Source organism: Phasianus colchicus, chromosome 4 (assembly GCF_987193195.1).
Source record: "Phasianus colchicus chromosome 4, bPhaCol1.hap1.1, whole genome shotgun sequence".
In the NCBI taxonomy this organism is placed as follows: domain Eukaryota; kingdom Metazoa; phylum Chordata; class Aves; order Galliformes; family Phasianidae; genus Phasianus; species Phasianus colchicus.
This window is the reverse complement of record NC_143439.1, coordinates 23,203,410-23,491,767: the sequence shown is the minus strand read 5'-3', so window position 1 is coordinate 23,491,767 and position 288,358 is coordinate 23,203,410. Positions and strand designations below refer to the sequence as shown.

At 35.3% G+C, this 288,358-nt stretch overlaps 3 long non-coding RNA genes across 8 annotated transcripts; 1 reads left to right on the top strand and 2 right to left on the bottom strand.

Annotated features, from left to right (window-relative positions):
- The first annotated feature begins 136,924 nt into the window (after positions 1-136,924).
- Positions 136,925-265,909, top strand: LOC116238066 (uncharacterized). Of its 3 annotated transcripts, none has more exons than XR_016466388.1 (8): positions 136,925-136,993; positions 138,536-138,565; positions 179,450-179,530; positions 243,266-243,381; positions 243,472-243,545; positions 243,649-243,701; positions 249,178-249,231; positions 265,833-265,909. It is a non-coding gene; the product is annotated as an uncharacterized LOC116238066 (long non-coding RNA). The 3 variants fall into 3 exon arrangements; XR_016466387.1 differs by lacking the exon at positions 265,833-265,909 and adding an exon at positions 252,412-252,494; XR_016466389.1 differs by lacking the exons at positions 243,649-243,701; positions 265,833-265,909 and adding an exon at positions 252,412-252,486.
- Positions 201,336-222,678, bottom strand: LOC149918115 (uncharacterized). Its single transcript, XR_016466386.1, has 3 exons — positions 222,657-222,678; positions 204,600-204,707; positions 201,336-201,431 (listed from the first exon to the last, which is right to left on the bottom strand). It is a non-coding gene; the product is annotated as an uncharacterized LOC149918115 (long non-coding RNA).
- Positions 231,264-240,045, bottom strand: LOC149918114 (uncharacterized). 4 transcript variants are annotated; one of them, XR_016466383.1, is made up of 5 exons: positions 239,998-240,045; positions 236,537-236,590; positions 235,946-236,061; positions 234,373-234,516; positions 231,264-231,588 (listed from the first exon to the last, which is right to left on the bottom strand). It is a non-coding gene; the product is annotated as an uncharacterized LOC149918114 (long non-coding RNA). The 4 variants fall into 4 exon arrangements; XR_016466385.1 differs by lacking the exon at positions 235,946-236,061 and adding an exon at positions 237,955-238,004 and having other exon boundaries at positions 239,998-240,044; XR_016466382.1 differs by lacking the exon at positions 235,946-236,061.
- Positions 265,910-288,358: the final 22,449 nt, after the last annotated feature.

Genomic DNA, 288,358 nt, shown 5'->3' with positions numbered 1-288,358 from the left:
TGATAGAGCAAATTCTCAGCTACAAAATGCTATTTTTCAACATAGTCACGCCATTAGCTATACATTTTTTGCAAGTGATGAATAAGAATCTGCATGCTATGCTCACAGAAATTTGCACCAGCAGTGATGACCCATTGTTTCACAGCTGCTATGACAGCTGTGTTGATGGGAAACTGTTGCCTATGTAGTCCATCTTTCATCAACCTGTACAGGTGGAGGGAAGTCAGAAGGTACCAAATCCAACGGACTGTATGGTGGGTGTGGTGGGTTAAGATTATTCTTTTACATCATTTTTCTCAAAGTTTGCTGGGGACACAGATGAACAAGTCCAAGCAAGTTCTGGCAAGGTTTGAGAAATCCTTTGTCTGGAGAATATTGATGGACAAGTCCTGGGCCAGGGTTGTGAAATCCTTTTTCTGAGGGACGCAGATGGAAAAGGCCAGGGGCAATGAGAGAGAGATAAGCTGCAGCTAATGGCCGTGAAGCGGTCTTTTGTGTGGGTTTATCTCAAGGAAGATGACCATCTCAGGAGGTACTCACATGACTCATCCAGGGACGTCACCTAGGCAGGAAAAAAAGGGAGGATAAAAGAGGGATCAACAACCATGAGGGGGGGTTTTCAGGCAACAGATTCCTCATGAAGAAGAAAAGGTTTCTGCCATGAGAAGCCTCCGACCTGCCTCTCTCCCTTCTGGACTTGCTCTGTGCTCTACCTATATGCTGAAGAAGAACAAAGGTGTCTGCCATCAGATTCCTCACTATGGAATTCCTGCATGCTGACGGGTCTGCTACCTGAGTCCTGCTTCCTCCCGGATTGGCCCTGCGACTTCTTCCTGCTACCTGCTTGCTGCCCAAAGCTGGCCACGCTGCTGCTCCTCTCCCCCCTGCTGCTTTTGCCTCGGACCTTTGAAACGTCGTGCAACGGGACCGCTGCTGGATTCTGGTGGTGACTGTGGGAATCAAATGTTGTTTCTGCATTAGAATTGGATTTTTTTTTAATTATTATTTCATTATCTCCTCTGTCATAGTTCTTCTTGGGAGTCTTTCTACTTAACTTGGGGAAGATCTCTGATAGTTTACATCACTTATCCTCTAGACGAACCTTCCCAGGAATGCACACTCTGTATATAGGTGTCTATATGTATATTTTGTCATACACGTTGCAAGAATATCGTGCACAAGATCAAACCACAGAACAAGTCATGGCATTCCCGAGGAAGCGCCTGAAGAGACATTGGAAGGCCTGGCATCATCCTCCCTCCCCTCCCCATGCTCTTTGTTTAATGAAGACTTTGGAGACATTCACCATATCAATATGACAAGAAGAGCACTGAGACATCTTGGAAACAACAGGATGGCTACTGACTGACACCAGATAGCACATGAATCAACAAATGTAAACTGTGATAAGATAGTGAACTTGGAGTACCCAGCCAATGGGGAAACAGGGCAGGGGGATGGGGAAAAAAGGGAAAAACAGGTATAAAGACTGTCATCTTGTGTCCATAGGTGCGCTCCTGCTTGCGGGATGCCCGCCATTGCAATCGCGAATAAAATCTGCTTTATCAGAGGTAACGTCCTGACAAAAATTATTTGGATGTTTCCAACAGTGACTATCCTCGCTTTATGCGATTCTTGCTTCTTTTCTGTCTTTTCTATTGCCCTCCTTCCCTTCCCCGTCTCCCTGTTTAGGATTTATAATAAACTGGTTGGACCAACATTTGAACCCTTTTTTCTTAGTCCTACGCTGGGTATACATACGTTAAAAAGATCCTCCTCTCCCTCCTATAAATTGGAGTGAGACAGTAGGACTGTACAGCTAAGATTGGCAGTGTGCTCCATAGTTTTCAAACTGGTATGGGGTTTGGGGCTAATGCGTTGCAAGATGGAATTGTCTTATTTTCTGGTCTGATTCTGGATGTTCAAGTGTTCAACTTAGTCAGCAACTCGGTGTAGCAGTCAGAATTGGTGGTTTGTCTAAGTTCCAGGAAATCTACGTGGTCTGCCCCTTTTGTATCCTAAAAGCCAGGGACATCACTTTACCTGTTGAGGGCTATATCTTGAACTTTCTTCAATAGGGAATTGACATCTTGTCACTTCATGGGCTGCTGTTTTGACTCCTTAATGACAACACCATGTTTCCACACTAGTGAGGATGTGATCCAGGAAGAGCACTGTCTACTGCCTCACAGTCTTCACATCTGCTGTCTGATCTTCTTAAACATTTAGCAAGTGTTGATGAATGTCAATAGGTACCATTTTTTCAACAGTCAGGAATTTGGTGACACACCTTCGCTTCATATACATTTCTACACTAAAGGCCATTCTGTCAGACTGCCCCTCTGCTGCCATGTCTCTCATGGCGACACAATATGGCGCATTGGCAGGAAGGTTCAACTTCTACTGTCATACCACTAGTATCTTTTTCCAGCAACGTGGGCCAACACCATAAAATAGGAGTCATTACTTTCAGTACTTTGTACTGTTTTCTTACTTTCAGATGGAGAGTTTGAGTGACTCCAGCTAAACATGCCTACTTTTACAAAAGAAGGTATAAAACGGCTGGCTCGGGAAAGCAATGTGGTATATCAGTTCCAATAGTATCAAGTCCCTACCCCTTTGGGATGATCACAGAGATTTGCCATGGAGCCTTCATCCTGCTCAATACTCTGTTACTTTTTACTAAGGGTCAACATACCATGCTCCTCTGGTGTTTGTTGACAGCTAAGTTGGCAGGTCATGGTGCTTAGGGAACTGTCATCCATCACATTCTACCCTGAAGATTTACCTTCTTTCAATAAGTCACTTCTAGTATTTATTCCAGATAACCCACTCTGTGTCTACAGTCTCTGAAGCTTCACAGTATTTACAAGGAACTGGGGAGATCACATGCAGGCTTGTTATTGGAATTAGAGCTGGCTCTAAGGATGCTCATTATTTATGGAGTAAGATTAATACCAAAGATTTTAGCAGTTTGATTGCTGTTCAGAGCATGGATCACTTTATGCTTTGGATGAGGTCAGGGCAGGTCTCTTTGTGTGTGAGATGGGCATGGGTGCTACCCTTTGGAGTGAACATTTTGCAGGCAATAAAAGCAAGCATATGGGCCAGAGAAGTGTAATATATGTGCTGAGAAAGCAGAATGTTTGTAAACAACAGCACTATATATGGGCAAACTGAGTGATATCAGTAGATACTACAATTCAGTACCTTGCATGGAAGCATTGTATTAGTATATGTGTATGTATTAGTATACTGATATGTATTAGTATGTATTTGTATATGCATTAGATTCCTTGGAAATAGGAGGGCACTTCTCAGAAATTATGTAACTATACTTTTATTTTAATGTATGTAATTCGTGTTCTTTTGTCTCTTGGTGGGCATGTTAGGATAAGAAATCGCTCATGCACCCAGCTCTACAATAAAACAATGTCAGCATTTTAAACTGTCATTTAGTTTGGAGAGTTTTCTTGGTTATGGTTTTTAATAATACAATGATTGACTGTCTTAGTTTCAATTACCTGCTGAATTAAACCACAACACTGATTCATAGTCATAGTATTTGACTCATAGTCATAAAATTTAGCAGAACAGTGTTACCATTCTGGGCAAGACCGTAGGCATGACAGCCAGGCCAAAGGAGGAAGCTGGGGACAGGAGAGAGCATACTGTCACAATTACACATATTGTGGAGTAGACTATCATTATCCTATAAAGGTTCTATAAATAAGATTGTTATATGCAAGGACTGAATGGATGAAAATTGTATCTCTTCAGAATAACATCCTCTGCTATTTATAAAATTGCAAGTCCTTTGAGTATAACTTAATCCAGAAATTACTTTCCAGCAAAGGAAAATAGAGAAGAATTTTTAATGTTTGGAGTCATTACTCATCTATTTTTGTTGGAAGTCTTTTTGATGCCTTTTAGTTTACAAATATCAAATCCATGTAACTTGTGAGATCTGTTAGTAGAAAGAGACAATTTGAAGTTTAAGCTCCTAGCTTTCTGTTTTTTTCCATTTCTACTTAATGAATTTGATTCCAGTAGAAAAGAAACAGATAGTATTTCACAGAATCGTAGAGATTGGAAGGGACCTCTGGAGACCATCGAATCCAACCCCCCTGCTAAAGCAGGTTCCCTATAATAGATTGTGCAGGTAGGTGTCCAGGCGGGTCTTGATTATCTCCAGAGAAGGGAGCTCTGTGGAGAAGTAGAAGTAAAGAAGTTCTTCCTCATGCTAGTATGGTATTTCCTGTGTTCCAACTTGAGTCCAGTGCCTGCTGTTCTATTGCTTGGCATCACTAAAAGAGTCTGGCCCCATCCTCTTGATTTCTGCCCTTTTGATATGTATAAGCATTAATAAGATCCTATTTCAGCTTTCTTTTCCCCAGGCTGAACAGCCTCAGCTCTCTCATACAGTTAATACTGGAGGCCCTTCATAATCTTTCTGGTCCTCTGCTGGACTGTCCCTAGAAGATACCTGTCTTTCTTGAACTGAGGAGCCCAGAATTGGATTCATTTGCTATAATAAAAGTTATAGAGGTACTTAAATATTCTTTAGGCAGTATGCTTATTGTCATTTCAAAAATAAGGATTCATTTTCATTCCAGAAGGGGCAAGGAATGGGAAAGAAGCTTGCTTTCTTCCTCTTGTTTCAATATAAGCTCTTTCTGTATTTCCTCTGGTTCCAGATTTTCAGATTTTCACTTAAAATATATGAGTATGAGAGAAAGAGAATAGAATAGATTGCTAACCATTGTAATTATGGAACTCTCTCATTCCTCATTATTTCAGGATGGCAAATTATTTTAACCTAATTCATATCAAACCTGTCTCTAATTTATCCTAAGTATTGGGTGCAGTTTTCCTTATGCCTTTGTTTCAGTACTTCATGTAAAGAATATCTCAGTCTCTGTTGCATGGACTGCACTGCAGCTCTTTCTGATTTAGTCCTGCCAATTTCCATCTTCAGTTTAGGGTGAGCAACAAAACACCACCACTTTTTTTTCACTCAATACCTTTGTTATTCTCTGGCTTCAAACCTTCTAATTCCTCATTCATTCAGAAGGAACAAAACATTTCGTGATGACTCACATAATACAAATAAGTAGCAAATGATGAATGGCAAATAGAGGTAGAAGATTATTGTAATTTACCTTAAGGGCCCCCTTTTCACTGCTTTGGCAGTACAAAAGGATCTTAAAGTCAGAGAAAGAACCTGTTTTGAGGTCCCTTTCAGCTAACAGATGGGTGAAAAGGCACTAATTATGAATAAGTAATAGTAAACAAAGAAGCAGCTTCAGAAGAAAAAAACATTTACAAATATGCATGAATGATAGCTGTGGGACTCATTCTTGCTTTTGCAAAACAGATTAAGCAATTGTATTACATGTCACATTTGTCACAAATAATTTATCCCACACTTCCATAATGGTCTAATTTAAGACAAAGTTCGAAGGCAAGAAAGACCAGACTTACTGTGAAGTGAATGAGGCTGCATGTCATCTGGAGATGGCACTTCCATAATTACTATGAACAGATAAATGCTTTGATAGAGACTGTATACATAGAAAAAGAGACAGTCTGTTATATCTTTTATACTGACTTGGAGGTCAGAGGCAATGTTATGCCAACTGTTTTTTTAATCAGAGAGAGCAAAGGTGTGGGTGTAAGGGAATTGTCAGGGATTTGGTAACTGACTTGTATGCTGCTTTAATTTGAGATCAGTAAAAATGATCCCCAAGAATTACCTCTCATCTGAGCTGCTTAATAGAACAGCTGTACTGAATTCATGGTTTCAGCTTCTCCTCTTTGAGAAGACAGAAAACATAATCAAGGTTTTATTCAGTTTGGTCCTCATTCAATTTTCCTGGAAATTATAATGACCTGCTCCTAAGTCTGTGAGAGTGAAGCCTGTTCCCCATGTGGGAATCAAATGTTGTTTCTGCATTATAATTGGATAATTTATTATTATTATTATTATTATTATTTCATTATCTCCTCTGTCATAGTTCTTCTTGGGAGTCTTTCTACTTAACTTAACATCCTCCCTCCCCTCCCCATGCTCTTTGTTTAATGAAGACTTTGGAGACATTCACCATATCAATATGACAAGAAGAGCACTGAGACATCTTGGAAACAACAGGATGGCTACTGACTGACACCAGATAGCACATGAATCAACAAATGTAAACTGTGATAAGATAGTGAACTTGGAGTACCCAGCCAATGGGGAAACAGGGCAGGGGGATGGGTAAAGGGAAAAACAAGGTATAAAGAAGTGTCATGAAGTAACTGTGAAGTATTACATTTCCACTAAGCAGCAATGAAAAGAATGGAAAAGGTATGAGATCCATACCTCTGTCCTATCAAACAGAGCTAACAAATGTGTTGTTCTGCCCTATGAGGGAAAGGAGGTGGGAAGAATAGAGGTGAGTACAGGGATGGCATGGCACTAGGCTGTGCAATGGAGGATAGGGAGTGAATAACTCGTCTTTGCTCTCTCATCATCTAGTCAGCAGAGCTGTCTAGCCACCTGACTGACACACACAAAGATGTCCATGGTAAATTAAGTATCTCTGGGGCTTCTCTCAAGAAGAGTATTCAACAGTATTATACAGAGTATATGAGAGAGAGATTTCTTGGAAACTAGAACTGGAATCAAAAAACAAGAGGTGCCCTTTTCTTCTGGATCTAATGTAACAGAAGTGGCAACTGTAATACTCTCTAAACCAGAATAGCAGCTTGAATTTGTTGAATTTTGAGATATAAACACTCAAAACAATTAATGTCATCAGTCATAGCCCATCCTGGGGACCATGGACCATTTAGCTTGAAGATAGTAACATGGTAGATATATTTCTGCATACAACTGAGCTACCTCTATGAAGTTGCTCTGAAAGTAATGCCTACTATTTTATGATATTGGTCCACATTCTTGGGGGCAGATGGTGATAAGGCAGTAGAGGTTCAACTTTTCCAACAATACACCATTACATTTCGTTGCCGTGTGAGCGATGGGAGCAGAGGGGTGGTCTGACAAAGTAGCTTCTGACATGGAAGTACATATGAAGAAAGGGTTGCCACTGAATTCTTCTATGCAGAAAAAATGGAATCTATTGATGTTCATCAATACTTGCTGAACAAAAACACATAGCTAATGATTGTGACCATATTGAAAGACAGTACTTTGTAGCTGAGAATTTGCTCTATCAAATAGTGTTGTTGTGCTGTTTGTATCTGTTGCAGTTTCCATGGAAATAAAAAGGAGGCATCACTTTTGAAGCAGCCTCTGTTATAAAGACTGAATTCCACTTTGAAAGTAGAATCTATCCATTAATAATTCATATCAGTTTTTTTTTTTCTCCTAAAGCTAAATCAATGAATTCTATTAAACATTTTCTTGCATGGTTCGTACTTTCTATTCCAAAAAGGATAGTATTTGAAATTTCTATCATAATGCACCTGTCATTAACAGTTCTGGAAAAGATAATAATCCCCTAGCAAGCAATAATGAGCAGTTACTCATGCAAACTGAACCACTGTCTCCACTGAGCACAGAGTTCAGTCTCCCTAAAGAACCAAACAGCAGAGAAAAGTCTGTGTCTGCCTTGAATAGGGCTGTGCCAGTATTGCAATGCATGTAATGGAAAAACTACCACGCTGCTGCACTGAACGGCATTTTTCAGTGACTTCCGTAGTAAGAGTGATGGTCAGCTAATAGAAGAATTTCCTTAAAAACAGTATTTCCTCATTATACATGCTTAATGTGTAAGTGGCATAATATCTAGCATAAGAATGTAGTGACATTGTAAGATGCTTCTGATGTTTTTATCTTTTAGCTCACTCTTTGTGTTTTCTGGATGAAGTCGTGAAGGAAAATGGTAATAAGAGTTCTGGTTGAGCAGTTTAATTACTTTTTAGCTGAGTCCCCTGTAGTGATAACACTCCAGTTTCTTCTGTCTTTCACATGAGGCTCTTCTGGGGACTGAAGGAGCCCGGGGGAGGGGGAAAGTGGAAAATGAATCCTCCCAAGTAATCCTGCAGAGTAAAGGACTGCAGCACGTCTGCTTTCTCTCCCAGTTTGTGTCACAGAAAACTAGCCTTTGTTTCAGGAGTGAAACATGCAGATTCAAATTGGTATTTATCATCTCTCTTGGCAAGTTAAACATCATCACTGGTAATGCTTTTAATTGAAAACGATTCATATGGTGCCAGCATAGTTCCTGTGGAAGTCAGTTTTGCACAAGGGAGAGTGAGGGATGAGCTCAATGGAACAGGGAACAAACCAATTACAAAGGTCAAGCTGAACAATAAACCCATTTAAAATGAAATTTTTCTGAGTTAAAGATTTGGCACGCAGACCCTGTCAGTACAGCATGTTCTGCTTCTTATATTCACTTGCTGCTGGCCAGTACCAAGTACATTGCTGTGGGCTTTTATTCTGATCTGGTATCACAGCTCTTGTGGTCTTAAAAAATGACCATTTGTGGAGCTGTGCTGTCCTAATGTCTGAAGTCAGACACGACTAAATTAGGTGCTCACTACTTTTAGAAAGTTCTCTTTACTTTGTTTTGTAGTGCTGTGAAGCAAAAGCATCGAAACTGTAGCTTAAAAAAAAAAAAAAATCAAAAGAGACCTGCAGCTGAGGCAAGGACAAATTATTTCAATAGGCAAAGGATTGTTTGAGTCTGTATTTCTGTTTTGAAATCTCAGTCCTTCTGCTTTAGATCTTGACATACAACTGCACTTTTTTTCCAAAGGATTTGAACAGTCATACAATTACTCACATAGCCTGCATGTGTGTACACATCAGCCCCCCTACTGGTGATTTTCAGCTGGATATTTTATTCTTTGTACTTCTTCTTTTCTTTTCTTTTTTTTTTTTTTTTTTTTAGTGTAAATTAAAACAAATTCATATTTTGTGCCTTGTTTTCAAAAGCTTTCCTACACTTTTTGTTGGCTTTTGTCTTCTCCTTTTATCATTTGAGCAATGGAACATGAAATAAAGAAAAGAAAGATCAAGAAAATGATAGAAGGTTTGAAAAGTAAGATCTGTGAGGGGAGAAAAAGGTTAATAAGATAAATGGGATGTTCAATCTAAAGAAAAGAAGACTTAGAGAATCATGATAGCTCTCTATTGATATGTAAAGGGACAAGGGAAATTATTCTCATTAGTCACGCAGGACAGAGTAATATGACTGAGCTGTTGCAAGGAAAATGTAGGTTAAATATTATAAAAAACTTTATAAAAAGACAATGAAACAAACTGCCAAAGGATGTTAGGGAGTTACTGTCTCCAGAGGTGTTCAAAGTGAAATAGCTACTTTTCTATTTGAGATTGTTTTGGACCAAGAATTTGAAAGAGGAAACATGATGCTGGAAGAATGAAATGGGTGGATGACCCATCAAAAGGCTCTTCAGATTTAAATACTTCTGTGATTTTGGTGATGAGAGATGATATCTGAAAGAATGACAAACGCAATGAGACATGAAGAAGAGTGCATAATGAATAAGATATAAATGGAAAGAGAGCTTTAGAAAAGTTGTAATGTTTAATAACAAAATAGAAAAAAAGCTGAAGTTTTGATAATTAGAGAAATAGAAGAAATACCTCATTACCACAAAACCTTTATCTTTGACTACTTATAAATATCTGCATAATTTTTTTGTATGTACTCAGTTGTCTAAGAAAGCACATGTAAACATTTTAAAGATCTTTGTACATTTGAATTATGTAGTTGACTGTTTTCAGATAAAATGGAAGGAATAACAAAATAACATTTTGCGGTATTCTGAAAACATATCACAAAACTGTGAAATTTCTGTATCTATATAAATGGGCAATCTGGAGTGGTCATTTCATATTAATGTGTGAAAATTGGGTTTCTTTCATAATTCACCTTCCAAAAAAACCTTTCTTTCCTTAAGGCATTGTCCATAGTCATGTATCATATCTAGTAATTTTACATGAAACAGAGGGAAATCAGTTTGGGAATCATCTGATGGAAAAAAAAAAAAGTCAGACTGTGTCACTGCACTAGTGAAAATGTCTCCCTGAGGTGCAAGTCAGTGGAGAGTCTGCTGTCTTTCCTATGTGCATTACCTCTTTCTGCCTGCATTATTTCCTACAGTTTGCACTCGGGAGCACTTTTGAGATCAAAATTGATGGTTATCTTGTAAAATGCAAACATGCAACCCATGTAGATAGGTCTACTGAAATACTGAATGTCAACATTGGAAACAAGTCACACCAGTAGACAAAATGTACGCTGGTATTAGTTACCTTTCAAGAGGAAAGGTACTTGGAGCCAGCAGACTTATAAACATAGAGCAAACAGAGATAAGTAGACAGGGGGACAGCAGACATACACTAACGCAAGCATGAAAGTTATTGGATCCTTTTTAAAATCCTGAGGAAAAAATAAATGTTATCTTCTCTTGTAAATCAGCACTGCACCTGGCTGGGCTGTTACTTATATAAAACTGCTTGCAATGCTGAAGCAGATTTTGTTCAAGACTTCTGCAGGAGAGGATATGTTCTGTTATTTGTTTATTTTTTTTTCATTTGATTTTAATGTGTCAGTCACATATACTGTCTTCTACTCTGAGTTTTCTTCTCATTATTTCTGTGGATTTGTTTTCATTTATGTCAGAGTTCCTGCTTTGACAGGAAAAGGATTTGTGCTTTTCTGTATTTGAGTATGTACAATCTGGAATACAAAAAAAAAAAAAAAAGAAAAAAGAAAAAAAAAGAGGAATCTTGGAGTTGAGGAGTTGTGCGCTGTGTTAGGTAGGGCTGTGTGTGCAGGGCACACAGGGCTGCTGCATGCTTTGGAGAGATTCAGATGAAAGAGAGAACCTTAGGAAAAGCAAGTGCAAGCACACTGAATGTAATCTAGGGCTGGTTTAACTTTGCAAATCCCTATTTTGATATATGCATCTAGGCAAGGTCTTGTTAGCAGAAGTATAGAGTTCCACAGAATGATCATAAGAGGTACTATGATTATTCTCCAAAAAACAAAATGAAATATGTTTGGTTTCTTCATTTTGAGCCATAATTTTTCTCCACATAGCAATATTAATTTCAGTAGAACCACTTGAAAATGAAGATACTATGCACTATGAGAAAGAATGGTGCAATCTGGCCTCCTATATTGTGTAATAGGCATAACTATTTATTAAGCATGAGGATCGTTTACAACTTCATACTTCCCATTCCACTGAGAGGAAAGATTAACATACATTTCCAATATACCTTGGCTTGATTATGCAGTTCCAGGTTTTAAATTCATTTTGAATACTGATGTTTAGCCTGTGAGAAATACCAAATAAGGAAACAGCACTTACGCCTGATAATATATTTTCATTTTGGTAGAAAACATCAATACAGTGGTAACTGGGGACACAAAACATTCCCGTACCCTGCATTTGTACTGACCAGGATTAAGAGATGAAAGAGGTGACTGATTGCTCTTATGTATGCTGGAATCTCTGCAAACCTGGTGTGGCAGCTCTGCAGCCATTGCTTTAACTCACGCACTGGGAAAGCAAACTAATGCTGCACTGTAGTACCGTAGATCAGAAGGAGACAGTTTTCTTCAGAAGATGCATTTACATAAGAGTTAGTCCAGATTTTCAGGCTTCTGGTATGATGAACACACTGTAAATCTACATTCATGTGTCCAGGCTGGTGATATCTTGCACATGTAAGACTGAAGAAATTTTGGGGTTTGCTCTTTCATTGCTGTTTCTGGGAACTTGTGGGAACTTAGTCACTGGTTTACAGCACTGAACCACAACTTTCTGCTCCACGAGGGGACAGCGTGAAGACAGGGACTTTGTTCTATGCATGATTAGTAATGAGGCTCTGGTGGGCTGTGTATTGTACAGTAATATGGTTGTATCCCACAAAATTCTGCTGCTGTCAGGCTGGGTTTTACACAGGAGTGGTGGATCAATTTAGGCATCATGCCCCATATATTTATATTTGTGGACTGGACTATGGGACAAGCAAACCAAATCATAGACACATTAGCTCCTTAACATCAAAACTTAGCCTAGACATTTGTATTATGTTATTTGAGCTATTTTGTTATTTTAGCTATTTTGTTATTGATTATCTTGCTCTGTTTCTGACTCACTGAATTATCTGTCTTGGCTCCAGATACTTTCAGTCAGGGATCATACAATGTATTCAGATTAGAAAAACATGCTCTTCAAATAGAGATAAACTCAGTAAATATGATGAAATAATGAACATTTACATATTGGTTGTATGAATACTGTTGAAATACTATTGAAGAAAATCTAGCTGAATTGCTATCTATAACTTATGCTTAACTAAATACATCAGACAGAAGAAATCAGACAGTTTGTCTATGCAATTCTTTTTGAGTAATCTCTGCTTGGTTAATCCATAGACAGGAGGACAGAAGAAGCTGCCCATAAATCACAGCTGCTGATTTATGAAAGCACTGTGACAGTCTTGTACTATCTTTACACTGAACTGTTCTATGTTTCTATTAGTATGAAAAGAGCAGTATGAAAACTATTTTCTGTTGATGTGGCAGTGTGAAAAATATCACTTTTCCTTTGCTTGATTAATACTTCTATGACCGTTGGGTGATTAATACTTCTATGATATGTAGGTGTCCGTAAATTTAACAATAAATAAATCTGAAAAATTCTTAATGAGCCTGCACACAAAACTAAGCACCTGTAAGAAAATTCAGATTTTGATGTTATTTAACATTTTGACACAAAAAAAATTAGCAAGGAATTTTTAAGAATTCTAGCTGTTATCTCTCAGGATTGAGTTGGATTTCTTTTTTGTTTTTTGCCCTTTCTCTTCAGTCTGGCTTTTGTTCAGTCAGATAACACAAAATCTACTTTCAATTCTTTATAATGCTGTAATTTTTTAGCAGCAAGTTCAGTGATGCAGTACTAGTAGTTGATACCCAAAGAAGATCATTCATTAATTTCTCACTGTTAGGTTTTCCTTATTATTAATATAGGCAACTTATAGATCTTTTTTTTTTCTAGACAAACATAATTGAAGTATTTAGTGTTTGAAATCTTCACAGTAAAATACTACAACCAATTCATACTTCCCCACTAAAGTATTGAAAATAACATATATGTTAATTTAGTCCTTAATAATTTTGCCCTGGGATTTCTGAGTACATCCATTACCTCAAGAGGAAATAATATCAAGGAAGTATGATTATTTGTGCCAAGGAGTAACAGAATCCATAGTAAATCCTTTGTTTTCTCTGTTTGTATAAACTTCCTGTCTAGAGTAAATACATATATATATCTAATTAGATTTAATTGTGAAGCTAATTTAATAGCTGTTTAATACATCTCTTGGGTTTTGTTCTATGTAATCCTATATATCTGAAAGTATTTTACATAGCAGTCTTCTTGAAGAGTGAAGGTGATACAAGACCCCAAAGACATGTTTAACGAACCAAGGACCTCTCAGACCTCAATTTACATAGCCAAATCCTTTCCTCTCAACCTTAAATCCTTAAAACACAATTTATTTAATCCCTGCTATAGTCAAACACACTGAGCGTGTGCAACAATACATCAAAATCATTAGCACAAAACCTTAAAATAGTGTATTGAATTTGTATAAAAGAGCCAAATCCTTTGAGATCTTAAGTGTCACATCTAGACCTTCTGAAGGAAACACTGTTTTAAAAATTTGTTCTAAAATGATGTTGCTGGTTCACCTGTCAAGTTCCAACACCTGAATGCATTTTGAGAAATAATTTTTCATTATATTATATGTATAGTTTGTATTATTATAGATGTTATATATATTATATATATTTCTTTTTTTTGAATAAGAAAGAGGAGACTACACCAACTCTCAGAAGTGATAGCAGAGTGTATTCATTTTTTTGGTCTGATGAAATAGCTGTACTGTAGCAGTGGATGTGCATTATGAACTTATTGTATATTTAAGCTATATATAAGATATATATATCTAAACTATCACAATTTGCAGGTTTTATTGTAGTTGAACATCCACAGCAGCACAAGTCCCTCTACATCTCTCTAGGTTGGTTTAATCTCTGAGAAACTACAGGTACTCTTCCATCTTTAACTGGCAATTTCAGATTGTGTTTGTGTAAGCTGCAGTACAGAAATAACTAAGGTCACTAGCTCAAATTTAGCCCAAAGCTCTGTTGATGAACTTAAGGAAAGAAAAGAAATAGAATAAAATTCTCCAAGTCCAATCCTCAAGGAAGATATGACTATTAAGCCTCTTAGTCACATACATCACTTGTGGGTAGAATGAATGCATGGTAAACTCTTCCTGTTTTCCTGGGGCTCATGCACAGCTGGCTACTGTCTATGCTCTAAATTTCTGGATCTAAGGTAGTAAATTTTTGTGCTAGGGTGAATTTGTCTACTTTCCCTATCAGATAATGCATCCACACACAAGAGCTTAATTCCCAAAGGCTTAGGCTCTTTGATTGTTTCTTTCATCTTGGAAAATGGATTTGCAAACCTAACTCCTTGGGGAACATCTGGTAGATGTTCCTGAGCTTTATCAGGTGTGTTCACCTGGTACAATGCATTTTTAAAGTTACCTGTTATGTTAACAATCTGGCTGAAAAAAAGTTGTGACAGTAGTTTCGTTTCAGTAGCTACTACGCAGTAAGTGTCTATGCTCTGTAATGGTTCAGTAACTATGATTCTACATTGAAACTGGATTGGTGATACAGGAAAGCTAAAGAAAGACTTTTTAAAGAGTTTTTGCATGCTGGGAAAGTTTACTGCTTCTTTACACGGACCTATTTTTGCTGAAAACTGGGACCTGATTCAACACTGTGTTATTCTAATTTTATGCTGGCATAAGCCCATTTTCTGTAATAGAATTTCTCTGGCATAAAGCAGCAGTGATACAGTAGTGTAGCAAAGACTACATTTTTAAACTGACACAGTCAAAAGCACCAAGCATTATATATATATTTTCAGTGGTAAATTGTAGATACTAATTCCAGTCAAGATGACCTATTTGACAATGCACTAAGCATTATTTAACTCATACTATTAGGGAAAAGATGGTTTTCTTCTCCAGTTGAAGCTGAGCCATGAGACAATAAAGCAAGATTCAGTGTGGCTGTAGAATGTGCTTACATTACCAAGTTGTATGAGTAGGAACCTGTTTTGTATTTACTCAAAGACTGTTGCATGTGAAATGAAGAAATAGCCTTGGGGGAAAAAAAAAAAAGTGGGTAGAGCTCATACCTGTCCTTTTTTGAAATTTTCTTTCAGCACAATGGATGGTTCCGCCTCCCACTGCACCTCTCTTCTTTCTCATGAGTAGTTTAGCCTACAGCTCAGTGAATGTGGAGACTGAAAGTTCTTCCCAGGAGCATACGCTAACCACCAGGTTAATACCTAAGAGATGGGCAACAGTAGCTTGATTTTCAAGGAAGCGATACCAAACCAGGACACCTGTTCAGACTTAAAATAGCAAATACTATTTCTATTATTTCATAAGAGTTAAGAAAACATCTAATGATTTGAGTGGCTACTGAAGTCATTGGATGACAAATTTTGACCTAGGAACTTCAAGAAAGGCTAAGGTCCTGTTTGAAGGTCTGGTTTTGCTTATGCGCTACCTATATAATAGCTAGTGGTGGCTAATTGTAAGCATTTATATAGCATGCTTATGGATGTGTCTTTTGTTGGTTTGCATATTTTTGGTGAAAAGGGAAAAATAGAAAATTTAAAAGAGGGCAAATGTAGTTTGCCTTGCTTTCAGCAAGTGTGATGACCAAGAGGTTTTTCATCATTTCCCCATCTCTAAAAATAATTAGATGAAAAACAGAGAAATACCAGTTGACAAGATCCATAGCTCAGGTTACTGATGTTGAGATACGAACAAACAAAATTTTCCTGATTTACTGGAAAGCTTATAAACTTTTACATCTTGCATCATATGGACTAATTAGAAAATGATATATTCAAGTACTATTCAGCATGATTGGCATTCCCTCATTTACATGGAAAGGCAAGCAAATTCTGCTTTTAAGAAAACAGTGTTTTTTCTAGTTTCATGTGGCAGCCACTCTACTTACTTTATTTCTTTGCAAAATAGGAACTTCAGCATTTCATTTTTTATCTTTTATCATTAGACTCCTACAGCTTTAAAATGATTTTCCCCCTAGAAAATGCAAATCTATTCCTTTGTAGTGAAAACCATATTATACATGCAGCATGTAACTTTCAAAACTTTAGTTAGAAGCAGCAAAGCAAGCTGTCAGACATTTCAGTAATTGAATTTCCTTGAGAACTGCCTTGGTTTGTCAGCTCTGACTTTGCTGTCAAAAGAAAAGAAAATAGCCAGGGAATTAATCTAAGATAACACAGGGGGTATTTTGATAATGCCAAGACATAAACATTAAGTGTTTTCTCTGGAGATATTTTGAGGTAGGATTCCTCCCCCCCAAAATCCAGGCGGGTTCATTTTAGCCTTGAGTCATTATTACCTTGTGCAGAGTTCTGAGAATTAACTAATGACCTATCAAACTGCAATACAAAGGATCCTTTCTTCCTGTATTAAGATGCACAATATCATTGCTTAAAAGGCCCAATATACCCTTTGTCAATTACTTCATAAGTGCAATTCATCTTCTACTGCTTCCGCACTTGGATTGCTTGTAAAATGTTTAGTGGTTAATTAGCCGGGAAGGAAGTCAAACTTATGAAAAACCAAGCAGTGGGAAAAAATAGCCATAAAATTAATGACTTATTCTCTGGTCCTTATTTTACCAGGGAATGTTAATCAGAGTCTGTTGGAGCTGCACCTTTGACTAGCACTCTGCTTCCTTTATAATCAGCTTCAGAAGTACTCCATTCTGGGTTTTCCCCTTTGGCCTGCGTTTGCCTCCAAAGGACTTGAATGTATTAAGGGGAGATTGACAGCTCTCCTAACAATTGCAGCCAGTCCTCTAGCTAAAGGGAAACACGGGGCTAGTCACTTTTACTCTATTGGATCCCACCTGGAGTTATATTTAAGGTATAAAACTGTTATCTAAAAATTGAAACTAATAAAATATATACTGCTGTAGATAAAAGAAAATAGGCAATATTTGAGCTGTGAGACCTTCATTAGACAGTGGAAAGAACTGGATAAGAGGAGAATTGTATAGGGAGTAAATTATTGTATTTACAGCTAGCTCTTTATACCTGCAGAGAAGATTCCAAAATAATCAGGTCCCAGGGACAACTTAGCCACTGAACATACAGTCTATTTTAGGTGAGTCAAAAGGATGTGTAGTGGTAAAAAGACTTGTTAAGTGCACTCACTGGTGAAATGGATAAAATATCCTTATTCAAATTCTCTTTGCATTTTGGCAGTTAGTCTGTCAACAACTCTGGAATTAAAAGAGATTTATTTATTTATTTTTTTCCCAGGTCAAATGTCCTTTCATTGTCTAGTAGATTTCTGGCATCATTATTTTTGCTATTACATAATAATGAAAATTTTAATATGTTACAAATAGCATATATCACATCACTGTTGCTTAAACACACATGTTGGTTCTCACACAAAACTACAAATAATTGAACTCAGCATTTTTGTGCTATATCTTCATTAAATCAAACTTTAATTAAAAACAAAAAACAGGAAAAATGCTACATACCTTATTAAGCCCATCAGGCTATCCACTCTTTTTCTCCACAAATCCGGAGAGGAGTGGTAGTGTTCTTTCTTTCAGAAAATAAATATGATAATATTACTTTCCAGATGCGGATGTCTCATAATTATAATTCTGTATGGTTTTCCTTCCATACAGAACAGAAAAAGAAATCATTCTGAATACTGCCATATCTCTGATAAGCTATCCAGGTGTCAGTGAGCCTCACTCAGCAGTACCCTGTAACTGTTCATAGGCTTTTCACTATTTCTTTAAAAAGATAATGTGTATGGCTAAGAATATTCAGCAGTCATTCACTGCTTTGAGGACTTGCAAATATACCTTTTTGCTCCATCCATGATGCCTTGGGGAATTACATCTGGCTTCCAGCTGCTGCTCCAGAAGGACATGAATCTCATGCAAATCTTTTGTCATATCAGTCACACTGAAGAGTTATCTGAGGTAACCAAGGGCATCTCCTTGGGCAGTAGCTAAATATGGGGTTTAGGCAACAGATACTTTATGTCAGAGATGCTCAGCCCAACACTATGGTCTTTAACTGCACATTTTTCCTGCCAATAAACCATATAATGCTTAAACCAATGTTAATGTACTACACAATTTATTGTACTCAAATAGCAGAACAGTTCAACTTGTAATTGATGCTTAGTTAATTTGTGGGGATCTTGAAGCTATCATTTGGACCTACAGAGCTTTCCTGACATACTGGCATTGCCAGGGTGCTCTCAGCCTGTTTGTCCCTGTCTCTGGGCTACGCTGTTCCACTGTTGGCTTCTTGCAAACTATTTTAAACTGAGTCAGCGTCCCTTACTTCTCACTCTTGTCAGTCATTCCTCTGCCTTAAGCCTTTGTCAGGTGACAAATTCATATAAGAACTCATGAGATGATTGCTGTTTATGGCCATTATTTCTCATCTCATGACATCAACAACGTTTTCGTGTAATGGTAGCAATTCCCACAAAATTACACCTTTGCCTTCCTTATTCATTCATTAGCAAGACCCAAGTGATATCAATACTGGTTTCTAGCACTGCTATAATCCTTGATTCTGTTTTTCCATTTATTAAAATGCTGGCAGCTACAAAATCATGTTCAGCTTATGCTCTTCTCAAATTTAACTGCAATAAATATGCATCAGAACCACGTTGTCCACCTCGCTCTTGTAGGGACAATACAATATTTATACTATTTTTTTTCTAAGCTGTTGCACAGAGATGATGGGAACTAGCTGGTCCATGTCTAAACTATACTTAACTGTAAATGACTTAAACTCATACCCTAAAGTAGGACCTACTGTAATATATTACTCTGTCAAATATATTGTCTAGTAAAAATAGGATTTATACATCACCTATTTAGTTGTTATCTGTTGCTGCAAAAACTGCCTGTGGAAACAAAGACAGAAGTGCTATAATAGGATGTTACTTTGAAGAAAAATGTCAAAACTAGAACACACTTTCAAATAGTGTTTTTTACTGTGACATTAGCAGTGCTTCCTTGATGAGGCTTATATTTTTGCATATGTGGCAAGCTCTAAAATCTTTCTCTGTGCACTGTCCATTGGGGGCAACATAACATACATCAAATAGTTTTTTTGTTTGTTTGTTTTGCAGTACCTGAAAGACCTTTTTGTACCTTTTTCCTAACCCACCACTTTAGCACGTATAGAGTATTAGCATCCTGCTTATTTTTATACCTTCTTCTTGTTAATGGAAGTAAAGAAAGTAGTATCACAACCACCTGTGCTTAATTACTGCCTGCAGAGCCTAAATTGCAGCAATAGGTTCTGTTAGTTACAGTTTATATTGCTATTCCAGGTGGAATTATTTGTTGTGATGTGGAGGGGAGTGAATGGAGAGGATGTTTGGTAATACATGTACGTTTCAGGATGGACTCGATTTTGTTGTGTTATTTGTTTGGTTATTTAACACATTAGATAGCAGTGTTTATAAATTCAGTTTTTCAATTTGGAGAACATGTATTTTTTGCTTTAAAAAAAAAAAAAAAGCTGATACTCTGCTGCTTACAGAGTATTTGCTAGGAAATTTACACTAAATTATTTATATTCAGGTTTAGCTATTGCTGAACTATAAATAGAGACATGAACTTATTAACTTCAGATTTCTAAGTTTTTTCTACTATATTTAAGTTGTTATCATTCTACATCCAAACAGAAGCAGCAAACAATGCACAAAGCAGTTCAGAGCTCCCCAATGCTGACAGTTGTTCTCTTCCTACTGTGATATACAATGAAATACTGAATTTTCACCAGTTATTTTCCACTTCTGTGAAGATCAAACCTCTGATGGAGCTTTGAGTTCCTCCTTTACTTCCGAGATATTGTCTTGAAGGGTGTTTACGTTTATACCCTTTGACAACATATCAGGTAATCAGAATGATCTGAATTGGTTTTAGGTTTCCTAGACTATCTCATCAAGTGTGAAAATGTCAGCTGACAGTCATTAGCATAACAGCAGAAAATCAAGTTCCATCTCTGAGATACTATCACCTGACCAGAAATAAGGAAATTTCACCTTGAGGTTAGTAGTGTACACAAATGAATCTGTACTGAATAAATAGTACTGAATTATTATGTTCATGCATGAAACTTCCAATGATATCCTGTTGAGTTTCTCTGTTACCTGACTGCAGTAGCTGCTTTGAAAGATGAACACGTGCATATATACCAGTATATCATGGTATTCCACTATCTTGCTTGATGGAATACAACAGACTTCATTTCAGCATTTTTGTGTCTCTGTTATGTATTTTTATGTCTGAGATTAACCAGTTTTTTTGTTATCTCCAACATTTTTCAACACAAAGAAGTTTTTAGTCTGTGAATATAATGTTTATTTTATAAAGGATTTGAAAATGAAACCAACTAATTTTCATTATGTCGTATAACCATCAGTAATTTCTTTTGCTTACTTTCTTATACCAGTTAGATAATCTGTTCAACTAGATGGAAGATCTTTTAGAAATGTCTGCAATAGTAATGTGACAAAGTGGCACTGTCATGAGTTTTGTTTAACTGAACATCTAGACATATGCCTCTTACTTTTCAGGCTGTCATTACTTAAAAAGTTAAAAGAAGTAAAAAAAAAAATGCTAATTTGTGTACCTTTCTAACTGTAATAATTCCTTGGGGCATATTTTCCTTGCACCACAAGTGGTTATCAAAATCCTGGTTTTCTTCTTTTCCCTCTTGAAGTTAGTTAGTTACTCTATGCAGTTTGTATTGAATAAAGGACTAATTTGTTATATTGTTAAAATTGTAAAAGTAGTTGAGCACCAACAATAGGAAAGATATGAGGTACCTCAAGAGAGTTGATTCTGCAACTTAGTATCATTACTTTGAGGAAACTTTGGCGAACATTGTTTCCCTGCAATAAAATTTTGGAATTTTCTATTAAATAACATACAAGGGTCTTTAATAGTAAAGCTTTACAGTACAAGTAATTTTTACAGAAGAAGGTGTAATTATACATAATGCTCTATAAGTATGATATACCTCAATAATTAAGATTGTTTTATGTTTTTACCTAAAATACAACCTTTCCATGAATTTATACTGTCAACCCACTAGTCACAACAATCATATATACACACATACATATATTAATGAAAGGGAAACATTGCTTTCCCTGCTCATGATTTTTCTGTCAGTTCTACCTGGTACTTAATAAAATATAGCCATCAACAATGTGACTCTCAATGAATAGTACAAATTACAAAACCCTTAAAGTGTTTATCTCTGCAAGGAATTATAGGTTTAGTTCTGGAATTCCTAGATTCGTCCCTAGACTCTCCCTTGACAAATCTCAGAGAATTAAGTCAGTCTTTTACTTTAGTTCTTTCTCAGGATGAGTGTAAGGTATGTATGTATTACTAGGATGGCTACTCGATCCTCTAGCTTCCACAGAGCTTTCAGATGAACAGAGTCTGGTCTTTTTGATTGATTTCAATTGCACGTCTGAACTTGTTCTATCAGCTCTTTTTGATCTTTTTTTATCTCTGTTGTGGTTATACTCTTATTACCTGTAAAGACTAATCTAAGGATAGCACCATCCTCTCTGGTACAGACCCACGCCAATCAATCATTTACTTTCCCTGCAGACTTTTGATCCTGTGTGATTGCACCCTGGTGGTCTAAAGGATCCACAGTCTTGCTTGTGGGATTCTTTTGATATATTTGAAGAGTTTGTGATACATTTGGTCTGTTTGTTCTTAAATCTTTCCTAGCTTTTTTAAACTTACCTGTCAAGAACTATGTATCAGAGACAACACAAAAGAAGAGATAAAATATATGTGTAGCATATTACCAAGTAATAAGGCAGCTCCTCTTTTCTCTTTTACAATCCTATATTTACTTCAAGATTTCTCTGTTTCTATTTTCTTTTATCTTTTTACTCCTAGGAACAGATGTACATGTACAACTGTTTCAGGTGACAGGAGAAATTCTTGTTTTCTCAGTATTGCGGAAATTGTTTAGAAAGAAAGTAAGTCTTACCTGAGGAAAGCTCTGGAATACTTATTTAAGTAAAACACTGTGAGTTTTGTGATGGAATAACGTCTTTTGTACTGAAATTGCAATAGAAATGCCTGCAGACAAATTTGGACTTGTTCTTTCTTAGATATACTTTCCTGGGAAAGATAGAATATTCTATCCTAAGTGAGGTCTTTTCAGTTTAAGTAAATACAGGCAATAAATCAAACCCTTGGGGGCAAAAATTCTCACAGTATTGTCTATTACTGCGTCAGGGTAGAGACAGAGAACAGAAGGGAGATGTTTATCACAGACGCAGTGAGGAGGCAGCATCTCTGCTCTGCATCCTTGTTTCCAGGATAGAGTGGAAGAAATCATTCTATGTGAAGGCAGAATAAAATAGACACACCATGCTACAGGAAAAATGAATCTTATGAGGAAGGGTGGTTTTGAATCACACACCCCCAGCCAAGGTGTGAAATCCAGAGAGAAAGAGTGAAGAAAAAACTCAATCTAGCCTATGTGTTAAAAACTCTGTTGGCTGTAATGAGTAAGGGAAATACAACCTGGTCATTGTGTCAGACGTTCTACTTTCTCTCTCTCTCTCTCTCTCTCTCAATCTCAAAAAAAAAAAAAAAAGAAAAGAAAAAAAAAAAAAAAAGGTCTTTTTCTTCTCCTGAATTATTTTGATTTAGTATAAAAACTGGAGAGAAAATAGTACAAGTCTGCACCCTCTAGAAATTCCTTTTGTAGTACTATGCCTTTTAACCAGAGATTTCTATTTGGAATTTGTGGAATAATATTTCTCATGAATCTATCAGTAACAAGAAGTATTTTTAATTTAGAACATATGCAATTGAGTGTGATAAATGAGTCCATACCATTAGAGTCAAAACCCTTCAAGAATAATTATCTGTTCCTGGCACCTGCAAAGGAATTGTAAGCAGTTGCAGAAATTTTGAACAAAATTACAAAGAAATATCTTAACTTGAAGGTGCACATTAAGAAGTGAGAAGGCAAAGAATGATAAGCAGAATGAGTAGAGAAATGTATAAGTTAAATAAAAAAACAAATCTGCAATGTTGCTGGGCCACTCTAAAAGTTGAAATAATGATTTTTATACCATTGACCTGTGTATGCTTCTCAGTTGCTATTAATTTGCTGAATACTTAATGATAGAGATGGGAAAGTATGAGGGCTTTTTGTTCAGCATTAGGGCGCAGGTTCTAAATCCCTCACAAACACATTGTTTTTCAAAATTTACTCAGTGATTTAATTTCTTACCTCTTTCTGCAGTTTACCAATAGTCAACATTGTTCTCTCTCTTTCCATCTGTCAGTCAAAGAAAAACTTTATTAATTTTTGGGATAATTTTGGCCTCCATCTCCAAGAACACTTTATCTAGAGAGGACTTTCAGTAAATTTTATTTTTTCATTTTAGAATCCCACCATTCCAATCAAAGGAATCTGATGAAATTAATTCCACAGAAACTGCAGTATTAAAAATGATAATAATAACAAATAAGTGAAGTGCTGATATTTATAACTGAGGATTTTTTTTTTCTCATTTTGCTTATACTTTACCTGAAAAAAGTTCTATTTTCAAAATCTCTAATCTGGTTGAGTATCATTTGTCATTTTAAACTTGCATGTTTAAATATCTTTAATTACCTTTTTCCAAGGAGGTAATATTAAATTGTGCCCATATTTCTTCACGCCTACATTTTGCATTGGAGGAGCAGCTGAATCTGAAGAATATCTACTGTCCCAAGAGTTACTATAGGGCTCTAGTCTTTTTGAAACAACTTGAAACCTCAGTAAATTGCATAGCTGATGTATGTAGTCACAATTACATTGATTAAAATGACATTTTGCCCACAGATGACAGAAATAATGTATTCCTGTAATTATTATACCACACACTCTTTCGTAAAAATTAGATTTTGTTTTCACATGTCTTGATGTGACATTCTCTGAAGCAGTGTGCACAATTCCTTATCTGTATTTGGAAATAATAATTCCTTATTTTATATATATATCCAATTTTATATATATATATATATATATATATATATATATATATATCTTAATTTTATATATATATATATATATATATATATATATATATATTAATTTTATATATATATATATATCCAATCCTTATTTGGAAATAATAGTTCCTTATCAATATTTGGAAATAAAGTCTATTACAAGAACTTCAGCTCTGCCTGAGCATAAAAATGGAGTGAACAATCTAAACATGAATAATAATTCAATAGTATTTATGACTTTTAAAATAATAATTTCAAAAAATGCTTTTTAGAAAACAATAAACATGTAAGAAGAACTTATTAAACGAGAAGATAAGTGAACTGAATAATCTGCACATTAAGAGCGTCTTTAGAAAGTGCACTTTCTAATGAGATTTGGATGAGTAGACTCTCAGGATGCCATAAGGAAAAGAAAAACTACTAGTTCAATACAAAAAATAGAAGCCAATATTTTATGACATTTGTTATCAGGAAATGAATCTAGGTGATTTAAATAGCTGTTTCTACCTTTAAAATATATTATTTATTAAAACATTTTTTCTTGAAAGCATATCATTCAATTCAAAATGAGATGTTCAGTGGGGTAAATGGGGAAAAAAATGTAATAGAGGTTTCCAATTTCAAATCAATGGATGTAACTTTGTTCATCTTCAAGAATTACATCTTTTAATTCCAATCTTATCCAACATAGATGTTGGTCTTTTTCATCATTAGTGCTGGAGAGTTAAACATTTGTGCATCCTTAGAGTCAGTGGGAAAGACACGTTTTCTTTCCTCTGAATTGCAACCAGATCCTGAACTATGAGGTTCAGGAGATTTTCTGTTTATGAATGGCACGCTGGTGACACATTAAGGAGCAGCTGCTGAAGCAAGGGTAGATGTAATATACCCTTCTGACTGAGGTGCGGCTGAGAAAACAGTTGAACCAGTAAATCCTACAGATTCCAAGCACAGAAGACTGACTATCCAATTTCCCCTTTTACTATTTTATCTTTTGAGTTATACGTGAGAGCAGAGTTTTTCACAGGCTGCCGATGTGTTGCAGGGAACTCAGGACTTGAGAACTCAGTGGAATATAAAACAAATACAGGAACAACGGATAGATCTAAGGACAGCAACAAACCCAGACAAATGGTTCACTCCTGTTAAACTGGCTTGTGTTTAGGAAGCTCAGAGAAAGTTGCACATAGTGAGATACATATCTACTAGTGATGTGGTGAAATCAGTCATTACTAAAAAAGACCAAATTTTTCATTTGTTTGATGAAATGACTGCCACTTACAATTTTACAAAAGAGCTTAAAGTTTCAGTGACTTCATGGAAAGGCTAAAAACGTGCTATATTTTACAACAAGTATCTAATAAAAAAGTCTCAAAAAGAACAACACCTATATATATATATTTTTTTCAAAATGTAGCAACCATAAACAACTTCATCACACTTCATGTTAAAAGTGACAATTTGGAGGATAATATTACTGATAACATAAATAAGATCACTGAAAGGTATTCACTTCAAATAGTTTGGTTGTGTGTGAAGATAGGGATATTTAAAACTGAGAGAGTGAAGATGAGTCTGGGAGGAAAGAAATACTAATATTCTTTTTGGAGTCACTCTCTCACACACTTGGATCCTTTACGTCTTGCTCAAGAATAACAAAAATGTACTGTATGACATGTGAATCATCTAACACATCCAGAAACTCAGTTTTTGTATTCGTCTTCTTGGGTTAATTCTAAAAATATTTCTATGACATAACCCAGGGATAAAGAACTAAGAAATCTGAACCTATGATGTTCTGAAATAACACTAGGTACTGACAGATTTTTTTTTTTCACTTCAGGATGAGGGAAAAGTTTTAAGTACCAGGGTTAATAAAAAAATTCCTGCATAGATAGAAAAATAATTTTCAAACTGTACACAAAAAATTTGGGTGGCATATTTTGCTGCCTGATTCTTATGCAAGTAGTCCAAACACATCTACTCAGTGAAAGGTATTGCTAGCATGTAACATAAGCAGAACATCTACAATATGTACCTTATATGTGAAGAATGTTAACAGCCTCATTTTTAGAGGGAGATGAAATGCTGAAGCACTTCTTAAGTTTTAGTCTTCTTTTCAATGGTCAGAATTATAAATCAGGAATCAAGAGTATTTTTTGATTTGTGATGTGCATTTAACCCAACAGAACCAAATAAGAACACATTTTTACTGCCTAATTCCAACTAGCTAGATGATTTCAATAAGAATTCTTTCTGAACTTTCAAATATATTTTTAAGACTTTTCTAAAGCTACTCTATCTTATTGAAGAGCATATGTGAACTCAATCTTTTATGCAGTTTTACCTTAGGTAGGATAGTCTTGTATCAGTAATGAGAAGTGTCTGAATAATTTATTTTGGGATTTTGCTGCCTTTTTTTTTTTTTTTTTTTTTTTTTGACATATTAGAGTCATTACGTTGGAATTAAATTGGCATATGGGAAGCATTAGCAGGAAACCTATTTTAAAATGATAACTAAAGCTTTTATGTGTAGTACTAAAATTTACTGCTGGATCTCAGTATGCTTAAAAAGCTGTTTTCTCTTCTCTGACACCTTTCATTATGTGCACATCAAAAATGTTGTACCTTTATCTTCTTTTCCATTTTTAGAAAGGCAGTATAATATGAATATAATAGTCAGATGATGTAGAGTGACTGGTTTCCTATGGCTACCTCACCAAGATAGCAAATGTAATATAAATTTAAGACCACTTTACTTCCTCAACAATCCCTAAAGAAACACACCTGACAATCATGCCTACTTTATATGTTTGTCAGAATTAAAAAAATAAATAAATAAAATAAAAAATCTGCCAAGTTTGATTTTAATTTAGTGCGGATTGTATTTTAATTTTTTATACAATCCACATAAGTCATAAAAGTCAGTTTTATCATTCTTCTGTTCAAAATTTGCTCTGGGTGCTATACCAGGGAATTAATATTACAGAAAATGTCCAGGGGTAATCTCTTCCTTCCTTATAAAAATGCATCACTTTAGTACTCCATTGCTACTAACATTCATAGAATTTTGACACTAGCAAGCTGTATGTAATATGTGATTTGGATGTATGTAGGATATTTGATATTAAGAGACAAGTTGTGATTCAGACAGGTAGGTCCCTACTTACTGTTTCTTGCCTTTCTCTTCAAGCCATGATTTTTTAGCATTATAGTGCATTCCCATGTCCTTTCATCTCCCATATCATGCCTATGGGGTGTAATTTCTTTTATAACTTGCTATTAACTATTATAAACTGTATTACAGATTCCTAAATGATTTTCTGTACATTAATGAGTGATGTAATGATTTCATTTGGAATTCACCAGAGTGTTCTCAGTGAATGCTGTGTGTATATATACATGTATGCAAATGTATTTTGAAGCATGTTTTCCTGCTTGTCCATTCAAATAATGCTGAGGTTAAAAGAGGCTTAAAAATGCTATGGAGCATTTATTTTGGTTGCCTGTATGAAGTGTGTTTGTCTAGCAGCTCTGCTTTTGTTAGAAAGGAGAACATAGATCATATTGAGCATAAATGGCTCTAATTGGCAAACTTGGCAGTTTTTTTTTCAGAAAGGCTAAAAACTAAATGAGCAAAGGGATTTGACCTCTTTTTCTAAGTTAACAGTGAAACACTCTGTTGAGCTAGCACAGAGAAATCTGTTGACCCTATATCTTTTCTAAAGAGAGTTTTCTCCTCTGGGGCTGTCAATCCAGCTTTTTCAGTAGTGCTAAAATTATTAATAAATAAAAGCATAAAAATACACAACAGACGATGAAAAGTGTCCACATCCCCAGAAGTATTCCTAAGGTCAGGTTTTAAATAGACACATCTGAAATGTATATGATAGAACAGTACTGTATGGTGATATACTGGAATGTTGTATGTCTTCAGCGAATTTTCTTTAGGAAAGCCTGTCCTGTGAACTATGAAATGGGAAGATAAAGATTTTTAGCTTCAAATTTCCCAATTTTCATATTTATTTATTTATTTATTCATTCATTTATTTATTTATCTATTTATTTATTTATTTTGGAGGTGAAGGTGGGAAACATCAGAGAGCATGTTAAAGTTGGAAGTCAGTGCCTTGGTTTTGCTTAGCCTCTGACAGGAACATAAGCTTCCTTTAGTAGGAAATATATGGCATTAATACTTCACCTTCTGACTTTAATACATTATTACTCCACATCACTAAAAAACAGATTCTGTCAAACAAAAGCTTTATATCTACAGCACCCATCTCCTATCTATGCCATAGACATATGTCAACAGACAATTTTACGGGTATGTACATCATATCTTAGTATCTTTGTAGATAGTTTTGTACCTTGTATCTCAATAATTAGGTTTAGGGGAGATATATGAGGGCTGCTCTGAAAAAAAATGCCTTCTAATTTATGGTGATGGCCTACAGTATCAGAAGCAGACGGTGTTATGGCAAGTAGAGGTTGAACCTTCCCACAAAAATTCTGTTACCTGTTGCTGTGTGACAGATGGCAGCAGAGGGAGAGTCTGGCAAAATGGCATTTGGCATGGGAGTTCCATGAAACGTGTCTCTGAATTCCTCCATGCAGAAAAATTTGCCTCCACTGACATTCATTGATGCTTGCTTAACATTTCTGGAGCCCAAGCAGTGAGGCAGTGAGTGGTGTGTTTCACCAGTGGCAACAGCGACAGTGGGGCACCTCAGCTGGTGCAGATTTTTATGAGTGTTGCATGCAGCCTTTTGTTCATCACTGACAAAAATGCATAGGTAGTGGTGTGGATTATGTTGAAAGATAGTGTTCCGTGGCTGAGAATTTGCACTATCAAAAAGTCTTATCATGCAGTTTGTATCCGTTGCAGTTTCCATAGAAACAAATTGGAGGCATTACTTTTGGATCAAGATATGTAGATTTGGATTTCCAGATTCATTTATCTTTGAGTATTTCCAGATCATAGTTTTCTCAGTCCACTATCTTATATTTATTTAATGTCTTTGTAATACCTCTGCTGAAATGACATAAATACATTTGTACTGCTAAATATTGTAATACTTCATCCATTCTTCTTTACCCTACACAGGCACTATTAGTGGTGCAGTTTTTATGCTTTGCTGTTTGGGAAATCACCCTGGGAACACAAACACTGCAGCTGAGTGACAGGCCTTTATCACCCTCTCCACCTCCTACTATCCAGCTGGTTGCTTAAGGGACGTCAGAATTTCTGCTTCAATGGATGGCAAATACCTTTGCAGCACTTGTGCTACACCCTTGCTCCAGAAGAAATACAGGTAAAATCTGAAGATGTGGCTCCAATGTATTTACTGTATTACAATGTGAAAGGCAACCCCTAAATCTAAGAAAATATCATTTTCAAATTGGGGAGATTTAGGCCAAGTTCTTACTGGAACAGCAAAGACTATCAGTAAAAAATCTAAAATAGTCGGAAGAGAAAAAGATGGGTGCAAAACTCTTCTGTGGCGATGTTCTGCTTGTAGCCTTTTGACCAGGCAAGAGAATCAATAATTGATTATTCATTCAGTTTTATCCAGGAAAATATTATTATTTTAGAAATGCAAGTGAGCACTAGTTCATGAGCTGTAAGTTTATTTATTCAGATTTATACACAGACTCTAAGCATTTTGTAGGCCTCTTCTTTGGTCTGTGGTTTATCCTACTTCTTATTTTTAATTTACGTAATGTTTACTGTTAATGACTTGTAGAACAGAACAACAAACTGCCTTATCTCACTATAAATTGGAATTTTATTGAATTACAACAGGTAGGGATCTGGTCCAGGAATTTAATGTTGAATAGTATAATGTGGTTCCTTTCTTGGTTGAAAGTTACTACATACTTTTAGAATAGTTGGATTTTCTGCACTAACGCTTTCTGTTCATGTGTTACATTTCCCGTATAATTCTTTGAACTTTGTTGAATATAACAATCCCATTAAACTTTGGGTCATTGGCTTCAAAGTTATAAGGAAAGGTTACTTCATTAGAAACAGTTATTATAACCATTATAGCACCATATTTGACCACATGTTGCATGCTATCATATCAACACATCTGAAATATGTACAAAAAGTCTTCTGCACATACTGCCTCCATTAGACTGCAGAGAGTATAATCATAACGTGGATCACAGAGCAAACCAGTCCATATTCAAAGATATAAATACAGCTTTTTCACTCTTTTAAACTCTCCAAACTAGTGAGTTTACAAGGAGCATATAGGTCAGAGCTTCTAGGATATTTTACCATCCATAGGAAGTGTATAATATTGGAGCTGTTGTCTCATCTGTGAAGATGGCATTTGGGATTTTTATTTGCCTCAAGGCATCTGGTGGCCTTTTGCAACATTTTCTTTTTATTGATGTCCCTAATCAAATGCAAATGCATATTGGTAAGGTAGTCTTATTGCATCAATACTGTGTCCTTTATTTAGAGTAGTTATAGATTTAATATCTGATATCTATGAAATAGGTAACAAAAAAGCTTCCACATTTCCTTTTATCTGTCCTAGTTCCATTTCTTCACAAGTTAAATATCTTTAAAAGCTGGTTCTTCTGAGTCATACTTCTTCCAATTTTTCCTCTGCAATTAAACCAAACATCTTTATTATTTATTGAAACAGTAAAGATACCAATATTCAGGACAACTTAAATGATTCTTAGTATGCTGCTCTGAATCTGAATCTGCCATAGTGTTTATTAAATTATGTCTTAAAAGCTTGCTTGAACATCCACAAAGGAGCATGGAGAAAGAGGGAAGAAAAGGGGAGCCTAATTAACACCCTATGGGGCTATTCCCAGAGCCATCACAGGAGCCATCAAAGGCTAATATTCATATACCCAAAGGAGACTGATAATGATAGGCAAGAACTCAAACTGAGGACTCCAGACTTCCCTGGTATGTCTTGGGGCTGTCCCAGAAGAGCTTCTGCCTCATTGTTCAAGTGTGAAACCCATCAAGGTGAGTCACTGGGAGAAGCTCTCTGGATCATCTTTAGGAATAAGGTCACTGCCTGTGAGCATGAGACATGTTACGTGGTAGATGGAAGAAGCGTACGACTAATTCTGACTAAATATGAGATGTTTAGAGGAGGGACCAATGGTTCTAAGGGAAGGATTTAGTTAATCTAGGCAGGAGCAAGTGTTGGCAAAGGGAGGGGTGAAGAGTCATCTCATTGTTCTGGCTGTGCCCTGAACTGAGCCATTGTGCCCTGTCTTCTTAAATTCTTTCCTGATGAAGTGGTCTGGGAAATGGAGGGTTTTGGGGGTGCTTTAGCTTAAAGAAGGCCATGAAAAAATTCTGAGAAAATGTATTTAAATGACAACTGATAGAAAATTAATTAAACAAACTAAACATATGGGATTATATTTACTCCTAAAATATTACTTGTGGCATATGCTCTTAGAAGGCAGAATAGAAACACAGTTATTCTATTATATTTTTTAAGACTGTTTTTTTTTTTTTTTTTTTTTTTCCAGAATATGGAGTGTCTTACTCTTTTTGTGTTAGCCCAGATTTTTTTTTTTTTTTTTTTTTTTTTTGAGAAATGTGGAAGAACAGAGGTAATACTTTATTTATTATCAGGACAGTTATAGCTGCAGTTCATTCCCCGGATACTTGATTTTCTCAGTCACTTGAAACATAGCCACTAAACTTGATGTAATATTTCCAAGGGAAATCTAATATTTTGGTGACAAGTTGAAGATAAATGCTGTGTCAGATATTCACCTCTGTTTAGCTGAAGGGTCCCCTACTTGAACATACACAGAGAACATACTCAACTGCCCCTTTCCTTCAGCCTTCACATCTCTATCCTACAAAAAAACAAAAACAAAAAAACAAAAACCCACAACAAAAACACCTGGAAATATCAGAACCTCATCACTTAAAAAGCTTTGAAAGTGGAAAAAGTCAAATACAGTAATAGCAGAGATGCAACAGGGAGAAGATCAAAAAAAGCAAGGAGTTCTGAATGTTTACTTCAAATTACAATAAATATGTCACTTCCAGTACTTGAAAAGTACTTGTGAGATGGAACAAAGAATAGAAGTGCTTTGTTATCTATACCTTAGCATGCTCTGACATGTTTGTGTGCAGCTGCCCTGCTGTGGCCTTGTCTATAATGTGGTCATCATTCAGTCCATGTAGATACACTTACTTTTGTTCTAAGCCCAGGAACTGAGGTTCTAGACAGCTTCACTATTTTTCTGATGCATGTTTCTTGCCAGACTGAAATCTCCTGAGCATAGGAAGTACTCATGCTGTTTTTTCACTAATAATAATATCAGTACAAGCTATCTTGATTAACATTTCCCCAAGTATGTCTGACAGGCAACCACTGCTATGAGTAGTAATAAAACTCTAACTGCTGTAGCCTAAGGACATAAATGAAGTAAAATTTTCAAGAAGTAATACCTTTTATTAGGTATAGTTGTAATATGTGAAAGCGCATTCAGACACTTTAGCTCTCTCATCAAGCTGCAGTCTAACAAATCTATTCAGATTAATTCTTCTTAATGAAACAGACTCAGCATAGTTGTAGGGTACATCTCGGGCTACATTTATACTGGCAAAGATGTCTTGGAGATCCTGACTTTCTACTACAAGCCTATCTCTGTACCAGCACAAAATCAAAGCTGTGTGGAGGAAAAAAACTAGTTTTCTTCTGACACTCCCAGAAATTTGAATTCAGAGCTCTTTTCACCACATGCCTTTGCTCATTGTAAATGTACCTAGTTGCTTACAGTTAATGTAGTTTTTTAGCATAAGGACAGATGCGGAACAGCCTTCCAAAAGTTACTACAAGAATCATTTCATATTCTATGTGTGAAAGTGACAAACAGCTGAAGATAGCCTCACAATCAAAGGCAGTGATTCTTTGGGGGACTTCAGTTACCCTGATATTTTCAGGAAAACAACACCAACAGACACACATAGTCCAGGAGATTCCTTCAGTGTGTGGAAGATAACTTTCTGATGCAGATGGTGGAAGAGCCAATGATGAAAGAGATGTGCACCAGGACCTTGTTCTTACTACCAAGGAAGGACTGGTTGAGAAAGTGAAGGTTGGGGACAGCCTGCAGTGCAATGACCATGAGATAGTGGAGTTCAGAATCTTATATGGCAGAGATAAGGCAATCAGTGGGGTTGCAACTGTGGACTTTAGGAGAGCCAATTTTGACCTCTTCAGGGATCCCCCTTGGAGGTATCCTATTGGTTAGAGCTTTGGAAGATAAGGGGGGCCAAACAGTTGACATTCTGGAACCATTTCTTCCAAGTTCAAGAGCAGTGCATTCTTGAGTAAGAAATCAGGCAAAGGTGGCAGGAGACCCATGTGGATGAGCAAGGAGCTCATGTTGAAACTCAAAGGAAAGAAGAAAATCTGTAGAATGTGGAAGAGATGTCTGGCCATCTTGGAGTAATATTGGAATGTTAGGGCATGCAGGGATGTGACATGGAAGGCTAAGGTGCACATGGAATTAAATCTGGCAAAAGAAGTCAAGGACAAGAGAGACTTCTTTAAGTATGTCAGTAGTAGAAGAAAGACCAGGAAAAATGTGGATCTGCTGCTGAGTGAGTTGGGTGTCCTGGTAACAGAGGACATTGAGAAGGTGGAGTTACTGAACATCTTTGCTTCAGTCTTTACTGGTAAAGCTGGCCCTTGGGAATCCCAGAACCTGGAGATAAGAGTCTGGAGAAAGAAAGACTTCCCTTTAAAATTGTAAATAAGTATGGCCAACCTAAAGCCTTCCATTCAGTTTGTGGGTACCTGGTATGAATATTGTTGCTCTATCTTGGCTTTATTTGTGTTTCCCAAACACAGCTGTATAACATGGTCTTTACATAGAGAAGCACAGACATTCAGTAAAATACGTGAGACAAATAGACATCATTGCTTCTCCAGACAGAAGTTTGAGGAAACTTAGGTCTAAAACAGTTTATCAACTCAGGTTTTGCTATATTAAACAGGTCAAAACAAAATAGCTGAAGGTAGTACTGCTATAAAAAAATCCACTAGCAAAATACATACACATTTGTATTCTGTCATTTTGTTTTGTTTTGTTTTTGAGTTTCTGCTTCTATCATCTTGCAGGATATCTTAATTATTCTAGCTAAATAAGAATGGGCAGCAGTCAAGATATTTTTCCTGTATGCCTAAGTAGGTTGTGAGTATGAAAAACGAATGAAAAATATATGAGAAGAGCAAAGTTGCTAACAAAGCTGAGTCTACAAAACACTGACAAGTCAGCTTTGTTGAAACGTCACTACTCCACAATATGTTTCTATAAAGATTTAATGCTTATAGAGCTGCAGTGTGATTTAAATGTAATCCAACAAAGAATCTTTAGGACATGAATATCAGATGTCCACTGGGATGTAGGAAGCTGTGAATTAATGGCACTAAGTGGATTCAAGGGTGGGTGAAAATAAAACTGACTTTGTCTTCAAACAATATTGAGAAGGGTTAAGTTTCAACTGAAAAGAATTCTGGGCAGAGCTTTCTCCAAGTTTCATATATATAGATATTTTTTACTGCAGTATCTAAAAAACATCATGAATGCGGTCCATAGAGACATCTACTCTTATTAATAACATATTTAGTTACATTTTTTTAAATAGAAAAAAGTTGATCATGAGAAAATGGTGAAAATCTGATGTGGTTTGAACCTTGTTATTGACCCCTGCTACATTCTGCCAGGTCCTCATCTTGTCTTTCATTGAACATGAACTGCTCAAAATACCTGTGTAATTTTCCCAGTCTAAAAAAAGCTCCCTTTTCCTTATATATTGGAATAATGCTAAGCCCTTCAGATGAAGGGCATAACTTTGGCCAATGATTTTAGTCTTTCTTGCTCACAGAAACTATATCTTCTATTGCTATTACCTACAAAGAAAGCTTCCTCAGTACAGCTTTTTGTCCATCTTTCGCTGTTTGTGTGCTGCTTTAGATTTCACCTTTTGCGATATTAAGAAAATTCTCCCTTATCCACTGTGGGAACATATTCATAATATGTTCATAGTCATTTACAGACATAACACTTCATTTTTTCTCTCCAGTACATTTCCAGTCTCTTCATCTCTCTTCTCCCTTCTTTGTTTTCATCTTGACTTCTCTGTGGCAATCTCACCACTCATGTTACTCATGTAACATCAGATTTCTGCTTTTTTTTTTGTGATGCCAGTAGCTTGTCCCTGTACTCTTTTGAGCTTAAAACATTAATTTCAAGACTTTTTTCTTTCCTTATTTTTTAATATTGTTAATTATGCTGTTCATTGCTATCCAGTCCTATGAGCCATCCTTTCTGCATGATAACTTTCTCGTCTGTATTGATGTGACCCCTCCACTTCATCATCAATGTTCCTTCTGTTTTCTGTATCAGAATTTGCAATGGAGATATCAAACAAGATTGTTTCCCTAGCTGATCCATCAAAGAAATCTACCATTAATCTTTCTACAGCTTTATATTATTGTGCATATAATATACATACATATGTCAAATCCAGGCAGCCAAGAATTTCAATCAGTTCATTACATTCTGTCGATTTGATAAACAGTACTGCATTTTGAAAATATAATGCAGTTGTATTCTTACATGTGTGTTTAGGCAAAGCACATCTTTCAAAGAACACTATGTTTCTTGGGTAATAGCCATGTAAGCTTGTCATTCAGATTTTCCTCATAGTCAGTAAATAATAGTACGAATCTTGATCCTTGAGAATTCTGAATTCTCTCCTTCGAATATGCAAATAATTAATTAAAATATTAGTTCACATACTAAATATGATAAATTCCTTCCCTTATGGTAGAAACCCTAATGTCAAATTTATATTACTTTCAGTCCTGATCATTTCCAGTACTGTCAGTCTGAGTAGAATTTTACCCTTATTCTTAGTTTATTTCATTATTTTTCATATTATACTTAAAATTAGGAGCTCAGTTATTTTAAATTCCATAGGTTAGGAAACTCATGAGTGAGAGATAAGATACCAATGTTAGCATCACCACAGATCTGTACTTTTAAAAAAGTTTTAAGTTTATTGACTCAAAGAATACAAGTCTAGAAGGCATAATTACATCATCTAATCTGTTATATTGTATATCACAGAGCATTACATTTCAGATAACCTCCACTAAGCTTGATAATCTGCATTTGAATAAGGATCATTGGCTAATACTTGTTTTCCAAAAAACATAATCTTCACTAAAAGACACCAGAAGACAGAGAATCTATCGCTTTCATTGTGCTTGTTATCAAAGTTAGTAATCCTGCTATTTAAATAAATTGTGCTTTGCTTCTAATCTCAGGGTTTTTTTTTTTTTTTACTTCAGCATATAGGCACAGATTCTTGTTATGTCTGTTTTAGATTAAAGAGGCCAGTAAAGCTTATATTTTTCCCCCATGAAAATCAGAAACTCACTTATTGTCTTTAACTGTGTCTTACCATGCTGCAGCTATGCTGAATGCATCTCTGCCAAAATTGTATCAAAATAGTGTTGCAGAAAAATGTTTTTTTATATTTATTATTTTTTTATTTTTTATTTTCCAGCAGATGTTTGGTTTGCAGTGGATCTATGAACTGTCTATAACACTACTTCTTGCATCTTTTCATAAGCTGTATGCTAGCTCATAATAGAACCATGATGTGAAAGCCATACTCTACACCCTTTCCCCCCACACAGCAGTTTGTCATGTTAACTCTTCATTCTTCTGTTCCACCATTGTGTTTTGAGTAATTCTCACAGAATTCTATAAATTTCTTTCACAGAGAGCAGTGGAATGATAATTTGCATGTGAATATGGTATATTATTAAAGTCTCTTGAGCCACTCCTGTTAATGTCTTGAAATAATCTATATAAATAATGACCCAAAGAAGAAATGTAAGAACTCATTCAGCAGATACTTACATAGGAATAAACTGCTGAATGTTTTTACCTGGAAGTCTGTTTATATCAGTTTTAGAGTTAGGGTGTGAAGTTTCACAACACATCTTCAACACTTTCCTGTAGAGGAAAGGTTCACCAATCTAGAATTAAAAAAAAAAGCTATGCCTAGCCTAAGTTCAAGCACAGAAAAATGGTTAGTTTTACTCAATACTTACTGTCTTGTGGCATTTTTAATTTTTTGGTGTCTTCAAAGATTGAAAGCTGAAGAATCAAAATTAATGAGTAAGAATTTTAAGACTTTAAGGCTATGAAAACAAAGAAGCAGATAACGATAACAAATACATATATATATATATATATATATTGCTGAAAAAGATTCAGCTTGCCTGATTTTTTTTTTGTTCAGTTATGAGATCATCTATGTATCACCATGTTACTTCCCAAGGAAGTGATGCAGTCCCCATTCCTGTACGTATTTAAGAGATGTGACCTGTGGATGTAGCACTAATGGGACATGGTTTAGTGATGGAACTTGTTAGGTCAGGTTGATGTTAATCTTGAACCAATATATATGACTCTGTTATCTCAGGACCATACTGGGTCTCAGGACTGCATAAAGAGTCACATCTGAGGTCCACAACCCTGGTGTATTTTTTTTTCAGCCCAGAGCATTCTCTGAGCCAGAGAGAGCTATCCCAGCCATCTGTGTAAGAAAATCCATGTTCACACTCTCCAGATTGTTTGGCAAAATTGAGCTGCCCAGTTTTGACAACTTGAGGCTGAACTCAAGCAATTAGGTTACTAAAAGCAGTAAAGATATAAGTAAAGGACAAGTAAGATATGAATTAAGGTGAACTTTTGGGACTTGCAAAAATTATCACATTCATAGAAATTGGCCAAACCTTGAGTTATGTAAATTGGAAAGATGGATATATTTTACTATGATGATTTAAGGTTTATTTAAGATTCAATCATAATTATCAGGCCAATTAATTCTGAAAGTCAATTGTAGTATAAAAACTTTGCATATCAGAAACTTAGATGTTGTGTATGCTCTGAATGTTGCAAGTCAGGGAACACTGGTAGAAAGATTTATCACTTATGAATAATTCTTTTATAATAACTTTATTTCTAATTTTTATTTACTTAGTTAACATCAGCCAAATAAAAAAATGATTTGGAGGGGGAAGTAATCATAATAACAGAGCTCAGTTCACTATTTCTTTGTTAACTGCTACATAATTACATTAATTCCAAAGCAGTTGAATGGGCAACACAAAGTCATCAACACATTGTGAAACTCTTTGACAGTCAGTGTTCTCTGTAGTCAATGGTGTACTATGCTACTGACTAGTATGTATGCAGTTTTTCTTGAGTTGTTACCATTTTTTCCACTGTTTTTGCCCACACTCAACTGAAATATAATTACGTCAAGTTTAAGTCCTGTGGAAACAATTTTTAGATTGTAGGCTATGACGACAGACTCTATGTGCTTTCTCAAGATATATCCTGACATTTTATCACCAACTGTAGCATCAAAATTGAATTTTATCTAGAATTTTACCAACATTTTTCAGGCTAAACCTTATGAGATAAACTGTAGTTTTTAAATTTTTTCACTGTAATTTCATGATTCCTTTACATAATTGCGATAGCAGAATTAAACATACACAATGTATCATCTTGATGGAAAAATGTTTAACACCCTAAAAAAATAATACAACAAATAGTTATGTGGAAAGTCAGTTTGATATGACTGACCAGGTTTCCACAAGCCTTAAATAAGCATTCTTTGAGTTTCATTAACCAAAAGGTGAAGATCAACAAAGCAATTGTGAAGGGATTTTCCTTAGAAGTTCAGAGTATTGTTCTGAAGTTTGAAGTAAGTGTAGTGGCCCCTACAGTAGTGGTCTAACTTGTACATCTGGGACAAGAGCAAGGCTTCTTATGAATTTAGATCTTTTACCAATTGCAGTCATTGTAGTGCTTTCCATCACTGTCATACTTCTGTCTCCTGCACTACCAACTGCACAGCTGGAGCTCTGTTTGGAATGAGGAATTTTGTTTGAATCGTTTGCATCAGATCTGTTTTCACATCTTTTGTTCTAACACTTAAAGTAAAAGCATAAAGGAAATGTTACAGCTTGATTTACTGGGGAATTGCATGCTGCAAGAGAGACAAGGAATTTGACTTTTCAGAACTCATATTTCACATCTAACATACTTGCATCCCTCATCAACACAGAGCATGGCTCATTGAACTCAAAATAATTTTCAAAAACTAAGAGTATTTGGCAGTAGAATTCACAATTTCTAAAATCTAATGAATACACATGTACTACCAGAAAACTAAATTTAGAATGATTGTGACAACTGTTCTGTGAGTCAAGACTAAATTAAGAGGCATTCAGAATTGAGAAAATGAGTGGAGAACATAGAGGTACAGAAGAACTGCATAATTTTTTTTCACTAAATATGTTACTAATAGAATACATAGCAGCAAATATTATTAATCAACACCAATGTATTTTCCCACAGAAAGAGTGTTGGTTAATGTAATCAAATGTTGCTGTACAGTTATCTTTGCTCATTCTAAAACTATCAGTTTTTCTTATTCAGTAGTCAGGCAAAGTCAGACACTGGATGTGCTCAGAAGCACAAGATTTTTCTTTGATATTGGACTTCAGAATGCACACTGCTGCTCTGCAGATCTTTTTATTCAAAACTCCTTGCAGTTCAGTGTTGTTTGCTCTTAAACTACTGCCTCTCCCTTTTAGAGCTCCATATTGCTTTGAACTTTCCTTTGCAGTTTTCATTTCCCAAATGATATTTCATCTTATATGTCACACGTTTTCAACTAAAAGTAGCATAAGTTTAGACCTGAATAAAAAAGTAAAAATAAATAATAATAAAATTAAAATATTTTGCCTCAGCAATCAATGATTGCAAGATATTAAAATAATTTCTAAAGGATAGTACATTTCATTCCATGGTACTTTGTACAGAAATCATAAAAAGGGATCACACTGTCATGACAATGCTGCCGTCACATATTGTACATCTTTGTCTCTGATTATTTATAACTGGATCAACCTTATGTCCCTAACATATCCTAAACCATTGCATTCAGTTTCTCCTCTCCTCTCCTTTCCCCTCCTTATTCTCCCCTCTCCTTCAGGATATGCATTTCCTTTAAAAATGCTTTTTTTTTTTTTTTTTTTTTTTTCAGTAGATTTCAGTAGAGCTGTGTCTTCATTTGGAAATCCCTTATGAATTGTAAAACAATATTATCCTCCACATTTATTTATTGTTACGTAATATGATCAGTATATATTTATCTATGATTTCAACTGAGTATCACAAGTTCTTATGCAGCTCATTATACAATTAAGAGAATGTAGGTTTTTTGTTTTTCTCAGTTTGAATAGTCAGATAAATCCAGCGTTGAATATAAAGCATTTTTCCTCTTTTAAGATACAGAACTAAATTAATAAGATGTGATCTTAGTATGATTCTCCTGTTTGAGAGATACAGTGAAAATGGAACATAAATGCCACAAGATGTGGCATGGGACAATGGGAACAATATGGCAATGTTCTTCCTTAGCAGTTTTTTCTCTCTTAATTATTTTCAGTTGAGAAATAACTGCTACCTGAATCATAAGAATTTTCTAGGATCTGTTCAGTTGCAGTAGAAGATAATTTGTATGGGATTCTGACACACCTTTGAGCTTTTTATGTTTGAGTCCAAATTCTTACAAATGTAAGACTGTGTGAACCTGGCATCATTTTTAGTATCCTGAAAAATTATTCCAAACTGACATAAGGCAATAGAAATTTCACTGCCTCTGATGTGTACCTGGAAAGCTTATTTTGTTTTCTAGAGCAGAACAATATTATTCGTAGTTTAAGGAACTATGTCGTTCTACAAACAGCAGATATCTTCTCTTAGGAAGATAGATATTTCAATTCAGACTTGAAAATTCAGAAAAATAATATAAAAGCCAATCAGGCATTTAAACTATCAGTCACGTCATTTAGCAGTAGTAGTAAGCACTGTAGGCTGATATTACTAAAATCATAATATAGAAAATAAATAAAGAATGCAAAAATATAAAAGAAAATCCAAAATAAAGTACCATGCACAACAAATGTTCAAATTTAATCTCAGCTGCCAGAATTTCACATACTGATTGAAAAAATACTTTACAATGAAAGGTATTCTGATTAGTAGTTTTCAGCAAATCTCATATTCTTTGTCATTTTCCTTTCACAGTTTTGTACTCACAGTTTCATACTTTTAATTGATTTGTAAACTTTCAATCCCAGAGAAATTCTACAACTCTGTGCAAAGCTTTTCTAAAGTTTCCTCCTAATGCAATCTCTGGCCAAACTAATATTGATGACAATATTACATTCACATAAGTTTATATCTTTTTAGAACTGGATTATGATTGAAATGCCATTATTATGTCTGAAAGTCTGTGTATGGCAACTGTTGAGTCACGGCCTAAGCCACTTGATCACCTGGGGCAAGGACTGACTCAGCCCTGGGAGCACAGCTGAAGGCAATTCAGCTGTGTGACCAGAAGGGATGCAGCCTGGCTTCACCTCTCCTAGACTCCATTTAAGGTCTGATTGCCACTGGAGAAGGATCTCTTTCTGAAGTTACCTCCTTTTGGAATTTTCTACTGTGAGCCTAGGACTCAGGTGAGTATTTAATTTTTGATTGTCTCTTTCCATCATAATAATCTTTCTAACTATAAACTTGTAAAATATCATCCTAACCACAACACTCTTCTAACTGTGTATTTTGTTAACTGTACAATCTGAAGCTGGAGAATTTACTCGCTAGAAAAGGGCTGCTTGTTCCAGGTGCCAACGCCTCTCATTCAGCCCAGAGATTTTTCTCTGTCTGAGAATTTGCATGATAAAAGTAAATGAGGAATGGACAGGGGACTGAAATGTTTTGGAGAAGAGCTTGTGACAGTTCCTTTGAAGCTTTAACAGTTTATAATGTAAATACAATTTAAGAAATTATTAATGTTCACATATTTTACCTGAAATGCTTTCTGTAAGGTCAACTTTAAAAGTGTTGAAATATGCAATATGAAGAAGAATAGTAAAATGTATGTGTGAACATGTTCAAAGATTTTAAAAAGTCTGTGCTCCAGGATGTTTTTGTTTGATTTTAATGTGACTTAATATACATAAAATTAGTATATGTTATAAGCCAAAATATATCGTTAGAATTTAATACAACATAAGCCTGGGAGGTCTAGAATTTAAGGAAATCTGAATATTTTTCACAGTAAGTCATTATGGTGTGAGAGTAGATCAAAAGAAGAACAGAAAAGACTATGAAAACAATCTTTCAAATGAGTATTCAAAACAAACAGGACACTGTTTTACTTTGGTCCCCAGAAAAGATAATTTATTCCTCAGAAGCATAGCTAAAAGTTCAATTACTGAACACGTTAACTCCATGCACTAATACTAAAATGATCACTTCTACACATTGCTGTTATCTAAAGAAGTTCAGAAAACCACTTCTTTAGATGTTTAAATGTGTTATAGGTCTAAAATCTAAGTATTATCTTTTAAGTACAAATGAATGACACTATTTTTTTTTTGTGTACACTCATGTTGATCTGAATATTCATTTCACAGCAACAAGTATATCTATTAAGAATACTTTTGTAGGTGTACCATATTCCACCTCTCTCTGTGATGTCCATCACTGAATTTTAATGAATAAAGATGTAACCATTGTTTATCTTAACTGCAATAACATTAGTCAGAATTTAATCTACCCAAAAAATAGGTGGACTTGTCTATTGAAATGAAGGTTAAATGGAAGCTGATCCTAACTAATGAATTTGGTAATAATATGTTCTTTCATGTATTAACAAATTACTTATATAGTATACAGAAGTTATAGAAAACCCTCAAAGTTACAGAAAGCTATCAAAAGATGCTTGTCAACAGTAATCATGATTTGTTATTTTCCCTAGCTAATTGAATCTAATTCAATTACAACTGTCACAAATCAATCAAGAATAATTGCTGCAAAATGAATATTCCTTTGTTTCACTTACTGTACCTTGAGGAAACTTTATTTCCTTTTCATCTTATGTTTCAACAGTTTACTTCATAAGGAGGAAATGACAAATGGTGAAGCAGGAAAGGGAAAGAAAAAAATGTTGGATAATACTCCTTGAGATAAGTTAGTTCAAAAAACTGAATTATTCATACACCAATAAAGTCACACATAGGGGAGTGGGAAGTTGCTTATCACCAGGAGAAAGAAGGAAATAATTTGATCTGTTTACTAACATGTATAATGCAGCCATTCACTTAATTCTGCAAACATTTTCTTATCAAATTGCTTCTTAGCAAATGAGAAATAAATTGCTTGAATGTATTTATACATTGCTTATATAGCAGTTTTCCTTCAGTGTTTGTCCAACACTCAAATAGCCATAAATGCATTCTGTCTGCCTTGGTTCTACATGAAAACAACAACTCAGTAATGCCAAAGTCATGTGATTCATTGGAGTTTTTAAATAAAAAGGTTAGAAGTACAAACTGGCATTTTTCTGCTAACCTGCTGGATGGTGTCATCCAATTAAAATGCAAACATATAGACACGAAGAAAATTCTCAATTTGAAATGCCAAAATTATAATATGAAAAAAATATCTTGTTCACATATAATAAGGAAAGACAGTTTTCATTATCTAGAAATGAAACCTGTCCAGGAAGCTGAAATTAGAAATTAATCTTGAACCAATGCTTCTAAGTCTCTGCTACATTACTGAACTTTTATTTGAAAATGCTTGTACACAAATAACTTCTGGAAGTATGCATCTGTTAAGGACACCTCTACCAACCACCAAAAAATACCCAAAAAACAACCCCCATTAAAAAAAAATGAGTAAAAATGCAGAGTTTCTCTCCACTGCAAAAATATGAGGTTTTTTTTTGTTTCAGTTTTTTTTTTTTTTTTCAGATTTTGTTTTCAGATATTGAGAGTGCTGATTATAATAACTTGAGTTCAAATGATAGAATATCAGCATGATTTATATTGCCATTCACTGAAATGAAAGTAGTTATGTAATGAAAAAATAGAAGAACACAAATAAATAATAAATTAGGATTTTCAGAAAACTAACAAGGAAACCAGGTGTACACACAGGGAAATGTCACTAAGCTATGGTTAAAAGTTCTTGAGTGTGTCAGGAACAAGAAAAACACTAAGAATAAATTTCATCCGTGAATAGTTGTGTTTAAGTATTTCTTTTCTATATTTACGGAAATATCAAATGATATATGTATGGGAAACATTAAGTCACAACCTGACTGAGCACCTGGTGAAGAGATGTGGCCAGCCCTGGGAGCACAAGTGTGAGCAATTCACCTGTGTGACCAGAAGGCAAGGTCATTTGTGGGGTAGGTGAACCCCAGGGTCCACCCCCCAACTTCATTTAAGGACTTGTAGCCAAGAGGAAAATATCTGTACTTGGAGATTGCTTCCTTTGGGAATTTTTTAGCAAGCTCTGATCCTTGGATAGAAATAAATTACTCCTTCTTTATTTCCTGGATTGTGATCACTGCCTTTCCTGAGTGATTCAAAACTGGTTAAAGGCAACTATATCTACTGCCTCCTATCCTTACAGTATGTTTATATTATTTTCTAAAACTGAAAATTCTTTCCTCCTTGAAAATCATATAAATGTTGCACAGCATGTGCTAAAGTTTGGTATTTTTAAATCAGAGGGTTTACATAATTTGTAACAAAATATCTGACTAGTGAGCATTCTTCACTACTAACACATCATTTTCTGTAAGCCTTGGAACTCTGGAGGAATTCCCTGGAGGCTGAAAGAAAGATGAGTTGAATGACTTGGGTGATGCTAAGTTTGTCAGTTTGACATTGATCTCAGGCAATGTAATGGAAAGAGTCTGTTAGAACAGTCGATTAATAAGGGGGCATAGGAGGTAAATATAATTAATGCCAATCAAAATAGGCTTATGGAAAACAAATCTTATCAAACTGACTCAATTCTTCCAACAACACTACAAGTTTAATTAAAATAGGATTGGTGAAATACACCGTTGGCATCGAAGGCTTTTGTCTTGATATTGTAGCATGCTTGTCTAATAAAGAAGGAAGAAACAAAGTCAGTGTTGCACACACTAAATAGATGAAAAGCTGCCTAAGTAGGAGGCTTCAAAATTAACTGTGAATCAAAAAACACCATGTAGCAGCTGAAGTTCTGGCAAGGTCCTACTGAATTTGTTTTTTGTGTGTGTTACTCTTTTTCTCTATTTATGTCTGACAGTAAAGCGTAATTCTTTGAGTATGCAGATAACAAAATGGCTGAAATAGTTGAATAGGTCCTCTTATTGTTAGGATGAATTCTTAATTTGTTAATAAGCTTGGGTCAATCTAATGAAAAATGTTAAATACAACTAATTATATGATCACAGATCTGTGAAAGGAAAAATAGGCTCTATATGTACAAGTTCACTCTTTCATGAGTAGCAGTGGAGGAGGAACTAGAGAAGTAAGGTGGATAATCAGATAAGAATAAACTTTTACTGTGATGATGCCACTCAGGAATAATTTTAAGTGTGCATACATAAAGAAAAAATGGAAGTATGATGTACTACTTAATAGCTAGTTTAGTGTTTTTTTGTTTTTTGTTTTTTTTTTTTAATGGTATAACTTTAAGTCAGCAACTAGTTTTGAGGTTCACATCAGATATGGACAAAATTGAATATATTGAAAAAATATCAGAAATAAAAGATCAAATAAAAGATCAGGGAATTTTCCCTATAAGGAAATAATCTGACAATCCTCCCAAAAAGTTAAGAAACAAATTACGTTGATTGTTACTAAGATTTGTAAATAAGAGGAAAGATGATTGGCAAGAAATGTTTCTTCAATCTATTCAAAAAATATATAACAATAACATATGATGGCTTGCAGTTGCAGACATGCAAACAAGTTAGAAATAATGCAAACATTTTTAGAGTTGCAGAAGACTTTTTGATCAAGTGATCTGCACTTGCTGCTTTTAAATTTGTAAAGGCAAAGTTCTTCCCCCCTACTGTTCTAACTTGAGAAATTAATTTATGGTCTTACGTTACACAGAAAAACAAGCTGGATGATTGAATGGCCTTTCCTGGCTGCAATCCATGAATCTATAGCAACAGTGGGAGCTGACTCCTTTACTCCACTTGCCAGTAAACTGAATTAACTGATCTGTATAGAAAATGTTCTCTAGCAGAATAATAATCAGATAATATGTGATTTTTTTTTTATTTAATAATTATAATGATAAAATCTCTAGTGTACAGCCATCTATACATGGGGCATTTTATTTTATTTTTAAAAAACAAATAAACATACTGTTTTACATTGAAATTACTGGAATTTCATTAAGCAAGCTTAAAGTGAAAGATCTTTTATATTAATAGTGTGGCTAAAGTTTATGATAAATGGAGTGACTTGCACTTGTAAAGAAGTTTTGATCAAGCTGAGAAATATATTTTGATCAGCTTTATCATAAGGTATTCTTGTTGGGTTCTTTATTATGCCAAAACTGTACTCAGCAAAAAGTCTGCAGTATGAACCACGATTCTTCAGATAATTGTTCACATTTCTTTACAGCACAAATAGGAGTTCTAAAGTAGGCCTGTTCCCATACTCAAATGGCATAACTGCTGTTGAGGTAAAATGGAGAACAAGCAGAATAAGGAGATGGTATTGAAGCCAAAGTAAAGGGTCTGTGAAACCTGCTAATGAAAACTGCGCTAATCAGGATTTTTGGCTTGCCTTGAATATGAAGGTAAACTCACTGAAATAGTGTAATCAACAGCAGTATATAAAAATGTTGTGATATGTTGCCAGAGACAATGTATAAGCAATGTGACCAGCAAAACTGCAAGCAAAAATGTGTGCAATTGCATATAGGAACCATCCAAGTGACTGAAATGGCTATGCCATGATTAAGAACAAAGACTGCAGGTAAGTAGGGTGCCCTGCCAAGTATGCAAAGATAACTATCTAAACTGAAACCAGGAAAAGAAGCAATTGGAGCAGATGAGATTCCCCTTGGCAAGAAGCATAAAATATCAATGATGCACTAAACTAGAGGACAAGCCTCCTTCTGTTCTAACTTGTCTCATTAAAAAAACTTTCAAGCCTGAGCACCTTAGCTTTGGCTACTAGAAATCACAACAGGTCACAGCTATCATATGCTAACCATACTGTATCAACTTCAAAGTATTTTACTGAGCTAATTCAGAATATGATTTTTTTTTTTTGACAGCTAATTTGCTATATGCAGTGATAATGATTCATAATATTGAAACTATCATAACTTGATCTGTCAGTTAAGATCTTAAACATTCCCAGCGTAGTAACTCAAATTCCAAACTGCATGCACACAAACACGTGTAAATACATACGTATCTAAATAAATTTAGTTCAAAAGTATACCTCCTAAGGACTGTTTTGTGGGTACTTTCTTCAGAAGAACATGCTTTGACACCAAAATAAAAGGCTTCTACAAGATGAAAAACTGCCCTAGCTTGCCCCTAAATTGAGCACACCTCTGGCTGTTTATGGAAAACAAGTACATAATTTCAGGCTACCTTCCTCCGCCTGCATGCTTTTTCACTCAAAATTGTTACTCTGCTCAAACCAGAAAAACAGATTAAGTTGGGGACATCCTTCTCAATGCAATACAAAGACCTTCAAGAAAAATATTTACTATTCTCTTCCGAAAATACATGTTTTATTTGGAGAGTAGAGAATAAAATTACCGTTGCCTGCCCCAGTCTTCTATTGATAGTTCTTAATTACAAGGGGAAGAAGGAAAGAAATCAGTCTGAAACCTCATGTACAAATTCATTATTTATTTGATATTTTTAATTTCAGACTCCTATTACCAGTGATCCACAGGCAGCTTTATGTTATCCTCGAGAATTCACTTGCATGCAGTAGGAAATTATAATGCAATTAACATATTCCTCTTTGATGATGTCAGCGTACATGTTTTATGTATTACTTTACCAATTTACAAGATCAGAGAAAAGCTCTTATCTACATGTGTACCAGTTAGAAATGAGGACTGCTTGAGTCAATGGAGCAAAGCTTCACTAAGCATCAGGGGTCAAAAATAGAAAAGTAGCACAGAATACTAGCATGTCAGGCACTTCTGGCTAATCTTTGAATCCTGTTTACAGAGTTGAAGTTGAGACTGGGCTTACTGTTAGCCATGATTTTATGATTTTTCATAAGTACATTAAACTTGATTATATTTCTCACATAGAGGCCTGAACACATAGGAAAATCAAATATCTACACACTGTCTTTCACCTAAACCTTTTTCAGTTTAATGAATTAAATGACCTAAGTCTTATCCCAAAGCACCCCACAGTGACAACGGGGGTAGTTAGATGAAAAACTTTATCCTTTGCATATTAGGCTAGTTGTGAAAATACTAGAACAGAATAGAACGGTTTAAGGACCTTCAGAGATCATATTGTCCAACTGCCTGACCACTTCATTACTTTTCCTTGAGCCTGGTGATAGAGTTTCTAGGATGGATAAGATTAATTAAATACCTAGCATTCCCCATAATACTATCTGTATGCTCACATACATAAATACATACATGAAAGAGCATGGTTTGGTAAACTCTCATTTGTATTTCTCCATCCAGAGAACAAAAACAGATAAGAAATGTTCACTCAAAACCAGTGATCCAATTCTGAAATGTGAGGGAAAGTAAATCTGCAGATTTGATAAAATACAAAAATGGGCACAATCAATTCCTTTATTTCAGATTTCTTTTCCAAGTAATATAACATATAAGAAAAAATGATTCTTTGACAAAAGAGACATAATTCAGATTGCTCCTTAATAGCAAAAGTTCAAGAGACAGAGAAGATGTAAAATATGCTTCTCTCTTAGACATTTCTTATTACTTTTTCTGAGGTACATCATTTCAAGTGTATGAGGTGTGGTGAATGCTATTTTGACTTGCCTAATTTTTCTCATTCATTAAGTAGGAGGCTTAAACATCTACTTTAATAATTGAATATGACTTGCACAACTGATTATAATGCAAGTTAACTGCCCATGTTAGTCTTACATATATTTATTTTGTTGTTATTAATATGTTATGTTTTCAATTTATAGAGGGTTATTTATTTATTTATTTATTTATTTATTTTTGTATTTTTTTGTATTTTTGGAAGGGTTTTTGATAAAATGGACAATTTTGACTCAAAACTGTTCCTAACCTTTGTAAAAAATATGCCTGGAAAGAATCTTAATGTCTAAGAACTATTCTCATTCACATTCACCACTTTCAGCATCATATTCAATACTACTTGTGCTACTTGCACAGAAACCTAGTAAACTCATGAAGACTGGTAGTATATTATTCTGTAAGCCAACAGTTATTTCAGAAGAACCAACTTAGATTTAGTTTGGAAGGTAATCTCAAAGGAAGTAAATATGCAATCTGTACTAGTAACTCAAGGGCTGGAAACTCAAATGATTCTTCAGTAGGTAGATCTTAGTCTATTATTTTATTGATAAGACTCAGAAGTACTAATTACTAGAATGACTGCTGGGTAATTTTCTTCAGTTTATGTATAGGTACAGGAAAAAAAAAACACGAAGTCTAGAAAGAAAGGAAAAAGAAAGCATAGTAGGAAAAAAATATTCACTGAACAGCTATGTTGGCAGAGGAATGGAGCATAGGATTACAACAGTTTTTAGGAGGCATTTTTATAAGTTTAAAGGACGAAAACACGAGGCCAGATGACTCTGAAATTGCACTGCATGAATTTTCCTGATACCTGAAGGAAATTTGGCACAGACTCTGCTGAACTATTGTGCTGTGCTAATTGCAACAGATTGGTTTCTGTCAACCATTTTGTTGGGTCTGCACTCTCAAGTTAGCCTTGTTGACTTTATAAATTGTTTTAAGAACTGCAGCTGCTATCAATATTTGTATAATAGACATTATTTCTCCTAGACAAGATACATTCCAGCAATCACGTCAAATATTGGGATCTGGAATCCAAACAGCCAACATTTACAATTGGCTATGCTGGTACATGCAAGTAGACCTTGAACCTATCGTACCCCCTTCCACTCAGCACAGTAGTATTTGCATAGATCAGAGAGAGAATTTCTACTTCTTAAAATCTAAAGATAGGCTATACAATTAGGGTGTAGTTTTTTTGTTAACTCTTTCTATCTTTTATATTCATATTTTTCTCTTGATAATTGTAATGGAGCTGCGTAAACAATAAAATCTCCATCACCAGCACAAACTGTACTAGAACTCCTCTTAGTAAAAACAGTTAAAATGTAAAAGATGTTGATCAGTACTGGCTCTAGAATGATGAGTGAAAGAGGAGGAAAAGGAGAAAAAAAAGTTTAGAAAAGCTGAAGTTGTTTATATTACTAAGTTCTCAGGAGAGAGAGAGGATGGGCAAACAAGCTCTTCCCAGGTAAATCTGAACTTCTCAGAATGACTTTGGCCTCTTGATATGATCAATGAATTTTTCTGCCTGCCCTTTTCATTCCATATTACTAAAGGAATACTGATCCCTGTCAGAAAAATAAACACACAAGGGATCATGAGAGAAAGTATTAAAAGAATCTGCTCTGAGGAAAAAATAAAATGATTACAATGCTTTGAGTTAGAACCTATATAAATAATGGAAGCAATAAGCATACAACAAGGACTAAGAAAAATAGATTTTTCTATTTATGCTATTTAACCTCTCATCACAGCTTTAAAAACATCCATTTAAGCAAAAATGCCATACTGTTCACTTAGTTATAACAATAAATGTAAGAGGCATTTGAAAAAGCCTTGGAAGCATGACAATGTCTTCTGCTTTTTAACAGTGATGGGAAAATATTATTTTAATGAAGTTAATATCTTTTGTCCTACTGCAAAATAGAACAAAGTAGCTACTTTTAGTAATTTGTCATCTCAGTTCAGCTTACATTTCCATGGACAGCTATCTACACTTATATTATTGACACATGTCTTCCTGGTTAATTAGCATTTTACATTCTGTTACGGACAACAAATGTAAGCAATGCCAATCATTTAATTATTTTCTACTTTCACGCCCCTAGTTCCCAAATCTGATCTTTTTAATTTCGTTGCCCATATCCATATTTATTTTGGAACCAAGTTATGCATCAAGAGTGTTTTTGAAGAATAAAGTAAGAAAAAAATCACTCTAAGTTTTGCAAGGTAGCTGAAGGGATGATGTTAACAGACAGTTTTCAAACAAAATAAGATTTCACACAAGACATATTTACTTAACTGCACTTTTGTAGATTTTTGTAGACAAAAACAAAACAAAACACAACAGCATTTAATTTAGTCTGATTCTGTGACATTTCTTTCCTCTTGTCATGGCAAATTATGCCTAGATATTTTTGGTGGCTGTTAAAATCTTGAGAAATTTTTTGCTGATTCTTTTTCATTTTAGCATATTCATCTCTAAAGCATTATGTCCTTTTTTCTTTCTTTCTTTCTTTTTTTTTTCTTTTCTAAATATTAAACCTAAGGCATCTGTGCACCAGAGGTGTCTTCAGACCTTTTCATGAGAAAGTTCTGTGAAAAAAAAGTGTAATTGTGCACAATTCTTTGACAAGTATATCCCTGGAGGCTACAAGTATGTAAAATATATTCTGTATACTGATTGCTTAACTTAGTATGCTAATTGGATAGCATCTGCAAAAGACAGGAAAGACTCTGAGAAATACATTTAAAAACAAATGGTATCTTAAAATATGCATCTAAAATTTGTGAGATTCAAAAATGAAAGGAGTCCAAGTTTTGTTCCAAATAATTCACCTAAAAGTAACTAGAAGCTTTATCCTAATAGTTGAAGACATCATTTGACATCATTTGATAGACTACTATTATAACTTTCAGATTTTCATGTAAGTCTGTAATATAATCTAAACATCATAGCTACAAGTTTTTCTCCATTGGCTGCCTGAGAACAACAGAAAATTATGCATCCTACAGTCCTGAAGATACTGAAAGTTGTGGTTGCCAAGTCACTCTCCCTCATATTTGAAAAGTCATAGCTGTCAGATCAGGTCCTTGGTTACTGGAAAAAGGGAAATATCACTCCCATTTTTAAGAAAGGAAGAACTGGGAAACTGCAGGCCAGTGAGCCAGAAGTATGAGCCTGAAAAGACTATGGTGCAGACCCTTCTGGAAGCTATGTTAAGGAACATGTGAGATGAGGTGATCCGAGACAGCCAGCATGGCTTCAGCAAGGGCAGACTTCACCTGACCAGTCTGGTGGACTTCTATGTTGGAATGACAACACTGTTGAACAAAGGAAGGACAACTGATGTTGTCTACCTGAATTTGAGCAAGGCCTTTGACATAGTCCTGCACCACATCCTCATCTCTAAACTGGAGATAAATGGATTTGAAGACTAGACTGTTTGGGGAACTAGGAATTGTTGTGTTGTTGCAGCCAGAGGGTTGTGATCTGCTTCTCTGTGTCCAGGTAGAAGCCAGTGACAAGTGGTAACTATCAGTGACAAAGGCAGTAGGATTGAGTCCCCCTTCAGCAAGTTTGCAGATGACACCAAGCTGGTGCAGCTAATGCAACAGAAGGAAGGGATGCCATCCAAAGGGACCTGAACAAGCTAGAGAAGTAGGCTCATGAGAAACTAGTGAGATTCAACAATGCCCAGAGCAAAATGTTGCAGTTGGGTCAGGGCAGTCCCAGATATATGTACAGACTAGGAGAAGAACTGTCCTGGGGAACAGACCTGCTGAGAAGGATCTAGGTGTCCTGGCAGAAGAAAAACCTAACATGAGCACTTACAAGGATGCGAACTGCATTTTTGTTATACGTACTATTCAAGCCTACAGCATATTACACGTGAGGAGAAAGCCTCAGTTCTCCAAATAGCAGTCATCATTTCTGTGTAAATTCTCAGAGAAAAAGCTAACAAAAGGATGCTTTTGTCAGTGTTCTTGGTAACTAGAGGCAGAACTACCTCCTTTTCCCTGTACCCCAGACACATACATGCACAGCCACACACTCTTTTAAATTTATAGAAGGGTGCTGAAGACTTATTGGCAAAACAGCTACCTTTTCCTAGTTATATGAGGTGGTTCACAGGTGTCAGTGGTTACAATCCTGGCTCTATTCTGGAAAAGAGCTGTACTGTTTTGTGGAGCGACTTTTCCTTTTTTTGAAGCAACCAGCGGCATATGAAGAGCTTTTTTGATAGGAAAATGACATCTTTGATGTTTTGCACTGGGATCTGGATTTCAGTCTGCAGTATGGTCAGACAACTTCTATTTATATTCTGGATGTAAGAATCATTGTCAAAATATCAGTGACTGTACTTGCTATTTTTCCAATGATATGGCAGTCATAGCTGTCATTTAGATTTTAATCAGTTGTTCAAGAGTCTTCCTAACTTTGTAAGCAGCAAAGTATAGCACTCTACTACAATTCGTTACCAGACAGGACATAAAAGTGATTTTATTGGCCCTAATGCCTAACATCTTTGATATGAGAGGTTTGTATTTCATTTGCCCATGCAACCAAGCAAGGCTTTCTCGTATTAAAAAGGTGCCAAGACACAACCATGTATTATGCATTATATCTCACTTTCTCTTATTTTCCCTCACATCACTGTCTGAAGAGAACTGCTTTTCAAAAGTTAGTTAGACTCTTTTAGTATGGTTGCAAGTTGAGAAGGGTTAGATTTTATATAGGATTTTGTACACTAAATTGAGAAAAAAGACATTATTCCAGTATGCTGGTTTATTTGCTAACTTCAGTGAGTTTTCCACTGCAGCAATGAATTTTGAATGTCACTTGTCACGAAAACATTTTTACAGGTTGAACTTAAAGTGAAAGCATGTCTCTTTCTAGTTTGCAATCACGTGTCAGCTTGTCAAGAAGTATCACGCACTAAATTAAAGTACTTAGGAGTACTGCTCCCTTCAATAAATCCTTAATTTGTTCTGGTCTTCTTTGCATGCAGCATGAATTGCATTCCCTTTTCACTTCTTTCAGTTTTCTCTCTCACCAACTTCCATGACGTGTTTTATATAGATTCAGCCAGGTCATGCAATGTCCAGATTGTTCATCGCTATGCATCAATTGCTTGTCAAAATAATCTCTCACTTTCATAATAGTCATTCTAAGTGCTTTCCCTTCTTCCTGGTACAGAGGATGTCCCACACACCTTGGAATGTAATACTGCCCAAAAATTTTCTGTTCTGGACTTCCCCTTATGGAAAGCAAGAGTATATTCTCAGCCAAGGGGAAACAAAAACATGAAACCTCTCAGAAAAGTTTGAAGTCTTCAGAAGGCCAAACACATCTGTTGTTTAATCAGTATTTCAACATACATGTAGTGCTAAGTTGTAAGGAAACGTGCCAAAAAGTGCGTTTCATGCCAGAATGAAATTGAAAAAAAGCAGCAACATCGAGCTGCTTTACTCCTTCAAGGTTCCCTGAAGTAAATATTCTGGGGTCACTTTTATGCCTACGTGGCCTTCAGTAGTCAAGAATTCAATAATGTTTATCTAATTGAGAGGAGTTCTTCAGGCTTTGAAAAGACTGCACTTCAACAAGAAATGCACAAGGTTTTCATGTCATGAAATAGTGTACTCAGGAAAAAAAGTTTCCTTTCTACCCTGTTGATTCCAGTATTGTAGCCTGATAGTCTAATTAAATCTAAACAAATTGAAGAAATAACCTTTTGGTAATTCTGGAGTCTCAGTGATAAAAAAATCTTGAAATAAACTTGAAATTGCAGTTCTGCATCTTTCTGAAGGAGACCTGCAGTAACTGCAGGCTCTATTGACTGCAATAATAGATGGAGATGGAGACTGTGCTCTGTGTATGAGATGTTTCAGGATGCACTGCAGTACATTTTTCTAGCCAAAGCTGACTACAGTGTAGACCTTGCCTAATCAAAAGCCTAGACTGGGCATCTGAGACCAATGGGAGGCTAGCATTTGTATGTGGGCATCTTTGTGAGTCATCTCACACAACAGTGAACACATCTAGCATGATGTGCAGCTGCTGCTGCTTTACTGGCCACAGCCCAGGGGGACACAGAACAACTTGGATGCTCTGTTTCAGCACACTAAATACTTATTCTGGGTAAGGCCTGATATTCCGTACCCAGAGGTGCTCTATATCTGGAAGACAAGGTTGCCTCAATGGCATACAAAGGCTCTGGGCAAGAGCTTAGAGGCATTAGTGAAGGCTGCTCTTGGATGCACCGTGTTCAGAGGCAAGGCAGCATTATTGTTATGCTATCTCTGCTTACTCTCACACTGTTTATGGTGTATGAGAAAAATAAAAATGGTCTGGGGGACTTTCTGAAGGATTTTCAGGAACAGATCTTCTTTTGTCTGAGTCTCTTTTGTGGGTATTGGTTCTGGCTAGGACATGGATGTGCAACCTTTTGGCTTGCCTGGGCCACACTGAGTGAAGAGGAATTGTCTAGGGCTTCACATATATAGAGAGACACCAAAAGTAATGCCTCCTATTTATTTCCATGGAAATTACAGCAGGTATAAGCAGCACAATAACTATTTAAAAGAGCATATTCTCAGGTCCCGAATGTCATTTTTTATCATAATCAACACCACTAGCTATTCATTTTTGCCAGCAATGAACAAGAGCCTGCATGCCACACTCGTAAGAATTTGCACCAGTGGATGTGACCCACTGTCACTACTGCTGTAGCACACTACCCACTCCCCTTCATTGTGCTCATATCCACTGCATGGTCTCCATGAATGTTTAGTGAGTGTCAGTGAATGTCAATGCATGCAGTTTTTTTCCACATGGAGGAATTAATTTCCACACCTTTATCTCCATATGCATTTTCATGTCAGATGCTGTACTGTCAGACTGCTCCTCTGCTGCCATGACAGCAAAATGAAAGGGAATATTGTTTGCATGGTTCAACCTCTACTGCTGTACCACCAATATCTGCCTCTGATGTTGTGGGCCAATGTGAAAACAAAGGAGGCATCACTTTGAGCAGCCTTTGTAAATTATATAATATATTCAATGTATATAAATAACAAACATTATTTTAATCTTTAAAATTTTAATTAAAAAAAAAAGAGGGGCAACAAAAGTATAAAACTAGCGGGATATTTGATCTTGTTTTTGTGAAACTAATGCGTCAGGGTGGTTTGATGGCAGTTGCTGCAATTCTTAGTGAGCTCTCAATTTGTTTGTCAGAGATTTTTGATGAAATTTTACTCTTTCTGTGCTTCATCCTTGAAAAAAGTTGTTCATAAATGTACGTTCTGCCAAAAAGTGATGACATTAATAAGGAGTGATTGTGAAGCAAGGGTTATTTTTCTCTGGTAAGAGAAGGCTTATAGAAATTTGGTAAAAAGACATGATCACATTTTTCTTTGAGTTGAAATTCTGATTGTAACTCTATATGTTTCATCTGAAAATTTGCAAGTAATATATGTCAACTGAAAATAGAATCATACCAAAAATAGATCATTTTTTCACTATTCTTAAGGTCTGGTCTCAAATTCCTTTATCACAGTGGAAAATTGGTGCAGGGGGTGGCTGCAGGATGAGTTGTGCTGGACCACATGTCCCATGGGCCAAGGGTTAGACACACCGGGGCTGAGAAATGGGAAGAAACATTCATCTTAGTAGATGAATGTGAAATAAGCACTTGTGAGGTATTTCTGCTATGACTTTAAGAAAGGACTCTTTGTAATTACATAGTGATTAACAACTGTATTTGTATTTTTTTTATCTTAGTGTCATAAACATCCCTCTTTTTGAAGCTGGAATTAATATGAGCTTTGAAAAAAAAAATACTAATAGCTCTTTGGATTGTTGAACAATATTTTCTCTGAGGATGATGTGAATTAGTTTTAAAGTCTCATTAAATGATAATTTTTAAACTCAGCTCTAAAAATTCTCAGTCAAATCAGTGGAGCATGAAGTTTGTAGGTGACACCTTGCTAGATATGTTGCTTGTACAGCTATGTTCCATAAATATGTTATTATTTAATATTTTAAATGTAATAATTTTCTAAGATGTATTTCAGCTATTTTCACTACATATTTATTAATCAAATAGCATACTCTCAGTGTTAAATACAATTTCAAATTCTTTTCGGCAAATTTGACCATACTTAAGATCTTTAGCCTGACAGTGAAATTCTGCCAGGAATATATGTAAATGTTTTTTAAGATGGTGTAGCACTGTTTAAGAGGTAATAAACTATAAACTGGAATCTTTAATCACTTAATCATTGCTTGCATTCCGAGTTCTGAAATAATGTTATTTTTATTGCACAGAGCAAAGCTCAAACAGTTCATAAACTTCCTCTGTTTCATGCAGAGTGTTAAACATGTGACAATTGACTGTGTCAAATGTGTGTCAAATTAGACAGACACAAAAACAGATTTATTGTAAAACCATTTAAAATATATTTTAGAAGAGCTAGGAGGAATCTGTGGAAATCCTTGATAAATCATAGTAATATTAAAGAATGTCAGAAGTAAGCTTGTGGGGATTTGAGTTTAGGTGTCTACTGACTTATTATCAAAACACACTAAATTTCCTGCCATATCTGAGAGAGAGAGAAATTGCATTAGTCAATGCATGTATTAGAGGAAATAAGAAAGCAGCAGCTCCCAAAAGGCAAATAAATCTGAGAGAGAATTTGGGAGATGAAGATAACACACTATTCCCAGATGAGTCTTGCAATATTTGTTTTCCATTCGTTTTTATTTACTGAGAATTGGCTTCCTTCATAAATATAAAAACAAAATTACAAATAAATGAAGGAAAAAGATAAATAACCTTGGACACTTTGTAGATTGTTTACAAAAATCTGTTTCAACTGAGTAGTAAATCAAAAGCTGCTTTGTTTAGTGTCAACAGATTTCAGGTTCTGAACTTGTGCTTCAGCCTAGAATTTATTAACTGTGTACATATTGCTAATTGTAAATGTATTATTAAGTAGAAACACTAGATAAAGCTTCCTATGTTCACATTTCATTCTTCTTTGAAGATCAGTATATTGTTTGTCAGGAATTACTTTTCTTTGGAATGTTTCACTGATGAGTGACCCTTTGAAAAAGAACACCACTGCTTTGATTTATTTTGAAGGCATTCTCATTAAACTGTGTACTGCTATATTGAAATACATGATTACTCTAAAAGTGCTGACACAAATACTTTTTTATATTACTCTTTAAGTTTGTTGATTTTCTGTGAATGTTAAGTCAAGGACAAGAACATACGTTTCTTCATCTGCATAGAGATGAAGACGCTTCATATTCATTATTTCTTTCTCTGCTGTAAGTTTTATGCATACAGATTTTATGAAGATACTGAACTAAACTGATATTTAGTAAAAATACCATTTTTATAACTCATGCAGCACTATAATTTTTTAAGTTCAAGTATAGGAATATATGTATATACTAATATTAGTAATACACATTTCTATACGTATTTCAAAACATTCAATAAATTAATATAATTTATTTATTTGCATTTTTATAGCCTCGTAACTAATTTATAATTTCAGTTGAAGAGTTATTGTAATCAAGATACTGATAATTTTCTACAGAACTTTTGGAATAAAGTTTCTTAGGCATTTTCTCAATTAAAACGACTTTTTTTTTTTAAAGGTGTGCTAATGCTTTTTGGAAGGACTTAAATTTATGGAGTATTTTCTGTTTTAAATATTGTCTGTAAAGAAGTTTAGTGTGTGTTAAAAATGCAAAGACTGACTTTGAACACTGATTTTCATTAAAGGACTAAAAAGCTTGTGACAATTTTTGACTTATAAAAATTCTAAAAATATAAAATAATTAAATTTTATCCAAGAAGGAATCCTTTAGGAAGACAAAACACTGAGAGCAAGAGACATAATGCCTGTTTTGAAAAACACACCTTAACCCATTTTCATCTTAATTCCTTACCTTCTTGAAAGTTCAGGGGTTTAAAACATTATGAAAATCCATCTTAGAAATCACTGTCACCTTAAGCCATGCATGTACTTCTACAAATCTGATGTCTAGGTACATTGACTTTAATTATAAAGATTCTGGTATCATTTCAGTTATGTAAGACCTTGACTTTTGATCATGCAAACATTTTATTTTAATCAAACTTAGTCCTCAAAATTACTTTTACACTCACAATGAACCAAACACATTATTTTGTTAGTTACCTACTTTTCTACTGTATGCAACTTAAAATAATAATAATAATAATAATAATAATAATAATAATAATAATAATAATAATAATAATACATAGCACCTGATTATATTGTATATTTTGACAGAGGTTTTTTTGAGACATTTGTTTATTAGTATTTCTAAAGCTAGGTTCTCCACGCACTTGTGGTTTGCATATCTGGTTACTCTTAGGTCTGATAGTATTTACTAAATAACATTTGTTTCACTTAAGTACTGCATCCTGAGTATGTGAAAGAAGTTGGACTGTAGGATGAATATCCTGGTCAGTGTGCACTTTGCTGGGTATTTACATGTATAATGAAGTCATGAAATGCAGAAAGAAAAGCAGGATGTTTCCACAAAGTGTAATAGGATTATGTAATGTATTTTTTCATTGACGAAAATTTGTACCTGGAATTGTATGTGGTGAAATATTTAATTATCCCAAAGGAATTACATTCAGTACGATTTCTCCAGTATCTTGGGACTTCCTCACATGCTGGAGAAAACACATTCAGATAATTCTCTGGTTTTGACCTCTGAGTCATCCATGCTGTCATAGTGCTATGAAAATTTAAGCATTTATTTTCAGATTCTCTAGTTTTTTACGTCCCTTTTCAAATTCATAAAAGTAATCCAATGATATGTTTGAAGTTGCTCACAACATCACTTCTTAGAACTAAATAAATACATAAACTAACCTTCCTGCCTCTATCTCCCCCTGTTGCTGCTGCTTGAAGATTGGCTAACTCTCCCTCCTAGCATTCTGGGAAGAAAACTAATATCAGCTTCTGGGTGTAGTCAATGTAGGTATGTCAGAGAGCACTGAATTAGCTTCCTTATTAACTAGTATACTTTAGTTACACATGCTCATTAACAACTTTACTTTTACTGAAAATACTGACCTCAGTTTCTTAAGACAGATTTATCCTTTTCCATTCACAGACATACAGAAGATTTCTTAGGGGTGACTGCTTTTTATTTTTTTCAATCCTAGATCATGACAACTGAGATTTAAAGGGTAGTAAAGTGGAGATATAAATTTCCACAGAAGAAAAAGAAAGGTGGGGAGGGATAGTTGAGTAGAAAATGAGAAATTAAGGTTGTAAAAATGAAGGAGAGAAACAGAAAAAATTAGCAGAGACCCTGAGGAAGTGACTATGATAAGAGAGGAAAGAAAGAAAGCAATAAATAGGAAAGAGAGAAGGAAGCAGAAACAAAAAAAGGTAAAGCAAAGAAAAGAAGAAATCAGCAATATGCAATACAACATTATCTTTGAAAATAATGAAGAACAAGAGCATGTGAATTATCAGATAGAATATCTGTCTTTAAATACGAAACATGGTTGGATGCTTAATGAACTAATTGCTGTTTTCTGGTTGAAGTTAAAGATATTGGCCTTCATCCCTAACCATGAAATGATGTGGGATCCACTTATGCAAAAGAATCATACTAATATAATGCAACTACAGTTCTTATTTGTCTTTAACAGTTTTGATGCTGTTTATTCATTTTACTTTGAAAAGAAAACAAAACTTGTGAGATGGAGTGATACAGAACTGCGTCACTTGACACTCAGGTTTTAAGTCAATCTTTCCAGTCAGAAGCAATCTGATGAAACATCAAAAATCTCATTACAGAAATCTTCATAATAATCAATAAATCATTGCAGAATGTATTGACTTTGAAAAAGAGTGCATTTGGACCATTTAAACTTGCCTATTTAACATTTTTTGTGGGTCTGTGAAACCTGCTCCTCCCTTTAGACTGGAAGTTGACAGATCTGTTGCACTTCATTTCACAACATGAAGGGAAACTTCTTCCCGACATAGACTTCCTGGTAACTATAAATACTTTAATACTATTGGTTTTTGGTACAGATGCAGGAAATTTTCTTTTCATTTGTATTTGGTTGGGCTGGTTTGGTTCTATATATTTGGAACTGAGTAGTGGATTTGTCCTTGCTTGTGATTTAAAAATTTGTTGAAGTGAACATAAAAGACATTTAGACTCTATAAACTGAAAATTCATAGTACTTAGCTGTGATCCAGAACCCTACAAAGAGTGTTCAAAATACACTCAGTGTTATGAATTCAGCAGCAGAAGCTATGAATAGTAGGTCTGAGCATCTAATGAAAGGTGAACCCAAATCAATCACTCTTTGTCTTCCTTATCTGGTATGACATAATTTTTCTCTTCATCCAGTCATTGTGCATTTTCTGATTACTTCTTTTTGTAAAAAAAGAAAAAATACTGTTCTTGGATGGATGAGAAGTCAAGTTTTCCTTTCCTACCAAGAAGCTTAAAAAATAATGGAATGAAGCCTCTCCTGCCCTCTCTTTTAGGTCCAATGAGTTATGAATGTTTTTACATAGAGGAACATACTTAGCAGGAAACCCTGAAAAGTGCTTATATCTGTAAGATAAATCATTTCAGTAGGAAATACATGTTTCAGTAGAGATTAAATATTACCAAGATTTCCCATACTCTTGATGAATGTGCAAATCATAGATCCATTTTATAAATATCCATGTATATCCTTTTATATATGTGTGTGTGTACTTTTAATATTTCCAATGGATTTGGTTATTATTAAAATGTGGATTTAGTTATTACTAAAATAATGATTTTATATTACACAATACATAGAGATATTGCAGAAACAGCTTGGAATATCACCAGTCTATCTACTTTAATTGACAGACAGTGAGACAAATCTTTTATACAGGGAGCTTGTATGAAAAGCATAGTCTCTTTCAGTGTCACCTAGCACTCAGACAAGTTACAACTTACACTGTGGTGTTGGTAATACCTTTCTGTACTGAATGTGCCTTTTTTATTTAAGTTTCTAATTTTTATGTTTGGCATATAGATATTGAAAAAGACATTGTAATACTCAACACAGTTTATAAACGATTTACAAAACAGCTTATGAATTATTAGTTATAACACATGTATGCAAATATACTAGTTGAACTATAAAAATATTTTGCAAATGGAGTATGCATACATGCACGTTTCTTTTTCTATTGAATGCCCAATGCATGTCCAGAAACGTAGAAGGCACTAAATATATTGATCCCACCTTCAGGCTCTTATAATTTATATATCAAATTGAATTCATGTAATTATCTTTTTAGCAGTAAGCAAACAAACCAATACAATTTTATCATGATATCTGGGTGCAGAAAAACAAAAACAAAGAACATCACAACTTGCTGTAGCATATTACATCTTTTTCTTTGGCTTTCTTTCTTCTTTTTAGAGACACATAATCTTGATTCATTTTTCAGCAAGAGAAATGAAACCTCAGAGTTGGCTGCATGCAAGATTACAGAGGATTCTGAAGATACCAATGCTGCTTGTGCAAACTTAACAAAATATATCAGTTGATGTTGCTTACTTAATATTAATTCCTATTTAACAATATACAGTGTTTTCATTGAAATAATTTTAGAACTCTATATAGAGTCTTTATGGTATGGACTTTAAACAATTCAAAAATACTTGTGAACCATCAGCTGTGATAAGACATAAGAAATATCTTTCTACTCACTTATAAGTAAAGATTGGACTCAGCTATTAATAGTTACCATGTGAAGAGTCACCCAAAAAATCATTCTGGTCATAATGAGCTGTGAAAAGCTCTGTTACCACTTTGTAAAACATAAAGGAAAGAATACAAATTGCATTGGGTTTTGTGGTTTGAGGTGTCCATTGTCTGTCCTCTCCCTCATGACCCTTAAATATTTTTTTTTCCAAGAGGTAAAAATACTAACATTAATAAGTATGATTTCAAAATACAGAATATATACAGCTAAAATACAAAAAAATATTACTGTTTATTATCCTTGTGCAATGAAACCCTTTTTGCCTCTTTCATGGAATTGGGTAGTATAAGATAAACCTAATGTCTTTGGGGCATCATTTTATATCAGGAGAAATGTGTTTCCAAGGGCATCTGGTATTAAAGAATTTCTCTTTCTCTCTTTCAAGGTCCATGTAGAACTCTGTTGTATGAGGACATTAGTTTGTCCAACAAAAAAAAATCTTTGGTACATAAATTTATCTTTTTTTCCAGCCATCTTAGCCTTAGGAAGCCCCAAGGCCATGCAACTCAAAAAATATCTGAGCGCATCACTTTAGTTCCTTAAGTTTCAACCGACAAGGTGCCCTTGGTGTAAAAAAGCTTAGGGCATCAGACTAACATACAAAAAACTGTGTCTTTGAGAAGACTGAAAGAAGATATTTCTTAAGAAAAACTCCAAGGCCGCCAGACTTGAACTCCTGCATTAAGCCAGGTAATTATATCAGAACCCTCAGGTATAGCCAAATAAATGTGCACTTCAGAATGTTAATCCATGCCTAATAAAAATACAACTAAAAGAATAAACAAACAAGCAAGTAAACTTCCTCAAAAATGCCTTAGGGCACCAGCTTTGTTCCAGTGTTTTTTTTTACTAGGATACCCCAATGGCATAAATGAATAATAAAATGCAGTAGACAGACCTTATCCCACATAGACTACATACACATGAAGTGAAAAATAAAGAACTCCTATTTTCACATGAAAATATTTTTGTAAGGAGCGGAAATTATGACTTGAAAAGAACAAAAGGACTATATAGAACTTGAATGAGAAATAGAGAGGGAAGAAGACACTGCAGAGGAAGAGAGAGATAACAGATGAAGTATATAGTTAAAAAGGAGAAAGGAAAGCAAATGGGTCATCAACAGGATAGATATTCTTTGTATGTTATAGTATTATATGTTTATAATAGCACCATTTCTTATTATGTAATACACTATAATACTATGTAATAGTGGCACCTTTACTTATAAGCTTTTAAAACACACAAGACAATTAGGAACAGAAAATAAATGACAATTTCATTTTAAAAATAGTTATAGTTTTGTTAAGACAACAACAATATTACAGATCAGCCAGAACAGAACAATAGACACACACCACACACACAAAAAGCCAAGCATAAAAGCATGTTGCATTCAGCCAGGTCAAACATAACACGGGATCCTGAAGGATCTGACTGGTATGGTTGCCAAGCCAGTCTCCATCATATTCAAAAAGTCATGGCTCTTACGTGAAGTCCTTGGTGCCTGGAAAAAGGGAAATATCACTTCCACTTTTAATAAAGGGAGAAAGAAAGACCCAGGGAACTACAGTGTGGTGAGTTTCAAGTTCATGCATCGAAAGATCATGGAGCAGATCCTTTTGGAAGCTATGTTAAGGCACGTTTGAAATGAGAAAGTGATCTGAGAGAGCCAGTATGGCTTCACTAAGGGTAAATCATGCTTGACTAGTCTGGTGGCCTTCTATGACAGAGTGACAGTGTCAGGGGACAAAGGAAGGACAACTGATGTTGTCCTTGAGCAAGGCCTTTGACATAGTCCTGCATCATATCTTCATCTCTAAACTGGAGGTAAATGGATTTAAAGACTGGACTGTTTGGTGGACTAGGAATTGGTTGGATTGTTGCAGCCAGAGGGTTGTGATCTGCTTCTCTATTTCCAAGTGGAGGCTGGAGTGGTACCTTTATCAGTGACAGAGGCAGTAGGATTGAGTACACCCTCAGCTAGTTGATTGTTGATTCCTGTACAAATCAAGGCAAATTTTTGCACTGAGTTTTGACAGACAGTTAAAGTATAATAGAAGGAAGAAAGTGGAAAGAGGAAAAAAAGTTACTAAGCAATAAAGGCATTAAATCACTGTTGCTAGTCCCCTTCTTTAAAATACCAATAATAAACCTTCCTTGATATTAAAGTAAATATTGATTCAGCAATGATTTATTTCAGTTCAAGCTTAGAATTTTTCCAGTGAACAATTGTAAAGGTCCCAGGGATGCTGTAAATATTTTGCTGCTGGTGTGGTCCAACGTTATGTTTCTAACAGACACGATCTTATTCATTAAAGTTGCCTGTAAAAATGAGGAGATACAATGATGTGTACACCAGAACTTCATATCTAGTATACAGCCTCTGCCTTTTTTTAGAATATAGGGTAGAGTAGTTTAGCTCTTTCAGTAGTAGTTTGTAATAACTATGTAATTTGCCTTGTGAAATATTTCATGTTATAGCTTAAGCTATATAGGCAAGGGTTCCTGTATACAAACAGGAAATACACTCACCCCAGTGATGAATGTCAGTTATTTACAAAGTTAAAGCAATGCCATCACAGCTTGAAGAGGAAGAACAAAGAGCAGTTCTGTATACTTGGCAGAATCAAGAAAAGTGGCAAAAGTACAGGCAGGGCAAATCACTTGTCACACATTGGATATATGTTGCCTATCGTAGGCGTGGCGACCTGGTTCGGGAACGGCACGGCGACCAATCCCAGGTCGCTCGGTCCATCGGCTCGCTGACACCAATGTGGTGGACGGCAAATGGCGTTTATTGGCGGGAGAAACAGCCTTATATAACCTGGGCACTGAACGCTATTGGCTATCGGGAGGGGGACCCTGTCTTCCCGTACAACGCGATATCTTCCGGGCGCCAGACCCTCACTACAACATATCCCCCCTCCCTATGCACAATTAAATTAGGTAAAATATAACAATATATAACAATCTTCAATAGAAAACTCAAATAGAACAATCTTCAATAGAAAACTCAAATAGAAAACATAAGGTGCTCTGAACAAGAACATTCTTATAACAGTTGTTGGTGCTCTACCAACATGATGTTAATCGGAAGAAAAAAGCGGATGGGCTGTGGCCTCAGGTGCACTCCCCATGGATGCGCCAGGTGAGCTGGATGTCCTCGAAGAGCCTCACCAGGTAGGCCTCGCTCGCCTACAGCTGGGCTCTGGAAGCGCAGGTCGGTCTTGAAGTCCTGTGTGATCTCGCACACCAGGCGCTGGAAGGGCAGCTTGCAGATCAGCAGCTCCATGGATTTCCGGTAGTGGCGGATCTTGCGCAGCACCACCGTGCCGGGCTGGTCACGCCGCCTGTGGCCAGCACGCTCTTGTGGGCCACCTTGGTGGCAACCGGGCCTTTCACTTCCGCAGGCAGGGTCGAGGAGTCGACTGCTGCCTGGAGGCAATTTACAAATTGTGTAAAGCTCTCACTTCCATTTTGTCTTATGGTGGACCATGGCAATGGCTTAACAATAACTTTAGAGGCTGTGCAAATAGCATCCCTGGCCGCACAAGTAGTTGTCATAACTTCATGGGCCTGGAGGCCCAGGGCCTGTGCTTGGGAGGTAATCATTGTTGGGTCTGTACCCATCAGCCACTGCAGGCTGGAACCATGTAGCGGGTGATCTGCCCCTGTTACTTGAGCTAGTTGTCTTGCACAGTTATCTTCCCATTCTTGTTTAAAAACAATCATCCCTGCTCCGTCAAAAATTAGTCTACAGGTTTGTTTTATGTCAAATGGGAGCATATCGTCTCCCCCAAAAACACCATCTATAAGGGTGGAGACCATAGCTGAGTTAAGCCCTTTATCTGCAATTGCCTTAACAATTGCTTGTATATCCCTAGGGTTTATCGGCGAGTGGACCCTCTGTCCCTCATCCATCACTTGGACCAGGAACACTAGTGTGGCCGATGGGGCCCAGTCAGCACATGCAATCTTTTTTTTTTTTTTTTTTTTTTTTTTTTTTTTTTTTTTAATCCAGTCTGTAAGAGGGATTTCTCCCCCTCGCGGTTTCTCTTTAATTTGGATGGGACTATTTCGGCTCTTAACTCTGTTCGTATTCATTCCCTCCTCCTCCGAGTTTAAGTCAATTGCGAACCACTCGTCCCAGCCAGTGTCTGATCCGGAGTCAGAGCCCGACTGAGCGGCCACTTCCGGTTTCCCGTACCTTTTTGTTAGGCTCCGGCCCCGCCCGCCTCCCTTGCGGGCAGGCCGTTCCCTCCCTCTTGGTTCGTCCCGCCCTCTGCCCGGCGGGATGTTCGCCCCACAGCGGCTTTTCTTCAGACGGCCGCTCTGATTGGCTTTCCACCCTTCACTCACGCTCCCCTCACCTTCCCGGTCGCTCCCACCGCCTTTATCTAACACCTCCTCGACGTTCCCGCCAAGGGCGCCTTCCCCCCGCCCTCCCTCTCCTGGCTCGGCGCCATCTTGGGGCGCATAGGGGGGCGGTCGAGCCCAAATTTCCTCGGGCTCCGATTTCTCCGCGGCAGCCCTGGCCTCCTCGATTAACCCACCCCAGAAGGATTTAGCACGTTTCTGTCCCTCCGTGGGCGGGTCGGGGTTCGATTGAGAGGACACGTCATCGTCAGAGGGGTGCAAACTCCGCGTGGCCGCCCCGACTCCCAGTCCCGGGGCGGCCGACAAACGGCTCTCTGCCGCCCTCCAGCTCTCCCGCTCCCGCATGGCCCTGCGCAGGGCCCGCGCGACCCTCCCCCACGACTCTAGGCTTCTCCCACAGCCCGAGGACATCGTCTCCTCAGTTAACGCTTTAGTGCATTTATCCCACACTTCGGGGTGGAGAATATCCACCGGCTGGTCAATGACCCCAATTCGCAAAAGCCTCGCAATAGCGAGAGTAAAATCTTTGGGCTTACAATCGATGCCCCACTGCTTATCTAACTGCGATACGACCTTCACAAGGACTTCCATCCTCCTTGTTGGTCCGGGAGCGTCCTCCCCGCCGGGCTGGTCCTGCCGCTCCGGCCGCCGTTCACCCGTCCAGGCGAATCCCGGGTTTCGGCACCACTTGTTGCCTATCGTAGGCGTGGCGACCTGGTTCGGGAACGGCACGGCGACCAATCCCAGGTCGCTCGGTCCATCGGCTCGCTGACACCAATGTGGTGGACGGCAAATGGCGTTTATTGGCGGGAGAAACAGCCTTATATAACCTGGGCACTGAACGCTATTGGCTATCGGGAGGGGGACCCTGTCTTCCCGTACAACGCGATATCTTCCGGGCGCCAGACCCTCACTACAACAGATATAAGAAGACACTATCAACCATTCTGATTTTAATAATTATCATTGGTTACAGGATTATTTCTTGTTCCACAGTAACGTCTACAATTTTTTAGAAGAGCTGGAATTACTCCCAAGTGCCTTATATGTATGTGGAACTTTGATTTAGCTTCCTGAAAAGAGTTCAGAAATGTTTAGAAGTGTTATACTGCCATTTTTCTCAAAAGCATCCACATGATACATGCTACATAACGTCACTGTAGTAGAATTTTAAGAAGTACTCTGAAAGCTTTCATGTGTCTTACAGTAAATTGTCATCCTTGTAACTGATAAAGCTAGAACTACACATTTAAAGACTTCAAATAAGAGAATGCAGGTGGAGAAAGCTGTAAAGAACATCAAGATATTTGTACAGAATAAAGAATGTTTTTACATTATAAAGCGTATCTAGAGTAAAAAGGAAATTACTGTATTTACTCTATTTACTGATTCATTATATATGTTAAATAAAGTATTCACAGAATTAAAAAAAAAATTATATTTATAAACAGTTTTTACCAGTTTCAATGCTTCAGTGGATATACATTAAATATTCAGTATCAACCTGAATTGAAATATTAAACACTGAGATGAAGATAATGATTATTTCTTGTATGTACTTCTTACACTAATATTTTCATAAATACAGCAGCATATAGTTCAACTTCTACTTTATTTTCTTTTAATTGACTTTTAATGGCACAGATGTTTTTAGGGGCATGCATGGTAGTACAGAAAGAAAAATCCTGTCTGTTTCTACATATCCATAGGGGGAAAAAAGTAAAATGCCAAGTGAATTGTTTAACTATAATTTAGCACTTCTAAATCTGCAATGACTTTGATGATCACAGAGAGTTCAGAAAAAAAATGCAGATAATATTAAATTATAATAGTTTTTTGCAGGTAAAATCTATAATTTTTCTGAAAATATGTATTATTCTATTTTTTTCCTCCTAAGAAAATATTCCTGCCAGACATATAATAAATCCATGCCCTTTTATGATCCTGTTACTCATTTGTTAATATTTAATCAGCATGACTTCTAGATGCATTAGGTACTATTTGCTTTTGTGTTACCAAAACCCTTCAAAATGCAATGAAGAAAAAGTAGGGAAGAAAAAATTAAAAAAGAGGTGATAAGATTAAGGCAATTAGGGGAAGCCTATATGTTCAGAGCAATGAAACGAACTCAAATCCTGGCACCATCTGCATAAAAGTGACATCTGAGTGAGATGAAGAAAAGAAGAGTTGAAAGACTATTAGATATGTGAGGGATTAAGAGAAAGATTAAGCCCCAGAAGACAGTAAGCATGAAAATTCAAGTGCATGGTACAGGTTGGAATACTCTACAAAGCTGTCACTTAATGGGCAGGGTTAGTGGCAACAGATAAATGCCAGTCACAAACTGAAGTAATTGGACAGACCAAGACTGATGACAGGACACAAATCTGCACAACTATAATGAAGTAATATTGAACCTGGTTTGGCATCCAGGTCCATTTAGCCTCCTCATTACCAGTTTGATCCTAAACTTTGACACTCGTTGAAGCTTACATTTTACTTTGGCTTTGTTTGCAGATTTGAGGTACATCTATATTTTCTGTCAAAACTAAATTGATCCACAACCAAATGTAGATGGAAAAGCTCACAAAACTGTGCAAAGAAAAAGGCATGGAGGAACCTTTGCAGACAAAAATCGCCTAAACTGAAAATTTTTATCTTCATAGCTTGAAGAAAACATCATAGACACTGAATTTTGTTGCGCAAAAAAAGGACATGTGCAATATCCAACCCTTAGGACCTATTTTTGCAGGTGTGAGATTACTGTTCTCCTTAATATACTTTTAATGTTCCTGCTCCTTAACTGTGTATCACAACAATTAATACCAGTTTTTCAATTTATTCAAATTATTAGTTTGTTCAAAGGCAAAGTCATCTTAACCATTTTGTAACCTGGAGATCTTCGGGGAGCAGAATAAAAATTGCTCATGGATCTAGAGATACCAGGCAACAGAATATCATGTATATTAATTAACACGTAGCATTTCTTTCCTCATTTTTGCTCTCCTTCTGTTAGCAACTTATACATTATAAAATTATATTTAATTTATTTCATTACATCCTAAGTAGTCAGGTATAGTTTTATAATTACTTATTCCTCATGTTCACACTGGCTGGATTAGACAGTACTTTCTCAAGCGCTGCTTCTGTCCACTAACTATGCTCTGTGAATTACCTGCCATAACACAACTGCTGTTAGTATAATGTGTTTCTTGGTCGTGGCTGGTTGTTATTAAGTCATTTTATGATTCCCGAAACTGTAAAATGGCAACCAAGATGTAATTTTTTCAGTCAGAAAATGTAGATGTCCCCAAGTAGTCATTATAGACACCCACTGTTTATTTGAAGGAGATAGCTTATTGTTTGTGGCTGAACGGTCTGGGCAAGCACACTTAACACCATTTAAGAGTTTATTCTGAAAGTATTCAAATGTTATGAATCATAATTCTCCCCATAGATGAAGATTATTTCTTTGGGATAGCACAGCAGCTTTTTGTTTCATGAAATTACTCTTACATACAGAAGAGAAAAAATCTTTGAAAATCTATTAGAGATGTTGAACCTTCTAATATACTGTGATTTCCATTTCCTGAAGGTTTCCAAGAGGATAGGTTAAAATGTTTATGGCAATAAAAATTGAAGTACAACATGAACACAAAGGCAACTTTGTATATATTTTTGTCATATTTCATTGATATTTATCAGAAGTATGCTACGGATATACAGACTAGTGAGCTGATTACTTAAAGACAACGATACATAAATGTAATCCTCAAACATTTATGCATGCACTTATTCATATCAATGGGACTACTTATGAATTATAGCCAATAGGTCTTTTTTTATAAGCACTTACTGCCAAGCATCATGCTCACTACGCAAAGGGTAATGGATTATTCATGGCAACAAGCACATAACCTGCTAATAAATGTTTGCAGGATGGGCCTTAAGAGCATTTACAGGATTAATGTAACCTGATAATAAATTCTATCAGCAAGTAAAATGAAGATTGCAGTAAGAAACCTGTTATACAGGTGTATATAAATGACTTTTGTAGTTTATCCTTTTAATATTGTGTTAGCCTCTAAAGAAGCCTGAGCTTTATTCTCTAGCAGCATCACTTTAAAACTAGAAGTTAAATTATTTTTGTTGTTTTGTTTTCAAGTGCTACCAGCAAAATAATTTTGAGTAAAAGTTCAAAAAAAAAAAAATTCAGTTAACATAATTGTCACATTTAAAACAATTTGCTTTGTGTCTCAATTTTCTACATACCCTGCAGTGAGTAGGTCTGTTTTCATAAAGCTTCTTATTAAAAAATGAAAAACTGAAGTACAATTAAAAATTAAATCATAATACACATAGTTTGGCTACTTAGTATTATGCCATAAATAACTGATTAGAAAGAAAATGAAATAAGGTTCAGTTACTTTATTTTGACTTTACATTTATAGTTATTAGAGTCAGGCATTCTTCAGTGAGGAAGGTGCACTCGTTGTTAGACTGATCAATAAAACTTGAAAGGGATGTGGTGGGCTTTTCAGAGTTACCGTCTCTAGCCCTGTAATTCAACATGGTTGCTATTCTGTTTTGTTAGACTATGAGATAATATAGTAAGCTTCTTACCTAGTTTTTCAAATCACCCTCCATTTGTTTAATTATGACTGTGCAAAGTAGCTGGAGTTGGCAAATCTCATTCATGCTCATCTGTAACTGTAAATGTAAAACCTGTTGCTTGTTGCATCATCATACAGCATTGTAACAGTAGGATCCAGGCTGAATTTCAAATCCTGATAAGTCACTGAAATCTTTTCATCAACAATTGGCAGAAAAGCATAGTTCTGCATTAAAAAAAAAAAAAAAAAAAAAAAATTATTCAATATGTTAACAGTTCATTTCATTTCTGGAAAGAAGAAAAAGTAAAAACTATTCTAGCATGTTACTTGTTCAAAAATTATTTTTACTATTCATGTAAAAGTATCTGCTGTCAATTATGTTGTTAGTGGAAAGAAAATATGCGTTTCTCAGAAAAGTGTATGTAGTAATGCATGTTGTTTTCTACCATCTCCATTAATATCCACCTGAGCATTATCATTCAAAACCATAAGACTGCAGAATGTACACAGCTACAAGTTTATCACCTGCAATTTATTAAAATCTCTTCTAGAGATACAGCCTTTTTAAAACTCAGGATAAAAAGGGTATATATAAAGTCCTGCAGGGCAGTCAGGAAAATCTCTAGGGCCCAAATTCAGAAGGCTTTAATCATTTTTGGATGGAGTGAAGCACCTTCTTACATTTAACCTTGTGCTACACTTTGTTTTTTAGAGCTTACTGAAACACTGATGTTGAAGAAGATAAACAGCATTGTATTATTATGGCATTATTCACTGGGAAAGCTGAGAACATGAAAGCACAGAAAACCATCAAAAGAATGAAGCTGTTAAGGATGAATCAAGCTGTGGGTGAGCAAACAAACTGTACTCCCAAACACAGGCATCCTCTAACCACAAAGTTTCCAGGTGTACTGCAGCAATCAGAGAGACACAGCCTAAAGGCTTGGGGACTGCTGGTGATGCCTAATCAAAGAGAGGAGCAGGTGCTCTGCTAGAATCCCCCTCAGGCTCCAGAGAGCAGTGCTAGAAATCTTCGTAGTCACAGTGTATCTTCAGCCCACAGGGAGGAATTCATTGTTAACTGTGTGTTTTGTGGTAAGAAAATGAAGCTAATATTCTTTATGATTCCTTTTTTATCTTTTTTTCTATTTGCATAAGTAAATCATTATCAGCATTAAGAAATTGTCCTGGCCAAACACAAGTCATATGACAGTGTATTTCAAGGACATGAGTTATTCATACAGGTAGCAAGGCACACATGAACTGTCCCTTTCTAATGCAGCTCTAAACTTCATTTTACTTATTCAGTTTTTAATGTTGCTCATCAAGATTTTGTGAAGATTCAGGAGAAGTATTTAATAGTTTTCCTAAAGATGAGGCATAATTTCCAACCATCTTCTGTGATGCATCCACAAGATGAAATGCAAACATATAAATACACATCTGGGATTTGTGAAAGTTTAGGAATCTGTTCCATATAATTTGTTTGCAAAACTATCCTTAAGTTTCCTTTCACTTTAAGTTCAAATAATTCCAGATATAAAGTTTGTAATTAACAAAAATTGATTGGGAGCTAAATGAAAACCAAGGGAACAACATTCAAAGTACAAAGCTAGCAACAGCAGCAGGAATATATCACAGCGCCCACAAAATCTGCTCTAGTTTTCTAAAAATACATACCAGAAACTGATGCTCATATGATGCCAAAACTGGTATTACAGAAATGTACACAGTTGTATGCCAAAAGCTATGGTGAATGCCATAAAAATATTAATCAGGACATTCTCAGCAGTAATACTGTAACATTACATCTCAGATCTTGCACGAGTCAGCATGAACAAGACACAGATTCATATCAGAGTATGCTCAAAGTCATATTTTGAACTCTAACTGTTGTAGCCCTTTCTTTTTATGCCTCCTACCTTTCTTTATTATCCTTTGCTACTCATTAAAATTTTAGTTCCCATAAAACAGAAACTAGTCCTCATAACTGATGGGTAAAATCAGGTTATCCTAGGGTGAAATCCAGATCTTAACAGATGTTCACATAATAATGTATGAAAAATATGTGTGAAATCCATACGAAAAGTCTGTATCTACCAGCACTGTATCTACTTTGAAAATACATATTTACAGTTAATCTCTTCGTAAGAAATATAACATTCAACATTTTGTTATCACCTTACTAGTAATGAAGCTTCAAAATAAATGTGATTGTACCTCAATGGAAAAGTCTATACAAGTGGCAAATTACACTGCAAAGAGATTTGGTTTTCTTTCAGACTTTCTAAAGATACTATTTTAACATATTAATATTTCTTGACCAGGAGGGAATTTGCATCAAGTTTACCCATATTTGGTTTAAAAGTTGAGCTTCTTGACGTTATTGGACAGTTTTACATTTTTTTCAGGTGATGAAGAAATTGTGGGCTTTGCTGTACAAGATTCGTCTCTAAAAAGGTCAAGGTTTGTTACTGCACAGAATTAGTTATGTGGATAATATATACAGCTACCTCATTATTGGCACATGCAGGAAGAAAACAAAACATTTTCTTAATAATAGAATTTCCACAATGCAGCAGAATTGCCTGGTCACCACCCAGACCAGTGGTTGAGCACCAGGTGAGAAGGCGTGGCTAACACAAGGAGCTCAGGTGCAAGCAATGCACCTGAGTGACTGAAAGGAGTGGAGCCGCGTCCACCCCTCCTCACCCTCACTTAAGAGTTAGCAGCAGTAGGAGCACTATCTCTAAGGAGAAGCACTATCTCTGAGGATAGATAGTGCTTCTCTCAAGCTCTTGCTTGTTTTTGGAAAGGGTGAGATAATTTTTTTCTTCATTACCTGCTGTACTTGTATCCCATTAGAGGGTACATTGCTTTCTTTTTCCATATACATAATTCTTTTTTGCCAAGAAGAAGCTTCATTATAAACAGGACCTCATAAAAACTTCTGCCCTTAGGTTGAATGCTGGAATATATTGGAGCTGTTTAGGAGGAAAGTATACCTCTTCAGCTCCCTGGCCTTGCCTTAATAAAATTGTACTACCTGTAATGATCTCCCCATTGCATGCAGATCCTAACATCCATTAGTCAGAGGCATCAGTATGTTCCCTCAACTCCTGGAAAGGCTTTTTAGTAATATTATAGAAAATGGGAGCTATGTGTAAGGAATCAAGTTTAAGTTTGCTTCAGGCTTTACTTTGGTGACATACAACTGGATTCTATAATTCCTGTTTTGTCTGTGTAGTCCAAAGGAAGAAAAGAATTATTTCAGGATTAGTTCATCTATATACAGTCAAGAACAATTTCAAGTGCAGTGCTTGTTTGAACTGAACTAAAACAGTATCACTATGAACTCTCACATGGAGAATTTTCCAAAATTGCTGCTCTCCAAGGATAGCAAAAATTTTAATTTTAAAATTTTTACCCATTTATTTCCTGGTTAGTACTGGCTGCTAAATTTTAGAGACAGTAATCTCTAGAACAGCATAGCCTTTTTCTATCTTTTCAGAGAACTACCTGGAAGGCTGGGATACCATCACAAGTTCATACAAGCTTGAGAAACTGAGAAAAAGTTTCTGATCCTTTATTTTCTCTTCCATTTCTTCTAAGCTGTTTGGAACCAAGATGACAGGATACTTCTACTCCTAAACAGATTCTTGCATAAGAGCCCCTGGAAAATACTCTAGATTGTTACTTCTTGTTAGAATACAGGATGTTTAGGTGTTCCAGTTCAATAGTAGAGACTTCTCAGAAGCCTTTGGTATCTACATATCCAAAGACAGGTAAATCCATCTGAATATCAAAATATTAAGTATCACAATTCTATGGGTAAACTAAAATTTTTTGTTTTATACAATAGGGTAAAACTTTTCATTTAGAGCTCCTAGAAAACCTGAAAGCAGTATACTGCTGTCTGAGAACACCTGGTGTTCAGATAAGAGGCAAGAACTTTATATGTTTGATAGCGTTTTTTGTTGAATAGTTCAGAAATAAATGAGTTTCACTATAAAATCTGAAACCATGATATTGCTTTTTCAGATTAATTACTTTCTCAAACAAGCAGCAGTGGTAGCAGTGCTCAGTTCATCTAATGATTTTCAGTTAGAAATTGCTGCAGAGCGCTAAGTATATACTGACAGCAGTGACTTGTTATACATTTGCAGATGAAAATACTAGGAATGGAAAACTGTTGGGCTTGTCAAGTATTTGCCTATGTAATTTGTAAGATTCAAAGAAGGGTGAGGAAGCAGTATTAAATGACAGAGAAGGAAAATAGGGTAAGTCAGAAATATGACAGGATTGAACAGCACCTGAAAACCAAAAGAAGTGTTATGTCCAATCATTTGTGCTGTACAAATATTTTATTCAGTTCAGAAGAAAACCTGCATTTTATATTAGTTGTATTGCTGGTCACTCACCTTGACAGGCATGTACCAAACTTCTCTTTTTCAATGGCAGAAATGGAGGTAGAAAAAACTATCTACCAAGAGGGTAATTGATTCAAAAAAAAAAAAAAAAAAAAAAATTGCCCTTAGTGCTGTCTGTTGACTGATAAATCATAGATCAAAATCTCTCCTATAAAATATTGAAGCAAGCCTTATACACCTCAGGCATAGATTGGCACTTTAATGATTTGTGCATACTAAAGGCCATTTGAATCCAAAACAAATTCTGAATGCTGTACTGGTGTCTGATTTCATCTCAATTTTATACCCATCTGCTTATGTAACTTGAACGTTAGTTTTTCTGAAAAAGAGATGGACATTCATTAAGAGTACATTTAAATAATGCAAACCAGGAGAATGTTCACTAACAAGATGATTAGTTTTACTCTGTTACTGACCTCCAGATGTAGGCTAACATCTAAAAGACGAGGTCGGTAGCTCATATGTGTAAACTGTTCAACAAACAAATAATCTTTAATCTTCTACTTTTTTTTTTTTTTTTTTTTTTGTCATTTTATTTTCTGGAATGAGACATTGGGAACTGTTGTTCGGATAAAAAATGTTTGTTCCATACACCTTCATTCTTAAAAAAAATAGTTCCTTCCTCCCCTTATTCACAAATTAACTTTCTCATCATTACCAATAAAGAATGTGCAAATGTGCATAGGTAGAATATAACAGGCAGATAATGAGTTGCTGTCAAGATTAGGTTGCTAATGATAAGAGCTCTACCTAATATTATAAATTTTCCTGCCTTAATTGTATTGCCATATAGAAACTCAATGCTTATTTTATTTTATGTAGGTGAAGTCTGCAAAATATCTAGTTGTTCTCTACTCTTTCTATAAATTCTCTTTAGCCTCAGAAGGCACATCAACTTTGTTCACTTGATTAAAAGACAAAAAAACATCAATACAATTAAACTTCAGTCAGACTTTGAACTAAACCATATGTTCCTTCATCCCCATTGCATAAAAGAACGTACAGACCATTAAGTACCAAACATTTGACCTTAGGAATACTTTTACACTTTTTAAAATTTTTGTTAGGAGACTAACTGGTTTGATACAGCTGGAACTACGTTAAAAAAAAAAATCTTGTGAAATATTACAACATTTGATAACTTGAAAAAGTTAGATGACCATATTCAATGTCTTTTGAAACAATGGTCTTAAAAGACTGATATTTCATAATTTAAATGATGAGGTTTGTTATACACAAGAAACTTTTCTGTATGAAGGGAAATCTCTGGTTATGACTTGTTATTATAAAGTATATGGTACAGCAGAATGCGGCAATGAAATGTTTCAACTTTATTTGAGCTCCAAAATGTAACAATACTTTATTAAAAATATTATGATGATTATAAGGCAAAAATAACAAACAATGTTTAACTGTCATAACTGAGTTGCTTTCAATAAGTTGTTTTAAGATTAGTCTTAAATCTAGCTCTCCTCAGTTCATAATGTTTGATTTCAGGATAACAGCAACATCCTTGTAGTTCATTTATCCTTAAGTAATAGGTGGATAATTTCAACTTCAACATGCTTTTAATGAAATTTTTGGCACGGATTAAATATGGGGCAGTGTTTTCTGCTGGGATGAATTGTTCTAGTACAAGTTTCAGACAATAAGTATTCAAGAGTTATGGTAATACTGGAGATAATATTTTTTTGTATCTTGGCAGATATACTTTAGTAAGAATTTTTCAAGACTGAACTATGTGCAATAGGACTTGAAAGAAAGAGCCATTGCAAGCTGCCAAGCCATTAAAGAATATGCACTGGCAAAGAAAACTTGTATCCTGGAATTATCCATCAAGCACTGGTATATTTCTATCTTTATCTGAATCCTTCTGCATCTTGTAAGGTAAATCTGACAAGTTCAGAGTATTGCTGGCTTCCCCATAAGGACATCTCTGCATCTAAATCACTGGTTTTCTCCTGCTGTACTCTTTGAAGGGCAGTATTACATGCCTACTATTTGCATTATGACCATTTTGAATACAGTCATATGTAAAATACTGCTTTCTTTCACCAAAAAGAAATAATCCTGTTCTTAAATGTATGGCCAGCTAAACAGTGTTAATTTTTAATTTTAATTTTTTATTTTTGCATGACCAGTTGTCTTAACTCTTCTCAGCCACCCCTACCCTAATGCAAGTCTAAATATTTCTTGTCAGCTTTGCTATTTTGTTTTCTTTTTTCCAGCATGCAAATTAATTGAATTCCTTGGCTAAAGTTATAACTTTTCTCTTAGAATCATCAGATGACCTCAAGATGTCACACTAAGTCATTATTAGTATTCTCTCTGTCAGTACTGGGTACAAGGTAGCTGAAGTTTTCAGTTACTGCTTGTAAATATCCTGTCCAAAGATGCTTTGTCTTCATTTTGTTTCATAAGACAACACTACAAAAAGATTTTCTTTTGTAAAGAAGTTCCTGCATATGCAACTTTTTTCATTTCTCTCTACACACAGCTGGCAACTATGTGCTGCATTCAGCACGCATGGGGGAAAGACCTTTTCATGGTTCCACAGCTTACAATTCCCAAGGCTGCTCTAATGCTTTCCTTCTTCCTATCGCTGAAAAGGTTATTTATTGCTAATGCTGACATGAGCACTAAAGCCAGACTTTACATCTCAGATGAGTATTACTGTTCTTCATGTGGAGTCAGATTCTAGATTATTCCAGCACCATTTTTAGGTGCTTACAATGCACAAAAAAGACTATGGTCAGACATGAAAGAAACTGTTGTAAATTTAATATGCTTTTTATCTTTAGCCACCCCTCAAAGCTCAATGATATCTGACCCATCTTAGAACAACTACTGAGGTATGCATGGATGTGCCACTATATCTGCTAATGGCTTTTGTACATATTTCAAATGGAAACATTAATATGAATTAGTGAAGCTGTCATGGTTTTAATTTCTTAAACATGACATGAATTAGAAGTACTTCTGATGAGAAAAGCAAGTAAATATTATGAAGCCTTGAGAAACCCAAGAGCACTTAAGATAGACTCAGCTCCTGCCACTTGCTAAAGTAATCCTTGTTACCACAGTACTACTGCACTTTACAGACTTTATCTTCACAACCAACTGTTGTGATACCAGCACCTGTTGCAAGGCTATCATTTTAGGGGTGGAGTTATCAAGCTCAAGGCTACTGGAGGACAGATCCACTGACATGCTGAGATTTCCCATGTGATATTAGGATCTTAAATGCAAATTGTTAGCCTCAAACTCTCAATCAGCTGCCATCCTGATGTAGGGATTTAATGTCCAAAGACCTTGAGTTGTTTCATGTCCTACAGCTGCATTTTAGGAAAAGCCCTGAAGTGCCTATGGCTTGACACAATCAAACCATTCAACAGTGAGCATGTCTAAATTTCTCAAGAATACAAAATTTGCTAGTTTTTCTGTGAGAGGAGGAACCTGTTCCGGCTGGTATCGTTGAGTGTGTCTAGCCCGAGAGAACTGTCAGATAAACAGATAGATCCCTTCTTTTTCTTGAAATGCAACTGCTGAAGGAAAGAATAATGATGGTTGTCATACCACACTCCTTATACAAAGGCAAGAGTAAAGCAATCCTGCAGGATGTGAAGAACAAGGATTCTCTCTCTCACTCTTCATCACCTTTCCAGGAGAGCTATTGTGTGACCAAAAGAGTGGGGTAAGGACAGCACTGCCACCTTTCCTGGCAGAAATGCCTGTGTTACAAAGAGAGAAAAGAGACAACTGAAGAGGGGCCAGACCTTTTTTTTCAACATTTTCCTATTAGGGGATCCTTCTTAGGCGATCCCCTGAACATAGTACTATTATTGCTGTGGTCTAAATACCTCTTCATCTCAGAGGGAGCCTTGTCAGCTACATCACCATTGCCAGTAACATGGCAACTAAAGCTGCAGGAAGTATTGAACACTGACTAAACTTTGAACCAAGTTCATTGTGAACAACCTTCCAGAAGTTCTATACACCAGCACAATTACAAAATATGCTAATGCAGTTTCCCCTTAGTAATTTTAGAGCTTTCCATCCAGTTTTCATTCATTCTGTATAGAAGTAGTGTGATAAGACAGAGTTTTAGAAGTTTGAAGAAATTGCTTATATAGTAATCAGCCTTTTTAACATCTTGTGTGTGATTTTAATGTAACAAAAACATCTGTGTGTTTTCATGACCTTTTTATAACAAATCTCAAACACAGCATCATACAAGCTTCCACAAAGAAAATGAACAGTATGCCAGCCAAAACTAGGGCTTAGTTACTGCAAAGAAATGCTTGCACAGAACCAGGAACTTCTCTTCTTCTTGTACTGTCATGTCAATGAGGAGCTGGGGGTGCACAAAGAGTGGGACGGGACACATCCAGGGAAGCTGACCCAGACTGTCCAAAGAATATCCTTTACTGTATGGCATCATGCTCAGAAAATAGGACTCGTGTAAGGAAGGAGGCCTGGGAGAGGGTGTTTGGAGTGATGACATTTGTTTTCCCAAGAGACCGTATCAATGTATCCCTTTACTCAGATTTAATGGTATTAGTGCAGAAGAGAAATTTCTGAAGCACGAGAAAATGTTCACTTTGACATCTAGAGGAAGAAAAAGAAAAAAGAAAAGAAACAACAACCAAAAAACAACTAAAATTTGTATTAAAAAAAAAGTTTATTACATATCCTATTTATTCACAAAAAAACCTTTAACATTAAGAAAAAGTACCCGCAAAACTAGAAGCAAACTACAATTCGTTCTGGAGAGAGCTCCATGAGGAGATTAAAATCACTTCATTACTGACCCTAGAATCTAACTTCTATTTCTTATTGCTGGAGGACCGAGCACTGCCAGATTGAAGCTCAAACCAGTATGACAACCTAGTGTGAGGAGAACATTTAAAACAACAACAACAACAAACAAACAAACAAAAAAAGGTTTTTTAGTTTGTTCAGTGCTTGAAGGTGGTTTAATGAGTGACTATATGAGAAAAATTGTACTCTTTCCATCTTAGTGCTTGACAGACATGAGGCAGACAGCTGATAAGAATTCTCTTTGGTAGAGAGTGTCACTTAGTGCTTCTTAGGTACATTTTTATGGTGTAGTGGGGAGCTAACAGAAGATACAGTAATTGACACAATTCTTAAGTGAACATGAACTCCAGCTCTGCTTAATGCCTACTGGTACTACAATGGCTAAATGAGATACAATATTGAATGCCTCTGAGATCTAAACTTTGGCCTGAGAGTAATTATACAAGCAGTTTCTGAGACATAAACATCTTTGCCGTACATCTTTTTATTTGATACCCGTACTGGTGCTTTCACATCTGACTATTCAGCATTCTATCTGTAGTTGTACCTGCTGGTAGCATGGTAGCTGCTGGATTGCAATGAAAACTGTAAGATGCTCCAGTTCAGAGCCTTGCTAATGCTGACAATTGATTTAGCAATGCGAGCTAACTCAACAGTGCTGGGCTGTTTTTGTTCAGAGATTTCAGTGGGGAGTTATTTTAAGAGATATATTTCTTTTGTTGGGGTAAAAAAGCACAGTTTGTCTTAATTATCCCTGACGTTTCAAACCTCATACCAGGCGCTTCCTCCAGGGACAGAAACAAACCAGTCTCCTCCAGAAAACAAGTGTGAAATGAATAAATAAGGCTCTGGTTGCTCTAATAGTATAGTGCGGTTACTATTTTTACTGTGGGCGGAGGATGCTGTCTAGATGGTTTCTTTTTATCTCTGAGGAAATTCAGGATATTGATAGGTGAAATATTGTGGACAATTAAGAAGGGAAAAAGCTGGTCTAAAAAGCAATATTTGGTATGTAGTTGGTTGACTGGTATGTTCATTCTGAGAGCTAAGTTTTTCTCAGAGGAAAGGGAAGGAACAGAGCAGTCATGCATCACGAATGAAGGCTGCTATTCTTTCCATCTGCAGGCTGTTGAATGTGTTGAATGTGTTAGTAATTAGAAGTTCCCCTGCATCTTTTTACACCTTTTCCGTGCAGCTTTTCATGCAATTTTTGTTTAGAATTCATGTATAATTTCAATGAAATAACTAGTTAGGGATTATTATTGTCACATCACTGTGCAAAGTCAGAAAATCTTGCAGAGTATCTTGCAATGAGTTCCGATGAAAACGAAGGAAAGAAATTATTAAGGAAAGTGTTTTTTAATCCTGTAGACCAGTACATAAACTGTAGGGATCTTCTGAGTTAAAGGCAACCATTAAATTTTGATTAGAACGGTCTTAAGGCTTTTTCGCTTGGTTAGTAAATCTTACATTTAATGGCAGGTATTGGATTGCATTGAAAAACACTAGAGCCAGAGGGAAAAAATTTTAGAAAGATAGATAGAAAGATAGATGGATGGATAGATGTTGGCATAATTTCAGAACACTTTCCTGAGCTTGTGAAGCTGATAGACTATCATAATCCCAGCTTCTTGCTGGGATTTTTGAAATCACTGCAGCACTACACTGACACTGCAGCATAAGGGTTTTTTGTTGATTCTCAACAGCCCAGCTAGGAGCTAGTTCCATGTCAGTCTAGCATCCTTCCTTTACTCAGAGCCTAAAATGCTTGTGGAGTCTGTGTGACAGCAATGCCTGTATGTGAATAATGAGAGAATTTCTGTGAGCTACCTTATAGCATTTCATGGTCCAAAAACACACTTCAAACAGTGGCCAACCAAAGATTCAAGCAAAAAGTATCTGTGAATTGCTCTTATACAGAGATACAGAGATGGCTTTACAGAAAGGAGAGCTGAAATGAGCAGCTCTGTCTACACTCACACAATTTGTGATAAGACAAGTTGTACAACATGCCAAAGAAAATTGCTGAGGATCAAGTGCTGCTATGCTTCACAGGTTTGTAACTGTTGAAGAACTTAAGGCCATTCTCTACTGAGAATAGACCTTAACCTAATGCCAACTTGAGAAAATACTAAATGTGAAAGAGAGATTTCAAGGCTTTCATTGTGCACTTTGCCATGATCCTTACATTATTAGCTCATTATTTACTCATGGTTCGCTAATGTTAGTGCTTAATAAGGATACCAGACTTACTGGTAAATGCTTGCAGGAGGAATTTGGAAAGTTGAAAGTTTTGTGCAGAAAATCCATAACTTGTTTTGAACCTATCCAACATACTGAAATTCATACAAACTCCTGGAAGTTACTGTATGCAAACTTTGTACCCACAATCCTGCATGCACATCTGAATTCTAAACTCATGGGAGTATTCAAGCACTCCTAACCCCAAATAATAGAAAAGATTATCAGATGCAGTTGGTGTGAAATGAATAAAATGCAAAACAGCTTTGAAAGGTCCTTGCCTGAAGACAGGATTCTAAGAACTACTCATTTTCTACTGGGAAACATATCAGCTTAAGTTCTCTAAATACCCTAATATTTTCAGGGTCACTCAAAAAATCATATGTTTTACAACACTGACAATAACGTAAGACTAGCAAAAAGGAGGGAGAGATTTTAAGATTGTACTGCCACTTCTGCTTAGTGTTTTATATGCAGTATCTTATAAGCTTTTATTTGTGAATATATAGTTCAGTGTAGCTCTGTCATGCTATATGGTCATGATTATGATTATTCTTGTCCTGTTGTACAAGAGATGTCTCACATATCTTTGCATGATACATATCGCAGTTTCAAATATAGTGGTATAAAAATAGCAAAAAAAAAATAATGCTAGGAGATTATTAAACGATAATATAATATTACATATATATATATTTATATATATGTATATAATATATTCTATAGAATATCAAAAATTCTTACTATCATCATAAAGATTAAATTAGCAGGACCAGTACTTTGCTTCTATGACAGTAAGGCCAATTAAAGCTTTTATTTTTTGATATTTTGATCTGTCACACTGCAGATCTGTCACTGAAGCAAAATGAAGGAATATATGTATATGTATATGTATTTCAAATGGCTAACATCATAGCCAACTCTGAAGTGCAATGGGGCAGAGATCTTATAAAGTCATATTGTGTATAATTATATAAAGTATAATGTATATAATGTAGAATGTGTAAGTTTCTTTCATCTAGTTGCTTTTTTTTTTTTTAATTGACCAGTGGCATAAAGAAAATCTAGCTATGTTTCTTTGCCATATATTCCAAGACATTATTGGTGGTTTTTTTTTGTGGGTTTAATTTTTTTAGCCTTTTTTTTTTTTTTTTTTTTTTGTTGTTGTTGTTTAGAAGTGTTTGTCTTTCAATTTTCAGAATATCTTTAATGACATTTTATTCTTGACCTCAAATAACAACAAAGTTCTTCATCTTGGGAGATCTCTGCATCAAAAAAATCATTTGCATGTCTCTGTGTGTGTGTGCACACTCACATATACATGTATAACTCCAAGGAACATCAGTCTTGCAGGGTATCTGACAGGTTTTCTAAAAATTCTAGGTATTACTGGTTAATCAGCACAATCTAAATTTATACAAATTCATGACTAGTGTTCCAGGAATATTTGATTTTTGTTTTCTAAGGATCAAATCAAAACCTATGGAAGTTAACATACAACATTGTTTCTATTTCAACTGGAACTGGGATAAATCTTAAAATAATTTTTTTTTATCGATACAAAAAAATAAACAATAATGACAGCATGTGATATTCCATACAAATGACATTGATATTGACTAAAACCTATGGAAATGTCATTTGACATTCTTTAATATCAAAGTTTTTATCATCATTTCTGTGTAAGAAAAATGTAGAACTATATACAATATTAAATCTTTCCCAATTAAGTCTGCTCAAATAGTTGTAAGTATGTGATTTGCATGTTTTTTAATGTGAAATGCTATATAAGAATAGCACTGTACTGCTTTAATGATGTTGATTCTTCCGGAGATTTGAAGGTTTTTAGACTGAATATATATATTTTTTCTTTTTCAGAAAAATATCTTGCTTCTGAAAGGCATTAAGTATATATCTTTACTGTGGTCAGTAAGCCCATGATCCGTCTAGATACTATTTCTGTTAACTCTGTTCACATACCTGTTTGACTTTAGGAAGCATACCATAGTGTGCTTGTTGATTTCTTCCTGATCATTATTTACTAAGCTACAATACACAAAAAGTTACAACTGAAAGGCAGATTAATAATTCATACCTCTATTATAAAAATCCGTAAATTGTATTCCAAGCAATGAGCTGCATCTGTTACCTAAAAATAAGAAGACAGGCACAGCATGGTAACAATTTAGAATATGGGGCACTGCACGGCAGGAAAGTTCCCATTGAGATGACTTTGGCTTAGATGAAAGTTCTAGCTGTCTACCTTCTTTGATTGAAGAGTTTCATTTTTTAAAGTAAACACTACTGTACATTCTGCGAATATTGCTAGTCTTCAAGAATGTCAATAATTCTTTCTGACAAAACCAAGCTGAAAAGAAGAGCTTATGTTAAGCATACTGCAAAGATCATCTTGCAAAATTTAAGGGAAATTTCTTCAGGAAGCTGTCTGTTTCTGATATACAAGAAATAGTTGCCAGGAGACACAGTAACATATTCTGTGTGGGAAAAAGTAATAATTCACATCAAGTTAAAAAAATCTATTAATTGTCTATGACATTCGAGCTTATTTTAAAGACCGAAGGAAAAATACACAGTAAAATCTTAATATTTTCCGCTGTGTGGATGAAAAGAGATGGTAGGCCACATTAATAACTGATAAAATCTAAAGGAATTATTCAAAACTTTAGTGAGACTTCTGTTACAAGATTGTACAGCCAGCATATACCCTGCATATAAAAAGGTCTACTTCTCATGATGTTTTATATACAGATATACTGATCTCATCCTAGAAAAAAATCAATGACATTTTGTCTTAGCTGATATTGAGGGCAAGGTTCCCAATAATTTTTCTAGAAAGTCATATCCAAAATGCTTTGACTCAAATTGAATTTTCAGAAAATAAATTGAAACTTTGAATCCTTTACCTTTCAGATGATACTGAGTATCATGACATGATTAATAACATTATTTTCAACTGCTTAGTACTCTTTGCTATTTGAATGCCAGACATGAGACCTTGACACAGGAGAGCTAAATTACACTGAAGCATATCACAAAGCAATTATTTCAAATTAGTGAACATTTTATTTGGTTTTCCTTTGCTTTGATCTGTTTTAATTAGCCTCCGTTACCTCTCTCTTTACACAAAAATTTTAGAAAAATTATTCAGTTAATACATGTTAAGTGTTGTGGTGATGTATCTTAATGGAGTATCTGCTGGCTTCCTAAAATAAAGACAGAAGATTTCCAGGGTAGCCATCAGAACACAGATCGTTCAGATAAAACATACGGTGTTTCATGTATATGCTGTTTGTACCCCAAATCTATTTTCTATACAGTAAAACAATGCTAACTAGAAACACAAAGAAGGAAATATTCCAATATTCCATTTCCCTCCTAGTCTGAGCTGCAGAGAACTCAGTGTTTTTGGGAAACCTCAAGTGCAGATTTATTTAGAACTCCGCCTGGTTAAAGGCCAATGTAATGGAAACTGGAAGTTCTTCTGTTTGAACAACTTTTCTATTAAATAAGCAGATATATATAATGGGAAGCTGCTTCTGCTTTCTTTCTAGAAATGAAAACTAAGTCTGCTGGTCACTGGATGTTACATTTTATAGAGGCCAGATCCTGTTGGAAATTGAATTGAGAGTATGCTGTGTCTGAGGTCTCCAAGAAAGTTAGACAGAGAAAAGTGACTGTCCACAAGGGTGAACGGAGTAATACAGCGCCTGACCTGGATTTCCAACACTATGTCAATTTTCATGTAGACATCAAGTGCAAAGTTTTCATTAAACCACTGGAAAAACAAATGCTGAGTTAGATAGAAGTAAAAGTTTTGGTTTTCTTGAGAAAAGATTATGTTGCTTTGAGATTTTTACTGAAAGTGTGGCATTAATTAGATCTTTTTCAAAAATTGTATTGGTAGTGTCAGTGGTTTACAGGCTGGTTCAGCCTGGTTCCGTGACTAGCAGGGTGGAGGGATCCACAGATCTGCGCCTCCAGAAAATGGAAACAGGGGACCCCAATTGAAGACAGCGGCAACGATCTGAGGTGAAACAAAATAATTTACTAAATATAGTATCAGCAAAATATAATGAGAGAGTGTGTGTGCAAAAGCTGGGTAGACCTCACCACAACGCTGAGGTGAGAAGTGCAGTCCAGTTGAGCCAATGGAGAAAAGCAGACGGAGAAGAGCAGATGGCAAAGCGCAGGCGAAGAAGAGCAGGCAAACAAGAGTACATCAGGTGACCTTGCCAGGAGTTACATCTCCTTGCTGACCGCAAAGCCCCCTGGGGAATGTAGTTCTTCTTCTCCTTTGGACAGGCACCTGGAACTTGAGCATCAACAGTCAAACCCCTAGTGCATTACATGATGGTATGATGTGGAATACTTATAACCAAAAATCATTAAACCATGACATTGCCAGATCTAATAAACATATAAATTCAATTTCAATGTAATGATTCATTCGTATTCTGGTCTATTTACAGACATTCTCTAGTGAAGCCATTTGCTCCTGATTTACTGGCCCAGGACATCTCTAATAAACCAGACCTGTAAGCCAAGACAGAGTCAAAAAATTATAACCTTGGACAGGATGAGTGAGGACAGTGCACTTTGAGTCAGTAGCACACTGAGTGTCTCAGTAACAACAAAGGTTAAACCTTAGTCTTTAAACATTAAGGCTGCTATCTAGGTAAGGCAAAATGACCAAGTTGATTCCACTGATACCTTAAAAGCAATAATGCGGAGTCATGTATCTCTTTTTGTTACACTTACAATGAACATGTTGTGTAGTACTGTGAGCTTCTACAAAACATTTTCTGTACATATAAAACTTGGATTATGGAAGCGTTATGTGATGTTAATTTACAATAATTGTTGATATTTTTTTGTGAAAATGCATGAAATTCTACTCCTTGGAACTTTGCTGAAGGCTATACACTGATTAAGAGAATACGTAGGCTAGAAGTTTTCTTCTGTTGGGAATGCAAACAACAATGGTTACAGGATTCACTGTTTGGACTAGAAGGGTATAGGCTGTAAGATGAAAAGAAGGGGCAAACTCTGCATTGGTTTGTAGAGTGCAAGTCCTGTCCACCTTCTTATTGAGATATGATGATAATTGGCCCATGATCATTGGTGAGGCGAGGGGAGAGCTCTTCTCACAGGATGCCCCTGTTTTCAGTCAGTGCCTCCAAAGTCTGCGAATGTAAGTGGAGAAGAGAAAGAGTGACCTAACCTAAGATGCTGTCAGCTTCATTTTTTCATTCTCTTGTGGAGTGAGAGCTGCAGAACAATTGCAAACTGCTAGCAGACAAAAGCCAAATAGTCCCTCTGGCTTGAGTCTCTTCCAGCTCAGGATATTCTATGATTCCACAATTAGTCTCTCCCACAATTAACTCATAAAGCTAGTTCTGAATGGCTACTGCCAACTTATTTCCTAAAATGTTTTCTTCGAAAGATATTAAGTAATTAGTCCTTGTGCATTAATCTCATGCAATAAAATTAAGTTAAAAATTAAGCTTGAATGAAAATCATAATAGGAGGTTGTGAACTTTGATAGAAAAATCAGTTTATTCTGTGTAAGCACAAAAAGAAACCCATTAGAAGTAATACTCCTTCCCAAGAAAACCTGAAAGCTTGCTATTTATTTCAGCCTGAAATTCATCTTTGGACAGAATATCAAAGTTCCAATAATACAGTTCTATTCCATAATGAGAATAGATTTTCAATAAGCCCTATTTTTAAAGAAAAAAAGATCCTGTCCTATGCCTTAGGGCTCATTTATGTACCTTTTGTGTTTAACTGAATCTATGAGTTACTGAGATTACTTACCTGAGATGGTGTTAAACATTCACTTCAGGGCTGTAACTAGGGAGAAACATGTAAATACTGTTTGTCCCCTAAATGACTTTTCTTGCTTTATAGCAGACTATGTTTTCAGTTATTAAAAAACAAAACAACTACCAAAACAATAAATAGAAATGATATGTTAATAACCTTTAGCTTTTGTTATGTTATTTATTATACTGATACTAAAGGAAAATATTTCCCTTTGACTCCTTAAAAACGTATTATGACAACTAGTTTGAACAGAATGCTAGCTTTGGCATTGTACCAAAGAATTTTTAGCCACAAAGAGGTAAGTTAAAGAGCACACAGTTTTGAATTACAAGTGACTGGAGTGGTGTCTGCAATATGAAAAATTTGAATTATTTTGCATTTCTATAATCTATATATGGGATATATTAAGCAAGCTATATTACTTCTCACTAAGGGCATCTTCAGAAGAATGCTACATGCAGGTCATCTTTAACTCAGGTAGTTTGTTACATTTGTCTTTCAGCAGGCAGCTGTATTTTATTCACATTTTAACCAGTCACATAGCCCATCCACAAAAAGTTATCTACATTTCAACAGTAAGTAAACAGACAGTGAGTAATTTTGTTCTAGTGCGCAGGATTTGAACATTTCTCAATGGTTCTTAGATGCTCTGGGATGGGATAAACTACAACAAATCAGTAGAGCATTACAAGTAAATTCTGTAGCACAAAAAGGGCAAAGTCAGCTCTCATTCACTTCTGGTCCATTCCCATCTATCTCTACAGGGAGAAAAGGCATCAGATTTTTTTTTGCAAAGGTGATATTAGCAATTTTGCATTCTTCTGGAAGATGTAATTTGAGGCCTTTTAATTCCCTCTCACTTTTAAATTGAGGAGTACCAGAAAGAAGGATTTTGCAAATACATCTGTTCAGCTTCAATCTTGAATGAAACTGTAGAATAATTCCACACTGGATCATGAACAAGTCAATAGTAACATTGAATTTCAGTAAAAAGTTTCCTCTTCCTTCATTTTCTTTCGCCTTCTCCTTTCCTTTCTTCTTCCCCTCACCTCATCTTGCCATATAAGCAAATATTTTTAATATCTTTGGTGCACAACTTTAATCTTGAGGTGTACAGCAACTAGTTCTGATGTTGAATAGTATCTTGGGAAGAAAAGGAAAGATTTATCAGAGTTCCAAAATCTGCTTAATAATAAAAAATACTGGTTTAATGTTTGAGGTCTTCCCGAGAGTGATCATTAAGAAAATAAAATTGTTTATGTAACTGCAATGAATTTTAGCACATCCAGATAGAAAATAAATGCATTATCATAAACTGGGAGGCAGGTGGTAGAATTTAAATAGTAGCCAATATTTTTTACAGTTTTTTTTTCCCTTGTATATTCTTCATCATCTTTTGGTATTATTCATGTCTCTATAGATTAATCTAATGTAAACTCAGAATTTTGGTTGAACAACTTCTTAGATTTATTATTATAATTTGAACAGTAAAACTGTTTTAACACAGTAATTGGTCTTAGTATTGCCCTTCATTTGCTTTGAAACATATTTAGTTGTAAATTTATCCAAGAAGATAAGGCAGACTTTGCTGCATAAGTAATAAAATTATTGCATAAGTAATATTTTAATTGAAATAAATCAATATTAAATATTTCTTTTTCAATATCACAGCAAAAGAACATGAGAGTGAAAAAATTTCTGAATTATTATTTCACTGAAATGACTTGGCAAATGATTATAGTACAGAGGGAAAGAAAAAAGGTGAATTATTTGATGCAGATGATTTGCTTGTGGAATCAAGGACAATTCTATTTTATTGTACTCACACTAAGCATAATTTCAGTTCATTTGTCCATTGGAAAAAAAGAAAAGGACAGTCTGATATTTCAACATACAGATTACTTGTTGAAAGGCCAACTCTCTGTGTTTCCATGGAAATTTTTATGCAGCTTATCACAGCACATTTTCAAAATCTGTGCTGGGTTGGTTGGCATTTTCTCATCTATGACTGGTAACTCACATTGCATAGGTTTTAGCTTCAATGTCGGAATTGTTTTTTCTGAGCCTGCCATACTGACAAATAGACTTGGTCATTGAGCATTATGAATTTTAAACACTTTTATAAACAGAATTTAAAACAAAATGGTAAACTCATAACATCATAAGAATAAAGTATTTCTGTTAGTGTTATCTGCTGCTGTAAATTTTTTTTCTTGCATTCTAATATGCCACGTCCTTAAGGAAAACTAACCCATTCATTCTTATTACATTGTTCTTCTGTCAGTAATGTATACTTCAGTAGGAGGTGCAGGTGCCCAGTGACACTGAAAATCAGGCAATTAGTGTCTCTGTTATGATACTGAGGCCTGATTAGCCTCTGCCTTGTGAATACACCCGTTGACCTGTGAGAATTATTTCCATGCTGTTTATTGCTGTAGTTTAATTCCCATTTTCAGCTGGGGAACTGTTTGGAGCTGCTGCTTTCTTTTTCCAGTAGATGAGCTGATATTTTAAATAAGCTTTACATGTATTATTAATATGAGATCATGTCATAAAGGAAACACAAACCCTGAGAAACAGAGGTCTTTCTCTGCTCATTTATAGTAAAAGAAAGCAACTCTTTTAAACTGCAAAAAAGGTGGGTTCACCTCTGCAACACTGGAAAAGGAAAAATGAAAAGAAGGAGGAGAAAAAGGAAAGACCTAATTTCTCCAGGAGAAAGGTCAAAGAGTGACTGGACAAAAAGCATTGGCCTGAAGGCTCAGCAGTAACTAGTCCAGGCAGTTCTTAAAGATCACATGCCAACCGTGCAGAGCAAGTTGCTTTTCCTGCTCAGTGCAGCCTAGAGGTTTCTAGAAGAGCCAGAGAAAAGGGCAGGAATGTGGGGTGCAGCCTCACTATAATATTTTCAGTTTTACATAAGGAACAGAACACCAGATAGAGTTTATTGACTAAACCAGTGCCTCCCTCTTAACTCCATATTTCAATGCAACTGCTGCCATTCTCAGTGTTTATTGTGGAGTGCTGGTATAGATCTCTATGCCTACATGCTGTTTTACTAGCTCATCCCTTCTCTGATGAGCCTTTACAGCTTGGCAACTACACCGCAACAGTAACAGCACTTGTTTTCACTGGTGTCCTAATTTTTACTTACAGCTACTTAAGGAAGAAAATGACCTCATTGTTCTAAAACACAGAGCAGCTGTCAGATGAGTAAGAAACATGGACTGTGCTCATGGCTTTTCATGCAGTGAAAATTTGGTTCTTCTTATATCGACACCTTGCCTTCACCTGCTCTAGATCACCCTCTGAGAGCAATAATTTTGTAAGCTCAAAGCACAAGCCTAACTTATACAGTAATTCTGCTAGTGAGAATAGGTTTGCTCTGTCATGTGGCTGTATCTCATCTGTTAAGATGCATGGCACCTGAGCTATTGCTGTAGTCCTCTGCCTAGTTTTTGTATGCTTTTGCTGAAGTCTGCAAAAAAAAAAAAAAAAAAAAAAAAAAAATACTCTATTTCCTTTAGTGGGAGGAAAGTGTTGTCAGCACTTTGTGGAAATCATATGCTGAGTGCACAGCCAGCCATTAACTTGAATTTGAAAGTATAAATTCTGGTAAAAAGACTTCCTAGCATTGTAGCAGCACCTGCTAAAATACTCCATTTGGAGCACACACTTACCATAAACAGGATATAAAGTTTATCTGGAAATAGATTAAAAGGGAAAATGGGTGACTCCATAGGAAATCATCCAAGCATTAATGATAAAATAATGTTTTCTTTCTTTTTTTTTTTTTTTTGAAAAGAAATATGAAAAGTAACATCCCAAAGATGCAATTTGAAATGAAGATCATGTAACCACTTTCAGTAACACTGAAGTTCAATCTGGTGTATTTAGATCACCACATCTCTGATAGCCAACTTTTGTCTTGCAATTTCCAAAGCTTTTAGCAGTAAAATAAGTATCTCCCTGAACTCTTTTTCTTTTTTCTTTTTTCTTTTTTTTTTTTTTTCACTATTAGTGTGCAGTGTCACAATCCAGTATCTGTTTTGGTAGCAACTAAAACTCAAAAAAAAAAAAAAAAAAAAAAAAAAGAGAGATAAAGTAGCTTGAGCATTTTTTCAGCATAAGATTATACTTTTATATTCAAAATTATGAGGATCATATCCCTGTCATTACTGAAATTTACATAGCTTTTGTACAGCTCCCAGTGTTCTTAAGCTCATCATCAGGAAAAAAAAATCCTGCTGTGGACCACCAACAACCAAAATAAAGCTAGTGGATGAAAATATATGAATCCCATGCTACAAGTTACGAAATTTAATATGTTTTAATCTAGTTCATTAAACATCTTTCTAGAAATTAAAGAGATCAATCAAACACAATGTACTAAAATAAAACCACATAATCAGTAATCTGTAGAGACGTCCAGTCACCACTTGAAGACTTTTTGCAAATAATGTCTTATTTTGACTTCACAGTCCAGAAGTACCAAGGGAGATCTACAGAAGGAGTTCTATAGACAAGCTTGGGAACTAAAATTCGTAGCTCATTATACATTATAAATTGTTGGCATCAGTGGAAATGTTAGTTTTATGACATTATATTTTTTCCCAGACAAAAGAGAATCTCTCCAGGTATCATGAGAGCTAACCATATTATTGCCTCTTCCTACCAGTATCTTATTTTCAGATCAATTCTGATTAACTTGATCAAATTTAATTTAGAGCTTTTGCTTTCAAACCATGTTTATAAGAATTGCTGCTGTTTAGAAGTTGGACTGAAAGACTGGAAACATCCAGTTTTTCACTGTATGTATAAACAAGGCAATAAAATATATTTTCTTTTCCTACAGGTTTTATGGTGAAGTGCATGCAGCAAGCTGACCACTGTCAACATAGCTTTAAGTTGAGCATCACCAGACACATATTTGGTCGAGCTGGATGGGGCTTTGAGCAACCTAGTCTAGAGGGAGGCGTCCCTGCCTATAGCAGGAGGCTGGAACTAGATGATCACACAGATCTCTTCTAACCCAAATCATTTTTGTGATCTTTGGGTGCTGGTTTCTTCAAAAAAATACATTTTCCCCCACTTTTGCATGAAGTTCCTTTCTAAACGAGTTTTACATAAAGAGTGGCTGCCTTTGAGGGTGCTGAGGTATGCAGCATCTTTACCCAGTGGGTGATAAAACCAGTCCATGGTTGATATCCCTCCTTACCGCATAATGAACAGCAGGCATGAGAAGGCAAAATTCCTAGACACCATTGCTCCATCTTACCTCTTCATGGAAATACACTAAGAAATCCCTGAACAAATTTTGGCAAAACTCCAGATCCAGACTTACCACTAGTTTTTAAGGGATACTTGAAATGAACAGCACGTTATAAACATGAAGTTTTGAATCTCTACCTTCTTTACAGAGTAGTGTAAGAAGTAAACAAATGTAGAATTAATTCTCCATTCATTATCTTCTTTCTGCTTTTTCTAAATTCAATTTCCAGTGATGAGTACTGAGATATTTTCAGTTACACAAGAATTTGTATAAGATACAGGTTGAATAATGCCTGATGTACTTCTTCTGATCTCAGATGGTTCATCTCTTTGCTAAGAAATTCATTCTGTACTTTTCTTGTTTTCTTCCCAGACCTTCTCTGTGCCCTGGTTCTAGCATCTGACTTCTTTAAGTACTTTTATATTACTGTGGTCTCCTTTACTGCAAGCATAAGGGAAAAAACAGCCTTCAGCTTTCTCCTATTATATTCCCTCAGCAGTAGAAAATGAGATCTTGCATCATTCTGTTACACTTAAGACATTTTTATTAGAGTTGTGTTAGCAGAAAGGAAAAAAAAAGTTTCATAAAAGTAACTTCATAACATAGAAAATAATTGTCTGTGTTATCAAAAATCAGAGTTCACACCCATTCAACCAACATCTTGACACAGAGAATAGACAGAAATTTGGTCAAGGACAAGATAGGAAAAGGGAGAAAAACACTACCTATATTTATGTTCCTTTTAACTTATTTTCCTTGATGAACATTGAGTAATTTCACATTTACAACAGTTTTGGAATAGTAACACAATGCCCAGAAATAATCAGGCAATGGCAAAAGTTATCCTTTCTTATAGTTTTATCATCTCTAAGTAAATATTTAGGAGACTTATGGCTTGATTGTGATTATCACACAAACAACAAGATCAGATCATAAACAGACATAGAACAATGTCATAGAGGTACAGCTTCTTCAATGCTTGTGACTGCCAGCTTGTGACTGTCTCAATACAAGAGTCCTGATGGTTTTTCTTCTGAAACAGGCATGAGAAAAATAATGAAGTCAAATATCCATTCTCTATACTCTTCCAGAAAGTCCCCACTAAAAGATAATACTATGTCTATTTTCCCCATGGGTCCTTAAGTATCACAGAATCACAGAATCACAGCAGCACCAAGGTTGGAAAAGGCCCACAAGATCATCCAGTCCAACCATCCAACTGTCACTAATAGTTCTCACTAAACCATATCCCTCAACACAATATCCAAATGTTCCTTGAACACTTCCAGGGTCGATGACTCCACCACCTCTCTGGACAGTCCATTCCAGTGCCTGACCACTCTTTCAGAGAAGTAGTATTACCTAACGTCCAGCCTAAATCTCCTTTGGTACAGCTTGAAGCCATTCCCTCTAGTTCTATCCCTTGTTACACAAGAGAAGAGGCCAACTCCCAGCTCACTATAACCTCTCTTCAGGTAGTTATAGACAGCAATAAGGTCTCCCCTGAGCCTCCTCCTCTCCAGACTGAATAATCCCAGCTCCTTCAGCTGCTCTTCATAAGGCCTGTGCTCCAACCCCCGCACCAGCTTTGTTGCCCTTCTTTGAACCTGCTCCAGCGCCTCAATGTCTTTCCTGAAGTGAGGGGTCCAAAACTAGACACAGTAATCAAGGTGCGGCCTCACCACAGCTGAGTACAGGGTGCCAATCACTTCAAAGAATTACAGAAATACACAGAAACACCAAGGTTGGAAAAGACCTACAAGATCTTCTCTGTTCCTGCTGGCAACATTTTCTGATGCAAGCTAGGATGCCATTGGCTTTCTTGGCCACCTGGGCACACTGCTGGCTCATGTTCAGCCGAGCATCAATCAATACCCCCAGGTCCATTTCGTCTACACCAGTCTTCCAGACACTCTGCGTTGCCTGGGGTTCTTGTGGCCAAAGTGCAGGACCTGGCATTTGGTCTTGTTGAAACTCATCCCATTGGCTTCAGCCCAGCTATCCAGCCTGTCCAGATCCCTCTGTGGGGCCTGACTCCCCCCAGGCAGTCTGACACTTCCAGACAACTTGGTGTCATCTGAAAAGTTACCAAGAGTGCACTCAATGCCTTCATCCAGGTCATCAATAAAGATATTGAAGAGGAAAGGCCCCAGCACCAACCCCTGGGGAGCACCACTCGTGTCTGGTCACCAGCTGGATTTAGCTCCATTCACTACCACTCTGGGCCCAGTCTTCCAGCCAGTTCCTTATCCAGACAAGAGTGTGCCTGTCCAAGCCATGGGCTGCCAGATTCTGCAGGGGAATACTGTGGGAGACAGTGTCAAAGGCTTTGCTGAAGTCTAGGTAGACTACATCAACAGCCTTTCCCTCGTCTACCAGACGGGTCACTAGATCATAGAAGGAGATCAGGTTGGTCAAGCAGGACTTATCCTTTGTGAACCCATGCTGGCTAGGCCTGATCCCCCAGTTGTCCCTCACATGCTGCATGATCTCCCTAAAGACAATCTACTCCATAACCTTTCTTGGCACAAGGTCAGGCTAACAGGTCTGTCGTTCCCTGGGTCCTCAGAATTGACAGGGTTGGAAGGGACCTCAAGGATCATGAATCTCCAACCCCCCTGCCACATGCAGGGCCACCAACCTTCCCACCTAATGCTAGACCAGGCTGCCCAGGGCCCCATCTAGTCTGGCCTTGAACACCTCCTTACAACCCTTCTTGTAGATGCACGCTGGCAAGTCACGCTGGCAAGTCTCCAGCCTTCTGGGACCTCCCCAGTCAATAAGGAGCGCTGATTGATAATGGTGAGCGGCTTGGCTATCACCTCTGCCAGTTCCCTCAGCACTCTCGGGTGAATCTCATCCGGTCCCATGGACTTAAGACAGTCTAGCTGGAGTAGTAGGTCTCCGACTGTTTCATCCTGAATCATGGGGGGTTTAGTCTGCTCCCCAGCCGAGACTACCAGGTCAGAGAGTGGAGTACCCTGAGGATAATTGGTCTGACCTTTAAAGACAGACATAAAGAAGGCATTCAGAACCTTTGCCTTTTCCTTATCCTCAGTGGTCACATTCCCAGCCTCATCCAATAAAGAATGGTAGTAGTAGTGCCAAGATGTGAAACTTTACTTATTTCCCTTTTTATATAGATCAAGGTACCTAATCCATCTTATTTCCAATATTTAAATATACATACACTTTTTTAGTGTTATCTTTTTAATACAGGTCAAAGCATACCTAGTAAGTTACAGCTGGTTTATAACAGGTACGCAAAAAAAGATATTTAAAGAAGAACTGTTTTTTGCAAAGTTTTAACTTCCATTAATAATACAAGCAATTGAGTTAACTAGGATAAAGTACATGCCTGTCTTTTAGGCAGGTTGTGTTGAGATAACCAAGCCAATTCTAAATATTTAGCACTTCGACATCTTATATATGTTATTTAGGAAATGAACATGTTTTTCTGAAGAGCAAATTAAGACACGATGCATCTATTTTTCAAATGTAGAAGTCTAAGAGAAGAATTTTGTCCTATGTGTTTGAGATACCTCATTCACAGAAGAGTATTGTGGGAATCTAAATAGTCAGATGATTTATTATCATTTCCCTGAAACAGGGAAACAAATGGAATGTTATCTCTATCCCATGCGTTAAGGAGCAAGCTCATACAATGATACACAGAAGCTTTATTAAAAATTCATTAGACTGTGAAGTCTCTCATTTTGTAATCAGAATTAAGTAGTTTTCTAATGTCATTATCTGAAAGTCAATTTAAACTAGTATCAGGAGTTGCAACACAATCTGAAATGCTAAATTAAATAAAACAAATGTTTCCACTTATTTTTTATTGGAAATATTAACATTTTATATTATGAGTCAAAACCACAACAAATAAATTTCCTATGAATTTATTTACTAGTCATATTTGCATTGGTCACAAAAGCCAAAAGAGTTTCTGAAAAAGATAATAGTAAGCATGTTTACTTTCTGATGCACTAGAATACTGAAGCGTTGAAAACCAACAGGGTGTTTAATGTTTTTCCTATTAGATAGGCAATTCACCTTGTTATCTTAATTTTAACAGCTAAGTGCAGTAAGCTACAGCAAAATAATTCTAGGATAAAGAAGAAGTGACTTTAAAAATTAATATTAACCTTTCAATATAAAAGTAATGTATTAATCACAAAAACGTTAATACTGCCAGAAGCTATGGCTCTTTCCACAAATTGTTATCTTTGGTTTGACTCTGTTCTAAGGCAGAAGCCAGAGTTTGCTAAATAGCTCTTTTATTATGGAAAATGTATCTTTCTGTCTAAAAAAATTCTTATACATAAGTCATCTTTTTCAGTAGATTATAAAGTACATAAGAAACCATGGCTTTGATATATCAGTGCTTTGCTCTGAGAAATAATTCTTTTAAATTAAGTTCTTCAATAAGAGTCTAATTTTCTGGGAAGGAGGAAATGGATACTTCTCTTTAAAGAAATTAATCTGTCTTAAGGAGCTCAGGTAAAGTTTAAAGAAATTACTAGCAATTTAAGAAAAAAATAGTTGTGCATACATCTCAGTAGTATTAAATAAGCTCATATGTCTGACATAAATCACACATAATCTCATATGGAGTATGCAGTTCTTCAACTGTGAAAAAATGCCAAAACAACACAACCTCCTCTATATATTTAATATATTAACATGTTCAATACATGTAAGAGAATATCTCTCTCATATTCGTAAATAATAGAAATGTGCCCCACTCTGTAGCCGAGTTCTGTCCTGACCACGCATATCCAAAAAACTTGATGTTAGATTCTTCTCCATATCATTCATTGCCTGCTGTCAGACTCATGAATTGTCAATTTTTCTGCACATTTTCTCTAAAATGGCTTCCTGCAGGTATAGTCTTCACTCTGTACTGTTGACTTGTCCTTCTATCATGATGAAAACTGTTCCATTTATAAAGTATTCTGTCTTTTATACCTGAAAGATATGACAGTCTTCTAGCAAGCTGATATTGGCTTCTATCTACTGTTTCCTTACCTTTCAGAGATGAAAAAAAAAAAACCAAAAAAAAAATATGAGAGCTTTTGTCTAGAGCTAGAAATGGATTGGCTCATTTCAGAGGCAATTTTTTTCTTCTTTCAAGTAAACAACGGATATCACGTCTGCTTCCACTTGATTTCAGTTAAAGCAACATTTCTCTTGAACAGCAGCAACGTGTCATAGAGGACTTGGCATCAGATGTAATATTTGAGAACAAATATTTAAGATGTGTGCAATAAAAGAGACCTTTGCATAAAAGGGCTCTTATCTACCCTAATCATCTGTTGCACTAAAAATCATTTCCAAAAACAACAGTTCTGGAGAGGTTGCATTTAGAGATTAAACCATTCTGCAGTCAACACTTCATGACTGTCATCAGTCAAGTGCCTGGAAAAGGTTTGAAAAGAAACGATCAAACCACACTGAATTTAAAAACTCAGAAAATAATCTCTGCTGGCATAAGTTAGAAGTTGCATGGGAAGGTGAGAAATGAGGAAGAGAAAATGGAAGAAAAATAGGAGATTTACCATAGCATAATGCTGTTTTGCCACTGACCTATTATTTTTTGCAACTTACAACATGCCCAAAAACACAGCAGATCCATGCTTGGCCTGGATCAGCAATAAAGGAGAAAAATTCACTGCATGTGCTCCATCAGGTGACAGAGCTGCTGTGGTTTGAGTGAGTATTGGCTAAGCTAAGGCCTGTCAGGGAAAGCAATTATTTTTCTCCTCCTTAACTAAAAGTTGACTCTAGAAAGCTCTGATTTGAGGCTTAGGAGGTTCTGAATTTAAATGCCAAATCCTTTACCATGATCCTATATAACTTTTTACACCAGTATTGAAAAGTCACTTCTAGGATCGCAAGTTCGGTTTCAATTTGACAGTAGATTAAATTCATTTAGTGGTGATATAAGTGCCAATAGGAAATCAGGCCTTGCAATACTAAAAGTCAGTATTACTGATGACTTGACAAAACAAACAAATGCTTATCCCATATTGAATTCTGACCTACCCGGAGCTATGAGCCTGTTGGGTCGTTGAGCTAACTGACAGTATTTAGTATTTTATTTAATAATTTATAAATAGGGGATTATAAAATAGAATATTTATTTCTTATGAAGAATGACCAAGGGAGCTGAAGCTGCTCAGCCAGGAGAAAAGAAAGAGAATAGAAAGCTCCAGGGAGACCTCACAGATGTTTTTCAGTACTGTAGGGGGCTTATAAAAAAAAATGAAAAGTGATGTAGGCAGGCAGCGATAGGAAAAGGGGGAAGAGTTTTTAAATAAAAAGGGGGAGATTTAGGTCCAATATCAAGGAGAAATTCTTTCCTAAGAGAATGGTGAGCCCCTGGCACAGGCTACCTAGAGAATCTGTGGATATCCTGTCTCTGGAGGCATTCAAGTCCAGGCTGGATGGGATCCCAGGCAACCTGATCTGGCAGAGAGCAATCCTGTCCACATCAAGGGATGAGAACTGGACGGGCTTTAAGGTCACTGTGTGGGAACTGTTAAGTCACAGCCTAAAACGGTGATTGAGGACCTGGTGAAGAGGTGTAGCCAGCTCCAGGCACTCAGATGGAAGCTGTTCACCTGTGCAACCAGAAGGGGTGGAGCTTGCCTCCCCTCCCTTCTCCCCGCCCTCCCCAACCTCATTTAAGGTCTGGTGGCTACAAGGGAAAGCTCTTTACTTGGAGACTACCTCATTCAGTGTATTTGATGAGCCCTGATCCTTGGGAAGGGGTAAGAAATTTTTTATTTACTATGTTCTGCACACTGTTCTTCTTGGTAAATTGAAGACTGATTTAAAATGGCTATATCTCCTATTGCTTTTTTTCTATAGTCCCTTTCAACTCAAGACTTTTTATGATTCTGTAAATATTAAACACAATTGACTGACTGTAATTACAGATTAATTATTATGTAGGGAAGCCTAAAATATCCCCAGAAAGTCACGTGCTTCATGCTGAAAAGAAAATTGAAAGTAGGTCAAGGAAGAACCTTTACAGTGGTATCCTCTCAGAAGGTTATTTGGATCTATATGTTTTAAAGAAACAGCGTACAACTCCAGGTAATCAAGTGATGTTTTAAAGAGAAATATTAGAAACAATAAAAAAAAAAATCACAGAAAGAAATCTGCAAGCAGATACAAAGTTTAAAAATAAAGATTTTAAAGATTGATCGCTTATTATGATCGTGTGTCAAGAGTATGTGAAGCAGGTCATCTTGAGTTTCATCCCATTACTAACTCAGTCTGGTATGGTGACACGTATGTTGTGAGGAGCTGAGTACACCCCTGTGCACTTTCTATGGAAGTAACTATTTTGTTTCTGCTCTGCATCCTTGCTATTCTCCTTTTCTTTTCATGCACTGATTTCTCAAATAAACATAATATGAGAAAGAATGTACTTTTGACCTCTGACTTCACTAATTTCTCTGTATTAAGACACTTATTTAAGAGATGAGATCTAGAGCTTTAATGAATATTTAGTCCTACAGTTATTCCAAAGTTATACAGTTATTCCATAACGTATAGTGATGAGTTAATATAAACACTTGAAATACTGCACTTCTGTGCTGAAATTGCTGCCCATGCAGACAAAACAATCAAAAACAGAAAAAATACTCACTTCCTAATGATCTTACTGACCAACAATATTCTGCTTTAGAAAATCAATGCATTATGGAAACAGGGCATGTCCATGACATGCAGTATAGCCCTGAACACTCCTTTCCTTCAACTCTGATTTAGTAAAAAAGATTTTAAATCTATTTTCACTGCTTCAGCCAGTTTTTTACTGGATTATTCCACCTACCTCCCTTCTAATTTAATGGTGATACCATTTATTTGAATAAATGAAATCAATCATTGCATTTTTTCTTTGGATTTCCAGTATTTAAATCATGTTCCTGTGTTGTCTTCTAATGCAGAATTTTTTCAGCCTTAAAAACAATGGCTTTCTGGACTTTAAATGCCATATCTTATGGAGTTAAGTTATGATAACAAAAGTCATTTTTCATATAGCTGCTGAACTTTGTCTTTTGTAAGACAGATGCACCTCACAGCATATTAAAGAAGAGTGGCATAATTTTATTCCTTCTTGATGGAATTATCTAGCCATAAAAAAAAATGAATTTTTGGTATACAATTTTGTTCTTCTAATTACTACTAGCATAGTGAAGTGGTAAATACAAATGCTTATTTCAACACACTTTCAAAGCAAATTTTTAAAGTTTGAAAGGCAGTTGTATTTAAAAGTACAATGCAAGATACTGTAAGATCTGCTTTATTTATATACAAAAAAATAAAATACAAATGTAATAAATATTGAAGTATAATGCTTATCAAACTACTGCAAAGAATCTGAACCTGTTGTAAAAGAGAATTAATACAGGCTTAAAGCCTCTATGTCACTGTGGGGAAGTAGGAAAGGAATGCTGATTTAAAAGTAATAAATAAATCTGTGCCTTTGTGAGATGCATCATATATTGAAAAAATCAGTTATAGTTGTGTTCATTTATAGAAATTTATGTTAAAAGTGTCCTCCCCTTCTGGAAGTTTTGCAGTAGAGCTGTTGTCAAAAGTATGTAGGAGACATGGTAGAGCTTTTCTTTGAGAAAAGCTTACCATCTTTTGTTTGCTTTCTGCTTTGTGAGGGTGTTTTTTCATGTGATTGTCTATGAGCAGCTGTCTAAGTCAGGTTAAAGATGTTGTTATTTCTTCTTGCTTTTGTCTTTTTTGAAGTATATGCTTACTGATCAATCCAAAGGCTTCCTTTATGGGGAAATATCATAGAATCTCAGAGAACATGCTATATAGGAAGGAATCTTCCTGCACTATTTTTTTTTGCCTACATCTCACTTCTCTTTTCCTTCGCTCAATCCTGTTAATGTGATAGGTATCCTCAGCTGCAGCTGGTTAAACAAGTAGTGTATGAAAGAGAAAGTTGTGGGGGAGAAAAGGGAGCTTAAGGTTACTCTTTTGTGGCTGTGTGATGCTAGCAGCATTTAGGCTATGTTGCCTGCTGCTGAGAGAAGAGAATCTTGTATCCAGGAATCAGGCACATAGCAACAAACTAGAGAATGGGGGGTGGGGGGTGTGTGAAGGGAAGTGTTATGCATTCTCTATTCCAGAGAAATAGTCAGCAAAGCTCCAAGGATTTCCAGCTGTGCTCTGTCTAGAATAACAGAATTTGAGCTTAACAAATCTCGTTTGATTTTGCACATTGATTTTCATGTTTATTTTAGCACAATAAAGTTCACAAAGTCTAGTGTTTGCGAAAAGTGAAAATGAAAAGTTGTGAAAATAGTGACATTGCTCATGAATTTGAATCAGCACTCGCCAGTAGTTTTTCCTTGGTAGAGCACTAATACCTGCACACAGAACCCTATGCTCTACTTTAATCCCATTTTGTTTGAACCATCAGTGGATTTAACTGGTACGTGGATTTAAGGCCGTACAACTTTTTTCTTTTTCCTGGGTAGTAGGGCTAACTTTAGCATTCTTTTCTCCTTGCCAATGGTTTCCATCCCTCTGACTTCCCATCAGCTGCTCTATAAGAAGATACTATGAATAATAGAAATTCACCACTCGGTTCTGGAGGGTGGATGAGTGGCAGAATACTGGAGTGTTTTATGTTGGCCTCACTGCCAGGGGTAATACACAACAATGCTTTTTTTGCTGTTGTGCTGTGAAGTGTAGATCTTAGCACTTCCCAGGTTTTTGAAAGAGGCTTGGAAAAATATGAAGGAAAACATGTAACTGCTTTGGGTTTGGCCTTTTACCTGTGTGGAAGGTGATCAGGCCTAGATGTGACAAACAGCTTGAAGAGAGGAAGAAACCACGTGGATAGCAAAGTTCTGAAATTTGATAGGCTATGGTTTAAATTATTTCTTTCCTAAAAATTCAATTGCTGTGAATATAGTAGACTAATACATCTCTAGTACTGTGATCATTAGTAAATACATTATAATGGTGATGATTCCTTAAACAGAAGCAGTATCAGAGGTATGTTGGAACAGACGTGAAAACTGAATTTCCCAAGTCTCATTATAGATTGGTGTTTCAATCAGTTATAGTCAACATTAGCAGAACCTGGCACTCTTTATGTACTGGATAAACTCATAACTTTTAATTTCCTGTGGCATTAATCTGGCAGTTGTCACTAGGGGTAAAACAAAAGCAAAAATGATTTAAGCAAATGCCTTTGAAAAGTACAAGATTTTTCTTCTCTCCTGTATGTATTCCCTGTGACGAGAGCCTTAGCTTATTCCCTTCAACCTTGTCAGTTTTCATCACTGTTAAATCTCTGCAGAAACTACAGGTTTAATCAAAAACAAACAATATTCTCAGATGAAAGTGTTTTTTTTTCCATAGGATGTCTTTGTTTTGAAAGTTTGCAAACCTTAGGAAAACATAATGTATAATATCCTTCTTGAATAACACTTCAATACAGTGTTACGAATTAATATTGAGTTCCAGAAGCAAAGTACTCACATTAGCGCAAAATGAGTTCACCATAATTACCATTATTACCATAAATATCAGAGGAATTAATAATAATTAGGGCAATATTTTAAAGTGTTCTTCATTATCATGTGTATTGTTAGTGAATTTCCAGGTTGACAATAATTAATGTAAAGCTTCCCTTTTGGCAAGATTATCTTCTCAATGGAATGGGGGATAGTCCAGGGTTCAATGTTTTTGAAATCCTCAAAAATAGGGTTGGGTTACTTTGCACACTTGTTGTCGTAAAATGGCTTAGGTTGGAAAGGGCCTTGAGGATCATAATGTTTGGATTGCCTTGCCACTGACAGGGTAGCCAGCTGCTAGATCCGGGCCCGTCAACCTGGCAATAAGCATCTCCAGAGACAGGGCGTCCACAGTCTCTGTGGACAGCCTGTTCCAGCACCTCGCTATTTTTTTTATTGGAGATCATTTTCTTTGACATTGCGTTCTCCACGGGATAAATTTCAATAGCAGGTTAATAAGAAACTCCAAAAGTGTCCAAGACAAATTTCAGTATTCCTGAATGTCTGACTGGTAACCAGTATAGATTTTTAGTATATATTGCTGTTAGGTTTTTGATAGCTGAAGAAAGCACAAACATCCTTTATGAATTTTGTGTTTTTATTCACTCAGTAATTGAAAATGAATAATGTAGTAGTGTCCTTTCAGCTGAAAGCTCACTGAAATTTGATTTTTTTCATATGAATAAGGTACATAACACTACCATGTTTATCCTTCTTCAGGGAACACTTATAAAATGTATAAAATGCACTGTGGCTCTTCAAAATGTTAAGACATTGTTATGTTATAAGACATGGTGTGCCTTATAACTGCATACATCACCTCATGCATCACCTTTAATTTTAGATGTGCATTGTGTAGGAAAAGAAAGCTTCTGAAGGGATCAGGTGGTTTACAGACTTGATTCCTAGCTATCCTATAGCAAACTGCAATAGTGTAATGTAAAAAAAAAAAAAAAAATCATAAAGCAGGTAAGGGTAACAAAGATCTATAAATGCAATTTACATCAAGCTGAACTTTATTTTTCTTTGGAGAGACCAAGTCTTTTAAATTTTAAAACGAAGTAATTTGCAGGGGTACAGAATAGAATAGAGGCCTGTTGAGATTTGAACCCAAACTTCAGTAACTTTGTTTCTGTCTCTGCACTGTATTCCTAGTGCATGAAATGGGGGAAGCCAGGGCAACTCCACACTCCTCATTCTGATTTGGTTTTGTTGTCTCAATGAGCTGACAGCTGCAAACTAACCAAATTGAAACAACTGAAGATCAACTCACAAGGTATCAGTTCCCTGTGTAAACAGTGATATGACCATGTGGGATCAAAGGCTGGCATAAGAAAATGCATGGGAAAGTGTGATGGGAAAAGAACTCTGGGTTCACCATCTTCCCTCCAGTGGCTTGTACAGGATAGAAACAATTGTAAACAGAGCATAAAATCTTTCATAAGATTGTATAAATCCATATCAATCCACTCACGTGGGAAAGTCAGTCATTTAAAACTGATTTTTTTTTTACCTAACCTTACTTATAGAAGGCTTTACTGCCTCAGATCTCACTTAAGTGCTCCCCCCATTTTATTTTTATTCTTAGCACCAAGCATTTGAAGTTTACATTTCCAAAGAATCTACATCTTAACTGTTTAAGCAGTGGCTGGGAGTTTGGCTTCTAATCTACTCAGTTGTTTTCAGAAATGTTTTCTTAAATATTCTCATACTACCCAGCATGTAGATTAATTTGTCACAGAGTTCATGCGCAGGTGTTAAAAGCGTATAGAAGCTGATAACTTTCTGTTAAAACAAATTTCTTATAGGAAGTATCTTTTTTCAAAGGAAATATTCATTCTTCTCTCCAGAAAAATATTATGGGTCCCTGGTTGCTCACCTAGAAGACTGCTGTCATTTTTAGCTTGTATGTGAATGGTCCAAGTACCTGGACCATTTGCTGCTTTCAGCAGGGACAGGCAGACTAAGCATCTGTGATTCTTTGGCAGGTGAGGATGAAAGACTCTTATCAATTTCTTAGTCGTCAGGGGAAAAGTAAAGCTCACAAGAGCCTTCAATCTGGTACTCAGAACAATGAAAACTTTCTTTTATTTTCCTCTAAAATGTACTTCTATTTTCTTGAAGATTCTATCACTTTTTGAAACTTTAGCTTATGCTTAAACATAGGACTAAATCCTTTTGGCTGTTGTGGATCCTCACTTGACGGCTGTTACACCAATGCAATATGCTTCCAGTTCTAAAATGATATGGTTGCCAAGCTTGGTCTGGACACTGCAACAAGTAATACAGATGCAGGAATAAGACCTGGAAGGATTTTACTGAGGTTTATGAAGTTCTGCTGAGAATGGGCTCCCTTCACTTTTGCTCCTGTTAGAGCTGCATCTGTTTACAGGTAAGGATATTTCTGTAAATCCAAAGCAGATTTTGTACAATGCTTTAGGCCCCGAGTTATGAGAACAGTAGTAAAGCTTATCCTCTGCACAGTGTAGAACAAAAACCACAACAGATTTAAGCAGAAAGCCTGATTACATCAGCATAAGGCCTTTGAAACTGGTAAACAAAAGTATTCTTTACATCCTTATGTTTTTCTGTGATAATTTCAACACAAACACTCCGTAATCACTTAGAATTCAACACTAATGCCTCTTAAGTACTTATTGCATAAATGCAAACGTGAATTCCCTGAGCACGGGGCTGTTAAGAGACAATAGTGATATAGGTATCCTTTCTTCATTGTGATCTCTTTCTACTGTTAGAAATTTTCAGCTTGTTTGACTTCATTGGCATTCTCTCAGTAAGGACATAAGGGAAGGAAGCTGGTGACTGAATAACGTTTAAGTTACTTGGTATGGTAGTAATAAAAGTTGGAATTTGAAAAGAAAGGTGAACTATTAGTGAAGTGCCAGCCAGGGGTATTAAAAATTATTTTCAGTAAAACTGAAAGGAAGAGGTTTAAAGATTTTTCATATTCTGTTATGTTATTTTATTATCTGCTGCAAGGTAAATTCATGACACACTGAGAGGTCACATGATTATATTTTGGCAACTTTGATTAAAATAGTATTTCTTGGCAAGTCATTAAGAATTAGGTCCATTGCAAAATGTCTGTTTTCAAGCTGACATAAATATTGCATTAATTAAATCTATTAAGAGAATTGAAATGAGTTTTCATTAACTAATATCCCCTATTAGGTTAATTATGACTAATTGTAGTTATTAGACTAATGGTTTTAATCCTCATGCACAATGTGTTATAAAGGTTAAGAGGCCTATGACAAATTGAAAATCAAAATTATGATCAAACTCTCTTAAAATATTTTATACAACTACCATTGTATGACGGTAGCTATATCATAGTTGAGTGCTTTGCTATTCATTTTGCAAAGGAAAAGAGAATTTTTTATATTGATTTTGCATGCTTATCAAAAAATGCATTTTAGAGGTCTTGATTTTTTTAGAGCATTTGCGTTTGGTAGTATATTAAACACTAATTTTAAAGTGACTTTCTAAAGAGGGGAAATTCCCCTCTTACATTAAAAGGTTGAGGTTTTATGGTCTTATTTCCTGAATTAACTTCACGCTGTCACAGAAATAAGATTTGGTGTTACACGTGCTGATGTCTCCCTTAAACAGCCAGGTACAGTTTCAAAACTTCTGTAATATCTCAAGCTGGCAGTATATACATAAGTAAGGTGCAGTGTAATTGATGCTCGCAATATATTTTGGTGGGGAAAAAAACCCATAAGTTAAAAATGCTATGTTATGTAACAAAGATTTTTTTAATGCACCTTGAGAAATTAAAGTTCCTTGGGATTTAAGCTTCAAATGTCAACAAAATTTGGTCTTACACAGATAAAATTTCATGCAACAAGAGTGTGTTTGTCATTACCATCTACTTTTTCAAAAAACACAAGTGACTGAGTCTTGTTCAGTTGTTGAGTGTACAGTTATAAGGGACTGCCTTCAATGAAGACCTATCAGTTACCAGGTTTCAGAGAAAGAGAGTCAACCCTAATGATATCTCATCCTGAGAAATAAAAGAATAAGAATCTCAGAGCTTACTAAAAGGAAGAATTTTGCACATGAAAAGTAGCTATCTTTCAGCTGTCAGTTTCCAGAGAGAATTCCAAAACAGATTTGCATACCTAAGAGGTCTGGAGAAACTGTTAGGTGCTGTAAAGGATGATCCATCTCCCCTTCTGCACCCAGTCAGAATAGTGAAATAGCAAACAGGTGGAAATATCTGGTTACAGTGTCTTTGAAACCAAGCTATAGCATCTTAAAGATTATAGGGCTGAATGTTTAAAAATGCTAAAATGTTGGTGTGCCAGAGACAGCTCACCATTTTGGCCACTGTTTCTGAAGACTTGAATGTAACCAATAAACAATAACATTATTTTGTACACTAATTATTAAGACTGTATTTGGCTCTCTCACAATGGAGCATCAAATATAAAAATTTTAATATACTATTGATGTTTTGAAGTGCAGCTGACAATGATTTCACTTTTTCAGGGTTGCCATGTGGAAGATGAAGCCCTCATTATGTCAAAAATACACAGTAAAATATAGATATTTGAGAATTTGTTTTTTATAACAACGAGCATTACTTCTGAACGCTGACTCTAGCAAATATTTATTGATCTGTTTCCATACAGTTAATTCAATAATTGTTTGGCTTTATATTGTGACATCTCCTTCATATGTAGTTTTCTAATACACTGTGTGTTTCTTATTTCATGAAACTATACCTAGCTGCTGAATTATCTGGTTAGAGGCCTGGAAGGGAAATCACATGTGTTTCTAATCAAGTGCCAGCATGCTCTTTCATGGCTGGTTTCCTTTAAGACCCAGCTCAGAGTTTCTTTATTTCTAGCTAATAAAGCAGAGTTTCTGCCTTGGATACATGACACAGAGGCACAGAACACAAAGGCTGACACACTGAATCAGACTAATGGTCTATCTAACATGTTATTCTTTTAGTGGCACTAAACAGTACCATATGAAAGAGTTCAGAGCTGGACTGAGATCCCAGTAATGAAAGGGATATCTCTTCCTACCCCAGGCAATCACTGCTTGGATGGTTTTGTGAAGCATGAGGAATGACAATCCAAGCATGTGTTTTAATCCTTGGCAAGGTGATTGCAGTTCCTATTGTTTGTACAACTTTTCTTTTCAGAACCCTTCAATTGTTTGTCTCAACTGCAATTTATGACAACTACTTAGCAGTAAAGATGGGCTTATAAAATTACACATGCCCAGTACTAGAAATTAAGAAATGTCAGAAGGAAATTGCCCACATGATTTGCATTTTCTACTCTTTCCACATCAAAACTGTTTGTGTGGTGACTAATATGCATATATTTTAACAGCACATCTTCATTTTTGTCTCACACAGTGTACTTAGGATGAAACTTGAACCACTGCCCAGAAATATTCAGCAACATATTAAAGAAAATGCAAAGATTTAACTTCCACTCACATAGAAGTTACTTTCAGTCTTTTTTCCCAGCCCCCTTCACTAACTTCTAAGCTATTGTAGAATTAGACTTACTGTCTAGGAGGTTAATAGCCTGAGCAATAAAACAAAAAGGGTTTTTTAAAGGCAGAAACAATCTGATACATGAAAATTCTACCCACAAATTTATTTGCCATTTCATATATTCTAAAGGACTTCAGTTAACTGGAGCAGAATGATTGCCTTGCACAAAATCTGTGAGGACAATGTTATTTTTCATGTTTTTCTGTGGAGCGACTTTTATAATTTTTTTCCAATTAATTTAACTATGATAAAGTGAGCATCAATGTTTAGTAGTTCAAAACTGTTGAACAGTCAAAAATGACTGACTTTCCAGTTGTCCAATATGGATTGCATTTTTTATGTTTTAGCAGTACAGCTTTTTTAATTCTGTTTCCACTATCCAGTTCTGGTAAGTTACTGTGATTTAAATGTTCGCTTTCTTCTGGCATCCCTCTCTTATGTCATCTTGAACTTTGACAGTACCTCATCTTCATTACTTGAAAGAGTAGCTCTAGGGCAGGTGTATGTCTGCCAAGTGTCGTAGAGAATGATGGAAAGAACTCATTTACCTATTCTGTAGAAGGAGGAAAGACAGGCCTTCTTACTCCCTGACAACTTAGTTTAAAATGGCTGTTTTAATTAAAAATGGTCAAGAAAAAAAGCTGGGATACTTCTGCATGCTCAGACCTTTCCCTCCCTGTTTTAAATGTGGGAGCACTGTTTTCTAGTGCTGCTCACAGGAACAATAGGAACCTGACCAGATGCTTCTCTTCAAGTCAATCACTAGTGAGTGAGTCTGCATCAGTATTTTATTCCTCATCAAAAGAGCGGTTTTGAAATAAATCTTCTCAGAATTCCCATTTTCTGCTCTTAGGCTTGTTTCAGAAAGCAGTGTCAAAGAACAAAAAATAAGTGCCTTTCAGATGAAACTAAACTAGGAAATATGTTCTTGATATTTAGGTATCTAATACTGTTTCTGTCACCAGGAGCACAGCAAAGCTAGTCTGGTCTGTAAACTGCACTGAAACATATGTCATGCTATTGGCAGACCTACCGATACTGAGAACTGACAACTGGGTCATGTTACTTGCTAATTTAAGTAGAACTGATTCTAGTGTGTCTGTTTGCTAAAGTCAGATCCATTGGCTCTTCTGCAGCTTTCCGAGCATATAGTCAGAAATCCCTCTGTGTTTCACTTAATGGTCTGCTAACACTAATTCATCTGTAGTTACTCAGCATTTCACTGAGGTATAGGATCTAAGGTTGTGAGCTCTGTAATAACCTCTGGGACCTGGACGGTCACATGTTTCTTCAAATAACCCAGCTGTCTGGGAGACTGAATCTTCATCACAGAGTGGATTACGTTCATTTAGCAAAACATGGTGATCTGTGCCAAAAATATGTCCACCAGCTAAGCTATAGAAAGTAAACACATGATAAGGAATGAAAACAGGAATTGAATTCACGGCAAATTTCTAGCTGTAATGTTTCTTCTATGATTATTTGAATCAGCTGGAAAAATGATCAGAATGTAGTAGTTGTTTTTCCCTAGCTAGCTTTTTCCTGTTGCATTTGTGAGACTGTTTTCCTGATCCCCCTGTAAGATCTGTGCATTTTCACTTCAGATTGCCTTTGAAGTATCTTAATTTATTTTTAATCTGACATAATTTTATTTTCCTCACCCCTTTTCAAAGTCTGGATTCCAGTTTCTTCCTGGCTTGAGTGATAGCTTTGGTTTATCAGTTAATCTTGTTATTTATATATTCAATTCTGCTTCATTTTTAAACTCGCAACCATTTCCGCTCATAGATCTGGTAATATCTTGTCAACATATCTGCATCTGTCATTTTTTTGTCTGAAATGCAGGCAGACTCAACTCCCTTGGTTAATTCCAATATTTCGTTGATTATAGTGTTAAGACTATTAGGGAAAAGGCATAAATATATTGGAGAAGCTATAAGAATTTTCCTACATCATGATCCAATCCGGAAACTGGAATCTGGTCTTGTTTAGCTTGGAAAAAGCTCAAAGGAGACCTCATTATGGCCATCCAGCACTTCGAGGGAGCTTATGGGCAGGAGGGGGACTTAGACTTTTATCGAAGGAGATATTCCAGTATCCTAGCTTATTGAATATTGTTTTGGAGGAACTTTTATTTTAACTATAGTATTTAGCCAGTCTCAGTGAGAATCTAGAACAAAGTTGACTAACTGACCTATCTTTTCTGTTGTCAGTTACTTCAGATACTTTTCTCTTAACAAAGTATTTTCTTTTTACGTTTTTTCTTTCATCACATAATAAAATTATTTACCTCATCTATTAGCAGGGATATCAACAAAATTTGAACTAGTATTTGAATATCACTGTTATTCTACGGTTATTTGCTATTGATCTTGTAAAGCTTAAAGTAGTTTTCTGAATCCAGTAACATCCCATTTTAGGTTGCAAGTAAATCATTGTTCTAGAATCCTTCAGGAAGTTCAACGAATTATATTTTCATATTTCCATTTATGTAAAATGGTTGATGGTAATTTATTTGGTGGCTCACATTTCTAACATAGCTGTGGGTGTTATTTTATCTGTAGTGGATTCATCCATAATGTTGTCCATTAAGATGTCTAGCTGCCTGAGAGCACCCACATATCAAGTAATTTATCTTCTCAAACTTGAGTCTTTCAGACATGTGCTTAGTTTTTTTTTTTACATGTGAATTTACCCCACTTACTTTGTTAGGAATATTTAAGAACCTTAAGAAGCTGTTAAGGGCCTAAGCAAAATTAGTAGCTGTTTCTAAAACTATTAGCTAGAGGTAAGTTTTTCTCCTGAATGTGAACGGTGGAAGTTGGAATTTATTGAAGCTTATTTATAATTGAATAGTTTTCTGTTACATATTTTCTCATGAAGAAAAGTATGATTTTTGTTTTCTTTGTATTTTAGATTACCACCTTTAGCCAGTTCAGTGTAGACAATTCAGTTTTCAGGACACCGGAGTCTGAGTCTCACTCATTTTTTTCTGAAATATGCATCTCCCTGGAACTGCTGGGCTTTAAGCATGTTAGTCTTTAAATATATATATTTATGCACAAACACATATATTCAAAGTATATATGTATAAATGTATGTGTGTGTATTCTACTTTATCTTTGTGCCTTCCATTGTGAATTGCTAAGTATAAGGACAATTATTCTAGCTGCCATGGAAAAATGCATTTTCTCTTTATTTGCACAACTACCTTCTATTTCTCTCATTTATTTGAAAAGAGATAATTTTGATACTTACATAATCCAATGAGAAGTTTTCTCTCCTAGTGCCACCACTTCTCATAGCTTTGACTTTTTTTTAAAGCACCAACATCAAAGAATGTTTCTCCAGCAAAAACGTCCTTTGCTTATAGCAAGAACAGAAGTAGCTGATAAAGAGCAATTAAGGCAACATACACTTCTCTTCTATTGCCTTACATTCTCTGTTATCTCAGTGCAAAGTTAAGTGTTAAATAGCTGTCAAATGTTTCTGCTGGCTAAAAGTGTTTCACAGTCACCTAGCATCCACTTCACACGGGTGTGAGTGACTCTGTACTTTGCGAAGCAGTGGGGAGAATTAAACTCGGACAGTAAATTGATATGGCTGATAATAAAGGCTGATGGAGTTTGAGCAGTATCTAAAGAAAATAAAATGCTTGCTCAGTGAGAAAGGTTAGGTGATTACAAGCTAGCATCATCATATGAAGCAAGAAGAGTTGAGCTTGGTAAGGCTTGGTAAACCTGAGAATAAAAGTGGTGAGATAGTGTAATTTCTTTCAACGTACCTTGAAGCAATGTGTTTATTTTAACATTGCAAATAACATTGAGATAAATTTGAATAATCTGAATAAATATAAGCATTCATGACTAGATTACTCAGCATATTATCTGACTTTACTCTGAAACTTATAAGCAGTATTTGGTCTCAAGCTGTTGCTCATCTTCAGCAAGGTCATGGGGATCAGCTTCTCTTACAACTATTGAAAAGATTTTGCTTCACTTTTCAATTAGGTTAACCTGAGTGCATATAAAAGTACTTATTTTCAGCATAAAAGTAGATAAGTGCTGATAAAAGATGTGGATAAAGGAATAAAAATAAGAGGCATACGGAACTTATTTGTGCTGAGTTTGAAAATGAAAGGTCTTTATCCAGCTGTAGAAGGTCATTTGTTGAGAATTCTTTCTCTGCTTACATTTGCTTTATATTATGTTCATTAGAGAAAATATCTTCCCAGAAGAACATGTTAGCTTTTTGTTTTCCAGGTCTTTCAAGGGGTCTAGATCAGAGATTGTGTGATGACACATTTTGACAAAGGCATTTGGCTTGGGTATTAGCCAGAAACACCTATTGCAGCAATATTTAACTTCCTAGTAAGGAAACATAATTCCTTACTTTTTAGTTAGACTTAGGAGTTCTTTTATCATAGCATCAGCACATAGAAGAAACATCAACTTGAGCTGTCCATGGACAATAGTTTCTTCCTCAAAAATTTCTTCATGACTTCTGTATATATGAATTGCAAATTGTCTTCTGTAGCATGACCCACTCCTTTTCAACTGTCCTTTTCACATGTGGATTAGTATCTGCCCATCTTCCATGGTTCTAGGGGGAATACAAATGAAGCCATGTTTGCAAACATGCTTCCCCTTACTATGTTGCTTAAAATTTTTCTCCATCAGAAGACATAGAGATATGGCTGGATGATTCACCAGGAAATCCATTATATCCTGTAAGTCATTTTGTCATCTTCTCCCCTGAAGTGTCTTTCTCATTCAGGACCAAGTCTTGTCACTCCCCTGATAAAATAAGCATTGCTTCTCTTCCTTAGTAAAACTGCCGTTGCCTTGTTAGAACAACTGACGTACACTGAATTTGTAGAATGGAATCATAGAATCCTTAGAGTTGGAAGGGACCTTTGAAGGCCATCAAGTCCAACTCCTCTGCAATGAACAGGGATACCACAGCTAGAGACAAGTATGTCTCAGTGCGGAGATATGTATTACCTTAGTTCTCTCTTTAATGAGTGTATTATTCCACAATCAGTTCATTGCTGCAGAAACATAAGATGCTTGTCACATATACCCTTTCTCATCTCAACATTGCCTTTCCTCTCTGCTTATACAATCTGATTTGAATCAGAGACTCAGCTTGGAGCAGAACTAACACAGTAGTTACAGCAAGTTGTGCCTGGAAGAGACAGTGGTATAGGGATAGGTTGACTTAGCAAGGGCTAGAAGGATGGGAGTGGAAGGACTAGTTAAACAGCGGTGCCAGTTTATGTCTTCCTGGAAGAGTGGGGAACTGTGGTATCAGTATACAGACATAAATATGAAGCAATGTTGTTAGCTGACAAATTTCATATTGATCCTCATATTAACAGACATACAAGTACATAATCAGGACACTTGCACATACTACTGAGATGAAGCTCAGTAATTGTAAATTGGGGATATAGATATTTGGTGTGACTGACAGTATCATTCTTTTAGGAACAAACTGACTTCTTTGCTGCCTTCTAATTCTATATATCTTTTCATGTTGTACGGTTATGTGAGGCTTTTAAGATTCAGAGACAAATCTGATCTCTTCTACCTAATCAAAGACCTTTAGTAATGGTGAGTTTATATTTCAGCACAACTTTTAAAAGTGATCTCTTATTGAATATTCCAAACAAGATTTCTGCTGAAGCATTCAATTCTCATACGGCACTTTCCTTTTTAACTGTGCATTTAATTCTTAGCTAATTGCCATCAATATTTATGCTGTTGAACTTTTATCCTGCTGCATATTGTATAATTGCTACCATTAGATCATCTCCCAAAGGTTTTCTTTTCAGATTCGTATAATGTATCCATGTCATTCTTTTGCAAAGTACAGATTTTATAATATTATGAAAATGTCTAATACTCAGTTCTTACTCAATTATTACTGAAGTTGGTTATATCCAACAAAGTCAGTAACTTCATGTTCATTTTTTAACATCAAAAAAGCATTATTGCTATTTTCTGTTTCTCCTTTTAAAATCAGTTTCTTAACAATAGATAGCTTGATATTCTGAAAGTAAAATGCATAGTGAGGTGAAAGCTGTTTATAGATATGTTATTTGCATACATATCAGTAAATTTCTAACTAACTACAGTCACTGAAGTCCAAAATTAAGGTAATTGACAGGGATAAAATATATTTATCTTGGGAAGAAAATAACATAGATGAAAGTGCCAGTCACCTTCTCTTCCAGAAGATAAGTAGAACATCCTGTAAAACACTTGTACATGCAACTGGTTTTCCAAAGGAGCCATGCTTTTTTTTTTTTTCCTTACTGTATCTTTACTGGCAAACAGGACAGAATTAGGTGTATACTAAGGTAATGGACATGAACACTCAGACTGTTTAATGGTAGTTCCATTCCCTTTTGCTTTATTTTGGTTTTACTAATGAATGCACTCATATGTCCAGATAAGGTTTGGAGGAGTAGCATGCTCTATTGACTTCCTAATTAGGATGCATCTGTCTGATTCTGTGAGGTTTGGCATGCAAACTGAATCATGGAGCTTAGCCTTAGGGGCAGATAAGAATAGCTAGTATTTTTTATTCAAGAGTAAGGTCTCAGCATTTGAACACATCTGAGCTCTGAATGCTGAGAGCAAGGGATAAAATTCAGCTTTAAGCCAGCCAACCAAATATGAAAATTTTGTGTCTGAAGTTTCAAGAAATGTGAAGAGAGAACTGAATCTACTCTTCACTTGCAAACTGTGAGGTTACCAAACTTTGTGCAAAAATGTCCTGTTTCCATGATTTTTTTTCAGATTTTATTTGCTTCTAATTTCAGTATGAATGCCAGCTATGAGTCAGAGGCTCAATATTATCTATACTCTCTTACTACTTAGCCTAGACATGTGAGAAATGTTCATTGTTTAAGTTAACTAATCTTGAAGAGGGACGCGTAGGCATGCCAAATTCCAGATGAGGACCGCAGCAGCAGAACTCAGTGTCATAAAAATGTTGGTGAGTTCATGGGGATAATCAGGTAATGTTCAATATCACTAAATTCAGGGCAGATAGGTGGTGTTTTGCAATCATGCACTGAAAATTTCAACCAGGAAAAAAATTTTGTAGTCATTACTGTTGGGGTGTCTGTATCCACTGTGGAATATTGACTTTGATCCTAGTATCCGCTCATCAAATATTCTGTTAACAGTTTCAAATATGCTTTTGAACTGGTAAGTGAATAAAAAATAATAGAAACTGAAGATACAAGAGTTAAAGCTTTGTGGTTTTTTTTCCTACCTTTCATTAGAATTCACAGTATCTAGAAGAGTTAATTCACAGAATTCTTCATTTCTAGTGTGGAAACATGAAATTTAATGACTGGCAGTTAGAATTTTACAGCTTGCTGTATCAGTTTGTTGATACTGCTCCCATAATGCTATGTCTGTTGCAAAGTTCATCAGTACCATGATGGGAGATTTAAGACAATGAATAAAACTGTATTTGCTGTCTGATGGGCATACAAGGAATAACACATTTAGTTTGATTTAGTGGTGGACTTGTAGATATTGTTTATGGGTTATTCAGTCACAACCAACTGAGTTTTATATAAGATAATCAGAGGATTAAATTGTACTTTTTTATTTTGGAGATGTAGCTGGTGGATGTGGAAGAGAGTTGAAAGCGTAGTGTGTTTTTTGTGTGTGTTAGGAAGACATATCATGGTGGTCTCTCCAACACCAAATAAAAGGAGAAAATGGAAATAAGATTTGATGTCATACATGTACTATGTACATAACTGAAGTCTATTTCACTGTTAAACCTTTCCTTGAATATCAACACACAAAAAGCTTTGAAGAGAGACGCAAATAATGTTCCACAAAAGCTTTTCCTACTCAGTGGGGAAATGCAGATGTCAGCGACACCAAGTTTATTATTCAGGTATATTTGCCATACAGTAATTTCCTTTATTTGCAAGTAAGTAGTTCTCTTACATTGATTTATAGAAGTGAAGATTAGTCTTGATAACAGCTGTGGGAACCCAAATACTCTCAGTTGTGGTTTTCTTTGATTGTGATTATCTCACTGTAAACCAGGGTCATATCTCTTAAGTGATTATTCCTTCTTCTCACATTAAGGTTATGCTGAACACTCTCTCTCAAGCAAATTTAAATTTTTTTATTACTTGTACCTTTTAGACAACTTATCAAATGGATTTTTTTGCACACGATTGGAGGAGGAGTGAGCGTCTTTACTACTTTTATTCTACTGCTAATTACCTCATAGGACTTGAGAGCCACTAAGCTTGTGTTCTTCTATATTTGTTTCTCTTTGCTTGGTAACCCTTAAAAGAACCCACTATACCTAAATGCTGCATTACTGTGTATAACAGTAATTAAGAATACACTTGGAAGCTGTTATGTGCATAACCCTAATATTTGTCAGTTTCTAAATTCAGTTAGTCATCAAACTAATTTTGCAACAAGGTTTTTTTTTTGGCTGGCACTGAACATATCATAGGCAGGTTGTACACCTGGATCTCTTACAATGGCAGCATTTGAAAACTTAATGAAAGTTCCTGCCACCATGTATTCATGTACACTACAGTGGTATGCCTGGTGACATGTAATATTCACAAAGACAGCTAAGCTTACTGCATAATTTTAGATCTGGATCACAAAAAATTATTATTGAGCAAATTTTCTATCTACTTTTCTTGCAGCTGCATCTATGGTAAGAAGGGCTTTGATCGATATCTAATCATGGGGATGTATATATTATTATTTTAAACTGGCTGAAAAGAGATGTCTTAATCCCGCAATCCCACCACCACTCAAACCCAGAGATTTGGTATGCCCAAATCACTCCAGACTTTTATGGTGGCAATGAAGATCACATACACAATTCTAATAAGAAATATAAAAATATGTGGTGGCAAGTAAGTTTTCTTGTGTATATGTCACCCTTCCTAAGAAGGTTTTGCATCTTCAATTATGAAGATACATGGACTTATGTTTAAGAATAATCAATTGGATATTAAGCAAAGAAACATCTGAATAAGAGAGCTTCCCAGGTTAAATGCACGCATACAGAGGCCAGTTTCAACTGCAAAGGAAACATCTCATATGGCATTTTGTTATTGCTGAAAATTCTCACATGAAAGAAGATTGAGCTTTAATTGCACTAATCAAGTAAAGAAACAAGTAATATGTCCCACCTGATATCTAGGAGAGACAATTATATAATCTTGGTAACAGATATGTGTTTAAATAAGTAACTGATGCAATTGAGTAGGAAAATAATATCACAACAACAAACTGTAGAGGCAATAAAATGTGTTAAATAAAGATGTCTTCAAAAACAACTCTTGAAAAAATGCAGAATAGTGACTACTGCAAAACCTAGTCCTTTCTAGTAAACAAAATAAGCAATTGCAATAGTAAGTAAAAAATGTGCTTTTTTTTATCTCTCAAGATCTTAATATAAATATATATTCGCTGTAAATTCTACGCACACAATTAGTGTTATTGAAGTTGAAAAGAAATCTGCAGGTAATTATTGAAAAGATGATGTGCCTAAGCAGCAGGAGGGTAGCGTTCTCAATTTTACTCAATGAATCATGCTGAAACATTTGATTTTTTTTTTAAACAGTTTTGATTGCCATCTGTTAGTGATGAAACAGCAACAGTTATCCTGCTCATCTATTTTTTTTTTACCAAAAAAAAAAGTGAAAGCAAATACTGCATTGAGCCAGATGAAAAATTCTATTAAAAATGAGTCTAAGAAAAATGACTGCTATGGGGGGATTATTCATGATTTTTGGAAGAATCCATGCTGCAACCCTCAGCAGTTCAGAGGGTGCTACAGGATTGATATGAAACTGTCATTTTAGAGACTCAAACTTTGATGCTAATGTGGTGACAAAAGGGCATGATGTGGTGAGAGAGGTTTATTGATGAAAGGGAGGAGAGTATGAGGAAGAGTATGTAGGGATGTCCTGTCCTTTCTTTATTCCTGTGTAGTTGACATAGAGGAGCTGCCCAGCATGTGTGATGCCAGGTGTTTCCAATGTCCTACTGCTCGCCGTGCCCTAGTAAGGTAAAAAAGTGTGTTTTCATAGCTTCTTGTGTAGCTGCTGTTCAGAACTGAAGTGCATAATGCTAAACTGGTTAAACTGCAGCAGAAGACCATAGAAAACTTCATCTGTAATTTCTAATGTTTTCTTTGTCTATTCAATGGAAGTTCAATTTATTTTTTTCTATGCTCATTAACAGAAACTGCTTGGTCTTATCACTTAAGCTGATGCTCAGGGCAGTGTCATGCAGGTAAATAATTTAATTGAAGGAGAGATGCTCAGAAAAAAATTAATCTATGACAACATGCTTAGGTCTATAACAAATGCTAAAATGATAAATTATAAACCTTGCAAGGAAGGCTTCATGATGTAAAACTTTTTCCTCCATTATTTTCTTCTTTCTGAGAAAATCAAAACAGATGGAAATGCTTATAAGGTCAACCTAAACTGATAGGGATAATTTATAAATGCTACATTGGAACAACAGTGCTGTATATTCTACACCTAGACTACTCAGTCTTTGTTTTATGTAAGTAGCCATGCTTCCTGTGGATTGACCTTCTGGATCATAAGGAGATCTCCTAGATGGTGAACAGAGGTTAAAAAAAAAAAAAAACATGGATCCACAGTTTTTCCATATGTTCTTTATTTAGAACTCTAGATTAACAGGATCTCAAAAGCAAAGGAGTCCTTTGCTGTTGTCCATTGATGAACAAAGAATACTCCAAAGGCAGAGGAATTAGCTTACCTAATGGTCTTTGGGGGAAAAAAAAGAAAATTCGAGTCATAATTTTCTAGAGAATTAGAATTATTTGCATAACAGATCAGTAGAAAAACATGAAATTCAAAGCCCATTGTGAGTCCTATTCTCATTCATGTAGAGCCTGTGTTATGGAGATTATTATTTTGTTAGATAATGATACAAAGGTGATTCACCTCTCTAGATTTCCCACCCTCTCCCCCCACTGTTGGCTGTTACAGAGAAAAGTCTCTGCTGAGTCACAGAATAATGCAGCTGAGACTCATGGTCTCTAAGGCTTTTCTTACCTTGTTAGTAAATAAATTTGAAATTACCAAGTCTATTTATATGATAGATCCCGAAGACAAGAATGGAAAATACATCTCAAAGCATGAAAGATATCCTTGCCTGAAGTCAGCTTAGCACTTGCTGGAAATAAGAATTGTGTAATTTTTTTAGGTAGAGAAGGAATAATTTTCATGGAACAAAGACATTCATCCACTGGATATTTGCATACATAACTATAATACCATGGTAGATGACTGCTCCCAAAATTATATTTGTGTTTACCATCCATTTATAGTTAAATCAAGGTTGTAGTTTCTGTAGTAGCAGCTGTGCTTTTTATACCCTTAATAATGTTTTCTTCATTTCAAACATAACCTCAGAGTGTAAGAGCAGGACAGGAGAAATTTTTGGGCAACAAGGCAAAATAATGTAAGAAAATCTGTATGGGGGCTCAGAAAACCATTTCTTGGATTATTAGAAACCCTAGATGTTTGCTGCTGGTACACTTTGCAGAAAGGGTGACATTTAGAGGTCGCGACTTTTGGAGTATCTAACATAAATTATAAGTGGGTCTGTGTTGGTATGACTTGCACTAGAAATGTATTAGTGCATACTATCTTGTTCTTTGCTTTATTCAGCTTTGAAGTCAGATTTCTTTCCAACATGAACACAGCCAGAAGTTTTGAGAGTGTGGCATGAAAAAAGGCTAAGAACTGTACTGATGATATTCCTTAGCTTCACCATCTGCCTGCACTCTGTTGCATTCAGTAGTTCCAATAAAATCCCAGTGAAACAGAGATGAGATGTGTATCTCTATCAGAGCTGGCAAATCAGCTGACATAGTGGAACAATAAAAACAGTTAAAGTTCACATTTGATACAAGGATCTTGTCCCATGCAACACACTGATTTTATTTTCCCTCTGCATCTATTACTTTGCTGCCTTAGTGAAAGTTAAGCATGTATAGAATCCTCTAAACAAAATAAATAAATGTAGGTCTGTAATTTATTTAAGCACTTTTCTCCTTCTGTTGCTTTTATGCACAAATCTGCGGGGGAAAAAAATGTTCTACTGTGACAGCTCTGACCACTCTGCATGACAGGTCAGCAGATGGTGTCTATAAGTGATGAATCTGGCAACTTTGGGGGTCAGCTGATTGAAAATGAAATATTGTAAAGGGGAAGATGTGCATTGTTTTTCAACTACAGTTTCCTAGCACTATCCAACAATAGCACAAATGAGAATTCAGTGCTGGTCAAAAAAAATTATTTGCTTACATGTGATTCATATCCCATTAATCTTTGTTGCCCATCCTCCAGCTTCAGCCTGAAAAACATTTTAGCTCAGCAGGTGATGTTGTCAGTGACAAATGAACAAGATTTAAATAAAGTGATGTGGTCAAAGTAAACTGTCTCAAAATGAATCTTCCCGTATTTGGAAACTGTGATGATTCTTGTCTTACTGGAAACAGTACAACTAGCTTTGTAGACTTTAACAAACAAATTAAGTAATATATTATTTAGTAAATTTTTTAAATTAAATGAAACCTTTTATGAGAAGCAACTACTATTATGTACCATGTAGGATTCAATGGAATCTTAAAAGCTTTGCCTTGTTTCAGGGGAAATTGTTTCCCTGGGAGGTAAAAGAAATTGCATCTAAAGCTAAGAGTGCCATTACCTATGAATTTTCCACAATAAATAAGGATGACATGGGTCAGAGGGCATGATGTAGTGTGTTCAGTGGTCTAGAAATCATCTAGTTTTGGGAGCACAAGATAGTGTGAAGTGAGGAGTAAATGTGAATAGCACTGTGTTTGCAATGAGAGAAGAAACTGAGGATGATGGAAATTAAACAGCTGTGGGAACACTAGCCTGCAGAAGGAGACAGGGCTCCCTGTTGCAAAACGCATAGAAGATTGAAGCAGAAGAGGTAGTAGAAGTAGGAGCAATACAAGACAATGCTGCTGGTACTCATACTGGCTTATTAAATGCATTGTGGATTCTACTGTGCTTACAGTACGGTTAATGGGCTTATGCCCACAGATGCTTAAGGAGCAAGCATCACTCTCCCACTAAATTCCTCTTGCTTAAGAGTTGATATTCAGCACTCTGCCTTTTGTTATTTAACAGCTGACCACACCTTTGGAACTTTCCCCACTTGTTACCTATACAGGATATGATGCAATACACTTTTTAAATATTGATGTCTGAGTGCATATCTATGGTTGAACAAGTTTCTAAGATCTTCCAGATCAAAGACTTTCAAAATCAACAGTAAGATAGATTTATACTTGCATAGTGAAAAAAAAATAATTAGAAGTATATAAAGAACCTTTATGTTTCAGTTTCATACTGTCTTTGTTGCAAGAGATGAATTTTAGATTTAATTACATCACATTCTTGAACTTGGGACAAAGAGATTTTTTGGCTTGTTTAAGCTTGGAGAATGAAACCTGAAATTGATTATAATGGGTAAACAAGTAAAAAACAGAGAGCAATTACCAATAAAGATAAGACAAATTAGGACAAAGTAAGAGCTGGAGTTGCAGGGGTACAATGGATGGTCCTGATATGAATACCAGTTTTCAGATAATACAAAATTTTGTCAAGTGACATCAAAGTAGTGGTGTGGCATATGATTATCTGATAACAACTTCTAATTCATTAACATCCACTCCATCTTCCTGGAGTCCCTGCAGGGTATACATGTCATTACTCAAATTCAGACTCGGTTTTAGTTTTTCACTGAAGAAAACTCTGAGACAGCTGAAAATTTGCGCATACGTGGCAGCAGAAACAGACCTCGGAGTCCATGACTCTTGTCTCCTGCAGACTCTGAACATAAGGATAACATTTACAATCCCAAATTTCAATTTCTCTTGTGTTTCCAAAAGGAAGAGTAGTACCTGGGCAGAAGAAAAGTTCAGTAAGACCTATGTCAAGGTTTTCACTTTTCAGGGTGTCTTTAAATCACAAGAATATGAACTGCTTGCTACTCAGACAGTCTTTTAGGAGTCAGTAGCATTATTATAGCAGGCTTACCACTGAAAAGTGCAAGCATAGGAGAAGCAGATCAGGAGGTACTGAAAGAAAGAGCTATGTGTCCAGGAGACAGAAACAAAAGAGAGAAGAAAAGGAGCATAAGAGTGCGTTTTGAGACAAACATCAGCAGCGTAATTGTAGTACCAAGGATCCACTTTTTAAAGTCAGCGGTGGGAATATAGATGACAAGGGAGAAAAGCTCAAGCAGATAAGGAAGAGTATTCTGCAACAAGTGGTGCAGAAGATTCAGGAGAGAATGATACAACAAACTGCTAGTAAGTAGCGAGTCTAGAAATTATTGAAAATAAGAACAATATTCTTCCCAGTGTCCCACTCATCTGCCTCATGTCGTGCAGCTGACTAGAAGTTAGTACACATCACAATCTAGGAGAACATTTATCTGTTTGCTCTTCACATGCATGAGCCACTTTGCTTCTGAAAACGGTGGATGGTGATACTGCATTAGGACTTCCAGGGAATCCTCCTTTTGTTGTATCATGGTGGTTAACTGCTTTACTGTGGTTAGAGGTGCTAGTCCCTGCTCAGGCTTATGATCTGGGAAAACCGATGACTTATGGCAATTATCACTTAGCCTGGGGGGGGGGTCTTCATTGTCTTCATTATTCTGGGAGAGAGGGCTAATTAAGTATTGGGACACAGTCACAACCATTTTGTCCCAAGAAAATCATTTCTTGGAGAAATAGAGGAGAATAAGATGATAGGGAGCATTCAAAAGTAATATAGCCTTATTATAAATGCAGAAAAAAATGGAGAAGTGCAAAGCAGAAGGGCAGGTTAAAAGAAAAAGAAGAAAAGAGACACCTGCAAAGCTGCTGAGGAGAAATTGGAGTGATTAAATAAAAGACAGAAGGAAGTGGAAGTTAATCCTGGTTTCTACAGCCTTTTCTTTGAATTTTAACACAGGCAATATCTCTTAAAATGATTTTTTTTTTTTTTTGGTCATTTTTCATGGGTGACTGCTGTGGAGATCCATTGTCTTGTTGGAAGAGAGGAGAAACCGACACTGTTTCTAAGTCTGATCTTCTTAAATTATGTAAAATTTTTAGAACCAGGTGAATCTTTGTCCATACTCACTAGGCTCCCACACTCAGGTTGTGGATGAAAATTTTGCTATTGCTGAGAAAGAGACACTTGGCTATAAAGCACAAGAAAAGCAAAAGATGGTGATTTATGTCTTTACTGCTTTAGATGTGCTTTATGTAGCTCGTGTTACATAGATCAGCACTCCTTTAGGCTTCACATCGTGGTCAGAAAACCTTGGTAAGTTCCTTTCCTTTAGGCTTTCTTGTATGACTCTTGTGTCTGTAATTTCCAAGTTACTGTGCCATGTATCAGATATTTTTTAAATTATGGATTTTTTTTCCATCTCACTGAGGAAGGAATGTCTTTCTCTAGCCGCTGCTGAAGACATTTTTGGAAGACTAAACTTTAGGACACATCTCTGTTGTTTTTAACTTTAGTCACATAAATACCTTAGCCTGAGTACAGGTTGTTATGTGTGACTCAGGAACTTGCCAATTACAAATCAAGATTCAACATTTACACTCTAGATTAGATAACAAAGAACTACCAGGTGATATGTGAAGTGCACAATTTCTGGATCTATGATTACCAAAAAATAGGGTATGGTGTTTTCTGTCTGGCAGTTAGATTCTGAAAGGGGCCAGGATAAATCTCCTCCCAGAAATGAATTCTGGATGAGAAGGAGTGGGACTTATGGGCAGTAAAGAGTTTAAAGGGAAGCTAGAGAAGAGAATATTGGCCTGATGGGAAAAAAAAAAAAAAAAAAAAAAAAAGAATCTGTTCAAACACAGGTATCTAAGAGTTGGTGGAGTCACCATCCCCAGAAGCTTTCAAGAGAAGGGTCTCACTGAGTCATATAGGTGACATAGTAGGGTCTCCAGCAGTCATAGGCACAGATTAATGGTTGGACTAGATGATCTTAGAGGTTTTGCCAACCTTAATTATTCTATGATTCTTTGATTTCTCTGCATTAGTTTGAGCATTCCTCTAGAATGTGACTATTCTGTGACCAGTTCTTCCAAATTCGGGAGGCTACTGCTTCTTTTTGTGATAAAATATTTTCCTTAGCAGAAGGTGTTAGCTGCCATTCTTATGTATTTTCAGATCAATAAACCTGTCAACGTTCTGTGGCTGGGAATTCTTGTAGGTAAATCTTGACATGATATGAAATGTGGTTGAGAGATTTCTGTCATATTACTGTAGCCTATTTTCTTCTCTTTGGTGTGAATACAGGAAAAAATGTGGCAGCTGTGACCCAAAACCTGCAGGATACCTACAAGATAGTTAGGGATGGGGATTTCAGCTTATTTCTTTGGAGAATCGTAAAGAAAATGGCAAAATTTCCAAATCATTGAAACATACTTGGATAATTGTTTTAAAGAGATCATTTCTGCTCATCAGGTGCTTGCATGTGGTCTTAGACATCCAAGAATGTCTACTACAATCTCAATTCATCAAAAATGCTAGTCTGAGATATTCACTTTGAACACTTTCTAAGTAAGCTGGCATAAATATTTCTTCATATTGTACTCAAATGATGCCGAAAAGAGGCTTCTGCAGCAACAGCCTGCCTGGCAGTCCAGATTCCACGCTGACTTTTACTCTTGCAAATCAGAAGAGAATTGCTCGCATTTGCCTGTTACAAATCAAGACAGAACCAATCTTCAAGATATTTTCTAAACTCATAGAAAATATTCATTTCAGAAATTCTTTTTCCACTACTATTCTGAACAAGATATTTCTACGCTCACAGTTTGTGTAAGCAGTGAGATCAGTACGAACATCTTTGAGAGTGGGAGACAAATATTTTTTTCTGTTGAGGAAATGGATGCTAATTTTAAAACTAGCACAGACATTCTTTTCTAAACTACCAATCAGGCAATAAGGCTCAACAGGGCATGCAATTATCATGGAGTAATCATAGCTGTGGAGACTTATATGTTACAGTAGAATTTAATAAGTACATGGGTGATACAAAAGAAACTGAATAAAGACTATGTATGATATGCTTTGTTCCTAAAATAGTGGGGCTTTTGTTGCTGTTTTTTCTTCCCCTCTGCCACCCCTCCCCCCAAACCCCCCACACTCCGCTAAGGAGTCACAATAAAAATAAATGGACAGAACAACATCAAGTTTTAAAATTGACAGTTTTCTTCACTGTATATATATATAACTTCAATTTTTTTTTTTTTTTTTTTTTTTTTTTTTTTTCCCCCCCAGATTCTTGCTGTATCAGATTATGGCACCCTTTATGGTGCGTCTGTGATTAGTCCTTAGGAGCAGAAAGAGAGATACTGTAAAACCCCTCCTTGTCAAAGGACTTGAGCCAAAATTGCCACTAAAAGAACTGCTTTGTTGGTAATGAAAATCCTAAACAAAGTATAAGACCTGCATCAATAATAAACGATTTCTTCTTGGTAGAAACCCAAAGGGAAGACAAGTGGCACTTGCAATTACTCTGTTCTAGTGACGTGAACCTCTCTGAAGAGGTGCAGGGATTCAGTTCTGCTGTATGAAAATATTATTTACAACCTTTTTTAACTGGAATTTGTTGTTTAGTCCTTTTTATTTCCCTTTCACTAGAGACTCTGGTGTTCTTTAAAAGACAGAGTTGTGGAAAGAAATACACTGCAGTACCATCGTATTGAGATACTTCGAGTATATGACATGTAAGGGCGTGGTAAAATGTGATAAGGGAAAGTGCTTTCTATTTCCAGCCACACCAATGTCCAGCACAAAGAGGAGATACAATCCACTTAAATAATTCAAAAGTTCATTCAATATATCCTGTGAAAATAGTCTATTTGCAACAATGACTATACTTGAAAAGCCTGAGCAGTCTTGTTACAAGAACAGAAGGACTTAGCCAAATGAAGGGAAAAAAAATGAAGTTAAATTAACCTGTTATTCAGAGCTGGATTCAAGCATAAATGGTTTATTATGAAGAAATATTTAGACAATCTGGCATGCTACACCCTGCTGATAGTTGCCTATACGAGAGCTCATTCATTGTGTCTGTGGGAAGTAGAGTTGTCAGGTGGCTCTTCCCATTAAGTGAAGATGATAGAAACTGAATCTGTTCTCTTACAGAACATTTCAGCTATCCTGAAAAGGAAGAAGGAGATGGCAGTACAAACAAGGTGGATGAAATGCCTCTACAAATCCAGGCGTGTTTTCTTGCCAGATAATTTTCTACTGCCAGATAAACAAACAGAATAAAATTTCTGGTGTTTCAACTGCCTAAATACAGCACGTGTGACCACAGTTTGGAGGTAACACCTAAGCTGAACATAGAGCTCTGTTACCTTATACACTGCTAACAAAACTGTAAAGAACAACCATTTTAAGAACCAGCCTAATAAGACTGTCCTAAATAGTTCCAGAATATTGTCCAAGGAGAAACATTTGCAAAATCTGCACATTAGTCCAAATACTGTTCTCTTTCAGGTTTGGTAAGCTATTGGAGATCTTGAATCATCCTGCTAATGTTGTATCAGTTATGCTGCAGTGTTTGGAATGCCAAGCTTCCATAAGCAGAAACTGAATGATCTGTGAGAGGTCTGGAGTAGACATGTGAGGACAAAGCATCATGCAGTGAACTTCCTGCTCTGAGCAGGATGATGATGATCATAGAGAAGAAAGTAGCCATTTCACTGAGTAATTGCAGGGCTTATAAACCACAGCCAATTTAGAGATATTTTAGTTTCCCTGACACTGAGCCAGAAACAAATTTTTAAGGGGGAAAAAAAAAAGAAATATAGGGAAAAAAGAGGGGATTCTCAGTTCTAGGCCTCACTTTGAAAAGGATGACTGTAATCTATTTTGATTAAAATACTTAACACTCATTAATACCAACACAATGAAGTGAAAGGTCACTTTTTAGTTTAGCAATTAGACTCCTAATTAAGAGACACCCAACTAAGATATTCCCTTAAGAGAAGGAAGGGCATCATGGTTTCAACTCTTGCTTTGCTGAATGCTAGTTTATGTAAAGAGAAAGACCCTTGTGGAAGATTGACAGTGCAGTTTTGCAGCCCAATGTTGTAGGTAGTACACTATTTCTAAAGATCTAAGGATTGAACAAGCAATCTATATCTGTTCTGTTGAAATATGGTAAACAAAAAGATCCCTGAATTCCTCATGTCTTGTGTTAATCTACGTCCAGCTGCATTTGAATTCTTGATGAAGCAACAAAATCCTTAGGCTTCATTCCCTGAGAAGCTCAGCTGTGTCTATTGGCTCCAGTTACCAATCTGGGAAAGATAAAACATACCTAGGATAAAGCAAGATAAGCGTGACTGCAAAGAGCATTATAGCAGTGAAAGGAACTGAGCATCAGTTATGCAAATAAGCAAGGGAGGGCTTTAAAAATGCTAAATAAGAAGAAGAGTTGAACAGTCTGGCTCTTGCTGATTACAACTTGAATATCTAGCACTATTCTTACTTTCTGGTCATTATACAAACACAATTATGGTTTTTTGTTGTTGTTGTTTGTCTTTTTTTTTTTTAGAGAGAGAAAAGAATTAATATATATATATATTCTATTTTCTTAATTTTTGTTTGCATAATTGAAAAATGGATTATTCTCACAGGGATAATAACTGTGATTACTATGCAGGGTACTATATATTACACATATGTTGCATTGATTAAATATCCACAAAGTTATCTTCACTTTTATTTCCCAAAGTAATTGCTTATTACTTTTTGTGATACTGCATTTCCTAGCTATTTTAAATATTTTAAGCTACAGAGCTCTGTGAGAAGTGGTTTGTCTACCCAGTGCTTATAAAATAATTAATTTTTGATGTACATCTATTGTTGTCTTAAAATTTCCATCTCAGCTCACGTTTGATGGTCTGAAGTATTGAATTTAACATGAATTTCTGGCAAACGTTCTGTTTTGTGAATAAACTGTATGTTTCAGTTTCTTACTTCCAAAAGTAATTATGTGGCAACGCATGTTTTCTAGTAGCTATCTATTTTCTGTTTCTGATATGCATTTTCTGTGTGTATACAAGATGCATTGTAGATGCATCTTCTACAGATATTTGGTAGCATTTGCTACATTGTTGTACTGCCATCTTTACATATTCTATATGGCAGAATTTGAATTAAGGAATCTGAGCATGTTCATAAATTATTTTGCTGGAAATAAGCAATTCTTGTAAAAATTATACTGCAAATTGCAGTAGGTTTTGTTGTTGTTGTTTGTTTGCTTTGTTTATAATAAATTCTTATGAATTATGAAAAAAATGTGGCACAAATTATGGAACAATATTGTAATATCAAATTTTACCCTATAACTGGAAATGGATTGTCTGCCCAAGTGGTAAGTAAAATATATTTTGAAGTTGGTTTAGTATTGCAGGTATGTTTTATTACAAGGGCGGCTCCAAAAGTAATACCTCCTATTTTAACATGTTGGCTCACAATGTCAAACGCAGATCTTGATGGTATGGCAGTAGAGGCTGAACCTTCCCCTCAGTATCCCATTATATTTTGTCACTGAGTTACAGATGACAGCAGAGGGACAGTCTGACAGAATGGTGTCTGACATGAAAATGTGTATGAAGCAGAAGTGTGTCAATGAATTCCTCCGCGTGGAAAAGATTGCACCCACTGACATTCATTGACACTTGCTGAACATTTCTGGTGACCAAGCAGTAAACGTGAGCAGAGTGAGGTGGTGGGTGCTGCACTTCAGCTGTGCTGACAGTGACAGTGGATCACCTCTGCTTGTGCAGATTTTTATGAGCGTGGCATGCAGGCTCTTTTCATTGCTGGTGAAAATGAGTAGCTAATGGTGGTGACTATGTTGAAAAAGAATGCCTTATAGCTGAGAATTTGCTCCATCAAACAGAGTTCTTTATTGAAGTTTCCACCAAAATAAATGGGAAGCGTTACTTCTGGAGAGAAGTAATGCATTTCTTTTAGATTTCTTCTGCAGTTATTCACATTTCTAAAAATAGTACTAGGTTTACTTCAATAATGAAAATAGGAAATAAAATTATTATTTTTTTTTCCAGGAAAAGATTGTTAGTATTAGATTCTACCAACTGAACATAGATTCCTAAACTACAAAGATCTACTCAAGAAGATTGTAATTTAAGGAGTTTATTATCTGCTAAAATTGATATATTTGCCTAAATGTTACAAAGCAACAATATTTATGCATTAATAAAAAAAAATGTCACATATCTGCTCCAGAGTAAGATTAGTATTTTCAGCTTATTGACTATCTCGTCAATTCAGTCATTTAAATTTGGTTTCTCTTTCATATGAGATGGCCTAGCGTATCCAAGACAGCCAAGACATATGACATAGGTTCTCCTAGCATCTTGTTTTTTTCTAAAATGTCCTGATGACATTTGAAATATGAATATATAAATAATATGCAAATATGTAAATATGTAAATATATAAATATCCCGAGGAATGTAAAAAATATACCCATGTTTAGACAGTAAAATCAAAATTGATTCTAAGTATGGAAAGTAACCTAAGGACTGGATTATACTTGAGCATATGCTGGCTCCATTTCTACAAAGGATAAGGTCAAGCATTCAGAAAGTCATACGTATTTACTTGAACTATACAGCTTTAGATATTTATTATACATTCATTACTCTCAACTAAATGTTTCTGTGTTTTTGTTTTTTTTTTTGAACATCCTGTTTATATTTGAAGGAGTTGATATGCTGGTGACATCTTCAAACTGAAATGAAGAAGCTGAAGTCGAGATGGATCTGATTAGACCTCAACCATGAATCTACAAAATATGAAGTGTCAGACATGCATGCGCACACACACACACACACACACACACAATGTACCTGAAAGACCAAGATTAAATCCCAGAGGTGAAAATAAGTGGAGTCAGATATTTTTTTCTTACCAAACACGGTATATTTATCTATTTAACTTTATGCTCTAATTTCAGGGTAACTTCAGAAAATGAGTGTGACTGTGTAAAATCAGGGTACTTACAAATACTAAAATGTTTATGTAACTATCACTGATCAGAAGACCCAGCTGATGCTATTGAGATTGACTCTGTAAACACAGTGTTGTGTTACTATTCATTTTTTCACAATGTTTTTGATGAGATGAGCATAGTTTGTAAATCCACGTGGCCGAGACAACATAGAAGCTGCAGTCTGATTCAGAACTTTATCTTAGATGTACAATGGAACACTGCTCACATCTAGAAATTATGGATTCTGTTCATTAGTGTTTGAAGGAGTGAAATGCTGACTGCAGGTATAGATTTAGATTTGGAGTAGCTGTGTAAGATGAAAGGATAATGTATATTTTGGCAAGAGCCAAAATATAAATATAAATGTCCCACCCATATAAATGTGGGTGGGACTGAGTAATGACAGCAAATGTAAGGGGATAAGAGGAACTAATTTGAGCAGCAGTAAAGTTTTTTTGTGTGTGTAGAAATAGCAGTTGCCAATATGCACATTAATCAAATACACTGCTTGTTGCTGCTAAAGGCAATTTTAATTCCGTATTTACTACTGCGATGTTTTACTTTGAGCACTGTACTGTTCATTTAAATGATCATGCTACTTGTATTTATGTTTCTTCTTAATACAATGTGCAGCTGAATTTATTATAAAACATTTCTACCAAGATACAACATCAGCAGAAAGGGAAAAGACAGATAAATGAAGGACAAATAACTATGCTAGAACAAGATTTCATGAATATATATTTTGCAACACCTAAGAAAATTATATATCCTTCATAGGTAAAACTTCTACACACCTCAGTTTCCCTTTTTGTATTTGCACTTACCTTCTTCATAGCACATATCTATAGTGCAAAGCTATGCAGAAATAAATGATACTCTTTTCAGAAAGAAGGAACTTGAGAATATAGTTTCTCTCATAAGCATTAAATAGGAAATCTTACTGTTAGATGCAGTAAAATCCAGAGTACTTTAGGCTGCAGGTGGATTCCCCATAGATGTGATTCTGCAGCAGTTTTGTATTTCCAGTTTCAGTCAACAGTGAAGCTGAGCAGGTATTTCCAATGGGCAAGTGTGTGTGCACTTTTACATACACTCGTGTGCATGTATAATGCTATGCATGCACTTGTTCAGTGACACAGGTCAGCAAAGACAGAAACCTGTGCCTTTACTGGAACCCTTATGAACACATATGGCTCCTCCTGGTTGTTCCTTGATCATTTTCATGCCTTTGGTCCTTCCTTTAAACATAACGAGTTTTACATGGTACCCACATTCTTTTCCCCAGCATCATGTAATACGTCCTATAATCTAGTAGGTAATAACTCCCTCTGACTTGCACAGCATTCAAGGGTGACTGTTTCTTTTACTGACTTTTCTTTATGGGTCTGCTATTTGGGACAACGGTTAGACCATTCTCCTCAGATAAAGAGTAGCTAATTCAGTGCATGACATTGCCATTCATAATGAACTAGAGTTCTTACACCAGTCCTTGTGTTTATTGCCATTAGCCTTTAATCACATAATCTCACACTTTTATGTGTGTATCACTGATGTAATTGCCCTTCTCACTTATGTTATGTAGTTCCCCTGTCTAAGTCAGAGTCTGCATGCAAGTAATTGCATGGAAATATATTTGTGCCTCTAAGCTTCAATGTACAAATTTACAAAACTGCCACCAAACTCTTTTTTGGAAGCTTGATCACTTAAAAGAGGATAAGATTTTAGATTTATTAAGGTATTGAGAATGTAAGACCTCTGTAAGCAGAGCTCATCATTGCTGCTATCAACTCTATTACTCAGTCAGAGATATTCTCACAGAGACAAATAAATGAGAGAAATTAAGCTAAATTAAAACTCACACGATTGAGAAACAAGATGTTTACTTGAAGAGCTTTTTCTTAAGATGCTCCAACAAAGTTGTATTTCAGATTACAACAATAGTGACATCCCAGGTGACAGGTGCAGGTGAGGAATTGAACAGAAAAAAATGATTTATGAAAATGAAATTTCATGTAGGATCCTTTTCTTTTTTGTTAAAAAAAAAAAAAAAGAAGAGAAGAAAAATTATTTTTCTCCTGGAGCCTCTGGCCGTGGCGCTTATGACTTAGCAATATTACCCAAAATATGCAGAATGTGATGAATTCCAAATTAATGTAGCCTTATGTGTAGTAAACCACTTTTTCTTCTTGATTCAAGTATGTTTTCTTTTCCCATTGCATAAAAAAGATTGTTAGCTTTTAAGCTCTCTTCTGCAAACAATGTTTTGGAAATATCACTCACTTTTATTTAATTCTCAGAATTTTAATAAGGCATACTGAGCATTAATATTTAAACTCACTTCTAAAATTATTTTTTCCATGGTAGTATTTGCTCAGTTTTATGACTAACTGAAGTGCAATACATTTGCATTTCAGGGCTCTAAGAAGAATTAAGAACTTCTGTCTGACACTGTAGAGTTCATTCAAACTCATATTCAGCAGAAAAAAAGAAGAGCTCCATAAGAGGTCGATGGGAGGAAGGGGAAGCCGAAAAAAAAAAAAAGAGAGACTGTCTTATCTGTGAAGAAGGTGTGAGGATAGACACTCCCACCAGAATTTCTGTTTGGTAGCATTGGTTTTGGATGCTTGAATTGCTGTTCCATTGATTTAAGTTGTTGCCATTAAAAGTCAGATTAAATCATTTCTATAGTCATGTATAGTTTTTTTTTTTTTTTTTTTTAATTGCTTGCATAATCAATATTGCATTCCGTAGAGAGAAATTCATTTCCTTATAGGTACCTGATGGTGTTACATTCCCATGAAACATATTGGGATATCTATTTTTCAAAATGACTTCAATGGAATTAATGAAATGAAATCTTGCCAATATATGTAGGGATTTCAGGAACAAATGAGATTTTTTGAAGGATGAGGAATTGGTTCCAACGTTATTTCCAGAGACTGGTGGTCAGTGATTCAATGTCCAGATGGAGATCAGTGACGAGTATTGGTCAGGAGTCAGTACTGGGGTCAGTACTCTTTAACTCTTTTTTATTCTTTATCAATGACATCAACAGTGGGATTGAGTGCACTCTCAGCAAGTTTGCAGGTGAAACCAAGCTGTGTGGTGCCATCAACATGCTCAAGAGGCAAGATGATATTTAGAGAGACTTAGACAGGCTCAAGCAATGAGTCCAGATGAGTCTCATGAGTTTCAGCAAAGCAAAGTGCAAGGTCTTGTACATTGGTTGTGGTGACCTCTATTATCAGTACAAGTGGGGAGATGAAAACCTGGAATACAAACCTTCCAAAAAGGACTTGAGGGTACTGGTGGATGGCAGCTGAACATGAGCCAGCAATGTTCCTCGCAGCCCAGAAAGCCAACTGTATTCTTGGTACATCAACAGAAGCGTGGCCAAGGGAGGTGATCCTGCCCTTCTGCTTTGCGCTGGTGAGTCCTCATCTTGAGCATTGTGTCCAAATATGGAGTACTCAGCACAGGAGAGATATATGGGAATGTTGGAGCACATCCGGAAGAGGGCCACAAAAATTATGCAAGATATGGAACACCTCCCCTATGAGGACAGGCTGATGAAGCTGGGTCTATGCAGCCTGGAGAAGGATTTGAGGAGACCTGGGAATGGTGTTTAAATATCTAAAGGAGACTGTAAGAAAGAAGGGCACAGACTATAAAAGTCTTCTGTGACAGAACAAGGGGAAATGACTTCAAATTAAAAGAGAGGAGACTTAGATTGGACATAAAGAAGGAGGGTTTTTTTACAATAAGGATGGTGATGCATTGGAACAATTTGCCTTTAGAGGTGGTGAATGCCCTGTCCCTGGAGACATTCAAGGTCAGACTGGACCAGGCTCTGAGCAATATGATCAAGCTGCAGGTCTTTCTATTCACTGCAGAGGAACTGAACTAGATGCACTTTGAGGGTTCTTTCCAACACAAAAGATTCTATGCTTCTGAACTGTTATGTCACAACAGATGATGGAGCACCTAGTGAAGGGAGTGGCTGGTGCAGGAAGCACAGGTGTGCGCTTTCCACCTGACTGGAAGTGGTAAGCCCTGGATCCATACCTCCCTGAGCTCATTTAAGGACTAACCTCTAAAAGGAGGATGTACTGTAACTAGATGTGTTTACTTACTAAAAGATTTTTAAAAAGACTATGATGTTTAAATCTTGCTAGAAGATAAAAAGTAATAAAAGTATCCTATGAAGTTCTTGTAGAAGTTTTCTTTCGTTTTTGAAAGAACTTTGCTATTGATTCTTTATTGTAGTTATAGCTAAATAAGTTGGGCTAACCCAGTGTTTTGAAGTCAAAGTGCTGTTATTCAAATTGAAGCTATGAAGCACATGTTGACAGGTTCACTGATTTCTGATCTTTATGAATATGCTATTATTACTAAAATTACTCTACTCATGCATTCACCTTTATCTAGACGTAATGATTTTGAGATAGCCAACTACATATTAATTTGAAATCCTTTTCATTTCTACATTTCTATAATTCGCATGAAACTTTTCATGTATCTGTTTTCCTACTGGTCCCTCTGGGTTACTGCTGCACTTGGCATTGTGCATAATATTGAGGGACACTTATTTCAGTTTTATTCCTAAATCTTCAGTTTATGAAGATGGGTATTTCTTCATTTTCCCTCCACTTTTTCCCATTTGTTTCCCATATTAGAGCTTATATTTTCTTCTTGCTTTGTTCCCCTTTATCTCCTCCTTTAACTCTGAAACCAGTCTTTAGGATGAGAGACTTAAAACCAGCATTTTTTTAGGTGGTTGTTTAGGCTACAGTGAAAAGCAATTCTTTAATAGACACAACAAAAATTGCAACGTTAGATTTCATTTATCTGAAATCTAAAATCATGTTGATTTATCTTCTGCAGTTCATCAGAAAACACTGAGATCATATAATCTTGTTCATGCCTCTAAGTAACTTCTTTCATTTAAATACATATGAACATATGAAGACCTGGATGAGTTTAAAAGTGAAGTCTAATGGAAGTGAAGTGGTTTCCTGGCTTAAATGTTTGCATACACATAGGAAAACAAAACTATACAGGGAACTTAGAGTGAGAAGAGACTGAATGCCAGAAGGAAATGAATATTTCTGTTTCAAACAAAATGAAGTTTAAATCAGTGCAAGAAGAATCAGTCAAATATGTCAGTTATTTGTGAGGTAGGTGGAGCTTATCAGTGAGAAAGAGAACATCGTGACATGTAATGAGGTACAAGGATACTGGAAAGTAAACCAATCATCCCACAGAAACTAAAAATTAATCATCACTGTACAGCCAGCAAAATCATGTATAAGTTTAACAACAAGAACAAACAGAAAGGTTAACATGTATGTGTGAGATAAAAGCCAATGCTTTCCTGATTTTTTTTCTTTCTTTCTATTCTTCTCTGTAATTGAACTTCAAATAGACAGAAGCATGACTCATCCAGAATACAATAGATTTAAAAGAAATGCCTGGATTTATTTATTTATTTATTTATTTAGTGCTGAATGCATAGCAGATTTAACTATAAGCTTAAGATTTGGTCTGGATTTTTTTTTAATTTTTTTTTTTCCGTCCTGAATTTTCAGATATCTTCAGCTATTTCAGCCTCTGATGAGGTAAATATATATATGTATATATCTCATAAGTGAACCAGTAAAGTAGGTACAAATTCCTGACCTAGGAAAAGAGAACAAGTTCAGAAAAACCCAGGTGAATGTTCACTTCTTCTTCTACTCTATTCAATCACTTTCAAGTGAATTAATGATAGTGATAATTTTTAGCATACATCACTTTTGGTGGGTACGTGTCTTCTGTTTGCTAACATCTCCTTTTGAAAGGTTTCAAAAATTTTTTCAGTAATTTTTATTAAAGTTTATATATAATTAGTTTATTGAGCTATTAAGGGCAATACTTAGATCTTAAAGCACTATTTATGAACTTTTTACTATAGTAGTCAAAAAACTTCTTAGCAAGTTTAGAATAACTTTGATGTGGAATTAATAAATTCACAGGTCTACTTAAAGCCTACATAATTCCATTGACATCACAAATAAAATTATTAAAACACCTATAATCATTCATTTGGAATCACTGGATTACAATTGCTTCTTGAAAGGAGTTGGAATTTAAGAGGAAAAAAGAATAAATAAAATACTCTTTAAATAAAGCATTAGAAGCAGTTGTCCACATTTCCTGAAATTATTTAGACAAGAAAAATATTACATTTTATATGGAAATTTAAGTAGGTAGTCAGCATATCTGTGTGTTTTTAAAGATGTTTAAGGACAGTTTGAGTGCTTTTGGAAACTGCACTTACCTATTCAGTGTGAGGTACAATTTTTCTACAAAGAAGCCAAGATGGCATTCAGCAGTGCTAATCTAGGGAGAAAAGCGAGTGCATTTTAACTATCCTCATTTTCTCCCTTGTAGCTCAGGGAGCCTGCCCATGAACTGCATGTGATTGAGAAGTAGTTGTAGTACCATCAGATGCTGTTGTTAGCATTGTAATTGAAGTGCCATACTGTTTTGGAATTCATGTGTTTTCATGATTAGAATTTGATGAAAAATATGATTAAATGTGATTAAAACAATGAGTGCCAGCCTTCAGAAATGTTTTAAACACCTGTCAGTGTGTTAAATATGTGGATGGGATTTGTCAATTCTTATTAAGATAATTTATTTCTTACTACTATTGTCAAGATATGCGCTTCATACTCTCTCATTTATGACCCAGCAAACAAAGTAACTTAGTTCTTTATTCTTTTTTTTTTCTCCTCACCCATCAAAAGGTCAAGTAAAAATGGAAAACTGAGGATGATGTGCCCTTCCCTGACTGTCTTTCATTGCTAGGATTTAGTGACATACTCTTTCTCTAGAAAAGAAAAGGCTCATTCGAATTAAAAACAAACAAACAAAAAAACAAAAAAAACAGCCATATTTTGGTCCGTGATCTATATAGTTGTCATTTGGCTTTTAAAAATGCCTCCCAGTGTGATGGGATGTGTCATAGAAACACCTGCTCTCTGGAGGTTAAATTCCTCTGTGCTCAGGACCTGGGGAAATGGCCGCAAGTTGTACCAGTTGTACCAGAGGAGGTTTAGGTTAGACATGAGGAAAAACTTTTTCTCTCAGAGAGTGGTTAGGCACTGGAATGGCCTGCCCAGGGAGGTCATGGAGTCATGGTCCCTGGCAGTGTTCAAGAGGTGTCTGGATGAGGAGCTGCGAGATATGGTTTAGTAGCTTGTGCTAGCAATGGTAATGAGAAGACAGTTGGACTAGATGATCTTATAGGTCGTTTCCAACCTTGTGATTCTATGATTCTATGATTCCTGAGCTCTCCAGACTCAGTGCACCTTTCTGTGTGCTCCCAGGGGCACATCTTGTCTGTAAACAGCATTGTGAGCTGTGTATTTATAAGACAACATTTATAATATATAATTTATGTATATTTTTGTAAGACTTATTGATAACCAAAGAAAAGGGACCTGAAATTTAACGGTTTCCACAGATAAAGCAGATTTTTTTTTGGCTTTCAACTATTGCTTTAAATTTATCTCAAGATAACAATAAACAAAGGGTATTACCACTTGAAGGTCTCCTATGAATGAATAAAATGATGCACACCTGTGTAACTCCATTGCAACAATCACATATGGCTGTTTGCAAAACAGACTCTTGACATAGTGCTAGGTGTATGAAGACCTGACAGTTTTCTATCCAAACAGCACTGTTTTTTTTTTTTTTTTTTTTTTTTTTTTAATTAGTAATGATAAGATTTGCTGGTCTGATTTTTTTTTTTTCTTCTGGGAGTTATAAATAGACAACTATGAAAAAAAATAATCAAAGAAATACGTGGAAAACTAACCTGCTCCATAAATTTGCTTCATAATCCTTAATAATAAGCATCTGTTAATTTTGCTACATTAAACTGGAAATAGAAAGTTGAGCTTACTTCTGGAAGCCATTGCCAGGGCAGAAACACATGTATTTTAACAGCACAATTATTGATCTAGGCCATTCATAAAGACAATGGCTTTTCCATTTGTTCACACATAACACAAGTGGCGAACATGCTTAGATTCTGTTAGAAGCTTATTTAATGTTCTTCAGCTCTTCTTTACTCCTTATCATAATTCATTCTGTCACTAATGCAGTATCTAAGTACCGTTTAGCTCTGCTTTGAACTGTTCTCTTGGTTTTCGTATCTCATTCCTCTGTGTTTTGAGATGATACAAAAGCTGACTCTAAAACAGTGTAATAAAGGAGTCTGCCTTATTGAATTACCAGCACAGAGCTGAACGAATAGTTGTAATTAGCAACTTAGGTAGGTGCGTAGTATGAGAACTTACTAATTTCTTAACCACTTTCAATAAACCATCCATTCCTTTTCTTGGCCAACAATTTTGCTCTGGTTTGTGACCACATTCACTTTGCCATGCTCTCCCAGCAGATGCTGATAAATATTCACAAAATGTTGTGTGCTCTGTTTTTACGTTGCTCACTTTGGTTTGATTTCCGTGGGCTGTCATATGTATTCCCTTGACTTTTCCCATAGAGAACAGGACTGTACCTTGCAGTGGTGCTAGCGCTTACCATTCGCTCAAGTCTCTTATCCTAGTACTAAAATAGTGCTGAAACTATTCAGTTGGCAGTATTGTGAGAGAGGATAAGAATGCTATAATGAACTCCAATGCCTACTGTTATTTATTTATGTGCTAATGGAAGGAGCAACATTAGCTCTTCTCTTGTTCATGTCTTGGACAGATAAAGCCAATTTCATATGGGAACTAGTGGGAGGGGAAAAGAGAAGAAATATCTCAAATAAGAAGAAATATATATCTGAAACAGATTTTCCTTGTCATTGAAGATATGTTGTAGACTATAGCCTCTCCCTTCTCTCCTTCCACTAGCACAGGAGAATGACGTTCTTAATATGTGAAGACAAAGAGATTTCTTTAAGATTCAGATTAATAATTTATTTCTAATCTTATCAAATAATTAAGTTAAGAAGGAACACCCTACATTTCAAGTTACAATCTTGAGATTTATGGAAAGTAAAGCACAATTTGATGTTTAAGACATATACCATTAAAAGGCAATTTGGTTAGTCTTACAGTCTCTTCAATCTTAAAATAGAAGATTGCAGCTATTGAATAACTCTCTAATCAGTGAGGGAAAAAAAAAAAAAGACAAGTTTTGATAGAGCACAAAGTAAGTTAATTGATTCAGGATTTTACAACCTTAAATGCTCTATGGATAGTGTTGTTATTGATGTTGTTATTTTGGCTTAACAGAATTGTTAGTCAGAAAGATTAGTGCAGTGGAAAGACGATACAAAAGTGGAATGGCAAAAGGGACAAACAGGAAAACAATGTTCATCTGTCTCTGAGGATCTAGCCTTACAGGAAAAAAGCTCCACAAGGGAGGGATTTCCAAACAGAGATCCATCCAGGGTGGCAGTCAGCCCTTAAATGGATTCTAAGAGAGGTGGAGCCAGGATCTACCCCTTCTGGTTACACAGGTGAATTGTCTTCATCTGTGCTCCCAGGGCTGAGCCAGTCCTTTCCTCAGGCAATCAATCAGTGGTTTAGGCTGTGACTCAACAGTTCCCGTACACAAAACAAGTGAAAAAGGATTTTCTTAATTGCTTCTTTCTTCCAGGATGTTTCTTTTCCTATGCAGATCTTATATCACCTTTCCTTGCAAAAAATTGTTTAAGAAAAGACGTACTCAGGATGCTGTGACATTATAGGATTTCAGAAGCTCCGTATCTCCAGAAGAATTCAATGCCTTGCTAATTGTGATCTTGTGGGTGCTTCCATCATTGGGCCAGCATGAATTAGTCCACCAATTTTCAAGTACATTTTAAGCTTCTGAAGTCAATCATCTAAGACTGTAGAAGTATCTCTCTTTCTCCGTGTTCCTTGAGTGAACAAGATAGCAATATGGAACTGATTTACTACACAAGGAGGGGGGGGGAGGGGGAGAAGGAAGGTAGAGGAGGTTCTTCCAAGAACCTCTCTAAGAAAACTCTCAGAAATACGCTGACATCTTTTTCCCCTCTTTTCCCATTTCATAGAAGTGAACAAGTTGAAATAGATACATTCATGGAAGGCCTTTTCAGAATGTTAAGCTGTGATTATTTTTCTATAAGTTTTCTAATCACTGAACTGTTTTGAAATACAACAGTAAGTGAGAAAAATTATTTCCTCTTAAGAAGAACCCATAATACCATTTTCTTATTTTCTTTTCTAATCCTTCTTTCACTGAAGAGGTAAACTTTTATATGCATCCATTTGGTGTATATAAGAACATTCTATCATTAATCTTTACTGGAAATTTGATTTCTTTGGTGTTTCTGACATTTTTCCTATAAAAAACTTTCATTTCACTACTATTTTCTAGTGTGTTATACTTTTAATAATAGAATATCATGAAGGGCATCAAAAATAATAGAATACACATAGACATAAGCATGCATGAAGGCATAGACATCAATGTGAAAATCTTCCATTTTGTACTTCAAATAGGCTGATGGAATTTGGACCTAGATTTTTAAGTTCAAGTTTATTTATTTATTTATTTATTTATTTATTTATTTATTTTCAAGCTGACTACTTAAACCACAAGACCATTACAGTACTGCAAGGCTATTTAAAGAGACTCCTGATTCTCCTTAATTCTTTTCTTAAGTATAAATACTTCATAATTCCTTATTTTTGAGCAAAGGAACTATTATTTCAGTAATCTTTGTCCTGAGTGGACACTGCTGCATAAACAAAATTCCTTTAACCTGGCTGCTAAGAGGTTTTTCATGCCTAGACACTGGCTCTACTCTTCCACAGTCTCTAGTTCCCAAAGTGTCAGGAACTAAAAAACTACTCAGAGTCATCTGCCTTTTTTTTTTTTTTTTTCTTTCCCTCAGTTTTTATTTATGAGAAGACAGTAGAAATACACAAGGAATTACAGCTTTGAAGAGAGATTTTTTATTCATGCAGAAAAAGTACAATTGCAGAAGATGACAAAGAATAAAGCTTAGTTCTTAAAAATGCCACATCTTTCTAAAACTCTCATTTTCAAATGCTGTTGTGGGTTTTTGAATCAATATACAATTTCTGAGCTCGCTTTTAGCTGAAAGCTATTTAAAAGGTCCTCTCTTCAATCAGTGTCCTACAAAGGAAAAGTGTTTATTCTTAACTTTCATTGTTGTATTTTAAGAACAGAAGCCCAATTTTTAAACTTGAGTGAAAGACAACTCCTTGCCTTCTGGCACTTTTACAATAGGTGCTTACAGCAAACTCAGAGAATGGACTTTTTAATGTTAAAACATGAAATCGTCTGTTCACAGACAATCAGAGAAGCTTGTTCTGTATCTTTCTTACTACATCAGGTAGATACTAGTAAAGCTGTATTTTCCTTTTGTTCTTGGGGAATCAAGATACTGCTTTTTTTTTTTTTTTTCCTTTCCCCAAAGTGGATCTTTAAATGCATGTAATCCTTCAAACTGCATTAATGTTAATGATAAATTAATGAGTGAAGACTAGAAAGCTACTTCCTTCCTTTGAGGAATCACTATGACATCAAACTTTCAAAGGTTCTCATCTGATTTGCTATTTTTTTTCTTGAGAAGCCCTCTGCTATCATTTTTATTTCACCTTTTTTATCACGTTCAGTGTTAAAATGGTCTGATCAATTGGTATAAAATTTCTGTTCTTATAAGGTAGACATTTGTACACAAACATTCTGAAAAAATGTTTTAAAGTGGTACAACATAAAGATGGTGTTCTACAGAAAAAGAAGTATCATATTCAATATTTACACATATAAGCGATTTCATAACTTTAAAATAGAGTAATATTGCAATTTTCTGTAATTAGTACATTGATATTGTACTTGCTATTATTAATAAGCAGTAGCCACTAAGCTGTGCTGAAAGAATCATACAAGAATGCTGTTAGTTGTGTAATTGCAGATCTTGCACAATAGTTGACCACTGTGTCCCATAAAAACACACACTGAACAAATGCTGCCTGTCATCTTTCAAAGACGTGAAAGTGCTCCAATACGGCAAATTAAACCTGGTACTGCACTGTAATATTTTACCAGTAAATAATGGGAGGGACAGTTTTTAAGAGTGTAAGATCTTTAGGAAGGAGTCTGAAACTTTGGGTAAACAAGAACCATCCTCTTTTATAAGGCTTTCAGAAGTGAACAGATGGTCTCTTCTTGGATGTGCAGAGCTCAGGGAGTGCTGTGAAAATAGCATGTACTCTAAATGAGTTGCTATTTAACAGGGTTGTAAACAAAGAAATCAGTAGGAAGGTAAAGTGTTAGTAAAATGCTGCATCTCTCTGATACTGTTCCTTACAGCACACTCGTGCTACTAGATTTATTTACTCTGTTGTCTTTTTATGTTTAGCAACACTTCATTCCACCATGTCAGTAAGTTTGTACTGCCATTATGTTATCAAGCAACGTATTAGTGTTTTACAGAAGCACTTAAAGTTCAGCACTGCCACATGATGCATGCTTTCTGGTGATGAGTCTTATAAAGCAGCCTTACAAGCTTCTGTGATAGCATTTGTTTTTGCACCCTGAGTATAAGCCTAAAGAGATTTGATGCACTGTCTTGTTATATCTGCTTCTGTCAACACATGGCTTTGCGTGACTCACAGTGATGTGATGTGATGTGAGCTGTAATGCATCAAAGAGACTTAAAGTTTTTCTGCATTCTGAATAATGACAGAAACTTTTGCTACATGACTAATGTGATGTTACATATATAGTGAGAAAGCATTTGTAGAAAAACTGTGATGTGTAGTTACGGGCAGGATGAAGGGGAAGCAGGGAAAAAAAGAGAAATCTGTGCTGCTTTTTGGACATATATAGCAATTAAAAAAGAAGACATAAGGTAATGAGCGCTCATTAAAAAAATAAAAAACAACAACTAGTATATTAAGAAGGTGATATACCTTCTGAAAACTCCTTGTTGAGACCATTTAAGTCAACAAGAAAATAAAGGTTGTAAAAATATGTTTTGGAGTTTTAACAAAATATGTTTTGTTTAGAAGTCTGCAAAAGAAGCTTTTGGAAAACAGGCATTTGTGGGCAAGAGTACTAATTACACATGAGAAGGTGAGACAGAAAGAAGAGAAGGATAGAGGAAGATGAGGTACATGGTGAGACAAGACAACTCAGTGATAGTTGGTCAGACTCCTACAACTTCAAGACATTCTACAAAAGAAGCATACACTCTAGGTATTTAATTTACTGATTAAAAGTAGTTGCCAGATGTCACAGAAAATCTATTGAGACGAATCAATCATACACTTCTAGCTTCTGAAAATAATTATAAATGCTTGAAGTAGATGTTTCCTAGATTTTAACTTTCCCTTTTTCATTCCCCAATCTCTGAAATAAGCATTATACCTTGTTACTTCACAGTGTTGTGATGGAATGAGCACTTGAAGGAAACTCATGCCTTTCAGAAATTAAAGGCATATGGGTAATAAGATATGTCCATTATGCAAATTGCATTTTAAACATTAAAAGGCAGAGGCTATGTAAATCTCAAATACAGATTAGGGGGGCTTATTTGAAAATCCTTGCTATGAAAAGATGGCTTGTTGTTGAATACATTGAGAGCTAACGATATCTGCTACCAAGAAAACCTTTGATCCAAAATCAATCACAGGTTTCATTAATGCCACCAGGTGTTCCAGATGCTTGTTTTAGACAAGGTGTAAAAATCTTTAAAACAGAGAATGAACCAGCTAAGAGTCTGGGCATATGTTAGACTGATAGGAAACAGAAGGATATGCTTACTGAAAGGACACATGGTAGGAGATGAAAGCAGAATGTCTGGGCAAGGTGTGGTGATTCAATCTCAAGCAGAGATAGACACAGAATTTTTAGGAGCTAGATATGAAATTATATTTTGGGGATTTTCTGAAGGAAACAGATGCTTCACTTCTAAATTACAAAGCATATGACCTATGGCATATTTTTCTAAGTAGAACCAGTAGAAACATTGATATTAATGATTCCTCCTGACAACAGTGATACTTCTTGAGGGAGGACACAGTTTTAGGATTTCTTTAGGTGCGCAGATATAACCACACTTTATTAGACTATACTATCTCAATTTCACGTTATAGAATATACTCTGTGTGACCTTTGCTGTATAGATGGTGGGACATTGATCCGATCTCTTTCACATTTTTAGCACAGCACTTATGTCTTTCTGCAGGATCACAACAAATGGAAATTCCAATGCTGTTAAATGTCTGTGTTCTGCATCTTTTACAAACCAGTCTTACTGGTGCACAAAGTGGAAAGAAATGGAATTCCACTGAAATATGAAATTTATACAGACACCACTGAACCCAGGTTTTAAATGTGACTTGGTTTTCTCACTGCCTTGCTTCTGTTGAAATCAACTGTACTGTGTTAACTCACTGCAAAACCAGGCCTACTACAAGTTACAGAGCAAAAAAAAAAAAAAAAAAAAAAAAAAAGAGTGCAGCAGGAAAGAGACTATTGTTCTCCTTCCATTTTTTGCTGTCACTGTGATGGGTGTGGTGTGAGAAACTTAAACTAGAATAGAATCTGTGTCTCTGTGAGTATTGAAACAAAAACTAAATATCTTTTTCTGACACACAAAAAATATCCTGATACACCTTAGTGCCACTATTGAGAGATAAGTTCAAAAACTAATCTATCTTCCTGAGATGGGTGGAATAATTTAGTAGCTCAGAAAGTACTATCGCTGGTCATGGAAGAGAAATAAGGTCAAAAACCAGAAGTGTAACTACAGGAAAATTCAATCTTTGAGTGAGATATCCACGATGATAGCAGAATCTATGTTTCTTTCCTTGATTTTTTTTTTTTTTTTTTTTTACATCAAAATCCTGTGTAATGTATAGAATTCGAATAAACTTTTCTGCTCTCTTCTGCTCTTACAGAGAACAGGATTGCAAAAATGCAGTAGTCAATAAGATAAAAGTTATAATACTGAACCTACTCAGACTAATAGAAATGTATGTGCTGCCTTTCTCAATGAACACAAACTTTTTGAGACTTAGCAAAGAATGCTTTATGATCTCAAGGAGGTAAAAGAATTGCTTATATCCCACCAATCAGGAGAGATTGGAATTTTCCAGGAAAGGAAATTAGCTGCTGACACTATTTATCTTATTGAGTATCAGATGCATGTACAATATTCATCAGCTTATTTTTATTTTGACATTTGGGCTTACATTTTCTATTGTTTCAGTTTAGTGAACAGTTTGGGGCCCAACATGGAACTGAGTCTCAGTAACTAACTGTAACAACATATGGAGTGTCTTATCTTCATTATTCTTCTTATTCTCCCATCCCTTCAGATATGAAGCATATTCACAATTTCTACTCATTATTTCAGTCTTGTAAAGGCCTATGAATGTTAGGGTGGTGAATTAGCCATCTTTTCTGTTGTTGTTCTATTTAACATTTCTGTAAGTTGTTTTTTATGGGCAGCACCCATTTCATTACCCAAGACTGACGTTATTCTTCAAGTCTGTCATCCTAAAATCACTTTCAATCTGTTATTTTTAAAGCATGTCTTAAATGTGTCCTATGTGATATTTTATAATTTTTCAATATACTTAATAAATACCTGCTGGCAGGTTCACACTTACTTTTGATTCAGGATGAATAAATAATTCAAATGTGTATAAATTATAAACTGAGGAAAAATGAGAAACCAATACAAATATATCCACGCTACATATTTGGGTATGGTTTCAGTTTCTATTTCTTCTAGTAGTCTAGGCCATCTGGCTGATCAATTCTTTTAAATTCTTTCAATTATGGTCTTTAAAGTGTTTTCCTTTCTGATGCATGTTTTCCATTCTTTATTTCAGCAGCATTATACCAATCAACTTTGTTCAGCACAGCAGAAGTTTCAAGACTAAAATCAGCACCAACGAAAGCAAAAGTTCACCTTTGAATTAAGGAAATTACGTTCTGTTTGCTGTTATCTGTACTGTTAAAAGGGCAAGCAGTTGTGATCAAAAAGGACTTAACTGTTCTGTCATTGTACATATACATAAACAAAGACAGGACACAATGTATCATTACAGGTTTAGTGTTGAGATGAAATCAATGTAATAACCACCAGCAGGGATGTTTCCCACCGTATCTTGACAAACAGAAAAGGAATTCCTTCAAGTTTTTTTCTCTCTGTTCACTTTTGCCACCATCCGCATATCATTTATGGCCACCAGTTATCAGTGTGCTCCCAGAGTTAATTTATATGAACTTCATTTATGTTTGTCATGGCTCTTATTTAAAGACATTCCGAAGAACATTTTTATAAATTCTGTACAGGACATTTCTCATCTTTGTTATATGGAGAGTTTACTAGTTTCCAGACTAAATGTGATTTATCAGATAAAGACTTTGATGCTTAGGGTGCCAGCTTCTCAAACTGGTGTGAACTGAAAGTGATCTTGAGCTGTGATATAAATTAATTTGATTTTTGTTTTATAAATATTTTCTTACTTAATATAAAGAGAGCTGTATGACCCTTTTGCAGTGTAAGTATTTCTGAGAAAAGCTTTGTGGTAGTCATCAAACAGAACATATAAATCAGTATTATTGAATAGACCAAGTTGTGGCTTGATTTTGAGCAAGATCTTGAGGCTTTCTTTTCAAACTGAATGCTTTGAGACTGAAGGGATTTGTATTTATTTTATTTTTCCGTATTATCATTTATCTGTGAAATTTTTTTTTTAACATATTTGTATTATGCAGCAGACAATATATACACTGGAAATTTTCACTGATAAAAGTGTACTTTTGAACAGGATATGTGCTGTGTGCTAGACATCATTGTTGCTGTAATGTATATTTCAAGTTGATTGATATATGTGCATTTCTTTCTCTATTCTTTGTTCACTTCCATTTCTAAAGGATCTTTATGTAGGACAATAATGTTAATTAAGCTGACAGGTTTATACAAGATTATGCCCTGCCTAACACACCTAAAAATTACCTGTGTCAGGGGGGTTAGAACTTGATGATCCTTGAGGTATTTTCTGACCAAATCCATTCTATGATTTATTATATTTTAATTCTATTCCTTTCATTTTTCTTTCTCTCTATTTCTTTCTGACCTGGACATCTCATTTTCCTCAGCTTTAGAACCAGTGATTCAGTTCTGCATTTTTTTTGGAAATGTTTCATGGACAAATTTTGTCATTGCCCTAACCTTTGTATCAGTTGACTCCTCTAAGATCTCTCAGTTTACACTTCTTCTATGGAAAGTGTCTTTATTTGTTGATTTTTGGGTTTCTTTTTACTTTCTCCAGAGTCTTATAGTATTCCTTAGTGAATGGAACAATATAAATAATATCTTTTAGTTCTCATGTGGTCTTGTAAAACATAGTAACATTAATTGCTTCATTGTTCATTAGTGATATTTTCCTTTCATCAGAAAAAAGTCATTTGAATTTGCGTTGCTTTGTTGCTTGGTTGATACCTAGAATATAACTTCTTTTGTGTAGTCTCAGAGTAAGTCACTTTATACTTCTTATTCTCCTAATCCACTTACAGATAAGAATTCTGATAAGCATCTTGCAGAGTATTCTTTTCCAAAACATGTCATAAACTTTTGGAAATTATCACATTTGCACAGGTCTATCCTATTCATGGGTAACTAAAGGTGTTATATAATCTTCTGCTGCTGCTCATAACATTTTGGTAGAGCTCATTTTCTTACATTTTTTATCTGTGTTTGTTGCTGGCACTTTTTCTAGGTCATTTCATCCTTTCTTTATCAAAATCAAATGTTTTATCTGTGTCATGGTATCATCTTTCAGTTCACTGAAAATGAGACCTACTGTTTTATATTTTTTAAAAAGGGAAAGAAATATCCAGGAAAACTCCTCTGTGACACAAATAGTGAATGGGTATTGATGCTAACTCTGTGAAGTCTGAGAAAATGTTGCAGAAGGAGAGATCAATCTTCCATGTCCCATCTCATTCATTCCACTGCTGTTCTGGTGGTGAATCAAGAGGTGATCTGACTGTAGTGTGGTTATCTTTATGTCTTTATTTTTTTCTGGAGTTATCAGTATCAGTCCTTGGCATGTTGCTACAAATCATGGTTCTCCAAGCTAGCCCTTTGTGCTTACTTCTCAGTATGGGATTTTAAGAAATCTGTACTTGCACATATGATCTTCAGTAGTTTTGTTATATTATATAACTAGCTGCTATTAATTGTCTACTTGAAGTCACATAAGTGATTTTTTTAGGTTTCACTGAATAATCTAGTAATTTTTTTTTACCTTGAATGAAGATAATTTTAGTATCAGTAAACACAAAGTATTTGTACATTGGCTTTATTTCACCATATTTCTTTGAATATTTCTTCTAAAACATCACAGTGTATCATTAGTGCTCTTCTGAGTACTGGTGTGGTACACTGTGTAAGTGCTTCATTTTGTAATTTTGAGTTGTAGCCGTATTTCTTTCTTCTCTCTCTACACCAACAGCTCACAGCGTGAGATGTTCCAATGATTTACAGTATTGTGAGATATGGCTACAGGTTCTGAAAACTGACATGGCTGTCACTCTGCATCATAGGGTAATACACAAAAATCAGAGAAAGCAAAAAGGTGTAAAATAATTGGAATGAACCCAAGTTGTCATGTCTCTCACACCTGCACGGCGCTAGCAGCACTTTGAAAGGGACAAGCACAGATCAACAAGAGACAGTGCTCCAAGGAATTCAAGGTTATAATTCCCAGCTTTGTGGACAAGTGATAGAGAAGGACAGATATGCTCCTTCAACTATAGTCATTAGAGTTCCCAGAGAGGAAAGCTGGCAAGATTTGTATGTAACAGTACCAGTGGCTTACACAGAAATGCTATGTTGAACTGCTGTTTGCTAAGATGAAAGAAGGAAAGGGCACTAATCTTTGTGGATTTACTTTATTGTATATGGGCTTCTTTTACAACTTTCTTTTCCCCTTAGGATTCTAGGGAAGACCAGTCATTTCTGTAAGGGTTGTTTTTCCTTTGTCAGACTGCTGATAAGAGATCAAATTCATGTAAAAAAAAGCTTTTCTCTTTAACTATCTTATGTCTGAAGTCCTACACTAGATTTGCTATCATGGAGGGGCTAAACATATTGTAAAATCCTTGTGTATTTCTGTTGCCAGAGTACTTTCTTAATGAATTTACAACCTGGTTGGATTCTCAAAATTTATTATTCATACTCTACATTGAATCTAGTTATTCCACTTCATTAACCGATAAGGAAGAGACATGGTGTTATGTCGTTGATCATCTTTTTCTTAACTGGATGATTCTGATATTCAAAATTACACGTGCTTTTTTGGAATTCTCAGTTGTCATAGTTTTATGTTTCTCGGTTTTCAGTATTCCACATCAAAACATCATGTATTGGAATTAAAGTGTTAATGCTCCAATTCCAGGTACCTATCCCTGTACATTACGGAAGTCATGGGATCTGACCCTTCTGGGTGGGGCGACCTCTTACTGCCTGGCAGTGGGTGCTGGAGGGTGCTTTCCTAGCCGTTCCAAGCTTTTCAGGTTTGACTCGGTCTCAAGAACTCTCTCTCTCCTATCTTATTTGATTTATTAGTCTCAATTTCAATTAGATTGTATTATATTGTGTTATCTTGCATTCCGATATCATAGTTAGTAAAATAAGTTTTCCTCCATAGATTGTTGCCACTGCTTTTTCCCTCCCTTCCTTCCTTCCCATTTTGTGGGGCCGGGGGGGGGTGGGGGTGGGCAGGGACCTACTGCCCCCTGTCACAGGCATAGATTGATCTAGTTAACTCCGTGACATCAGTCTTGTAATTCTATATTTTCATCTTGATTTGCTTTTAATTTTTCCACTAGATTAATTTTGCCTGTGATTTTGATATTCATAATTTTCGTCATCCACACAGTTAAGAAGAGCTACTTGTACCACATTATTCCATTGAATAATATAGAGACAGACTTTTTTTTTTTTTTTTTTTCAGACTGTTGTATTTACTCTCCAGGTTCTGCTCTGCATTCTTTCCTTCCAGAAGTTTTAACGGTTTTCTTTCCTAAAGTTTTCTTCCCATCTTCATTCTCTCATGACTTTTTCTTTTTTAATCTTTTTCTGAATAATGAAATGAAAGGAGTTCAACACGTTAGAATTGAACAATATGAAGCATAGATACAGCAAATCCAACCAAAACTGCAATTGCAATCCTGCAGATTGATTGCTTGATGTCTTTCTAAACTTCTGCAAAATGTATTTGCACTCCTTGACTCTTTCTAACTATATTTATGGAGATTATTGTCATCTCTAGGTTAATTATTCTTGTCAGGATACAGAATGAATTGCAGAAAATATTTAGAGTGAGTCAGAAAGCAATTTAAATTTATTTTAAAACATGTAAATTTTTAGATGGGTTAGAGAAACTTCAGGCATGTGAATCCCACTTACATTTGTATGGTCATATTGGTTTTGACAGCTGTACACAAGTTTCAAGTCCAGTTTGCTGAAGCCAGGAGGATGTACTACTTACTTACACAAGGTTATAAGCTTCAACCAGATATAAGATGGTTCTTTTTGTTTCCATGCTGTACCTAATCAGAAATTAACTTAGTGTGTAGCTGCTTATATCTATGTGTCCCCATCGCAGTCCATGTAATATGTACAGACAGACCAAAATATTTTCTCTAATATCTTATTGATGGTATTTTTGAATGTGAGTCCTTTTCTGTCTGAATTCCTTTCTTCCTGCTTGCTTCATACAGTAATGGATAAGACAAGAGATAATGCTCTGTGAATTTATGGCTCTATAAAAATGAGACAGACCAAGCATAAAGTAAATAATTCTCTGCAGCTTTACATAAACGCACATTTTTTGTGAAGAATCAGCCTTAACCATTTCTTCTGGAATCTTCATACAAAGTTTTCTAGGTTCTTTTACCCATGGGTGTTTTTTCACTCACTGGAAGAAATGAATCCACTAATGACCTTAGTCAGTTTAAAATGCAAATGCATGGTGGGCAACCAATCTGTTTAGACAAATGCACCAGTGCTTATATTAAAAGAAAAAATAACTTTATTTCTCCCCATGTACCTGTTGATATTTACAGATATGTAAATATGTCGTATTTACAGATATGGAGAAGGCTGAGGTAATCAGTGAGTTCTTTGCTTCAGTCCTCACTGGCAGCCAGGATTCTCATATTTCTCACATCCTCAGAAACAGGGGGAGCAAACATCCCCCCACTATAAAGGCAGAGCAAGTCTGAGATAACCTCATGAGATTGCATGTGTACAAGTCGATGGGGCTGGATTACATGCATCTTGGAGTCTGAAGGGAGCTAATTGATGTGGTTGCCACTCTGTTATATTTGAAAAGTTGTGGCTGTCGGGTGAAGTCCTTGGTGATAGGAAAAAAGGGAAGCATCCCTCCATTTTTAATTGAGAGGAAGGAGGATCTGTGGAACTACAGGCCAGTGAGCCTCACTGCCTGCTGCCTGGGAAGATCATGGAACAGGTCCTCCTGGAAGATATATTAAGGTACATGAGGGATAAGGAGGTGATCTGAGACAGTCACCATGGGCTTCACCAAGGGAAGGTTGTGCCTGACCAATCTGGTGGCTTTCTCTGATGGAGTGCGTGGCATCAGTAGACAAAGGGAAGAAAGCTGATGTCATATACCTGGAATTCTGCAAGGCCTTTCACATGGTCCCCCATGGCATCTTTATCTCTAAATTGCAAAGTTATGTATTTGAAAGGCGTACTATTCCATGATAAGGAATTGGTTGGAAGGCTGTAGCCAGAGACTACTGAGCAATGGTTCTATGTCCAAGTGGAGACTGACGTCAAGCAGTGTCTCCCACGGATATGTCTTTGGGCTGGTACCCTTTAACATCTTTATCAATTACATGGATGAAAGGTTAGAGTACACCCTCAGCAAGATTGTGATTACACCACTCTGAGTGTTGTACTTGATATGGTAGAAGGAATGGATGCCATTCAGAGGAACTTTGATAAACAAAAAAGGTGGGCCCTTGTGAACACATTGGGGTTCAACAAAGCAAAGTGTAAGGTTTTACACTTGGGTTGGTGTAATCCCAGGTATGTCTATAGACTGGAGAAGAACTTTTTGAGAGTAGCCATGCTGAGAGGGACTCGGGAACACTGATAGATGAAAAACTTAACATGAGCCAGCAGTGTGTGCTTACAGCCTGGAAGGCCAACTGCATTCTGGTTTCTGCCAGAAGACAGGTGGCCAGCAGGGAGAGGGAAGTGATTGTCCCTATCTACCCTGCCCTTATAAGGCCCCAGCCGGAGTACTACATCCAGGACTGGGGCCCCCCTGCGTACAGGAAAGATATGGAGTTTTTTGACACGGTCCAGAGGAAAGGGCCAGAAAGATGATGAGAGGGCTGGAACACTTCTCCTACCAAGATAGGCTGGTCTTGTTCAGCCTAGAAAAGAGAAGGCTGCAGAGAGAGCTCATTGAGGCCTTCCAATATTTACAGAAAGTATTAACAGGAGAGAAATCAACTTTTAATGTGGGTAGTGATAGGACAAGGGGAAATAGTTTTAAACTACTATGTGGAAGAGTAAGATTAGATATCAAAGGGAAGTTTTTCTTGGAGAGAAAACAGGTTGCCCAGAGAGGTTGTGGATACCCCATTCCTGAAGGTGTTTAAGGCCACGTTGGATGGGGCCCCAGGTAACCTGACCTAGCGGTTGGCAACACTAACTGTGGCAGGGGCAGTTAAAATTTAATGTTTCTTGAGTTCTCTTCCAAACCAAGTAATTCTATGATTCTTTAATATACTGAATATAAATCTTATATCCTCAAAAAAGAATCTATTAAAACCTCTTTTGGCAATGCTTTCCTAGGTGCATGATTCCGGTTGATATCCATTAACAAACCAATTACACACCCTTAGTGTTTGATAATTATATAGAGAAAGAGATGGCTTTTAAAGGTTTTAAGTCAGAACCTCAGAGGTGATGCAAACAAGCTTTCTATTCTTTAGGTTTGCTTTGGTCTATCTTTAGATGTTTACATATATATGGGGAATTATCAAAACAAAAACAATATTTTTAATCCCTCACCTCTTCCCCTGATAAAGAACTGTGCACCTGAACTAACAATATGCCAGGGTGTGGGGTCATTTCTTTGCAGCAGTCACTAGCTTCCTCATCATTCTGCAGTAATGCCTTTTATGTTCCATGTGTACTTAACCTACTTTGAAGCCTGGAAGAAGACTTAGTCTTTATTCGTAAGAGACCAACCACCATGGAACAGAATTGATGGCACTAACAAGGTTTTCAGAAGAGCTTCTAGATGTAGAATAACAAACACGTTCAGCTAGGTGGTGCTCCTTCAGAAGTACTCCAAAATAAAACTCTGTTATGGTAAAGCAGTAACAGAAACATTTAGGAAAACTGAACCCACAGACACATTTTACATGACAGCAAGGTGAAGAGACACACAATTCAAAGTAATTATACTAACAGCAGACATGGTAATATAAACATTAATAAAATATTAGAGGGCATTATCCAGGCTACTTAATTTTTCAGCACAGATCTGTGGCTAAATAAGGGTGCAGTACAGAGATGTGGAAGGGTGCCAAGCTTGCTGGGATACTCTATAAATAAACTAGACATGAGCCAATTTTAGTCAGCCCTGACTTATCTATGTGTATACTCTACATGTGCCCTAAAAGGATGGAAATAAAAAGCAAGTGATTTTAACTTTCTTTCTCCTGCCCTAAACTGAAGTGTCCTCAGAAAGTGAGGCACTTCATGTACACCAATGTGCATGCAAGCTTATAGATATTTTGGACAGTTAATGATTAGGGCTCAAGTGAGACATGAAAACAAGCTATTCCAATAGTATAGGCAGATTGAAGTGACTTTTGGATAAAGGCTGATTTAAAAATATGCTTGCACAAATTGTGAAGGCAGAGTCTTGATGTGTATATCAAAGAACTTAAATGTAGGGATACTTCTCTGAATTAAAACTACTCAGCTTTTTCAACATCCATTGCTGCTCTGTTTTCCTGATGGCAACTCTAGCATTTAAGGTATTTGGGTTGAACCACTTGGGAATGTAAAACATGCATGAATGCACATAAATGCAGTCCCTAAAATAAAGATTATCATTTTTGCAAGTGTTTTCTGGTTTTTTTTTTGTTTTTTTTTTTGTTTTTTTTGTTTGTTTGTTTGTTTTTTTTGTGAAATGTGTCATTATTTTTCCAGTTGAAAAATTAGAATTTGTTTGGAATGTGGCAGGAAAGGGTATATTAAATGAGTTATATATGAGCTCTTAAAAAGAGGAATTCTTGCTTCAGTTCTAAAGCAACTTTGGCTTTTCAGCAATAAAAACATTGGTCTGGTTATAAGCTAATATAAATGCATGTATAATTCTTGACTTCAGTGTAATATAATTTCTTTTTTCCAGTTTGTCTTCTTTTAATTTCTTTACTTCTCTTTATTCTTATTTTCCCTGAAAAAGAGCTAAAATAATTATCTGAGGAAACAATAAGACATGGTTCACAGCAGTCCATGTACTAACTACTCCTCTATATTTTTGTCTTGTGTGCTAGTCTTGGGGACAAGCCATCTGTGCTTTACAACTATTCTAGCAATATTATTAAAATGTTCACAAAATGTTCTTGCTTGCTGAATACACAAAATAATTATTAGTTACTTCTTTTGTCTAAGATATTCACAGTACACTCTCCAGTTGCTACTAAAAAATCATTCTTTACTAACACGGGATTGTGTCTGGAGTTATGGCTGTTTCTCCCTGTACTTGGAATGGAAGTTTGTGTATAATGAATGGTTCACGCATTTTTACTTTCTTAGTATCTTTTATGTATTTTTATTAAGACTAGGTCTGTCAAATTTTACTTTCATCTTACATTGATGTGATTACTCACAGAACAGGGAAGTAAAAGGTATGAAAAATTAAGGCAAAACTAATTAAAATATTTATAGAATGCTGGAACTTTTTTCTGTCTCTATATTATTTATGTTCTATATCCTTTTTTTTTTTTTCTTTCTTTTTCTTTTTCCTGAAAACGGGGATGTTTTCTTCCATCAGTGTTACCCAATCAATAAACACAGATGAACAAAGACATCTGCTAAAATTAATTAGCTCCTGCTACATTCCACTACTCTACCTTTCTTCTAAACTTAGATTTAGCTAAGATCTTGGACAAGGTATGTGGACATTCCTCCTGTTTGATCATTTTCAGTGCACTGAGGGAATTGTTAGGAAAAAGATTTGGTATATAAATTTCTGTGGAGTTGGAAAACAAAAGTTTTAAAGCAAAACCAATATTTAAAGAAACTAAATGATGGTCTCAGGGTTATGGAAGAGTCTTCTTTTAACCAGAAGTGCTGCAGAAAACAAATATATTGATAACAACGTTGATTTTAAGTAGCTAGTGTTTTCCACAGCAGGAATTGGGGTAATGAAGATAGAGTGCAGTGTTTATTACATTAATTATCCTCTTTCTAATTAAGTAAAATGGAAAATGAAATGGATTCCAGGTTACAATGTGTGATTCAATACCATGCGGAGCACATGGCTGACACTCAGATTGAATTGAACTAGTAGAATCAGACCGAGAGCTTACAGTGCCTTTAGCATGGTGCACTGCTACTCTTTGTGAACCATCCTCTTTGTGGAGCTATGGCTCATTAAGTGCTAGCTTAAACTAACATGTTTAATCATTGTATGAGAAAAGTTTTCTTTAATTGGCCCATAAAACTACCTAGAAAGTAATAAAGCAGTGTTTGTCTGTGTAGCACAGGGCCATGCTTATTATGGCAGATGCCTCTTTATCATTAGCTGCCTTAAATCACTCATTTTTCATACACTTTCTTCTGTTAGTAGGTTTTTAAATTATTTGAATAAGAGCATTGAGGTCCTTCCTGTACAAAATGATTTCTGTAAATCTATTTATCCACCCAAAGATGCAGCTTCACTGGTCAATCTATCTTTTCTTTTGGTAGATCTTTCCTGCTTGCTTTGCAGTGATTTCAAATTGGTAATTACGATCTGCTATCATAAGTATTATTGGACTGTTCTCTCAGTACAACTTTCTGTACAGTCCATAGTATTGAAGACAGAAATGTATTTATTTCTATGGCACTAAAGCCCTTATTCCTTGTTTATATTTGTATTATACATTAAAATAAAAAAAATAAAAGTTATGTTCCATAGCAAAGTCTACAACTACCAATGATGAAGCAAGATTAATTAATCCTGGACTTAACAAAATAACTACCTACCAATGATAGATAAATAGAAATTCCCAAAAATTAAGGTTAAATTGTATACAAATAAATTTAAATGATTAGAGATTAAGTTGTTATCTGATCCTATTAATGACAAGTAATATAAATATCTTGTTAATAAATTTATAATCAAATGGACCAAGTGCTTCTGAGTTGTAAAGAGCCTTTTTTTTTTTTCCCCATGAAACATTCTTCACACATCTACTATGTAACTGCATGTTATGGACAGGGATAATGGAAACTTGCTGGAACATGAGCAAGAGATCTCTCCTTTTAAAGAGAAGTGAGAATACTTTCAAAACATAAGATAGTAAAAAAAAAAAAAAAAAAAAAAAAATTATTTAAAATATTAAAGATCATTTTGTGATTAATCATGTGCACATTCTTTCTGTCTTATGCTTTGTAAATCTCACTGAGATATTGATTATTATTTTTTCATGTGCTGATACTCACAGAATCACAGAATGGCCCGGGTTGGAAGATCCTCAAGGATCATGAATCTCCAACCTCCCTGCCACAGTGAGGGACACCAACTCCCCATTTAATACCAGACCAGGCTGCCCAGGACCCCATCCAACCTGGCCTTGAACACCTCCAGACTCAGATCTTAAAATAGCTGCTATTTCAGTTAAATTTAGATGTAGACTATGTATTTCAGGTCACTTTTTAAAAATAGTATTTGACTGTATATTAGAAGTAGATATTAATCCAATTTATGCCTACTGGCTCTGAAACTTATTTTAGGATAGAATGAATTGTCCTTAGAAAATGACCTCTTTCACCACTGTATATGTAGAGAAACTGCAGAGAAGTGAACAGTTTAGCATGGACATAGGACATTTGGTATGATAATAGTACCTTACCTTAATGTGTGCTTTAGAAGTTGTCAATATTTTTTAGAGACAAGTGATCTGTAGACCTCCATAGTAGATCTTTATCCTGAATTTCAGGATCTGGAATAGAATTTCCACATATACATGAATATACATCCAGAAAGAAGAGTGTCACTGAAAATCAATAGGATGTATAATTTCAATCTGATTAGACTGCAGTTCTTAAGAAGTGTACAGTTTTTATAAGAACTGTTTAGAATTATTGACCAAGGTGTTACTATCATTATTTTAAGAGGAACAGCTTTATTTTGTTAATCAGGGAAGCAAGGAACTTTCTACCTTTTTAAGTTAACTCAAACCTATGTTTAATTTTTGTCACACTTCAGCAAACACTTGTGATTCTTTTCAGTATACTTTAGTTTGTACTGACGCCTCACAATTATTGCAAATATGGATTGTGATCTACTCTTATGTTCCTCAGGTTGAAAAAAGGGACTGCTAAAGGGAGTTACAAGGGCTTATCATAATAATTTTTACTCACATCCTTCTATTTCTGAATATATTAATCAAAAAGAAAGTCAGGATGAAAATAATGTATTTCTAAAAATATTCTCTGTTTTTGTAATAAGTAATAATTTAAACATTCATATAAATACCTAAATATATCAAGTCATTTTCATCCCTTCTGTTTTTTTTTTTTTTTTTTTTTTTTTTTTCCCATATGCATTGGGCTTTTGATAATAAAGTTCATAATTTTTCAAGATTTCAATTTTTTTTGGATAATTCTCCCCCTTCCTTGTCTGCTATTAGAATGGCATTAAAAATGGGCTTTAGCAATCTGGAAATCTGGCAGATTAAAGCTAGTGGAAGTAATTCAATTTCACATTTCTTCACTGAGAGTTGCACTTTCTAATTCTTTCACACTAGCTTTGTTCCATTGTGTTGCCACTTCTAACCAAATAGGAAAACAATCAAATGTAAATTCTCTCTTCCTCTATATAAAATGTGTCATAGTTTATTTTATCAGGACGAACATCTATTGCCTTTGAGTTATTTCTTTGTGTTAAGCAAAGCCTATTTTGGGGCCCTAACAAACTGCTTTTATACTAGTGTTTTCTTAAAGCTACAAAATATTTTTACAGATGAAAACAAAACAAAACAAAAAAAACATAGCAGAACAGAAAATAAAGTATTTGTTTTAATGGTAAAAAAATACTAGAAATTGCCATGAAGGACAGTTCATCAATTGGAAAATATTTTAGAGAAAGTAATCTCAACTTTCTTTCACAAATTAGTTCATAAATTATTTCCAGGCCAATGCTAGAGAACAGACATTTTTAGAAATTTTATGCCTCAGGCTTATAGTCATCATAGAATTTCTGACAAAAAAAAACATTTCCTTATATTGAATAATGGAATCATAAAAAGTTATACTTCTTAAAGGGATTGTGTTTCCCTGTATCAACTTTGTTTAAGTAGTGTTATCAACAATCTTGTTTTATTGAAAGTGTAAAACATTATTTTTATGTTTAAGGCAATATTATCTAAGTCATCTTTTTTTAATTAATTGACTCATTTTAAAGATGATGCTCAGCTAACAAGAGCCAGCAGTCTGCTCAGGTAGCCAAGTAGACCAGTGGCATTCTGGCTTGTATCGGAAATAGCATGACCAGCAGGAGCAGAGAAGTGATCATTCTTTTGTACTCAGCACACCTTGAGTACTGAGTTCACTGTTGGGCCTCTCATTACAAAAATGACATCGAGGCCCTGGAGCATGTTCAGAGAAGGGTAATGAAGCTATGAAGTGCCTGGAGCACAAGTCTTACAAGGAGCATCTGAGGGAACTGAGGTTATTTTGTCTGGTGAAGAGGAGGCTCAGGGGAGACCTTGTTGCTCTCTACAACCACCTGAAAGGTGATTCTCTGAAAGAGTGGTCAGGGTCTGGAATGGGCTGCCCAGGGAGGTGTTGGAATCACTGTCCCTGGAGATATTCAAGAAGATGTGGTACTAAGGAACATTGTTTAGTGGGGAAATACTGCTGGTGGATGGACTGTTGGACTGGGTGATCTTAGTGGTCTTTTCCAACCTTGGTGATTTTATGATTCTGTGATAACTCTGCATTCTAATGTAATTGAAACATGGACACAGTAGTTTTAACCTTCAACTCTTCACACTCAGAACACTCAACAAAAATAAAAATCTAATTCTTTTCCACTTATTTCTTACATTTTAAAAATAAAATAGAGTACAACATTAAGAAATTTCATATATGAGAAGCTTCAAGTAGGTATGATTGAAGCTTGACCTGAACTCATAAAATACATAAACTTTGATGGACATTATATTTAATATGTTTTCACTGAAATGAATTGTAGCTCAGTTAGTGTCAAAAAGAACAAAAGCTAAAACTTCTTTCATGAGCTCAGAGTTCAAGAGCAGAGTCATCTTGTAAAATACACCTGTGTTTTGAAATGAAGCACGGAAGTTACAGTTATTTTATTTTGCCAGTCCTTTTGCTTTTGTTCTGTGGAGCCTGTTTAGTTGCTTTAGAGAGCAATGTCTAAGACTACTGATCAGGGAAAAAAGCTATCATTGCTGTAGAAAATTGTTATCAGAAAAATCTATCAAAAAGGAAGGGTCTGGGTTTCAACTGGTTTTGATGGATGAGTGATAGGGTATATGTTTCTGCACAAATTTGGAGATGATATTTAGATTTGCTATTTTTTATATGAGTATTTAAAACCATAATTGCCTAATTAATACTTTTTTTTTTTTTTTTTTTTTTTACCTTTATACCTCCTTTTTCATTGCACATACAGAAAAAAAATGAAAGAATCTTAATTTGAAAAACTATCTTTACCAAAAATGTTTACTTTCATCCAAATTATTGTAAAAAATATTTGGAAAATAGTATAAACTCTAAGTATGCATTAACATTGATAAACATATCTTAATATTTTTTAATTATTTTAAAAAATATATTCCACCTTTGTCTATTTTATTTTCTTCATATTTTCCCATTATATTCTCTACTAAAATTCTGTTCTCCAAGTGAGAAACAAAGTAGTTAGGTCCTGTTTTCATGCTCAGCTTTAGCAGTGGATTTTGTTTAAATTTTGCTGTATCACCTGTATAATATTGCTTTTTTGGCATTATTGACTTCTTGTGTGTACTGCTAGAAGGTATTAAATGGCCCTGTGGCATATGTTATGTTCTTGCATCTGCCTAATTTTCAACTTGAAATACCACACAGCGATGTTTGTGATAAACTACACACAACAAGGTCAAAGCAGGTGCCTGCTGGGATGAGTAATCATCTTTATTTCATCATCTCATATCAACAGATATCATGGAGATAAAGTAATAGCCTTTATGAGAGGAGCTTCACATGTACCTATGAAAAGTTATGAGACACAAGACAGAAGCAACTACGAGATAATGACTGTAGATTTGCTATAGAGTGCCCCGCAGTTCAATTTACATTGCATCCTGAAGGGTACTGTGTAGGAAGGCCAGATTTTTCAAAACAAATAGGTCTGAAAGTATTATCTAATCACTAATGCTCAAACTGTGTGTGCTGCTTTTAGATTTCTCTCTCCATAAGACAAGGCTTTTTTTGTAAATGTAATTTTACCTTTCCCTTTACTCTCTCTGATTCATAAATAGTAAATATATGCACTTCCTAACATACATTTCAATACATGTGCAGCCCTAATTGTCACATGAAAAGTGAGGATTTTTCACAATATCTGTGCAGAAAAGACCCCCAGATTCAGTGATATCTCCAGCCAGGATTCCCCTGGTCCACCCAAAAGCCAGCTCCTCCCATGGCCTTGTTCCTAAGAAAGAGTTAGAAGAAAATGTAATACGAAAGACACACTGCACTGATCAAGTTTGGGGCATGGGCAGATAACAAATCTGTAAAATATTTACATATAATAGGCTCTTTTTATCCCCTTATGCTTTTGTTTCCCCATATATTTTCCTCCCCAAATCACACTGATCCCTTCCTTTCCTCTCTTAAAGACCTTGCAAGAAATCTTGTGCAATCCTGAAATATTCTTCCACTGCATCCCATAATGAATCTTATAAAGTGATTGCCCATAGTGCAAAATGAGGTTTTTCAGCACTGACTTCCCTTAGTAATTTCACCCGTGGATAACAAAAGGCATACTGGGACAGCCTTGTGAGAAGCCTGGGCAGGGCATTCTTTTCTTGGCGTCCCTCCTGTTTGCCTTTGTGTTTTTCTGGGCTTGTGGAGGTGAGCCTTTGTTGGGCTCATGGCTCCTGTAATGAGCCTGTCAGAAGAAGACAGTATTTGTTCTGATCTCCCCAGCCAAGCGTTTGTCTCTCCATTCCTTTGTGGGTGTGATGTACTCTGTTATCATGAAAACTAACGACGTGTATGCAACACATCTGCAGTTGGCAGGTGACAGGCTATCCAGCAGTGGTTTGACATGTACCTATAGAGCTTGTGGGGAGCATATTTGTGCTTTTCATGTTAGAATTAGTCCTAGATAACTACATAGTGTATTAACAAATATTTGTTCCGTACTACATAAATTTCATATAACTCTAATAACTCAAATATATGTCAAACTCATAATATATGTCAAAGAAGCTCAAACAGAAGAGACCAGTAATAGCAAACATGCAGACAAGGTTGTACGTACATGTACCATCTGGTTCCTAAAGCAGAATATGCTAAAGAATGCTTTTCTACCATAAATATCTCAAACGTGAATTTCATTCCTTCTTCCAATTTCTGGGTCTACTTTGAAAGTTGTTTTTATAGATACTGGCCTCTTTCAGATCAGGCATATAAGCAAAGATGGGATAGCAGTCTCAGCAGTGGAAGAGGATGTTATACAAGATAAGACTACCTTCTCAGACAAGCAACAACCCCTCGAACTTGTAGTCACCATCCTAACACATGTATGATTCATATTTAAAGATATTAGGAAATGATTTAAGAATACCTAAGGGAAAAAAAGAGGTTAAAATACTTTTTGAAGCAGAGTGAAACATATTTGCGAATCATCTGGGAAACTATTTTAATGAAGAGAAAAAACAGTATTTGTGAGCTGCAAACAAATTTGTTTAGAAAGATTAGTAGCAAATTGTGAGAAAAACTGCAAAGTTGTTACAAAATGCACTTACAGTATTTGTTGACATTTACAAAAGCAGAATAAAAATAAAACTTTAATAACGATAATATTTGGACTTAGTTTCTATGCATTAAATGTTTTTTAAATGGGCTTTAAACTTTGTTTATGTGTGACAAAACTTTCTAGTTTGGTTAAAGTAGATTTCACATTTTATAGAACAGTTCTTAAAATAGAAGTACTGAGCAGGAATAGTTCCAAATAGGGCTCATAAGAAGTATCAGAGTTTCTGCAATAGGTAGCAGAATTTATGACCATTTCTTCTCCTCTAAGATGTTTTGCAGGAAAAAAAAAAATGTGATGATGGATTTAAAATAAGAATTATAGAATCACAGAATAGTTTAAGTTGGAAGGGACTTCCGAAAATCATCTAGTCCAACCCCATTATTTAAGCAGGGCCACCCAGAGCAGGTTGCACAGGGCCATGTCCAGATGGCTTTGGAAGATCTACAAGGGAGGAGACTCCACAGCCTGTATGGGCAACCTATGCCAGTGCTTTATCATCCTCAGAGTGAAAAAAAGGAGTTTCTTGATTTTTAGAGAGAGCCACTTGTGTTCTAGTATATGACTGTTGCATCTTGTTCTGGCACTGGGCTCTACTAAAACTATCCTGGCATAGAGGGACTCCAGTTCCTTGATGGCTTTCTCTTCTGCTGGACTTTTTAATGTAGGTCCATGAAAATAAAAGAATTACATTAGGAAATGTAGTATCCAAACCCAAATCTAGCCAAAAGACTTCAAGAACCTATTTAATATGCTAAATTTCATACTTTGTGATTAATCCTGTATTTGCTCTTATCTTGAGTGAATTATATAACGAATCTCTTTAGCACTACAGCTAAAGTAGTTTCTTTATTCTTTTCTAAAAAGATTGATAAGGCAAAATTTCACTAGCCCAGAAAAGGAAACTGAGCTATCTGTAAGAAAATCTGGGGAACATCCCTTCAACCTTGAGAGAGAGAGAGGAAAAGTGACAGGTCAAAAGAGGTCCCCATTCACCTAAGAGGAAACTTGCTTATTTACAGAACCCAGAAGCTTTGGCAGCAAGCCACTGCCTAGATTAGGGTCATAAAATAAAACTATGGGATAACCTGTGGCTGTGGCAGCAGAAGCCAAAAAGGGAATTTTTCTGTGAGGCCAAACACATTTTTAACACCCAGCCTTAAATCTGAGAATAATTGGATCTACTTGGACACATGCTGCTCTAATTCTGTTTAGGACAAACATGTTCTAGTCCCCTCTCTGGACTTACAGACTGAGTAGAAGGTGAATGGACCTCAAGCCCTGGAGATTCTATTTTCCAAAGTTAAACAGTCATAAATATACATTTCTGTTTTAATGCTTCAAACTTTTTCATTATTGTGAGTTCATGAAAATCAGGGACTTTTTCTATACTTCCCAAATGAAACACGTGAGTCAAATCTCAACTAGCTGCAAAAAAATTGCCTCTGCAGTTTTCCAGCTGTGGGGAGCTCAGTGCAGATTCAGCAACCAAGTGTGACATTTTGCTTATTTTTCTTTGGTCAAGTAATTAAAATGCTCAGGTTTCATTTATTTCCAGTCCACAATTTATCACAGTTAACAAGGGAAGAAAGTGCCTGAACATTCCAAAATATATTTTACAAAAATATGTGAATAGCAAACCATAATATTCAGCTTACAGTAGAAGTACTTAAGCTTCCACGTGCAAAAAAAAAAAAAAAAAAAACAACCAAAAAACAACAAACAAACAAACAAACAAACAAACAAACCACAATACCACCCCTCTGTACCTAAATATTTTACTCAAAACTATTGAAAACAACACATAAGAGATCTTGTCTACAAGAGCAAATACAGTGACTCACTCTCATGCACACAACAGTTAACAAGAGTATAAAACAGCAGCTACATTTCTTCTGCCTGAAAAGTGCATAGCACTTTTTTACATTTAACTAAGAATACAACTAGGAGAATGACATGGTCTCTTGTAATCTGACAAGATTTGCACACTCCTTCCCTCTGATTTGTGAAGTAACATAACAAGCTGCAAATATCTTTTTTTTTATATTAATTGTCACCTTCTTGAACATCATTCATACGTGGAATGTGTCAGTTCATATGGTAAGTAAAACATACAAAGTAAATAAGAAATGTGATGAAACAACAAGCTTGGTATAGTTTATGATAAACTATCTGATAATCAAACAAACAAGCTGTTATAAATGGTGCATAAAGAATGACCGATACAAGTCTGTGTAAGATTGTACACCCTTAACATTAAAATGCCAAAATGTGTAGTGACTTTGAAATATAAAATCTTCTTATACATTTCCTCTGCTGTTGTAAATATGAATTGACTTTAATGGATAGCATTTGCTGAGAGATAGGTAGGAACTGTTCTAATAATTCTTGTTCATAAGAGTTGCTAGATCTACTGATGAGAGAATGCACTTTAGCTTTACAAATACAGTTTTTGCTAGACAGTACCCTAGTAACACTGGCTGTAGACTAATAGCAGCAGTGATAAAAGGGTTAGAAGTAGAGATAATATCAGCAATCTTTTGTCCCTCTGATACAGCTTTGATTGATAGCCCGTAAATTTCAATGCTTGTGGGACAGATGCACAATCATAGCTGGCTGCATTTACCATTATTATCTCTTGCTTTTTCATATGCATTTTGTGTACACGATATATGAATGCATACGGATTGTATTTTATATGGTGCTTAACATCTAGAAGCACCCTAGAGATCAATGATAGAAAAAAAAAACAACAAAGAAAACCACAAAAACCAGACCTAAACAAACAAAACCTCAGTAGTTCACAGTTTTATAATAAGACTGCTCACATAACAGGTTTGAAAGCATTAGGATTGCTGGAAAAAAATGTTACTGAAATCCTGCAGGACTATCAAGATTCTTGTTGCTTCGCTCTTTTTGCTGTCTGGCTAATAAATGTTTTTCTATTTATATTGATTTTTGATTAGCAGTTGCTTGTTTGAACTCTAGGTTAGTGTTGTGTTTTAGAAGACAGAGTATTTAAGTTAATTACAGAGATGTCACTTGTAGGCAATTAAAAGGAAATGAAAGGTTTTTGCCTCACTCAGCTCTGTCAAAAAAAAGCATAAACAATTGCATTGTAGCATTTCCTCAAAACTACACAGCAAAAGGTGGTGTTTCTCTGTTTTTTAATTTTACTCACACCTTCTTCAGACCTGCTTAATTCCATTTTACACCATCTCTCTGTTCTGCTATTCTATTTTCCTTCTTTTCTCCACTTTTATTGCCCCTGAAGTAAATCATGGAAGAAAAAGGAAAGAATATGATACTAAAATCATGTTTATTGCCACCCTGTGGTTCCTTCTGTTTGTCAATCCCATCTCTCTTTTTCTATGCAGTGAAGAATTCTTTGTGCAGTCAATTCTGAACTTCTGCTGTTACATATTTTGTACAGCACCCAGAGGATTGATTTAAACTGCTCTAAAAGGCACCTACAATAAGGAAAAATTAAAACCAATTCAGATTTACATTAATTCAGTCTCTGAAAAAAAAAAAAATAAAAAATAAAATAAAATCTACATCTTCCAGATCCCACTTCTCAAAGTTTTCAGCTCCAGTATGATTATATTTTGCATCCTTTTCTAATTAGTGAACTGTTTTTTAGGTCACATGTGCTGATTCCTTAATGCAAATATTGGACTTCTCACACTAAATGAAAGCAGAAGGAATCCAAAAAGACCTTGCTAACATTACTGTCATAGCCTTATGGCAGGCGATTTTAGAAGATATGTTTTTCAGCAATTGCACAATTAGATGGCTTTCTAGAGCACATGTCAACTAAGGTTTGTCCTACTCTATATAGCCTTTTTAAACAATATATGCTTCACTTTGTTCATGAAAGCTAAGGCTTTTTTGGAAGGGGGGGGGGGGGGGGGGGGACGATGAGAGGTGGTAACAAACTCTGTATTTATTAAGGGTTTGTACTTGAAAATTCAGACCTGGATGAACCTTCATCTAAGCGGAACATCTCTAGGACACTGTGAGCTAGGGCTTAAAGACAGGGTTAGGAGAAGATCAGTGTGTTGCAGATTGTTTGCACTTCAGCTGGAGATCATACAAAGAGGTTTGAGTATTTGTTCTCATTTATGATTTCCTGACAAAAGTAATTCCCTTTCATGATCTAACTTAAAGTTAACATCAAACATTTCTGAAAAGAGAAAGACTCTCCATAGAGTCTTAATCAATATGAACATATAGTTAAAAAACAAACTGATGAACAAAAAAAACAACCAAAAACAGAGAAGATGCAAAAGAAGACAGTGTCTTTTATGACTAGCCCTCACCGAGAACTGTGTAATGTCATAGGAAAAAAAATTCAATCATTTAAAATGTTTAATATAACTTCTTTAAATTTTACATGTTGTTCAAAATATCTTCAAGGAAACTATGGATTTTCATTTTCAAAACAGTAAAAAACAAAACCAAACCAAACCAAAACAAAACAAAAGTTTAGACAAATCTCCCACTAAGAATCTTCCAGCAAACCTATAAATGATGCTCGTCATACCTATCTTTTCTTGCAGTCTAATTGCTTATATTGTCAATGACGCAGCACTGGAGTCTCCCATACAAAAAAGAGAATATGAATGACTCAAGACACAATTTTCTCAATAAATGGAAATTAGAAATCTGGAAAGCTGTCCCCACTGAGAAACAGAGGAGAAACTTGAATGTTAGGTTTCAAAACCCCTCAACATTTTTTCATGTGCTATGATCTGGTCATATGTGACATTTTTCACCAAAACTAACAGGGTAGAGAGTAAGGACTTGCAGCACTGAAACCATCTTAAAGAAAACAAACAAACAACAACCACAACTAAATAAACAACAAAAAACAACAAAAAAACAGATAAGGAAAAAATGTTTTTATCTCTCCTTAAATCTATACTTCTTGTTATTTGCTGTCATACGCTAGAAGGGAGGTTTGATATATCCTTACATCTTTGAATTAAAATATTTGTTCCCAGTAAGACCATTTTTCAAGAAAAAGTGAGGGTCAACACGTTTTCCCAGTACCTACATTACAGGCTAGCACAAAAGTAGCATCTGAAGGTTAGCTTGAGAGACTTCTTTTCCTCAGGAGTTGTTAAAACTCCTTAAAAAAGAAAACCCAAAACAAACAAACAAATTGATTTTCACCAAATCAAAAATCTATGCAATACAAAAGCAGTAAGAGCGATGTACGCTCAATAATTACTTCTCCCTTCATTACAATGTCTTCTCTTGTAGTCTGGAAGACCCATTGTTTAACTCCTGAGATTTTGAATTTCCCCATTGCATACTGTAGTAACTAAGTAACTAACAGATTGGGAAAACTTGCCTTCTGCTTGCTGACATTTTTGATCATACATTATAACCTTTCTTTTTCTAGTTTCTTCTAGTAAAAGAGCTCACGCAGGGAAGAAATTATATGTGCAAACAGAAAAAAAATAGAATATTTTTTCCTACTCCATTCATCTCTCATCTCTTCCTATCTTCCTTCATGCAATAGAATGGTCATTGGCATAGCTCTAGTTGTGCTTAACACCATAATAAACATAGCAAGAAGAATTTGCTAATATGCCAGAGAGGAAGACATAGTTATATAGGTAAAAATATGTACAAGAAAACCCAGCAGAAGTTATACAGTCTCATATTTAAAACAACCCATCTTAAAGATATTGGAAACTGGCAACAAAGAACTGCTTTCCCAGGAGGAAGACTATTATCATAGGCTAAACAGCTGTTTGAAGGGAAAAGTTGCTTCAAACTAAGAAGAAAACAGATGCTTAACTAATTTTAAAAAAATAATAATAATTGTTAGAAGTGGGGGAAAAAAACAACAACAAAACAAAACAAAACAAAACAAAAAACCTACACACAACAGAAAAGAAGAAAACATGAAAATATGAAAATAAGTTTCCTTTAAACACCAGGAGAGTTTTATAGCCTAAGCTGAAAAGCAAACAAGCAAGAATTTCTAATACAGTGAACTCTCTTTTTGAAAACCCTAGGTATCCAAACACTGTCCTTAGGCACATACAGCAAAGCCTTGCACATCTCAAGAATCCTTATGCTGTTTCTGGTTTAGCTAACTGAGAGTTGCTGCACTTGGGGATTTCAATTATCCACAGCTGGTAAATGTTCTGCTAGGGCATTACTGGCAATTTCCCTGGGTTCGGTCACAAAGAGCAAGTCCTTATTTCAGACAAGTGAAGAAAATGATGAAAACAACTCCAAAGAACATTTGCAATTTCTGTAATACTTTCTTTATATGAGATGTGTGCTAATTATCCTTCCCAAAGTCAAGTGATCTGTGACTGTACTGTGACAATCATTAGCTACACATAGAAAACAAAAGTGGACATTAGGAACCAGGGACTTTAAGAGTGTAAGTATGACTTTAGTGATCAGGCTGCTGAATTTGGCATACAAATTCAGCCAAGTACACAAAGAGTCTACACAACAAAAACCTCTAAGAGCCTGAATGTGCAAATTGAAAAGTATGTTACTTGATGATCACAATTAAGTTCTTCCAAATCCTGGTTTGAATGAAATAGTCATGCATGTGGTTGTTAACTCCACTGAAACAGCTATCTACCCTCTCTGAAATCATCATTTTACGTATCACTATGTACTGAGCCAGATTCTGGTTTTGACTAGGCTTATGCAGCTTCCACAGAGTAAGTAAAAACCAGAATTCAGAAAAACATTAAACTTGACAATGTACACTGTCGTATTAATTTCTCCTAATAGGTTATACAACATCACCACAAAATTCAAGCAGATTCATGCAATAGAAATGACGAGACAGTTTATCCAAGACTTAAACTTAGGTCCTTCAGAATCACACAGTGATGCACGAAATAGCTCTTGTTTAGAAAAGAATGAAGTCTCCATAGGCATCATTGTGTTTCTTTTTCTATCTCTTATGAAATTATTACTTTTTTTCTGGAACCTACACAGTGATCTCACTGAAAAGCACTTTTAAAAGCTGACCCCTTCATTCAGGTTCTGAGTAAGATTCCTTTTGGCAGCTACAATCTTTCAAAGAAAAATAACCCCAAAACCTATCCCATTAGCATGGTATGTGCAAATACCTGTTCTGGTAGCAGAACTTAAATTGTTATCAGTAGTTATAGGCTTTGGCTAGTTAAACAGTTGCTTAGAGATTTTGATTTGTCTTAACAATAAAAGCATAGTCCTGGAAGCAATCTCTTCATCTCTAAATTTTGTCCAATTGCCTGATGTTGTACAAAATCATATTATAGAAATAAGGCTGGAAGGAAGCTTTAGAGATTGCCTTGTTATCTAGTCTTTCCCCACGTTGTGTGTATCACAGTACTCAGAAACATTTGTCTAGTGTGTTCTTTAAAGCCTTCAGTAAGAAGTTTCCCTAAGCACCATATGCAATCTATTTTAGGTCTCAATGGTTCTTACTGTCAGATAGAAAGCATTCAACAGTCAGTTTACAACCAATTACTGTGCTAACATTGTCCTTTAGTTAAACAATTTTCCTACTACATTCATTCCAGAATAACTATAGAGAAAGTTATAGGAAGTAATTTTATTCCTTTTTAGTGTTCATCATGCTATGATAAATAACCCAATTTACTTATCCCCAGAAAAAGAACACCTCTCTGTTCTCTCGTCTTGCTAATGATGTCTATTCTCTTGTCAAAGCAGTTTGATAGCTGCTTTAAATGGAGCATTGAAGTAGTACTCCTTACTTTGTTTAGATAAAGCCATTCCAGAGCAGATATTTCTATTAATCTGTATAGGAACAACATCTGAATTTGGACTATTTGAAATCCAGTTAGCGGAGAGTTTTGACTTATCTCATAAATGTATCAGCAGTGAAAAACATTCCAGCTAGAAGTAGGAAATAGTTCATTCTATCCAAAATATTTCAGGAGGTGTCTCATTAGAAAAATTAGTTTGTGAAAAATTCTTGTGGAAGAGAGAAGTTTATTAAACATATACCGTATTAAAAATGGGTTATTTCCCCTCCAGCTCTAAAGCAGAGAAAATTCTGACAAAAATTTACAATTAAATTCTTATAGATCTTCAAGTACTAGCTTGGTTTTTAAAGATAACTTTCAGAATGCTTACAGTTTTTTTTAGCAGATTAGTTCCTTTTAGCAGCATGCTATCTTGATTGTACCAAATCGACAAATCATGATATTCAACTATTATAAGACCATGACAAGTTTACCCCTCTCCTCAATCCTCTTCTCATTTTCTGCTTTCTTCCTCTTCCCTCCTACTTCTCCTCCCTTTAACAGAGTGTTAAAAGACTGTGACCACAAACTGTTTTTGAACCAATCTAGCAGAACTAATCTTCTGGGTAAAGCTGAATAGAATATTATAGAAATGGAACTTAATAGTGACTCACAATAATATTAATTAGGTGGGAGAACAAACTGATTCTGATGATCTGTTTTCATTCATGCAAAAAAAATATGGTCAACTGTCTATTTCTCTGTCAAAAGCCTTTGTATTTTAGTGTGTGACTGGTTATAAAAAAGTGAAAAAAGGATGTTCCTGGGTCATACTTTGGCAACTTCTGCAGCATACTCAGTCTTCTAATAAAATATGCAATTTTTATTAGAAATATTTTGCTGAATGCAGAAAACAAGACAGCAGAGTAGGTCAACTCTGATTCAAAGATATGGCTGAAATTTCATCTGAAAGTTCTATGATACTACAGGGAAATGAATTAAGCCTTTACAACTCTGTGTTAATTGAGAAGCTCAACATTTTTTTTAGTGACTGTGGTAGTGATTGAAATTTGGAAATATGTACAGTTCCTCTGAAAATGTCATGGATTCCGGGGAAATGTCTGGAGCGATTCTTTAAAGTTTCTGTGAAGCAGAAGCCTGCACCCTACTCAGAGCAACAGGAGGTGAGTAAAGGTACTAGTCACCATTTAAGAACATGGATTATTTCCTCTTGGACATTGCCACTTTTTAGGTGTTTTTGCATAGGTACTGACAACGCATTTCTTACCTCAGACGAAATCATGACTGGCAATCCACAAGTTATTTGTGGAATCCATCTTCTGGTTACTTCTGCTTTACACTTTTATGCTTTTGGTTTACAGGCAAAGATTGAAATCAGAAGGAATTGACCTGAGTGCTAGTTTTACGTTAGAGAATGTTGAGAAATTTCTTTGTGTTTTGAGTACATCTAGAGCCAAGAAATTCAAGAAATTCAAGTAGTAGAGGAGCAGTTCTGGGCAGGAGTAGCCCTTTACTGAATGCTGGAGGAAATCTCACTGATGAATAAAACATTTTTTAAAATTGTTGATTTTTCTTTTAGACTCTTCTGCCTCTACTTTTTGTCTTCAGGACATACTGATGATTTTGAATATCAAGTATTGCTCAATACAACATATTTCTGTGAGTCATTACAGCACTTGTAAGTGCAGTTTTTACCTCAAACTACCCAGAAAAAAAAAAAAAAAAATCTTAATAAAATGTAAGTTTTATGCTTGAGGCTTAAGAGTACAAATAATTTAACTGCTATTGCTCATTATCTCTTGAATGCTCTTTTTTCTGGGGGGGGGGGGGGAGGAGGAGGAAGGGGGAAGTCTTGCTATTGTTATTATTGTAGGAAGTGAAACCAATTTACTGTTTCATGAAGTGGAAATACCTTGTGTTATCCTCTTTGGTGCTTCTGTGTCTCATGCCATCATTTCATTTGTCCTTAAAAATTCCAGTCTGAACTGGAACTAAGAGGATGTTTGAACCAGTGCAAGAAACTGCTAATGAAAACTTACTCAAAAATGCAGCAAGATACTTGATAAGTCAACCAACAGTTTTTGAACTGTATAAGAGTCTGATTAAGTACTTACTCCATGAGAACAGCAAACCTTTGACCTTGAGTACGAGGTCATATTTGAATAATTCAGCAGTGAATGCAGATATCCAGCTGAGCTGTTTTAAAATTCAGTCCCTATTTCAAGTGGTCTGTGGTATACTTTTGCTTCCCTCTGCTTTTTTAGCACTACAAACACTCTAAGTATTTAGAGAGGATTTCTTTGTTCTGTAAAGGAAGATAAACTCTGAAATTAAGCCTCATCAGCGCAGCAACTTAGTTTATTTAACACATTTTCTTGAATAAGGAGTCCAAAGAATATAGAGCTGAGGCAAATAATTTTCCAGTGAATTGCTATCTGCATTTCCAAAATGTGTCAGTCTACAAAATTTCCCATAAAATAGTTATTATTTTTTATATTTACATAACACAGCTAATTGCAGATAGTTATGTATTTCTTCTTTGCTTTGCTTAAAATATTGGCACAAAAATAACACTACATCTATCTTGTGGCAAAATGCCATAGCATCATCCAATTTCTGAGGAGCCATATGGCAGTGGTACAGCCATCTGTTTATCTTGATATTCCTTTCCTGGCAAACCTTGCACCCATATGGGTTATTGGTGCCCTCATCTGTGTATATCATGAAGAGGTTCAAAATCGAAATCTGTAATTTTCCCTGGTATAACTTTTAACTATTACACTGAACATAAAGATCACGCTATTCTCATGTTTAGCCTCATCCATTTCTGTTTTGTGCACACCTGCCTTCTCCTGTTAGATGCAGGAACAATTTGATTTCCAGAATTTGTGAAAGCTGTCACTGCAAGCTGTCAGGTTCGAGGCATCATAATCATCTCAAAGGACTGATGGCTTGTGCTTTGTGGATTTGAAACTTCATCACTAAAGAGATGAAATGATCCGTCCTTTTACATGCTGACAGGGTAGCAATTTTGTGTCAGCATAGAGATTCACGCATTCAGACAATAAGGCCACACCGAATATATGCAGAGTCCTTTCACATTTTCTGTGACAGCCGTTTTCAGTAATGTCTAAAATATTTGACATGCAGTGTTTAGAATAATTTTAAGTAAGGGAAAGTGTCGGCTTTCAGCCTGAGGTGTGATCAAGCCTGAATGAAATCGTGTTTATATCCTATTTAGCAATCTGCTCTTTAATTTCCTCTTTATGTGAAAGAGTACTTTCAAAGTGGATACAGTCAGAGCACAAAACAGTCATTGTAAGTGTATATGTGTTTCAACTCACATCAGCATAAATAAACACATTCCTTTTTTTAATTGGAGGATCTCCTCACCTCCTTTTTATACAGCACAAACAATTCCATTTCAGAAACCAAGCAAATGTAAAGATAAAAAAAAAAAAAAAAAAAAGAAGCTATTATATTTATGGGGGCAATGCTGAATTATGTATATAATGAAATATTCTGTAGCTCTTAGGAGCTAGTTGGCCTATGAAATAAATTGATTTGTTGCATTCCAAAAATGTGTAATACAGTTTTGTTTTGTTTTGTTTTGTTTTTTTAATAAATTGGTTTATTTAATAAATTTATTGCTTTTTGTTTGAAAGAAAATGCTTTGTGTACATTATACCATTCACATATACATATACAATTCACATAATGTACATTTATGAAAATTTAATTAGATTATCTCTCTCATTTTATGATAGGATGTTTTATTAAAAATATCAGTGTATTCACTTGCATTTTAAGTATTCTGTGCCTGCTTTTGATTTCAGTTTAGTGAAGTTTAAGACAAATTTCCCTTTGATTCCCAAGGATCTCTACCTTGTATTTTAAAATTCTTTTCTTTAATAACAAGACGTTAAGAAATCACACATTGTACCACTTTCTGTTGTAGATGAACTCAATTAGAGTCCACACCATTTAGTTTAGAGACAAGACTTCTCCAAATTGCTTCAAAAATTTTCTGTCCAAGATTTTGTGCTGAACATAAGAGGAGTGATATTTAGTTCAACTTTATATGTTATAAAACTTGGTAAATTAGTGCATGTATTTGTGTCTTCATTAGAACTCAGTATTATGTATATCTGTTGTCTACAGACATTCTAAAAGCTAACTGGTGTTTTCTTTCTAATTTCCTTCTGCATTTGCTCTCACACATATCTCTAATATGTCTGCTTGGCAATAAATTGGCTGTATTTGTGTATAAAAGCCTCCAGTGGAACAGAGAACAAAATATTCACAAAGCTGTTAGTTCAAGACTGTTCTAAAAAAGGGCAGGGTTTCAATGATTTAGGAGTTAATGAATCTTTGATTCTTTCAAGAACTCGTGTTAAATTTAACCTGTGAACATAACTGATGTTGAATTTTCTATAACAGGTGATAATGTATTTCACTTTACATTCTAAGACAGGTGTTTTGTCTTAGTATGTCAGAACAGTGCTCTTCCATTCCACCTGCAAAAGTAAAGCCCCCGAACAAAGTTTAGATATTTCTGCTTTCTTTAAACTTTTTGCTAAATGAAGGCTTTTTCATTTGTAAAGCTACTTGCCTTTCTTCAGGTCAAAAATGTATTTTAGGACATTTTGAACATATCCTTTTAGTTCCAATTTAGTAAATCTCTCTCTTTTTAGTTAGTTAGGTTTTGTCTTAAAGGTCTTGCCAGAAATAAGAGGCAATGTTCCTCTTGTACTAGCTACCAAAGGGAAACATGAGGATAGCTACCAAAGGAAAGGAGATATCCTTCAGTTACAGTTACAAGAGTTTACAAGAGTAATATTACAAGGTGGGTGGAGGAGAGAATAGTATACACTTACAGTTTATCCTAAAACAGAATTGAATGGCAAGTGTAACTGAGTCCACCTTGGAGATACATACTTTGCAAGGACGTGGTGGGGACGCTGTGAAAAATAAGAACTTCTATTTCCCTACAGCTCCTCTAATTGCTTGTATATTGTCTTCTCCAAACCGTATCTTGTGTTACTAAAAAGTCCACAAGATGTGTAAGAACTAAAGTGACATGAAAAGTTAGGCAGCACTACAATTGAGGGTATAAAATCACAGCTATATGTCTCTGAGTAACTTTGCAGCTGAGTACTCGTCTAGGAATCCAAACATAATTTTTCAGATCACTCCAGACCAGAGAAAATACTGGTAGATAACTAGTAGGCTTTTAATGAAATCACCATAAAGTCAGCATATAATGGCATTAATCAATGGCTCAGTACAGATAGCAATAATCAAATTAAATAGTCAGAGCATTAAGCTTACTTCAGATAAAGGAATAGGCTTAGTAAAGGCTTTGGTGTTTTTTTCTTCTCCCTGACAGTCAGTGATGTAAATCTTCAGCTAATGAAATCATCAAGTATATCCATGACTTGACTGGAAAATGCAAACTTACCTCTTGAGCTACTATATTTAACATATGAATCTCATTAATTGGTGATGTTGTAAAAAAAAAAAAAAAAAAAAAAAAAAAAAAAAGTTTAAGTAGAAGACCAGTGAAAGTCACCTGTACTTTGAGTATTATGAAACTGTACTTGTTTCTGGACAGGTCTCACGAAGAATGTGAGCAGGATTGGCACTGTGTGAGAGCATGGCTGGAAGGCTCCTGTCATATGTCTAGTCTGTTATCCATGGACATGATTTTTGGCATTAACACTTAAAGCATCCATTTTCTTAAATCCGTTTAGAGCTTGGATATAAAGTTCAGTATTTCCAAATTCATAGAACAAAAACATAGAACAAAATCCTCAATAGAAACATAGCACATATGCAGGTAATTTATTAAGTACAGATATTGAAAGACTTGAAAAATAGCAATATTACTTATTTTTTATTACCATCAGATTGTGTGAGAACTGTTAAGCTTGATGTTTCACAGGAAAAAGGGAAAAGACAATACTGCTTTATAAAAGAAATGCAGCACATTCTGTCTCAAGAGAGTCACTGATCTGTGAAGAAAGACTTAAGTTCACTTATGCTTAGGTTGTGTTCTAGAGTAAAAAAAAAAAATTGAGGCGTGTTTTTTTTTTTTTTTTTTTTTTTTTTTTTCAAATCAAGGGAAAAAAAAAGAAAAGAAAAAAAAAAAAGCTCATAAAATCAAGGAACCAACCTACCAAAAATACAAAGCAGAAAACGTCTCATAGATAATAAAAACTGTGTACCTTTTTACTTATTAAAACTCTACCTTTTTAGATGCTCTTCTGCAAGATTATTTCAGTGGACAGACCATATATTTCTTACTATTTTGTAAAACTGATTGGATAAGTAAACAAGACATTTTAGGTAGAATTCATAATAAATACTGAACTCAAAATGTTTAATATTTTTTCAGGTGATGCCAGTGGCAAGTGGAAGGAGGCAAGACCATCACCTTCTACACCTTCTATCTGCAGACAAAAGGCAATGTTAATTAGTAAGTGTTGTGGGATAAAATATGTACATTGAACCACAGAGTAAGATAATATTTTTTTACTTTAATTCAGTTGCTTCTCTAATCCCAATAATGCCTATAGTACTGACTGTCATTTAAAAGCAACTCACATTCAAACACTAATAATACCTCGGTCCAGTTTTGGAGGTCTTTTAGAGTGCTAACTTCAACTTGGTTTCGCCTTCTTATCCACAAGTGAGAAAAGCTGTAACAAGAATCTACTTGAGAGATAAAAATTGGGATAAGCATTAGCACTTGTAATTTTAGACTTCTTCCTTAACAGCTAAATTCTGTGTTGTGATTTTATCCTTTGATTGTGCTTTTCCATCTTTGTTGTAAATAATAGAGGTTAAAACAATATCTCTGACTACAAGCACAGAAATCCATTTCCATTATTTACACGTGGGGACTATCATATTAAAACTAATCTCTGGAAACCTAGACAGTTCTAATGATTTTAGGTTATAGTTAGTGGCTTGCTATTTTCAATCTGCAGTAGTTTATCTTTCTGAAGTTGCAGGGATTTATTTTTCTCCATGAAGCAGTTTGGCAATTGGAAAGTCACGAAAAATCATGTGAATTTATGAAGATTTCTTGGGGCTTTCTGATACTGTTTTGTTGGATTTCTGTTTAATAACTATATAACCATTCTTTTAAAGGATGGATAAGATATTAAATGAAATTAAATCCACCTTATTAATTATCAAACAAGATTCATTTCATCCACCTGTTTTCAACTAAAGAGCAAGAGGTGGAAAAAAATTTCAGCTTAATGAGGAATGCAATAACTTTTTCTTTCCATTTTTCATGAGAAACAAGAACAAATTAAATTACACTGATTAATTTTTTTAAAAAGAAACAACTTCCTTGAAGTTCAATTTCTAATCAATATACACAAATATAGCAAACTTTTCCTTCTAACAGAAAACAAAACAAACCAAACAAAAATTTTCATGACTCTACTACCAACTCATTTTTGGGTCAGTTTGTAGCAAAATAGCTTTTCTGATTTTGAGGTTCAATGGAGAAATATACCCCAGCATGACCTGTTATCTTCTGTGTTAATATCAAATTTTAGGCATTTAAAAATCTAGAACTAACATTGCAATTGTAATGAGCAATGCTTGTCTCATAGTTTATGTGATATCTGTATTTTTACACTGAACTTTTAAATAGATATTGTATTTTTCGAAGTTGCATAGGACTAATGTTAAATTCAAAGGAAATAGTAGAAGGTTATGGAAACATAAAGAGGGTAAGATATTAAGATGAGATAATTAAACATCATTAATAGCTGTGAACATAAATGTTTCAGGTAACTGAAGAAGAGATCAGAGGATGAACACTTTATTATGATTTATAAACTCAGTTTTGTCACAATGTGTATTAAGTCTATCAATTTTGAAACTGTAACTATAATTAAGCAGTGTATTAATGATGATAAACTATCGCAGGACTAACAGTAAAATTTGCTGGGAGATAACAGAATCATAGAATAACATAGCAGACTATCTAATCCATTGTTGAGTTGGGTCACCTAGAAGGGGTTACTCAGAACAATGTTTCTTCTGTTAGAAGTATCACCAGTATTACTAGTCTAATAGATATCCCAAACACATCACTTATCTGCATGCAGCATTCCTCAAAATAGAAAATATGAAAATGAGAGTATAGGAATGTATAGAAAATTGTGTCTTTAGTACACATATATTCTCTTATAGATAACTTTCCTATAGTTAGAATTTTTCAAATGAGAAGATTAGATGAGAACTGATCAGCTTTAAAAGAACACAAACAAAATACCAGATGATGAACAGGTGGAATCAGGAAATAATTTATGCTTAAACCAAATTAAGCACTGTGCTTTTTACTTATTTTCCAGGGGGAAAAAAAAAAATAAATAAATAATGGGAAAAAACAGAACTGTGGCACAATTCTGGGAATAATAGCTTGTGAGCAGTAAAGAAAAGGTGCATGCTATTTCTTGGAGGAAGATCTGTCCATTTTTATTTAATCTTTTCTAGTCTTTAAAATCACATGTTCTAACACTGATCAGATAATAAGTTGTTATGAACCTGAGCCAGAGAATTAAAAAAAGAACAATTTAGTCATAACTTAACTGCAATTGGAAACAAATTGGAAAATCTACTGGAATGTCCCACAGAACAAGGCAGGGAAATGGAAGTAGAGAAGTACCATCATTCATCTCTAACACAAAAGAAGGAGTTATGTTTTGTCAGGATATTCCTGATATAATCCTGCTTCCACTTGTAGCCAGGCCCAAATTATTTAAAAGAGATCACAGAAAAAATTTCAATTTAGACATAAACAAAATATTTTATTTGTGATATTCTTATGCCCAACTACAATACTTGAATATGAAGGAAAATACTTAAAGAGGAAAAGGGAATTTGAAAATGTGACTATTACAAAAAGTGGAAGCAGAAAAAGTTTTAATATTTTTAATGTATCATATTATATCAGTATTGCTAGACTTCTTTCCAGTTTTCTTTCAAAACAAAATTCTAATTAATTCTTCTGATGCTTTATAAATATTGACTTTGGCAAGATTTTATGTTTCAGTTAAACCTAGAGCAACCAAAACTGTTGAAATGAACTATGTTTGTAGGCTTAATTACTAGCTTATGTCCTAAAGCACAAGAATTTCTGTACTGTATTTAGAAATAATATTTGTAGACCAGAAGTTTTTAAGGTGCAAAGGGGGACCTGGATGGGTTAGTTGTTCCCTTCCTTGCTGGGAGTTTCAAAAACTAACAAATAAAACCAAAGACAAAAATAAAACATACTTTTTGATGATGGTAGGTGCACTACCACTTTCTTTCTATGCCTATACTAAGTCAGTGTTCCTATACAAGTGGGAGATTGACTTCATTGTCTTAGACACTAAGTGCCTAACCACTTATAAATTGTTAAAAATTTGTATGTTTATCATATCTCTATACTTTTAATACATCTAATTAAAAAAAAAAAATACATTATGGCAAATCCACTGATCATTCTTTATTTTTTTTTTATGTCCCATTGCCCAGAAATTCAGAAGTGAGCTGAATATACTGAATATATTTTTATTTAAGTTCTTAAAGTTCTTGGATTTGTGAGATTTCAGGTTGATTTTTCTTTGAACAGTGGATGCAATTATCTAAGTCCACATGTACAAAATCTGCAGCTGTTTTGTTTTAGGAATTGGTGCATTGTGATAGTGGAAAAAGGCTTACATAGCAATCTCGGTCTTCATTTTTGTTGTCATTTCTTTTTTACTGTAATTTAAAGTGGATCTGTTAGAAAAGGAATTTTCTTATTTCTAGACAGAATTCAGAAGATGGGTTCAATTAAAAAGTAGCAATATGAGCAATACTTGTTTTAATTACGTTTAGTTAAAATGAAAGGTACCATAACATTATGTAGTAACACATATTCCAAAAGATACAATGCTCTGCAGGGTCAAAATTCACAGAAATACAATCGGATCATGCACTTGAAATATGTTCTACATGAGGAATGACACGTGGTGGAGGGAGGGTTTTTTTTTTTTTTTTTTTTAATATATATATTTTACCTTCTGTGGTTTAAAATAAGAAAGGATGGAAAAGAAAATGCTGAAAAATAAATAGCAACTATTAATGAAAAAAGAGCTGCACTCAGTTAAACAGGCTACAGTTTAATTAAAATTGAATGCTAAATGAGAGTTTTATTGTTAATATCTTGTTGTGCAGTGGGAGTCTTATTACTTGCTAAGTAGTAAACTAAAAAGGAGTGTAAAATTCTGAGCAGACAAATGTCATAAAATTCTCCATCATTATTTGGATTCTTGGCAATGATTTCAGAAAGGCTAAAGGGTTCCTGAAAATGAAAACGAAACAATTCTTTTGACACATCTAATTCTTCCAGGCCAGCAGGGTAGCATCAGACATTGTTTAAGCTTTACAGGTTAGGCAGTCTTCAAATGATAGGTATGTGACATCTTTCATAAAAGGAAATGCCACATTAAGTATTGAAAGTAATAAGGACAAAGTTAGACAAATGCAGCTGTAAAGTATGAGCGGCTGAAGTCAGAAAGAAAATGTGAATTAGCATATAGAAATTCTTGAGAATGCCATAACAACACAGAGACAGGCAGTTTAGGGCTATTTCATATCATTCCATTTGACTTATTCTTGCCCCCTGCGTCTCAGCCTTCAATCCAGAAGAAATGATCCTTTGTGTGGTATTTTCATGAATTCTGTTAGCATTTACTGACAGTTAAACTCATTTTGTCAATGCTAATTTTAACATGTCTCCAGTTAGTAAATAAATAATTGCTTAATGCTGTCCAATTCTAGATTTCTCCCTCTGGAAGAACACAGTGTTATTATCACAGCATCATGTTTAGAATGCTCTAGTTAAGATTTAGTCAATACTTTCATTAACTCATAGTTTCAGGGGTTTCAAACATACAAAAGTATTCTGTGTACAACTGCACTTAGGATCTGAGCCTTGGGGCTCACCACACTCAGAAGAATGAGTGAGCTGGCACATTTGCAGCACAGTTTAAATGCCCTACAAACGTGTCATCACCCACCCTTGACCTTGGCATCTGGTGATAAGCTTTAAATAACCTTGAGAGCTAGCTTTCGCAGACAGAGCACACTGGGTGAGTAACCGTTGTTGCTGCCCACTGAGAACAGAGAGGTTCAGTAAGTGAGCACAGCCCACACTGCTCATACGGTGCTACAGCTGTGGGTGCAGGCAGGGTGTGGAAGTGTTATCCCACTTTGCTCAGGAGACCAGCCCTCGGCAATTTCTGAGACCACAGTTTTAAAACATGGTCTCCATCAGACAGGGGACTTATTCCAAGAAAACCGTGGCAACCCAGATGGAGGGCCTGTCCAGAAATGTAGCTGTTCAGGTCTCTGGCTGCGGGGAGTGCCTGAGTCTGCTGCTGTCAGGGGAGGGTGGCAGGGATTCCATCTGTGTAAGTATGAGCAGGTGGAAGTGCTACTCAGACTGGTGGTGAAGCTCAGCAGAGGTGGAGAGACTAAGCACCATTAGGGAATGTGGAGGGTAGACTGACTGGCAGCGTGACTCGTTGGTGTGACAGAAGGAAGGGTGCCAGGGAGAGATCCCCAGAAAAATGTTTGACCCCCTGCCCTGTCACAGTTGGACAGAGGTGACAGATGAGGAGGGTTGGAAGAGAGTCCTGACTTGGTGTCACATGTGCCCCTCCTGCCTGTCTATCCTGCTTCCCCAGGTCCCACCAAGGTTTGGGGTGCTGGAAATTGAAGAGGAGGTGAGTGGGGAGGTGAGGGAGGATCTGCGTAGGAGGGAGCCTAAGGCAAGGCAGTCACTCCCATACCTTGAGGCTGCCTCTGTCAGAAAAGAAAGAAGGGTGGTTGTGGTGGATGACTTCTTTCTCAAAGGAACAGAGGGCCCCATTTGCAGACTGGGTCTAAGCTGCCGGGAAGTGTACTGCCTTCCTGGGACCTGGGTCAGGGACATAATTAGGAAACTCCCAAAGCTGGTTTGGTCCACTGATTATTTCCCATTACTCATAGTTCAGGTGGGCAGTGATAAAATCACTGAGAGAAGCCTGCAAACTGTGAAAAAAGATTTTAGGGGTTTGGGGAGTTTAGTTCAAGGTGAGGGAGTGCAAGTGATCTTGCCTTCAGGGGCAGTGAGGGGCATGGAGCAGGCTTGGAAAATACAGGTAGTGAATAATTGGCTCAGAGGCTAGTGTTGAGGCAGGAACTTTGGGTTTTTTGACCATGGGGCAGTTTACTCAGCCTCTGGCCTGTTGTCCATGGATGGAACGCGCCTGTCTCAAAGAGGGAAATGAATCCTAGCATAGGAGCTAGCAGGACTTATTGAAAGAACTTTAAACTAGCCATGATGGGGGAAGGGGAGAAAACAGGGCTCACCTCCGTGAGCCTAGGGGAACAATACTTGAGCTGGGTGTGAGGCAGATACCCAGCTGAAGTGCATCTACACCAATGCATGCAGCATGGGCAACAAGCAGGAGGAGCTGGAATCAATTGTGTGGCAGGCTAACTATGACCTAGTTGCTATTACTGAAACATGGTGGGATAACCCCCATGACTGGAGTGCTGCGATGGATGGCTGCAGGCTCTTCAGAAGGGATAGATGAGGAAGGAAGGGTGTTCCTGAGAGCTGTAAAGCGAGCCGTGGGGGAAGAAGACTGGCGTGGATGAATTGGGAACTATTGTTGAGACTCTGGAAGAAAAAGTTGTCTATATGTCCTCTGGAAGAAGGGAAAGTCATGAATAATTAAAATAAAACAAGAACTAGCCAATAATAATAATAAAAAAATAATAGAAAGAGTGAGAAATTACTATTTTCTGTGAACCAGAAGAGTGTTTATTTTCAGCATAATGTTAAGTAAAATAATTTAATATTGCGTATGCTCTTTTAACCTATTGGAGATAGGGCATAACCTGAATATAACGAAGTCAAATTTTCTTGTATGTAATAATCAGACTGGTTTTAGTTTCATTCTTTTCCTATGTAAAAATGATTTTCCACAAAAAATTATAAGCAGAATGCTCTGGATTGAGATCAATATTTAGCAAAATCTGGCTTATCTGCAAATTATCTGTATATATATGAGCAGATTTCCTTTGGAGGGAAGGAGTTTCAATTCTGAACAAATATAAGAACAAGTCTTATTTCTAAGAGCATGTGCTCTGAGTATCCATAGTAGCACATTTCAAATCTTTACTTGCTTACAGTATTCTCATATCCAGAGGGCAGACAAAAAAAAATCCCTCCAAAACACACATGAAAAAATAAAGCATTGGGATGTACCTGGTAAAGACTCAGTCCTCTGGCCATGTGAAACAGAGAACCTAAGTCTGTTCAGCCCAGTGGGAGTATGTGTACAGACTGAGATAGAGATGTGAGCTACTCCACAAAGACTTCCTTGCACATTTATTTCAGAGCAGTTGCAACAGGGTACTTCTGAACAGATGACCATTGCTAGGTAGAAAACATTCAGTATGCCCTTGAGGAATGTGGTCTAGTTCATTTTCTTCCAAAAATAAATAATTTAGTATAATAATAATATTAAATAATAATTTAGAGATAATCTAAATAATAATTTAGAGACCCAAGTGAAGCATGACCTCCAGGGATGATCAGATGACAGAGTTTATTAAAAAACAAAACAAAACAAACAACAACAACAACAACAAACAGGAAAAGCACAAACACATTTTGAAGTGTTCTTGTAAACATCTTGCCCATAGGTCCAAGTTTTTCTCAAACAAGTTTTTGATGTTTTCCTGTGAATCATATTTTCAAAAGAAGTCCCACTCTAATCTCTATTTTTAGGCCACGAAAAACGAATACAACCTTCTAGCTACTGTTATTGATGCAACTTAGGTCATTTGAATCCACCAGAGGACAACACTTGCATCCATAATCAAACAGATATCTAGAAAGCATTTTGTGGTGATAGTTGATCACAGGTACAAAGCGTTACAAAATCTTAAGTGTTTAACTCTTTCTACAGTCAGGTAACATGGCAGGTTGACAAATAAAGTGAAGAAAGGAAATAAGCAGCTTTAATCTTACTTTTGCATCGAGAGTCTAGCCCAAAAGATGTATTTCTGCAAATGAAATCAGAAATTTCTTCTTAACTTCATCAAGGTGTATATCTGAACTTGTTCTGTGATTTAAAAATACTTTCCATCTCTCTACCTTTTTCACAAAAACTCAAATGCATATCCCATGCACTGCTAATAGTACTAGAAACTGATATGTTGACCCCAGAAAAGAAATTATTTTCTTTAAAATAAAATAAAAAAAAACCACGGTGAATCTACAGGTTTTATACTGACAAACTCTGCTTTTGTCTGCTCTGATTGTCTGTGATAACCACATTCTGGTTATGAATGGAAAACACAATAATGGATTTCAATAGGGACAGAAAGATGCTTCATGCTTGTAATTTAGCTCATTAAAAATGTATAATTCACAAACTACTTGTAGTTGAAAGCATTTAGACTATCAATGTTTCTATATTGATAGGAACATATGTTAAGATTAGGACAGGTTGTTGTCAATAGAAGTTACAGGTGGGTGGCAACTTACTCTTTTCAGTTGAATATAGTACTTGAAGTTGTCTATATAGGGCAGTACTGTGGGATAAATTGTATTCAGAAAGCAATTCCTCAGAAGGATAACATCATATTAAACTTATTTTTTATCTTAGCATCTCCTTACCCAGTGGAACTTGTCCATTAAAATATTTTGCTAAGGTAATAATACAAATATTAGCATTTAAACATATTCTACATTCACATTTCTACAAAACACATGCTTTTTTTCTATTCTATTCATGCATGGTCTGTTCTGATATTATTGGCTTTAAATATCTTCTCCTTTCATGATGACCTTTGTCTCCACTTTCATTCAATTTATCACTTATGACAGTTTCCAGAAGTAGTTCTTCCATTTGGTGGCTGTAGAATGCAGTCAGTTCAACTAAATTTTAAGATTGGAGGGTGCTAGCTACCATTGGCAGAGATACCAAGTACTGTGGCAGGGCCTGGGTATTTCCTACCTCACCTGTGCTGAAGGATATAACCAAGGAGCATGTTTTATGGATCTCTGGATTCTATGAGGACTGCTTCTAAAGTAATGTCTCTTATTTTGATGTCAGAGGTAGATATTGGTGCAATGCAGTAAACATTGAATCTTCCCACCAATATTCTGCTGAATCTTGTTGCTGAGCAACAGATGGCAGCAAAGGGACAGTCTAACAAAATGGTGCCTCTCATAGAAGAGCATATGTAGCAAAGATAAATTTATTAATGTGAGGAAGAAAATTGCATGACATTCTTTGATGACATTCTTTGATGCTTGCTGAACATATATGGAGGCCAAACAGTGGATGTAAGCGCAGTGAGGTGGTGGGTGATGTGAATCAGAAGTGGTGACAGTGCATCACCTCTGCTGGTGTAGATTTTTGGGGGGAGCATGACTTACAGGCTCTCATTCATTGCTGTTGAAAATGCATAGTTAATGGTGTTGATTATGTTGAAAAAGTTTTTTTAGCTCAGAATTTGCTCTGTCAAATAGTACTGTGCTCTTTGTTGTAGTTTCCATGGAAATAAATAGGAGGCATTACATTCTGAGTCATCTGAGTGTATGTCTCCCACGTGGACAAGACAATAGAAGGATAATAATAACTTGTTTCATCTGATTATTCTCCTAATGAAGGACATAGAGCAGAGAGTCTTCAGGAACTGTTGTCATATATTCTGAATTTCATATTCTTAAGACAGCAGGAAAAAATGTCTTTTTTCTGTCCGTTTTTTGGGGGGGGGGAATGTTAATTTTCTCTAGGTTGGGTTTTTGTTTGCTTTCTAGTTATGAACCCAATTCCTCTTACATATGTCAGAAATGTCAGCAAATAGTTTTACTGCTTCCCATCTTTACTCAAGAGGTTCTAGCTACAGTTGTGCAGGTATTCTCCTAGAGTAAGACGGGAGTTTGAGTGGTTTGAGCCAGCATTTGTCTCTTCTTACTTGTTTCATTTTATTTAATTGCATGTGAAGAAGAAAAATATTTCAGAATAAGAATAAAATTATATTCTAAGGTCAGAATACTGAGACCATTTTGGCTAATGAGAGGGACAGACTCTTGTCCAGCAATCTTGTACCCTTTCCAGTGACAATAATGAGAACATTATTAAAGCTCAGCCCATTTCTATTACATTCACTTTCTGAAACTTCAATGACTTCTCTTTCTCTGAGTCTGAATTTTGTCCTTCTCAAAAGGGTGGAAGACTTAACATCACCTATTTTACTGTGAAGCATTGTGTTGCTCTGCTTCGATTTTTTAATTAGTGAAAATATGCAAAAAGTAGAATAAATGATCATCATTAAAGCAGTAGCTACAGTGATCACTCAAAGGTTATCTTAGAACTGTCAGTATTCCACAAAACCTAATTTGAAGACAGATAAATTCTCTGTATTATATGAAAATACAAATACAATTGTCTGAATTAAAATAGAATTATCTCCATCTGTATTTTCAAAACAACTTGAAGAGAGATGGAAACACACTTTTCAAAGAACTATTGTTCCAGAAACTGCTGCAAATTTTTAGCGAGAACCATTGGTGATAGGTGGATGGTTGGACTGGATGATCTTATAGGTCTTTTCCAACCTTAGTGATTCTGTGATGCTGTGATTCTGTGAAATACACATCTACAAAAAAAATAAACAGGAGTAAGGAAGCCTGAGTATATGAATTACTAAGAGCAGTGTGGGAGAAACTCTTAGAGATATGTGTTATCATATTACTATAGAACTTATCACAGCCTGACAACAAAATAGTCTTATCAATCCCTAAGAATGTCTGATCAGCCAGGACCAACTCAGTTTCATTTTGACTCTCATTCTTCAGTTGTGTCACATTTGTCTTCCCTTTATGTTACCAAACTTCAGTTCCAAGATAGAGTATTATTTGTACTCTTTCTTTGATTGTATCAAAATACATTTATCTTGGAAAATGAATTTAGAGAGAAAGGTTTCAGCTTGGTCTCTTTAAGTCTTTCTGCTGTCATCTCTGTAAGGTCAGCAGTTACTTACAAACTACTTCCAGCAGTTACAGTTGATCTCATTCTTATTTGAATTCTCTTTACAGAAACAATGGAGAATGTTCTGGATGACTTTACAAAATCTAATATTAAGGCTGTTGTTGGAGAGGATATGATTAAAAAAAAAAAATTGTGCATCAGATACTTACTGGTGTATATGCGCTGGGGGGGAAAAGAATTTTTTATGGCGAAGGTCAACTGAAATGAAGTAATTTTGGATTTATTATATGACTTGTTTTCATGAGGGACAGTATATCAAAACATAGGTGTCAATTAGCAGTATTTGAAGTGTAAAGCTGAGTAGATTGGAAAAAGAGACATTGCCAAGAAAGGAAAAACTGAAAGGGAAGAGAAAAATGAAACTTATATTTTAAGAAGCAGCTGTTTACATGCCACTGAATTAAAAGAAGTGGAGAGACTGAGCAGGAGTTTACAGAGCCACTTGTACAGAAGTGCAATCTGCTGCAGAATATTACTCTAGAACACAAAAATTACTCCAGGTAAGCATGTCAATAGTTCTACTTTCCCTCTCCAGCAATTTATAGCAATGCAAAGTACATTTAAGCAGTAAGCGAATTACTGCATTACTACTGAGAATGCTGGCACATGGATCTCTCCTGTCCAAGGTGCAAGGAGCTGGGGTGCTTTCTGTGGTTATAATCTTCTGAAGAACTCTGAAACACCTGAGACTGCAAACAAGTGCAGGGCCTTGGTATTTTGTTATTCTTGGTATTTTTTATTATATTTTTTTATTATATATATATATAAAATATTATATATTTTATTATATTATTTTAGATATTATTATATCTAACATGTGGAGATGTTAGATATTTGTTTTCCAGGCTCCTCATGCAAGTTCTTAGGAGACTGATGTCAGATGCTGTGAATCAACTCATGTGAAAGTTCATCTTCTGTGATCTTCCATTTTCTTTTTCTTGAGCATCTGGAACATCTATGAAAAGCTGATGTTTAGCCTCTGTTATTTGTTTAGTACTCTGTGGTCATCAGATAAAATGACTGGATTGAAGATTAACTTATATTGTGCTGTTGTTCAGTAGAGCAAAACAGGATAAACCTTTATTGCAGGAAACTCTATACCACTGTTGGTTTTCTAAAAGCTGACTGGTGATGTGTTACCTATTGGCTAATATATTGCATAACTTGTGAGACATACCTCTTTCAATGTTCCTATTTTGCTTCCATCAACTGTATTATATTACAAAATCAATATAATTTTGAAAAAATAGCATTGAGAAGTCCTTACACAGATGGCTTTTGTGGTCTATAATAAATGAGAGTGACAGGCAGTTTAAACACTCAATTTCAGGTATATAAGTATATACCAATTAACAGGCTAAAGATGCTGAACAAGCCAAAGTGTTTGTCACTGTTGCAGATCCATGCTCAGCTGTGCTGATGTTTTCTTTAATAAATACTTGCTCAAGGAGTCAACAAGCATATTCTATAGTTCACAAAGTAGGTGCAGAGCAAGATGAATAAAATTATGGTGTGCAGACTCTTCTTTGGGCCTTTACCATCAGTTGTTCATTTGCCTTCATGATTAAGGAATCCAGTTGCAAAAGGACGTGTACATAAAATTTCACAGACATCAAAGAGCTTCACAGTTCCAGACCTCATTTACAAGCAAGGTCTGTGATCTGAATCCTATAACATGGGAAGCAAAGTGAAAAAAACATGAGGTTCAAGTCAACAAATCAACAGTAACATCAACATTTATTGTAAATTTATAATAAAATGGTTGAAGTATTTCCATTTTGCCAAATTTGTAGTAAAAGGAAACAACTTCCTTTTATGCTTCTCAGTTCTCTAAAATTATATCTACTGATTAAAAGAAAAAAAAAAAAAAAAAACAAAACTCAAAAAGAGATCAATTCAACAAACAGACTTCTAAACTTCTTTATTTGAAATCCAGTGACAAAAAATTTATCTTCCTCCCAGTTTATGAAACTAAAAATTGATTACAAGTGCATTACTAAGTTCCTTCACTCTTTTGTAAGCATTCTAGGTTTGCACACCTAGAAAATTTCAGTAAAGTTGTGTCCAGAAATACTGGGAATGTTAAATAAAATGGATGTCTGTCAGGCAGTGCAAGGTATGGAAATGCCAGGTACACAATCTTTACTGGGGTATAATCCTGAGCATTCGTTGTTCTACTTAGCAAACTACTGCTTTCTTTTCAGTTATTTTTCCATAAAACTTTGCTAGCACACAAGTAATTGTGCCTAGAAACACCGATGTTTACTGTATTTAAACATTCAAGCTGTACTCATTATTCAGGCTACTAAATCTGTGAAACTTTGATCCTAGACAATGCTCATGGAGGTTGTTCTCAAGACAAATATTTGTGTAATGTACTTAGTGTGGCAACATAAGGTTGCTAAAGACAAAGAATATTCTTTGGGTAGAAGAGTATTTCTGATAATGGAAATGGGTGACAATCCCATCTCCATGCAGATTGGGGTGGGAGGAGAGGTGGATGAAACTAAGTGTGAAGAACTCAGTGCAAATTCCCCATAGCCTATGAATATGCAGAGGTGTCAGTGAGAATGTGTGGCTATGGGAATATTTTTCAGATAATAATTCTAGTGTTCTCCACAGTCTGTATGTAGTCAGCCACCTGCAAAAGTTATGAAAGGAGAATAAATATGAAGTAAATGTAAAATGTAACCAGGGCCTATTTACAAAATGAATTGACAGATTTCATTTAGTTTGCTCTGGAGAGCAACTGCAAATATGTTCATTCAAAATTTCATTTAATTTATGCTAATAAAATTAGGCAGATAAGCAATAGAGAAGGAAAAAATAACATTGTAAAGCACTAATATGTAAGATTTGACAGCCTGTATTTTTATAGTGCTGATAAACTCCTTCATTCTTTCATTTACTACTTTTTTTCCTGTGTTATATGATATGACTACATTGAGTAACTAGGAGTCCAAATGAAGTTAGAGTAATAGATTGGTAGTTGACCAGAAAATGCCATTAATGTGCCACAAGATCTGTATTAAAACATACATGCTTTCAAAACATTTTCATTTGACAGGCAACATAAGCAAAACAGTCATATCACTTCTAAATATATGATAAAATGAAACAAAAGTTTACTGTCAATGTCTAAAAAACATGCTTATTTTATGTGGTAATTTTACAGTAAGATAAAACTTTTTTTTCCTCAGGGAGGGAGAGTTAGAAACACAATCAACTCTGGTCAAAATAAAAACTTAATCCTTCGAATCATGAAGGCCAGGAGCATTTTTAACTTTGTCTCGGTGAGAAAACACCTCAGTGAAACACTGGATGTGAGATTCTGCTCTGAAATGATGATATAGCATCATTAGTCTACTGTTCCTCTGTCACCTGAGACCTGTACCCAACTTGGGAATACAGGCAGAAATGTACTACAGCCCATTAGGATTTGCTTACAGTCTCTTACTAACACTGGAGCTATATTCAGTGTGTTTTTCAACGTATAGGCTTTGCTGTTAGCACTGTGCCTGTGGGGAAAATGTGTGCAACGTAGAGCTAATGGGTAAAGTAATAAGGGAAGAAAAAAAAAAACCAACAAAGTCACAGTGCTTAACTGTGTTTTTAGAACCCGAAGATCATGGTTTTCATCCTAATAATATCCTATTCATATTAATCATGTACGCATTCTAGTTTAAGAGGTAGTTGGACTATAATTAATAAATACATTACATTAGTACTAAAATCTACTTTTTATTGTTTAATCACTTGACTTTAGTGATGGGGGATTTCAGATCCTTTTGTATAGACAGTAGAGATGGTCTGGAAGTGCTCCACCAACTCCCAATTTCATCTTGCTCTCTTCTGTCCAATCTGATCAGAAAACGTGCTATGACTTCTGGACCAGCTGAAGTTAATGGTTGTTAGAAGAGAACAGTCTCACTTGTTATCTTTGCATGTTTTCTTGTAGACACCTGTGCCTGTTGGACATCTCACAATATAATTAACTCATCAGATCATTTCAGATAATTATCCTCTTGTGTTTTTTTCCCCTGAATAATGGTGTTGTGAAGGCTTATTAAGGGATTTGGCAATCACTAGAAGGGTTTAAAGGGGGGAGAGAGAATGCCAGTGTGAGGACCAGAGTCCTATCCTTCTGTGATGGTGGCTACTAGACTGTCTTGCTCATCTCAAGAAGCTGCTCCCAGAGATTCCTAGGGTAAAAGTGAATTTGACTTTTTTCAGTCCCTGAAACAGCATTTCAGCTTGTAAAGTAGAAGAAAACAAAGAAACTTTTGTGAATTGCCTTGAACCTCTAATGTTGTTTTTTTTTTTTCCCCTTTGAAGTCATTCTTACATACCAGAAGACTTCAATTTTTTTTTTTTTTTTTTTTTTAACTGCATTTCTACTAAGAACTGAGTGACAACACTTTTGTACTGAATGCCTTTTCAGTATAATCTGAAAGGCCTACCCTTAACTGTACTGCTTTATTGTTTAGATATTCCAAGATTCAGTACACAACTGCAGTGTGTATAGCACTGCAAACAGAGAGGAATAACAAAAATAACAGGGATATTGCAGTTCTAGGAGAAAGGAGCAAACGGAAGGCTATGCTGAAGCTGCTCTCCTCTTCCTCCATGCTGGCCTTAGACTGTGCAATGCTGTAAAATATATACATTACTCTCTGGAAGGAATTATGGCTGTTGCATCCTATGTGTGCATCCCCACAAGAATTTCAGTTTCTCCTTCTGTGAACTTGTCATATCGCTCCCTCAAGGTTAATGGTAATAAATAAAATCAAAAGAAAGTAGGATAGCTAAGGTCAGAGGTCTATATAGATGTATACAAGCCATTTTTTTGTCTTGCCTAGAATTTGCAATATAATAAAAAATAATAATTTATCAACTATACTAGGAAAAAAAGGAGACAGGAACTCTGAAATAGATAGACTTTTATCTGGATGGCAGTGATTGTTAACTGAATAAGGTGTCAGGATACTAAAATACAGCCACAAAGCCAATAGATTTTATTCACATACTTTGATCCATCTCTAGTGCTGCTTGATGTTTGGTTAGAAAGCCTTCGTAAGCTAGAAGTGTTATTTCTCTGGGGCTGTGGTTTTCTTTTATTCTTGTCAGTCTCCAGATACTACAGTGAAATACATAAAATTGTCACATAGTGAAGTATTAGGAATGCGTAGTATCTATCTTTGAAGATATTCCAGTGTTTCTTGGACTTTGATTCAAGAGTTCCCCTCACAAGTAAACTCTACAAATGTATTTTATGTCGGTATTTTGAAATAACTCATTTCAGACTAAATTATGTTAGAGGTACTGAAGTATTATGGAGTGTGAGCTATGTAAGGAAAAAACATTCTAACAATAGTTCATTGGCATTTTCTTTCATACAATCCTTGTAATTGAACTGTTAAACAGAATAAGAAAGGTACTTTTGGTTTGTATTTCTTCATTTGCATCAGCTAAGATGAAAAATAAGGTGTGAGGTGTGTAGTTCTGAAACTAATTCTGCAATCTTATTTTTCCAAAGTAAGGGCAAACAAGGTCCTCCTTCTTAAGCAGCTAGAAATCAAGCTGTAATAATCGACTTTGTTTGTTAGGTAACTCTTGTGCTCAAAGTAGTAAACAAACTTTGAAGATGAAAGGAAAGGAAATTAGGCTGCCTCAGATATACTGTGACTTAGGTGCAGCCTGTGGTGAATCCTAGATTCCTCCTCCCTCTTTCCTCCACCTGGGAGGATGGCACCTTGCTCCCTGCATATTTGCAAGTCCAGATTTTCTTCTACTGGAAATCAGAGTGGATGTCTAGTCCTGTATAATACTGCTTGTAAAAGACCATCATATGATCTCTGCTGTGTCAGTGGGGTTGTGTGAAGAAGACTGTATGACTGCCTTACGTATGACCTCATAACATTTCTCCAGAAAGATTTTATTTCCCTTTGGAAATTGAGGTATGAAGATGAAAGACTTTTTTTTTTTTTTTCTTTTAGGGTGAGATGTGGTCTTGGTAATTTTGGTAACTGTAAGTTCTTTCCATGACTATGAGAGGAACAGAGCAAGGATGAGTGCCTTTTTCTCCTGGAATTCTAGAGTCAAGATGTAGCCAGAGCATGCTGAGAAGCAGTCCATCTAAGTTAGTTAGATGACTCCTTTAGCCAGATTCTTGATAATTTAGTATACAGTAGCTTCAGGTCTTTATTTAAAAATTGACAGGAATGCTGTTGGACTCCATATCCAAAAGACAACAGGTAATACTAATAAGTATAGTGGTATGTTTATTGCATTAGCACAGATTTTTTTTTTTTTGTTCATGTGACTGTAAACTAAACGTTTGGTTGCCATCAAAATAAGAGAAAAGTACTGCACAGGTTGAAATCTAAACTAGGTGCCTTTAAAATCCTCTCAATACTGTTGCGAGGAAAAGGAGCATAAGAGAACTGAAATAATCTTTTTAAGGTTTCCCACATAGTTACTGAGATTTTTTAAAATTTTTTCATCATATTCTTTTTTACCAGAAAAGGTTCTGCCTTCTACTTGTGGAAAAATATTCTTTTGTGCTCGAGTGTTTTTGAGCTCATTTACTTGAATTGATGCTGTAGAAATACTTCCAAGCCAAAAGAGCTAAATTTGCTTCTGAAGTAGTAAAAGATGTCCTAATGCTAAGTCTAACAGTGTTAGACTGAATGAAAGTGTTAACTGCATAGTACTGTGAAGGACTTGTCACAGGATCACAGAGTGGTCGAAGCTGGAAAGGACCTCTTAGTCCAACTTTCATGCTCAAGCAGTGTTAGTTAGAGCAAGTTGCCCAGGACTCTGTTCAGTTAGATTTTGAATATCTTCATAGGTGGAGTCTCCAGGACCTCTTTAAGCTACCCTTTTACAGTGGAAAAAGTGTTTTCTTCAAGTGGAATTCAATGTGCTCCTATTTGTCGTGTTGGTGGTGTCTAATGAGAAGAGTCTGGCTCCCTTGACTCTGTCATGTATTTATGGACATTCTCCTGAGTCTTCTCTTTTTTGGACTGAAGTTAGTCCAACTTTCATGCTCAAGCAGTGTTAGTTAGAGCAAGTTGCCCAGGACTCTGTTCAGTTAGATTTTGAATATCTTCATAGGTGGAGTCTCCAGGACCTCTTTAAGCTACCCTTTTACAGTGGAAAAGTGTTTTCTTCAAGTGGAATTCAATGTGCTCCTATTTGTCGTGTTGGTGGTGTCTAATGAGAAGAGTCTGGCTCCCTTGACTCTGTCATGTATTTATGGACATTCTCCTGAGCCTTCTCTTTTTTGGACGGAACAGTCTCAACTCTCTGTCTCTCCTCATATAAAAGATGCTTAATTGTCCTACTGATGATTCTCTGGAGTTGATCCAGTAAGTGCATAACTGATAACACTGTTCAGCTGATTGAATAATTCTGTCTGCTCAGTCCTTCTTTCATCCAGAAAGAGATTGACAGCCATCCCATGTGAAAATGGAAAATGCTGACAATTGTACTGTATGTGTAGTACAGCTTTTCCAAAAATCTCAGAACACTTCTTAAGCTCCAGTCTGAAATCTGTTTCTTTCTCTTACTACAAACTAAATCAGAGCAAGATCTGCCCTTTCCCTTTGTTTTAAAGGGAATAAAAATTTATTTAAACTGTTCTGGGATGTCAGGTTATGTATCATGCTATATAAGTAACTACACAGTGATCTCTTCATGATGAAGTATAAATACTGAAAACATGTTTTTGTTCTGTTTGTACTGATTTCAATAAACATGAAAGATGTCTCAAAAGCTTAAGGAAGAGCATAGCTGTCATTACGTATATAAAGGCTTACTTAGCATTTTAATGTTAATTTTAAGTGAGAAATTTTAAGCCTTCTGTCATTCCATCCCTGAATGATGTGCAGTTTGCAGTGAAGTAAGGAGGAAATACAAGCATATGAAATACCAGAACAGGTTTGTATCACTGACCTATAGTTGAGATTCAGTTTACAAATAAATTAGATCATTGTTGCAAGGGTAATAATTTATCTTCAAGTGCACAAAACCCACTCTCCAAAAATAAATAAATAAATAAATAAAAATCCAGTCAAATTAGAAAAATATCTGGGATATGAAAATTATGAGATTTTTAATTGAATAAAATATAAAGATTCAATTAAAAGTACAAGCATAGAAGTCCCTAATTAATTCAGCAATGGCTGGCAAGGCATTATGTTCACTCTTTCCCCCACTAATTGCTTTCCTGAGAGAGTTAATGGAATTATACTGCAGGACATGGACAGGGTAAATCACTGCATATCCAATGAAAAGCCAAGTTGTATTTCCCTTGATAGGAAATTTTAACCAAGCTATGTCTTTAAGAAACTGAATATAGCAGAACAAAGCAGTTTCATTGCAATTTTAGTTGAATTCTTTAGGACTCAGTAAGTAATGTCTTATTACAATCAATAAACACTATCAAGTTATGTCTATATATGGTAGTTTCACCTTGACAAACAGATAAATCCCACCACAACCATTCTCTTATTCCCACCTTGAAGAGGAGAAAACAGAATGGAAAAGGACTCAAAAGTTGAGATACAGAGAAGGAGATCTGACAGACTAGAGCAGGGAAAACTGAAAGCAATGTAAACACCATCCACCCTTGTCTATCTATTGTCTATCCTTAATGCTTCATCTCTGCTGTTCCTTCATGGTCACTCTGAGTACTCGATCCTCCAGGAGCACACTGCTCCAGACCTACTGCGCTACCATAGGCCTCTTCTGGGCTGCACGGACTGCTGCTCCACACCCAGCAACTCCTGCCCTCCTCCTGTGCTGACCTGGTGCTCTCAGGGCTGCTTATTTCCCTAACTTGCTTTTCTCTTCCAGCTACTGTAGCACAGTGCTTTTCCCTTCCTTTGGTCTGCTCTCTCAGCAGGCACCCAGCCTTGCACACAGCTCAGATCTGGCAGCAGTGGATCCCTTGGGAGCAGCGGGAGCCACTCTGCCCTGTCATGGGCAGTGCTGGGCTCTGCTCACAGTCCACCTCTGTAGTCCTCTCACTAACAAAATCTTGCCACGTAAACCCAATCCCAATTTTAGTTGTCATCCAAGGAAAATATAAATATTATACTATCCATTTATGAAGACATTGTCAGTCTTTCTAAATTGCATATTGTTTGGGAAATAAGCTATCACACAATGCATATTGACAAACTGAACTTAAGCAAGCTCTGCTTGTTTATGCCAGGATAAAACAGAAATAGATTGCAGCTTAAGATTTTAAATGCAAATGTGTTTTATCCTTAAGTTGTAATTTAATAGAAGAACTGTAGAACTTGTAAAACATACAGCTATCTTAAGAATACAAAAGGTAAGCATGTCCAGCTGCTGGAATGTATGAATATCAGAAGTCGAAGTGCTTTTGTGATGTTTGCATGGTATCTAACACAAGTATGTTCTACAGTACAGTGCTGAACACATAAGGTATTTGAAATTAGAAGTTCCTGTATAGTAACTGAATAGTTAAGCTCAGGTTTTTATGGAAACTTCTTTCAAAAACACCCTGAAATTACACTTTATAACCTCTTATTTAAAGTAAACAAGATTAATATGTCCACCTTAACAGAGTCTAAGTCTGTTGTGTGATTTTTCACAATGTTTTTCTAGTAGCACCAGAACATCAGTTCTGATACATAGTTCCAAATGCAGATTATCTTTTCAGATCATCTTATCTCAAAATTATGTTAAAACATTATTAGCTTAGCAATTTTTAAAAGTGTATAACTTTGGTGTTATTGTGGAGTCCAAATGTTCTTCATCATTGCGCTGCTAAAACTTGAACTGCTCTGACTTTCGTCTCATAGAGTACATTAACTTTTTCCATTTGAAATCTTCTGGCTGCTTCCCAAAGAAGGAAAAATAAATCATCATTATTATTGATGATTGTCTATATATTTTTAAAAACTCCTGTATCTTCTATAGCTCATCTGCCTTATGGAACAGAACAATATGACTTTCAGCAGCAGCATAACCAGTCTTCACTAACTATAATAAAAATTAATAATAATTTGAAGCTGGAATTAAACCTCCACTGATAGATTTCATTAAATCTACTGCCACATCCTGATGTTGTTCCTATTTTTCTCTCCATCACACACTGCTGAATTCAGGTTTTATCCAGTTCAAATAGTTAACACACTATAATTGTCCTAAATATTTTTGTGTCTACTGAGTACTGTATGTTAATGATATGGAGAAATTTGAGACATCTGTAAAATGTATAACTGTGCTTAATGTCTTTCTCAGGAATTCTGAGCTGGAAAGTAGTATAGATTTCAGTCTGATATTAAAGCTTTCAAATACCAGGTTAAATTTAGGGTTATTTTTTTGTTGTTTGTACTTTTTTTTCATAAGAACCACAATAGCTGTGTGGACAGTCAACATGCCCACATCAGTATGCATATGCAAGCATGGGTACTTTAGGATGAAAGGATGCCTGAATGCCACCTCTATATACTCTTTCTATTTGAAATCTTACATTAGTACTTTGCAGACCATAAATACCTTTGAAGGATTTTTCTCCCTGCTGATCGTTTGTTCTGTTTCTCTCGCTCTTTTTTTTTTTTTTTTTTTTTTTTGGTGGGGATAATTATGGTGGTAATTTGGATACAACATTCTGAACTTGTGTGATTTTTAGTAAGAACTACATGGATTTGAATCTGTCAGCTAGTCATAATGCTTCCTCAATATTGCCCATTTAATGTCAATTATAGACAAAAAATAGCCCACTTATTGTCTCATATTAACATCCACATCAATAATTGTGCAGAACAAAAGGCATAAACTGAGACCATCTGCTCTCACTACAATAATCTACCTAAAAAAGCTTAGTCTGTTACTCACAGTAAAAGATTCTGATGCATTTATCTGGGATCATGCTGCTTAAGTGTCTTTTGTGATTAAAATTATTACTGTTTGGCCCATCAGCTATTAGGACATACATTTATTCATTTCAGGTAAAATACTGTCATTTAATTTTTATTACCTTATTAAATTAAGATGACTTCTACTGGATACCTATAGGAAAAAATCATACTTTTATTTTATGTCTCATTGTCACTTTCTTTCCTGTTGTTGTTAAGAGTACTTAGACATTTCTTTAAAAAAAAAATAATCCTATATGCTGCAGATTTTTATTGTTTTGACAAGTGCACAATTCTTGAGCTGTGCTAAATGCCAAAATAAAGCTATATCAAAACGTAAAATGTTAACCAGAAGTGCCATCATGACCTGAAAAGTAAAAAAGATAGAAAAGAATATTTAGAAGACTACAATTACACAAGATTTTTGATATTTAAAGAGAATATACTGTGACTGTTCTCCACATTAGATTTGTGGAATTTTTTCGGCAGCTTGCAAGAGCAGATAGGAGTTCAAGAAATACTGACAAAAGAGTATAAAAGACAGATAAATTCATGATGATTTAAACCAGTGCACCTATTTTACTCTCACACACATCAAGCTTGTCAAGTCATCAAAACTTCCATCTTCTGAAAAAAAATGCAAATGACAGTAATGCTTTGTAAATGCCCAATGCATTAAATATGATGTCTTAAATGTTTTGTTCCAATCAACTGCATCTCAGTAAATGTGCAAGATCATTCTTTAACTCCCAGTCATAACAGCTGAAATTTGTGTACAGACTTTCAATAAATAAATAGAGGAAAAAAAGACTAACAGTGAAATCTAATGCTGTGTTTCCTTGTGCTCACTTCTTAATGCACTGTGCACCCATCTTTTCCCTTGATTTCAATTGAATTTTTACATCCTATCAGAAGTTCTGGGATCTTTTTCCTCATATTTATTCTGTTTTTAATAATGATTTGCTTCACAATACTCAAAATACTACATGGGAAGAATTTAAAGGGAGATTAACCCTTCAGGAAACTTTCTATGTACTACTGGGTTATAAGTGACCTTACTTAGATTCATAAATTGACATTGTGATATCTGAAGACAAATTTCAAGATAATACTCAAAATTTCATGCGTATTTCTAGGCTGCCAAGTTTAACAGACACAGTTTTTTAATTAGACAAATTTTAGCAATAAAGCTAAGTAGAACAGGCTACTTTGTCTGTATCAATGGTTAATCTGTATGGTGGTTTATCATTTCCTTCCTAAAACCAATTGAACTGCGGTAATACTGCAGAATTTAAAAAATTTTGGAAATTAAATTAGTTTCCCACCCATCACTGGAAGTAAACATGAATATTGAATATTTGCTAGAACAAAAGGACTAATACTCAAACCAATAGCTTTAAGTTTTTATGTCAGCTGCATTGGTTATTGCAGTACTACATCATGTTCCAGAATTTGGAGACACCTTTTAATACGGCAATGCTAGAAAAACAGTTGCATGTTCTTCATCAATTTCTGTTGATGCTAGCCTTACTCAGTTATTTAGTAACACTGCAGAAGTGATCTATGAATTTTCTAGTATGAAAATACTGGGTGTGGTAAGGTATACTAATGCATAAGGAAATATAAGATTGTTAATAAGGAAAGGAAAGACTATGTCTAACCCTTCTCTACTGCAAAAGTATATTTCTAAGAATTGGCTTAATTTCTTCCCCACAGACTTGCTTATACTTGCATTATTTTTATAACACGAGTATTCATTATTATTTAATGATTAAGATTTAATTTCCATATTGGAATATCTCTTTTTAATGTTTTAGGAAGAAAAATAATTATATATATTCCTGCCAATTCCAATTGAAGGCTCTTGCAAGCTGTTCTGGATCACGGTTTGTTTTTTTTTTCCCAAAGTTAGTGTGCACATATGCACACATCTACGTATGGGATAATGCATAGGTTTAGAGCTATGGCTAGTGTCATGGCAAGTGTTCAGCAGATTGGCAAGTCATTACTTCAGCCTTCATCTTTTTAACAATGCAGTGCTGTGACCTGTATTTATGAGACCAAGGCTGAAATTTACTGTGGCCTGAACCTGTTCCAAAAGTAATAAGGAACAGATAGCAACAGCTATAATACAGGGTGGCAATTTTGACTAGCCGCATAAGCTAAGTATTTTACATTCATACATTGTGATTAATAATGCAGATGATAGTTCTCTTGTTGTAAGTGGAAGCCTGCAAGCAAAGTTTTTTTTCTAAAAACAAAAAAACAAACAAATGGAGTGTAAGGGAATGACAACTAGCCACATCTGATAGTTCCTGCAAACGCAGACAAGCAAATAAGAAGTCTAGTGATGAAGGTCTTAAGTTATCACTGGTAGAACACTAAATTTTCACTAATAGTGGCTTTTAAGATGTGGAGTGACTTCTCCATATCAAATTGTATGATCTGCTGACTAAGTAGCATGCTCTACAGAATTTTCTTCTCGTAAGCAGACAAAAATTATGAGAAATGCGTGAGGAACTAAAGTGAAGTATTAGAGAGAACATTCCAAACAAGAGATTTTGTCTTCCTTTGGTTTTGCCTGAGTAGATATTTTGCCAACATCACCAGTAAGAAGCTCCTTTCCTTCTTACCTGGCCTTTCTAGAATGAAAATAGCTTTACTTACAAAAGGAATGATCAGAGCTATACAAAAAACCTTGAAGAGTACTCACGCAAGTGGAGATCAGCCTGAACTGAGCTTCTAGCCCTCCAAATGCAATAAAGTTGATTGATTGACTTATGAAAATGACTGTGTATAGTCATCAAGCTATAATTTGTCATAATCAATGTAATCATATCAGTCTCTAGGATATAAAGAACTTCTGTGAGGTACTAGTGGAGTACATGGAGAAGGAAATGCATGAATGTAATTTATTTCCAACCCTGGAATACTTACAAAGACATAAGCATCTTAGGGTCAGCTTTGTAAGGGCATCAGTGCATAGTAAATCAGAGACTGTCTTCAAAACAATCTTTTGGGATTGTTTTGGTGAAAGTAGTTTTTCAGGTAGTAACCAGAATAGTGAGAACATATTTTGTTGAAGTAAACATAATGACTTTTGATTATTTTTCTGAAAAGGAATGATTTTGATAGAATTTAAGAATTAAGAATGTATGGTTAGAGAAAAACGAAATAACGTACTGACACATCACTTCAAATGGAGGAATTCTGTTGTGTGATGAGCATGATGAGCTTATGCTGTGTGCTGAGTTATTCTACTAAAAACTGTAGTTATAACACCCTTGAAATGCAAATAAATAAAACATAAAAATGACCAAAGGTTGGTTTGATTGAGATAGCTGCATCCTTTAACCATGAACTGAGCTAGTGAAGATTGGACACTACTTTCTTTAAGAATACATCTAAATTTGTTTTAGACCACAGACCGGATCTCACATCAAAAGACAGAATACTAGGTTATTCTGAAATGGAATGTTTCATCATCCTCACGTCTTGTTGTTTGAAATCTGTAACGCTTTTTTTTTTTTTTTACCTCTTTTCTTCAGGAAGTGTGATAGAAGTTCTCAGTTTGTCCATTCTCTGTCTGAATGGAAGGTGTATCAGAACATTTCCTGGGATCCTCCTGGTTATGTAGGTCCCACTAAAATAAGATTGAGAGGAAATATTTGTACATTTATGAAGGAATTATGCTTTCCTCTCCAACTTGTTTTTAGCTTTAAATCTAGTAAGTGGTTCAAAAGTTTGGGTCCTATTGTCTATCATTACCTTTTTCTTATTAATTTATTTACATGTTTGTATGTATACATGGGAATAATTGGGATGTATACTGGAGAATTTTTCTATTAAGTTGAATACAAAGATGATTATGGCTAAATATAAAACCCCTGTATGCTTTAGCTTTGTAGCTCAAATAATAGTTTCCAAAGTTTCAAAACACTTTTTTTTTTTTTTTTCTGTGAATATGAGGGAGAAGTTAACCTCACTAAATTGTTTTTAACTCAGTTAGATGGCTCATTATGGGATTGTATTGCAAGATTATTTGCTCCCTAATCCCTTACACTGTTTACTCATTTGCAAGTACACCTGATTAGATTTTTTTCATTTTGTAAAACATAAGTCACAAATTATATATATACTGCCCAGATAACACCAAGACGTACCAACTGTGCTGTTAACTGTAAGCAAACATTATCATTAGAAGTCCATGTATTGCTTGCTCTGTTCTGAAATTCATTAAACTAAAAATGAAAAGCATTTTTTTCAATTGCTTCCCCAATCTGCTACTGGTATACATAAGCATGAAAATAATAAATAGGCTCGTGTTTTCAGATTAGAATCAGCCATTATTTAAACATGCATAAACCTATAGGACTTCAAAAAGCAGTAGCATGCACGGATTTTGTAGCCTGGTTCTAGAAAGTCTTAACTCTCTAACTGACTTTTATTAAAGAATAGTGGTGTTAGTGCAATTTTGTAAGTTTTGGACAAAGTTTTATCATTGTTATTACATCTCTTCTGTAAAAAGCAAACAGATGATGTAGAAAGTGCAAGGCGGAAAAAATGGAAAAAAAACCCCACCTCAAATAAACTTTCAGCACGTTTAGTAAAAATTTTTCTCACATGTGCATATACTCTTACAATACGTGACTATACAAGCTGAGTTTGTTCTTGACAGATGGAATTACCTGTTTGGTGGGAGTAAGATGAAACATTCTGACCACTTCAAAGTATACATTTCTGATTTAAAATTGTTCCAGAAAAAAAAATCACATACAAAGGAGTGTTTGGGCTAAGACACTCATAAAAGAAGCTAAGAGAAGGAAAACTACTTTAAACTCAGTTTTCAATGTTATCATTCAAACCTGGTTTTTAAATCATTTTTGGAAGTGGAAGGTCTGGATAGAAATATCTGTATCAATGAATAAGTTGTACAACAAATGAAATAATCACAGAAGGGGAATACAAATTTTAGTTATTTACAGTTGTTTTCTTTTTCAAATTGAATTCTTATACAATTTGTAGTAAATATGAAAACTACCATTGGTATCTAGGTAAAGAATAAAGTTTTAACAAGAGTTTAAGAAAAGAGAGAAACACTTCTGAAAGCAGCCAGGAAACTGTGCTAAGGAGGTAACTTCATACACAATGTCTATTTTATTCATCTCCATTTCAAAAATATTAATGTAAATAAATTCTAAAAATGTTTTTTTTTTTGAAATTAAAAATCATCTGAGTATTTGTGAGACAGAACATTTAAAAAATATATGGAAGGGACAAAAAAAATTTCTTCCATTCCTATGAATGAATTTTGAGAGACATCAAGAAAACTTTAGCGCTTCACACATTTACACACAAATAAAAATACTTCCAATCTATATTTGATTTAAACAAACAAAGCAGGTCAGGATGCTGTAGTACATATGGTATCATGTGCATTTTACCTGTGGCCAGTGTCATTCTGGAAGGTGGATCTACAGTTGTAGCATGCAATGCTCTTAGGCACGTTTTGATTTTTGGGTAGTCCAGTACAGATCCAGGAATTGGACTTAACAATCCTTACAGGTCTCGAGTTTGATATAGTCTATCATTCTATTATATCAATTTTTTCCTGTATGAGTTTTCTTGTAAGCATACGCTATTGCATTACAAAATGGGAAGGAGTACTTTCTTATGCAGATTTTCAACTACATTCAATTCTACAAAGCAATGATCTGAGGAACAAGATATTTTACTGACATTGGATGTAAAGAAGAATGAAAGCAAAGATCTCAACTCAATGGAAGAATGCTTAATTCACTATGTAAAACTGTTTAAATATCACATGGCCCCATGGAATTGTCAGCATACTTATAACCAGCCACTGTTGCTTTTTTCTGTATGTTAAGTTATTCTTTCCAGTTTTCATCTCCTTACTGAATGCTTATTTGTTTTTCTACTTCTAACTTCCTGGCCAATTAACTAAGCTGATAATTAAATTGATGTTTCTCTTGCTTGATTTGTTTTACCTTTTCGTGCTTCTTCTTATCTTACTTAATTTCTCTGTCTCCACAACTGTTTTGCTTTCCTGACTGTAACATTACCTTTTCTGAATTTTGAAACTTTTTTCTTCCTCTTTAAACTAATTACCACTTTTTCTTTTTTCCTGAAATATTGTACTGTCTACTCTCTTTCAAATTCTCAGCTTTCCTTATAGTTTATAGTATTTCAAGTCTCCTTGAAACTAGTGTCTCTAGGGAGGAATATTAAAATGCTTCCTCTATTTGAGGGATTCGGTTTTTGAAGAGAATAGAATATACCTATTTAGTGCAGGTGTTAGTCTATGCATCTTTTTTTTTTTTTTTTTTTAAACAAGTAGATTAATTCCCAGTTGTACCAAGAAACCATTGAAAAATTTTCTGTTGTACCTTTCCTGTGTGATGCCTATATCTATATTCTGAATAAACTCCAGAATATGGGAACAGAGGAATAGGGAGAGAGCCGATGAAGAAATCACCAAGACTGTTCAATTTAAAAAAAAAAAAAAGGTGTTTGTGTTTTTTTTTTTTTTGACTCTAATAAATGATTATATAATAAATGACCAGTCACACTCCAAGAAAAAACAACCACTGCGGTTGTAGAAATTCTTATTGTGGTATATTTCAGACTCTCCTTTCATGCTATATCTACCTCAAAAATGTTAACACTTGAAGATGCATTTTCGGCAGTACCCTCTCTCTTGTGCATGTTGATGCATATTCTATCTAAAATAACTGATGTCGTTCACTGAAATCCTTGCAGAGTTTATATGGACATAGTTTGAATCACTTTTAAATTGTTTTCTCTGATCCCCAAGAACCATAGATCTTCCTATGCTATATATAACCAAGCTGTAGCATTCCTCTTCTTGTTTTGGTTGAGGGTATGTTCATGCATTCTTAAATAAATTAGTAAAAATAATGTTTTTTGTCATAAATCATACTGTATTATTGTCTTACAAAGATGTAATTTTGTTATCAGTTTGTAAATGGAAACGCATCACAAATTATTACATGTTTTAGAAAACAACTAATGTATTCTATATTACGTATGGTGTCTCCCCAAATGTAAACTTAAAATTTGATAGCGCTGCATCAGACTGCTAAAACCACTGTAGTCTGCCTGGAAAAATTTCATATGTAATTGAATTTGTCAGTTAGAGAACAGACAACCAGGTAAACTTAGAAAGCTGTTGATGGATCTATTAGACCTGCTAAACTGATTTTATTAATTTGAAAATGTAAATATACCAATCAAACTATTGCAGTAATTTTTGTCAGTCATTTGTCAGTCATTACCTGGACTTTTGGAATGAAAATTAATAAACAAAATCAAAAGCTATATCCTTAAAAATACTTTCTAATATGCATAACTTTGAATGTATTACTCCGTATCAACATACTTCCTCTGTGTCTGAAACCTTAATGAAAGCTGCACTTCAGCTAGTTTCACCTGAAACACTTCTTCATTCCCCATTTCTTTTAAATATATATTTTTGGATGTTTTTACTTTTAAGACGAGAAAGTAGCCTGTATACTTCAGAGCAAGCTTTTACCTAAGACAATTCAACAACTTATTTTTCAGTTGTCAAGATACCTTTGACTCCTATTCTGTAATGTGTTTTGAAAAAAAAAATTCCCATTTTAATAGGCACTGTTGCAGTACTTCACAGTTGGGTCATGATCAATATTGTTGTTAATAGTGCTGCATTTTTCTTCTTTGTTATTAACATCCCAGAACACAGAATTTCCAATCAATGCTTGATTATTTATTTTCAGAATGATAAGTGAAATGGTACAGCAGATCTTTGTCCAGTAAATTTTATGCCTATTGTTATTCAGTATAAAAGAGTAAACAACTATAGTTAAAATCCACGTAGCTTTGCTCAAAGTTTTTGTTTCTCTAAGAAATTCAGATCTCCAAAATGAATATACTTTAACACATTTTAAACACATTTTTTCCTTTAAAACTGTAGTCAAATTAAATGCCAATCTGGGCACTTCATCGTTGTATGAATATATATATAAAGCAAAGTTGTCTATGGTCACGGGGTGGGGGATCCCCCACAAGAAAAAAATAAAACCAAAGGAAGATTATCTTGGAAAAAAAATAAATAAATTATCTATTGATACACATACTAACACCTGACTGGAATCTTTGCTGTAAAATTACAAATAGGTATAAATAGGGTACAGCAGTTGTTTTCTGATAAGTAAGTAGTGGAAGTATGAAGCAAAGCATGCTAAGACACTGTGGCAGGAAGCTTCCACTTGTCCAACATTTTTTCTATGTTGTTGGAGGATTTAGCTCCATTTACTATTGCTGGAGGTTTAGCATTCTGTATATCCCAACCATTCTGTGACGACTGCAAGCTAAAGCAGAAGGTTGCAACTTGATGCCATGAACTTAGTGTCTGTTCATCCCCAGCCTCATCACTAGGAGGGTTCATGATGTGCAACTGCACACCCTGACCTGAGATTAAATGGTGTCCTGGGCTAGCAGCAGAGGAGAAAGGGTCAAGAAACCCAGATAGCATCAGAGTTCTAAAACCACTGTTATTCTTATAGTTAGAGTTTGCTGTTTAAGAAAATAGTTAGAAGGTCTGATTTTATTTATTTTTGCTGTTATCTTTAATTTACATTAGAATTCACACTACATTAATCAGAACAGAAATTAGGCCAGAGGTAATTCCAGGTCAAGTGACAGCATGTAGAAGGTCATAAAGGTGTGGGAAGTTAGCTGGGGTGTGGCCTCTGCTTGGTATGAACTGAGTGTCATTTGACACAGTGTTGTGTTGGTAGTGAGGGCATCAGTTTGCCAGCAGTTGGCTGCATCAATCGGCAGATGGTGAGCAACTGCACTGTGCGTATATATGTATATATAGTATATATAGTATATATAGTATATATAGTATATATAGTATATATAGTATATATAGTATATATAGTATATATAGTATATATAGTATATATAGTATATATAGTATATATAGTATATATAGTATATATAGTATATATAGTATATATAGTATATATAGTTATCACAAACTTTTTTTTTTCCCTTTTCCTTTTCTTAGTAAATAGTTTTTATCTCAACTCGCAAGCTCTGATTTCTTTCTAGTCTTCTCCCTCATCCTGCAATGTGCCATGTCAAACTGCAACATATTTTAAAAAATAAACTTAAGAGAAGAGTGGGCAACAAATAGTAGCAATCAGTAAGGATAGATTTGCTGTGGCTTCTCTATCAGAAATGAGTACTGAAGTCCTCACAGCTTCAAAAAAATTTTGCGGAACACTAGTGACTGATTCTCAACTTGCACTTCCAAAATCAATCATAGATTCTGAAGTTTCTTGAGATTGAAGATCTCAAATATCAGCATGATATTTGAGTCTCAAAACTTTTTTACATGAATTTCTTCAAAGAATTCAGTTATGAGGATGTTGTGCTAGGAATCAAGTAACATATTTGCATTATAGCAGCCCACAATAATGCACCAAGCTGCATAGTAGAATATCTTTCAACACAGGGAATACGTCTTCTGAAAGAACCTGAACTATGTCCTGGTAGTCAAGAGTGCAGATACAAAATACACGTACCCATTAGAACAAACTTGTCCAAGACAGCTAAGTCATTTAAATCACTTGGAACAATTTATCCGTCACCAAGTACATTCTTGCTTCAGATAACACTTACTAAAATACTAGCAACCACAAAAATGCGTAGTATTTTTCAAATAAAATATACAGGAATTTGTTCTGTGCTATTCAATTTGGCCCATTTGTAGCTTATATATGAGGATCAACTTGCCACCACTTACAAAACTTCTTCATGCAGGAGGAAGAAAACAGCTTATCTTCACTACCTTTTTCAAATGATACATGCTGTCCTGCATCAGTAATTGATTTGTTTATGGCAATTACTAATTTGCACCATTTTTCTAACAATAACAAATAGAAACATGAATGTAGAAGGTTATTATTTACTAGCCACAGCTCAGCCTACCATATAATCAAATCCTTTGTGAGAGCATCCTGCCACATAATCAGATATTATGAATTGTCAAATGCAATTGTATAAATATATGTATTCATCTAAAGTCTTAGTAAGCTTGTCATGGCATGCAGTAAGTATATTTTTCTTTTATTTGTGCACTTACTCCAGTTCTTTATATATTAAGAAATTACATCATCCTTAAATATGGTTTCTATGGTGCTAAGAAACACTCTACACCTACAGCTTGCTAGAGTCTACAAAACTAGATCTATTAGATTGGATAGTTGATTATATAGGAAAAAAAAGCCTTTAAATGTGTTTTAAAGATTCTCACACAATTTACTGCATGGTCCAACAAGTACTGTGATATACAGAATGAAAGTGGAGGAAACAGGTGCAGACATGAAAAGTGCATATCATTATTACTTTTGTTTGGAGCAAGATGCTAGCTTTGTTTCTGCCTCTTGCAGAACTTATTTGCTACTAGGAACTGGTTGGAACACTGTTTTCATAAGCCCTTTGCATTAATTAAAGTGACAAAGTTCAAAACTGATTTGAAACTCCGTGAAGGGACTGGCTGATTTGTCAGTAGGAGGAAAAAGTCTATCTGCTCACAGATAGAAAAATTCCTAAACAAATTTTAAGATATTGCAATAGATGATACTAGAAACATTAGAAAACATGGTAATTTTAGGTAAAGGAAAAGGAGTTGTATGATGTTTTGTATATATCCAAAGCATGTTTTTAGACGTTAGATGTGAACTCAATGGCTTTAAATCCTTTTAATCCTACATAATATCTGTATATGAGGTCCAAAGAAATATTCTGCAAGTGCTATGGAAGCATTTTGCAGTTCCAACATAGGGAGTGCTCTTTAGTGTCTATATATCATCACCAGCTGTCCACTAATTGGATGATGATGACAAAGAAATTTGCCAGATTAAAAAAATAACAACAAAGCAAGGAGTATGTCAGCCAGCACAACAGTGAGGAAGAAGAAAAAGAAAAATTCCAATTAAAACAAAGAACAAAACAGTAGAAGTGCAGATGAGTGTCAACTTTCCCCAGCCAGCACAGAAAATGAAAGCTGTGCAAACACATCCAAGATATATTTGAAGAAGAGATAACTATATAATAGAAAAAAATAAAGTCCTGGAGTAATTGAATAATCTCATCAGGATTTATCTGTAAGAGATCAAACAGCACATTTTCTGAGATACATACCCTATGTGAATAAGAAAATCACTTAGTAAGGGGTTTGATCAACAGTAACTGGCTCTTGAAAACAATTACTCAATCCCTGTTTTTCCTTACAATCCTGATTATTGGATGTTGTGTTATATTAATTTACTTTACACAAAGAAGAAAGAGGGATTTAGAGAGGTCAAAGTTCTATTTATTATATTTAATGTGCTACCATACAATTAAGTAGTGCCATCTGCATTATAAAATTGCAGAAGACTTTACTTTGACCTCTGTTTCAATAACTTCAATGTGAATAGCTGGAATTTACAGTTTTCCTTGGTGGTGGTGTTTTTAATAGTTTAATTCAGTAAGGATTTGTGTAAATTAGCAACCCTCTGAGAGACAGCACAGGCACTTCGGGATGTGTTTATACATGGCAAAGGTTCTCAGATACCTATTTTTAGGACAAAATATCAAGCCAGGTCTGACAGCACACAGGAGGTAGCTGCAACTCTGTGCCCTGAGTTCAGACAATACTAAGGCTGGAGATGTATTCCCACTGGACATCATGCAAATGAAGCATGTGTATATAATGCATACATGGCTGGCCATGATCACAGGTGGATACTCAGAGCTCTCACACAAACAAGAACAGCACCATCTTGCTCTGCACTCTGGCTGAGGAGAAAGGAAGTCTGATACAGCTCCATGTGATGCGCCATGCGCAAAAGGATCTGACTTGCATCTGAAGCAGGTGTGTAGTGTCAGTCAGTTGAGGCTGCTAGCACACAGCCCATAAATCCTCCAGTATGCATTCATAGAATCATAGGCTCATAGAATTGCTTCATTTGGAAGGGATCTTAAAGCCCATCCAATTTCAATCCGCTTTCTAGGAGATTAAGGAGCCACCCACCAGATAAGGCTGCCCAGGACCCCATACAACCTGGCCACAAACAACTCCAGGGATGAGGCATCCACAGCTTCTATGGGCTACCTGTTTCATCTTATTGCCACCCACTGAGTAAAGAATTTCCTCCTACTAGCTGATCAAAATCGCTCCTCAAGTTTAAAACCATTCCCTCTTCTTATATCCCAGCCCAGCTACTGTCACCTAGTCACATACTTTCTCCAGGTACTGGCGCTATGGACACATAAGCCTCATTATATGGAGTCCCACTCCAATTTCTGACATAAATAAGAGAAGTATTATTAGCCATAGAAGACAAACAGTATTGCTAGGAAAGCCTACTCTTCTCCTTTGAAATATAAAAAAAAGCACAGGAGTAACAAAGCTGGATCTGCCTCATGTTGTGTACATCTTGATTTTTTTTTTTTTTTTCAGCAGTAATTTGTCACAATGATAGGCACCAGATAGAATATTAAAGTCTGGTTTCTTAATCTGCACATCTAACAAAAAGAGTATGATAGAGCACTACAATTAAATTTTCTCATTTCTGACCTACAGTGTGTCATTGTATCTGCTTATGGTGATAAAGAATTGTATAATCTCATGAAAGAAGAGAAAGAGGTAGTTGGCTAAATTTCTTATCAACTGACTCTACAGTGCTTTGATAAAAATGAGAAGTTCAGACATCTAAGAATTGAAACTGATAAAAAAAACATATAAACCATTTTCTAGGATAAAATTGTTAGTCTTGCAAAAAGAGGCTGTTGTCACCATGACCTTCTACTAATAAACATTAAAATACAGAGCTATTTAACTTAATTTTGCAGCTATTCCTGCAGGGCATGCAAATGAAATTTAATTACAGATGAAAAAAAGTTACATTAGATAATGTTTTTGACCTCCTGCCCAATTATTGGCTATAAATATATTGACCTCTGCTTCTGGCAAACATATTGCAAATGAAACAAAATACATTACTAAATAAGTGTATTTTGATAATTTGGTAACATTAAGAAGTATTAGAAGCACTCTAAACACACAGGACATGGTTTTTTTTGTCCCAAAAACCTTATAATCTAAAGCAGAGAAGATAAGAAACATGGGAAATAAACACAGGAAACAACAGTTTGTCTAAAACTTGTCATGCCCAATACTTGATTGCTTCTTCCTCTCCTTTTTCAAGTGGATCATACCAATTTCATCACTTTCTGTTCTCCTCAGCCCTCATCAGCCATCTTGTCTTTATCCAGTGTTGTGGATCAATTTAATTCCCTATGCTTTTACATACTCCTGATTTATCTGAATGAGCTATAATAGTTATCCTTTCAAAATGAAGATGGCTGCCACTCTTTGCTATATATGTGTAACTGTAAGTGAATCTTCTTATTGTTTCTTCAGATATTTGCACAAGACAATAAGAATGCTAGGAGAAAAAAAGTACAGTTACAAGACTAATAACAGAAATCAGAGCATTACAGTTAAGTTGATTTGCCTGTGTTCACACTCCTCACAGCTGTTTGAGGTACAGGTCAGGTCCAAAAGTCCATTTAAAGCTTCTACTTTGAGATTTTTTTTTTTATCCTCTTCTCATTGAGTAGATACAATGCAGGAAATAATTTTCCTTCCGACTACTCTGCAGATTTCAAATTGAAATACTCCACAAAGGTTTCAGTTACCAAGTATGTAGGTCGCTCCAAAAGTGATGCCTTCTATTTGTTTCCATGGAAACTACAACAAATTAAAGAATGTAATAACAGCATTTGTAGCTGAGAATTTGCTCTATCAAAAGGCTATTTTTCAAATTAGTCATCATCATTAGCTCTGCATTTTTTTCTAGCAATGAACAAAGGTCTGTATGCAGCATTCTTAAATATCTGTAGCAGCAGTAGTTAACCTTTGCTGCTGCCATCACAGCTGAAATGCACCATCCACCACCACACTTTGCTGACACCTAATGCTTGGTCTCCATAAAAGTTCAGCAAACATCAATGAATGCCAACAGATGGCATTTTATTCTGCATGAAGGAATTCAGTTACACACCCCTCCATGTCAGATGCCATTCTTCCAGGCTACAACAAAATTTAATGGACTATTGGTGAGAAGTTAAGGGAAGCTCTAAAAGCTGTCCTCTAGCATAATGGTTTTATACCCCTTTTATATGTGGTTTGCAATGGTAAGTAAGGGGGGGCTGAATTGTTTTAAGGTATGCAAATTGAAATAGAAGTAGGGGTATGAAAAATACTTAACTTCACAGAAAAGCAGAGAACTTTCCATTGGTTCCTTAAGACCTCATTTTCAATTTCCAAAATCCTAAGGGATTTTTTATATATTAATCACACTGTTTTCATGGTCTCCACATTTTTGGCATAAGTGGCACTTTCCCTGACAACTTCTGGCTGTAGCTCAGGCCCTTATTAAGATCACTTGGCCACACATTGTTAGGCACAGATAAGGAGACAGAAGTGACAGAGGCATAGCTGTGATCTTATCCAGCATGTATGACCAGGGCTTATCGACCAGAGGGCAGCTACCAGACCTATGTACCATCCCGTTCTCTGGTTGTGCACAACTTCTTCCCTTTGTCAGCAGGTTATGCTTGGGCCATACTCCACAGAAGGTTTACCTCTACTGCTATATTGCCAACACCTGCTTCTAACATGAAGGGCCATCATCATAAAATAGGAGGCATTACTTTCAGGGCGGACTTCACAGAAAGATGTATCCTAGGAAGTCCAATGCTTTTTCTTGCTTCCTTGACAGATATGCCTAGCATAAATGTGGAAGAAAGAACTGATTTCTTAGTTTTTCAGCTTCTCTATAGTGGATGTTCATTTTCTTGTTAGTTGAGTTTTTACCTCTACTGTATGCAATTAGATAATGCAGTCTTAATCTCACTGCAGCTCTCATAGGAAAATCTTCCAGCTTTCAAAGTAGAAGTGAAAGCATAAATACTCATAGGCATAAAGTAAATATTGAATTACATGTCAAAAAGCAACTAACTGCTATTAACAGAAGAATTGAAAATGCTGTTAAGACATCAAAAAAAAATCCAGTTATCACAAAAAACCACATCCAAAATAAATAAAATTTTAGTCAAATGCAAGAAGCATATTAAAAGAGAGTGATTAACTTTACTCAAATAATGCGAGTGTTTCTGTCAATGATAAAATCTCATTTAAATAAAAATAACATTGAATCACAAATGTAAGGAATGGCTTAGTTTAGACAGGACCTTAAGAATTATATAGCTCCAACCCTCCTGCCATGAGCAGAATTGCAGGGCCCTTTCCAACCCGGCCTTGAATGCATCCAGGGATGGGACATTCATCACTTCTCTGGGCAGACGTTCCACTGACTCACCTCCTTCTAAATAAAATTTTTTCTTCTAACATCTCATGTAAAACTCCTCTATTTTTATAAGCTCTGCTTAAGTACTAGAAGGCCACTACGAGGTCTCCCTGGAGTTATCTTTTCTCCAAGCTAAATAAGACCAGCTCCCTCAACCTTTCTTCAATAAGATAGATTCCCCAGCCCTCTGATTGTTTTCATGGCTCTCTTCTGGACCTTTTCCAGTAGCTCTATGTTTTTCTTTTACTGAGGGCCCCAAAGCGGAATGCAACACTCTGCCTCACATAGGGCAGAGCAGAGAGGAACAATCACTTTCTTCTCCCTACTGGTCACTCCTCTTCTGAGAGGGATAATGTTGGCCTTCCGGGCTACAAGCACACACTGATGGCTCATGTTCATTTTTTCCATCTACCAGGACCCCAGCAGACCTGCTTTCAATGATTTTTTCTCCCTGTCCATACTCGTATCGAGGATTACTCTGACAGAATTGATCACAACCCTTTGGTTGCAACCATCCAACAAATTCCTTATCCTCTGAACAGTCTACCTTTCAAATCCACATATTTCCAACTTAGAGATAAGAATGTGATGTGAGATAAAAGGCATTGCAGAAGCCCAAGTAGATGACATCAATCGCTCTTTTTCTACTGATGCTATCACTTTACTACATATAGCTATTTTAATTGAGTTTGAAGATGAAGACTAGGAAGAAGTATCAGACATAGACCGAGAGGTACTCATTCTTACTGATGGTGATTGGTAGTCTGCTTTATGAAGACTACAGAGTTTCACATCCTTATGAATCACCAGGAGTCTCATAATGGTACAATTTTGTGGGAGAAGGTACTTCGGTCTTCATTATTGCATAAATCCTTTTGGAAAACAGAACTGCTGCAATGTGTCTGTCCATCTATGCCACATCAAGATAGGTCAGTAATTCACAGCAATCAATATTTCAAGTCTTATAGTGAATAAACAAGGTGATTTCTGTAATCCAGAAGTTCTGAAAAGTCCAGAGAAAGAAAGATTATGTTGGGGTTTATGTCTTCAAAACTGAGAACATAAACTGAACATTGCAATGTTTTTTTTTTTTTTTTTTTTTTGGCACATTCTTACACAAAAAAATCTATTTGTAAGAACTAATAGATTTAAAATATTTCAAGAAAAGATAGGGCAAGCTGGGCAGTAAGGAAATGCCTAAGGAAGTAGCAAACTTCAAGAGAAGTGCCAAAGCCTTTATATCTGAAAAGTGACATGAGATAGACATTCAGGAAATTCCTCTATATACCTGCCCTTTAGTGGGATATCTAACAGATTTTGAAAGCTCCAAGGAGCTTAATCCTATCATGTCAGCTCCCTGAACTGACTTGATAAAGGTCAATATTACTGAAACACACCTATTATGAAAGTGTGAATACAGTATCACAAACAAGTTACACTTAAAATAGATAAATTCACTTGAATTTCACATTCACACAGAATATTGGAGCACAAGCTAAAATTTACAGTTAATTTTTTTTTTTTTTAATCACAGTATATTGCCAATACACTTTTAAAAAAACTGCTGTTTGTCTCTTTTCCCCTTTATTTCACTTATAAGAAATCTCAAGAAAGTACTTGTGATATCTATCCAACACTTGAAACAGAAGAACGGGTGTACGTTAACTTGTATGAATTTAGTCTAGTTAGAGACAGGCAGATATAATGAAATAAGCACAACTTGTTATCACTGTACACACTAAGGTAGAATTACACCATACCATTCATTTCTGAGGGCAAATCTGCACTAAGTGTTTTTGTCCCCGAGGTTCTACAATCTTTAGCTAATGGATTCAGAAGTCAAGAACTTGCAACAAACCCTTAACAAGACATTCTTCCAGAAGGCTTTTCTCCGGACAACTCGTTAAGATTCAACAATCCTGACTATGTCAAAAACATTTGAAGAGAGCTCTCATTCTTGAAGACTTCCATTCAGTATGAGCTTGCAAAAAATATTATTTTTATTGTTAATGTCATTTTATAAATATCTTGTAACTTTCCAAAAAGATAAGTATGTATTTGAAAAATCCCAGTGAACAGCCAGAAAGTTTTCACTCCTATCCTAATTTGAAGTGGGACACTTGCAGCAACAAAAAAAATTGCATTAGGTTAGGTGATACACATTTCTCCTCATTTAATGCCAGAAAAGAATGTAAATCATATTCTGAGTACCACCAGTAACACAATTAGAAGTAGTTTGTAATTGCATACAGCAAAAGATCTGTAGCTTGGATCAGCTGCAGCAACACTTTTGTGCAATACACATTTTACACAAAAGTGTCATGGTTCAAAGCAGAAGAATGATTCCTGCCTATTATCTTCCTCTTGTTAATTTGCCTTTGGAAGTAGCTTAAGGAAGATTTTAGCGTAGCAGAAAATACAGATCTATGTGCTATCTCATAGCATACACATTACGAAACAGACATTTTGTAATTCCTGTATTAACAGAGACATTCTGAAAACCATGCAAAATCTACACATGTGAGTGAATAAGTGTTACTTCATGTATTCATTATGTTCTATGCTCAGTATATTCTTTGGGTTGATTACTCTACTATTGTTCAGAAACAAGATAGGGTGTTAACTTAGCTATGTTCATGCCAAAGAGAGCAGGTCGAGAAGAACTTAGTACCTTCAATGAATTTAATGGCAGAATGAACAGATACATTAATAGGCTTACTGTACATTCTGAAGTTTAACAAAACTTAAGTCCATTGTTCAGAGATCACTCATTCTGGAGGAAGTTTGATTTGAATATTCTGTCTGGACAGTGAAGTATGATATATCTTCAATACAGCATGATGGTTTCCAACTATTGTAAGATGTAATTAGTAACTACAGTAGCTGTGTGTAAGGGTAGCATTTTATGAAGATTATTCTTGCCAATTTTTCTGCATTTTAAACACAGTATGAGCTAACAAATTGCTCATCATGTTTTACAACCTACTGTCTTCATCATGAAGAACTGAAAACACGAACAAGATATTATGTGTCTTCACATCAAGGAATAATTTATCCTACAGAACTCAGTCATTCTTTCTTCACGTGCAGCCTTCATTCGTGTTCTTGTTTCAGACATTCTAATCTCCCTATTTTTCTCATAAATTTTTTGTCTAATCTTATTAAGCCATCAGAACTAAGGCTTCTACACATTAGCAATGGGCATAGCCATTTCTCTTCTGCAAGGGAATATAGGTGTAATTAAGTCCAAAGATGGTGCTTCAGAGAACTTATTGAAATGAAATCTTAAGCTATTATAATGAAATAACAACACCATTGCAATATACAAAATATTTTATATCAAAGTATGCAGTTTTAAATGACTTTCTTTTACATTTTTATATAGCTATGTGCTAAATTCAAACTTGACTGTACTAAATTGTCCTTTCAAGATAGACTAGCAATGGACTGAATTGAAAGTATTTTTCTGAGTTCTTTACAGTTTTTCAATGCATCTTTTTCCTGTCAAAAACAAGCAAAATTTAGAAAAAGATCCTGCTGTGTGTTGGGATTGTAAAGTGTGTTTAGAGTCATAGGTTCATACAATGTAAGGCCAGAAAATATCATTGGAAGCTTACAGTCTGGCTCATAATGACCTTAGCTGGATTAAGTGAACTTAAAAATATCTTGTGTTAGAATGAGCAAACTGGTTCTAAAATTCTGAGGAACAGAAAATCCCTACAGACCTCCACAGCTAATGATTTCATTCTTAATACCACTAACACATCACTAAGAAGTGCTGACTGATCACTTTTACATGGCTATTAACATGACAAAATACAGAGATATTAAATAGATATTTCCTTCCCCTGTAGAGAGCAGAAAATAGGATAAAGAGAAGGATGCTACTATTATACTTCAGAAGGATGAAGAAATTTCCTATGAGAGTGCAAGCCTGCTACCCCAGTTAGTGATCATCTTACTCTAGGTGTAGCTTCAGAATTTGAGAAAAGGAGACATTGGTGACTTGAAAAATGTTAGCTATGAATCTAGCTCATATTTTCTCTTTAAGAATAATTGCAATTGTTATCCTTTTTTATATAAACATAGTCTTAAGTCTTGTGTGAATGCTGAAGTGATCCTCTTTTCACTTTTTCAGTAGCAAATGAAAAAACCACTGTGGATGTTTGGGAGATAAGCATCACATAAAAATACTCTTTATAATGGAAAATATCACGAGTTCAAATTAGCTGGCTTAGAAAATAGCCAGTTTTGCTTGATCGCACTGTACATTTTTTTCATAAAGAAAGCTGATGTTGGTATCTTCATCCATTTGAGTGGATTCAGTAGTAAACAAATTCAGAATTGTAATGTAGTGCAATTTAAAAAGTATAGATATAATTTCTAAACAGTTATATTTCCTTTTACAATTCTAAAAAAATGGTGGAATTAAATCTAGATATTTTCTACAGAAGTTGCAGCCCAGTTCTCAGTGCCTGTCCCTTATGCCAGACTTAACATAACTAGCCCAATTTTTACCTTCTGAAACAGTCAGTATTCTGCCAGGACTCCAAGCCAGAAGAAAACAGAATGATAATAGCTATTAATTATGACAATTTTATTGTTAGAAAAAGGCAAGGCTAATTCAAAACCACAACTGCATAAGAGATGATTAGTCTAGAGAGAACCTCATTTGCCTGAGGTATAAAATTAAAAGCACAGTATTGTTCTTAGTTTTGCCTGCTGAGAAGACTTTGTCTTTCTATTTCCATAAGTACTACCATGCCATTTGATTGTATTTCCAGTACTCAGAATATTTACAAAAATGCAAAGGGTTTTCATTGAAAAGCCAGTCTCTGCTAGGCTATTGTAAATTACCTAAAAATATTTACTTAAAAAAAAATCCCTAACTTCTATAAAAATAAAGTAAGCAAGCAGTTCTCTAAAGATACCATTCAAGGTATTGTCTTGAGAGCAAAAACATGAATGTGAGACGTGAATTTAGTTCTACAGTTTATTTTGGCTTACCAAAGCTTAGTTCATCTATCCACTCCAGAAATAAGTGGTTCGAATGACTCAGTGTTTAAGCAAAGAAGCTTTTGGTGTTTGAACATATAAAATCATCTAAACAACCTATTCAAAGTCCTTGAAAGAAACCGTTAAGTAGGCCCTTACTACTCTATTGTGCCTTTCTAGCTTGTCTTTGTGAGGCATGCTGACCCAGAAACTTGCTGTGCAGATTCAGGCAGGTACCACAGGACAGGAGAAAAGAGTTGCTCTTAGCTTCTACTTTATTTCATCAGCAAGGAGACTGATCTGGGAATGCTGATATAGGGTTGGGAAGTAGGTCAGAGAAATTAGCTGGATCGGATCTAAAGGCTTTTAATATGCCCTTTTTCTCTGAATAGAAGAGGGAATACCTCTCTCTCTTGTTTTTCTGGGTTCAAAATTAACTTCTCATTTTTGTTTTGCTCTCTTCCTTCAAGAGATCTTCTAGTTATGTGTTTTGACTCACAAATAGACTACAAATCTACTACATCTGTGTAGTGGTGTAATAGTCTTTCATCAACTTGATAGGTAGATAACCTTTGTAGTTGTAGTGGAAATTATTAAAAAAAAAAATTATATATAAGTTTTATATATATATATATATATATATATATATATATATATATATATATATATATATATATATATATATATAAACCTAATTCTTTTTACAATGGATTCTTTCTTGTTTCATCAATTTTAATAAAAAGTGTTTGTTCTAATAAATCCAAACAATCCATTACATATGAAAGCTTCTCACCTTTTAATATTTTCTTTGTTAAAATAGGATTGCTAAAAGTGTATTTCATTTTGATATTTATTTAGTCGCATCATATTGAAAATAAACACATTATTTCTTCTCAGCCTTCCTTAGGGTAAAGACCATTGAGTACTCAATGCGTACATAAAGAAAGTTGCTTAACCATTCTTAGAAAATGAATTACCAAGTTAACATATGCTTTTTTTTTAATACATATATGGCTGTAATACTACAACGTGATAAAAAGCACAGCAATAACAGCAGAGCAGCACAATCCCAGGCTACAGCAAATGAAAACAAGCCCCAGTACAGCAGCTGTAGATACAGAAATAAAGAAAGAAAATCTGCTTACCCTCAGAATGCCTCTGGTAGACAGGAATCTCCAGCAACATACTCTTACCTCCAGTGCCAACCTTTAAATGAGGTGTGAGAAGGGGTGGAGCCAGGATCCACCCCTTCCAGTCACTCAGGTATATTGCATGCATCTTAGCTCTCCTGTATTGGCCCTGCCTTCCTTCCTACCAGGTGCTCAATCACTGTTTCAGGCTGTGACTTAGCATTTCCATTGCAATGGCTTTTTTCTATTTGATAGCTTAAATGGTCTTGCTTTATTATACATAATTTCATTGATGCGCAGTGAGAGTACCAGGAAATTATACCCTGTCATTTCAGGAAGTTTGTCATCTCAATTATGTAAGGAATAAACATGTATTAAGAAGGAGCTGCTATTTGTAAGGGCTACTAGCGCTGGGGCAATTCTTCTCAAGAAGTGCAGTGATGTCATTGCACTATACACACCATGTCTACATTTGATAGAATATAACATAGTAAACAAAGTCCAGCCTTTACTTCCCTTTGAGGATGTCATTGAATTAATAATTATATTTTAGAATATTATGGAATAATTGCTTTAATTGAATTCTGAAGTTTCTAGGGAAATTAAATTACTGAAAATTTGACCGCTTTTTTTTTTTTTTTAAAGACTTACTTTCCTATTTACCTTTTTTTTTTTTCTTCAAAGAGTACTAAAATAATGGTAATTATATAATATAATACAGTCTATGACTTTGAAAGCACATCCTCACCCTCTTTTTTTTGGTCAGCAATTCTGCAGCATCTTTGTCTTTCTCTCTGTACATTCACCTGCAGTCACAACTCAACTATTGCAAACTTTATCTTTTTCTTAATTGTTATCTTCTCTTAAATATTCGTATTTAAGTTATGCCTCATTGAATGGGAACATGCCTTTGAAGTAGCATGTTGTTTTTCTGTTAGCTCTTAAACCAGGGATTTCTAACTTTGAAATTTGCTAGGCACACCATGTGTCAAATGCGTCAGAAACTGAAAGAAAACATAAAACTTACACATAAATATTAGTTCTTTAGAAAAAAAGTGTAAAGTACATCTAGACTTAGATAAGAGAAATTTAAAGTAAGATAGCATTTATAAAATGTCTTTTGTCATCACTGGCATTATTGCCACTAATAAAGCAGACTTTTTTTCTTAAATTAAAGAATGTGCAATCCTATTGAAAATATTTCTTTAAACAGAACAGCTTATTTAGTGAAATAAAATACATAACAGAACGTGTGTTAATGACTTGCTACTTGATATTTGTAACTAAGGTTGATTTCTTATTAATTGTGTTTTTCATACTTATTTTCTCATGTCTTAATTCTTGTCTAATTACACTGTACTTTCCATGATCTGAAACATCTCTATATTTACAGAAAAAGGTAATAATTTCTTCACTGTCTTATGATTTGGCAATTCCAAGTAAGACATACAACAAATACACTGCTATTAGTGCTTTCTGATCATTGGAAAAGTCATATTTCATTCCTTAAAAAAAAATAAAATCCGCTTGTTAAAAAAAAAAAATACTTCAAAAATTTTTAGAGCTGATTTTGTTCTATTAAGAAAGCAGTAATTAGATTTATTCTGGGTTCATTCTAAATATAACTATTCTGTCAAGCTCTAGAACATTTATTACCTGAAAAGGTTTCTCCAGTCAGAAGCAAGATAATTTCCACAGGTACACATATAAAGAAGGATGAATGACATTTTGGGAAAAAACTGACATCAGGAACTTTTCTTTGTACTATGTGATTTGTGGCTAAATATCTCACTGATGGCAGAGGCTGATTTCCATATTATAACTATAAAGTCATTTGCATTTCTTAGGTGATGACAAAGGGAAGTATTACAGAATTTTATATTCTTCAGTAAAATTCTTTCCCATAAGCATGTTTTCAGACTTAAGTTGATTACATATGAACACATTGCTAAGCAACATGATCTGAGTAGAAGTCAACATAAAGTTAAACATCAGCTTAGATTTATGGACTTGAACAATCCTTTTAAATCGTATCCCTTCAGCTTCTATCGGACAGCTCACATGCTCAAAGTTCTGCACATCATCACATGTTTTTCTGAACAGATCACAATTCAGAAAAGCAGCAAACATTTCCTCCTGTAGATGGCATGTGTAAAATAGATAGACTATTACGTCAAGCGATTGAAATTCATTCCAATTTGTTTTACAGATTAGGAATAAAAAATTCACTTGCACACTTCAGTTTGCATTCTGAGTCATATAATTCAGCTGCAGATTAAGAGAGCTGAATTAATTCATTTAAATATCTCTCTTTGTTCCTTTATGTCTCTCTAATTTACTCTGTGTTAGGAAAAATAAAAGTTTACTAATAAAATTCGAGAAGAAAATAAGAGATGAATGTTCATACTTTTCCCCTCTCCCACAGAACTGTTTATTTATTAAATAAAGTTCACACACAAAAAAAGGTAACTCGGAATATGTGAAGTTAAAGTTGAATGTAATGTTGTGTTGCTTTCTATGTATAGTATGCAATACAGAACTCTGTTAGCCAGAAACCTGAGCAGCTGCCTAAGAAGTACTTGCATAGGAGGACAGTTTTGTTTAGATGTTCTGAGAGGAAAAGCCTGTGGATTTTGACATTTTTCCCTTTTAGAGGGAGAACTAAATTATTCACTCAGCTCTCAAGGGACTTCTGAGCTGGGATTCCTGGAGTTAAAAGACAGAAGAAAGTACTGTGTTCTGCTACAGTTTGCATCTTGAATTTACTTGTGGATCCAAAGTTTAGATGTAAAATTACTTAAAATCTCAAGCTTGTTTGTTACTTTTTATTTTTTTAATTGATTACTGTTAAAAAAATAATCCTAATGTAATAGTTTTCTTTCTGAATGACTTCCATCCATATCATAAATCTTCCATTCTTCTCATCTTTTGCACTCCAATATATTTTGCATCAGGTGTTTCAAAAGGAACAGAAAATACAAATTCCATGTTTTTAAATAAAATATTTTTTCCTTTGTGCCCTACGTATTTGCAAAATAATTTATTAAAAATTTTTTAAATCTTGAAGGACGAAAGCTGTATTTCTCAGTCTGAAAGGAGGTGTGAGACAGGCAATCAAATATTCTAATTTGTGCTTACTTTGCCTGGATGCAATGGGCATGTTTCACTTCTCTGTCATGCTCTGATCCACTGTTGCTAGGGAGAGATGATGTGAGGGTAAAATGACTTGATGTACTAAAATTGATTTAAATTACAAAAGTCATTCTCACAATAATCCTTTTAATTGCTCATAGGAATTATGAAATTAATTAAGAAGTATCTTGTGGCATCCCCTCAATTTAAAAATAAAATATTGATTTAACTCATTGAATGATTATTACCTCACAAAAAGCAATCATCTCAGCATTTTATTTTTACGGGGAAAAGAAAATACACTACGAAAAAAAACCCAAACTCTAAACAAATGAAGTCAAATGTCCCTAATAAAGAAATATTTCTCTTTTGAATCCATTTCACTATCTTATGCCTTCTCTTATCAGCTAAACCAGATGAGATTAGTGGTGTCTTGAGTCCTATTAAGAAGAAGAAAGCCTTTGTTTTTTACTTGGTAGCACTCACTTTCCTGTCATTTTGTTTCTTTCTAAGCCTTTGTGTTCAAATTAAACTGCCAGGAAAATACATAAGCCTTTAAAGGGAAGTGGCAAAACAATCTATTATATGAAGTACAAAGATATTTCCTTCAGCTATAGGACTTATTTCATTTCCGTATTCATGAAGCATTTATGCAGTGTTTACAATTACACACTATTAGGCGGATTTAATTAGGTGACATATGACATAAAGTTATAGGAACAGACCCCTACCACAGCAGAAGACATATACTATGAGTCAGACGATGACAGAAATTGCAAGGGCGATGTTAAACCCAGCCCTTGGTTCCATGAATCTGGAGTTTTTCCTCTGTCACAGTTTAGAAAATCCTCAAACTAATTCCAATTCACAGAATTGGCAATGATTAGGAGATGAAAAAAAGAGAAGATGTTCTGATCTCTGTTCTTTTTTATTTATTTACACCTTCTCCAGCAGTAGAGAAATGACAAAGTAATAATAATTATTCTTTGTTCAGGTTCCACCAGATGTGTGACAAAATCATCTATTCTGTACCTAGAATCTAGATAAACAGTTGTTTTTAGTCCAAAACATCTGTTTTATCTGCAATTATCTAAGACAATGCGCTCTGCATTTATATCAAATATACCTCTTTAATGAATAAAAACAAACAAAGGAAGAATTATATCAAAAACATAAATGTGAACACAGCTTGGATGGGAATGGAAATTCAGCCTATTCAATAAGGGCAGGATTCTGTATAAGGGTCATGTGTACTACTTAAAAAAACAGGCCATTAGGGTGCTGTGGTTATCATGAAATAATCTCACCCCTGGAGAGGTAACTAGACCAGATGCAGCCAAGTGCTTCTAAATACCCAGGAGCATAGTTATCAGGGTAATCACACCTGCTGATTTGGTTTCATTGTCACGATAAAATTTCCTGTGTTTCGTCTCAGTACAAACATAACACAGTGTTTAAGTATATTATTCTGGCCACAGAAAATTGCCAATTAATGAAACAATAGTTAAGCAATTTAAGCTATAAGGCTAGTGCAAAGCCACATAAAAATGTGGCAGTCAGGATTAATACTGGTAAGGTACATTTGAATGAAATAAATCCTTGTTCCAGAGGACAAAGTTTCCATTAAGAGATACTGAAGGTGTTTGAAAACAAAGGCCCTACGCTGCACCTGGACAAAGGCAAAGAACCTGTCCTTTCTTCCACAGGTGCCCCAAACTGATCTTTTAGTGGAAAACAAGGACACTGAAGGACTTACTACCTGTAGCAAAAAGCTTAACTATTTTTTTTCCCCCCACAACCAGCCTCCATCAACCCCTCCTTTAGGTGCCTATCTCCTGAGAAATCCAAAAGATTTTAATTCATTTCGTATGCAGCAAGGACCCCACTTTCTTTTGTCTGGACACAATGGTTGGGATGGCTGTTGGCAAAATATTCACAGTTCCCTCAGGGAGATGAGCTGTCAAATAATAATAAGGCAGCAAGAAACAGCAGGGAATAGGGCCTGGGCTTCTGTGGGAATACAGTTGAATCTGACTTATTTTAAAGGGGATCCATCTGAAGAGTATGTGGCTTGCGTTCTTCACTGAAGCAGCATAACCTGACACAGAAGAATACATTAGAATAATTATACAGATAAAGTTTCATCTTTGCTGCTTGAATCAAATGAAAGGGAAGAAGTGGTTTTGTTTTCTCTTCATGATCAAGTCTAATTCTTTTTAGAGCAAATTTCTGTGTCCAAAAGAGGCCATGAAAAAAAAAAGTTGATTAAGCCTGATCAAGATAGAATTAAGTGTTTTCAATGAGTTTTTTTTTTATGACACAGGATGGTGTTCAAATACATATGTAATTTTTTCTTCCCCATCAAACGTTATCACTGCTACAGGTGTTTTCTGTGTATTTAGGATGCAAAATTCAGTGTATGTTTAAACTAACGTTGCGAAAAACTAGTTTTAAATTTTACCTTCAATGATCATGAAAATGTTTAGGAGCAATTTTAACAGTGAGTCAAATGAAAAAAAAACACCTAAAACAACATAATAATGAGTGAATGATGTAACCTTGATTTTTGAATTAGTATAGGCAAACTTCCTAAAAGCAGGATTATTTCATATGATTCTCAAGTCACATGTTGTATAATATACTATTAATTGCATTATTATTTTCGGAATTTACATGAAGAACCCTTCCCCTCCCCTCTCCTCTTCCATAAATTCCATTAATTAATTATGATGGCTGTATTTTAGGAAGATACTAAACAGAGGGAAAACACCTGTGAGTGGACAATTGCTTAAAATTAATCAAGAAAGCAGAGATGAAGAAGACTCAGTAAATCACGAATAAAGAACGCAAAGAAGTGAACAGAGCTAAAGGCAAAGATCAGCAATGTTATTAGCAATATAAATTATATGTAAATAGACAAGATCTCTTTTGTTAATATTGCAACATATGTTGACACCAGAACTGGCTTGTGGATTTAATCCTATCTGAGAAGTAGAATGCTGTATAAAGTACATGAAGACAAACTACCACTCTAAGTATTTTTCATACAGTGTTTTCTTGCTTCTCGGCTTTCAGGAGTTCAGTAATAAAGAAAATCCAACAGTCCTGAGAAATAAGCAGAAAAATGGCAGATATAGAAATAGGTTATCAGGCTTGGGGAGGAATCCAATGCAAATAAAAATATTAATGTAAGGGAAAAGAAAAAAAATGAAAAAATATACTGGGGATTTTTTTTTTTTTTAAAGAAAAAAGAATCTGAGAAAATTTTGCAAGTGTTACAATAAGCAAGAGAAAAATTATATATAATAAATTGGATGATTATTATTTTCCCTTCATTTCAATGAAGTGAGGTTCACGTACAATTAGAACTGTATCTGAATTATCATTTGTTTTGGTTTGGAGAACTAAAACACATTTAACAAGCCTTTGTAAAAAAACAGAACCATTCTCCCTTTTTCAACATCTCCAACACTTATAGTTGGGGAACTGCAGAGGTAAATGCATAAATCAAGTTGATCAATAAGTGAAGTTGTGGAGACGGAATTGCAAATATTGTGAGGAGGCATCAGCTTTGAGTACACTGTATTAACTGATTCTATTCTGAACAAAAGACAACTCTGAAAACAATGATTACCTGAACATTTAATAAATCCCCATGTTTTACAGACACAAAAATCTATTTGAACACATTACTGTATTCCTGCATTGTCTGATTCATAGTATCATAGAATTATTTGAGTTGGAAGGGACCCTTAAGTGTCAACTGGTCCAATTCTTCTGCAATGAACAGGGACACCCATAGCTCCATGAGGTGCTCAGAGCTCCTCCAGCCTGACCTTGGCTGTCTCCAAGGACAGGACAAACATCACCTCTCTGGGCAATCTGTGCCAACACATCACTGCTATTATTGTAAATAAAACCTTCTTCCATATATCCCATCTATATTTTCCATCTTTTAGCTTGAAATCATTTCCCCTTGTCCTGTTACAACAGACCCTGCTAAGTCTGTCCCCTTGCTTCTTACAGCCTCCCTTTAGACAATGAAATGTTGCTATCACATCTCCTAATATCTGAGGCTTCATCAGCAACTTCATCACTGACAGCCTGAACTATCAGTAAAGGATAATAATCAGAGCGGTGAACCAGATAAGATGTTTCTTTGGTAATGCCCCTGACCTGAGCACAAGGAAGACAGCATGCTTCCCTATGGATAGAGTCTGGCCATCATACTGGACCCTCCATTTCTCTCAGAAGGGAGTCATCCATGATAATCATCCTTATTTCCTTCTTGGTTAAGGCAGTCAAGAGGCCTGGAGTCAACCACCTCACTCTAGGCAAGGTCCTGAGTAGACTTTCCACCACAGGGGACTGGAGCACCTCCCCTACGAGGACAGGCTGAAGGAGCTGGGCTTGTTCAGCCTGGAGAAAAGAAGGCTGCGGGGTGACCTCATTGCAGCCTTTCAGTACCTAAAGGGAGCCTACAAAGAGGAGGGGAATCAACTCTTTGAAAGGGTGAGTGACAGCAGGACAAGGGGAAATGGTTTTAAGCTGAGGGAAGGGAGATTTAGGTTGGACGTCAGGGGGAAATTCTTTACGGAGAGAGTGGTGAGGTACTGGAACAGGCTGCCCAGAGAGGTTGTGGATGCCCCATCCGTGGAGGTGTTCAAGGCCAGATTGGATGGGGCCATGGGCAGCCTGGTCTAGCATTAGGTGGGATGGTTGGTGGCCCTGGATGTTGCAGGGGGGTTGGAGATTCATGATCCTTGAGGTCCCTTCCAACCCTGGCGATTCTGTGATCCACACTCACCTCCCCCTCAAGTTCCAGAGCTTCAAACCTCCTATGTAAGGGCACCTTGGTAGGGTGCCCTTGAGGTAGGTAGGGAGAGGATTTGTCTGTGATGACAAACAGATCATTTCTGTTCCTGCCCATCTCTTAGACCCCTCCCTCTGTCCAACAGAGACTAGATAGAAGGGTCTATCACTATTTGGAGTGTATGGCGTATCACCCCAGTGACTTTCTTGCAAGTATGGCAGGAAGTTGCTCTACCAGTCTATCTCCTACCCACTCCCCGATGCTCCTTAACCTCTCCACCTCCTCCTTAAGTTCTGCCACCATACAGAGTAGATCATTCACCTGCTCACCACTCACACAGGTGGTATTCCTGCCACTCTCCAACAGTAGGCTCAGGCACTCTGCAGCCAGGAATGTGAGCTGCCACATTTTTAGACAAAGCTGCGTCTGAGTTCACTGCATTCTTTTTGGCAGTGGCATTCTGCCTAGTGGCAGGCATTCAGATGTACTGTATAGGGTATTTTGTGCTTCAGTGCAGAATGCAACCACACCAGAACTGCCTGATCTTTCATTCTTTTGATTAGATTCCTTTTGACATGTTTTTCTCATGTACAGATATTTTAGAGATTTTTTAATTCTTATTTTCTTATTTTTAATTAAAAGTATCTTTACTATCTCTAGTGGTATGTTTTGTTTTTTAATAAAGAAAAACAAGATATTTTCTCAGAAAACATACAAGGAGAGAATCAAATCAGAATAGAATGTGCAGGAATAAAGCACTTAAACACTTCAGTAGCATCTGTGAGCCATTTAAAAAAATTCTTGAACAGTAGAACTGGTTTAGCCTGATTATTTTTTTCCCCCTCTTTTTTTTTTTTTTTTTTGAAGTTATTATTAATGATACTTAGACATCAGGTAGGTTTCTAACAATTTAAAAGTATTTAAAAGTTTTTTGAGGTTTTTTTTTTTTGCTTGTGCTGTTTTGTTTTCTTTTTCCTCCACATGTGTTCAGCAAGTTGGATTCTGGGGGATAAAGAAGAATATATTAAGGCAATTTCCTTAAGAAAACAGTCAAGGCATAAGATTTTCTAATTAACTCTTCTCCCCTATTTTAGATAACTTACATCTACGTAAGCTAATTGCTACTTTATTGGCTCTGCATAGATTGCTTGTCTTCTAACAGCATCTGTATGTTTTTTGCTTCACTGACATTATAGGACCCATTGCTGTGATCTAAATAAGAAAGCTATATTGTTTGAGCTTGAGATAGAAGAAAATTGCATACTAAAAGCTCAACACACGATCTCTTATTTTTTTGCTGTTTAGTGAAAGAACTATAATGTGCAGAGAAGCTCCACAACCTGATCTTCACCACTGCAGCACCAGTGCTGATTCACCTGTCTGTTCATACACACAGTGCTGATGTTACTGGAGCACAAAAGTCATTTATTCTGCCACCAGAAATATGTGCAAATAATCTAATACAAATATTCTACAACACAGAATATTCTAAGTCTTTGGTAATGGTATTGTTCATTACTGTGCTTTGCTTTATTTTAGCACAGTCTCTTATTACATTTCAAAATCTGAACACCATAAATAGCTTTCCCAGGCATAGCAGGAAAATAGCAATGGAGGACAGAAAAATACTTATGTGAAAAGGTGGAAAGAAAGTAAGGAGATTGACAGGACAACAAATCAGGTAACTGCTGGATAGAAGTATGAAGGGGAGAACAGACAGTAAGGCATACAGCTTTGTAAGTGTTACTAAGAATGGGAAAACATTGTGTTTCAGCAATAAAACATGTCTAAATTGAAGGTATTTTGAGCTCCTGGCTAGATGGGATGTGAAATGTTAGTACATGCAGTATGGCCCTATAGGACAATGCAAAAATATCACAACATTTTAAAGAACGTGCATACAACTCTTTGTATTTACCAGTTACAGTGAATGGCATTAATCTAGACTTGGGGGATGCTGATTTTTAAAAGTTTAAGTTTAAGAACATAATTTAATCTGAATGAGCAAGCTGTTAAGGTTTAATCCTTTTACTGCATTGATTTATATTATTCTAATAAAGCTGATACTTCTGCTCTTTAATACTCATTTGAAAATCAAGATGTCCATTTAGTGAGAAGTTCAGAATAGTAAACTTGCTTTACTGCTCTTTATATATTATTAATTTTCTGCTGTTGTTAATTTAAGTTGTTCAGTTTTTAATGTATTTTCCAACTTTTGTCAGCAATCGAATCTGCTATCTGAATTCCTCCAGAGAAAATTATAATTTAAGCCACTGAGTTCAAGGACACATAGTACTCAAAGAAAAAGATGGCTTTTGTAAGTGACTGAGTACCTAAGTGAAGCTGAAGTATCTGGCAGCTACAAAAACAGTTGTTTAAGACCATATTTTGTTGTTAGGGAAAAAAGTTAGCTTTTTTATTCCTATGGTTTAATGAGTTAAAATTTATAGAATAAAAATTATCAGGATATTTATATACAAATATAAAATGAAAACAAATGAGAAATCTGTCTTATTGAAGTTTTACATCTCCAATATAAAAAAGGGATATTAGTGCAGTAGTGATCCTCAGACTACTTATTTTGAGCATGCAAGGAAAGTATCTTGACAAAGACAGAAAAATTCATTTCTGAAGAAACTGAGTGTCAACTTGTGCACAAGAAAATACTGTTCAGAATTAATGAACTATCTGTTGCCAAATTATTGCTCATCCATCTATGCTTAGGTTAAAATTCACTCAGACCGACAGCTTTAAACATAGCTTTTTATGTAAGACAGGATAAGTAAGAATATGGTTAAACCAAGTCCACCCCAATCACACAGCTCCACCCAAACAGAGCTTGCATAGGGAGAGAAGATGCTTTTAGGGCCAGTATTCTGCCTGAAGTATTAAAATCAAGAAGTACCAGTTAAACATCAGAGTTCCCCTACTTAGTCATGCTTGTATAGCCATGAACTAAATTAAATAACGACAAGATTTTTGCTTACAATCTGCCACAGTAGTTGTACCTGCCCATAAGGAAAACAGCGTGGAAAATAAAAGTGCAAAACATGCAGCCTGAGTGGGTGTAGTTTACCCAAAACAATGCACATAACAAAGAAAAAAATATAGTTTTTCTTTAAGGTTAAAAGGAAGCTAAGGTGCACATGATACCTAAAGGCATCTTGGAGAAATAAATGTGAATATCCCACTTTACTGTTTATTTTATGATTTGTTCAGTGAATCAAAACTTCAGTTGTGAAGTGGATTTCATCAAGAGAGTGAAATTCAAATGATTGAATCATCATTTTCTCATCTTGATGAGACTGACTCAGTGTTAACCTGAGATTTGATAGATCTACAGAAGAAGAGATAGTATGTCAACTACAACATCGAATTGCAGTCTCTTCAGAATTATCTGATACAGTTTTGGATCTCAGTTTCATAAGACTTCTGGCTGTGCTGATGGAACTTCTGACTGATAACTCAGAAAAAAAGAAAACATTAACTTGTGTTATTCAAGTTATCTTAAGACTCATGCTTAAGTTTAAGTTAATGGATTCCCAAAAATGCTTCTCTGTTGTCCTTCCCACTGAACTTTTAAGAAACAAAGTATTTATTATCAAGCTATGTTACAAATCTGGGAGGAATGGTTGACATACCAGAAGGTTGAGTGCCAATCAGTGAGACCTGAACATGCTACAGAGTTGGGCAGAATGGAAGCTAATGAGGTTCAGCAAGAGCAAGTGCACAGTCTAGCACCTGAGGAGGAATAACTACATATAACAGTACAGGTTGAGGGCTGACCTGCTGGAGAGGAGCTATGTGGAGAAGGATCTGGGGATCCTGGTGGGCAGCAGGTCAGCCTGGTGGTCAGCAGTGTGTCCTTCCTGGCCGCGAAGGCAATGGAATACATGCTCACTACTGCGTGCTCTGCTTGGAGGATATGACCTTTTAACATGAAAAGAATAGTAATGAATGCACTTTATTTGGGAAGTGGAAGAAAGCTCTCCAATGCTAAAAGAGAATAGTTACAATACCTTCACAGAAATCTAATTTCAAATAAAATAAATTGAAGGGTTAAAAAAAAAGAAAGAAAGAAAAGCCAGAACTGTTAGGGTAGACTACAGTAGCCTCTAAGTCTCCATTAAAAAATAATTTCCTGTTGTATACAGATTAACTCTATCCAGCTACGTTAATTACCACCCACCCATGCATTGCACATTATACATTTCTCTGCAGATGTGGACTTCATACTGAATGTAAACAGCTGCTGTCTTCATGCCTCAGAATGACAGAACAGTAACAAAAGCATTGTCAAACTCAGGGGAAAAAGCACTGGTTGTGATGGAGCCAACAAAGGGTGGAAGTCTTAACTTTTCACTTTCAACTTAAAGAATTGCTTTCCAATTATCAAGATAGAACGTATTTTTGCATTATTCTTTACATTTAATAATCTTACCCCCCCCCAAAAAAAAAATGAGATACATTTTCAGAAAAAATTTCCTATCATGATTTGAACAACATAGGTAGAAAAAGAAAACTGGGAGATGCTTTTAAATTCCTACAGAATTTGAAATATTTCAAACCTACCAAAGCACCACAGTTGTTCAAACAATTACATATTCTAGTAACCTTTCCCTTAAAAAGGGCAAGACGTGAATCATACTTCAGTCAAAGGAATTACTGTGAAGCAGAAACATTTTCACTGTGTGAGTTCACACATTCACATACACAAAATGGTAACCCTAGAAGGTTATCATAGTTCTGAACTTTTAAAAAGTCATCCACAGTAAACCCATAAATAAAGGCTATGTATCTCAACTGACCAACCACTATAGTAATAAAATTGACAATTTCAAAATAAATTTGTAGTAAATACTCCATATGCAAGGAAAATTATTTTGTTGAAAACTGCATAATCATTGAAAGATTCAAAAAATTCAAATAGAAGCACATTTCTTCATAATTGTTACACAAAAGCAGCAGCAAAATGCATTACTCGATAGAAAACCAGTAATCTCCTGGATGAGTAAAATGTAGAAAATATTTCACTTTAAAAATTAAGTGCTGGGCACAAAATTTGGCCTTGTATTCTTTCTCTAAATACATATTTTAAGAGCACTATTGTTAGACAGTTATTTATGGCAGGTTCTATAAATTGCATATTTTGTGATCTTGTATGGGTCTGTACTGAGTACAGTACAGTGAATGTGTGTGGGCAGAATTGTTATATAATTTGATCAACTTTTTTAATAACATTGTATAATATTGTTCTTTTCTTTTTTTTTTTACTGTATTGTGATACCCAACAAAAGAGATTCATAACACATGTGTATCTTTTTAAGGAAAAGCAGAAATTATACACTTTTCACTGTACAGTCAAATGGAGCTTTCTGTTGACTGAGAGATTTATCAATAGATGATTTATTCTGCTTATTGTATCATTGGTCTTCACAGTCTTGCATTTAGGAGCCATTTTCATAGGTACTTTACCTATAAATGGAGAGATGAGATTGAACAATAATGTCAGTTTTGTATGGCAAATAGTCTGCCTAATTCTGATAAATTTAAAACAAGATTGATGACACCAGAAAAAAACAATAAAAAGATTAGAGTATATCTGTGCTGTCCTCACCCCATTTTTTAACCTTGTTTACCCACGAGTGCTTTGCTTGCTCATTAGAATTGGTATCATTTATCAAAAGAATTGGAAAATATATTCTGTCATCTGATGCCTTGTTTTACATTCTTTTGCCTTGTTTTAGTTTATTGATAAAAGGCATAGGAAGAGTTTTTTTGTGATCATCTGTTGCAGTAAAGAATGTTTGAATTACGCTTTTCAGCTCTGAAAGATTGATACTTTATTTCTAGAAGCCACAGTACTGTCCCACAAAGTGAAATAAAGTACTGCTCTATTTCAGTATTACTAGAACATAATTCACAAGGAAAGAGTTTCAGAGCAACTTACGTCTAATTTTCAGACCATATGTTAGATGTCTGTTTACAGTTACACAGGTAGCATCTGAAAAGCAAAAAATCCTAGGAATCATATGAAGTAAATTATCTTTGCTTGTGTAATTACATGCTTACTATACTTACTATGAAACCTTATCACAAAGATGGAAAAATAGAGTTTTTATAGAATCATAGAAGCATAGAATATCTCAAGTCAAAAGACTTGATGAATCCACAGGCATCAAGTCCAATTCCTGGATCCACACAGAAGCACCCAGAACTCAGACTGTATTTCTGAGAGCCTTGTCCTAATGAACTCTTGAACTCTTTCCATCTTTTTCAAGTTAAAAGAACATAGTAGCAAAAATATTATGTTCTTAGCACAGCATTTCTAGCCTTCTAGCCAGGAAGATGGGCTCTCCCTCTAATACACTTGATTTATTTAGATGTCCCAACACCACATTTGTTTGGCACATACCCTCTCCTATTGAAATTCTTCTGTTTTCTCTTAATTATGTAAGAGCTCAAGCAGGGGACTGATTTACTTAACAGTCCATTGCAACAAGGAGGACAGTAGTCTTGCTTTGAAATCAATTAAAGTAGTTGAAACAAGATCTTATATAAATTCTTTTATATCCATACATCTCCAAGTATAAGAATGCTTGTACTTGGTTTATGGGATCATCCATTGCAAGTTCAAAAAACTTTTAGTTTAACACAATCTAAATGCTACAAAAATGAATTGATATTTCCAACAAGTAGCTGAAAAAAATATATTTAAAAATTTGTCATTAAATATCACTTTTCCTACTCCTGGAAAAATTACCAAACCAAACCAGAAATGATTTAGAATCTTGTTTCTTATTCCATTACACAGAGACAGTGTTCTCATATTAAACACATCTTTGAACTTTTTATCCAACTTGAGTAAAGAAACCACTGTCTTAATGCCGGCTAACATAACACAAAAATCAAATGCAAAACTCTCATTAGTAATTACAAATGTGAAATCACTCTTGACCTATGTGGGAGCAGTTTTAGAATTATTCAGTTAACATATTTCCTTTGTACAACTTACTTATACTAATAATTCCAGTCACAATACCAAAATCCTAAAACATTCTTTTTGATCAAATAATTTCTCTATATTAATGGAAAATCTTCCCAATTGATTGTGTATAATACAAGAACAAGCTTCCCAGTTAATACTACAGCATATTCAAAACAATGTATGGAAACAATAGAAAAAAGGGTAAATTCTTATTCCAAATGGACATAAACATACACTTTCAGAAATGCATTATAAGATTATAAAAACATGTCTGCCTGAAGAAGGGAAAAGGTACATTCTCTACCTACTAATGAAGAAGAGTTTGGCATGCAGATTGATGCTACTAGACTTAATTTCGTCTGAAAGCTGTAACAACTTACCATAAGAGGTACTGGAATATAGAGGCAGCTTGCACCCAAGAGTATACAGACTTCATCAGGATTTGGGAAAGATGGGATAGAATTGGTAATTAGGATTCCTCACCAATGAGGGGCTGTAAAGTATCAGCTGAGCCTAACGAGATTGAATTGCTTTGTCACTGACTGGATGTGATGCTAAAAAAAAGTTCTGATCAGAAAGGAAAAATGACCTTCAGTTACCTTTTAAAAAGGATTTACGCCTAGCTAAGAATCACTGAAATTTTTGAAGTGACATCTATTAATTAAATGCGTGGATATCACTTGCATGTGTGGCATTTTAACTTTCTGGTTTACTTTGGGATAACTTTGGCCAGACTGATGTCAGGATACTCCCTTCAGCCCCTCTTTATTTGTTGTGTTTTTCTCATTTATTTGCTTTTTAATATACAATAGTGATTAGGAGAAGGAGGTCTGTGATTCAAATCTCCACTTTCAGAATCATTCTGAGCTTTGGCTAAGATAAGGTGACTTTGTGTACAAGTCCATTACCAAACACTTTAGTGTTAACCTCTAATGGAAGTATTCTACATAAAAACACAAGCTTGAAATATTTCAGTCAAATCATTTGTCCTCCATATTCATGCTGTGGTCTTGACTGGTTTATGACAACATTTAATTAATTGCATATTGTGAAATTATATTACCAGAGAAATTTCTTTGAATATTTGGAGCATATCCATAAACTTTTAAGATTAATTCAGTGAAAAGTAACTCAGTAACAACTTGTCTCCATTTTTTTTTTTTTTTTATCTGGTTGGTAAATTTTAAAACCATCTATTCATAATAGTCTGCCTAAAAATCTTGGAGTGCCCTGATAAATACAAACAGGCTTAAAGTTAGCAATAATTTCTCATTTTTAAGACATACTGCACTGGAAATAATCTATTAGAACTTGTAAATGTGTTGATACCATGAAATATAAGGAAAGCTAAAAATGGATGAGAAAATCTACTTAAACTATTTATTTAGATGTATACATACTGGAAAATAGTCAAATACTACCTACCCAGAAAGATAAGTAAAATATGAATTCAATTTCAAAGATTAATGGTAATACTATTGCAATAAATGGCACAGTGAAAGGACAGAGCTTCAAAAATTCAGTAAGAATGAATTAAAATAACGATGGAATATAAAATCCTAAGGCTAAATCCTATCAGTTTTATCTTAAAGCACATTAATTCATAAATAATGTATCTTAAGGGGCAATAAAAAGGAATTTTGATAAAGTATATTAAATGTAGGTTCTACAGTAATAAAACAAAACAAAACCATGTATAATTAGCTTCAATTTCCAGTCTTTAAAATTTCACTAAGATGCTGAGGCTTGACTTGCTGAAAAAAATTAGTGTGTCAACATATATTCATGCAAATGGAGAAATTTTAAATCAAGACTTGAGGCAGTTCTTCCATTTTCACTAATTCAGTACTTAGAAATAAATAATTGTGGTAATTGTTGCTAAAATGGCTCAGCCATTGTCGGAAATATTTGATCACACATTTCCTGAGCTTGGGTTTGTAAGAGAATCTATCTACATAAGGCCTCCAATTGTTATTCATATATTCATGGTATTGTACTTGATTATTTCTGTCTGATGTTGACTCTAGGATAGCAATGATTTATTCGTAATTAAAAATATTATATTTCAAATCAATAATAAATATAATCTGGGAGATCAAACAAACAAGAGAATAAACAAACTGAAAGAGACCTGACCTCAGTAGCTAGAGAAACGTATACTGCTTTTTAACAAATTCTGTCCTAAATGGAAAACCCTCATTCATGTTCCTCTCATACTCAGCTGGTGTTAGAGTACTCATTTTTCTAAATTTTTCCCCTCTGATTAAAGATTGTTACAAGTCCATTTTTAAAAATATATGTTCATCCACGCTTCTTGTATAATCAACAAGTACACAGAGAAGCTAGACTGTCTTTAGAGAGCATACAGGTGGGAAGATTACCACACTACAAATGGATTATCAGTTATGAATGGAAAAGCTTACCCATGTCCTGGGCTCACAAAAAAAAGACTCCAAAAGGAGCAATCTCCAGATAGAGAACCTTCCCCAGTGGCAGTCGACTCTTAAATGTTGTCTAGGAGAGGTGGAGCCCAGGCTCCACCCCTTCCAGTCACACAGGTGAACTGCCTTCACCTGTGCTCCCACACAGCTGACTCACTGCTTACCTCAGCTGATCAGAGGTTCAGGCCATGATTCAATAATTCCCATACACTTCTGAACTGTTAGCCCACGTGGACTAATTAGAGAGAGATTGAGAATTAATTTATGGAAAAAAGAGGTTAAATGTTACAAGTAGAAAATAAGAAGTTGATAAGAAAGAAACGGTCTCGATTTTGATCTGACTTGATCTTCCTTGTTTTGCATATTTTGTCTAAAAACTCTTTAGATCAGGAAATGAAAAAAAACCTAATGTAGTTTCTTTAAACAGCTTTCTAAAATTATCTCCTGAAAGAGCAGTAGTTTTGGAAATTAATGGCAAAGACAAATGGTTATCATTCCTGCTTTGGCTTTGCTTTATACGCAAGAATTTAGTCAGTTGCTTCTTTCTTGTTGCTATAGGCTGAGCAATATTTAAAATGCTGAATGTTTACTTATATTCCTTCCAAGAAAGTACTCATGAGAGCACGTGCTTCCCAGTAAAAGTTTCTACACTAACTAAATATATCAGTATTTTGTACAATAAACCAATATATCCCTAAGTGCTAATGCTTTGAGTCAGGATGCATTTTTTTCTGTGGCTGACCCACAGAACTTTAAGTCTGCTTCTCTTCCAGCTGTCTACTCAAGTTTTAGCATCATAGATGAAAGATGTAGCTGTGGAACGGGTTTCTGTTTTACTATTAAACTCCCGAGTCAGTCATACTAAGACTGAGACTTCAACCATCAGATTTAGAAATTATTTCAAAAATGAGTTGCATTATTGAGTTCATTCTCTGGCCTGAATTTAGCTTTATTTTTGTTATCAGTTAGCACAGGCTGTAATCACAGTTTAATGCTTTCCTTATAACAGTTCTGAACTATTCTTAGGACAATGACATAAGCCTGGGGTGCATTTTTCCCTTTCAGAAGAATCATGAGAGATGAATCTGTAACATCCCACAGTAAATATTATTATTAGCAAAGTATAGGAGAACCTCTGAGACTTATGAACATAAATGGAAAGCTTTATCTTCTTCGATCTGCCAGGAAGATTGCACTGAAGCTGAAAAGCTTTTTAAAATGAGTATGTTGCAAGCTAGCATTTGTTCTCAGAACAGGGTGGCAACATGGGTGTTCAATTCAGGGGAGATTTTGAAAGGGAAAACACTGCAGTATTTTCATCACTAGGTTTCAGAAGATGGACGTTATCCTTTAATAATTTAAGTCCTTTCACACTTGGGTATGTTTCTCATAGTGCTGTATCTCACTCCACTCTATTCTATTTGAGAACATCCAGATGGCCCTTTGAATTGTTTTTGGGAAAAGTATTCACTATTTAGATCAAAGTGTTTCTATATATCTGTTCATGATGAGATAAGATCAAAGGCTAAAAGGTTATTATGCTCTGTAGTTACTACAGTGTAGCATGGATTGATATTTTATACAAACTTGAGAGATGTTGCAGGCTTTTCTTTATGAAAATTATTTGATTGTGAGCTTTTGTTATTATAATACTTACTTGTACTTTTTAGATCCCTTAGATATTTACAAAGTTTATCACCAGGCAGTTGATCTCATCTGTGTCTTTTTCCCAGACTTCATCCTCTTTGTAATTAGCTTTAATGCCAGAAGTCTAGTTTTCTGTTTTATTATGTTAGTCTGTTATAGAAAAGTTTTACCACAAGACACATTTATAAAACCCTAAGTACATCTCAGCAGATGCTTTTGCTGCCAGATGTCAAATTTATTCCTGTCAGCTTTTACCCAATACTTTACTAAAAGTAAAATTCATTCTCTCCTGTTATTAAAGAAAACCAGGAACGTTTTTTCCAATATGTAAAACGCCATCCCAAGTTTCCTTTTTTAGTCTCTTTCTTTCTCTATCATTGTTATGAAAAAATTGGTTTATAGTGAATATAAATAATTAACATATAATAAATCTATATTTTAATCTATATTTTTATAATAAATATAAATAATTAATAATTATTTGCTTTTGATATATTTTGCTAGTCATTTCTAAACCCTATAGGGTCTATTCAACAGTTATTCTAACTGTTCAGTAATTTTCAACATCTATGGAAATTCAGAAAGCTGCGTATAAATTAATCTAAAGGTATGCGTATGATCTACAGAAAAAAAATATGGCTTTTATCATTGTCATTATTGAAGAGTCCTCTTATCAAATCTACTTACCCTGCAGAATAAACATATGTCCATATCTTCTCCAACCCATCCAAGATGTCAGAGTTTATTTATTTACTTTTGAAAGGGTATTTAAAACAGTATATTCCTTTGATGTTTTTTCTTGTGCTACTTGGATGTCTCTCACATCATACTGTACTAGTGACAAGAGAATAAGGCTTGCTACATAGATAGGACAAGTCTACTCCCCTTTTCTATTGTATATCAAGTTTGAAGTAAATGTGAAATACGTATTTCTAACTTGTACTGAGCTGTGTAATAATTATCTGCATCTTTGCAGTAGTTTTTGTTGAAGGGAAAAGATATTAGAAATCACAACTTCCTTTACTATACATATTCATTGATTTTGTACTTGAACTATGCCAAAATTGTGTTTTTCTGTCTATCATAAACTGTATATGTGAGTCAAGGAAATAGACGTAACAACAGAAAGATTTTTAAAAAACTATAAATATTAGATATATCCTGGAAGAGAAAGGGAAAAGAAAACAGAACAAGCGCCCATATAATACAGAATAAAGACTTGGTAAGAGAAAAAAGATGTTTTTTGCTTTTTAAAGAAATGTATCTGTATTTTAGAAAAGGAAATAAACAGAAAACACAATTTAAAGCCACAGCAGAAAGCAAATACAAAAGAACAGCAATAGAATAGAACAATAAATCTCAGCTTTAGACATATATTGAAACAAATGTTTAAAAAGTACTTCCTAGATTTTCCCAGACAATTTTTTTGGCCATTTCTGCAAAATCCAAATGATTATGATCTGTGACTAAACATCTGGACAGTTAAATGATTTCTAGAAGTTACATCTTTGCCTAGTTCCTCTGTTCTGTTACTAATTTCGAATGGCCTCATGTTTCCAGCATTGTTAATACACTCTTTTTTTTTTTTTTTTTTTTTTTACAGTGAAGGGCCTGTCTAATAAGAAATGGCAGAATGATGGTTTCGAGGCAACACTTAAGTTATCTGTGGATGAATCCTTTGCTGAATCACCTTCACTGGATAAGACAGGACATACAATGGTATCCACCTATTAAAGAGTTTGTTCTCAATATTTCTATTATTATATGTTATGTATATATAACCCTTATGTATATATAACCCTTACATAGGTTCTATATATATGCTGTGCACATTACTTCCATGGAAGCCTGAAGAGACTGTGCCCTTGTCAGAACATGATAAGGTATGGACTCATTACATACCTGAGTGAGAAGAGGAAGGGAAAAATAAAAGATAAAGGAAAATGACTGTAAAACTGGCAGTATGACTCTTCATCTGTTTTGAAGCTGCAGAGTGCCTCCTGATATGCAAGAAAGATGTTGGGTCCAGGATTTGACTTGTAAGTCCAACCAATACAAACATAAAAATTTCTGTGTAATTCTTCACTAAGCATTAGGCAAAGCAAAAGTTATTTTTAAACAGTAAAGTATGAGACGTTTCTCCACTCTATTTTTGTTGATTCATATTCACTAGAAGTAGTATTTAATAGGTATTCCATTCTAGAGTTATATTTTTATGTATAATGTCTATGTGAAATTCTTTGAGTGAATGCTCATAGGTTTTAAGCACCATTGTGAAGGCAACTTAGCCACATGTGTGAAAAGTTATGTCTGAGCCAGTACTCCTGACAGAATCTATTAAATAGAATGTTACCCTATTTCTGTTGTTGTTATGGCAGGTAGATCACAGTTGACTTGCAACAAGTGATATTAAAGAATCACAGAATCACAAGGTTGGAAAGGACCTACAAGATCATCTAGTCCAACCATCCTCCCATTACCATTGCTACCACAAGCTACTAAACCATATCTTGTACTCCTCATCCAGACGCCTCTTGAACACTGTGAAGGATGGCAACTCCATCATCTTCCTGGGCAGGCCATTCCAGTGCCTGACCACTACTATATGAGAGAAAATTTTTTTCCTTATGTCTAACCTAAATCTCCTCCGGTGCAACTTACAGCCATTTCCTCAGGACTTTTCTGTTGCCTGGGAGAAGAGGCCAAAACCTTCCTCATCACAACCTCCCTTCAGGAAGCTGTAGAGTGCAATGAGGTCTCCGCTGAGCCTCCTCTTCTCCAGACTAAACAATCGTAGCTCCCTCAGCCATTACTCATAAGACTTGTGCTCCAGACCCCTCACCAGTTTCACTGCCCTTCTCTGAACACATTCCAATGCTTCAATGTCTTTCTTGTATTGAGGGGCCCAAAACTGAACACAATGCTTTGGTAAGCAATGTATTCTGCATATGGGCCAAACTTTTAAAGATGTATATGTGTCTTAGGATCTTTATTCCATATAAAAGTTAAGTACCACTGAATGTCCATGAGATTTCTATTTCTGAGGATCAGAAATTGATAAATTGATATGTAGCTGCCTAACTCCCAATGTGGTCTTCATATAATTTTAAAATGTAACTCAGTGTTTTAGAAAGAACACTGCGTTCTGATGTTATCCAAGCACTTTGAAAATTTGATCCCTCTGGATGTTAAAAAAAGCAATCTTCAATGTGAATCAGATTTTTGACAAACAGTGCAAGGTAATCAGTGTGAACTGCCAGTGGAACAGCAGTGTTTTGGCATCAGAAAGGGAAAGAACACAACATAATGGTAGCAACCTGAGTACATTACATGGGTTGTCCATGTTGTCATGTAGCATACTTAGATTCATTGCAGCTCCAAACTGATCAGGTAGTTTCTAAAGATTGCATATTTTCAAAGGGAAATATCATATAATGGTAAGATAATGGTAAGAATTCAAGTACCTAGGGTAGAATATCTGTATTACAATGTAGCATTCTTTATAGAATCATAGAATCACCAAGGTTGGAAAAGACCTCTAAGATCATCCAGTCCAACCATGCACCAATCACCAATAATTTTCTCTAAATCATGTCCCTAACACAACATCCAAATGTTTCTTGAACACCTCCAGAGCCAGTGCAACTTCCAATACATTGATCAGATTGTTTCTGTTGATTTAGATGCACCTTCTCTGCTGTTGGATAGTTTTCAAGATGTTTTATTCTTCCTCTTTCCTTCTATCTGCTACATTGCAAGCTGATACCTTAAGAATCTACAGCATTCTGTTAAATTCAGTCTTTGCTCTTTCTGTGGGTGTAACTTAATGTGCAGGGCTAACGCTGACTTAAGTACGCAGTGAGTATTCCCCCCACCTTCCACCCTGAAGTTGCTTTCCAGTTTAACCCACAAACAGTAGCTTCTCTATTCATTAGAATAATATGGCTGTCGTATTAACTCCCTTTTTCTGAAAGTACTGTTCCTAACTAAATATATAATAATATTGACTACTTGTTATGCATTCAAATAATTCTTTATCGTTATGTATTTCTCACTCACTTTCCATGCTTCCTGGACTTTTCTTAATTCTCTGTAACCTTGTATTGTACTTCTCATAGACTGTTCTGACAACTGTTGGTCCAGATATCAATGCCAGATTTGTTCTTATGGTGTTCCTCATATCCAGCAATCACATTTTTCACCATTTCCATGCCAGAGACCATACTGTGTTTTTATCTACAGTTCTTCCCCAAGAATCTACTGTGATACCAAAAAGAAATCAGCTTGCTTAATTACACCAGTTAAAATATAGTAGTGTTGTGGGGTTTTTTTAATCTCATCTCTTTAATATTTTTTGCAGTGTGGATTAGATCATAAACTTTTTACTTTGTACTTCACAGTTTTTAACTGACATCTGAAATTTAAAAGCTGATATCAGTTAAAGCTTATGGTTGAAAGGCTAGTATTCAGATACATTTTCAAATGGAAGGTGTAATTCACAATCTTATATAAATTTGTCAGACCTCTAACCTCTCCCAACTCTTTCTTCTGTAGTTAACTGGAAATAATTATTAAACTCTGTAAAGTATCCCGAAACTCCATTCTAAACACATATGTTACCTTCTAATAAAAACATTGCCTTCTGACTGGCAAGTAAGTCTCATTCAATTCTGAATGGAGTCACATAGAACTAAAATGGTTTCCTGAGAAAAATCTGGGAAGAAAATTCTTAAAAACCTAAATAACACTGATGAAAATGAGTATTTGTTCAGAACTCTGAAGCTGCTGCCCTAAAATAAATGCCAACTATCTAATTGTTTCTGCTTCCAGCTGGCTGGGGAGCCACAGGGATATTGCCAGAACTAATTGCTGATTGTTATAAACAAAGTTACATTCCACATAAAAAATAAAATAAAACTAAAACAAAAGCAACTGAACCTTTTGTTCTCTAGAAAATGATTGTCATAATTAGGGAGCATAAGTGTTTATTTCCAATTCTGTAATTCAACTGATATAGAACATAATTGTTTTGGAAAAAGGAGAAAAATAATCTCAAGTGGTCTTTGTGGCTGGGTGGGGAAATATAAACCCTGAACCAAATTTAATTGTTATTACAGATGAATGATTTGGGAGTCGTTTATTGGTGATTAATTTACTTTTGTTAGTTATGTCTTACCCCTGCATTATACATTGTGAGCACAGGTGTTATGACTTCATTTTCATGTTGCCCTCTGCATTGCCATTAAATAGCTACCAAACATCCACATAACCAACAAGTTCTAGGTATAGAGCTAGTTTAAATATCAACAAACCTCTTTTTATTTTTATCCTTTGTATCCTACCCTGAATCAGTGCTTTTATGAAATGTATATCCTTTACAAGCACTTTTCTTGCACACATCTTTAAGAAGCATTAAACTCCACTTCTTTATTTTCTTTTCTTTGAATACATAGAAGTCCCTTTTTCACTTTTCTGCTAGAGTTTCCAAATAAACAGTAAAGAAAAATGTCCTAGAAAAGTAATTTGAATCCTGATTTTTCTTACTTTCCTTATATCATCTTACTTCAAAGGTAACATTTGTGCTTGCTAGGCTACTTCAGGTTAAATAGACATTAACATTTGTGTGGGTGGGATCATTAAGATTTCATCAGGGAAGATCAATTAACTTGCTAATGGGACTTTTAGATGAACACTGTAGGTGGGCTCAAGTATACCAAAAAGTTGTTTTCTGATATATTATGAACTAAATTAAATCTAAATTGAAATAATTTTCTTTACATTTCTCCTTTTGTGTGCAGAAGACTTTTCTGTTCACTTTAGATATTTTAAAACTCCAGCTAAGATTTTCTATAATTTTAATATAATCCATGTGACTTTTATTGGCCTGAGTCATTAAAATCCATCCCAATAAATAAAAATCAAGAGTTCCAGGAACACACAGACACCAAAGTTTTTTTCTGCATGTCAGAGTTCCTGTAACAACTTCCTGGAGCTATAAAGTTCATCTGCAAATGAATTTCACTTAGTGTAAATGCGATATACGCACTAAAAGGAACTGGAACAAATTGGCACTTCATTCCACAATGGGAATAAAATATTTTTTCCTGATTGCAGATTTTCCCAAGCAAATTAGGGAAATAAAGGCCATTAAGTAAAATTAGATTTTACACTATTTAACAGGTGTTTTGGTGTATTTTACCCTGAGGGTAGATCACAATGCAGTCCAAAAAGTTAATTGTTCAATAATTGTACAGTTTTGCACATTTATTTCCAGCAATTTAGACTATAGCATAGTTCTGTTAAACTTCTGTCATCTATCTTTGGACTTATTCTTTCTTTAAGGCATCAAAGAATTATAAAAAACAAGAGCTTAAGGTTATTTTTAGAAGATTTGCATCAGGTAGTCTAAAACACTGGATAAACTATCTGAGAAATGGAACTGGAATCAGAAACTATTGTAACAAATTTATATTCCCTAGGGCATCTCTGAAAGAAGAATATTCACTGCTCATTTTCAATATAAATTTTTCTGAAGGATTGAGGATTGCAAGTAGAATAAATTGTTTTGGGCTGTGAAATATAGCCCCCGAAGACCATGCAAGAGAAAAAGAAGATTGAGTTATTAATGTAGAGCTATATATTCACACCCCTCCCCCACCTCGCCAAATTATGCAGATATTCTTTGCAGTACAATGATCAGCTATAAAAAATACCATCACAAATAAACAGAAGACAAAAAAAAAAGCAAACATGCAACAATAAAACACATCTCCCCAATAAAACTAAAATCAACCCTTCTGTTTAAAACATTTTTCAATTTTTTTTCCTCTTGAGTTGCTCTAAGAAAGTGAGTTTTATGATCTAATCGACAGTCCAATTTTAGTAAGTTGCTCTGCAAGCTATCTCATAATGATTACTCCAATATTATGTGTAGGTATGATTATTGTTGTGGGGAATAGTTTTCTAGTCTTTGCTTTTAATTAATAAATAGATCTTTGCAGTTTTCCAATAACTTTCAACCCTAATAGAATTATTACAGCTGGACAATGCAGCCTTTCATTCTGAAATTTACTTTTCATCATGTCTAATGTCAGTATGCTGTGAAAAATAAAATAAAGACATAATACTTTGTGAAATGAATTTGTGGGCATGAATTCTTATTCCAATTTGTAATATAGTTTCCATTTGTTATGAAATTTTAAGTTTATACTTCAGTTCTCAGGAGACTGAATTCCCAAGATCTTTGACCTCAAGCTGAGAATCTGAGCATGGTCTGTAATCCCCAGAAATGCACTGTCCATCATTACAACCTCAATGATGCTTACACAGTGCTTGATCTCATAGGCTGTATTTATGCTATAAAACAAACTGAGTGTTCCCTGTCCTTTGTGGAACAGATGGGGCAATTCTATTGTCTCTCATTTTAGTAAACTTATTTGAACTTCAATTATTGCTATCATTAACTAATATGAAATTGCACCAGAAGTGTAATTTATTTTTTTGTTCTGCTTCCAGGCAAGTTGTGATCAACTTAATTCCTCTGTGATATTCAGTAGTATGCATCTCAAGGTTAGTGGTTATGAATGCTTTGAGAGTTGAATATATTTTGATATGTTCATATGTTTTTTTTCTTTTGTCTATCCCTAGTTCATATTGGGTCTTTTTAACAGTGCCAATTTACAAAGACATTATGACTCTAAATATGTAATATGCATAGCTGTATTTATCTTTCCTATGGAAAATATACACCTACATTAAAGGAATGGAATGCTTTATAAGAGTGAAAACAATATGCATTCTGTCCATGCACGTAGCAGAAATAAACACAGTATTAGAATGTCTGATCACAGAGCTTTAGCCTGATTTATGAGGCATTTGCATTTTATATATCTCATACCAATTAAGAAAATACAACTGTAACTTTATTCTCTTCCGTTTCCCAGTTCTAATTGTGAAGTTGCCATTGTAACTTACATAGAAAAAAATAAAAAATAAAACGTTTCTCTGTAGATTTTAATTCCCTTAAGATGCCTCAACAGAATTTAAATGCACTTCATTTTGAAAAATTACAAACAAATTGAAAATCTTCAATTTGCCATAGCCTTCTCCCTAATTCTAAATTTTTAAAGATTTGAAAATCTAACAACAGCAGTGATTTCATTTATGTACTGTCAGTATAAATACCATCCTTTAAGGAAAGCAATTAGGCATATCCTACACTGATTAACCTGTAAGAAAGTCCTTAAGTATGTTCATGGAGAACTAAAACAACAGAAAAGGATAAGTGGGGAAAAAAGAAATATACTGCAGAAGAATGAGGAGTCAAGTGTGAAATTATGCTGTATGACTGCTTTTCCTTTTTAATTCTCACTACCTAGAGTTCAGAAAATCTGAAATTATTCTGCTTTTTTTTTTTTTTTTTTTTTTATTGGACAAATAAAAACTGGTTTACTGTAAATTCTCTATCAGTAGTACTGTCAATTAAAATTCTAAATATAAATAAGGCATTTAAAAAGTATGTATTTGTACATTTTAGAATTGTAAATTTAGGTCAAGTTATAAACAGCTTGAGGGATGACCATATACTCATAAACTACTTGGTAGGTCAAACTAATCATAATTTATGAATCTGGAGTTTTTGAAAATAAATAAAAGGCTCCATGCACTTAATTATCTTCAATCCACTTTTGGTAATGTTTATCACATGTGTCAGGCTAGCATTTCTGTAGCTTAGTTTTGTTGCATTTTCCTAATGCTGCTAGTTGTGGCTATATTGACCATTACTACAGTTCAGGCATATCCAACCCACAGTCCAGCCTAGCTAGCAGTGTAGCCCACCCCCTGCCCCATGCTGTAAATGCTTCCCATTAGAGCAGCCCCAGGTGTGTACCAGTCATTCAGCCAAACCATTGGAGTGCTATTAACACTGTGCCAACTGAAAGCTGGGCATGAGGAGGGCACTGTGTGAAGTGCTGATTGAATTGATATCACACAACTGAATTCTGATACACTGGTGTTACAGCTGGAAAGATTATTACAGCGACAATGGAAAAAGAAACAGAGAAGGAATGTTCATCAGTATCCAAACATCTAGGTTTGCAGGAAGAACTCCACAGAGGAGAAATCTCCAGAAAGAAAACCTTCCCTAGGTGGCAGTTAGCCCTTAAATGGAGCCAAGGAGGGGTGGAGCCAGGCTTCCAGTCACACAGGTGAATTGCCTTCACCTGTGCTCCCACAGCTGACTCAATCTTTTCCTCAGGTGATCAATCAGTGGTGCAGGCTGTGACTCAACACTTCCCATACAGTTGGCTAAACATGATGTTCTGAACATGGAAGAATATGCAGTTTTGCTTTCTATTTTGATAAAGGAGTTTGAGACTAGGACTCAAGACTGAGAAAAAAAAAATCAATTTATCTTTGTGACAGCATTTTCAGCTGATATAAATACATTCCCTGAAAATTTTCAAATTGCATGTATAGAGTTGCTATCAGATATTCAACTCAAAAATTTGATCATGTCTCTGTACTAGACTTTCATAATCCTGTCTTACCAGAGTGAAATATCCCACGTTTCACAATCATGCCTTATTTGTGTCATTGCTTTCTGGCAGTACGTACATTTGTGAACAACTATTGTCAGGAATGAAGCATAGGAAGAGTTAAATTCCATCAAAAATCTGATGAATACCTCAGGAGCTCACTAAGAATTGCAGCCACTGCCATCAAGACAGCCTGATGCATTGTTTTCATAAGGTCACATATCTCACTAGTTTTATGGTTTTGTTCCTCTATTCTTTTTTTTTAATGTTTTAAGAAAAATATTAAAAATTAAAATGTTTTGTTACTTTTGTACTGATGATATGGTATACTTTGTGAGGACTGGTCCAAAAGTAAAGCCTCCTGTTTTATTATGTTGGCCCACATCAGGGGCAAATGGTGTTACAGTAGTAGAAGTTGAACCTTCCCAACAATGTTCCATTGCATTTTATTGCTGTGTGACAAATGGTAGCAAGGGAGCAGGCAGACAAAATGGCGTCTGACATGAAATTGTGTATGAAGCAAAGGTGTACCATTGAATTCCTCAAGCAGAAAAAAAATGGCACCCGTTAACAATTGCCAATGCTTGCTTAATATTTATGGAGACAAAAAAGTAGATGTGAGCACAGTGAGGCAGTGGATGCTGCATTTCAGCTGTGGTGACAGTGGGACTCCTCCTCTGATGCAGATTTTTATAGGCATGGCATTGTAAGAGATTACTCTTTTGCACCTTTGTCTCAAAGCTTGCTGAGGACAAACGCTTACTCATTGCTGGTGAAAATACACAGTTAATGTTGATTACTATGTTGAAAAATAGTATTTAGTAGCTGAGAATTTATCAAATAGTGTTATTGTGCTCTTTGTATCAGTTGTAGTTTCCATGGAAATAAATAGGAGGCATTTCTTTTGTAGCAACTTACCTCAATACAATTTCTCATCACTCAATGTAGCCTAGGCAAGCCAAAAGGTTGGACACCCATGGTACACTATTTAAGTTATAATCTGCTAAGAATTATGTTCTTTATTGTCTGCTGGAATTTTCCTACTCATAGTTAAAGGTGTTTCTATCAAATCTGTGGTTCTTAAATATCTATTTTTCCCTGCTATGAAAGACCAGCTACTGTGGAGTGCTGTACTTAGAATATATATATATATATAGTTTGAATTGTTTAAACAATCATTTCATGTAGAATTTTTTTTCTATGGTTGCAGATCTAGGAGAGAATATCCATGAACCAAAAAACTGAAACAGTTAGAAAATGTGCAGTGCATTTGAAGATCTACAAAAATGAAACATGAAGTACTAAGTACCCACGCCAACACTTCTCTTTCTTGTCATTGCATATTGCTTTCAGTCAATAGTAGTAGGAATCCTGCTATCAGACAAGATAGGGAAATAACTGTTCTTTGGTTTTATTAGCCTCAGGGTGGCTCCATTAGTTACAGATAGATATGCTTGGTCAGACTTCAGAGAGATTTTACTCATGAAACCAAGTTCCTGTTTCGCATATTAATCTAAACTAAGGAGAAATATTCAGCAGATGAAGAACATCTACAGTCACCTCAATTCTTTACAAACTTGTCACTGCCTGTACTAGATCCGTCCTTGTCTCATTGTTCTGCAGGGTAGGTGCCATAACCATATAAAATAGCACCATATTCCTCTGTTACTTTAATCAAAAGGCAGCAAGTCAGCTTGGAGAATGTGTTGACAGTCGTTTCTGTCCTACAAAATACTGTTGCGAGCATTTCAGTAGCAGTAAATATAAACTCTTCGAGTATCACACTGTGCTTTTCATTTTCAGGCAGGCATTTATTGATTCAAAATGTTCATTGTCTTGTGACTTGCATAATTGCTTTAACTTGAACAAATGAATTACAAAACATTATCGTTTTCATCTGGCAATTTTTGCACAGTTATCTATACATGACAGCATAGCATAAAAGGCACTGAAATATCTGGCATGCTTATTTAACAGAAGAGCAGCCTCTGAGTGAGCTGTTGATAGTAGGATAAATTCTTAGGTGAACCTTAAGGAAAAAAATTTTACAGGTACACATTTTCCAGATGCGACACATTTTCCTCTGTGCTCCATAGACCTTAAAGTCTTGATCTGCTATTATATCATGTAAGATTTCAGGGCTTTTTTTGTTTGTTTTTTTGGGGGGATTGGGGGGAGTGGAGGGTACCAAAATGGATTTTCTTAATTAGATATTGAAATATTGGCAGTGGTTCAGAAACTACTTTAAGTCAGTTTCTGAATGACACAGATTTCTAGTTATTTAGGAGATTGTTTAGTTCGAATTGGTTAACATGGTTGATAGCCTCACTGTATTTAAAATATTTACTACTGACAGAATCAATGTCTTGAACTTCAGACAAACAGTAAATGTGGCTACAAGGCAGACAATACTCTCCTGGTGCAACCATGTGTCAAATTTACCACACCAGTGATAATAATTAGATGTCCTGTTGTTTATTCCACTGCATTCTAGGAGTATCTTTTCAGCAGCAATTTTTTCTGTACAAAGGACAGCTTTCAAAGAAACAATTTTACAGAGACACTCTGGTAAATCTCTGTAGCAATGCAGAAAGAATGTAAATTCAATCCACCCAAAAACAGATTATACATCCTTGTATTTTGTTCAGGTCACAGTATTTAACTCATTTTCAAGAAACCTGTTGTCATGTTGGGTTCATCAAATGAGACATATGCACATCACAGCTGGGACTGACTGTGTGAGCACAGATGTGTATCTCCCAAATTGTTTGTGACAGTGACTGTAGTTAATTGTGATGGGTGACAGGTACGTTGGAAGCCAGTCAACTCAACAAACTGTTGATGAGTGTGGTATGAGACACAGTATGTTTTTACAGCAAGTGGAAATCGTATGTCATCCATGACTGAAAATTCAAATCAAGTGCAGACAAGTAAAGCAGATAGGAACGGTTCATGGCCTTTTTCCTTGCCTATACTTTCTCTCTATCTTTAAAATTAGAAAATATTTTGTATCATTTTGTTCAATGTAGGTTTGCAAATTTCTTTTGTCAGTGGAGATGATGAGTGATTAACAAATTGCCATAGTTTATTTTTGGATGAGAAGATGTGAGACAATTTTGTTTTGACACTTTCTGAAAGCAGCTGTAATCTGCTTCAAAAGCTCCTTTTTTTTAGTTTTAAAGGAAATTTTTATGTATCTTAAGGATAGAATATTCCAGCTTTGGTGAAAAAGTTACACCTTTTGTACTAAAACTATCTTTTTTTGTTACTATTATTTGCTTTCAGGAAAAAATGGTTTAGTTCAACCTGACAAGTCTTTTTTTCCCCCCTCAGCCAATAGAAGAGTAATGGCAAAAATCCCTATTCACCCAGTTTTACTTACACATTACTTGTGCCTGTTTTCTTAAATGAAGCCTTTGCACATTCTTTTCTGCTTCTTGCTACCAGTTCTATCTCACTAACATAGTGACAAATAAGATGAACACTCTCCATCCTGTTGTGAAGTAAAAACAGTGCAACAATCACATTTCATTTTTCTGAAACTGAAGTTGGAGACCTTGAGATACAATTGTAGTCATAGATGATTCAGTGAAAGACAGATGTGATAGGTATGGAGAATCTCTGAAAGGAGCCCTGTTAAACATTATTATCAGCAACAGAAACTCGTGTTAACAGTGCTTAGGACTTAGACGCTGAATGAGAAGGGCTGTCAGACTCATTTTGGGGAATAGAAATGTTTTAACTCACGGTTCTGTTCTTTTGATATAGCACTGAGAATCACTGAAGTCATTATGAGATTTTTTGATTAAACCCTGTGGAGACCCTGTAGCATTCTTAGTAGTTTGTCATAGCTTTGAGATTTTATTTTTATACTCCGCTAATACATTCCACTACCATAGTAATGCATAGTAATGTTAATTTTGGACTTACAGAAGTGAATGTTTCTGATGCTACAAAAAATACGTCTATTGAACAAAGGGGCTGTAAGTGTGAAGTACTCAACAAAAGGGATATAATTAAACCATGATAAAAATTGCCCCTTTTTCTAAATAAAAGATAGATCTAAATAATAGATTCTGCAACAAAGTAAAGTCAGTTTTCTGCTGTCTCTTAATCACCTGCAAATCCTAAAACAAACTGGATTTTTTGCCACGGAACCATGTTTGAATAGAATGATTGTCCTCATAATTTTTATCAGGTAGGCATCTGCTCTGATGCATGTTTTCTTCTGTAATACAGTTTTTACTTAAACATATGAACTGAAGTTCTGCCATTAAGTCTGGGGAACTCAATCCTTATTTCAACAAGAAGATCACACTTCCATTTCCCAGTAACACTCCATTCTCCTCCTTTTGTACTACAACTTTCAGATACTCCTAAGATCACTGGTTCTTCAAGAATTCTTTAGGGCTCATGATTATCATGGCATTGTAGCAGTGGGAACTGCTATTTTATACAACATTCTTCTCTACTAGCTCCCATCACCTAGCAAAAATCATTACAGTTTTCTCTGCAGCCAGGAAGTACAGTGTGGAGGTGATGAACCACCTGCATCTTAAACTTCAGCTACAGATAGTATTGATAAGATGGATGTTCCTATGAGATTCAGCCTGTAATGGATTTATAAAGAAAGCATAGGAGATATCTCTTACCCATTTCTGAGACATACTTTTACTTAATAGAGAGTTGCAGCTGGGCTGGCATCTAATCAGATGCAGTTTACCTATAGAAACCATGTAGGAGTAGCAGAGGATGCTGAATTACATGAAACTCTTCCCCAGATATTCACAGAACTCCTAGTGACAATATAATTTGGCAAAAAGTTCCAATCAAGGGGAATAATGTTTCTGTTGCTCATGCTCTATCAAAAACTGTCTGTGGTCTAGAGATGCCATATCTGGGACTGGATAACGGGCAGATACTACTAAAAATTGAACTCTATGCCAGAAATACCTGAGTCCTGACACATTTGAGGTTTTCTAAAATGCTTGCTTTCCAAATTACAAGGGAAAAGAGAACTCTGATACTAACATTGGCATTTCCAGCCAATTTGTACTCAACTATGCTGTGGAAAGTTCCAAGGCCAAAAATAGTATGAAATTCTAGAAATTTGTCTGTCAGGACAATTCCAGGTATACTGTAAGAGGACAGAATGGGTAAAGCCAAAGATAACATTCACCATTTTCATGTTGACATGATTTAATTTCTGAAGCAGAAATTGTTCTAAAAGTCAGGCTAATATCTAAATTGTATGCCAGAATATGACATGTAAAATAAACTGCAAAATTAGGATAAATTAAAATTTAATATTCTTATGCAGCTCTACAGACTTGCATTCATATTGACTTTCAGGAGAGAAATTTCTTCCTATTAAAACATGAGTCATGAAACAGCACAGGTGTTTTACAGAATTGTGTTTGCTTTCAATGGCAGGGCAAGCCTGATCAAAAAGCTCTATGTTAGTCTGATGGATTTCTTGAGGAAAGTGAAGTCTTTCACTGATGCTAGCTGATATGATGACTGTGGCACAGTTTTCCACATTTCCTTGTTCTTTTGTTTAGGCAAATATAGGTTTCTTCTCAATCCTCATCCAGTCCAGGTATGGCTGTTATGGCTGCAGTGTGATGTTTGCAAAAAGGATCTCCAGGGTGGAAAAGACCACTGCACTTGTACGGTGAAGTTTGCATGCCCATCTCACTACATGAAACTCTTGGGGACAATTAAGCTTAAAGTATGTTATTTTTTGTGGTGTGAAAACAGTGTTTTGAGAGGGGGTAAGAGAGTACAATGACTACCTACAGTGCAAAATGAGTCTTTCTCCTATTAAAGCCAAAGGGAAAAGGATCCAGGAGAGAGAATGAGACACAAATGTTTTCACTTGGTGTTAAATTTTTAACAAAAAGGGCAGGAGTATCCAGCCTGGGCCAGCTACTGTCTGTTGTTATGACAACAAAGTGAAATGTCTTCTATTTGTGGAGAGAAGGCTCTTTAAATAGAAAGGCAGATGGTAGGACTTCGAAAATGGAGGAAGTTGAGCATCAAGTTTAAGCAGGAATAGTAAATTGATGGTCATGGCACCTGAAATGCCCTTAAAGACCTTGTGCACAGCCATTCCCTTCAAAGGATTAGATTTGCTGGGGTCAATTTTGCAGTCATCATCTGGCTGGAAGAATGCCACCATGCTGCCCTGTCTTCCTGCAACTACTTCAACTGAAGGGCATGAATTTACCATTGAGCACTGTCTAGTTGTGATAATACTTGTCAGAAAGACTCTTTTCAATGCCAAATAACCCAACAATAATTTAAAGAAATTAAACTGATCTCAATCAATCTAAAGTAGAATATTGTCTTGAGGTAATGTGTGATGTCTTCAGTACGGAAATCTTTCTTTCTTCCCTGAAGAGCAATCTTTTGGTTAGACCACTGCTCCAGAGATGCACTCAGAAACTTCTGGCACCTGGGATACGCAGACGTCTTTCTGTCAGAAATAGCTCTCAAAACAGTATGGATCCAAAAGAGACGATATGTTTCTCTTTGTAGTGAGGCAACTCAGTGGGGCAGGAAGGAGAATCAGCATGATTTAGACAACTGACTGGCCAGAGATGTAACATAATGTTTTGCTGAACAGATTCAAAGTCGAATTTCTTTGCCTAGCTCACCAGAAGGAAATATTATAAACCTGAACTAAGCACAAAAGTAAGACTTTTGTTTTGTTTTATTTCTTTTGACAGAAAAAATGGATGAAAAGAAAAGTAGGCAACAAATTCAGCTTTCCCACATAATGATTTATTTGCTTTTTTTTCTCCCTTCTTTACAGACTAAGAAGTTGATACAAAGCAGACTTCATCAGTCAGTGCTGCTGTTACTGCGTGGCAGCCCCTGCTCTTCTAATGTTCTAGAACTGGGTGGACAATTTCCGACAGAAAGAGCTTTCAAATGTTACATTCTTACAAGTTCTGTGAAAATAGCTTGCTAGGGGCATGAAAGAAGCAATAGCAACACTTAGACTGAAGAAAACATTGAAGTATTAATTGAACTGTTGCTGATTACACACACACTCATGCTGAAGAGTGTAGACAAGAGAGAGAGATTATAAATTACTTAATTCTCAGAAAGGCTTCAATCGAAGTTGGAACATTATTAAGACACCGTCTCACTTTTGTTCTCATTCTCTCTTTCCCTTCTTGAATGAGCTCTCTAGTGTTTAATAAGGACAGGGAACATGCTGCAGGCTTAGTTTACTTCATTTAAAAAGTCATTTGAAGAAACACAAATCATCTGGAAACACAACTCTCTTAGTTCCAGTGTTTGTAGAACTATTTATTATTTAAAGCAAATGATAGTTCTATTACACTGTCACAAAAAGTTCCCAGTCCTCTCTCTTGTCTTTCTATCTCTCTTCTTTCATTCATTATTAACTGTCTTGCCTCTAAAATATTTTTATTTTCCAAATGTTTTCATTAATTGCAGCTTTAAATAATTTCTTTCCATGGAAGAAACGGTAAACAATGTGTAACAGAATTGTGGAGGTTTGAAGGGACCTCTGGAGACCATCTAGTCCAATTCCTCTGCTAAAGCAGATACCCTACAGTAGGTTACGCAGGAAAGCATCCAGGTGGGTCTTGAATATCTCAAGAGAATGACTCCACAACCTCTCTGGGCTGCCTGGTCTAGAGCTCTGTCACCCTTACTGTAAACTATTTTTTCCTCTTGTTTATATGGAACTTCCTTTCTTCCAGTCTGTGTCATCTGCCTCTTGATCTGTCACTGGGTTCCACTGAAAAAAAAAGGCTGGCCTCATCCACTTGACTTCTACCTTTAGAAATTTTTAAGTGTTGATAAGATCCTCCCTCTGTCTTCTCTTCTCCAGTCTGAACAGACCCATGTCTCTCAACCTTTCTTCATATGGGAGATACTCTAGCCCCCCCTGTCGTCTCTGTGGCTCTCTGCTGGACCCTCTAGGAGATCCCTGCCTTTCTTGATCTGAGGAGCTCAGAACTGGATACAGTACTCCAGATGTGGCCTCACCAGGGCAGAGGAAGGATCGTATAGGATTTTTGTTTCATCAACAAATGTGCCTACCTCTGTCTTTACTGCTTTTACTTTCTCAAATTCTATAACCTAAATAACAATGATACAGCAATTGGAAAACTTGGAATAAAAGATAAAAACACAATTGCAAATAGAATTTTGAGATTTGGAACTGGAATATCAAACTTTGATGACTACTGAATCAATTTAAAACTGGTCTGATTAAGACTGACTCTTCTCAAGTCATAGTATCCCTTGTGAATTATGATCCATTATGCTGTTAATTGGACAGTAAGAAAGTAAATATAAATCATTTCAGAAAATAAATCATCACAGAACTCAGTGATATAAAATCAATCCAGTCAATGCACTGAAAATGAAAAACAACAGAAATAACAAAAACATTTTAATTTCTTTAGAATAGGGATTGGTATGCAAAAGATCATGAATATTAATGAGACATTTATTGTTTGATGCTTAATACAGTTATTAATGCAAGGATTTTTACAGATTTGATTGAGTTAAGACCTTTAATTTTGAGTCAGAATAATTCTAATCAATGCTATCAGAGACAAATAGCCAGGTAACTATTTATTGTCATCATGGTAATGCGAGTTTAAGATCAAGGTCAGAACTAAGTAGCAGATGTACAAACACTGAATTTCTTCAGATTGCATAGGTGTGAAGGGTGCAAGAAAATGTGAGCTTTTATTTTTTAAAATCTCATTTTCTCCTTCCTTATCTGTAGAGAAACGATCTATAAAGTTTAATTTCCTGATTCATTTAAGAAGCAGTCCTCTATCTGCTTATTATGTAAAACCTGAAAAATAGATGTTTTCTGTAGTTGCAATATGTTGACTGTTTCTTTCTCACTCTGATGACAACAGTAGATTGACAAAGTTCCCCATTTACTCCCTCCTAATTAGCTAGCCTATTTATTTTCACTCACACTTCCTAACCTTAGTTTGGATTTTTTTTTTTTTTTTTTTTCTTGTTATAAGAAAACTTTGTTTTTAAGAAGACGTTCTATGTGAGAAACTAGTCTATCATCCTTCTAGAAACAGAATTTCAGAAGGAAAGACAGACCTTCATACTTTACTCAGTCATTAGAAAAGCACTGATAAGCAACAACTGCTAAACAGCCCCAGTCTCTTTCAGCAAAACAGTAACTTAAGATCTGATGAGAAAATACAGATGTTCGGGTTTATTTTGCAATTTTTTAAAAAATTTCATATTCCAGTGACAGCTAAGGTGATACTGACAAGGCATATTTCCCACATATTAGAATTTTTAACTCAAAATCATCACTCAGAAATACATCTACCAAAATAATACCAAAATAATAAATACCAAATAATACCAAAATAATTATCATGTAACCAATTAAGCAAACTCTTATAATATCTTTAATTATCATGGTAAAATCTGCATTTTACATTTTCTATATCTTTTCTATATCTTGATAAATAGGATTATCTACCTAAACTGTTACATCTGAGGTTAAGTTTTTAAAATTCTTTGCATGTAATATCTCTGTCAATGCAGTAAATAAAAATCTACAATTGATGATGTTATTCCAATGTCTTTGAATTTTAAAATTGAATTCAGTACTCCTCAAAAACCTTTGTTATTGCTCTTTTTAATATAAAATATGCAGAAAACAACAAATCATTAGATTTAATGAGGATTCCATATGCAGGCTCAGTATACAAATTAAGACAAATTAAATCTATAATTAACTTATTATTTCAACACAGTGTTAATTCTTAAACTTTTATCCTTACTTTCTGTAAGTGGAGGTTTTAAACGCACAGCCTATCTTTAGTATTTAGAAGTTGGTCCTGGAAACATGACAGCTGCTTCCTCCATGCCTTTTCCTTCCCTGCTCTTTCTTTCCCTGCCCTTCCCTTCCGCCCCCCCCCCCCCCCATTTTACTAAGAATCAAACTATTTATGTACTGAGGATCACCAAGATATGTATTAGCAGCTTTACTAAGCTGCTGCAAATATCTTTCAATCTAGAGTAATTTCTGTAATCCTCCAACTGTCTAAAATATGAGGAATTTTTTGCAAGAAAAGTCTAAGGTGCGATGTTTCTTTACTTCAGACAACAACCTCTTACAAATCAGTAGCAAATGATGCCCCAAAAAATCCCTTGGTATCTTAAAGAGGGAAAAATTACATAGGTAAACAGATAAATCTTTAGTACATTTGTCTTTATGGGAACAGCTCTTGCTGTTGGTCTCAAGCCTGGAGGGCATTATTCTTTTCTAAATTGCCAGTAGTGTCCCAAAGCACGGTGATAAATAGAAACCACTGAAAGAAATAATGTTCATTCTAACACACAAGAACTTTCCAGACAGACATTGGCCTCGGAGAACAAACACTTGGATAAAATAGATTAGTTGCAATTGCAGGATATTTCACTCTGAGTCCCTGTGAACAGACATTATCCCAGCTGTGCAAATAAGTGCCTTTATGCCAATCATTAAGTAATAAATAAATTTAAGAGATGGTTTAAAACTTTCAGGAAAAGAGAAAAAGGTTTCCGTACAGCCTCTATGTCTTGTATGTAGCCAGTGATTTATTTCCAAGCATTACTTAAAAAAAAAAAATGCATCAATAACATAAGTACTTGTATGTTGTTTTGTGGTTAGTTAGTCTCCTTTACTGGACAATTAATGAAGCAGAAAAGATACAAGTGTTAAAGAAAGTAATTAACAGCACTAGGTAGTAATAAAACAGAAAACTCCCTAGCTATTTTAATTCTTCTTTATCATTTCAGCCAAAACACAAATGCAAAGACATCTTCACTTGTTTCTCATTACACTGACTAATAGTAACATTAGCTATATTATCCTCCTCCCCTCCTTCCCTCCTTTCCTCCTTCCTTCGCAGTAAACTGGTCTGGAAAAATGAAATCTTACTGCTATGGCTGTTATTTTCATAACATGTAAATTGTTTTCAAGAATTAACTTTATTAATAATTTATTATTATTTTTTTTTAGTTAATTTGTTAGTTTTGTACCATAAGAAGGTATTGTGATACTGTCAGCCACAAGCTTGTTTTTTTCGTCTTGTTTTCCCTACAGCCCCTAGACTGGCTATGAGTACTGGATACCAATTGTTTGGGGTAGGATGATACAATGAGTAGCTCTTTAGGAAAAGGAGGGAAACACTACCATGACCACTCATCTGTCCAAAAAGTGTTTTGATACTTACAACTAGACATTAGAAGCAGTTAGGCAGTCTTCCTTGGACATCTTACAAAGAAAGTGAGGTGAGGCATGAGGGGAAGAAAACACAGCAGAGATGTCAGAAGACAGAGAAGAGGGATAGAAAATGACTGTGTGGATACCACAAACAACATGGAGACACACTGGAGGTAGCTGGAAGCAAGCAGCCTGCTAGGGAGTCCTCTGATAGGTATGGAATTAGCTGAGAAAACCGTCTGTGTGTCATTCTCTTTCTTTCCAGAAGTTGCATTTTCCTTCTGTCATCCTTAGACTGTGTGCAGTCTTTATTTTTTTTTCTTGGATATAGGATTCAATACAAAAACAGTACTTCTGTTGACATTTAGATTGAATTAATGAGATGAATTTTATCTAGGAATACTTGCTTGAAGGTTAATTGGTAGCTACCTCTATTTTTCCTTTGTGAATAACTGTTATTCAGCAGAAGTAGGTGCTGGGAATATAAATGTCATTTTTAAAATTATTTGTTTACGTATGTACCTTAGGTTTTTATGTAATTATATGGTTTTAACAACTGTTACATATGTTTCTAAACCTTTAAATTTATTTGATTATTATTATAGAATGTCTCTACTATGGTAAAGATTGTATTAGTAAAGATGCTTTACTAATTCAGTATAAGAATTTCCTCTTGACTTAGCCCTATAGTTTTATGGTCATTTTATAAGACTACATAAATAAATATTAACTGCCAAATGGGAAGTGGGTTTGCTTCCCTCTCACATCTCGCTCCTTTGGCAGAGCAAAAGCCATAGTGAACTAGCTCAAAACTAAAATGTCAGAATTTCCACAGAAAATTGTAAAAGCCATGAAAGAGGCTTGAGCTGAGGTGGGAAGAAACAGTCATTATCAGAAAGTCTCCTCACAATTAATATTGGTGCTAGTTTTAATTTCATTAAATGGAGATTTAATGGAAATGGAGATGAGTGCACCCTCAGCAAGTTTGCTGATGACACCAAGCTGAGTGTTGCGGTTGACACGGTTGAAGGAAGGGATGCCATTCAGAGGGACCTCAACAGGCTTGAAAGGTGGGACTGTGTGAACCTAATGAGGTTCAACACAGTAAAGTGCAAGGTTTTGCACTTAGGCCGGAGGAATCCCAGGCATCCATACAGACTGGAAGGAGCGGTCCTTGAGAGCAGCCCTGTGGAGAAGGACCTGGAGGTCTTGATAGATGAAAAGCTTAACATGAGCCAGCAGTGTGCTCTTGCAGCTTGAAAAACAAATGGTATCCTGGGCTCCATCAGAAGAGGGGTGGCCAACAGGGACAGGGAGGTGATTGTGCCCCTCTACTCTGCTCTTGTGAGGCCCTATCTGCAGTACTGTGTCCAGGTCTGGAGCCCCCAGTACAAGAAAGATGGGGAGCTGTTGGAGGGGGTCCAGAGGAGGGCCACGAAGATGATCAGGGGACTGGAGCACCTCCCCTACAAAGACAGGCTGAGGGAGCTGGGCTTGTTCAGCCTGGAGAAAAGAAGGCTGCGAGGTGACCTCATTGCAGCCTTTCAGTACCTAAAGGGAGCCTACAAACAGGAGGGGAATCAACTCTTTGAAAGGGTAGATAACAGCAGGACAAAGGGAAATTATTTTAAGTTGAGGGAGGGAAGATTTAGGTTAGATGTCAGGGGAAAGTTCTTTGCAGAGAGTGGTGAGGTGCTGGAACAGGCTGCCCAGAGAGGTTTTGGATGCCCCGTCCCTAGAGGTGTTCAAGGCCAGATTGGATGGGGCCATGGGCAGTCTGGTCTAGCATTAAATGGGGAGTTTGGTGGTCCTGGATGTGGCAGGGGGGTTGGAGATTCATGATCCTTGAGGTCCCTTCCAACCCTGGCCATTCTGTGATTCTGTGGTTCTGTGAAATGGTCATTCAAATTCAGATGTAAAGAATAGAATAAAGGGTATGTTTCTTTGTCTTCCATGGGCTTCTGAGGCAGCAGTGCCCCTTCTCTGACCTGGTTTCCAGGAGGCCTCTTCAACAAACCAAAAAACAGTAAATATGTTAACTGTGCTGACTGGCACTTTTTCACATTCCAGGATGCTGCAGACTTCTTGCAGACTTCTTAAACTTCTAGTAGTTCTGTCTCCATCTCCTTTGATCAACTTTGCTTCTTTTTTGTTTTACTTTTTTTTTTTTTTTTTTTTTTTTTGTTCTTCCTTTCATTTTCACTTTCTTATCATCTTTCCAATCCATCTGCTCTGGAGCAGAGAATCAAAGCCTTTTTTTCTATTCACTTGTCTCTGAGAATATCAATCATCTCAAAGACCATAGTAAAAGTTTTATAATTCTCTCTAACAATATACATCTGCTAATCATACTTTCAAAATACCACACAGGACACTGTTTTAGCAGACTCTAAAGTACTTACTCATATTAATTTACTCCATATATGAATGTAATTCAGTTGGAAATAGCTGAACTGGCAATAAACTAGTTAAGTTGAATACTGACAGGAGGGCTGTGCCTTCGTAGACCTTCAAAGTTATCTGGAAAGTTATGAAAACAGGAAGGACATTTGCTCTCACTAAAGCCTCAGCTGCCGTATTGATAATGCTGCATGTGCTACCAGACCACGCTGTCATAAGTAAAAAAACTAATAAAGTGCATTGACATCTTTTTAGAACTTGTGATCAAACTTTTGACTACAATACAAATTACACTCTAATTAACCGATTCAGGTGTGACTACTAAGCTTTCCTGTGGGAGGAATTTTAAATTAGAAACTTCATAGATAGTTAACAACTGTACTAGTTCTTCCTCCAGTTTTCACTGATCTACCAACAGTAGAATATATACCACAGAAGAGGTGGTAGTAGTAAGCATTTTTATATGTATATACTGACAACACAATTGACTGCTTCAACCATTATTTTTTATGGTTCTTTTCATATTATACTTACTTTTTCAGAAAGAGTTATATTAGTATTTGTCTTGGAGGAAAGAAAAATGTGAAAACTATGTGAATGAGTTTTTGAAAAATTCACATTGTTTTGTTTCAGTATATGGATCAAGAGGCTTTGTATATACTTCCTTGGGGAAGGACATAAAAGTTCCTATGAGATTTTAAGAGTTCATATAATCTTGTAAGTCAGTAGTGAATACACCCAAAGAAGTTTACACAGTAAAATCTCCATCTCTACAGAACTAGTCTGATAATAGTTGGCAGTCTTTAATAGCATTTTGTATACAACTCAGATGAGCTAATAACACAGATAACTAATTTTAAATGATTTTAAATCCTTGTAACTGTTTGTGTGCATTCTTACCTTATCCCTTTACTCACTGAATACTGTTCTAAAATTTACACCCTAAAAAATGGACACATCAATCTGAACAATTTTTTTTTTTTTTTAAGTTTCAGAAATAAGAGTTCTTACCATTTACCACTATGGTGACTATGTCAACACTTGCACATTAACAGGGAGAATTCTGGAAAGCTGTGCAGAAAGAGGGTCAATAAGAAAGGATTTAAAGAAATGGTAAACAGACGTAAGTAGTGTGGAAAGTAATAATTCAATTTTAGTAAGCAACCTGATAGGAGAATAAACCTATCAGTAAATCTACCAGTTTAACTGGTAACTAAAATTGATGTTGATCAAGTCTATTTCAAAATGTTATCTACTATATTTAGAGTGTATCTACTATTTCAAAATGCACTGAAAACTCTGAAATTCATATCCTAAAGATTTTTATCAGAGAAAATTTTGTGATAATGCTGGAAAACAGTAAAGAATAAAGTCAGTTGATTTAAAATGCAGTATCTATATAAGGAAAACTGCTGCAGTAAATTAATATATCCTGATTAAATAAAACACAGTTTTAAGGATGAAACTGCAATATGAAAATGAAATGAACAAGAATTTTATACATCTTGGGAATATGGCTACTGGTAATGAAACAGAGTGGTTAGATACGTTGACCATATCAAATAAAAAGACTGTTCGAGATCTAAAAATGAAAATCTTTACATCCATTTATTCTCAATTCTTGTAACTTTAAAACAGAAATCTAATGGCTGAAGACAAATTGTTGCAAAATAAAATGACAGTAATATGTTTGAGCGTTGAAGTGATGTTGTAGTAGGCGTTAATGAGGTATCAGGTTGTAACGCGATAGGACCTCCCCTGCTCCGTGATTGATGTATGATGCATGCTTGGGGGGTGTAGACGAAGGGGGATATGTATTTAGAGGGTTGTAGTGCCTTAATAAATACCATTTGCTTCTCCATCATGTTGGTGTTAGTGTTGCTATGGCCCTAGCGAATGCAGATCGCTAGCCCCCCCCACAATGGTGTGGCCCTGGTCACGGTGGTTGCCGGACGTAACAAAGTGATATGTACTGAATTGAAAAGTATTACAAAATATTCTGTGAATGCAAGAAACAACAAAATTACTAAAATATAAGGACAAAATAAGGAGTTTTCTGCCTCAATAGATTTTATTGGGAATAAATGAAACCTAAATGAGGTCCATCAAAGTGTAAAAACAAAAGATTGTATGGTCTTTGTGCAGCACTGTCACCAGCTCCTCAAGCAAAGCAAGTGAACACAAATTGGTCTAGCAAGCATAGAGTCAGGGAAACTGTCAGACACTAAACCCAAGGGAGTACATGCTGACTGGATTATGCAGGAAATCCATTCTTCAGGGTAACCCAACTGAAGCATTCTTTCCACATATAAGTACCACTACACCTGGAAAAAGAGATAATTCAGTTGTTTCAAAGCTGGTTTATTAAAGATGTTGTAGTAGCTCTTCTATTTTCACTAAAACTCTGAAGACTCAAGAGAATATTCACATGACAAAACTCTACAGTTTCAAAGACAATTTTATTAAATATATAACAGTAGTTATACTACAGTAAAGTTCTGAAATCAAAAGGAATAGCATTCTCATGGCAATCAGATTTCACCACAAAGCAATTTGATGTATTTTCCTAATCTAAGGACACAGAGAGAGTCCAGAAAACTGATTAATGAGTGGAATTGCAGAAGGACATGGGACTTGCAGCTGAAGAAAGGGGGTTCCATGGATTCTGCAAGGACAGATAGATTTCTCAGTGTATTAAATATAACTATCTCAACACCTCTGTTTTCTTCTGGTTTCACAGATGACAAGAATGCCAGGAGATTGCAAAGTTAACACATAGAAAGAAAACATAGTCTTCATTCAATTTTTCTTAAAGTTTTCACACTAAATGAGGGAAACAACAAAGCCAAGCAGAGAAACTGTTAACCAAGTAAATATTAAATCTGTTCATTGGGAACCAGACTTCCAAGATGTCTATGTTTAATTGAAGTAGACATGAAGACAGACAAAATAAACATGATTTAATTTCCATTGAAAGAAGTCAGTGTTCTAATCAAAATTATAACCTGTACTTTCCATGCCAAACAGATGTGTGAGGAAAAAAAGAAAAAAGAAAAAAGAAAAAAAAAAAGAGAGAGAATTTTGGTCAATATTTCTTCTTGTCTCTTACTGCATTCACTATCATATGCTAATGTGCATAATAAAATTTTATGCAGTAGCGCATAATATCTGTCAATTTTACATTCTTATTTATCACTCAAGAAAGATTAGGAAAATCTATGAGTTAAAAAAAATCATGAAATTACAATTGGGTAAAAAAGTATATTCTAAATAATAGTCATTAAAATAATATTAAAAGTCAAATTAGGATTAGTCTAAAGTCAATCATATTACTTTTAAAATTAAACTGTCAAATGTAAAACTTTCTGAAGATCTACCTGAACACAGTAAATTTCAGGATAAAGGTAAGTGAGGCACTACTGAATTACAATCATTTTCAGTTATGTTCAGAACTGAGTTTTGATATTATACCAAAGCTGGATATGTACTATTACAAATTTAACTGGATCTAGAGAGATACTGGAAAACAACTTTTCTCATTTTCTTTGGAATCCATACAACACTTTGCAATCGTCAATTTTCAGCAGATTTCTGACAAATTTAACAAATTTAACAGACTAAAATGCTTTTCTTTAACTGAGAAGATATGAACACCATGAAGTTGTTTAGAAAGGCATTGACTATATTTGTGCCCTGAGAAGATGCAAGTTCAGTGTACCTCTTTTCCATACAAACAGGTAGATCCTACATTAGAAAGACCTCTGAAAAGTTAGGGTACATCTCTTCTGGAGTTTAGGTAATCTACAGTGTGAAAGTATTTCCAGATGGCTAAAACTGTAAATAATGAGTAGTGTAAATGTGAGCAGAACACTCACAACATAGTTTGTACATTTTCTTGAGTACACTTATTAATCCAAGAACAGACCTTCAGTAAATTGATAAGCAGTTTCTTATACCAAAGTTGGTGTGGGAATCTATAACTACCTGACTAGATGTGTAACTATACCTTATTCAGGATGAAAATTAACAGTTATAGCAGTCTGAATAAGAAATAGAAGTGTGATCTACATAATATTCCAGAAGATCTCAAAAATGCAGTAAAGAGAGCAGGTTGTGAAAGAGGACTGAGGTGAGCAGATCACAAGTATGACACAATAAAAGTTCTCAGATTTTATTATATTTTAATATTGAGCCACTGCATCACTGTGCGAGTATGCATTGTTTGGTTTTCATAAACTTTCAGCAAGTATCATTGAATGTCAGTGGGTGCCATTTCATTCTCATGGAGGAACTCAACTACACACCTTTGCTTCTTATGCACGTCCATGTCAGACATCATTCTGTCAGACTACCCCTCTGCTGCCATCTGCCTTTCAGCAACAAAATGTAATGGAATATTGGTGGGAAGGTTCAAACTCTACTGACATACCATCAACATCTGCCTCTGATGTCACGGACCAACATAAAAAAAATAGGAGGCATTACTCTCAGAGGAGCCCTCATACAATAGTTCTTGCATGCTTTAATATTTTAGGGTAAGTACTTTTTTAAAAAACAGATATTATTAGTCACGGATGTCCAGAATATTTTTCTGGTTCATGTCAGTAGACAATAGTTAAATGAATTCTGTTTTCAATCAGGTTTGATTGCAGTAGTCAATGCATATTCTTTTTTTCTATTATTATTATTATTTTTAACCATACTTCAAGGTTTTGAATATAAAACTGTATGGAAATACAAATTAATTGGCAGAGCAAGTCAAATTTTAATGTAGTCACAAAATAAAATACACTTAACTTTCACCACTAAATTCCGTCCAGCTGCATGTTTAGGCAGCTGTAGAATTCAAGAAAACAACCCCACACTGTTTAAATTCATATATTAAACAGGAGGCTGAGAATATTTACCATAATCAAGTATAGTATTATGTACATATTTCTATTAGAATAACATCACCACAGTGAGTTAAAAAGACCTGAGTGAATATTCCTTCTTACCTGTAGCATAATGCCTTTATAACCTCTTTAGCTAAACTAAGAGACTTTTAAATAGACCTATCTAGGTACTCCTAATATCAAAATGACTATCTTGCACTTGCCTTCTTTATTTCTACTCTTTTTTCTATATATTAAGTTAGTAGATTCTTCTTCAATTGTAAAAAAAGGAATTGGTCGAACTATCTCCTAATTAATTATGTTCTTATCTAATGAAAACAAGTTTGGCAGAGAAAAACAAAAATGAGAAAAAGAATCCACAAAAAAACAGTATTACTTTGAAGAATGGCAATTTCCTCATCTTGATTATTTTTATGAAATAGTAAGAAAAATAAAGAAATTCCACAACCAAATCTTCCATCCCTTTTTCTAATGGAAATACTGATAAATCTTGTCTCTCCTTTGACAATCAATGCTGATGCTGAAAGTAACTCTTTGATAGTTGTAATTTACATCATATACAGTTACATACATACAGTCATCTAGCTGCTGTTCCATTCATTTTTTTTAGTATATTCTCTAGCCTATTAAATCTGTAAGACTGAGAATTTACTTGGAAAACTATAGGCCTTCAAACTTCTCATGTCATGCCCACAGTAAAGGTGATTAACAATAATACAGAAAAACAGCAATAGTCATTCAGCTCCTTTTCAGAGACAAAATCTGAAAAAAGGAAAACAAAATGAAAGATCACTTATACACCTATACTTCTTGGCTCCTTGGTCACAAAGATTGCTGATACTCAAAGCTGGCCCTGCCTATACTAATAATATTATTCAGAGATCATGAAGAAAAGACAAGTTCTTTGTTTCACACAGCAATATCCCTTTCAATCAACCTCACGCTGAGAACCCTTTATTACCATAATATATGACAGAGAAAATCTAATGAGGCAGTAAGGGGTAAATTTTTAGATTATCACATGCCATTTTAACTATGCCTTTCTCATTAACTTTAAAAGAGTCACGTGGTTCAATTAAACTCAAACCTCTGAAACGTACCCCTATGCATGCCCCATAGTGAACCTTTACAAACACCATAATTTTCCATATTTCATTTAATTTCTATAAAATAATAGAAGCCTACAGTTACATAAATTGTTTGCACAACCTGCAGACAGCTTTGTATTTAAAGTGACCCTGTAGTAGTCACAGGCACTACCCTCAAAATGCAGTTAATTAGATAACAAAAGAAAACAAAAAGTATACATAGAGATGTGTTTAAAACAACGTGGACATAGATATGAAGGATTGATTTTTTATTAGATAGACAATCTGAGGTAATGCATAGGCTTGAGCATTCAAAGTGAAGATATAAGAAGAATATGCCAACTTTGTTATCCTTTCTGCTCAAACAGAAACTTTTTTACTCCTGCCTATCCAAAGCTTCCTGTCTATTATATGCTCAGAGGCCATAATTATTTCAAAAATAGACTTTTGAGAAAACCACATAATTAGTCCAGTGCAGCTGGTATAAAAATTACTGGCAGAAGTAGTAGTATCATTAAAAAATTGGAAGTAAAGCATACCAGATATACTCCAGGGCAAGTTAAACAACACAGCCCCTAGTAAATATTTCAGAATCCAGTATAGTACACACAGAGGGCAACCAATTTTTTTTTTTTTTTTAAATCACTGAGCCATACTCAATACAGAAAGAACTCTGCCAAAATGGAAATATAGTGCAGTTTGTTCTATACAACTTTAGGAAGCTGATTTACTTTGATTCTTAAATGAAGTTAGTCTGCGGTAGAAGAAGGGCATTTTAGCCCTAGTCATGCAATGATGCTAAAATTCCAGCCTTCATTTCAGTTAAATTCTTCTCTTATAATTAAAATAAACAAGTTTTTAAAAAGATTGGAATTAGAATCATAGAAGCAAAGAACTACAGGATCATAGAACTATAGAAAGGCTTGTGTTGAAAGGGACATCTAAGATAATCTAATTCCAACCCCCCCCCGACACAGTCAGGATAGCCAACTGTTCTATCATGTTAACCAAGGCCCCATCCAGTATGGCCTTAAATGCCCCCAGGGACGGAGTATCCAACATTTCTCTGGGCAGCCTGTTCCATCACCTCACCATCCTCTCTGAGAAAAACTTCCCACTGTCAAATAATCTAAATTTTTCCTCCATCAGTTTAAATCCATTCCCCCTTGTCCTAACACTATCTACCCACGTGAAAAGTTGATTTCCCTCCTGTTTATAATCTCTCTTTAAATGCTGGAAGGCCACAATGAGGTCACCATGGAGTCTCTTCTTCTGGCTAAACAAGCCCAACTCCCTCAGCCTGTCTCATAGGAGAGGTGTTCCAGCTCCCTGATCAATCTCATGGCCCTCCTCTGGACCTACTCCAAAAGCTCAACATACTTCCTGATTTGGGGGCCCCAGATCTGGATGCTGTGCTTTAGCTGGTGCCTCATGAAGTCAGAGTAGCAGGGGAACAATCACCTCCCTCGTCCTGCTGACCACCCCTCTGCAGTAGTCTTCCAGGCTGCAAGTGCACACTGTTGGCTCATGCTACATTTTTCATCTACCAGGACCCCTAAGCCCTTGTCAGCAGAGCTGCTTTCAAGCAGCTTTCAAGCAACACCTTGTACTTTGTTGAACCTCACTGGGTTTGCATTGGCATACCTTTGAAGTTTTTCCAGACCTCTCTGGATGTCATCCCTTCCTTCTGCCATATCAGCCCATGTCATCTGCAAACTTGCTGGTGGTGCACTTTATATCTCTGCCTATGGTACTGATGAAGATGTTAAAGAGTACCAGTCCCAAGGCAGACGCCTGGGGGATGCTATTCACTACTGGCCTCTACCTGGACATACAGCCATTGACCACAACCTTCTAGCTGTAACCATCCAACCTATTCCTTATCCAATGAATAATCTACCCTCCAAACTCATATCTCTCCAGTTTAGAGATAAGAATGTGGTGCAGGACCGTGTTTAAGGCCTTGCACAAGTCAATGTAGATGACAGCAGTTGCCTTCCCCGTGTCCACCAGTGCCATCACTCCATTATAGACTGCCACATTAGTCAGGCACAATATGTTCTTGGTGAAACTGTGTGCCTGTCTTGGATCACCAGCTTGGTCCTCATGTGACTTAACATTTTGTCCAGGAGGACTGTTCCATGATCTTCCTAAGCACAGAAGTGAGGCTAATAATCTGGAATATATCACATATAATAGGTGTTTGACACCATAGGTGACACAGTAGCTTTTTCAGATAAGTGTCCACTTCAGCTCATGACTAAATATTTCAGGAGCCTAGCGTGTGATGCTGTTAAACCTGAGATGCCCACATCCACAACTGGTTCTAAACATGACTATTTAGAGGCTTTGATCTTCAAAAGAAACTGTATTTCTAGAAATGTTAACTTCTTATGTTTACATTTCCCAGGTTTTGAGGCTCTATTTCTGTCCTAGCGTGTAAGAGCACCAGCTTTTGTAAGGCTAAGAATTTTCTAACTCTGCTAGTGACAATATGGGATTGCTACACCTAAAAGGTCTGAAGGACTCAGTATGGCAACTGCATTTTTAATATATATCTATCTGGTCTGGCACCAATCTAATACCAAAATCCCACAGGCAAAAGAGAGTACCTGCTCACACATTAGTCTAACTACTACAAAAAATAGCCTGGGTATGGTTTCAACAAATCTCACTGTCTTCAGATGTTCAGTCATATACTTCCTGAGTGATGAGGAGTATTGAAGTGAATGTAAATTCCTGACTGAAATTTTTGTACTGTGCCATACTTAGCTAAAGATTCATTAGGATGTCACTTTAGTGATTGGAAATTTTGTGGGTTAGATAACAAGTTTGTCAGCTTCTGTTCCTTGTTGTGCTAAATGCCCTGAAACAGCAACTGCTCAGGAAAGAGGGAGGTTAAGGAACCAAACAGTGCAGCAAGGAACAATATATGGACACAACAATCAGTGGAAAACACTGAAATAAACAGTCCATGTTTTCAACCACACCATATGATTGTGTTCCAGAAAGTATATCTCATCGTTTAAAGCTGTTTAATGCTGGCTATTTTTATAACAATGTGGGGAAGTCACAGCAAAAACTGTGTACATTTGGACTTGTATTCCAGTAATTTTCCATATTTATTCTAATAAATACTATCTATTTTCTTTATCTTCTCTTCCATCTACCCATTCTGTTTGTTTCTCTTCCCTGCTCTCTTTGTTGATTCTTATTTCTTCTTCTCCTTTCCTCTATATGTTTTTACATATTCATATCTGTTTTCTTCACCCATCTGTGTCTTTTGTGTGTGAACAGTATTATTGCTGCCACTGCACTTTCACTTCTCACGAAAAATAAACACTTCAGAAATAATCACTGCATAGTGGCCAAACAGAAGGCAATCCTTCCTGTAAATACTACTTTTGTGTAATGGGCACGGTTAGATCAGTGATAAAAATATAGTGAGACCTATTCATCTGCTTCAATTTTTTTTCTCTACAGAAATATTTTTGTGGTCATTTCACATTTTAGGGTCCATGCAGAATTTATCATTTTTATTTTATTATTATTATTATTTTCTTCTTATATTTTACTCTTTCACACTTCTACTTTATGAGAAACACTGACTTCTGTCATAAGGACCCTCTCAAAGTCGTCATTCATCCATGTGTTAAGACTTGTCTGGTAACTTTCTTTTCCTACATCAATGACAGTTTTCTTTTGACTTTTCAACGATTTTTGTTCTACCTATTTTATAATACATGCACAATTGTTTTATAAAAAGTCATCAAAGTCACCACTGTTCTACATTTATCTGCACTGAACTGTCTTTGTCATTTATTAGTCTTTTAAATGTTCTTTATATTTTCTATCTAGTTACACTCTCCTTCATTATTTACTGTTCCTCTATCATCTCTTTCTGATTCAAACTACTCTGCCCTTTGTCTTTAATTTTCTAAGCCTCAAATACTTTCAACTAAATCTTCAAAGGCAGAAGCCTTAGCAATGATTTAATTGTAAGTTAGTAAAGTGACTTTTTATTAATTGACATCTATTTGAGTTGACACACCTTTTGAGTTGAAAGCCAAAGGCAGGCTTTTGAAGCACTGTGTGAGGGTATATCCATGAGATTCCCATTTACATTAATGTATTGGTATAAACTTGATATGTTTTGACACTTCTAATTGAGGATCTAACAGTGCATTTAATAAATTGAATGCTCACTCTAGATCCCAACTGCTAAGTTCTGCCCTTGAGCTGACATGCAGTTTCCATCACTTCAGAGTGTGGCATGCCAAAGCCACACACTGGCTTAGATAAAAGATAAAATCTTGCCCAAAGAACACATAATCAGACTTACAAAATCAGTCAATTTCTTTTCTTTTATATAACACCAATAAGAATTGCTCACAAGCATGGGCAAGGAGAGTTAATCTTTCTAATAATTCATTTGTTTATAAATCTCTTTTGAAGGTAGCAACTTTGCTCAGCTTGCTTATCAATTGCTTTGACATGCAAATACAAAAATAGTCCTGTGTCATTAATCAGTTACTCGTACTCTGTCATTTAGACAGTGGGAGATGACACTGGATCATGTAGTTCTACTTGGTAAGATGGACGATGGGAAAGAGTTGTGACATTATCCTTCCAGAATATAAATCCTATGAGACAAAGAAGCAGATTAGGAAGTATATTCATTAAGATCATTACTGACCAGGTGCTCTAGGTACAAAGCAAATATATTTGAGAAGATCCAAATTAGATTTTTCATTTAGTCATTAAGTTTACTACAAATATGTGCCAAAATCACAGTGGAAATCACAAACTGCAGAAATTTGTGCTATAGTCTCCAAGAATGCTGAATATCATGAAGTTTACTAGCAAAACATTTTCCTTACAAGCCTCACAGATGGGAAATCCATTTGATAATCTTGTTCTAGAGCAGTTGCTTCCTTTTCTGTGGATGTGCCTACACAATAACACACAAACACAGAGTTCAGTGATCAGAATAGTGAACAAGCCAAATTTACCAGCAACACTTTATTTTTTTTCTTCTGGGACATTTTGTAATTCTCACCTGCTGAGTTTTTTCTTTTAATTCATATCCATGATCCTACAAAAGATGTAAGAAGATGGAGAGTACCTCTCAAGCCCTGTCCTGGGTCTGGTTGCAACTGCTGAGCTCTTTTGTTAATTATCAAGGAAAAAAACTGGGACCTCTGTCCTCTTTTACCATCTTTAAGAAGCTGTGGAGAGTAATGAAGAGGCTATAGTTTGACTGTACTTAAAGACTATAGTCTTTTCCAGCTAGTGGAATGCACACAAGATTAAAGTCATCTCCTTTTACTGACTCACCAGCATCCTTGAAATGGAATATTGAACCTTTCATTTGTGAATTTTTTAATTTCCTTTAATATACATTTAAAAAAAAATCTTAATCAATTTAATCATTAATCTTCAATAGCAAAATTATTCCATTATCTCTTAGAGTATGAATTTATGCATGGCACTAATCTCATAACCAAAGTAATTTTCTCCTAAAAACTGAGAATTCTATTCTAGGAATCATGTATCTGAATTGTTAGTACAGCATATTCTTTGGTCTGGTATCTCTTTCAAAGATATTCCTTTAAAATAAATAAATACATTGTTATTTTAAGTGTTTAGAACATATGGTTAAAAAATTATGCAGTATTAGAATCTGTAGAATATTCGGCTGTGCAGGACATAATTAGTAAATATAAATAAATATTCCTCCATGAATTTCCATAACTATATTGCCTAATCAAATTTGCCATCCCAGATTATTTAAAAAAACTAAATATCCAGTTACTTCAGTTTACATTAGATGAACAAGAAGGCATTTTTAAAGTAAAAAGATATATACAAACAATTACAAAAATATCTAAGGGCTATAGGTATAATGTTCTGTTAATATTTCTATGAAGCATATTTACTTTTAAAAAGAGGAAAACTATTACTCAAACAGCTTTTAAAGAAATCTATCATATTCTTATTCTAGCTGATAGAGTGATGATGAAAAGCAGACCTTTTGTGAAAAATCTCTGGAGCAGTGAAAGTATCCCTGAGCCATGATCTTACGATGCAGATTAATTCTCTCCTACACAATTGCAGATGTGACATAGCTACATTAAGAACACACTTCAGCCTCCTTCTCCAAAACAACCAATGCAATTTTTCTTAACACAAAACAAGCTTAGCAGTTAATGATACTGCCATTAGTTATTAATGATGCTTCACAGATAATTGTGTCTAGCTGCCCATATCTTTATATCTTTTTTCTATTTAAGAATATTTTGTCTGTCAACAGGCTCATGCACTTTGTCTCAACTTTCTGCATCAAAATTTGGCAATGAATGTTGGCTTATGACATGTAAAGTTGTGCTTACTTTTAATCTAAGAACAACAGAATCTGTTAGTACACCGCCGTTAAAGATATGTCTGTCACCATTTCAGATATCTCACTGTGTACTACTTCTGACTTGAAAGGAAAAAAGATGCAATACCTTCAATTAAGTATATACAGAGAGATTGCAAATGAATATTATGGGGAAAAGACAATGAGAGTTACATTGTTTAATGCACATTTTTGCAAAATGCAAAAGAAATTGGAATTAAATACTACATATATTTCACAATAAGGAGTAAAAAATATTAAGAGATTAAGAGATAGCAGCAGACACCAGTAAGTAGTTAAGTTGATAACTGATGCACAAGTGCATGTGTGCTTGCATGTGTAGAAAGAAGCTGAATTTAAAAAAAAAAAAAAAAATCATGCAATGTCTTCCATAGATCAATTTCTATGTAAAATAACCCCCAAAAGTACCTGCAAGCTCTATAAGCCTTTAATGAATAGTCATATCCATGATTGTGAAAAGAAATAATGAAACAAGGATGTGGAAATGCTTCATCAGCAGCTTCCTAACTTCCATAAGTGGAATGTATGAGCTCCCAGGAGCAGATGTCTTGACATCACTTGTGAAACACAGTTGCAAAACTTATGAGAGTTCTCAGAAAAGCAAATGTACATATGGATGGTAGGTGGTAGTCATTTAATGTAAGATTTTAGAAATAACTACTTGCCCAAGAAGAAAATATAAAACACCACTTTTTGTGGCAACATTAATATATTTATTAATATATTTCTTAGGAATTGTCCTATTTTCTTGCCTAATTACTTTTTTTTTTTTTTTTTTTTTTTTTTTTGAATTAACAGAAAGAACTTGTCAAAAGGGAAATCAAATTCTATGTTGTTTTGTTTCAGCTAGAAGAATAAACTTCTACAAATGACAAAAACATGGATTATTAGCATTTCTGGTATTATATAATTCCATTGTCTCACTCTGAGTTGCAGTAAATGTTCCCATTATGCAAATTTTTTCATTTGGCTATTTCTGTCAGGCCAGTAATCAGAGAATCATTTGGTTCTATATTTTCTTCAGACAGCCTTTATTTATGATTGACAAATAAAGAAGGTTTTAATTTTTAGTATGGTGCATCACCAAGGACAGTCGATTAGTGATTAGTGTTTCCAAACTTCACAGAAAAGAAAAATAAGAATTATTTAAGAAAAATAGATAATAGATAATAAAAAAAATAAAAACAAAGAAATCCTGAAGGTTCTGTGATATTCATGGAATGACTGTTATCTATGCAAGAGTACTGGCATTTTATTACTGTGCATCAAGCCTAATACCTCTTGCTACAACTTGGAGAATAACAAATGTACTGAGAATCTTATGTTAGAAATTGTGAATTAATAAATAGATAATGATTTTTTTCCTTCTTCATAGTAGGAAAATCTCTTATATCTTCCCAGTCTTACAACACAATTACATCACATTCTAAAAACTGGGAGAAAAAAAAAAAAAAGTAAAAAATAAAATATTGCAGTGAATAGATAAGACACATAAATATTGGTTTTAGAGTGAAAATTCACATTTACAGTCCATGGAAATGAATTGCCCTCTGCAATACACAGATGGGAAAGCAAATGGTGTAAAAATGTAAAATCATTTAAATAAGGAGGATATTGTCTGAATCGTATAACATGTTCTGTAGCAGAATACAAAAAGCAAATATTTTTCCAGCACCTGTCATTTTCACTTTGTAAATCTCTGCCAGATATTACATAAAATTTTATCTCTTTTATTCAGTTGCAATCTATTTTCTTGTAATTTCAGCATTAAAGATAATATTATGACTTATAATAAATTAATTTGTTTCTTTATATACATTAATGTCATTCTAAAAGTACTCATAACCTAAAGTGAGAAATTTTTCTGGATCCAAGATACGGATGCTATGAAAAAGTAATATTGATCAAAATGATTTTTTTAAACACAAATTATGTTAAATCAATTTTAGTAAAATTTTGTAAAATCGGCCAGTTTCCTTGGAGGTAATTATGGGCTTCAATCCATTTTGCTTATCTCAACTGAAGAAACTTCTTATGCCTCACTGTGGCATTGGCTTTTTTATCATTATTTATTCAGTGTAACACCATATTAAATAGGTAGTAATTATTTTGAGTCATTTAGTATGAGAGAGATTGGTTTTTGTTAGATTCTATTAATCAATGCAAAATGCAAAATTTGCCTCTTTCACTGTGATCAAACTACTATGTTTCTCTTTTCTTCATGGTTAATATAAGATCTGACTGATGTATATGTGTATATACATATATATACATATATATATTTTTATGAGATGAACAATTACATTCATATGACACAATTTTAATTTTACAGATCTTCCTTAAGTGAAATAGTAGATATTGGCATTGCTCTAAGTTGGAAGAAAAAAAGGAAAAATTATGTGAGCATGAGAAAGCAAGGAGAATAATATCCTAAAGGTAGGGTTCTTAAATGCCAAGTGCCCTTTCTCAGACTCAACCATTCATTCTGAAAATGGCCTATCAAAAAGGCTTAGAGGGAGCAGTTTAATTACTGTTCCTTTGACATATGTAATATATTTTCAGAAGCAGGCCCATACATTTATTTAAGGCCAAATGTTGTACAACAAAACTATCCTCAGAGGTATTTCATTCTACCATCCTATTTTTTTCCACCTGGCTTACCCTGCTATTTTTTTCAATAACTATGTCATTTCTGGAGACATTTTAAAATGAGGCTTAAATCATGTTCTCTTTTAACCACACTAAACTACTTGAGCAGGGTGGGAGAAAGATAAAGAACGGTGTGTATACATTCACAAAGTTTTTATACTTTTTCATGAGAAAATATAGAGAAGAACAACCCTACCCCTGGGTTGGGTACGCATCCTGCACTGACCTCAGCAACAAACAAACAAACAAAACCAGCCAAACAAAACAAAACAAAACAAAACCTGCAATCTTCTCCTGGATAAATACAAATAATTAATTTATCCCATGAACTTGATAACTAAATAATCCTAAATAAATCTGGCGTATTGCATTCAGCCAATCTGCAGATATTCCTATGACTTAAGCCTCAGAGGTAATGCTGCAGAATAATGTTTTCATACTAATAGGTTCTATTTATCATAAAGTGCTTCAAACATATTTGTTTTATCAGTCACTGTATGAAGGTGAAAATTGTCTCCAAACCTGGAAAATGTATCAGTTTTTTTCTGAGCACTGTAGTGCAGACTCAGTATTCTGTGTTTGAAAAAAAAACAAAACAAAACAAAACAAAACTATGAATAAACTGTTTTCATTTTAATTTATCTTGTGTATCCAAAGAGAGTCACGTACCCAGTAATTAGAACTCCATTCAGCAATTCTGACATTGAATAAGTTTTAGAGTGTAATTGCAAAACTTACAGGAAACAAAAATCTCAGTATTGCAGCTCTTTTTGGTATTCAGATTTGCTGAATTTAATTAAATTGATTTTTTTTTTTTTTGCTACATTAAATCCAGTATAATTACTTAGTACAATTTATAAAACTAAAATGAATCCTTGAAGAGTAAACAGATATAGTTATTGTTCTGAATTTAAAAATGGGTTATGGGATTATTTTCAAGTAGTAAGAAATAAAGCTAGGTGAAAGATGGATTTCCAGTTTGGTGCAAATGAGAGACAGTTAATATCCATTTCATCTTTTCCTTCATCCATGGAGAATATAATATGATTTTCTTTCTCTGCAGACTGTCTAGCCCAAGAAGAAAAAACTGTTACTTGTGCTTTTCTTTTCTGGATGTGTATGATAATTAATCACTGTATGTGTCTAGACCCCATGGTAATCTCTGTGCCTGTTTCTGTCTCTACATTCATCTTTAGCATCATGTGTTTAGTTTTAATATAGTCCAATTGATTTGTTTGCAGCTACAACACTTTTCATTCTTTTCCCCTCTGAAACATCTTTATAGCACATACACAAACTTGCCCCATATTCTCAAGCTGTGTAAAATTGAGTTGCGAGAACAGATTGCAAAACGTAAGTGTATGGTAATATACAGCCCAGATATGTTATGCCTGCATTAAAGGGTGGAGTTAAGAAGGCTGTAATTTTTTAGGGCTTATCAAAAAATTTCCATCTCTTTTACTCATTTTCATCCCAACTGTCAAGTAAGAAATGGGAAATAAAATAGTCTTGTTCTGTATAAATAAACATTTGAAATCCCAGGTTTTACCATCTCTCTCTCTTCTTTCTGTCTCCCTTTCTCTGTCTACTCTATCCCTATCCTTACCTCTATGTCTATGTCTCTCTATTTTTTCTCATCTCTCTCTTTATCTCTACCACCACCAACTCTCTTCCAGTGAGGAAGCAAGGAAGATTAGACCACATAACCAGTACACACTCAGAAAACCAATTGTGTATGAAGTCAAAAATAATCACACGAAAGTTCCTGATGTTTTCATTTTAAAATACCATTGGGTGACCTTTGATTTTCTTTCGCCTTTGATGTATCTGAATAACGGAGAAAATTGCAACTTCCAACCTAAATTTTCTTCTGTTTTTTTTTAATTGACTTTTATTGTTCTTGATCACAGCAACTTATTGCTGGATTTGGTGTTTTACCAGCTTACAAACTGGAAGATATCTATGCCTTGTCCATTTCTTGCCAAAAAGCCTTACAGTAGTAGCCATCTTAATGATATGACTAGCCTTAGAGAAAAAGGATTTTATAAAACTTGGACAATCAGACTGCATTTCACTCTCAAATTTGATAAGCTTGAAGAATCCCACAAAAATAGGACCATTTTTACTGATTTGCCTCTGGAATAAAATGCGAAGGTGAATGGTTGAATTTACAGGCAAATCTCAGTCTAAAATTTGTCTCAGACTTAAACTCTTACCTACAAAGAGGAATTTGAAAGGAATTTTAAGGAATCCTGTAATACAGGTGTCCAGCTTCTCTCTCCACCCTCTTCTAGTAATATCCAGACTAAAATACCATTCTTTATATGCACTTTCATTTGCATCAGGCTATTTATTATTCAGAGCTTCAATATTCTCTCCCTTTGAAGTCAGCAGGATTTTTACCATGACCTTCAGTGGACCCTAGGTTTTCTAAGTAGGTGAGTAAAAACAACAAAATAAAGCATGTGATCAAGCCCATGGGTAATTCTAGGAGTAGGAGCTAGAACCTGTTTCTTATTTAAGCTTCTTCATGCTTGAACATAACCAGTACCATTGCTTTTAGTTAAAGACAATTGGTGATAATGTTCAGCACTTGCCTCTCTGTTTTTTATCATTATTGTATTGTTTTTCATGAGAATTTTCTTTCTTTTTTTCTTTCATTCCTCCCCCACCCCCCTTTTTTTTTAATGATAGTAATCTTATTGGAATTTAGAAATGTTGTACAAATTGCATTACTGTCTGATACAGTATTATAGAGAATATTTTTCATAAATTGACTAATATGCACTATGGATATAAAATCGGTAAACAGAACTGGATTTCCTGATTTGTAAGTATTAATCAAAAAGGTACAAGAAGAGGCTTGAGTTCTGCAAAATAAAAATAAAGATAATAAAAATAAACGTATGATCTGTTGGACAGTGTTACTGAAGATCAGTGCTATCAAATCTGTTTACACCATTCTGATGAAAATTATTAAACTTTCTGTCATTCCTAGACTTGTACATTTGTACATGTAGAACATCCAGTTCTGACAATATAATGTGGAAGTGCACAGAAAGTAAAAAATACCGTTTGAATTGAGGACTAAGGGCTATATATACCACAGTTGAAACAAACACCTGACTGCTATCACAGAATTACAGAATCACAGAATTGTAGGGGTTGAAATGGACCTCTAGAGGTCATAAAGTTCAATACCCCTGCAAAGCAGGCCCCCTGCAGCAGGCTGCACAGGTTGGTGTCCATGCTGGTCTTAAACATCACCAGAGGAGAATCTACAACCTCCCTGGGCAGCCTGTCCCAATGCTCTGTCACCTCACTGCAAAGAAGTTCCTTCACATATTGGTGAGGAATTTCCTTTGCTCCAGTTCATGGCTGTTTCCCCTTGTCCTGTCCCCACAAATCACTGAAAAGAGGTTGGCCATGTCCCTTTGACCCCTACACTTTAAATACTGATTAATCAGATCGCCTCTGAGTCTTATTTTCTCAAGGCTGAACAGACCCAGTTCACTCAGCCTTTTCTCACAGGGGAAATGCTCCAGGCCCTTTATCACCTTTGTGGCCCTCCACTGGACTCTCTCCAGGAGGTCCTTGTCTTTTTTTGTACCGGGGAGCCCAGAACTGATACAGTACTCCAGATGAGGCCTGATCAGGGCAGAGTAGAAGGGAAGGATCACCCCACACTCAAGGTTTTTACAAACATTAACAAGTTCACCTCTGAGTCTTCTTTTCCCAAGGCTGAACTGACCCAGGTCACCCAGTCTTTCAAATTCTATGTCTCACACTTACTCATTCCACCATAAAGTTTTAATATAATTATTATTTTCCTGTTTAGAAATACAATGATATTCTGGAAACATTGTAGCCCAAAGCAGATTTTCTTAAAGAAAACAAACAACTTGGAGAGAGCTAACTGAATTACTGGATGCAGTGGTAGATATAAGTATTTAAAAGTATAAGACTATATTTGCATGTTGGGTTTCAGGACTGTTGAAGAAATTAGTTTCAGTAGTACAACTTCTAATGAAAGTCTGGAAATACTTTTTCTCCTAGGAATAAAGGAAATTCTGAAGTGACATGAGTTTTATAAATTATGAAAGTTATTCCTGCAGCCAACTGAACAGAACGTATAGCAAAAATTCTAAATGTTCATTTCCATATTTGAGAAGAGAAACATATGAACTACTTACACAACCTCTCTTGGCCTAGTTATACAGGAGAAAGTGTAGCTGTACCAGTTTCCTTACAAAATTGGAAATAAGTTGGTTCTGTCACTCTTGGTTCAGCACTCACTCCCAGAAGACCATGACCCTTTCCAGGACACTCGAAGTTTTGATTACTAAAGTACGAATACCTTGAAGCAGGGGAGAAGAAGAAAAAGATAAATAAATGTTATGAATTGTTACAGAAAAAATACAGAATGAGATTTCCTGTACTTGAAGTTGTCTGATTTTTAATCCCTTATTTAAAAATAAATAAATAAATAAATAAATAAAGGGATGTTTAATTTTTTCTGCCCTCTGATTGTTGTTTTCATTATAAGCATCACATAGATCCTACTACATTTAGACCACAGGGCAACTTGTTAGAGCACAGGTTATAAAGATTTGTTCTTCATGACGTATAAAAAGGAGAGATATGAGATTTGCCTGTGAGAAAAGTATGACACTATCAAAATATCTATTTGACAATCAAAAGTAATGCAGCAAAAATATTCCAGAATCTCTCACATTTGCCTTGTTCTCTTACAGATATCAATAGGATTTGGAAATAACTTGTATCATAGCTATCCTGTCCTGTCTTATCTTGTCACTGCAGTTGCCATTTCCTTCTGTTATACAGCAAAATTTTGCTTTCTTCTATGAATTCAGTATATTAAAGCATTCTAAACATGATGTTTTTTTCCAAGATGGCAAAATATTTTAACATAATTCATATCAAACCTTAGAAGACATGAAAAAATGAGAATTTGATGCAAATTAAGAGAACAATTGAAGTTAGCTTACGATGTGTTGTGTGAGCTTCCAATATAATTTTCATGGATGTTTACCCTTCAGAGCTCTTTATATGTTGCAGATACCATGTAATAAAAATAATCACTGATAGACCAGTGGGCACAAAGTCAAGCATTTCACTTATCTAAAAACACATGGAAAATTATATTTCCTATTCTTAACTACAGGAATTATTATAAAAGTAGAAATGCAAACATCAAATAAAAGAAATTATGCCTACATAAAAAAAAAAAAAAACTATTCAACATTATTGTTGAAGCTATTCAACATTATTATTCCCGTAGTATAGTGGTTATCATGTTCTGTAGTGTAGTGGTTATCATGCGAAGGGTCCCTGTTTGCTTGCTGATGGCGGACGGGAGTCGAATGACTAGAAGGGCCACAAATATTCTTGGGAACAGATGGCTGGGCTGGTTACCAGGGCTTTAAACTAGATATGGTGGGGGACGAAGGTGTACTGGGTGACAGAAACACACACAGGGACACTTTCACCTTGAGATATGGTAAGGGAAAATCCCAGATTCGTCCTGAAGGTTTTCTCTTCCTCCGAGAAGGCAATGAAGCCAATAGCTAAGCTGAAGTGTCTCTATACCAATGTGTTCAGCATGGGAAATAAACAGGAGCTAGAAACCATGGTGCAATTGGGAAAGTATGACCTAATTGCTATCACAGAAACATGGTGGGATGAATTCCACATTTGGAATACCCTGATTGAGGACTACAGGATTTTCAGAAGGGATAGATGGGGTAGGAAGGGTGACAGAGTTGCCCTCTATGTTAGAAAGTGGATAGATTGCAGAGAACTGTGTCTGAGGAACAATCATGATCGAGAGCTTGTGGGTAAAAATCAAGGTCAGTTCAGTAAAGGGCATCTAGTGGTTGGGGTCTGCTACAGGCCACCTCCACCTATTCTTAATCAGAGACAGGGGAGGTTTAGGTTAGATATTAGGAGGAAGTTTTTCACACAGAGGGTGGTGACACACTGAAACAGGTTGCCCAAGGAAGTTGTGGATGCCCCATCTCTGGATGCATTCAAGGCCAGGCTGGATGTGTCTTTATGCAGCCTAGTCTAGTGGTTGGCAGCCCTGCACATAGCAGGGGGATTGAAATGAGATGATCATTGTGATCCTTTTAAACCAGGCCATTCTATGATTCTATAATAATGTAGGAAACTTTTTTTCCAATATTGATACTTCTCAAATGATATTATTCTTTTACAACTAAAATCAACAGTTTCTCTCACCGATATTCTTCACACTAAGCTTTCATGATTTTCATAAAATTAACTAGAAATAGCTTTTTATTTACTTATTTAGGCCAGTGCAGTATACCAACAGATTTCAGTTTTCACAACATATTAACAAAAGGTATTCAAAACAAATGAACCTTTGACATAATAGTCAGGATTGGAAACAGCATGTGAAGTAAACAAGGTAGCAGTGTGAAAATGCAGCCACTTGAAACTCCTGAAATATTTTCGTTTTTCTTATGATTTTGAAATATTCATTGTCTCAGTTAATATTTTTATCTACATATAAAAGCGTTCAATTGAAGAGAATTCACATATATATGTGTAAAAACATAAGTCTCTTTTCTGCAAAAGTTTATGCATAGCTATATACACATGAAGGAAAATATAAAGTTAGTCATAGGACATTAAGGTAAATAAAACAACATCCAAATTAATGATATCTCAATAAAGAAAATTATACTTTTTTCTTTTGTCTCACTCAAATTTGTTTGGCATTGCTTGAAACATTTCAGTTTTGATAGCTAAGTGTCTTTTGCATATTTTCCTAAAGGGAACAATTGAGATTGAATAAAAGAACAAAGATTTCTTCTTTTTAAGAAATAATGGTTTGAGATATCACGAAACCACTGGAATGTTTTTGTTTTTTTTTTTTTTAAATAGATTTTGGAAGATAAACGAGAATGCCTTTGCAAGGCTTTTTCATTTTAAGGGGTCTTCATACTTTAGTGATATGTCTGCATCAAAATGTCTTAGATTTGCTCCCAATATTTATTTCTGACTCTATGAGCTAGAGAAAATGGAACACTCCACAAAGAATTTTGAATCACTCAGTACAGATAGATCTGTATTTTGTCCATTTCCCTCCACTAAGCTTCATCTACCTAGGTGAATACAAGCCACGAAGATGTTTGAGTACTCTAAATGCTGTATGTTTCTTTGTGCTCCAAAAATATTCAGTTCCACTTCATGCCAGATTTCTTTGTGTGAGCTAGTGACCAGTAGGATCATCAGTAACATCATGCTTGAGAAGAAAGAAAAAAGAAATATTCTTGTATATTTGCTTTTTCACAGTACTCAATATCGTGAGGAGTTATCAATTACATAATTTTGAGTATAACAGAATAAAGCTAACTATTGAACAATTCTTTCATAAAAAGCTTTCGAAAGCTTTCAAAGCTTCTTTATTTCTGCCACAGATACATTCGGAATAATAACTGAAAAGTTTATCAAGAGATTTGTTACAAAGCCCTATTGACTTCAAACCGCTTCTTTCTTAAGAAAGAATCTGAAATATAAATTATCTTTTTGCGACTCTGTCTTTCCATAAGCAAATTCTACTTTGAAAGATTATCACAGGCAAATTATGAGTGGTCACACAGTTCTGAGGTATGGCAAAGTTTTCTTCTCATATTCCAGTTAGGAGCTCTTCGTTGTGCCTCCGAAATATAACATATTGGTAAAAACATTCTATCCCTTTGCTGGAGAGCTTTGAATTTTAATGTTATCAGACTGAACAGACAAATCAGTTCTTAGTTCATCATCACTTAAATGACACATAGTACTTTTGTATTTAGAAGGAATTATTATCATAAAGAACATATTGGTGAAAATAGAATGATCCTTTTCTGTAAAGCTGTTAATTATTTTTTCAAGAGTTGAACATGAGTGCAAAACTCTGTGCTAGTTTGATTTCTTAGAGGTACCTTGTAGTTCATTCAGTAACTTTGATTTTAAGAGATTAAAATTTATTAATGATCCATAGATTATGGCAATAAGCAAATAAGTTATGGGAAGGTTTCTAAATAAATCATGTAAATGTCAGTTTGAAGGCAATATTCTCTGAAAATCATGTTCTTAGAACTTTTCCATATGTTTAGAAAAAGCTAGAATCAAACTAATAGTACAAACTGCAAAATTGCAGTCCTGAATTAACTACTGTAACTTCTAGATGAAACTTCGAAAGATGATAACGTCTCTGAAAGATCACATATAAAATAATTATTTTAATGAATTTCCAAACTTCCTGAATTGCATAGTAATAAATCTTGATGTTCTATATCAAAAGTGCAAGAGGTAGTATTTTCTAATGTTTTAGTGACTTTGCACATGCATAGAATATTTGAAGAAGGCCAAATTATTAACCAGTTAATAATTTACTTGAGGATTCATTTCCAGCCTTTTTGCCTTGTATG